General features: G+C 37.1%; 13 protein-coding genes across 16 annotated transcripts; 5 read left to right on the forward strand and 8 right to left on the reverse strand.

Annotated features, from left to right (window-relative positions):
- The first annotated feature begins 9280 nt into the window (after nt 1-9280).
- On the forward strand, nt 9281-13426 carry LOC128510928 (nischarin-like). The gene is made up of 4 exons (XM_053483466.1): nt 9281-9415; nt 12988-12996; nt 13109-13294; nt 13382-13426. The coding sequence occupies exons 1-4, from the start codon at nt 9281-9283 to the stop codon at nt 13424-13426; spliced, it is 375 nt and encodes a 124-aa protein (XP_053339441.1).
- A 24335-nt stretch (nt 13427-37761) lies between these two features.
- Nucleotides 37762-49567, forward strand: LOC128510929 (protein shisa-5-like). The gene is made up of 5 exons (XM_053483467.1): nt 37762-37822; nt 39033-39126; nt 41359-41501; nt 44191-44394; nt 49168-49567. The coding sequence occupies exons 1-5, from the start codon at nt 37762-37764 to the stop codon at nt 49338-49340; spliced, it is 675 nt and encodes a 224-aa protein (XP_053339442.1). The 3' UTR covers nt 49341-49567.
- Nucleotides 49568-74487: 24920 nt separating this feature from the next.
- On the reverse strand, nt 74488-75159 carry LOC128511544 (protein BTG1-like). The gene is made up of 2 exons (XM_053484456.1): nt 75027-75159; nt 74488-74799 (listed from the first exon to the last, which is right to left on the reverse strand). The coding sequence occupies exons 1-2, from the start codon at nt 75142-75144 to the stop codon at nt 74504-74506; spliced, it is 414 nt and encodes a 137-aa protein (XP_053340431.1). The 5' UTR covers nt 75145-75159; the 3' UTR covers nt 74488-74503.
- Nucleotides 75160-89308: 14149 nt separating this feature from the next.
- On the reverse strand, nt 89309-90007 carry LOC128511537 (protein BTG1-like). The gene is made up of 2 exons (XM_053484439.1): nt 89875-90007; nt 89309-89643 (listed from the first exon to the last, which is right to left on the reverse strand). Exons 1-2 carry the CDS (start codon nt 89990-89992, stop codon nt 89348-89350), a joined length of 414 nt encoding a protein of 137 aa, XP_053340414.1. The 5' UTR covers nt 89993-90007; the 3' UTR covers nt 89309-89347.
- A 10911-nt stretch (nt 90008-100918) lies between these two features.
- On the reverse strand, nt 100919-101644 carry LOC128511549 (protein BTG1-like). Its single transcript, XM_053484461.1, has 2 exons — nt 101527-101644; nt 100919-101267 (listed from the first exon to the last, which is right to left on the reverse strand). Exons 1-2 carry the CDS (start codon nt 101642-101644, stop codon nt 100972-100974), a joined length of 414 nt encoding a protein of 137 aa, XP_053340436.1. The 3' UTR covers nt 100919-100971.
- Nucleotides 101645-102236: 592 nt separating this feature from the next.
- Nucleotides 102237-105074, reverse strand: LOC128511591 (sterile alpha motif domain-containing protein 3-like). 2 transcript variants are annotated; one of them, XM_053484517.1, is made up of 8 exons: nt 104833-105074; nt 104600-104743; nt 104020-104107; nt 103772-103930; nt 103341-103547; nt 103068-103236; nt 102890-102969; nt 102237-102703 (listed from the first exon to the last, which is right to left on the reverse strand). In XM_053484517.1, exons 4-8 carry the CDS (start codon nt 103916-103918, stop codon nt 102500-102502), a joined length of 807 nt encoding a protein of 268 aa, XP_053340492.1. In that variant the 5' UTR covers nt 103919-103930; nt 104020-104107; nt 104600-104743; nt 104833-105074; the 3' UTR covers nt 102237-102499. The 2 variants fall into 2 exon arrangements, with proteins under 2 accessions (XP_053340492.1, XP_053340493.1); XM_053484518.1 differs by having other exon boundaries at nt 104600-104878.
- Nucleotides 105075-117504: 12430 nt separating this feature from the next.
- rab43 (RAB43, member RAS oncogene family) lies at nt 117505-123544 on the forward strand. Its single transcript, XM_053484435.1, has 3 exons — nt 117505-117853; nt 120731-120914; nt 121695-123544. Exons 1-3 carry the CDS (start codon nt 117665-117667, stop codon nt 121949-121951), a joined length of 630 nt encoding a protein of 209 aa, XP_053340410.1. The 5' UTR covers nt 117505-117664; the 3' UTR covers nt 121952-123544.
- Nucleotides 123545-128393: 4849 nt separating this feature from the next.
- zgc:77375 (uncharacterized protein LOC402927 homolog) lies at nt 128394-143999 on the reverse strand. Its single transcript, XM_053483479.1, has 8 exons — nt 143771-143999; nt 140740-140943; nt 139017-139129; nt 137025-137118; nt 136165-136198; nt 133706-133880; nt 132986-133174; nt 128394-129741 (listed from the first exon to the last, which is right to left on the reverse strand). The coding sequence occupies exons 1-8, from the start codon at nt 143867-143869 to the stop codon at nt 129348-129350; spliced, it is 1302 nt and encodes a 433-aa protein (XP_053339454.1). The 5' UTR covers nt 143870-143999; the 3' UTR covers nt 128394-129347.
- Nucleotides 144000-145719: 1720 nt separating this feature from the next.
- Nucleotides 145720-154962, reverse strand: isy1 (ISY1 splicing factor homolog). The gene is made up of 11 exons (XM_053483661.1): nt 154893-154962; nt 154632-154654; nt 154463-154514; nt 154091-154156; nt 153463-153505; nt 151879-151991; nt 151458-151575; nt 151250-151372; nt 147290-147408; nt 147040-147126; nt 145720-146763 (listed from the first exon to the last, which is right to left on the reverse strand). The coding sequence occupies exons 1-11, from the start codon at nt 154893-154895 to the stop codon at nt 146656-146658; spliced, it is 855 nt and encodes a 284-aa protein (XP_053339636.1). The 5' UTR covers nt 154896-154962; the 3' UTR covers nt 145720-146655.
- An 8633-nt stretch (nt 154963-163595) lies between these two features.
- Nucleotides 163596-167173, reverse strand: cnbpb (CCHC-type zinc finger, nucleic acid binding protein b). Of its 2 annotated transcripts, none has more exons than XM_053484562.1 (5): nt 167081-167173; nt 165884-166055; nt 165730-165795; nt 164850-165048; nt 163596-164688 (listed from the first exon to the last, which is right to left on the reverse strand). In XM_053484562.1, exons 2-5 carry the CDS (start codon nt 165984-165986, stop codon nt 164571-164573), a joined length of 486 nt encoding a protein of 161 aa, XP_053340537.1. In that variant the 5' UTR covers nt 165987-166055; nt 167081-167173; the 3' UTR covers nt 163596-164570. The 2 variants fall into 2 exon arrangements, with proteins under 2 accessions (XP_053340537.1, XP_053340536.1); XM_053484561.1 differs by lacking the exon at nt 167081-167173 and adding an exon at nt 166922-166942.
- Nucleotides 167174-175651: 8478 nt separating this feature from the next.
- raf1b (Raf-1 proto-oncogene, serine/threonine kinase b) lies at nt 175652-211548 on the forward strand. 2 transcript variants are annotated; one of them, XM_053483916.1, is made up of 17 exons: nt 175652-175716; nt 188599-188833; nt 191446-191561; nt 192363-192465; nt 192553-192710; nt 196066-196155; nt 197832-197985; nt 198892-198916; nt 199007-199110; nt 200082-200199; nt 202263-202347; nt 202614-202790; nt 203246-203292; nt 204981-205099; nt 205265-205396; nt 208152-208286; nt 209098-211548. In XM_053483916.1, exons 2-17 carry the CDS (start codon nt 188630-188632, stop codon nt 209236-209238), a joined length of 1908 nt encoding a protein of 635 aa, XP_053339891.1. In that variant the 5' UTR covers nt 175652-175716; nt 188599-188629; the 3' UTR covers nt 209239-211548. The 2 variants fall into 2 exon arrangements, with proteins under 2 accessions (XP_053339891.1, XP_053339890.1); XM_053483915.1 differs by lacking the exon at nt 175652-175716 and adding an exon at nt 182272-182314.
- Nucleotides 211549-213847: 2299 nt separating this feature from the next.
- On the reverse strand, nt 213848-221905 carry mkrn2 (makorin, ring finger protein, 2). The gene is made up of 8 exons (XM_053484595.1): nt 221800-221905; nt 221188-221316; nt 220916-221082; nt 219259-219578; nt 218120-218334; nt 216617-216727; nt 215558-215702; nt 213848-214130 (listed from the first exon to the last, which is right to left on the reverse strand). The coding sequence occupies exons 1-8, from the start codon at nt 221823-221825 to the stop codon at nt 213981-213983; spliced, it is 1263 nt and encodes a 420-aa protein (XP_053340570.1). The 5' UTR covers nt 221826-221905; the 3' UTR covers nt 213848-213980.
- A 432-nt stretch (nt 221906-222337) lies between these two features.
- Nucleotides 222338-225845, forward strand: mkrn2os.1 (MKRN2 opposite strand, tandem duplicate 1). The gene is made up of 4 exons (XM_053484596.1): nt 222338-222591; nt 222680-222726; nt 224051-224213; nt 225085-225845. Exons 1-4 carry the CDS (start codon nt 222347-222349, stop codon nt 225290-225292), a joined length of 663 nt encoding a protein of 220 aa, XP_053340571.1. The 5' UTR covers nt 222338-222346; the 3' UTR covers nt 225293-225845.
- The last annotated feature ends 2310 nt before the right edge of the window (nt 225846-228155 follow it).

Genomic DNA, 228155 nt, shown 5'->3' on the forward strand with positions numbered 1-228155 from the left:
ACTTGTTTAGATTTAATCTCAACATCCAAAACTGATGCTGAGTTTAAAAAACAGTCACAAAACCAAATGTAACACAGTTATTTTCAACAAAACAGTCCAGTTGGCATCACAACAAACACTTAAATCTTTTTTCTTAACATAAAACATGAATATAAAATCAATCAGGTTAGACACTACTGGCAACCAAATATCAGTCTCCATGTTGAGTTACACTGCTGAACCATGTGCTTCCGTGTAGCTAACTCAGTTTAACAAACACTTATAAAAACTAATAAATTTATAGAAAGCATATAAATCCTTACTATTTTCTACAACAATAAAGATAGGATTACCAACAATATGTCCCAGTCTTGTAATGTTTTATGGAGCATAAATACCTTAAATAAACACAAACAATGAGGGGAGAAAGATATAAATATGACTAGCAATGTCACTTTTTTTAGATTTAATTAAGGAAAGCAGCGCGGGCTCCCCTAATGGAGCTCCAAAGTAAAAGACATTACCAATGGATCAATGCATGATTAACCTGCCCAGGGGATAATGCACTACCTACAGTATTTGTATTATACAGTGAAACCTTGGATTACGAGTGTTCCACAAGACGAGCAAAGATTTATAATAAATTTTGACTTGAGAAACGCGCATGCATCGACCAGTTTGTCCATCTCATCATTACACAAGCATGAATTAACAGACTGTTACGCTGTCGCAAGCAACATAAAAATAAAGAGAAGAAGCTTTAATAATTTAGATGATAACAACAGTCTTTCCATTAATGTGTGTGTGTTTAAACGAGAGGAGAAAGTTTTAATGTGTAAGATGAGAAGGGGAAGACAGGAGGGGCTGAAAACAAGAGTCTCCACTTACTCTTGCCTCACACAAACGGAAACACTTATCTGCGGGATTTATTTTTTACTTTTATAAAAGGTAAAGTGCAGGTTAATTTGTTTTATTTTTACTTTATATTTTGTATTAATTATGTTATGTATTATGTATTTTGGGGCTGTAGAACGAATAATTTAAGTTTCCATTATTTCTTACGTAATGCGAGGTTCAACTGTACATTTTTTAAAAGTGATACTTGAATTTTAACAACCACATTTAAAACAATGATCAGTCGGGCCTCCGAGTGGCCCTATCATCCGGGGATCGCTGGTTCGATCCCCGGGTGATGCTGTTACCTCTCACAGCCGAAGGTCTAGAGAGAGCTGATTGGCCGAGCTCTCTCAGAGGGGAGGGATGAGAGGTACTTGGTGCTCCCACATTAACCACGGCTCTACAAGCCAACCAGGGGTGTCTGTGAGCTCACGCACGCAGAAGGAGCGGCTAGCGCTTTCCTCCGAGTGTGTTACTTCGCCCCTAACAGTGCGTGAGCAAGCAGTTCGAAAAGATGCGGTCGGCTGGCGTCACGCGGTTCGGAGGAAACACGTGATAGTCTTCGGCCCTCCCGGCTGAATGGTAGTAGTAGCCTTAATGTGGGAGCCCCGTAGTGACGTGGAGGAATTGGCCACGACTAAATTAGGGAAAAAATCCCCCAAAAAAATTTTGTACACATTTGTAAATAATAAAAAAATTACACACATTGAAAACAGAACACTGCAATCTCTGTGATCTAAGCAAAAAATTTTTATCTCTGTGATCTAAGCATCAAAATGTATAACTGCCACATTCTAATACACAAAAATAAAAGTCACAATAATACTGCACAACATGTTATGAAGATATTTTGGAAATTACATAACTTTACTGCTAAAACACTTTAAATGTAATAGTAATTTTTGATTATACTTTTGTGAATGAGAAAATGAGAGAAAAACTCTGTGTTAAATAAATAAATCAGAAATAAGCAATAGGAAAAACACTCAACAATATCATTAACAGACCCCTGAAGTTAAGCAAGTCTAAACTCATGAAGACTGCAAAAGTTTTTTTTTTTTTTTCTAATGAAAACGTAATACGATCCAATAGTACCATCAATTCCACATTCTTGATGTAATGCCTAGACACGGTCATGCTTATTATACACAGAGGACTTACAAAAGCTTGCTGATGCACTGCAATTATTTCTGACCAATGGTTCCTAAACTGCAGGAAATTTTGGATTCCACTTAAAATAGTGATTGTTCTTTTTTGGCTCTGGAATAAGAAAAGCAGAGATTTTATGCGAGGAAAACACACCATGACTGTTATTTCACACATGAGAGGTAAATGATTCGTGAAAACACAATGCTTCTACAGCCGCAGTACTCTTCCTGTAGCAGCTTTGCTGAAGGTCAGGAAAGAACTAAGAAACAGACTTGCATACTGTATATAACTTTATCACACATTGTCATATGGATCTCTCAATGCTGTGTACACATTATAAACACTGCATCTTACACAGTGACTATAGACCAGCAAACATTTGGACGTTTGATGACCGTTGAAATGACGTCCCTCCGACACGTCCCATCATGGTTAAAAAATAGTTCCAAAATGAAAGTTGAACGGACGTCTTTGACGTTAACTTGCCGTGAATTCGACGTCTTTTCTGGACGTCTAATGTGCCGCATAATGTGAGTGTACTTATGAACCTGCATATAAAAGTCCTTATTGTGAAATGCACATTAAAATATAAATGGTGTTAAATTAAAGAAATTGATCAGCAGTATGCTCTATTTAAAAACCCTGATCAGAAAAAAAAAACGCATAGAATTGCAAACTAATTTTGAACTTATCTCGACGCATGTAATTGAATGCCAATTATTAAAGAGTAGGAGCCAATTTTACATTCATGGTGACAAATCTGGGAAACTTTTAGCTAACCAGTTAAGAGGTTTTAGAGCACAGCAACACATTACAAAAATTTGGATGGAGGATGGTACCATCACTACCGACCATTCTAAAATTAATGATGCATTCAAGAATTTTTATTCTCGATTATATACTTCTGAGTTTCCAAAGGACTGTAATTCACTTGAGAATTTCTTGAATCAATTAGATATCCCAACACTGTCCCCTGATTCCAGATTAAGATTAGAAGAGCCCATATCACAAGAGGAGATCAGTTCAGCTATCTCATCATTGCAATCTGGCAAGTCCCCGGGTCCTGGTGGGTTCTCTGCAGAGTTTTTTAAATCATTCTCCTCATACCTTGCACCACAACTAACTTTGGTTTTTTCTGAATCTGTTAAGCAAGGTAAGCTGCCTGCGTCATTTAATGAGGCTCGCATCACCCTTATAGCAAAGAGAGATAAAGACCCAACAGAGTGCTCTTCATATAAACCAATCTCTCTTCTCAACATGGATGTTAAAATCCTTGCTAAAGTCTTGGCTCGTAGATTAGAGAATGTTCTACCCTCTATTATATCTGAGGACCAGACCGGTTTTGTCAAAAATCGCTTTTCTTACTTTAACATTCGACGTCTTATGGATGTCCTGTACACACCATCAGAGGGGATCCCTGGGTGTGTCCTTTCTTTGGATGCTGAAAAGGCTTTTGATCGTGTGAAATGGGAGTATTTATTTAGGGCTTTAGAAAAATTCAATTTTGGTTCAAGTTTTATCACTTGGGTTAAATTATTATATTCAAGCCCTACTGCCTCAGTTCTGACAAATGCTCAGCAGTCTCAACCATTCAGCCTTCAGCGGGGAACTCGTCAGGGGTGTCCTCTTAGCCCATTGCTCTTTAACCTTGCCATTGAGCCACTAGCAATTACATTCCGCAGTTGTAGGGATATATCTGGGATTTGGAGGCAGGGAGAAGAACATAAAGTTTCCCTTTATGCAGATGATCTTCTACTTTTTATATCAAATCCAATCTCCTCCCTTCCACCTGTGCTGTCATTGCTTAGTGAATTTAGCTATTTTTCGGGATATAAATTGAATTTGCGCAAAAGTTAACTTTTTCTGTTTAATAACACAGCAGTAACAACTGGTATGCACAATTTTCAATTCAACATAGTGAAAAATCAGTTTACCTATCTTGGTATTACAATTACAAGGAAACATAAAAACCTTTTTAAAGAAGATTTTTACTTTGGTTGTTGAACCAAACTAAAAAGGACTTGGAAAAATGGTCACCACTGTCCATGTCCCTGGTGGGCCGCATTAATGCCATTAAAATGAGTGTTCTTCCTAAATTTTTATATCTCTTTCAGTCTGTACCTGTTTTCATTCCCAAATCTTACTTTGGTGCTTTAGACTCAATTATATCCTCTTACCTTTGGAAAGGTAAACATCCACAATTGAATAAGTCCCTACTTCAAAGATCTAAAAGAGATGGTGGCATGGCTCTACCTAATTTTCGTTTTTACTACTGGGCAGCAAACATTCGATCTGTCATCTTTTGGGCACATTTTCATAACCAACCTAATCGGCCTGCCTGGGTGGAAATGGAGATAAAGTCTGCTAAAAATCTCTCTGTCTCTGCACTGCTTGGATCTGCACTCCCCATCCCCTCAATAAAATGAATCAGTAACTCAGTTGTTAGGCATACCTTGAGAGTATGGGCTCAGTTCAGAAAGCACTGCGTTCTTCTGGGCTTTTCTCTTTCCAGTCCTATCATCTCTAACTATCTCTTCCAACCTTCTTTACATGATTCAGTGTTTCAGGAATGGTACAATAAGGGTATCAAGCTTTGCAAAGATCTGTTTGTTGACCATAAGTTTGCATCGTTTGAGCAGCTTTCTGAAAGGTTTAACCTACCCAATTCAAACTTTTTCAGATATCTGCAAGTAAGACACTTCATTCGCTCTTTAATACCAAATTTCCCTAAAGCTCCTGCTGCACATATTATAGATAATCTCCTATGTTTGTCCCCGCTGCGTAATAGCCTAATATGCACTATTTATGGTGGATTGATGGGTTTGAGTCACACCCCTTTAAGTAAAATTAAAACTGCTTGGGAGAAAGATTTAAATCTCTCGCTGTCAGATGATACTTGGAATTCAATTCTTAAACTTGTCAACTCAACTTCCTTATGTGCCCGCCACTCTTTATTACAGTTTAAGGTTGTACACAGGGCTCATTTCTCCAAACTTAAACTTTCCCGTTTTTACCCAGACATTGATCCTCGCTGTGATAAATGTAAAAGTGGAGAAGCGTCTCTTATTCATATGTACTGGACATGCCCAAATTTGGAAAAATTCTGGAGGGATGTTTTTAAAACCTTGTCGTACATATTGAAATGCAACCTTGAACCAGACCCTCTGATCGCTCTCTTTGGTGTCACTGGAGAGGAAGACAAGCGTCTAACTCCAACTAAACAGCGTTTGTTATCTTTTGCGACACTCCTGGCCAGGCGTTCTCTTTTATTCAAATGGAAGGATGCCACGTCACCCACTCACGCCCAGTGGCTCAGAGATATTATGTCTTGTCTGTCCCTGAAGAAGACCCTGGAGTCAATCCGTTATTCAGACTTAAAATTCCAACAGGTGTGGGGGCCCTTCCTTCGCTTTTTTTATATACATTTATAGTTTGATTCCCTTTTTATTTAATCGTTTGTTTGTTTGTTTTCTTTTTCCTTTTTGTTGTATGCAAAACTAAAAAACTTCCAGCTCCAGGTTCTTTTTTCTTTTTTAGTTTCTCTCCTTTTTTGTTATGCCTGGCGTCTAGCCTTTCCTTATACTTGTAAAGCTGGCTTGGAGTTAGGGAGGGGTGGGGTGGGTGCGTGCTATAGGGATTTATAAGGAGGTTTTAAAATTCTGTATTGAAACATTACATGTCTACCTTGTAATATCCCTGTTTTAAAATCAATAAAAAATATTGTTGAAATCAGAATATAAATGGTTTAAGAAACATCCAAAATCAGTCCAGTCAGACCTCAACATCTATAAAACGTTTAATCGAAGTTTACATTACAAAACATTTTGTATTAAACAAATAAGAAAAAAAAAAAATATATATATATATATATAAATATACAAAAAATATATAATATAGTTAAACATTTGTGTGCATTTTATATAAACATACATACACATACAAATATAAAATTATATAACATTTTTTAAACAAATGCTAAATGTATAGTAGAACAGTAACAGTAAATAGTAACAATTATACATCAGTTAAACAAGAACAAGAACATGAACACTCAAATTATTTTTGTAAACTGTTAATGGCTCATTTCCTATATCCCCCACCCTCAGCTCTTCCTGGAGCATGTTTTAGATGTTCTGCCATTGCTGCAGAAAAGATAAGCTCCATCTTTTCACTGCATCTGAGGGAATTAAATATTATATAGCAAAATTGTAGGTAATTCACATGCACTTAATTTAAAAAATGTCTTTAATGATCCTACAAAGACATTAAAAATACATCTTGGAACAACATTATCAGTTTCATTAACGAAGCATTAGAAAAAAAGTAATTAACATGCATTACATTACATTTTACTGTTGAATAATCTTTTGTTAATAAAAGATGTTTTGCATTAAATGTGTGCTAGGTGAATGAAAAAATAGCATGTGCCCTTCAAAACCACTGTGGTTGAGAAAGTTCCATAAGTAGGTGGTTAACTGTGTGAAAGTGAACAGGACATTTCTGTGGCCTTTTAGACAATATTCCTTGAATAGATAAAAGGTACCAATAAAAAATTTAATACATAGTACAAAATTTCACGTTATAAGTGTCATGACTTCCATAGGGAGGAGACGAACGCAGGTGCAGGTTTTAGGAAGAACAGAGGTTTATTTTTAAAGAACAATGAACACAAAAGCACAAACTAAAACAGAACCAAACAAAATGAAAACTGAACGGCTCAGCAACCGTGTTCCCAGGCTGGGTCTGCAGGGGGCTGTGTAAAGCGCACTTGAGAATGCGTGTACTCCCTTCTTTCACGGGAGATAAACCACTAAGCGGAATGACTTTCCAAAAACATACGTATAACCTTAATGCAAGTCCTTTCTTTTCCACCGCCACCTCCTGCAGACGCCACTCAGTCCTGGGGGAGAGAGAGAACACACACAAAGGGGTGAGAAACAAACATAACGTGCACATCAGTGACCAGACGAGGCGGTATGGGTTCGGCTGGGTTAAATAGAGTGACACAGGAGGTAGACACAGGTGATATCTGTTTAGTGTTTGATTAAATCAATGGGGGAACAATACCGACACAGACACACTAGGGGGAGACAAAAGCCACGGCTCAGTAATCCGGTGAGCCCGATCTTACTCCCCAGGACTGAGGTGGCCCAGATGTGACAATAAGGCCAAAATTACCTTGAATTATATTGAATACGGTTGTAGCTCTAAATGGCTTCTTTTGAAGTTGGGCACCACACCTCATATTGAAATTTGCCAAGGCATTCGACATGATTCTGCGAAAGAAATTACTCAGAATTACTTCACCTTCAGGAAAATTTACAAATAAGGTCAATATTACAATTATTGTACTGTAGTTGTAATATTATCAGCGTGTCACTTGCATGCAATGTTAAATCATACACTAACAACTACTCATCTGTCAGGTAACAAGTTCCCTGAACTTTGTTCTTATCCATATCCACATTTTTTGAGACAACTAATTAGTCATTAATGGCTTACACTGAAATTATGTTTAGATTTTTTGGTTTTCCAACTGGCTGACTAAGTCAGTACAGACATTTAAAACCTTCTGAACTTGAAAATAGGCATGTATGTGAGGAGATATAGTGATCTGTGAAAGATTAAATCCTAAATAAATAAAAAAAAAATACCCAAAGCTGGGTTTTTTATTTTGGCCATAATATACATTTACATATATATTTTATTTCTGAATTATGCAGCAATACAAACAATGCAAGGTAAAATACATACCTGTTCATGACTTTATTAGCACAGTCCCTGACAGAAGATCCCCCAACTCTGGACAGTTGCTAAACCAAAATCTGTAATATGATATTTTTAAAAAGAGAACATTCCTTTTGTCACATTTAAAACTTACGCAGATCGACGACTTCTCCTCATCCTTGATGGACTCTTTAAAGGATTTCAGGTCACTCTCCGAATCCAGTCTCTTTATAGATGATGTATTTCCAGGGTCCACAATGGCAGCTACTTGCTGAAGTTCCTCTTTTATGTCAAATAACATTGCAAACACCTTCCTTTGGAATCCTGGGAAAAAATCAGTACATTAACATGTTCACAAACCTCTACACATAACTGCTTAAATTTCTGAATGTGACAATTTGTGTTAATGCAGGATATTAGGCTTGGCAGTTTAATTATTAACCATTGCGAGTCTTGTTTGCCTGCTGACTAACAGGGGAGAATAAGGTCCTAAAAACTTAAGTGCAACACTGAATTGACAGCCAGCAAAAACCCTGGTATCATTACTCATTCGATACTTCGTTAGCAACAAATACTTGTAGTTCTAACAAACAGACAGCAAACTAAATGCATACTGACTTACCTTTATTATGTATTTTATTTAACTTGCTAAGCTTTTAAACACACCACATATAATATATTATATATAATATTGTGGCGTTTTTACGCCGAGAAGAATGCTGGAGAGACGAGTGAGCTTATTTGCTACCCAATGCAATGGCTGGGAGTACTTTATTTAGCACACAACCGGTAATGGCATGAGCAGCACCTTCACTCAGGAGCCTACCTCTAATTCAGCGTCAGCCTGAACTAGAGCACATTTCACACGTCACACACCCCTCACAAAAACAGGGCCGAAGCCGCCAACCCAAACACCTTTCCCCATCATGGTGAACACACACCGACATCCCCGCAAGGCATGCTGGTCGTCAGCCGCCGCCCCGCCCACGCCACACTGCCCCCACCCGAGCTGTGACCGTCCCTGGTCACCATGACGAACTTTGTTTTGGAGGCGTGGAGGCGGTCGGCGCTGGCGGTGGGAACGCCGGTGTCCTTTGGCAGGTGAGGGATGAACGTGAACGTAGTCCTGAGGCGGTCCGGCCTCCACAGAGTTCAATGTTCCCCCGGCGTGCGGCTGGCAAGGCGCAAGACGGTCCCGGTGGAGCAAAACTCGTGCCCGCCCCGCCAACCGCACCCGGTAGATGACATCGGAGAGCCGGGCTATTACCGTACAGGGGCCCACCCAGTGAGACACACGCTCGGCCGAGAGCCCCCTCCTTCTCCTTCCGGAGGAACACACCCACACCTGCTCGCCAGAAGCAAAATCTCGCCCCTGGCCGTGAGTGTCCACGCCCATTCGCTCCATGGGTGCCCCCACCCGAAAGTCTTGCAGCGGTGCCCGCGAGCGCTGGGTGGGGCCCTTCTGCCTGGCGATGAGCGGTTCACAGTTCTGTGAGACTGGCGGAGCGACTGCGGGTGACGCAGGAACATGGCTGCACGCTGGCTCGGACGGCTGCCCACCACTGGAGAGCCTGGAGGACTGCACGGGGACAATGTTCGGCGACGAGGGCTCTACGTCGTCACGGCGCTCCACTCGCTCGCAGCACCGAGGGTTTCCCGCTCGGTCTGCTACCGGAAGTTCCGCCCCCCGGGTGAGTGCTGCTAACCTGTCCGGCTGTGGTTTGGGTCCAAGCAACCTGGCTACCCCGAAGTTACCACGAAGAGTGCCGCTGGACAAGTTCAGCAACGCACCCCATCTACCCAAAATGTCCAACCCCAGAATGCAGTCCTCCTCGACATTCCCCACAACGAACCCGTGGGAATAAGTCCGTCCACCCACCTGGACTCGCACTGTGCGACACTCCCTTACCTTCACGTAGCCCCCAGCAACGGTGCCGATGCTGAAGGCAGGATCAGGCCGTCCGCAAACACGCTTGCTTTGCCCCAGTAATCCAGAGCGCAGCAGCGAAACAGTGGAGCCGGTGTCCACGAGCGCCCGCAGTAAGACGCCATCCAGCACACAGTCGATGTAGAGCCCGGCGGGGCTCCCCAACCGTCCACCCGGCGCTAGTTTAGCGGCTGCTGGTGTACGCTGTCCCTCAAGCCCGAGAACGTTGAAGCGGTAGTCCGGCTGTCCATCAGGCCTGAGAACGCTGCAGTGGTAGTCCGGCGGTCCGTGGCCTTGGCGTCGTCGCGGAATCTCGGAAGCGATGTCGAGGCCTAGCCGCGACGGGTAGCCCTGTCCCCGGCTAGGTTCACCTACCAAGCGCCACTGAGCTGCGGGCGGTCGCTTGGCTCTTTCGCCGTAATGTGCCGCCATTATGGGCTCAGCGCGCTCGACCTCGCGCAGCGCCTCCTTACGATCACCCGCGCCGTCGCCTCGCCGTAACGTCGGAGAGCTGCTCGTTGCCTAGCCGCGACGGGTAGCCCTGTCCCCGGCTAGGTTCACGAACAGAGCGCCATCGAGCTGCAGGCGGTCGCTCGGCTCTTCCGCCGTGACGTACCGCCGATATGGGCTCAGCGCTCGGCCTCGCGCAGCGGCAGGTCGCTTTGCCGGCTAACGGCGCGCGGAGATGTCTCTTGCTCCGCCGCTTGCGCTGCGCCAGCCTCCGCCCCGAGATCCAGCGCCGGGATTTTCACTTCACCGCTCCGCGTTGGTTGCCGTGGTGTGCTCGCTTTAGCGCCGTCGGGAAAGCGCTTTTTCTTTGCGAGTAGTCGCTCCGCTACTCGGCGGCCCGCTTGGATTTTCAGTAGGTCTTCCATTGTGCGCTCGAACCCGTTACTCTCCATCCCACTTCTGACACCAATGTAGCGTTTTTACGCCGAGAAGAATGCTGGAGAGACGAGTGAGCTTATTTGCTACCCAATGCAATGGCTGGGAGTACTTTATTTAGCACACAACCGGTAATGGCATGAGCAGCACCTTCACTCAGGAGCCTACCTCTAATTCAGCGTCAGCCTGAACTAGAGCACATTTCACACGTCACACACCCCTCACACAAACAGGGCCGAAGCCGCCAACCCAAACACCTTTCCCCATCATGGTGAACACACACCGACATCCCCGCAAGGCATGCTGGTCGTCAGCCGCCGCCCCGCCCACGCCACAATATTGTTGGGGAAAGGTGTTCTGGTTAGTGGCTTAGGCCCTGTTGTGTGTGAGTGGGGTGTGTGACGTGTGGAATGTGCTCCAGTTCAAGCTAGTACTGGATTGGATGTAGGCTCCTGAGTGAAGGTGCTGCTCATGCCATACCTGCTGTGTGCTAAATAAAGTACTCCTAGCCATTGCATTGGGCAGCAAATAAGCTCACTCGTCTCTCCAACATTCTTTCCGGCGTAAAAACGCCACAATATCTTATTTGCAGTTGACATGGGATAAGCGGCTCCTTGAGGGTCTGGTGCCACCTATTACAAAACGTAAAAATTGTAAAACCAAATTTTGATGGGACAAGCTCATGGCTGGAACAGACCATAAACATAGATACGTACCCTCACTTCTGTGCTCTCTCCGGGATGCAGCTGTTAAGAAGCAAGACAACATTAGGACATGCTGTTATTAATGTTTCACCACACACAGAAATACAGCAACCCACGTATTATTATTTGAACTACTTTGTGGATGTAACAAACATTTAGACTTCTTAGGGTTCAATTCCACTCCAATCTCATCTGAAATTATATCGTCCAGCTTCTGATTGACTAAACACACCTGCCAGCAGACACCCCCCCCCCCCCCCCCCCCCCCATGAGTCTTGCTTGAATAGACGTGTAAAGGACGTCAGTGGCCGTCTTTTCACAACCTCTTAAAAACTACTCGGGGCACTTACTTTTTATTGTAGTATTAACCAAGGTGTAAGTACAATCGCATTTGCATGTTTCGCGCTCAATACCACAGTGTATTTAATAAAGGATCATGATGGACTGTAAATGCACGTGTAAAGGACGTCACATTGTGGACCTACGCTCACGCATGCACTTACTATTGAAATGCACTTAGCTAAAACTCACTGCATGCTATACATGCAACCCCAGACAACTGTAGACATGTACAAATGTATCTGAATGCATTTTTAGACAATGTTCTGTGTCACATACTGTATTTTTTTTTTTATTTATTTATAAAAATATTTATTTATTTTTACTGACTTATGCAGTCTTTCCACCAGCCCCATCACATGACTCCTACTACAGGGATGGGTGAGGGCAAACTTGTGCTTTTCCCAAGACATAGGAAGCAAACCAAGTGCATCCTTTTGCTGCTTATGCATCGGCACACTGCAACGTAACACTTTTGCTTGCTTAGATTTTTGAGGATTTCATACAAATTAAATACTGTATCTCCTGTTATGTTGAACCTTCAGCCACCTAACACACACTATTACTGCAAATCAATTCCTGGCATCTCATATCACCCAACTGAGGATGGACCCCCTGTTGAGTCTGGTTCCTCTCATAGTTGCTATTGCCATCTCACAGTTTTTTTTTTGCTGTGGTTGCCCTCGGCTTGCTCATCAGGTAAAAGCTGATCATTTTAATTTATACATATTTTCTCATACATTACATACCGATTTTCTCAATTATCTTTTAAAAAGGGAAGAGGGCAGGGCTTATGCAGTCATTTTTAAACAACAATGTGGACTGAAAGCAGATCATATTTCGGAAACAGCACAGTTTGTAACGTTTCACGGTTTTTGATGCATCAGACAAGCAATGCTTTCCATTTATTATTTGTAGAACTTGGAGCACTTGTATACTTATTGTGCTAAAAGAAAACACGTTGTTTTTGGCTAAGATGTCTAATGTTTAAAGAAAATCCTGAGGTATTCATTATTACATGCTATATAGTGTAATTCGGCCACAGTAGGAGTTTAAGTTCAGATGTTACTTGGAATGGATTTTTTTTTTTATAGCCAGGTAGTGCATCAGCCATAGATTAATCAACACAGAAGCATTCTAAAAAGCTTAAAAACACTGAATATACAGTTCACTATTTAAAAAAGAAAATAATCATTCAGCCAAGTTAGTTGCCTAGCATGCTAATACATTACAGTCCCTCGCCAACAACCCCATTTGCATCATTCTACTGGTGATGATGAGGAGGCTTATCTTTTTAAAATCTTTCCTTTGTCATTTTGGAAACTGACTCCTGCAGTTGAATTCTTTGATCTTGGACACTATTTTGTATAATTTGTGCAAAATATACAAGTAAGCTAATTAAGAATAATAGTAATGATGATATTAAACTATAATATTAAACATACATTTTATAGTGTTAGTCAAAACATTTCTCTGTTTATTTTTTCATGTCTATTTGCAGTATCTGTACAATCTAGTGCACTTGGACCTGTCCTATAACAAGCTCATGGTCCTCGAGGGTGTTCACACTAAACTAGGCAACATCAAGACCCTGAATTTGGCTGGGAATCAACTTGAAATCCTGTCTGGTCTCAGTAAACTTCACTCTCTTGTGAACCTGGACTTGAGCAGTAACAGATTAGCACAGGTATTAAGAATTTCATCGGTTTGCAAAAATGTTGATTTACCAAATAGTGTTTAATTTGATTTACCTGTTAATAATTATTTTCCGCAGTTGGATGAAATGAAGCACATTGGAATGCTGCCCTGTTATTCCTGACTTAAGAATAAAGGTTCTGGTGTAGGTTTGTGATTCATGGGTATGACTTACTCATGTGTAAGAAGTTTTCGGTAAAAAAAATTCTTAAAGTTTCTGGGCTTCTCAATGGACAGTACTGAAACTCTATCAAAAAAAGTTCAACAATCAACAGTGCTCATAGTGAAATGCTTATTGAAAAACCTAAGCCTAAACCACACTGTTGACACAAGAACTTTATTTTGAGGTGTTAAAGCATCCTCCCTACAGTTCCTGATCTTGCTCCATCAAACTTTAATTTGTTTGGTCCCCTAAAGCAGCCCTACGAGGACGAAGATTTACTTCTGGTGGAGACGTCAAGACAACGGTACATTTGTGGCTCACAGCTCAATCTAAAACATTTTTTAATGAGGGAATACAAAAGGCTGTTAACAGATGAAAAAATTGAGAAGCAAAGAGGATATGTTGAAAAAATATGCATTTGTCTTTTTTAAAAATGAATTTAAATGGGTTCCACAGCCAGAGTGTGGATACATTTTGACTCACCCTCATTATAATTAAAACAATGTTTTATGATTGTCATATGTTTCATTTCTAGTTTATATTGTCATTGGAAACTTTAACTAGAATAAACTAGTTATTAAAGGTTTGCTTACATGGCACAGTAACTACTGAGAAGGAGTTGGAAACTGTTAAAGTGCTGAAAGCCATTCAGAAAACCAAAGGAGTAAAAGACAGAACAGGTTGTTTGATGGCATAGTCTTTGTTGCTTCAGTCTTTTAAAAACTGTTCCTCTAAAAGTAAGCTTGGTGTCTGTTTCCTCATGTGGGTGATTAACTTGACCCTATAGTTCCTCTTTTTTCAATCTTTTTTTGACTACAGACTTTAAGTACTTAAATTGGTATTTTACGAAAATAGCTTCTGCAGTACATCATATAAATTCCGATGCATGTGGAAACAAATCATTCATATGATGTAATTCACTGTAGCTGCATATTTAGTGCAACAAACTAGTACATTTAACTCTAAAAGTTGTGTGCTTTTCTTCTGGGTCTGATTAGTGATGTCCCCAGACGGACTGATGCAGGGCTAAATCCCTCATCCTCCAGCTCTGTCACTGCTTCACAGTGTTAAAAGTTTGACGTGTAGACGAACAGGTTGTTATTTAGATAACCCAGATCTGCTGTTGTTTTTTTTTTTTATATATATTGGCTATATTCGTTGCTTCAACTGGATGAATTATTCTTTTTAAGGAGAGCCACAACAGGCCTGGTGTCTTGGTGTTTATTGCATGTCTGTTGGTAACCATGGTGATGGTGGTCAAAGTGCTACTAGGATAGGAGGTTTGCATCTAATTGCTGGAGCTTGACAGACTTTCTCAAATGTTATAACCGCAACTCAAGAATATAGAAATATGTCAGCAATAATTTTTTGTGTTTTGTTAAAAAAATATAAACATACTTACATTAATGCACATTAGCAGGAGGAAAAAAAATATATATATATATTATAAAACATATATATATATATATTTAGATCTTTTTACATTTCCAAAAGCAAAAAAAAAGGACTAATACATTTTGAATGCTTAGGTGTTTTGGGTGACCTCTTCTGGCCAGATGTGATATTGCTATGATACTGTATTTACAGCTGAAATTCAGGACTCCCAGGGCTGTGCAACATGGACACAAATATCATGTGATATATTATTGCAAATATTATTATTGCATCTTTTATTGCATATCATATTATGCGTTGCATAGGGCACTGGCGGCTCAGTGGTAGGTGTTTCGTCTGCCTTGCCGAAGGCCTGGGTTCGATTCCCAGCCAGTGCCCAAACCCCAGCCACTGGATGCAGTGCCGGTCCCAAGCCTGGATAAAATGGGAGGGTTGTGTCAGGAAGGGCATCAGGCTTAAAACCTGTGCCAAGTTGTAGTGCGGACTGGGTATTCCGCTGTGGCGACCCTTTGTTGGTAGCAGCTGAAAGACCAACAACCACATATTATTGCATATAAGACTATGAATATTATTATTCATTGTGATTGTAGCATGTAAAAAAATAGTTGAAAAAAGTTGAAAAGTTATAAACTGCATCAATTAATTTTTTCCTTTGGATTGCACACATGACATGTTTTATGAACACTCAAGAAATACGTTAAAGCTCTGAGAAACAGTTGTGGCTTGTTGAAAGGCCCCTTAGTACTGTATATTGTAGACAGTTGCAGTACCCATGTCAAAAAATTATATCACTGTGTTAAATATTATAAGAGTACGTTACTTATGACGATCACCCTTATGATGAAATATCTCTGAAAAATATGCCCTTTTTTAATTAAATAAAAAAGACACCATTCACAGATCAGCCATAAAAATACAGTGCACAACATAAAGCCTAGTATTTTGTATGGTCCCCTTGTGCCACCTGGGCACTCTGGGGGCATGACTCCATGTGATGTCTGGGATGCTGCTGTGTCTGGCACGAGAACGTTGGCAGGGGATCCTTTGGGTAAAGTGGATTGAAAGATAGGGGCGCCGTGGATCTGACATTTTTTTATGAAGAAGGGAAGGCCTTTGGTTCCTGTCACAGGTGCTCATGATGTCACTGGTTTACTGGTATATAATTGATAGTCAATGTATTGTGGTATTAATATTAATGTCGATCTGTGTATAGAACTGAAAGGATTTGTGCAGGTGTTTTAAAGGAACTGATATAACTCAGTATCTGATATGGTTTAAGATCTTCCCCTTTCCACTTCTTATTCCTGTTACACAACCTGTAGACCACAAAAGGGTTTGTGAAATATATTATGTCTGTGATCAAATTGTAATTTAAAAATCACCCAAACTCCTGACATCTTCTTCATTGCCATGGGAATCACTTAAGACATGTTTAAGAGAGCAGATTATTAAAAAAATTGAAATGAGAATGAGAAATGAACAGATCAAATATTGAGGCTAAAATTACTAGGGTAAAGCTCTCGCCAGCTTTACTAGAACAATGTCTATTAGTGAAAACTCAATAAATAACCCTAATCCTAGCTTGTCAGTCACAGTCACCGCTCAAACATGGCTTGCATCTCAAACTGTCGGTTTAAAAGAAAAAAGAATATGTACATTTGTACAAACATTAAAGGATAGCTCTCATGTTTAAATTATTCAATCACAGTAGGTGCTCAAAGTGGTCACCATTAGCATCCAGGCTTATGATTTCGGCAAACTACTGTATGAACAACATTAACAACATTGACTACAATGTTCTCGGGGAGTGCTTCGTTTCTCCCATAATACAGCCAGTGTAAAACTTTATTGGGCCCCTGTGTGTGTGTGTGTGTGTGTGTGTGTGTATCCATGATTAAAAACATTTTGTTCACGTCACCAATGAAATAACATTTATCAGTGTTTGGTTTATTCCAGATAAGGACTCAACTTACTACCTGTTCAGCTTTGGAGATCAATTTTGAGCAGAGGCATGAAAGTTCTGGGTCAGTTTTTGTTTTAGATTTAGCATGTGTTTGCCTTACATTGAGTAGATTTACATATAGAAAATGTCATAATTGCAAAAATAATAATTAAATATATAATAAAGCAAATAAATACCTGGCAATCTGCACTCATGTAATTTGATGATAAAGTTCTAAACAATATTTACCCTTTTTTCTAAATACATGGGTTCTGCTCTACGACCTGTCAAAAATTATTCGAATGAATTTTTTTGCTTGCAAAAATAACTACTATTAAGACGGTGGTGTTCCAGCAGCTTGGATTAAAAAAAGTGCAGATATGTTTATTATTGGACTAACAATTCTAACAAGGGATTTAAAATGTAAAAAACTGCTGTTTACCTGACTTCTTGAATTATGTGGAAATCAGATATAAATACTATTAATATAAACATGCTGACCGATAAAATCACATGAACACACAACCACTCCTAAAGCTTCATGGAAACATAAAAAGAGAGTATGTGTGTACATGAGTACTTCAATGCATGTTTATTTCCCAAGCTTTTGATATAAATCGTTGATCATATAAGGACTAGTTTTAAGGTGTAAACCAAGCAATTTAAATCTTTGTAGATATTTGTAGATAATTTAAATCTGCAGTATAAACAATCCTCACACACTCTTTTGATCCTCACACACTCTTTTGATGCCTCGCCCTTTCCTCTCTTGGACAGGTTTAGATTACATTAGATTGTTCAGTAACGTATAGCACTTTTTCGCATCAATCTATAAAACTTTGCCTTCAAAAGTAAGTGACCAACCTATAAAAGCATATAAGTCACACAACAGTGTCCACGTTTAGGTACACAGTATTAAAAAATAACTAAGGTAACAAATAAAGTGTCGTTATTTAAATGAGGATCAAGAGATTGTGACAGAGTTTTTATTCAGGAGGAGATGCCTCGGTATCCTAACCAAAAGAGTCAATAAAATCTTTAACCTCAGATGGCGTATTTTCACAGAACAAAAGCAGCTTGAAAAAAATGCTTCACCAAGGAAGTATGCGCTAATTTGCCCTATATGGTTTCTGGTTAGTAGCTGTTGTGTGATAGGGGATGGATAGCTAGTGGGTGGAAAAAAAATCTGAATCATGAGCTGTACTGTTTGGCAGCAATGACCAAAGAGAAGACATATAACTTAAATTATTTAATAATTTCCCATAATATCAAAAAAGCACCTGCGCTTAAGATCCAACACTTTTACCGCCATAAGTATACTCCATATTATCTCTTAATTGTGACAAGTGGCCAATCAAAAGCTTCTAAATGGTATTGCATTAATTTCTGAAATTTTCCAGACTGTTAAAGTCAGTGTGGCATATGTAAATGTTTGACCAACTGAATTTCTATAGTGAATACAGCTAAAATAAATTTGTGTTGAATAAATAGATCGTTTTGGAGGTCACGTGATGCAGGCGGTGAGGGAGGACGTGCAGAAGCTGAAATATCGCTACAGACGGTGTGAAAAGAAATTAAAGCCAGCAAAGAAGAAATTAGTAAACAGATCGACAAAGTGACTAACGACATACAAAATAAGTTGGCTTGCATTGAAACTTCTATGTCAACATTATCCGAGCAGATGGTCGAGGTTGAAACCAGAGTAAGCGCGACAGAAGATGACCTAAGAGACACTCGTTTAACAATCAATTGCTTGGAGAAAGATGTTTCTTATTTAAAAGTTCAAGACCTGAAGAACAGAAGCAGAAGATTTAACATCCGTATCATTAACCTACCTGAAAAATCAGAAGGAGGTGATATGGTTTTGTTTTAATTTTAACTTATTGTTTATTTTTCTTTCTTTTTTTTTAATTTTTTTTCTTCTCTCTCATTTTTTTATATATGTATTTTTTTTTTCTTTTCTTTTGCCTTCCCTTTTGTATTGGTGGATTTGAAGTCTTCTACATTGCCTTTGTGCAACAAAATGTACCTTTTACACTGCATAATGATAGACATTTAGCCCTTTAACGTTTCTGATGCTTACTATTGCAACAATCCCTATGGTTCTAAACTCGCTATTGCTTAGGTATGCTGCTGTATTCACTGGCAACAGGTCGATTAGCCTAGCATAGGTAAACATCTTTGTCACCACATTACAGCAAAACTACTAGATGCATGCTTTTTATTTTACTACCATAAGTCTCAATACACTTGTGTGGGTGTTAGTTAGAGTCCACTGAGTTAGAGATATAGTTCTTTCAATGTTATTTATAAACTAGATTGGTGATCAACTTTAGTAACCGGCCAACAAACCAGTTTCCTATTTGGGCACAATCTTACCTGTTGTCTCAACAAATACCAAAAGGTTGGACCAACAATACAATGTTTATTAATGTAACATTTATCTAGTATTGATATAAAGTAGAACCCTGGCTTACGAGCATAATTCCAGTGGGCTCATATTCCAAAACACTTGTAAACCAAACCAAATTTTCCCATAAGAAATAATGAAAACTCAAATTATTCGTTCCCCAGCCCAAAAAAAGAAGTACATCAAAATTATTAACACAAAATATAAAGTAAACTTAAAACGAATTAACCTGCCATTTACTTAAAAAAGTACAAATAAATCCCGACAATGTTTCCGTTTGTGCGAGGAGGCACTGTGTATGTGTGTGAAGCTAAAGTACAGAGCCCCTCCCCCTCTTCCTCCACTTTTTTTTATTCACGCGTGCACAAAACAGAAACACTTTTATCAGAAAAATAAACAAGAAATTTCTCTAATGACACTCGATTGAGCGGCACACCAACGGAATCACTGCTGTAAAGTAAAAATAAAACAAATTAACCTGCACTTTACCTTTGAAAAGAATTGTGACAGAGCAGTGTTTCTGTGTAGAGCAGAGAGAAAAAGTGTGTGTGTCTGGTGTGTCTGTGACTGCGAAAGTAGGAGAAGTCTGTGTGTGTGTGTGGCACAGTGCCCAATGACACGCACACACACACACACACACACACACACACACACACAAAGAGCAGCCTTGAGCAGAGAGAGAAATTGGCTTTTAACCTCTCTAATGAGACTTGCTTTTGCTTTATTCGTCATGTGTGCTGTACCCGCACGCATACAGACACAAAATAAAAAATGTTTTACACACACACACATGTGGTCACAGTGTTATAGTAAACAGTACATGCGTGCACGGATGTTGATTATACCAATAAGAGATGCGCACCCAGCAGGGGAGAGATTACCCACAATTTCGCAGCGCAAGAGGAAGAAAAAACGTTGGCTCAAGCGCATGCGTGATAAATGATACTCGGCACTCGTAAACCAAGACTTGTTCGTTTTCCAAGTCAAAATGTATTAAAAATCTTCTTTGGAACACTCGCAAACCGTGTTACTCGCAATCCGAGGTTTCACTGTACTCATGGGCGTTGCTATGTCATTTTTAGGGGGCATTTGTACTCAGCCCCCCTAAAAATACTCCATAAACTGCAGACTTCGGCTCCTTGAGCTCCTCCCCGTCTTTCAGCGTGGTCTTCAATTCGCCATCACAAAGGGAGGATTAAGGCAAGGTGGTGTGTGTTTTTTGATAAATTGTTATATCTGCATCAGTGCAGTCCTTTAAATACAGTTTACAAAATGTCATGAGGGATTAATCAGTTAAATCTTTGCTGTGTTCACCCTCATCACACCAGCTGTTTCCTCTAGTGAAAATGAAGCCCTTAATACATACTTTATGAACCTATCGTCTACTTTATACAACAATCATGCCGTTGCTGTTTTAATTAGAAAACCTAACTGTCTACATAAAACATTGCACAGTGCATATGGCATTAACTACCATAGAGTATCATGCACATAAATTATTAAAAGTAGTGACAGACAGCATTCAGTGCACTCGTTATAACTGCCTAGCAGTGTGATTTACAGAGATAGAAAAATCCTTTTTTTTTAAATAAATATTGTATTTTATTAAATGATGTCCCAAATCGTAAAAATACATTTATTAGTCTCAGAGTAGGATTTTCGTCACTTTGAATTAGAAAAAGTTTATTTTTTAATGAATAGAAACAAGAAAAGAATGATTTTAAAAAGGTGCTTTGTTTAATTACATTAAAACAATGTTTGTCTATTTTAATGATTTTGAATTAATAGCCTAGTAGCTATGAAATTTTAAGGCGTTGAATAGAGAACATACTGTCTTATTTATGTAGCTAAAACACTAAATTAAACTAGATAACATGATGATCAAAGTTTTAATATTTATATTTAACTGTAAATTGAAGGTTTTTCAAATCACATGAAAAGATATGGTAAGTTCTATTCTTACCTGCTGCTCATTTGGAGACCTACTCCCATGTGACTTGAAAAACCTTCTATCTACACACACAGTTTATTCCATTATTCAGTCTCATATGTTGTTTATATTGCTAATCAATATAAGTTTAAAGTTATAAGCTGTTTTCTGGGTAAATTTTATCTGATTGTACCCGTACATAGAAAAAGGTTTATACGGCAAACAGCGTGTGTGATCAAGAAGTCTCATTTAGTACTGAGTACTGATTCTAAACAAGCCAAATATGTGTTAAACATCTATGGGGGCTGAGCCTCCTGTCACATACTCAGCGCTTCGCGCTGATCTAAGACCGCACCTGTCATTTGACATTTCTGTTCCCACGCTATCATGCAGACAAAACATGCAAAAGTGTCTGCATACACAGTAAGCAAGTTTTTCTTCGACTAAAACATCACAATCTTTTTTGAGTGTTTGAGTTGGACTATCTGTCTCATCATCAGATAAAACAAGTCAATTAGCTGTGTCATTAGCTGTGCCCCAAAAATTTCTGGGAACAGAGGATAAGACTGTTTTTGAGTTTTTCAAGAAATACCCAGTATGTTTCCACTTCTGTGAGCTTTGAATGTTGAGTGCACCTTTGTTTGAATTGTGCAATTATTAAAGAGAGATTTTACAAATTTACAAGCTTTCAGATGACATGGATGGATGGATGGATGGATGGATGGATGGATGGATGGATAGATAGATAGATAGATAGATAGATAGATAGATAGATAGATAGATAGATAGATAGATAGATAGATAGGCTTTATTAATTCCATGAGGGAAATTATTGTGTCACAGCAGAAGCAGGTTACACAAACAGTAGTTGTGGGGGGTGGGGGGGGGGGGGGGGGGGCTTGACCCCAACCCTGGACCCTTGAAGGTGTGCACACAGTCAATGTAGATGCAAAAAAGGCATTTTCAGAAGGCACAAACACTCTTCTAATGAAAAAATAATAATCTTGTTCAGAACACAAAAGTGTATTTTAATCAGTTTCTCTGCCAGTGCAGCTTTTGTAAAAGCAATGTTAATATTATTTGTAAAACTATTTAAAATAACCTGTAAGTTCAAGGAAACATAATCTATTAGGAAAAAAAAACACCATTTACCCAGGGGTGGTGGGGTGTTGGTGTACTATAAATCACATGATTACATCTCACTAAAGGTAAATTGCTGGCTTAACTTAATTTTATTAGTTTATTCCCTCTGTGTCTTAAAGGTTTTCAAGAACACAATTTTACCTGTTATCTCAACAAATACAACTGTAAGAAGTTGGACCAACAATGCAACAATATTTCATTTAACATTTATCTAGTTGGATTTTTTATCCTATTGTGTTTTTGTTTAAATAAGTGGTGTACAATATGGTAGAGAATGCTACAAACAAACAAAAATAACACATGCATTTTGACATTATAGGTAACGTAGCAAAGATATCTGAATGTGTGGGTCTGAATGAAATTTTCATACAGTTGGAATGCAGATAATTTGGTATCACATCAATATATGTATGAAGTGATTATAATTTTTTAACTGCTATATAAACATACACTATGAGCAGAACCAAAATTGCCATAATAATTCATAAATTTTCAAAGACAACATTGAAATTCATGTTATCATGTTAATGAACTGCATGTGCTAATGAAACTGATGTTAGCGTTTGACATTGAATTAATTCGTTCAGGAAGTGTGTTTGTATATCAACACATGCGTCTACCAAAGCCAATTTCCCAATACGACAATAATGGAAAATCAGATGATTGGTTCCACAACCCAAAAATATTCAGATAAAAATAATTAATACAAAACAAAAGTAAAAATAAAACAAATTAACCTGCACTTCACCGTTGAAAAGAATCTGAGGCTAAAGTCAGACAAGAGAGTAGAGGAGGAGGATTAGGCCACTGTAGGGGACGATTTTCACACACACACAAACACTGAATTGCTGCTGTCGGGAAACGTTTTTAATAAAAGAAATAAACCTCTCTAATGACACTTGCTTTTGCCTCCTTTTGAGGATTTTGTGAAAATGTGACATTACATGGTCGTTAAACAGATTTATCTCCCGCACTGCTACAGCCTTTTTCTGTCAAATACGTTTTTTATTCAGTTATCCAATAACATTGCAAAAATCAAAATTTTCAGAGAATCACAGTCTTTTTTGGGGAACAAAATAACCCACAGCTGGGTTGCTAATAAGACCCTTTCACCATCTATTTTACGCAATTGTCTGGCTAATAATTTATGAGTCTTTTCTCCAAATTCGAAGTATTTCTGTTTAATGAAATAAAAAATGCTGTTAATTTTGGTAGAGAAACTATTTTATTATATTTGTAGCTGTAAAATTTTCTTAGAAGTGTCTGATGAGGGATTTAGTGCATTTTCAGTATCTAGTTGATGAATTTGTTACTCTGAATTAGTTAGTTTTGTTTTATATAATTTATTCCGATGCCCTTGATATGATAAAACACAACCTCTTATACTGTAAATCCTTTTAATGTTTCCCAGAGCAGTCCTGATGATGTCTCCTGCTTATTATTGCTTTCAAAAAACATTTCCAGTTGCGAGCTTATGAAATCAATAAATTTAGGGTCTTCGATTAAATGAGGGTCCATCCTCCATAAAGGGCGATTAAAAGATGTTTGATCAAGGTCTATGTCAAATGAAACTGGGGTACATCATGAATCAGTATATCATGAATTTTAGAGTTTAGGATATTAGATATAAGATTACTTTCCACTAGATACAAAATCAGTTCAGGTGTATACATTATGTACATGTGAGTGAAATGTATAATCTCTTTCCGCTGGGTACATAAGTCTACCAAATTAGAATTATTAATAAAATTTAAAAAATTCAGAAAATTTCTTGATTTAGATTGTGGAGAGATTTTAGGTGATGATCTATCTAGAGATGTGTTAAGAACACAGTTAAAGTCCCCACCTAAAACAAAAGTTGTTTGGGAAAATTTAGGATTGAAAGAAAAAAACTTTAAAAAAAATTCTGGTTGATCATAATTTGGACCGTATACATTTATTAACGTAATCGGGTAAACCATAAATCTCACCAGATAAAATAATATAACGACCCTCCTTATCTGTTTCAAAAGTGTTTGGTTTAAATGGAACTCCTTTTCAAAATAAAATAGCAACCCCCCTAGATTTAACTGAAAAATTGGATTGATAGATTTGATCTTCCAACTACCTTTAAGTTTACTCTTAGAGTCTTTTTTGAGATGAGTTTCCTGCAGAAAGATTATATCGGAGGAAAGAGATTTTAAATGTGATAATGTCTTACTTCTCTTAACTGGATGATTTAATCCTTTAACATTCCACGAGATAAATTTGAGACCCCTTCTGCTACCCTGAGTTGTTATTTTTTGCTTGATTGAGAAACAGGACAATAATTTTCACTGCTTGTTTACTACTTTGGAGTATTTTAAATAGGCCTCCATCCCACGTTCCCCAAAACTTAAACATTAATCTCGTCATCTAGCCGACTAACTAGAACCCGCAGCATGATATGGAATCACACAACAAATAAGTAAAAGATAATAACAAATAAATAAATAAAAATAAAAATTCTTTTAAATAAAACCTAACAGATACCTTCAAAAAGGGTCAAATGTTAAGTAAACGAATATTTTGTCTTCTGCTGCAGCTTTCAAATCTGTGCATTTTTCAGTAAGTTGCTCCACAGTCTGCTTTAGCTTTCCCAGGTCTTAACCATTGTGTCAGAAGAAGTAATTTCTTAGCGTGAACTTTTATCGTAAGTTAAACCTCCGCAATCGCTGCGCTGGCCTCATTTTTAAATGCAGACAGTTCTCCTATAATAGCGAAGGCTGAAACGTCTTCTTCTGGCATTCCTTCCGCATTAGAGCCAGAGGATATCACAGCCTGGTCCAGAGATTTGTGCGTTTTAGCTGGCCTATTTAGAAAACTGAACAGATTAAGTCCTGAAGTCAGATAGTAGTTTCTAAAAAGTGAAACTATAATTTATTCGGTAGTCACATTAACTAAAAAGATTGTCGCAAAGCAGCTTTACACAGTCAAAAGAATTATATACGTTTGTATGGAATGTGAATGTGTATGAATCAAAATGGTCAGATTTTAATTGACATTACTTACACAGAGTAAGGTATCTTTACTTCCCTAGTGCAGTCTGATAGCTGTAAGGGTTAACCCCTAGAGGGCGCCAAAGCGCCCAAAGACTGTTTGTTTGTTGTGTTTTGTTGTTATAGTTTGTGTGAAGGAGACTTCATTTCCCATAGGGCACCTGGGTCAGGTGATGGAAGCATGCACCTGATCCAGGTCAGTTATTAGTTGAGTTATAAATAGCCTGACTAAAGCTCAGTCAGGCGTGTAACATTTGTTATGGTTGTTTTGTGTTGGTTGTTTTCAGTAAGACGTTCTATTAAAGATTTCTAAGTGCTCTTGGAAAAGAGCTTTTGTTTTTGTTTGAATATATAAATAAAGGAGTTTATCTGGAAGGTCTCGTCACAGCCTCTGCATCTATGCCACAACACCGACACAGACAGCCAGGTCGTGACAATAGCATGAGTTTTGTAGAGAAGGTAGATTAAGGTAGCAGGATATATCTATTTTTCATATATTCTATTTTTTTTTTATTCAACTTTTATACCGCTTCTACTTTGTACATGGTCACATGGGACTGGAGCCTATTACAGGAGCCTTAGTGCACGGGGCACAGCACACCCTGAATAGGGTGAAAATACATTTCAAGGCAACCACCCACACACAAACACACACACACACCAAATGAGCAATTTGGGAACACCAGTTAACCTAATCTGCATTAGGAGAACTACATGCGCACAGACCCAAGGTGGGAATCAAATCCTTGACTTATTTATTTAGCTAAGGATTTTTGTGAATGGATTTGTCTTAGGGAAAAGGGGCAGATCTGTGGGACTCAGGGATGTAGAGCATTATGGTGAACTGGTATATTTGGATGCTGTCTTTCTCACTTTCAATAATAACTCAGGTTTGTTGATGGTGGAGTGACTGGTTGCTTTACTTCCCAGGAAGCCCTTGTGTCTGTGTTTCCTTCTCTCTCTTTTAGTTATGCTGTTATAGACAGTCCTGCTGGAGTCCCTGCTTGCATTCTGCAATATATATACATTCACCTTACACATGTGACTGTGAGCCTACCTAACAGTTCTTTTCTCTTCTTTCCTTCTCTCCTCTCCTCTCCCTATCTTTCTCTGTCAAGCTACACAATACACTCCTGAGCTGCCAGTAATCCAGACCTCCTCTGCCCTCCAGACCTGTCTGACTCATCCTGGTGCCCCGCTTCTGGTTGGAGATCTCAACGTATGGAGGACCCATGTGATCTGGTTGGGATGCATGTGATGACTGAGGATGATTCCACTTGACCATGAATATGGTCTTGAACTTTGCTGATGCGGTCAGCTGTTCTCTGGTGGATTGTGAATTTCAAACAGTTTCGTGCCTAGGCCTCCAATACGAAAGTGGAGTCCAGATAACCTAAACACATCTCATTATGTGAACTTCCAGCCTCCTAACACTCAGTATGACTGCAAATCAATCCCTGTTATCTGATATTACAAAAATGAGAATGGGTTCATCTCAAGCTATATTCCTATTGCCATGTCAGGGAGTTTTTCCTTGCAACCATTGTCATTGGCTTGCTCATCAGACACAATCTGAAAATTCTGAATTATTCATATTTTCTCACACATTTATACTAATTTCCCTAATTTTAAACTATGGATCCATTCTCCCCTACCGTATAGGAGAGAATGGATCCATAGGCGTTCTGTATGAAGCCACGCCTCCGCCAGAGACTCATCTGAACTCTGTGGACAATTTTAAACAAAAACTGTAAATCAGTGACTTGACCTGATCCAAATCTCGCTCTCCATTTGTTTTAATTTATTATTTTTTTTGAATATATACTGTATATAGTTCTAGACATATATTCAATTAAAAGTTTTATACATTTAATTAAGAATCCTTCAAATTTGTTCATAGTGTAATGTAAAAACTGCAACGTCTTTTGCAACTGCAAATTAATTTATATTTTATTGTTGGCCCAAATTTACAGGCGCTAGAATTTGTTGACCATGGTTTGTTTGGCCACCACACTACACACAGTCATGCAAACACTTATCTAAAGAAAGTTTAGGTAGAGAAATACACAGAATTTGCAAGTGACCAAGTTGAAAAACATTGAGATCCCAGATCTTAAGGTCATTCCTCTGAGATTGAGGAGGTAGTCACTATGTAAGATGGTCATCAAGCTTTTATAGTGAAACAGCTTTTATGTGATGTGCAAAGATACTGTGCTTACTTATGCAGTGTTTATAATGTGTACACAGCATTGAGAGATCCATATGACAATGTGAGATAAACAGTGGTGTCAAAAGTATTCACATTCATTACTTGAGTAGAAGTTTAGATACTAGGGTTTAAAAAGACTTCTTTAGAAGTTGTAGTATCAACTAAAGCTTTTTACTCAAGTAAAACTGTAAATGTACTGGTTTTGTAGTGGCCGTTTATCGTACCTTTAACTTTAAAAGCCACTTAAGTTTGCCAACGTTAGTTAATTTGTTTTACGTGTGTTCCAACCTTTGTGTGTGTGTGTTCTTATAGAAACAGATCCACAGCCTTGAGTTGTGAAGATTACACAAATGATTACACATGTCACGTTCCAAGCTCCACGAGCATGGTCAAAAACTTATATAGAGCCACGCTAGGCAAGCACTTCTTTCTAAAACAAAAACAAACAAAAAAAACTCTCCCTTGCGCATGCCCGATAATTCTAATACTATTAACTGCAATAACATAAATTTATGCTTTAAAAACCAAACAACATATTCAGTGGCTCGTACAGGTTTCAAAACTACTTAAAGTATAAAAGTAAAAGTAACGTGAGGGTGGAAAAAAGCATTAAGGATAAAAGCTTAGGCTGTGCCATGGGCCTATATACTGCACTAACACCTCACAAAAAAAAAAGAAAAATGTGGTGTTGTTTTTTTTGTTGTATTTTTTTTAACGCCCATAGTGATTTGGGATACTGTATATGGCAATTGAAAAAGAATGCATCGTAGTACAATGCAAATACATTAAAGAACCATACATGTGTACTACTGAGCATTAACATGTTTTATGGAGAAGAAGATATGATAACTAGCTGCCTATATGTATTTTAATGGTGCAAAAAGTCAAACTTCAGAGGCATGTTATCGGTAACCTTTATTAGAATGTAAATGTACATCCAAGCTTAGCTGCAGGATATATATATATATATATATATATATATATATATATATATATATATATATATATATATATATATTTATTTTTTATTTTTTATTAATCATTCCTGTTACCTTCCTGGTGCTGTTACCTTCCTCACGGGTGCTTGGTTGTGACATTTCGCTTGAATCTTGAGTCTCTATCACGGACATCTTCGTCTACTTATCACAACCATATCAACCGAAAATGCTATTTTATTGAAACGTCCTTGCTGGAGTGTGTGCCGTGACGTCATGTGCAGGTGTGATGGATCGTGTACCAACCAATGGGGTGTCGGAATGGAATGTTTATACTTCTCATCCAACCACAATCAGATTCGCTCCATCCGGATGGCGCGATCTATCCGGATGTTTTTTTTTTTTTTTTTTGAATGACAAGCTAAAATAAAATAGGAGTAACGAGGCTATTTTTAAAATGTAAGGAGTAGAAAGTACAGATAATTGCGTGAAAATTTAAGGAGTAGAAGTAAAAAGTCAGCTGAAAAATAATTACTTCAGTAAAGTATAGATACCCAAAATTTCTACTTAAGTGAGGTAACGGAGTATTTGTTATGCGGCGTCGTATATACTACTAACTGCTCAAACAACTACATATTGTAGCGTTTTTCCGCCGGAAAGAATGCTGGAGAGACGAGTGAGCTTATTTGCTGCCCAATGCAATGGCTGGGAGTACTTTTTTAGGCACACAGCATGTATGGCATGAGCAGCACATTCACACAGGAACCTACATCCAATTCAGCCTCAGCCTGAACCGGAGCACATTTCACATGTCACACAACCCCCCCAGCCCCCCCATACACACAAACAGGGCCGAAGCCACTAACCCAAACACCCTTCCCCATCATGGTAAACACACCGACATCCCCGCAAGGCATGCTGGTCGTCAGCCACCGCCCCGCCCACGCCACACTGCCCCCACCCGAGCTGTGACCGTCCCTGGTCACCACAACTTTGTTTCGGAGGCGTGGAGGCGGTCGGCGCTGGCATTGTGAAATGTGCTCCGGTTCAGGCTGAGGCTGAATTGGATGTAGGTTCCTGTGTGAATGTGCTGCTCATGCCATACATGCTGTGTGCCTAATAAAGTACTCCCAGCCATTGCATTGGGCAACAAATAAGCTCACTTATTGTGTGACGTTGCATGGTGTTCTGAATGGTGGAATTTTGTAGAGTGAAGGTATACTCTTAGGTGGTGACTTTAATATCACATTAAATAATGTGATTGACAGATGGCCTCCTGGTTCTTGTAGTAATACGAATGTAAAGCTTAAAATGTTAATGCAAAGATTTGATCTGATTGATGCATGGAGAGTTAAGTATCCTCACACTAGAGCATTTACCTGGTGTAATAACTCAAGGTCTAAGCAATCGAGAATAGATTTATGGTTAGTTTCCCGTACACTTAAAGACAATCTGGATACTGATATTTTATCTACCCCGTTAACTGATCACAAAGCAATTCGTATCCATATCGATTTACTGCCAATGTCTACTTCTAAAATTCATAACTCTTACTGGAAACTTAATAGCTCTGTAATTAAGTAAGAAACCATTACTTTTACGGTAAAGGAGCTAATTCACTCATTCTGGACTAATGCTAAAGCGGAAAGGATTTATGGGAAACATTAATATTAATATTTATTTATTTTGACTACTCAATTATTAGCCAGTCACATTAAGAATAGTACTTTGCAAGGGGTTAGTGTCATGGGAAGGGAGATCATCATCGGCCAACTGGCCGATGATACTACCCTTTTTCTTAAAAACTCAGATCAGATTCCCTTAGCTCTTAATACTATTAAATTGTTCTCCAATGCTTCTGGGCTTCTTCTTAATATGCACAAATGTGAATTATTGCCAGTTAAACAACTGTCTCTTTCCAGTGTATGTAATATCCAAGTCAAAGAGACAATAACCTACCTTGGAATAGTAATATCCAAAAATCCAAAACTTAGATGCAATTTAAACTTCTTGCCTATCTTAGAGAAAACTAAAAGAAAATTCAATCAGTGGCTTCAGAGAGACTTATCTCTAAAAGGAAGGATTCTCCTTTCAAAGGCAGAAGGCATTTCACCTCTAACATACGCAGCCATCTCTTTAGAACCCGATAAAGCAATATGTAAAAAGATTGATTAAAAATTATGTAACTTTGTATGGAAAAATAAGACTCATTACGTTAAGAAATCTGTTTTATCCAACAGCTACATTAATGGCGGTCTTTTATTGATTTTGCAACGTTTAAACAATACCTTTAAGATTACCTGGTTAAGGAATTACTTGAAAAAATAAAAAAATTTGTAGAGTGAAGGTCCCTTATCAGACATTTCCTGCGTAGGGAGTCAATGTATATGAACTTTCTCTCTGATTAGTAGCGTTTATTAAATAGACTGTTAATGGACAGTTTAGAAGACAACGAGTGATTTATTTATTACAAAAGTGGGTGATATGGAGGGTCGGAACAATGTTTGAATTTTCAATTCGGAGTCCCGTGGGATTCCTATGAGTTAGTTATTGTTCATATTCTTCGCGAAGGCGAGGGAACACATTTTACAAAATAGTAATTGCTTCTGTTGTAGGATTCGACATATTAGCTACAGATTCCGTGCTTTAAGTTTCTTTTTGCAAATTATCACCTGCGTTTTCTACCACTGAAATATTCAGACATTATGTGGACAGTTCTGAATACGCCATGTGATTGAGCAGTGATGATCATTATCAGGGAGAATGAAGCGAAAAGTCCGTCTACACTGAAATGACTTCCTTTTAAACTGAAATGCCTTTCGGTTACACTGAGAATCTCATAGGTAAATGTGCGTGAAGAGTTTGTATGTGTGTGTGCGCGGAAAGTATGTATTTGTGTGCGCGGAGAGTATGTATGTGTGTGTGCGCTCATTTCACATGTAGTTGTTTGAGCAGTTAGTAGTATATATGTGTATGCAAGTGTTTCATATGTGTGTGCATGAGTGAAGTTTGATTTAAGTCCTATACGGTGCCTCATAATTTGTACATCGTTACTTGACACCTCTGGTGATAGTTATTTATGCAAGTCTGTTTCTCAGTTCTTTCCTGACCTTTAGCAAAGCTGCTACAGGAAGAGTACTGTGGCTGTAGAAGCATTGTGTTTTCACAAATCATTTACCTCTCACATAAAATCTTTGCTTTCCTTATTCCAGAGCCCAAAAGAACAATCACTATTTTAAGTGGAATCCAAAATTTCCTGCAGTTTAGGAAACATCGGTCTGAAATAATTGCAGTGCATCAGCAAGCTTTTGTAAGTCCTCTGTGTTTATAAAAGCATGACCGTGTCTGGGCATTACATCAAGAATGTGGAATTGATGGTACTATTGGATTGTATTAAAAAGAAAGAAAAAAAGAAAACTTTATTTTTATATCTAAAATCCTTTACACTTGCAGTCTTTATGCGTTTAGAATTGCTTAACTTCAGGGGTCTCTTAATGATATTGTTGAGTGTTTTTACCATTGCTTATTCCTGATTTAAATTCAAATCAAATCAAATTCAAATTTTATTCGTCACATACACAGTCATACACAGTACGATACTGTATGTAGTGAAATGCTTGTACAACCGCCAGTGACCTTAAAAAGAAAGTAAAAGCTATATATAAGGAATGAATATTAATAAAAAGAAATATGAAAGAAAATAAATTTAACTAGTAAAATAAACTGTAGAAATATGGGAATAAAAAAAGTATATATAAAAATTTTAAAGTGGCAATGGCTGTGCAAATATGCATGAAAAGTGACTTAAGAAAGCGTCATGTGCAATGGTCAGATATATAAATATGTAGTGCATGAATGTGTCAATGATTGTCCAGGCAATGTTTAAAAAGATATTACTCCTGTGTAGTGGTGTGATTAAGAGATCTTATCGCCTGCGGGAAGAAGCTCCTCCTCAGTCTCTCTGTGTTGGCCTTCAGGGAGCGGAATCGCTTCCCAGACCGCAACAGAGAGTCCGTTGTTGGGGTGGCTGAGGTCCTTCACGATCTTCCTGGCCTTGGTCAAGCACCGCTTGCTGTAGATGTCGTGCAGGTCAGGGAGCTCAGTGCGGATGATGCGCTCAGCTGATCGCACCACCCTCTGTAGAGCTCGTCTGTCCTGCATGGTGCTGTTTCCAAACCAGGTCGTGATGTTTCCTGTCAGGATGCTCTCAAGAGTAAAAATTCCTCAGCACCTTAGAGGGCAGTCTGAAGTCTCTCAAGCGTCTGAGGTGGTAGAGACGCTGCAGGGCCTTTTTCACCACGGTGTTGATGTGACAGGACCATGACAGGTCCTGCGTGATGTGAACACCGAGGTATTGGAAGCTGTCCACTCTCTCCACTGGGCTCCTGTTGATGACGGGTGGTCTGATGGTTCCTCTCCTGCTTTGTACTGAAGTCCGCTATCAGCTCCTTTATCTTGCTGACGTTCAGGAGGAGATTGTTCCTGTGGCACCAGTTCTCCAAATTCCCGATCTCCTCTAGGTAGGCCGACTCATCATTGTTGGTGATCAGGCCCACCACGACGTGTCGTCAGCAAACTTGATGATTCATTTAACACATTTAATTTTGCACAAAAGGCATTAATGATGCTGAAAAGAAGATAGAGAAATTGATGTAGGTATTCTGAATGATTTTGGACAGAAGTTGTTGGTCATGGCTTATTCTACATCACTATATCATATACAATATGTAGCTATGGGCTCTTTCATTCTAGTTTTGTAATATTTACAAATGTTGCTCAGGACCATCCCACCAGAGCAGCAAGCAGAGGCTAAAGGACTGGCAGCAGCCCTCACCGAACTGAAAAACATTACCATCCAAGAAAGCCAGGAAGTGGTAAGATCTTTCTCTAAACTTTGATGGTGAGTTCAGTGTGCTGGTTTAGAAATGTTTTATGCTAATGGTCTGTATGTTTTAAGAGGGAAAGCAAAGCTCTTTTTTACTCCCATAAATCAATTCCACTTTGAATCATTCTACCCTTTTCCATTAATCATATGGGACTACATTATCAGACTGAGGTTTGTGTAATTAATCACTTCATTTGGTATTGCAAATAATAACCAAGTAGCGATGGAGAAAGCATCAGCTGCTACAAACTTACTTAAGTTATATTGCCAAGTATATGAAAGCATGCCAAGCAAAAAAAAAAAAACATGTACAGTCCTATGAAAAAGTTTACTTTTTTTTCTCCATGCCCAACTTAAAAAGGAAGGATTACTGTAGGTATGTTCAAATACTTTCACAACACTGTGCATTTGCCAATGGCCATGTCTTTGTGTGTGGGAGTATTTGATTTAACAAGTATAAATTATAAAATACTGTCTTATCTGTATTAGAAAGCCTCAACATTTGGTGACCTAATGGTTCCTAATAAAAGAATGAATAAAAAAAAAAGTCCTTACAGCCCTGTTCTTAAAAATCTCAATTTATTTTTCTCTGTTCCTGCAGAGTGCACCCCAGGAACAGACCACAGAACGCAAAAGCGAAATCGCAAAACTGTCATAGAAACTGGTATGTACAAATCCATTCCAATATAATCACTATGCCAAGGATCCTAAATCTAAGGCTGCAGAAGGGCCAATATTAACTTAATTGGGTAGTGATGTATGAATAATTGGTGGTTTATCTTTAATGCAACCTGTACGTTTAACCCAAAGCTCCTTTTTAGTCTGATCTAGTTGGGGATGTCGGTCAAGTATGCTTATTGCACATTATAGATTTTTCTCCCCTCTTCTTTTTTTCCTTTTTTCTGAGTATTGCTGGGTGTTTAGTAATATTTTTGGTATAAAGCAAATATTTAGAGAGGACTTTTATTTTTTTTAAAGATGCAAAATTTTATTAGATGTTTCCTTAAAGAATTACTACATGTTAGACAATTGTGTTTAGATTTTGGTTGATAAAGTCCCTAATTCTATCATGCACCAGCAAAATTGGGGATGAACATTTTGCAGCTGCATCAATGCGCTCCATGTAGGGCGATGTACTGTACAGTATTTACCTAAAGGATTATATTGATTCGTTGTTGCAGCTCTAATTCTTTTTGTTCAGCTTGAGTGTAGGGGTAAAAGGATTGACTGGACAGGTCCATATATGACTTATCTTTTATGCAGGTTTGAAGAATGGTATACACTAGATACATTTATTAGTTAAGATTTAGTTAAGTTGCGCACGTTTGAACTAGTGTGCCAATGTTGGAAGCTGCATTCACCCACATGTTTGCAGCCACACAACTCGTGAGCTCACTGAAAAGTTGGATTTTGGGGCTTTTTGAGGCATTTTATTTTTATTTATTTATTTATTTTTTTAAGCTTACAGGTGGTGCAGGATTTTAAAAAAAATTCAATCCTACAGGTGGTGCCCTCTAAACTTTCATCCCGTGTGGTTAGAGTGAATTATAGGAATGTAGAAATAATTGACAGACACGTGATTTTTTTTTTCCTGATATTCTCCCTAATTTTGTGTCCAATTCCTCCCCATCACTAGAGGGCTCCCACATTAAGGCTACTACTACCACTCAGTCGGGAGGGCTGAAGACTATCATGTGTTTCCTCCGAACCACGTGACGCCAGCATTTTTTCAAACTGCTTGCTCACGCACCGTTGGGGGTGGCGTAATACCCTAGGACAACAGCGCTATCCGCTCCTTCCGCTTGCGTGTCACAGACGCCCCTGATTGGCTGTAGAGCCATAATTTTATGTGGGAACACTAAGTACCTTTCATCCCTCCCCTTTGAGAGAGCTCGGCCAATCAGCTCTCTCTCTAGTGTTTAGTTAAATGTAGTCCATTGCTAATAACATATTAAGAAAAGCATTTAAACATTTTTTAAAATTGTAATTAAATGTGGAACAATCCAATATTGAATCTGCATATTTATAAAATCGTGATGCTTATGAAGGGTTGTCAGAAAGGGCATCCGGCGTAAAGCCTGTGCCAAACTAAGGATCAAGTGTCTGCTCTGCCGACTCCTTGCTGGGAGCAGCTGAAAGACAACAACGTCACCTACAGTAGGATTCATGATATCATAATCTGGAGATGACTGGTGATTTCAATGAATACTTTAATACACAGATGATTACCTGTAGTAGGAATGTTAATGAGGGAGAATGCTACCACTGTAGGTGCTATGTAATCTTATGTATTGGAACATATACTCTGTTTTTAATAAAATCTAAAGACTGAGGTTAAAAATGAATGAAATTCATGGCTTTCATGTCTACACTGCAAGACTGGTTGGTTTGACTTGCTTCTAGTTTCATAATACTATGCCAGTTTCTGCTTTCTGCAGTAGAAAGTAGGTCTGGTGCATTGCACACCTTGAATTTATATTCCTCTATAGTCCTTGTCGTGTCCACCAAATTGAGATATATGCACTGGCTACATCAAATCCTCACTAGGTTATAATTAGTGTGCTATCTGGTGCATCATCCTGGTAAATTCTCCTGCCTATAGTTGTTACTGGATGTCAGGATGGGGAAAAAAATTGTATGTTTTTAATTCAACAATATTGATATTTAATATCGTCTTCATGGATTTCTTCAATGGTGTTCATTTTTTTGCCGTTAGGTTTGTGTTTTTCATGCCTTTGAGATAATCGTGTTAGAGTTGCAAGGCTTTACTTGTCATAATTCTATTTTTTTAAAAGCATACAAGATTTAATGTACATGAATGTCTTTTCACTGTAAATCTAAAATAACCTACTTTACACTTAAAATACATGCACTGTGTTTGTAAATAGACAAACATGAAGTTGTTGGTGTAAGTTTAGCTGGTGTAATATTTAAACAAGCATATGAGTAAACCCAATGGATGAGTTCTTCTCACTGAGCTCATTTATCCTGTGCTGAATCATTTCTACCCTGCTGGGTGTGGCCACCAGGAATGATTAGAAAATAAATGTTCTGAAGATATTAGGGTAATATTAAAAATGTGTATAATTCACATTTTCCGGATTAATTTAATGATAAAAGATAATTGGTACAATATGTTCAGTGTAATTAATTTTTTTTTTTTATCATCTTAATTTCCTCATGGAAATGTGTCGCTAGAATCGAAACCTAACTACGCCTGGATCAGGGTTGCCAAGGTTGAAAAAAGTTTTTATTCTTTAAAATAAACAATATGGTTTTCAATAGCTGTGACAGATATGCCTGATAACATGCTGTATAATCAGACAAGCAGAAATAGAATGGAGTAAAAGTAAGGAGGTGATTAAATCCCATGCTGATTAGATTGTATCTATAACTGCTTATTTAGAAAGGTCCATTAAAAAAAGACATTAACTTCCTTGTTCCTCTTATGATCGGGTCAGAATTTGGTGTCTTGTGTCAGTTTTCTTGACAGACTTATGGTTTGTTATGCTTTATGGTTATGAAAACCACACAGTATTATGAACAGTATTGCTACGCCACGATTTAGACGTTTTTTAATGGCTACTTTGAGCATGATTCCGCTCCGAATCTCAAATTTGACAAACAGGTTGCCTTCCCCATACTGCCCGTGTTGTTAGCCTTTTGGCTGCTTCCATTAAGGGCTTGCCACTGCAGACCATCCGATCCACACACAACTTGGCACAGGTTTTACCAACTACCCTTTCTGGGTCTACCCTCCCATTCTGTCTTGGCTTCGGATTAGCACTGCATCCAGTGTCTGGGGTTTGGGAGTTGGGCGGTAATTAAACCCAGGCCTTCCACATGGCAGCCTAGAAACCTAAGCCAAAATCACTGAGCCACCCCCCGCCCCCCTTCCCTATTACTGGATATAACTTAAATTAAATACCTGTGGTAGAAATGTGTTTTAAGCTGTTTTGAGAAAAAAGGGAAGCTCTAACTCAACATTATTATATAACATTATTATAGTGTTTTTAATAAAGTGCTTAGTAGGTATAATTGGGTGACATGGTGGTGTAGTGGTGGGCATTGTGGTCATGGTTCAATTCATGTTCTCCCCATGCTTAGTGGGTTTCCTCTGGGTAGTCTGGTTTCTTTTCAGAGTCCCCAGAGGAAATCTTCCAAGTGTGTGCACTTGACATGCTTTGTAATGGATTGGCACACAGCATCGTTCCCCAAAGCTCCTGGGACAGGATAGCCGGTATAGAAGGTGAATGAATTTTATCATCGAACCACTTGCATGTCTGTGATGCTATTCCACAGAGGGGGAAACATATTGATCTGGCAACCCCGGTGTAGGTGTGTGCTGCACAGCTCCTAGAGCTCATGTTACAGTAGAAGACTAAGGAGCGTTTGAGAGCTCAGACAGAAGAGAGCAGGAGATATTCAGCATGGCCTCGTTCATCGCAGCTGTGTTGGCCTTTACTGCTAGTTTGATATTAACCACAATGGGTAAGTGGAACGTGTCAGTGAGTGATTGCGGATTTTATTTATTAAGCAAAGATTTTGTTTACTTATTTTGATTTTATTTAGCAAAAAATTATTTACACAAGCAGCTCATGAGCTTCACCGTGTAAAACGAACAGGTTAGAACTCAATAAAACCACAACACCCAGACTTCTGTCGCAGAAGTAAAAAAAGCACTCAAAAAAAAGTCAAACAAACAAACAAAAAATGTCCAAAACAATTTTTTTTGTTTGTTATAGTCTGTAAATATGATATAAGCTCATAATAACAGATTCATCCAACGTTGTAGTGATTAATTGTTTTATTTCAGTACTGGCCAGGGGTAGCTCAGTGGTTAAGGCATTGGACTACGGTTCAGAAGATCCCGGGTTCAAACCCCACAACCGCCAAGTTGCCACTGTTGAGCCCTTGAGCAAGGCCCTTAACCCTCAACTGCTTAGATGTATAATGAGATAAACATGTAAGTCGCTCTGGATAAGAGCGTCTGCCAAATGCCTAAATGTAAATGTATTTCTTCATTAGTAAGTTAAAATGTTTGTTGAGGCTTTTTTATGTTACATATTTAATCACAGAGATGTAATTACGTGTTTGAGGTGGTAAAAATGTGGCGTTCCTGTATAATCCTACAGATGGCATGCTCTGAACTATTCACACATTGTAAGCTTTTCAGGTTTATTCCTCATATAATTATTAGTTTTGTTTTACAAAATCTGAAACAAAATGCATATAAAATTGGGATGTTTATAAAATCGTGATGCATACAGAATCTCAATAAAAATTAAATCAGAACCTAGGTATCAAGATAATATTAAATATTGTATTGATCAATTCCTGTTTCCACGATATATATCACAGTATATATACTGTGTATATACATACTGTACTGTGTGTGAGAACGCTACCTGCTCCTGTATCTCGGCCTGCCTTGCTCATCTTTCCTAACTAAATATCTAAAAAAAAAATAATAATTTCACTATGATGCAAAGGTACATGTGACAAATATTTGATCTTAATCGTAAATGTTTCATGGACTAAAAAGAAAGAAGAAAGGAGATGTCTCTTGTGCTGGTTCCTTGATCACAATCCTTTTTCACCTGATCATTACACAGCTCCAGAAGTTTAACCCGTTTATTTTGTATGTATTATTTGTATTATTGCTTAAATATTTATTTCTTATTGCCTTTTGTTTTTTCAGCTGATAAATGCGATGGCTACAAGGATTTATTTGGGAATTATCAACCACCCAAGGAATGCGGGACTATGTACTGCTGTGGTAAATGTGAAAGTCGGTACTGCTGTCCATCTTCTTTCTTACAATTTGTTGACTTCTGCAAAAAGTAAGATCACGAATAAAAGCTTTTCCAGATAAACATTAATGACACCTTTATTGTAAATAATTTAATGCTTGTTTTAGCTTTATTAGGTGGTACAGAATTGAATCAGTCAGCTTTCTTTTCCCACCTTGCTGATGTACAGCCCCCAGACTACGCAAGTGTCTGTACACAGCTTCCTGTAGGCCTGTTATAAGTGGGCTTGCAAAATCAATCCATTGTTTGTGTTACTTTCATTTTCTTTACTCATGTAAATAACAAGCACAATTCACCACCAAAAAAGTCTACACTGTACTAGACAGATGTGCTAAATGTGAGCTGGATCTTTCCTTGTTATATTTACAGGAAACCATTTTTTATATACAATAACCGAACACTTTATAAGGCACACCTGTTTGTCTGTCATCTGTCATTCATCTTTCAGCAATGCAGTGTTTAAAACCCTGCAGATGAAGGCCCCTAGCTTCAATTAGGTTTCGCATCGATTTGAATGCAATGCTACCACCATCATGTATAATAGTGGCTACGGTGTTGTTTGGTTTTAATGCCTCATATGTTTAAAACATTTTCAGAAAGTTTTCTTTGTTTCTGTAAGCAGCTGAAAACTTTAGTTCAGTTGTTTGGTAATGACTCCAAGTGACATCCTTCTTCTCAGATTTGCACTGAGCTCTGTGGATTTCCTATCGTACTTTGTTCTGGTCAGTCCAATGAGTGCTGTCAAACATACCCTTTTAATGTTGGCACAGAGTACCAGCTGTAGTCAGGCATCATCACTAGCAGGAAACTGAGAGGCATTGGGCTTGGCAAATTAAAAGACATTTCTTCTTTTTTTGTTCCTTGTGTTAATTATCAGGAACAATCTCTTGTTCTGCTTTAGGATGTTTTACGCAACACTGCCTTGTGACCTTATAAAGAAATATAGGAAGAAAACATGAGTTTAGAACTGTTACAGTTAGTTCTATACCACCAGTCAAAAGTTTGGGATCATCTTCTGATTAAATTTTTGTATCAAGCACCATTATAAAACTGACTCTTATGAAGACGGTCCCAGGAAAGAAAGACCAAAACTTATCTCTGCTGCAGAGAAGTTGTTCATTTAGAGTTACCAGCCTCAAAAATCACAAATTATAGCAGATTAGAGCTGTTATGAAGACTTTACAGAGCATAAATAACATACACATCTCAATTTGGAACCCTATAGCATTGTACCCAGTAAAAGAAAACAAAAACTGAAAAGACCATGAAATGAAAGGTGTTTTTTTTCGACAACAAGCGATCCAGCGATCTCCGGATGATAGGGCGAGCGCTTTATCACTGCGTCACTCGGAGGCACCCGAAATGAAAGGTTTTTGTCATAATTTTTTCCATAAGCACAGACAAATAAATTAATTCTAAAATGTTGTGGTAGATGGTCAAAATGGAAATGATATAACAGGAGATGCATTCCAGTTATCATGAAGTCTGTGTTAAGGTTGGAAACCGTTTACTGATGGACTTGGGTACAAAACTGTTTATGGCAGTTCATCAGAGCGATTGCAGTCATAAGCCGTCATAATGAAGCTGCATCAAGACTACATGAGGTGAAACATCTGATTTCCACACATTTCTGTAGTACCACAAATTTCTCACTTCGATGCGATTTAATTTAGAATTGATCTTTGAATTGTCTTGCACATATCGGTGCCTTGTGAAAAAATTTCAGCCAATAAGAATCAAATAAATAAAATTTCAGCCTATACTTCTTGCATTCGAAAGTAAAATAATGGAAACTGTTAGACACGCAAATAGAGCCTGAAATTGCTAAGTCAATCCTCAATCTATATTCACTATGAATGTACAGTAATTTAAATTGGTCATTTAATAAATATAAATATATTTCCTTGGCATTTCTTAGCATAACATTTTTGTCCTCTGCAATAATTGCTTCTGCTAATGAATGCAGGCTGTGGTTCATGTTGCTCTGAACTGGATCAGTTGAAAAACAGGCCGAGTATTACCTCATGACATAATTTTTTAATGTGTTTGATTTTTTGATGGCAAATTATCTTTTTAATCATTGACCTATAGTATACCTTTTATAATTTCTGATTATTTGAACACGGTTTGTTGTTGAATCAGTTCATTGTAATGTCACAGAGGATAAGGATTAAATTATAACAGTTTTTAATGGATTTCATCATTCCTTTTCAGGTATTCAGAGTTCAGCACTACCCATTTAGCTGCACCTATTGCTTTCGGTGTTTTGATTCCTTTTTTCACCATTATCACCATAATTATAATTTGCTGTAATTACCCCTGCTGCTGCTTGTACAAAATGTGCAGAAAACCCACATGTAAGTAAAAAAAAACCTGTTTAATTATAATAGTATCTGTCTGCTTACGACTCACAAATTGTCTGTTTATTTGTTGTACACTTTTCTGACCACCAACATTAGCATCTTAATGGCGGCAATCTGACTGGCGGTCCTGACAAAAAATTTTTTAACATGGTGACTCAAGCATTTCAGATCAATGAATAACTGAGAAAAAAAGTCAACAGTATTTATAAGATTTCTTTTAAAGGGGTATATATTTAAAACAAGTAACATTAGTATGAATAAATGTGAATGGAAGTTTGCAGTCGCAGTCAAATGGCCATTCCTGTGAAAGTGGTTGTTTTTGACTATGTTTGTTTAACTATATCAGGATCTGTAGCATGATACATCTTTGGTTTGATCAAAGAGTCACGGCCCTTAAATTTCTTCTCTGCAGAGTTGTTGTGTTAGATAATACATATTTGTTGGTGGTTTCTGAGTATTACACAACGTCTTAGACATGAAGCACAGGAATGTGACTCTTACTACCAAAGCCGTTAGAATATAGTTCACACAATACCATACTTTTTGAGAAAAAAGTTAAATAAAAATAGGATGAATAACTGCTCCAGTTCCAGCTAAATTTACTGTTCAGACTAGGGCTGTATAATTTAATCAGTTATTTGATATGTTTTGATATCTGTTAACGTTTTAGTTGATGAGTCAGTTCTTTAGAATCAGAATGCGCCTTTTGACCTATTTAGAAAAACGTTAAATACCCTAAAATTGTGAAATACATAAAAACACAATTTCTATAGAAAATGCAAATCGTTTTGTTGGAGTATTGTTTCTTTTTCTACCTTAAATTTTATGCACAGTTCATGAAATACCTTCACCTACTGGACTGGAGTGTGATGCAGCATATTGGCAGAAAAAATAGTTTTTGCTTTGTATGCGACATGACATTTTAAAAATTCAACAAAACAAGTTGTGCAGCACTTCAGTGCATATGTAATACATTTAGTAACTTTTAATATATTAAATCCTTTAAGAAATATAGTTGCTAGAGACAAATCAGGCAATCATTTGTGCTATGGAATTGAAATGAAAATCACACTGTCCAAAAGTCTAGACAGTCCAGCTAAATTCACAGCTCTGGTTCAGAACAAATTGTGATCTGTCAGCATGAGTTTGAATATTTTTATAAATTATCTATGCTTCATTTATGACTCACAATTCACTTTGAATTAGACCGCGCTTGTAATGTAACTCGGCCACTGCCGTGCCTAGGCAACCATAGACACTTCTTCATTTTATAGGGTGCCATCAGTTTTGTTCTTACAGAAAGCGTATTCTTATTTATCTTAATTTATGAAATTGTTTTTGTTTAACGTGAATACTGAGTTTCACATATTTATCATTTAAGTCGCGTTTCTTGTGTAAATATGTACACATTTTTGCAGTACAGCACATGTACACATTTTTGCAGTACAGCTGCAAAAATAAAACACAACAAAACAATAATTGTGTTCAGTTTGTGCCGCTAATTGATCTAGTCCTACCAGTTTGTCTGGAATCCACAAACTGGTAGGACTATATTAATTAGTGGCACACTGATCATCTTCAGTAGATAATTGTAGCCTACTGGTGACTCAGAGGTTAAAGGGTGTGGATTACTGATTCAACTCCTGGCAAGGCTCTTAACCCTGTAAGGTCCCTGTAGCTTTTTCAGTTCTATATTCTGTTAGCTGCAGTGGAACAAAACATTTCAATTCCTTTAAAAACTACTAGTCTACATACTAAATTTCTTGCAGTTTTACTCATCACAGGCGGGATATTGCTTAATGCAATACTTGTGGTATCTGTTGGCCCTGTCGTCTTGTTCTTTTGGTTCAGATTTGGTTCAGTGGACTTGTTGGGAATGTGCCTAGGATAGAAGTATTCAAGGATCTGTGGGATTTCACAGTCACTCTGACTCTTGTTTTCCAAGAAAGCCTTACTGGAGTGATTACATACTTGCTATGCAGGAAGTGGTCACATAATAAAGGGTCATATTTTCCATAAGAGGCCGTTTGCTGAACATGACAGTGGGCGGACCTTTGATGACGTGTCTAACATGTGTTTGTGTGTAGTAGTTGTTTTATCTTTCTCTTATTAATTGTTGGCTTTATAAGATCTCAGTAAGATTTTTAAAAATATATTAAACCTATAATATAATGTCTAGACCACGTACTTGAGAAGTTATGCGGAAGTATCGTTTTGATATGTGAAACTCTTTCTAATTTCATTAAAATTATTTTCAGGATGTCAGGCTGCATGCTTTGAAGGGTGTTTCCTTTTTGTAAACATGTCAGTTTAATGTGAATGATCTCACTCAGTGTCTGACACCCAAGTTTCCGGAAAGTTGAATCAGTTTTGTTTGTTTCTGCTTAAGTGTAATGTGTTGCCTTTTTACTTTTGGATAACATGTATGGTGGCTTGGGCCACTGACAAAACATCTATATTTCAGTGTGATTAGTCTTTTTACAGTATTAGTATTAAATTAGCATTTATTTTACTTTCACTAGACCTTCATTTGCAGGTTTGTTAAACTGCAAAAAGCTACTTCTAAACTATTTTCAACACAACATTTCTTATGCTGAAAATAGATTCTTACGCTGTCAGAGAAGATAACTGGGAAATTGATGGTGAGAGGATTAATTTTAAACTTTTTGACCTCCCTTTACAGCCGTGGTTGCAACGACAACAACCACAGTAGTAACGCAGTTCCCTCAGCAGCAGCCTCCAAACCCTGCAGCTCAGAATCCGCCCCACCAGCCAATTTCTTCAATTTCACAGCCTGGTTACCCTGTCCAGCCCGGGTATGGAACCCCTGCCCCGTATCAGGGCCAGCCTTATGCACCGGGACCGCCTCCACCGTACCAGGAGAGTGGTAAAAACAGATTTCCTTCCAAATCCAAACTGAATTTATAGACAAACTGCATGGTGTTTTAGATACCCATTAAGAAGTTAACAATTTCTTGGTTTTTTTTTTCTTGGCAAATATTTTTATTGAAAAAAGAAAACAATACAGTACTTGCATTTACAGAAAGGGCTCATATTCCAAAACACTCGTAAACCAAATGTAATTTTCTCATAAGAAATAATGGAAACTTAAATTATTCATTCTACAGCCCAAAAAAATATATACATAAACATAATTAATTCAAAATATTAAGTAAAAATAAAACAAATTAACCTGCACGTTACCTTTCAAAAAACTTAAAAATAAATTCTGGCAGATAAGCGTTTCCCTTTTGCATGCAGGCACTGTGTATGTGTGTGTGTGTGAGGCTAGAGTAAGTGAAGACTCTTGCTTTCAGCCCCTCCTGTCTCCCTTTTCTCTTCTTACACATTAAAACTTTCTTCTCTCGTTTAAATACACTCACACATTAACGTAAAGACTGTTGTTCTGTTCTAAATTATTAAAGCTTCTTCCGCTTTTTTTTTTATGTTGCTTGCGACAGTGTAACAGCCCGTTAATTCATGCTCGTCTAATGATAAGATGGACAAACTCGTCGATGCCCGTTTTTTTATTTTCTGCATTGTCAGGTTAAATATCTTTAATGTACAGACACGCCAACTTTACAGTTTTATTATATGTGTAGAAGATTGATACAAAAAAAAAGTCTCAGGTAGAACACTCAGGTGTGTTCGTGTCCATGCTGTATATACAGAGTTTTATAATAGCCACCAGGTGTTTTGAGGAGAACTACCAATGCCTGTTGGTTTGTATACAACCTGTAATATATTTACTGCACTGTTAATACTCAAAATATGCTCATTTACCTGGACAGAAAGTGAGTGCGCTAAATAAGGCATGTTTTAGGATGGAAAACTGAGAAAAGATGACTCCTTACTCATGTGAGATGGAAGGGGTGCAGGTTTTCAGAGTGTCGATTAATTTTGGCTGCACAGCTGTCAATCATTTCAAGGTCAAACACTGGATTGGCCTATCTATTTTTATTTCTTATGTATAAGCTTTTTTTTTAAGGTCACTGGCGGTCGTATAAGCATTTCACTGCATATCGTACTGTGTATGACTGTGTATGTGACAAATATAATTTGAATTAGAATTTGATATTGTTACTCGGGAAAAAATAATAAAACAGTATTTTATGTATTTTTTAACTGTTAACCCATAGCAGTCTAATATGATTACAAGAAATATACAGATAGTACTCAAGCGGTATTCTGGTTTTACCGCCACACCTCACAGCGGCAGCATTTGGGTTTGTGCATTTACAGTACTGGCTTTTACCGCTGAATGGCGCTATATAACTATAGACTGACGCCTCGGGCATCAGTTAAGTCTCTTAAGGATTAATGAGCCGCAGCTCCTTTAGAGCTGCACATAGTAGCGGATAACAGCAAGTGAAACATTGTAGTTAAACAAATTCATAATCACACTACTAAAATTACAGTACAAATGTAAAATTCAAATTTATTTCAATCTTATTAGGATTGAATTTAAGCAACATTTAACATTAAGTAATGTTTAAAGTGAACGTTAAAACAGTGAGCCTTTAGATTGTATTATGTGTAATTAGAAAATCTACGCATATATGGTTTTTTGTCATCTTATTTTGAGGTCTTTCATTTTATTGTGAATTTATTAACTGAAATTAACAAAACTAAATTACCATAAAAATTCCAAAATTGTCAGGACGTGCTACTGCGTCAGTAGATGTCGATGTGTTTTTGCATTATTATAAGAATTAAATGCAGAAGAATGTTATGATAATCATAATGTTCTTTAATAAATAATAAAAACGTTTTAACAAATTACATTTTTACATCCCTGTACCCCCGTTGCGCTGTACCACTGCCGGCAAAATCTTATAAAATTTAAGCGAAACATTAAACAAATTTACAATCACAGTACTAAAATTACAGTACAAATTTAGAATTTTAATTAAATATGGGCATTTCTTAGTTCCATCAAATTTAAGCAAAGCAAATGTTAACCCAGTGAGCCTTTATATTTTATCATGTGTAACACTCGCCCGCCAGAAAACTCTGGGTGTGTATCAGAAAAAGTGGGTGAGCCACAGGTGTTGTCAGATTAATGGGCAAAAATTATATAATAAAACTATATAAGATACATAGCCTAAGTCTACTTTTATTTAAGTGCACGCACAATAATGACAAAGCGTTAAGATGTAAAATAATGAAAGCAAACAGGGATAGAGCGCTGTTCTGTATCGGTTTCTGTGAACTTGAGCGCGTCCGAAACTCTGTGTATACTCGCCTCACAGACGTAAAAAATATATACTTGCAGAAAGCGAATTGTCTGCTTTTATATAAACTAATGAAACAAAAAAATCCAGCTTATGCAATTCGTATGAAACGTGACTTATTGGCACATCTACTGCTGCGGAGAGGATGTGATGACACGATCACCTTCATCACAGCTGAAACCAGACATCAGCTTATCAATGAATTATTAAAATGACCAAAGTAAGTTTCCTTGCCGTTTTCCCTGACACATTTATAATCATTAGTCTACTTCTGCCAGTGTGGTGTTTCTTAACCCCACCCGCATTAAAACTGCGTATTCAGAGAAAGGCTCGCCCGTGAAAGGTTTGCGCGCGTGGTCCACTACACAGCAAAAAAGTTAGTATATTATGACTGAAATAAGGCGACTCACATCGGCGTGCGTTTCGCACAGCGCCGCAAAAACAGCATTTATTTAACAAGTATAAATTTGTGTTTGTTGTATTTCTGGGAAAGAGAAATCTCCTATAAATCGTATTGACGCGCGCGTTCATCTGACTTTAGATCAAAACTCGGCAAAGTGAAAGAGCGCACACGCGCACCGTGGGTTCACACAAAAATGTTTTTATAAGCCCTTGAGCTGTTGTTTGTGCTGTTTTCTTTAATAATAACAATAGACAGATAGAAACAAAGAGTCGTCTAAACGAAATTAATTCCAGCAGTTTTGCAAAATGTTCCTTTGTCAAAGACAAATTGGCCACAGCAGAGTGCACGGAGAATTATTTCCTCCCTAAGTCTTTTCTGAAAAGTCAAAGACTTACACTCCCCTTTGAAAAAGTTACACCCAACAAATTGTAACTTATTATTATAAAGTTAATAAGCATACTAGGACCTAGTCATGGGCTAATATGATATTCTAATATTTTAATAACCTTAAGCAAAAAATATCAGTTTCACCGTAATGAGATTACAGCTCTAAAATTTTATTTAATTTTTCCCCATTAATCTCTTTTATTTTTAGCATATTTGCTCTATAGCATACAGCATATTTGTACATAAATGCAGCCCATTTTATTTACCTCGCGATTTTGAATAGATCTACAGTACACAATTAAGGAATACTGGAGCAAGAATATAGATGTGATACCAGCTATATTTAATTACAGCACTGTGCTAAAATTTAGCATTTTGCAATTTTGCATAAAATTAGTGTTAGGGAGAAACCAGCTAATTAGCCATGTTATCTGCCCCGGTAGCAGGTCTGTATTTCGAAAGCGATAGTTACACTAATGTTAAAACCAGTCATTTCAAGACCTAAGCATGACGTTATGTTTAACAAAGTGTCACGCTGTCATGGGTGATGCTTTCGTAGATGTGAAAGCATATTTCGACGTGTTGCTTTCCCTGGCAGTCACTTGATGACCTTTCCCCTTCGAGCCATGGCCGTCTGTGTTCTGTCAGTACCTGAAAAATTCAGCCGACGGCTTGGGAATCACTTCCTTCAGCCCCCATCATAAACAGCTGACTGTTTGCTTGGCACCAACCATGGGAGTGTGGGTGTGGTCGTGTTCCATAAATGGAAACACTTATCTGTCGAGATTTATTTTTACTTTTTTAAGTTAACGTGCAGGTTAATTTGTTTCATTTTTACTTTATATTTTGTGTTAATAATTTTTATGTATTTATTTTTTGGTGCTGTGGAACAAATTATTTTAATTTCCATTATTTCTTATGGGAAAATGTGCTTTAATTTACGAGTGTTTTGGAATACGAGCCCGCTTCCGGAACGAATTATGCTCGTATTCCGAGGTTCCACTGTATATATTCTGTATAATATGCTTGTCAGTCTCTTTATAATAGGTATGTAATAAAATAGACTAAAAACTTGTAGTATGTTAACTCACCTTGCTGTCACTAGCTTACATCATATTGAATATAAATTCATATTTCCTTTCATGTTGGCAAAGTTAAGGCAAAAGCTGTGCAATCAGGCAAATCAGTCTGCAGTAACCAATACAGTGTGACTATTTTTACTACAAGACTTAATGTTAATAATAAGAACTATTTTATTTACCGACAGTAAGAAAATAATATGAGGAATTCAAACCAAAAAGGTTTTTTTTTTTTTTTTTTAAGTAGTGAGTTACATTTCTTCATGGTTGTATACCTTTTCTGATGCGGCATACATCCTGACTAACTTACATTAATAAAACTAATTGTTAATTTTTTCTTAATTTAAAACACCCACTCATCTGAAGACTGATCCATAACATTGATTACACAGTGATTTCAGTACACAATGTGGCTGTGAACAAATACAATAATTAATATCTGGCATGCCAGTCACAGCTTCACAATAATACGTTCATGTTGGTAAGGACAGCAGTGTTTAGCCTTTAACTGTTGTCATTTATAGTTTAATTATTATTATTTTCCTCTGTGTCTCCAGGAGGATATCCTTCACCATACAGCCAAGCCGCCTACGTTGCCATTCAGCCTCCGTACCCTCTCAACCTCCCTGTGCAGGCCGGCTACGCTCACCCTCCTCCCCAGCCTGACTCTAACAATGCTCAGCCTCCATACAACCCAGCCGACATAGAGCCGCCCAAAACCGAATACTAAACCACAAACGTCTGACACAACACCACCATGGCTGGATTACATCACACCTACACACTTCCACTTTGCTCACACCAGTCCTATATGGGCTATATTTACCATAGAAAGTCTCAAACACACGACTCGAGTACTCCTCAAGATGTGATCAAATAATTTTTCTCAACAGATAATTACAGCGTAAGGACTCTTTAAACCACAATATAAACTCCAGAGATAAGAAACCACATGTACTCCAGAGTTTTTCATGGAAAATGTGAGACATATATATATATATATATATATTTAATTAGTTTCCTTATAATTAGTCTTGTGTTTGTTTTGTCTGGCTAATTCGGTTCTTAGAGCTCACTTGTTAAAGATTAGTATAGCGAAATTGAGTTGTCTAGGATTATTGCGCTTTCGTGTGTTGGTTTAAAAGGCGATATGCATCGACAGTAGAAACACTGATCACAAGTTCTCCGATTGGTTGAAGAAATGGAAAAAGAGCGGCTCAACTTTTTTTGTAACACGTGTTATGCGCTGAAATGCCCCCCTGCCATGGATTGCCCCCCTACATAATTGCTATCAAATATTATATTAGAACATAAATTCATAAGTTAATGGTTTACAAATTACAAATTACATGAGACAATAAAATAAAATAAGCAATATGAAAATAAATATGTTGTATATGAAAAAATTGAAATATTATGTATCCTTTCATATTGTTTATCTTATGCAATGTACAGGTACTGTAACAACTTAATTTTGTGTGCTTAATTTTTTGCCTTGTTAAATCATTAAACTCATTACTTTTTTAATATGTGAGGCAACTCACATCATTACTAATGATGATGCAAAATGGCCAGAATCTGTGCATGATGCCAGAATTTTCCACAAGTCATCATTATGCCAGATATTTCAGCAGGGTATGTTTAATTTGCTCTATACAATGTTTTTTTCTATTTATTTATTTTTTTTATTTAAATATATTAGTATTGTATACTTGAATCATTACAGGACAGTACAATGGTTACTTGCAGGGGGACAGAGGATACCCTTGTCTGCCCTATTTAATGACACCCTACCCTGATCCTGGACCACAGACATGCTTTAACCTGGCTCACAGCCGAACTCGGGCCAAGGTGGAGATGACCATAGGGATCCTCAAGTCTAGGTTTCAGTGTCTGCGTGGGCTCTGGGCCAATCCAGAGAGGGCATGCAACATCACAGTGGCTTGTGTTGTGCTTCACAACATTGCCACTATAAGAGAAGAGAGCCCCCTTCCTTGTATTGAAGATGGCGCAGAGGAACCTCTACATATTTTTAATTACTTTTCTTAAATTTTTGCAATGGTCTGCTGCGCAGTTGATTTCTTTATTTCCTGAAAAACAGTAAAAGTAAAATGAAATAAAAGGTGTTTTTTTAAACGACATTGCTTTATATACACAACACTTTTAACATGCAACAGATTAATATATGCACAAGTTCTCACCTTAAGGCGACGCTTCAGTAATTCAATTTCTAGTGTTGCTTTTTTAATGGATAGCCTTTTCTCTTCCATTTAAGGTCCATCTTCATGTCACATTTTCTTATTTGTTTTTGAAGATGGACATTGTACAGCTCCTTTGCTGGCAACTAGGAAGGAAACTAGGATTTATTATTAAAAATAATTTAATAAATAACATTCTGTCAGACAATAAAATTAAAATATGGACAACTGCACACAAATTCTTACATTGATTAGATTGTGCATTGAGGTTAATCCGTGAGCAAATCCCCCAGGTATGTACTGTGAAAGAACAATGACAGTTTGCTATTCTCTAATGTAAAAAGGGGGCATGCATTATAATAGTATGCATCCTACCTTAGTGGATGTACCAGCATTGTCCACTTCTGTCACAGCAGATGTGGTCTCTACATCTTTATCCTTCAGTGAAAATATGCAAGTATACGTTTTCTGGCAATAAATAAATAAATGCAACTAAACGTACCTGACAACAAAACAACTGTGACAGACTGTTCTTTCTGGAGTGTCTAGTTAGTATCTATAAGAAAATACAACCCATATAATTCTCAAGATTATCAAAGAAAAAAACAATAATGCAGGAAAAAACATGACAAAGTAATACAACTAAGATCACAGTAGCCTACACATCATATGCAGTTAAATAAAGTAAGCCTGCATAAAAACATAAAGCATGTTCAAAAGCCTTTAAGTGACAGAGATAGTAATTTATTAAGTCGTACAATAAAAATAAATCATAGTGGTAAACTTGTTTATGTTAGTGTTAGTGTCACTGGTCGCCCTTTATTAAGGGACAGAGCCAGCTCCTCAGATGGGGTGGTGCTGGGCCCCTGCCAGTTACTGTAGATGGGCTTCAGCCGTCTTTCTATTAGCTACAGGACAGAAAGCATATACTAAATCATGTTTAATAAAAAGTTCAGTGATTGTGTAATCAAATATTACCTTTTTGCAGAATGTTTGTGTTTCATTTTCTCTTGGCTTCTGGCTCCAGAAGGATTACACCTTATTAAATAAGAAACCATAAATTCCTAGTCAGTATACATTGGTATTTTAACCTTAAGAAAAAAATGGCAGGAAAAGTAAATGCTTTCATTTAACAGCCAGAAGGATGTGGATAGGGTGTTTAATTATTTTGCATTATTATAAAAGGGGAGGCGATGTCAAATTTGCAATTTAATACACTCAGGCATTTACTCTGTCTGTTATTTTTTGCCAAGCCGGCTCTCTTTGCTTTTTTTTTTTTTTCATTATTATTGGCTTGAATTCCTCATATGCGTGCATTAAAACCTCTGTGAAGTATGCCGCTCTCTTTTTCCATTTTGACTCGTGAAATCTGTGATCCATTGAAAATGTCTTTATGAATGCACCATGCACGCGCACTAACTCTGGGTAACCAGTAGAGGGTTGATTAAACTTACTCTTATCAGGTGTTTTGGAACCGACATACTCGTGGTATGCGGGTTTGGGGTTAATCAACCCAGAGGTTAAGATTAACCAAATGGTAGGTTAACCAAGCTTTCTGGAATACCCCCCTGGGGTCCGTTCCTCATACGTCGTTTGACACATCCGAGATAAACTGACACATCTAAGATGAGATCATCGTGCTAATTACGATGCGGCTAAGTTGGTTCTTCGAGCTCACCTGTTGTTGATGATAAGTATAGCTGGATTGAGTTGTCTAGGATTATTGCGCGCTCGTGCGTTGGTTTAAAAGGCGATATGCATCGACGGTAGAAACACTGATCACAAGCCCTTCGATTGGTTGACGAAATGGAAAAAAATCGAGCTAAATTGTTTTTTGTAACACGTGTTATGCGCTGAAATGCCCCCCTGCCATGGATTGCCCCCCCCCCCATATGAAAATAAATATGTTGTATATGAAAAAATAGACATATTAATATATTTTTTAAATACAACATGTATACTTTTATATTGTTTATTTTAGGTGGCGTAGCTTCAAATGCTGCTCGTCCAGGTTCGGGAGAGCCACGCTGTAGTCCGGGAGGTTCTCCCTCTCTCTAATCTGGACGACGCGCTCCCTCTCCCGCCGCCGCCTGTGTCTGAACTTCAGTCAGGCGTCTAGCTTTTGTTGTTGTAGTTACTATGATTTATGTCGGTTTTTGTGAAACTTAATAAAAAGTCTATATTGAACCGCCAGCTTGCCTCCGCAATTATGCCCACACACAGATGCCGATTGAGGGATCATGACAAACGCAAATAAAGAGAAATGCTTGAATAGTTATTTGCTTTTTTTTATTTATGTAAATTACTCATTCCAACAGCAAAATATTTAAGTACAATTTGATGCACGAGAAAGGGCAAATGCACTTTATAACATTCTCATGCCAAAAAAAAAAGACTTAAGGTATCTTTAAATTTTTTTAACCAAAATAACAGTAAATAAAACTCTTGTACTTTTACACTGTTGCCAAGGTTATTTAAAAATCGGCTGCATCATATTGTTATCTCTCTTAATCAATCAATCGTGTGTGATCATTTGTTCCTGCAATGCAAAATATTTAGTAGAAAATATTAAGTGCAGGGGTCCGTTCTTCGTACCTCGCTTGACACATCCGAGATAAATTGACACATCTAAGATAAGATCATCGTGCTAATTACGATCCGGCTAATTCGGTTCTTCGAGCTCACCTGTTGTTGATGATTAGTATAGCTGGACTGAGTTGTCTAGGATTATTGTGCGCTCGTGCGTTGGTTTAAAAGGCGATATGCATCGACAGTAGAAACACTGATCACAAGCCCTCCGATTGGTTGAGAAATGGAAAAAGAGCGGCTCAACTTTTTTTTGTAACACGTGTTATGCGCTGAAATGCCCCCCTGCCATGGATTGCCCCCCCTACATAATCGCTATCAAATATTATATTAGAACATAAATTCATAGGTTAATGGTTTACAAATTACAAAATACATGAGACAATAAAAAAATAAGCAATATGAAAATAAATATGTTGTACATGAAAAAATAGAAATATTATGTATACTTTTATATTGTTTATTTTATAATAAAATTAGTTTCATCCAATTTATCATTATAAAATATTTATTTTTAATATATATATATATATATATATATATATATATATATATATATATATATATATTTGCATATTTTTATGACAAACCCCTGAAAAATAAATGTGCTATAAAATAAACATTATACAAGAATTTGTATTAATGGTCTTGACGGCTGTCTCGTGCCTAGGGTTTATTATAATAGTAATATCATATTTGATAACAATAAACCTATGAATTTATGTTCATATATAATATTTGATAGCGATTATGTGTGTGTGTGTCGGGGGGTTCCATTGCAAGGGGGCATATACTCGTGCTCTTTAACCAATCAGATGTGACCTCGCCATTTCAACCAATCATTACCCGCCAGGAGCGCAGGCTAAATCCTGTTTACATGAAATAAACTTGCTCCCGAGCAGGTTCAAGCTTACGGATATGTTGCTATGACAACAAATGCTAGAAGCGCATCGAAGAACGAAACAATCCAAGATCAGGACAAATCCACAACAATTAAATCCAGCTAACTGAGTTAGCGACGTACGAAGAACGGACCCCTGGTCAAAGAACAATAAAGTTTTTAACCATGTTTGACACAAGAATACAAACTGTCAACAGCAGAATGGGGAATGCAGAAACAGAAATATTTGACCATATAGTCAAAAAAGTTATCCAGGAGTTAGAATTTTAACAATGCCACAGCCCAAGAGTCACCTAAGTAAAACTGGGAAGAGAAAGGCTGGCATAACTCTTCCTCTTTTAACCACTGTTTCACTTAGTATGTGGAAGAGTGCAGATCATTTCTCAAAATGTGTAACGCTGCATGACTAGCAAGGTAAAAAGATACAGCTGTTGCCCTTATATGTCAAGGAGAAAGCACTTTTTTATCTTAGTTGACTGATGAGTGGGAAAAAATCTCCCTACACGTGAGTATACCCCCAACACGTGCACACATACAATATACCAGACTTTAGACATTTTATACATTCACGTACAAACTGAAAATATTCTATATAATTGTAAATATTGTTGCACAGCAAGTGACAGATGCCTAAAGAGCTCGGCTCTAAAGGATGCTGAAGCAGCAGATTCAATAACGCAGGTCCTGCAAAGACAAATCAACATCAGCCTCACAGCTGCTAAATTCCTTTAAAGCAAAATAAAAAAAATAATGATATTCATAATTACCTTTGTGATGAAGCCCATTTGCTGTAGCAGAGATCATGTGCCCTTTAATACCTTTTTCTTGGTTTGGTTTACCTCCAATTTCAAACAGGTTAAATATTGTTGAAACAGAAAAATACTGCTATATAATTAAAAAAGTCATCCAGTAAGAACAATCATTGAGGATTGTGGCTTATAGATATACTGAGGTAAAGTAATGGCTCACGTGTAGATATATGTTTGTTTTTCATATTAGCTTCATATTATTTCTTCTTCTTCTTTGTCTTTCAGGGGTCGCCACAGTGAATCATCTGCCTCCATCTAACCCTAACCTCTGCATCCTTTTCTCTTACACCAACTAACTTCATGTCCACTTTCATTACATCCATAAATCTCCTCTTTGGTCTTCCTCTCGACCTTCTGCCTGGCAGTTCCAATCTCAGTATCCCTCTACCGATATATTCACAATCTCTCCTCTGAACATGTCCAAACCACCTCAATCTGGCCTCTCTGACTTTATCTCCAAAACATCTAACATGGGTTGTCCCTCTGATGAACTCATTCTTAATCCTATTCATCCTTGTCACTTCCAAAAAGAAGTTCAACATCTTCAGCTTTGCTACCTCCAGCTTTGCCTCCTGTCTTTTCCTATCACACAACACACCTGACACTTTTCTCTAACCTGCCTGTACCCGCCTCTTCACCTCCTTTTCACACGCTCCGTTGCTCTGGACCGTTGACCCGGAGTACTTAAAGTCTTGCACCTTCCTTACCTCTGGTCCAAATTTTCCTCCACCTGTTCCCTGCTCTCGCTACAGAACACAATGTCATCTCAAACATCATAGTGCATGGAGACTCCTGTCTAACCTCATCTGTCATCCTGTCCATCACCAGAGCAAACAAAAAGGGGCTTAGAGTCGATCCTTGATGCAGACCCACCTCTACCTTGAACTCTTCTGTCATACCTATATCACATCTCACCTTCCAGAGTCTTCCAGCTCTCATACCACTCTTACATACTTCTCTGCCACTTCCTCATACAATACCACAGCTCCTCTTTCGGCACCTGTCATACGCTTTCTCTAAATCTACAAAGACACAATGCAACTCTATTACCTTTCCTGTACCTCTCTACCAGCATCCTCAAAGTAAATACTGCATCTGATGTACTCTTTGAAACCGTATTGCTGCTCACAAATTCCCATCTCTCCCCTTAACTGAGCTTCTGTTAACTACTCTTTCCCACAGCTTCATTGTATGGCTCCTTAGCTTTATGCCTCTGTAATTGCAACAGTTGTGCACATCTCTGTTGTTTCTAAAAATCTGTACCAATACACTTCTCCTCCTCCATTACTCTAGAATCCTCTCACTCTCCAAGATCTTGTTAAACAAACTAGTCAGAAACCCTACTGCCACCTCTTATATACCTCCGAAGGTATGACATCAGACCAAGAGCCTTTCCACTCTTTATCCTCTTCATCGGGTTATAATTTTGACATTGCTTAACAGAATCTTTGTATTGCAGGACACTGCAGAGGTGCATAACGTAACACACTTCATATTGCCCATTTACAGCTTACCCCTAAACAACCACATCCAAATGAATGTCATTCCCTACATAACTAAATACAGTAAATCAATTTAACACATTGTTCACTCTAGCAGATATTACTAGTGTATGTTTTACACTAGTTTAAATTATTATTGTTATTATTATAGTTATTAGAGAGTTTCTTTTTAGGACAAGCCTAACTTTAACCCTACTTACCCTACTAATGTTTGCTGAGTACTAATGGACAGTCTGTTGTGCAGACAACACTACTACTTAAGTATTTTAGTGATGTGCAAGGATAGATCTGATATACGTTTATGCTAAATAAAAAATTTAATTATACTTTATATTTGATTAGCACTACTGTAACTCTACTGCCTACGTTGATTGACACTACTCTTTCTCTAGACATTTAAACACTCCAGACCTGTTAAACAATATTTGTATGTGTCAAACACAGATGTTGCAGTTATAGGACACCAAACTTATAGTTATTCATGTGTAACTATGTATCTGAATGACTTTCAATCATCTCACATACAGTATACATCCTTGCTTAAATGTGATGGGAGAACATTATTTACCAAAATTCACGACATATTAATTTGATCACCAAACATACATAATTGGCATGCGTCAAGGACACAACACATATTGTAATAGCCTTTTAAATTTAATAATTTATCTGCATTGATTTCTTATCTTATAATACAATAAGTATGAAAGCTTAAAATTTATTACATATGTTAACCAGAAAAATATGTTTACCCTGTTTAAAAAGTGTTTTTAAAACCTTCTGTTTACTGTATTACCTTGCCACATGTCTCTACGTGAATTCGAACTAACATTAAAATGAGAGAAAAACCATAAAAATCCTCGTGGAAAGTGGAAACATAGGGCGTTTTAACATTTAACATTCCTAGTCAAAGACTGGCATTCTTCCTATCCGCAATTGTCATTTCAGGTATCCACAACCTACTAGTCAAAACTACATTATAGACAGGGGCGTTTCTAGGATTTTCAGTTAAGGGGGGCTCAGCCCCCATGATGTTTACCACATATTTGGCTTGTTCCTGTTTGGTGTTTTTGATCACACACACTTTACCTCATCTTTGACAATACTGCTGCTTTTTGTTGGAAACTAGCAGACATAAAATATGTGAAAAATAGTTTCTGATGCAATGACTTCAATCAATGTTGGGAACACAGTGTTAATGTGCCTGAGAGGCTGCGCTTTCAGAGAATTGAACTGTAGAACTGAACAGAGAACTGTAGATTGAAGGTTTTTCAAGTCACATGGGAGTAGGTCTCCAAATGAGCAGCAGATAAGAATAGAACATCTTTTTTAATGTGACTTGAAAAACCTCCCATCTACAGTTAAATATAAATATTAAAACTTTGATCATCATGTTATCTAGTTCTATTTTGTGTTTTAGCTACATAAATAAGACAGTAGGTTCTCTATTTAACCCCTTAAAATTTTATAGCTACTAGGCTATTTATTCAAATTGATTAATATAGAAAAACATTGTTTTAATGTAATTAAACAAAGCATCTTTTTAATATCATTCTTTTTTTTTTTCTATTTTAAATCAAAGTGACAAAAACCCTACTCTACGGCTAATACATATATTTTACGATTTGGGACATTATTTAATTCAATACAATATATGTTACAAAAAACAGGATTTTTCTGTCTCTGTAAATCACACTGCTATACAGTTAAACCGAGTGCAATGAATGCTGTCTGTCACCTTTTTTAATCATTCATGTGCAGATCTCTATGGTAGTTAATGCCATAAGCATTGTGCAGTGTTTTATATAGACAGTCAGGTTTTCCAATATAAACACAGACGGCATGATTGTCTTATAAAGTAAACTATGGGTTCATTGAGTACGTATTAAGGGCTTCATTTTCACTAGAGGTAACAGCTGGTGTGATGAGGTTGAACACAGTGAAGATTTAACTGATTAATCCCTCATGACATTTTGTAAACTGTATTTATGAGAAAGGACTGCACTGCATAACAATTTATCGAAAAACACACACCTTGCCTTAATCCTCCCTCTGTGATGGTGAATTGAAGATCGCGCTGAAAAACGGGGAGGAACCGAAGTCTGCCGCCGCCGCTTTCATATAAAATTTAAAGGGGACGATGGGCGATCAGCAATTTGTGTCAGGTTTATGGAGAATTTTTAGGGGGGCTGAGTACAAATGCTAGCGACACCTAATAATGCAGCCACTCCTGAGTATGCTTTCTTGCAGAATCATCCTATTTGGGCTAAAGACAAGGATGATTGCGGTTTTCTGACAGGTGTAGAACCAGTCAAACTAACAAGAACTCCACCTACTGTTACCAAACAATATCCAACCAGTAAAGAAGCTTTACAAGGAGTTAAACCTATTGTAGAAAAATTGCTGAAACAAGGTGTGCTAGTTAAAACCAACAGTCCCTGTAACTCACCCATATGGCCCAGCAAGAAAGCCAATGGGACATGGAGCCTCACCATAGACTACAGAGTAGCCAATAAACACATTGATAAAATCACCCCCCCTAGTAGCTGATTCGTCTACAATTTGTAATGGCTTACCATAAGATTGTAAAAATTTTTCAGTAATCGATCTGTCTAATGGATTCTTTTCTATCCCTTTGCACTCTGACAGCCAGGCATGGTTAGCTTTCTCAGTTGACTATGAGCAATACCAGTGGACTCGTCTGCCACAAGGTTTTCAAAATTCTCAGACCATATACCACTAGGCTGTCAGACGTGTTTTGTGACCCAGAGTGTCCAGTCAAACAGTCCACTATGATTCAATATATTGATAATATTTTGATTGCCTCAACAGATCATGATGTTCATCAAATTGAATTGGCAGCATTGTTAGACTATTTGCATGCAAAAGGACACAAATGCAGCCTTCACAAAGCTCAAGTTGCAAAAAAACAAGTCACTTTTCTGGGTCAAACAATTCGAACAAGCCGCTTCAGTCAAAGCAATACCGCCGCCTACTACCATTAAAACACTCAGATCATTTTTAGGAACAGCTGGTTACTGTAGACCTTGGATTGAGGACTATGCCGTGATGGCTCAACCGCTCTATGACTTTCATCTTAAGAAATTCATCTTAAAGCTTTCAATGCTTTAAAGACAGCATTAGGTCAAGCACCCGCATTAGGAATTGCACAATCTGATAGGCCTTTTGTGCTTTATGTTCATGAACACTTAGGCTTTATGACTGCATGTCTAATGCAAGATCATGGGGGCCCAATTCATTACTATTCTGGTAAACTTGACATAGTCGCTCAAGGTATGGGCCCATGTCTTAGAGCCGTGCAAGCAGTTCATCTAGCGCTTCAAGCTTCATCAGGAATGGTGTTAGGACAGACCGTAAATGTAAGATGCCCTCATGCAGTGTCTGCACTAATGAATCAAGCAAAAGTCACTTCTGTCACCTCTTCTCCTTGGGGAAATTGGTTAACGACCCTCACAGCCCCGAACATTGTTTTACAGCGTGTGTCAGTTACAAATCCATCTACATGTATGATGTCTGCAATGACTGAAGTTGTGTTAGAGGATGAAGGAGAAATGACTCACGACTGTGTTACACTTACATACACACCCACAAGTAAAGTAGCAGAAACTCCTATAGAGAATGCAGAATTGGAGTTGTTTGTTGATGGTTCAGCTCAAGTTATTGAAGGCTATAAACGAGCAGGGTATGCAGTAACTTCCATCACTGAAGTGGTAGCTTCAGGTCGTCTTCCAGATAATTTTTCAGCTCAAGCTGCAGAACTAGTAGCCTTAACTAGAGCATGCACGCTAGCTTCAGGGTCAGTTGCAAATATCTACATTGATTCCAGGTATGCTTTTGGAGTAATTCATGATTTTGGTGTCATTTGGCAAAGTAGACAGTTTCTAACTTTTGCTGGATCCCCCATTAAGCATGCTGGATTAGTAAAAAATCTAATGTTTGCTATGAAACTTCCAAAGAAATTAGCTGTGATCAAAGTGAAAGCACATCTCACTACTAACACAATGGAAGCTAAAGGTAATGCTCTTGCTGATGTAGCTGCTAAACAGGCTTGTTTCTATGCAACTGTACAAGTGTGTTCAGGTAGTACAGCACAGAAGACCATTCTGCCTCCTGAATCGATCATTGATCTGTACAAAGACGTCCCTCTATATGAACCATGGACATGGTTGGATAAAGGAGCCACAGTGGATTCATCTGGCTGCTGGACCAAAGGGGGAAAGTATGTCGCTCCTAAATCACTGCTGCCATATTTGGCACAACAAATCCACAATTTGGGTCACAGTGGTCCAGCGACGATGAATCACAGGTTTCTCAAATCAATGGTGGAATCCAAAATTCAGAATTGTAGCCATCGAAACAGTCAAGAGATGCGTTACATGTCAAAAAAATTATGATGTACCAGCAGTAACTACACCAGCAACACATACTTCAGCTCCACCAGGACCATTTCGTCACTTGCAAGTTGATTACATATCGTTACCTCCTCGTAAAGGAAAACTGACGTCTTGGTAGTAATAAACAAATTCTCAAGATGGATAGAAGCTTATCCAACAGGACGTGCTACAGCTGCACATACTGCTAAATGTCTTGTACTGATTTCATTCCCAGAGGGGGATTACCAGATTACATTGACTCAAATCAAGGAACACACTTTACAGGACAGGTAGTCAGGGAAGTGTCTAAAATGTTGAAGATTAAGTGGAATCTTCACTGCCCATACAGACCACAAGCATCAGGACAGGTTAAACGAGCAAACAGAACAATCAAAGCCAGGCTAAGCAAAATGCATCAGGAAGGAGTACCATGGGTTGAAGCGCTGCCGGCGGTACTATGTAGTATGAGAGCATCACCTAATAAATCAGTAGGACTGAGCCCTCATGAGATTATTACTGGCCGTCCAATGCAAATGCCAGTTGTGATTGATCTTAGAAATGCTGATGTACACTTTGCTTCAGATGCCCTGATTGCTTACTGTGAAAACCTCACGAAGGCAGTACAAAGTGCCAGAGAGAGAGTTGAGTCGTGTTGGCAGACTCTACCAGAAGATGGACACACAATCATCCCAGGTCAGTGGGTCATGATAAAATTATTTAAGAACAAGCCATTAGAGCCTAAGTGGCACGGACCACATCAAGTGATGTTAATTACAGCAGCTGCAGTGTTGTGTCAGGGAAGGAAAACTTGGACTCACGTGTCACATTGTAAAGTTGTTTCCCCACCTGCAGGGATAGGATAGGACACACGGACCAGTGAGGAGCCCAGGGAAGAACCGAATGCAACAGGCATCGGGGGCCAAACCCTGTGGTGAAGACTCCCTCATAGGGCTTCCCCAATTATTAGTCCATCCTTACCTCACTGTTCTTTAGGTGTCACAGGAATTAAGAAACAGGGAAAGAAGGAACAACAATAGCAGACACAGATTGAACAGAGGATACCACCCTAGAGTTTGAAGAATTTTACAACAGATACTGCTTTGTCGTCTTTTGTTTTCCTTCTTACTCTGTGCAAATACCACTTGATGGCTGTCCCGAGGAAGCCACAACTTCTGACAGACAACTAGACTCACTACCAAGCCAACTGTCACAGAAAATAAAAAAAAATACACAACGCAGAGTATCAAATACGAGAACTTCAGTCATCCATCAACATGATCAAGATTGCTGGACAAGACATTCTTGATCTTTCAACAAAATACACCAAATGACTGAAGATAAGTTTTTATGGTTTGGAGACATGTTGAAGAAACCCTGGCTGTGAATCAAGGAAATAGCAATTCTGCTGCCGTTTTTCCTTCAGGTGGTCTATGTAGGCGTCCACAGTATCAAGTGTTTCGTTCAACAAATAACCCACACCCATCAAGAAGAAATGGCCGCTCCAACCAGAAAAGACTATTATCCATAAGAACTTCACAGACACTAGCTAGATGTTTGTTTATATGTCATCATGTCATTTATCACTGCAATCAACAACAGAACAAGCGCTATGTGCCTGTAACGATCACCAGTTACAAGAATTAAATGTCTAAATTTGTATTTGGTGAGAGTTATTAGAACTCTCAAAGGGGGAACTGTAGGATTACAAATTTATAAAATGTTAAATCTAGCTACTGTACCAACGTAATAGTATATAAACTGAACAAGTTATGTACATTGGGTTTTACATTTTAAGGTAAAGATGGTGACATTCTAAGAAGATAAAGTCTTGTACCCCAGGTGTTAGAGACATTAACCTTTTGTCTTTATGTACTTCCTGACCACTGGGTAGGGTCCCAAAGTCTATGTGAATGCTAATCTCAAGGCCAGGCTGTGCCTTTGTCTCTATGAGAATGTAAAAGTTTGGGTGATACTGTCAGGCTGATTAGATTAGCACCTATACATTTGAAAGCCACTGTTATGCTGATGAGATCAGGGCTGAGGAACTTCCGTTACCAGGCTGACTCCGGTACTAGACTATCCTTTTTTTAGATTGTCTCCACCTCTTTGTATCCCTCCCTCTTGTAAAGTATAATCTCTCCAGAGCTAAGTTTTCAGTCAGACTTGGATGACTACAGCGACGCTCGGCAAGTTCTCAGTAAAGAGTAACTTCTGCTTGAATGATATCCCAACATCTCCTGGTCTCTGAAAAAGTTTCCAACAATGTATAGCTGTTACTTTGACTTTTAGCTAAGTGTGTTTTAATATATACTTTGTTGTGAATCAGTTGTGAGAGAAGGTCCACTTCGTGACATCCTTTACACTTTCATTTACAGCTCATCTGATAAATTCACATTTATAAAATAGGTAAGACCACAACTACTTATCCAAAGCCGGACCCAGAAGAGGTTTGTGCGACTGGATAAATAGGTGTGGACTTGCTTTATCACACCCTGACACGATAATTTATCAGGGTGGACTGAACCACAATCTCAATTTTTTACCTATCCACGCAAAGGTACTTTTGGGCCTGAATATCTAGCCTCTAGCATCTAACAAACCAATTATTGAGAAAATCTATCCTAATTTAAATTCCGCTAATCCTTGCGTGAGCTGCCCATCTGTGCCTGTCTCGACTGTACCCACAAACACATGCTCACCTGCAAGCTGCTCCATCGATGGAAGCGTGTTCTTCAGAAGAGGGAAAGACTCTCAAAAGGGTGTCGGGACGAACACCTGACAGCCCTCTTTCGGATGATCCCGAGGATACTGATGTTGAGGATGATAACTCGGACGATGAAGGTCCGGATGAAAGGTCTCGTCCCAACCCTCGACAAGAAAACACTGCGTTTGTTTTCTCCATGAGATCAAAGGGTGTAAAAATCCTTCCACCATCTGTAAGCACGCTGAAGGACATTATTAAGATCCTCCCTTCTTCCAACAAACCTTTTGGGTTTTGGGAGATGGGTATGATGAGGCTGAATTGATAACGACGTTAAATAGGGCGACGTACAGTAAAAAGAAGGAATATGACTTGTTTTGAGATAATTCTAATGAGGCTATGAAACTCTTAAAAGATAAGCTAACTACAGTGAAACCTCGGATTGTAAGTAACGCGGTTTGCAAGCATTCCGCAAGACGAGCAAAGATTTTTAATGAATTTAAGTCTTGGTTCAGAGTATCATGTATCACACATGTGCTTCTTGTTTTGATGCCTAGCAACACATGAGCACAAATGTGCCAACGTTTTTTCTCTGTCTTGCGCTGCGGAATTGTGGGTAATTACATGTACTGTTTACTATAACACTGTGACCATGCGTGTGTGTGTAAAACATATTTTATTTTGTGCCTGTATGGGTGTGTGTATAGCGCGTGTGTAAGGCAAAAGCAAATCTCATTAGAGAGGTTAAAGATCCATTTTCTCTCTCTGCTCAAGGCTCAGCCTGCTCTACGTGCGTCTTCGGATACCGTGCCACACACAGACACACAGACCCCTTCTACTTTCACCTTCACAGACACACAAACACACTCTTACTCTCTGCTCTACACAGAAACACTGCTCTGTCGTGATTTTTTTTAAGGTAAAATTACTTTGTTTTATTTTAACTTTACAGCAGTGATCTCTAATGACTGAAAGGTCACTGGGCTTGTGAATGTCGCATGAAGGTCCGAGAGGGGGATGTGGTAGACAAAATGTGTATAACCAATTGAATGATGGTCAGTGGCATGATGCTAATGAGTTGTTTTCTCCTTATCCTTCCCAGCAGCCGCCGCAGCGAGTGCAACAGCAACAACAACAGCAACATAGACTCAAGCCTGTCTCAGGGCTGTGGCCGCCTGTGTGGTGATGGTACAAGATGCTAGATTTAATTTTGTATTTTCCTCATCACGTTAAACAAGTGCTACAGAACCTTTAAACACAACACATGACGGCTCTGAGACGGTCTGGGTATGAAATTATCCTTTGTTCTACAAGTAACTCAGAGATAAAATCCACCTCTTCTTTTGACTGTCACGAACCCGCTGGTTTGAGCTGTTATAAGTGTGGGCACAAGAAGGGCAGGCATAGGCGCAGAGGGTTGATTTAATTAAAAAGAGTCTGTTAATAACAAAATAAAACAAAACAAGAAGAAACAAAACAGGCAAAGAAACTGGATCACTAAATTCAACCTCAACAAACAGGCTCTTTTACTGTAAATCTAATACACACAGAGACTCTTTTAGTTTTTTTACTCTCTTAGATGTAATACACCCATAAGCTGTCTTAGATACACACACTCGCGCTCCTATGAGCGAACCACACACACACTCGCACTCCTATGAGCGAACCACACACACACTCGCGCTCCTATGAGCAAACCACAGGCTCTTATAAACCTATAAATAAATAAATAAATAAAAATACACTTTAGTGTATTACAAATATATTAAATTCTGAAAATCACTTTTGCTCGTTCAAGATAATTTATGTTTATCTGAGTTATCCTCTTACTCTTCTATGCGCTCACTGTCATAAAGCGACACAAACTGCAGCAGCGTTATAACTCTGCAACTATTCCATCCAGCAGAGACTAGAATCGGCGCCACACCACCCAGTCTGTCAGGTATGTACGTTAGAACACACACAGCCATGTACTTGAAGTGTACTAAGTATACACACTAGTTCCACTTTAGCACACAAAAGTATACTTAATAAACTTAAAATTGCAACTTTACAGCTTAAATGCACTTAGTACAAAATTAGTTGTTCCAAAATAGCAAACTTTAAGTATACTAATCATTAGTCTGCTGCAAGCATACTTAAATATGTTTGGATTTAATATACTTAGCGTACTTTTTTTTCACTTTAGAAACCATGGGGGGTAAAAACTGGGTTGATTTATTACCTGCTGTTCTAGCTGAAATGAGAATGACGCCAAGAAAAAACGTGGACATGTCACCACATGAAATTATATTTGGCAGACCCTTTACCGTGCCATGGAGGAAAGGTAAACCCGCGATAGGAACAACTGATCTTATTGTACATATTGCTGGATATTCTGACACTCTAACTAAACATTGCTCATGCACTGAACAAATTGCTCATGTGACTCCAATACCCTCAACAAAACCCACACACTCTTTTAATATGGGAGATACTGTTCTGGTAAAATCTTTGACCCCCAGAAAACTGGGAGATTGTAAATTTGACAGACCACCCCAGTGAAAAAAAAATACACTTTAGTGTAGTACAAATATATTGAAATCCTCGATAGTACACTGCAAATATACTAACAAAAAATTGTACCATCAGTTAATATATAAAAAGTATACTAACATCATGCTTTTACCAAATTTTGGAATTAAAATTTTAATATACTTAAAAATAATTGTATTATAGTACACTTTTCAAAAATATATTATTGGAAAATATACTTTAAGTGAAAGGTTGGTCTACTTTCCAAAGTATACTTATTTAAACTTGTTTTTCAATGTATTTTTGGTATATTTTTAAAAAAATATGCTCGAAATAATCATTGTACAATTGTACAAAAAGTATACATTAGAAAAAAAATTTTAATATTCGGAAGTCTCAGTATATTATCAGTTAAATTTAAATGTACTTATATTTAGTGCACTACTCTCTCGTGCTTTTAGACTCGTTTCTGCACGCTAAATCTCTATCTCGCGCGCGATGTTAAACTCGTTTTTGTGCGCTAAAATTTTTTTTTTTCCGGTTCAAGATAATTTATGTTTGCACTCTCTCACTCTTCTGTGCGCTCACAGAATAAAGTGACACTGCAGCAGTGTGATATCTTTGTATCTATTCCAGCAACCCATAGACTAGTAATCGGCCCCCCACCAGCCAATTAGAGATTGTAGGCGGGCAGATTCGGAAAGTCCGCTCTCTGATTGGCTCCCCAGTCCTCCACTTCTAGTTTGAATTAACGGCTGGAAGCTGCATCATCGCGTACGTTAGTTCGTATCGTTATTATTTTATTTTCATCGGCATAAGGTAAATTTAACGTTTTTTGTTAGGTAATTTGTAATTAAGTACATACTTTAAACTATAGAATGTATTGTCTAATGTGTTGTTGCTAAATCTTATGTACTTTGCTTGTGGTATAATGGCTCCGTACCTCTCGGCCTGTTTTCAGTCTCCGTGTAACAGAATCAACTCACCAGGTTTAAACTAATACTGTACCTGTATACTCTAATACTAATGTCTGTCTGTGTCCACACAACAGGTTTAAACTAATACTGTACCTGTATACTCTAATACTGATGTCTGTCTGTGTCCACACACCAGGTTTAAACTAATACTGTACCTGTATACTCTAATACTGATGTCTGTCTGTGTCCACACACCAGGTTTAAACTAATACTATACCTGTATACTCTAATACTGATGTCTGTCTGTGTCCACACACCAGGTTTAAACTAATACTGTACCTGTATACTCTAATACTGATGTCTGTCTGTGTCCACACACCAGGTTTAAACTAATACTGTACCTGTATACTCTAATACTAATGTCTGTCTGTGTTCAGACTACAGTTTAAATTTTAATTTGTGTGTTTGTTAAATACAAATAAACTATAGGACAGTTTTTTGTAACCTTGTGCAAATTAAATCTGTTGAACTCATGAATAAAATCTCCCTCATAGTTACTGTACTAATGTAATGTGTTTAAAAAACATGTTATAGTGTAGAAAATACATTTAGCATTTGTAAATTATCCTAAGCACCTTTAGTGTACTGGTAATGCATTTGCAATACTGTAATATAGAAGGTTTTATGTACTGTATGATACAATAAAGTATATTTGTATTAACCGCAAAGTGTACTTTTTTAGTATTTGTAATTGACAAGAAGTATAACAGCTACTGCTGTAATAAAAATATATACTCATAGTATATTAATCATGTATTTGTAACACAGTAAAAATAGCTGTAATGTACTTATAATATATTAAATATATACTTAAATTGTATTAATTACTGTCAGGTATGTACGTTAGTACACACACAGGCATATACTTTAAGTGTACTAAGTATACTTAAAGTTGTTCCACTTTAGCACACAAAAGTATACTTGATACACTTAAAATTGTGTTTTACATTCTATAGTTTAAAGTATGTACTTAATTACAAATTACCCAACAAAAACCGTTAAATTTACCTTATGGCAATGAAAATAAAATAATACCAATACAAACTAACGCACGCGATGTTGCAGCTTCCAGTCGTTAATTTAAACTAGAAGTGGAGGACTCACTCTAAAAAATGATTCTGTGGCCTTGTAAATTTCACAGTTATAAAAAAGTTATATTACCTTAATAAAATCTCTAAAAGTCACATACATGATTGTTTGAGTTAGACAAATCAAAATAAATGCCTAAAAAAACAATTATTCATTTTGTCTTAAATTTACACTATAATTTAAGTTTACTTCACTAGTAAAAATCAGCATTTGACTAACTGAATTATATTTTTAACATGCACTTGATATTTTTTGATACATTTGAATCAAAATATCTGTTAATGGAGTAATTGTACTGATTAGTTTCAAGAACTACAATTATAAATTATTCCAACTCAATATTCTTTATTTTTAACAACAAAAACTTAAATAATTGAGTAAATTGCCCTGTGCAAGTGCTCATGGGAAGTCTGGTGTAACATCAGAGACAAGAAGGCTGTGAGGATGTGAGAATGGACATGAAGCACCTGGAACATTCCTTACAAATCCTGGTGAGTAAACAGCTAACACAAGTTACTGTAATAATGACTCTGTCTGCCTGCACACACAACTTTATAGGGTGTGAGTTACTGTTCTGAATCCTGCCACAGCCGAGCTCCAGAGCTAACGATAGCTAGCAACAGGCCAGTCCTGGGGTTCATAGTGATTTAGCTTGTTTGTTCCAACCACCAAACTGCTCAGCTAAATCGCGGTTAACACAGACACTTAAAATCTGGCGTAAAAGGAGAGATTTAACACCGAGCAGCAGCGCGTGCATGTCCGGGTTTCTCGGTGTAACCGGCCGCGGTTGTGCCGCAATATTTGAATTTCTCCCGCCAAATGCGGTGATTTTGTGCAGCCTACCGCCACTGTGGCGAGGATATAAAACTAGCCTGCTCAAATACAGTAATTCCCGCATGTGTACCGGTCCACCTCACACACTGAACCGCGAGTCTGCTCGGTCACTCCGACACTTTAAGGAAGAAACTCAGAACAAATCCGGTTTAAACAGCAGAAATGAGGTGCAGTGTCCGGGTTCTGGTACTGTTTTATCCGTTACTGTATATGAGTATTTTTAACATGATTAAACACTGAGCAAGCAGCAGCAGATGTTATAAAATAAATGTGCTAAGTACTGTACTAGTAACTAAAGCTATGAAATATAAAGATTTAGTGAAAATACAACATTTCTCTCAGAATTAGAATTGGGAGGAAGTAATATGAAATTAAAATATTGAAGTGAAACAATATGTATGTTCTGATATGTACGTAAAAGAACCTAAAACTGATTGATTTTGTGTGTGTTTGTGTGAAACATGTTATATATTTTCTATATCTCTTTCACAGCACCAACACCACTAATGAAGAGAAGTTGAATAGAGATAAAACAGGAGGTAAATGTCAACTTTTTTAAATGTTACAGAAGTATTAAATGTGTAACCATTGAATCAAAGATAGAAATAGACTATTAGTCCAAAAAGTATGTATTTGAACAGAAGTACTATTTTACCAGTCTGGTGGAATTTATATTAACAGTCACACTTGTACTTACTTGTATACTATTGTTCCTTTTTCAGGTGCCAGCATTATGGGATGGCGGTGTAAGCTCTGCACATTTGTCGTATCATCAAAAGGAATTTCGATCATTACCGAGTAAAGCATGGTACTGTTGGTCATGGATATTTAGTGTCCTGTGTTCATTTAGACTGTCATTGCTTCTTTAAGACCTGAGAAGGTCTGCACACACATTTGTATGGATCCCACAGTTTGCAGGAAACTGAAGTGTGAAGGTGTGCAATCTTTCAGATGTAAAATGTGACTCATTAGATTCTAATACAAAAGTCTACTTTCCATGTGTTAACTGTATAATACTTGTGGCAGGAGTATTGTTTCTGAAACTGTTTACTAATAACATAAATTCAGCTCTTTGTTTATGATCTTGTTACATGTCATTTGCAAAGTAAACCAGGTTGAGTTTAGACTTCATGTCTTGTCAAATTTGGCAAATAAATGTTTAATTAAAATGAAAATGTGTGTATTGTTTCTTTCATTTAGTTAAAATATTTAGTAAATGTAGCACATTTGTTTATTAAATAATAGTATAATTTTCAGTATCTTCTACCTTCCATTTCAATTATATCTACTCAATTATTTTACTCATTTTCACTTTTCATTAACTTCTAATTTTCATTACATTTACTCAATTTTGTACATCATTTTACTAAATATAGTTATTCAGGTCTACTTAATTTTTTTACTGACTTGTACTCAATTCATGAAGTATATTTTACATGATTTTTATATTTTTTTACATTTACTCAATATTTTTAAGTGTAAAAATGTTTCACCAAAAAAATTGAGTACAGCACAGTTTTATTTTTTAGAGTGCTGGGGAGCCAATTCTAGTATATGGTTGGCTGGTATAGATAAAGAGATATCACACTGCTGCAGTGTGTCACTTTATTCTGTGAGCGCACAGAAGAGTGAAAGAGTGCAAACATAAATTATCTTGAACAGAAAAAAAATATTTTCAGCGCACAAAAACGAGTTTAACATCGCGCGCGAGAGAGGGAGAGATTCAGCGTGCAGAAACGAGTCTAAAAGCACGAGAGAGTAGTGCACTAAATATAAGTACATTTAAATATAACTGATAATATACAGAGACTACCGAATATTCAAAATTGTTTTCTAATGTATATTTTCTGTACATTTGTACAATAATTATTTCAAGCATATTTTTTTTATAAATATACCAAAAATACATTGAAAAATAAGTTTAAATAAGTATACTTTGGAAATTAGACCAACCTTTCACTTAAAGTATATTTTCCAATAATATATTTTTAAAAAGTGTACTTTAATACAATTATTTTTAAGTATATTTAAAATTTAATTCCAAAATTTGGTAAAAGCATGATGTTAGTATACTTTTTATATATTAACTGATGATACAATTTTTTGTTAGTATATTTGCAATGTACTATCGAGGATTTCAATATTTTTGTAATACACCAAAGTGTTTTTTTTTTTTCACTGGGGTGTGGTATAATGGCTCCGTAGCTCTCAGCCTGTTTTTAGTCTCTGTGTAACAGCTAGAAACACACCAGGTTTAAACTAATACTGTACCTGTATACTCTAATACTAATGTCTGTCTGTGTTCACACAACTGTTTAAATTTGTAAACCAACCTGACATTTGTTAAACACAAATAAGTTTTAGTATTGCTTTTTTGTAACCTTGTGCAAATTAAGTTTGTTGAACTCATGAATAAAATCTGCCTCATAATAATTGATTTAATGTGTTTCAAAAACATGTTATAGTGTAGAAAATGCATTTAGCATTTGTAAATTATCTTAAACACCTTTAGTGTACTGGTAATACATTTGCAATACAGTAGTATAGAAGGTTGTGTGTACTGTATTATACAATAAAGTATATTTGTATTAACCACAAAGTGTACTTTTTTTAGCATTTGTACTGTAATTAATCAGAGGTATAACAGCTACTGCTGTAATAAGAATATACTTATAGTATATTACTCATGTATTTATAATACAGTAAAAATAGCTGTAATGTACTTATAATACATTAAATATATACTTATATTGTATTAATTACTGTCAGGTATGTACGTTAGTACACACACAGTCATATACTTTAAGTGTACTAAGTATACCTAAAGTTGTTCCACTTTAGCACACAAAAGTATACTTAATACGCTTAAAATTGTGCTTTTGTACAATTTCATTACAACTTAAATACACTTAGTACAAAATTAGTTGTTCCAAAATAGCAAACTTCAAGTATACTAGTCATTAGTCTGGCTGCAAGTACATTTAGGTATGCTTTGGCATGCTAGGATTTAGTATACTTAGCATCCTTTTTTTTTTTTTACTAGGGTAGCTACTGTCTGTCTGGATTACCAGTGTGTTGTTTTGCATTAAATTAACTTACACCACTAAATTAATTATTTAACATTTACTAAATGGGGTTTTCATACAAATAAGTTAACTGATATGACATTTGTAGATGAGCCTTACTGTAACTGTGAAGTTAAATACTTCAGCCTGAAGAACAAAAAATGTTTTTCAACCAGTTTTTTGTAGTGCAGCATTTTCTAATAGCAAGATTATTATTACAGTTAAATCTTGGATTGCGAGCATAATTCGTTCCCGGAAATGTGCTTGTATATTAAAATGCGTATATTAAAGCAAATTTCCCAGTATGACAATAATGGAAACTCAGATGATTTGTTCCACAACCCAAAAATATTCATACAAACATAATAAAAAAAAAAAATTAACCTGCATTTTACCGTTAAAAAGAATTCTGGCTAAAGTAATACGAGAAAGTAGAGGAAGGAGGGTTGGGGCTACTGTGTGGGACGACTTTCACACACACACACACACACACACACACACACACAAAGTCATCCTACACAGTAGCGCCCACACTCCACCTCTACTCTACCATCTTACTCTCGTTGCAAAAACACACATGTGTATACACACACACACACCTACTAAAAGAATTGCAGCTGTCGGAAAAAATCTTTTACAAGGAACCTGTCTATGACACTTGCTTTGCCTCCTTTTGAGGATTTTGTGGAAATGTGACATTGCATTGTCGTTGAACAGATTCATCTCCCGCACTGCTACAGCCTTTTAAACTTTTTTTTCTTTTATTTTTTTTTAATCTCACTTTGTGACATTCACTGTAAAAAGTACCAGTCACTGTGTAAACAGTTTATTAGGTGATAGCTGACCGCTGTTGGGACTGTGATTGATTTTCACAATGACAAGTTAACTGGGAATCTCATTAAAGCATTGTTTTTCTGCTGCAGACAGATTTAATTTTAACCTGACAGTTACATGACTTAAAATGTTAACTAAAAACGTATATTAATGTTAATTCATCAAAAGAACAGATTGGTGTTACAAAACAATAACATTAAACCTAACATCGGCCAAGATGGCCCCAGTACTGTTAGGTTGCCTGGGTATAATAATTAGTGGAAATACACCAGAATCTGCTATATACCACTAACTGTTTTAAATAACCTCCAGGCTAACAAATACCTTATATTGACACTACTTACCCAGAGTAAGGTATTTTCACTTCCCTAGTGCAGTTTGATTGTGTCTGTGTTTCCTCCTCTCTCTTTTAGTTATGCTGTTATAGTCAGTCCTGCTGGAGTCCCTGCTTGCACTCTGCACTAAATATACATTCACCTTACACATGTGACTGTGACCCTACCTAACAGTTCTCTTTTCTTCTCTTCCTTTCTCTCCTCTCCTCTCCCTATCTCACTCTGTCAAGCTACACATTACACTCCTGAGCTGTAGTAATCCAGACCTCCTCTGCCCTCCAGACCTGTCTGACTTCGCCCCGCTTCTTGTTTGAGATCTCAACGTATGGAGGACCCATGTGGTTCCACCTAACCATAAAGATGGTTTCGAACTTGGCTGATGCAGTCACAGGTTCTCTGATGGATTATGTATTTCGCAGTTTCAGACCTGGGCCTACAATACGAAAGTGGCCCTAAGATAACCTAAACACATCTCCTGTTATATTGAACTTCCAGCTTGCTAACACTCAGTATGACTGCAAATCAATCCCTGCTATCTGATATCACAAAAATGAGAATGGGTTCCCTGTTGAGTTTGGTTCCTCTCAAGGTATCTTCCTATTGCCATCTCAGGGAGTTTCTCCTTGCAACCATAGTTGTTGGCTTGCTCATCAGACACAATTCTGATTTATTCATATTTTCTCTTACATTTATACTAATTTCCCTAATTTTCTTTTGATTCTGTGAAGCTGCTTTGAGACAATGACCACTGTTAATAGTGCTCTAAACCAAACTAAAATGTCAATTTTTATGCTAATATCACTTAACTTACCAAGTACTGAAACACTACTATTCCTTTACTGTTAAGTACTGTATTTCTCTTCCTAAACCTTCTTTGGATAAGTGTTTGCATGACTGTGTGTAGTGTGGTGGCCAAACAAATCATGCTCAACAAATTCCATTGTAAAAATTTTGGCCAACAATAACATATTAATCAATTTTGCAGTTGAAAAAGACATTGCAGTTTTTACATTACACTATGAACAAAATTGCAGGATTCTTAATTAAATGTATAAAACTTTTAATTAAATATAGATCTATATCTATATACAGTATATATTTAAAAAAATTAATAAAGTAAAACAAATGGAGAGCAAGATTTGGATCAGCTCAAGTCACTGATTCACAGTTTGTTTAAAATTGTCCACAGAGTTCAGATGAGTCTCTAGCGGAGGCGTGGCTTCATACAGAACGCCTATGGATCCATTCTCCCCTATACGGTAGGCCACTTCGTAGGGGTCGACCCACATAGTAAGTTCTCTTGGCAGCAGGTGGCAGAGCCGCTCCTTGCTAAGGCCGATGGCGTAAGCAACCCTCCCTAAAAGCGGGTCCATCTTGTGGTTGATCCGGATACAGCGATATCCTGAACCTTTAAAGGGTGCGTCAGGGAACCAGTGGTGCTGGTAATGCGCTTAAATCATAGGAGAAAAAAAAGAAACATTCATTGTTAAAATATTATTATCATTCACTTCGAAAGAAAGTTTTTCTGGGCAGTACTAGTGTCCTGTGACATAAATCTGTAATTTATTTCCTTTTAATTTTAATGCCATGTTAATCAGCTTTCCTCTTCTTGCACTCTCTTATTATACCATAATGAAATACCGTGAAATATTGGTTTAATGTCATGTTTAATCTCACCTCCTAAAGCCTCTTGCAAAGAATGGCTGAAGCGTTGGAGTTGTTCTTCAGACAGAAGTCTTTTTCCTCTCAATAAGGTGGAAATAAAGTGCACAGCTGTGGACACCTCGACTTTCATCGTGAAATATTTTTATAAACTGCAAAATATCACAAAACATGATGAAATGTTATCGTGAATTCAAAGTTAGCTCATGTAGAAGTTAGATTTGAGTCTTTTTAGCACTTTCCCTCTATTTTAAATACAGAAATATATTACAACTAACCTCCTACAGACTCACGTTGTACTCAAATGTACTTGCTGTACATTAATGCTCCAACATTTTTTTTTCTATTTCAATAACAGGCAACCAATCAGAACGCGGTAAAAATTCTGCAGCCAATAGGAGGGCTCAGAGAGTGAATGGCTTCACGACGCTGAAATGGCGTCCTCTCTGATCTCTCCTATTGGCTGCGGATTTCACACCGCGCTCTGATTGGTTTCTTAGAAACAGAAACAGAATTAATCAGGTTTACGGGGCTTTTTTTTAAATAGCCATTTAGCGTTACAGGTGTTCTGGGAAATTCAGTTTCCCCAATCGCGATGCAAACCATGACGTCACGCACTACCTAACAACAAGGCCAAGTTTCACTTTCAATTTAATGTCTTTCACGATTTTGTTGAATTAAATTATTAATCTACCCAAATTAATGATTGTATTGAGTGGTTAGCTCTGTATCTAAGCTTAATTGTTGTTTTTTTATATATATAATTAATGCAAGCCCGTCTAACAGGCAACTGCCCATGAGCCAGCCTTTTGACAAATACACGTTATTAAAAGCAATTACTTCTCTATATAGTAAAACGCGAATACATAATCATATAGTTGTACTTGCGACCCACCATATTAAATAAAAAAAAGAATAGCTCTGTAAAATTAATACATGACAAATTGTCAAAAATGATAATAAATACAAAGCAACAGTATAAATAAAAGCTTTAAAGAGCTTTAAAGAAGCACCACATACTAATTTGCATAACACCGCCTGCAATATGCTGGGAGAACAGGAGTGCCGTAATGATCATAGTATTCGTTTACATACATTCCACTATATCTTTTCAAATTGCTCACGTTTGATAAAAAGTCAAGCATGCCCTAAAATGTCCCATTATAGATATGTCCTTACAATTTATTAATGTTTCATTGCTTATTAGACAGTGACGTGACAAAAATGTGCGGTGAAAAAGCAAGTTCTCAATATTTTAATCTAAAGTACACTGTAACAAAAGTCAGTAAAATATACAGCAAAACACTGTCCAATTCCAACGGTAATGGAGCGTAAAACCAAAAACTTCCTTTTACTGTATTAAATAGATTGAATAACCGTTAATTGTGAGACCGGATAAAACTTTGTTTTTTACTGTAATAAAATGTTGAAATTATAAATATTTTCCGTGAAAACAAATAAATATGCATACATTTTACAATTAAATATTGTAATGTTGAAAATGTCTGAAAAACTTAGATTTTACGGTATTCTTTGAGTAAAACTACATCTTTTGGGGTTGTGCACATTGGCATTCACAGTATAAAGCTGTAGATTTTTAAGCAAACAAAAACATTCATTTTTACAGAAGCAAGATGTTAAAAAATAGGGTCCACCGTAATAATACAACCAGTAAAAAAAGAAGCAAATATTAGCAGTGAAAGACAATAAAATTGATTTTTATATATATATATATATATATATATATATATATATATATATATATATATATATTTTTTTTTTTTTCAGATACTGATATACAGATTAAAAGTTAGGCCTGCAGTATATCATTGTTAACCTTCTGATAAAAAAAAAATCAACAGCAAAAGAAGATGTTTAAAATAAAGTTCATGGTTGTGAATAAAATTGATTTCAATAATCTTTTTTAATTATTATTTTAAAACAACTTTATGTTTTTCATGCAGGAGACTCAAGTTGGCTTTGCTAACGGACACAGTTTTGAACTCGTATATTAGCGCCATTTATTGCTGCTTGGACCACAGCATCTTCGGAATTTGTAGACATCCTGGCAGCTTACAATTAGTTCGAGGTGAGGTGAGTACATGCAACTTCAAGTTATCTTTCTTATAAAAATTCACTAGCCCAGCGTTTATCGATAATTTTAGCAGTTCGTTTTTTATTAGTAAGGTTGTGAATTTAGTTAGCATTTGTGAGTTGAGTTAGAATTATTGTCGCGAGGGAATTGTTCTGGATTAGTTTCTGTGTTTGGCGTGCTTAATTCGCTAGGGAGGAATTACCAAAGTACATGGAGTTATGTTAACCTGTAATTTCTGTGGTAAGGTAGTTCAGTCATCAAGGGGCTACGTGCTTCATTGTAAACTGCATCGGAATGAGCCACGTTGTTTCTTTCGGTGAATTGAAGCAGGCTGCAAGCTGACATACACCAGGTTTGGCGCGTTTAAGGCTCATATTTACCGAAGACACTCTGCCACCAGCCATGTCACTGGTGTGGCGGTGGTTTCTTCGTTTACATGTGCAATGGCGATGTGTGAACGTCAGTGTCAGAACTCTAAAGAGTTAATAGCTCATCTAAAGAGCCATATTGTGGAAGGACACGTGGTCACGTGTCCAGTAAGAGGATGCACAAATACCTTTAGAGTTAAATCATCTTTTACTGCTCACATGCAGGGCCGGAGTGGGACTCATTTTCAGCCCTGGAGTTTCATGCCTCAGACCGGCCCACTTTAGATCACAACCTATTATTATTAAAATCATGTAATTTTAAGCTTACATGTTAAGTCTACAATAGTGCAAATTGTTCTGTAAAGCCTTGTAATTCAGTGTATATTTCTAAAACATTTCCAATTCACGACTTTTGTTTGGGCATAGTAAGTGGTTATACTGGAACTAATGCTTGCTTGTTCACACATCCTGTTACAGCAGCTCACCTCTTTCTTCCATACTGACAGAAGCAACTCTCTCATCACGACTGGCTCCTGGCTCTGATTCTGACACCAAATCATATTATGACAATGGTCATGATTCTCAGCACAAATCTCTCCCTTTTACAAAGTTTTCTGATCAATTTAGGTCAGTTTCCTTAATGTAGTGCTGAATCATCTAGCATTTCAGGGCACATTTCATATATGGCAGGTCTACACCATACACCATATATATATTATATTAATTCTAATAATATTCAGTTATTCACTCAGTGCGTAGCCTATTCCTACCTTTCCACTCTGGATTTGCAGGCTCATGGCTGGTGCATGGTGCTGGATCTAGCTTCTGAGGAGCTAAAAGACAAAGTTTCCCTGTTATGTGGCGTCACATTATAGGCCACTATCGTTTAAATGGTATAACGTTTTGTTATATGCCACAACAACACACAATTCATTGACTTTATAATTATAATTATTTGTAAAACTAAGAAATAAAAGAATACTCTGGAATTAAATAATGTGTGTGTGTGTGGGGGGGGCGGGGGGGGGGCAGTGATGTGTCTGCTACACTAGATGGACCCACATAGAAAACTTTCACGGCATCAAAACACACGTAGAAACGGCTTTATCTGTCATTGAGAAACGGCTAATGTTACTTTCCTCCTGGATCTGTAAGCTAACTCACTTGCTAACGTTAGCTGTCAGTTAAACTCCTCTACAATAAATTCATTACTGGACGTATCAGCAGAAAACCTGACAACCCAGCGGCTGGAAATATTTTTTGTATTATTGTAACTTCAACCTAAACACACAGATGCCGCCGCTATCGTCTTCATATACCATATCCAACCTTTAAGTTGAACTGTGGTTTGGAGTTAAAGTTCAACATCTTTCCTTACCCGTTTAATCGTCCTCATGTGGTGCTGGAAACTGCGAGCTCGTTTTAGTAAAAAAAGGTGCCAATTTTGTCACATTTAGCTGCGTCTGTTTCCAGAGCTTTTCTCTTTTTAATTCTTGCCTTCTCCGCGCCACCTTTGCTCTTTCTACTTTCCATCTTTCAACAGCTGATCCGGCCAGGAGAACTCTGCTGCGCTGACCTGGCGCTGACCCAGTGCTCCGACGCGTTACGTCAGGGTGCGTCTGCCAATAATACAGGCATTTTTTTTTTCTTTTTTATAAACAAAAGAGCCACCATTGGAGGCGGCACAGGGACAGCGGTAGCAGCGTATGATCAACCTAATGCCATGACTGAGCAATGGGCTGGCCCACGAAAAAAATGTAATAAAAAAAAAAAAAGAAGAAGAAGAAAAGAATTAGACACCGGCCCTTGCGGCCCAAACATCAGACCGGCCTACCGGAAATTGTCCCGGTCCTCCCGATTAGCCACTCCGGGCCTGCTCACATGTTACGTAAACACAGAGAGTTTTCAGACAGCAGCATTGGTGATTTATATAGAGAGTCTGCATGTCAATCATCATCGGTTCCAACCACATCAGATGACTTTGTAACCTTGATTTCCGAGCCTGCTGCACAGTATATTACAGATGAAGATAACATGGAAATGCCCCCTGAATTCTGTGATCTTTTTCTGAGAAACGTTTCACTATTCTACTTAAAATTGCAGGGTCAGTTTCTACTGCCTGCTTCAACCATACAGAACATTGTGGAGGAAATGCAGAACATGCATGAGTTGGGACAGACATACAGTTTGGGTAAACTTGCATCACTGTTAAAAGATGACACATCATTATCAGAGGAGGACGTCAACAAAGTCTGCGAGTCTGTCAAAAGCTATGATCTTTTTTCTGCATGTCATACCGGGCCATTGAGGACAGTGCACTCCAGAGCTCAGACCTTTAAAAAATCCTTCAACTATGTGGAACCAAAGAAAATATTTTTAGGGAGAGATGAAAACAGAAAAGATAGTTTTGCCTATTATGTGCCTTTAAGAGAGACTTTGAGATGTCTGCTAGAGTCTGATCTGTGGCAGAAATCAGAAGAGCCCTCTACTGAGCCTCCTGCTGATGTTCTGTGTGACATAAGTGATAGTAAGCTGTTTAAATCAAATGATTTTTTTGGTCAAAACCCATCATGCCTCAAGCTAGTACTCTATCAGGATGCCTTTTAAGTCCTTAACCCTTTAGGCTCTGCAAGGACAAAACACAAGGTATTAGCTGTATATGCATCAGTGGCAAACTTGCCACTTCATGTACGCTCAGACACAGATCACATGTCTCTTGTCTTACTGTGCAGGGAGAAAGATTTTAAAGAGTTTGGTCATGCTAATGTGTTCTCTGAATTACTAGCAGACTTGAAAGAATTGGAGGGCAGTGGGATTGTTGCATCAGATGAAACTAGAGTCAAAGGAACTTTGTTTTGCATTGCTGGTGATAATCTGGGTTCTCACTGTATTGGTTGCTTCACTGAAAACTTTAGTTCTTCAAAGTTCTTCTGCAGGTACTGCCTGATAACGAAATCTGAATTTCAGGGTGCTGACCCAAATCTGTGTGGACCAGAACGTACCAAAGAGAACTACAACTCTGCTGTTGATCGCCTCCAGATTGACAATACACCAGACGTCGAAGGAGTGAAGTTCAGGTCAGTGTTCAATTCACTGAAATACTTCAACATTTGTATGCCAGGTATGCCACCATGTCTAGGTCATGATATCTTTGAGGGAGTTTTGGCTTATGATGTGGCACTGTATCTGAAATACTTTATAAAGAAAAAAGCATGGTTCACTTACTCCACTCTGAACCGACGCATCAAACAGTTTAGTTACCATGCCTCTGATGCTTCTACAAAGCCATCTGAGGTTAGTCCTCAAGCAGCTAAACTCTCAGGACAGGCTATACAGAACTGGAACTTCCTCCGATTGCTGCCTCTCATAGTTAGTGACATAGTGACAGACCCCACAGATGATGTGTGGAACTTAACTCTGCAGCTGAAAGATATTGTAGACATGGTAAAATTTCAGTGGCTCAGGTTCTTATTCAAGTATATTTAGTCAAGAAAAGCTCTGTTCCCAGAATGCAACCTGAGACCAAAACACCATTTTCTACGCCATTACCCAGCACTGATTCTGAAATTTGGCCCACTGATAAGATTATGGACAATGCGCTTTGAAAGTAAGCACAGTTATTTCAAGAGGTGTGCCAGAAATCAGAAAAATTTCAAAAACCTCTGCTATACACTCTCTGAAAGACATCAGATGTTTCAAGCCGATCTTGCAGCAGGGTCATTGTGTCAATCTGTCTTGAAAGTCAAAGATGGTTCTCCATTTTACTCAGTGCTGTACAGTAAAGCCATTCAAGAAGCAGTTCAAATGTTTGACTTCACTGAAACCAATACGAAGGTCACAGTAGAAATTATGTACAAGGGAACACAGTACAAGAAAGGACACTTCCTTGTCACAGGGGGCTCTGACTCTGTTGAGTTTGGTGAAGTAGTTCTCATTTTGATTAAGAATGACAGTGTTTATTTTCAGATTCAGGCACGAGTTGAAAATGTGAAGAGGTCTACTTTACCAGTGTTAAAGAAGCGCAAACAGGGAGGATCAGATGACACCGATGAAGTCACACCTGAAAAGCGAGCATCTGTTCAAGACACATATGGCTGCATAAAGTGGGACATGAAGTTTTTGCCAGTCAGTGAGACACTGGAAACCCAGCAGGAGAAGAAGGAACGTATGAAGATTCTCAGTGAACAGACAAGCTTCAGTCATGAAGAAGTAAAAACTAATGAAATGTACCTACTACTCTCAGCGCAAAGCAATAAACAGCGGAGCAAACATGCAAACCCTTAAAGAAGAGTGGCCTTTTTTGTTTCAGGCGATTGGAATGACAGTCCGTTTTGAAGAACTTACTGGTGTACCGCTGAAAGAGACTTTCCTCACCAGTCTGGAAAAGAAGGGAAAATGGTTTCTGGACTTTCTGAAAACCACTTGTGCAGACAAGAGCAAGCGTGTCTTGGAGGCTGTCATAAAGCCTTGAATGCAAAGGGGACAGCTGACAGGCTGCTCAGAAGACGTGAAAGATATGATGCTCCTCCTCCTCTCTTATTTCGATGAAAAAGAGGAGACCCTCTTCCACTATGTTGATGAAACATGTCTGGCAAAAGAAGTCCAAGTGGAAAGCCCGCCTGTGACACCATGTATCATTGTTTGTGGTGAGTTGAAAATCAGTACAAGTGCACCGAACCAAAGCTAATGCAAGGATACGCTATATTAAATGTCTGCACTTTTATTATTTTAAGACACATTTGAATGGTAAAGGGGGTTTTACAATTAATTCTTTTACACTTGTATTTCATTCCAAGGATCCTCCTGCTGTTTGAGACTGTTCATGCTCAGCATTGACCACAAAGTTGTAAATGACCAAATAACTGACTTCATCTCTGCAATCTGTCTGATGCTTGGTAGCTACTACTGCCTGAACATCCACTATCCCCTGGAACTTTAATTCTTTTACTTTTCCCTTGCCTTTCCTTTTCTTTCTTTTTTTTCCATTGTAAAGTGTTTTATTATGGATTATTGTGTTAATCAAGGTGTTTTTTCAACATTAACTAAGAGAAGGGAACAAAAGTTGAAAAAACTAAGAAGAAGACACTGCATGTGAACCCAAGAGTACTCACCCTCATCGCCGATCTCTCTGATCACGAGTGGCGAGAGACCGTTTAAAGACATTTTGAACAGATCGGTACAGTCAGCTTAACTGTACCTTGACTGGGAACTACTGTGTTTTTTATGTTTTCAGTTATCCCAGCTGATATTAAATGCTGTACTCTTACCTGATTTCTGTTATCACAGGCATGCTTTTCAGAGGTTTTGACCATATATCTTTAAACAATCCCTCTAACTAGGGATTGTTACTGAGAACTGTACTTTTGATGTTTCAGAGATGTTCTTTATTCTATACAACAGAGTTTAAACTATTTGAATTTTGTATCGCCCTAATTAGCAAACAAGTTAAGTGTTGCACTGAACTGTTAACATTAAAATTTAAACAGCACTGTCTGTTACAAACATTACTTGACTTTAACTGTTATTATAGCATTTTGTAGCTGTACGTTTCTGCAAAAGTGATGTCACAAGCTTATGTGCTTGTTCAAATTCATGTTTTCCTGAAAATGGTTAATATATATTTGTTAGATTACTTTAAGTGTAGAGCTTAAGCAGTTTTGGCTTTCTTTTTTCATAATGCCAGGAGAAGCTTTAGATGCTTGTTTTGCCTTTATTTGTTTAAAGCAATATATTTGACTAGCAGCAAGTGTGTGGAGGTCAAAATATGTTCAAGACAATAAAAATGTCAGTGAAGGACATCTAAAATTTTGTTGCAGTGGTTTTCTGATGCATGTGTTTTAAGGTTTAAGGGTGGTGGCACAGCTAAGACCCAAGAGTCTCTTTCAAGGTTAGTAAAGTAAATAGATTCAAGAAGATATTTTACACATTTCTTTGTTTTCTGTCTCTAAATCTTATTTTGTCTTTATTATGATTAAAAAGGTTTGTTTTGTTCCTGCCCTTTTCAGACACTGAATTTGAGCAGAAACCATAAGGATACTCAAAGGACCTGTGACTCTCAGGAAAGGGTGAGATTTCAGGTCATAATCTTTTTTTCTTTTTTTTTTTCCATTAAATTCATTTTCTTTTTTCCCTTTACAATATTGCTGTTTTGTTTTTGTAAACAGCATCAAATGAGAGTGACAGATGAAACAGTTTCAAGACAATGGCAGGAAAAGCATGCTGAAGATTGAAACAAACCTTGGCTGGAAATATTTGGTATGTGTTTTACCGTAAATCAAATTGTTGAAAAACATTCAGCTACACTGTAACACAGGGAAACTAAATTTGCACTTATTTTGTTTCTTTAATTTCTTGTCTCATTATTTTTGTCAGTTATTATTGTTTATGGTGTATGCCCTTTTTGTTTTCTTTCTGAATGCAGAAGGTATCTAGCCAGTCCACAATGAAAGCTTCATTGCCCCCAATGAGTATTCTGGGAGAAATGATGGCACCTGTATTCTTTGGTTTCCCTAAACATCACACCCTGCCTGTTTATACGAGGCACTTCAATTAAGTCTGCACCCAAAGATTCAATAAGATGTAAGCAGTGGTATTATTCAAGTTTTGCTAAAGAAAAATGGACAGGACACACTATTCTTAATCAGCCGAGCTCAGGTTCATGTCCAGGTGAGCAGTTTCATACGCTATAAAATGTAGACTGAATGATAGGTCTCATCACCATGCATTCAGCCATTAACTTTAAGTTCTATGATAAATCAATAGGAAACTTAAATACGTTTTCCAACAAATTATGATTGTGATTAGGGCTGCGTTGTCTATTTATCACTCTTACATAAGTAGATTTAAAGGATAACTATTGCCAAAACGCAACCTGGGCTGTTTTTTTTTACTGTATTGATTTTGTTGCGCTCAAATTTATGCCCCTAGTATTCCCATTCACCGGCTATTGACCACAAAACAAAATCACGGTCAATCCCAAAAAGGGCTCGTTTGTCGTAATTATGCTTTTAGATATATGTTTATCTCGTTTACAGTAAAAAAAAAAAAAAACAGCCCAGGTTGCATTTTGACAATAGCTATTCTTTAAGAACTGTATATTTTACACTTAAGAAATCATTTATCATTAGATCTGTTTTTGGCAGCACGTTTTGTTCATTTCTGTGCATTTTGCTCAAGCACTGATCAAACTTTGTCCATTTTTTGCTGCAGAGGGGATCCTGCCAGTCCAAAGTGAACTCCTGATGGACATTGAAGTACTCCTGCAGAGCTTCTATCTTCGACACCATGCGCATTAGAAACTCCACTAAGTCCTTTCCTTCACCAAGGCAGGACCCAGTGACTCATTACTGTTGATAGGTCAGGGGCAGGTAATTTTTGTTTCATGTTTATTGATTCCTCCATGGACTACGAGCCATATACTGTATATGGACACATGCTGTATTGTCAAGATTTATGCTGTTTGGTAGGAATAGAGCAAATGATATGTTTAGTCTGTTTTTCAAATGGTATGTCAAATTTTCTCATTGTTTATCAGTAATATTCACTACCTTGGTTATATATGAGCATCTTTAAATTTTTCTATATTTAGCGGTTGCAAATGTAAAATGTACGGTAAACTATTTATGTTCCTCATATTGTACTGTATTTTTAGCGGTAAAATACCGGCAGCTGGGGTTGCCAGGAATTTACCGTAAAATGTATCTGGTCAAAATAAAATGCTGTAATTTGTTATACGATTTCACTGTGTTTTTTACTGTCAAAGGTGTTAATAAGGTTTAACATATTTCTGTTATTTTTACAGTTATTTACAATAATAGGGTCTATCCTATTACTGTTAAATTAACAACAAATTACTGTAAATATTATTATATTATAACTTTTTTTTTTACTGCAAATATCCGTAAAAAGCTATGGAAAGTTGCATTTTTTACATTAAATTGCTGTATAATTGACAAATATATTTGTTTTTTTCTACCATGATTTTGGTAAAATAATACGTTGTCTACCATAAAATTTAGGGTTACAAAACCAGTATACCGTATTGTCTTTTACAGATTCCACATTTTTTTCACGGTATATTCCTGGCAATTCCTGGGTTTTTTTTTTTTTTTTTTACAGTGTATATGGTAATATGGATTTAACTGGTTTATGTATTGCCTTTCACAAGGTTGTCTGTCCCGTTGCTAACTTTACACGGTGCAATCTTATTAATATTTATAATCTATCCGACGCACTTTAAGTCTATTTTAATTTGTGTTACGGCAACCAAACGGTATCTTATTGGAGCCGAAAAAAAGAGAGGAAAAAGGCAGAGAAAGAAAAGCAAGTCCAAACTGAAGGTATGTTTTGCTGTACATAATGCATTATATTGTAGCGTTTTTCACCGCCACGAAGGGATTAGGAGAGACGAGTGAGCTTCCTTGCTGCCCAATGCAAATGGCTGGGAGTATTTTATTCAGCATAGCACATAAACGGCACATTCACAAGTCACACAATCACAAGACACACTTCTAACTCACACACACACACCCTGGCCGAAGCCACTAATCCAACCACCTTTCCTCGACAGGGTGAACACCTAACAACCCTTCCCGCAAAGCATGATGGTTACTAGTCCCAAAACCCCGCCCACGCCACAATATTATTAGCACTCGTTTTAATAAATGCAGTGATGCCCATGATCACAGACAGACTTGTGTCACATACAGTACAGTACGGTCTGTATGAGTAGGGTTGCTAAGGTTGTAGAGAAGCATATAGTCTAAACGTGTAGTTAATGTCCGTGCAAGGTAGCAGTATGACCACCATGCAAATGAAAAAAAAAGAAATATATTTATATTTTACAGAAATATTAATCAGACACAGAGCCCATGGCTTAACAGAGCATAATCTGTTTTTCATTATTGTTGCAGTCACAATTTTATTGTGCTACAGTTTGCTTATACATATGGTTTTAAAAAAACACATTTGCTTATGTCTGTGATTCATTTTAGCATTTAAGTCAAGCAAAAAAACGACTTTAAAAGAATATTATCAATCAATCACCATTTATTGCAGTTTATTTGCCCCTTTAAGAATGAAGATGTATATTTAACAGTACATAACTTGTTAACAGTCTGCTTTAGGACAAGATACTTTGCTTGGGTTTACTTAAATAGCGTTAATGCTCTTCAGGAAATATAGAAACACCGACAGTTATTCAGCACAAGAAAAAACTTCCTTACTGACCATTATATAAATAATAGCATGACGGAGAACATTAAACATAGGAGAAAATGTATTTACAGATTTCATAGTGGGGAAAAAGACTCATAGTGTGTTAAATCTTAGGTTCCCTATTTATGTGTTTAGTTATTGGTTTGAATTGCATTAATTATGTAAATATGCTTGTTACTGAATAAGTGTTGTTCTGGATGAAATATATGTAATATGAAATAAGTTTTCTTTTAAATTCATTGCATTTGATAGTATTTGATCGCTGACTTCATGCAGTGCTTTAATGTGTAAACCCGGAGGTCCCCGAGCACTGAGAGGTGCTGCTCTGGCAGTTTAGGGGCGAGAAAAAAATCTCTCACTTTTCTCTCCCTTCGTTTTTAAAACCAAATAAAAATAAACAATTAACCAATTTATTGTTCACAGCTCGCATATTTCAGCTTCAGGTATTAAAGTTTAGTGAATTAAACTGGGCCAAGAGATGTGAATGCATATTTTGCAGTAATAAACCATCATCAAATATCTTCTCGTAGTATTGATTGCATTGGCAATGAGCAGTTTTCGCAGTGACCAACATTATCAAGGCATCAACCCATCGCGCGCGCACATACACGCTCTCTCTCTCTCTTTCACACACACACCAGAGGTGTCAAGTAACGAAGAACAAATACTTCGTTACCTTACTTAAGTAGAAATTTTGGGTATCTATACTTTACTGGAGTAATTATTTTTCAGACCGCGGTGAAGTTATTTTGATATTCAGACATTCGACAGACATTCGGAAGCGGTATTTTAGGGACCGTCGACAAATTTTTGTCCAAGTGAAAAGTGAAAGTGCTTGTACTTAACTGGCTACGTGCCCCAGTTATTCTAATTTATTATTAAAAATACAAATGCCATGCGTCGTTGCATTTTGCCTTTGTTTATTATTAATTGTTGAATTGATAGATTAATTGAATATTGTGAATTAATTTGCAAATATTATATATTTTTTTTATTAAATCACTATTTCTTCAATAGCTTTTTGGTCGTATAACCATGTAACCCCAAACTAGTATAAATAATCTCATTAAAGTTCCACACAAGGTACACCTGATTTTATCTCAAGATATGTCTTCATGCATTTTTATTTAAAAAAAAAATTATATAAAAAAAAAACGCTATTTCTTCAATAGCTTCTAGGTCATGTGACCTAGTGAGGCCACACTTGTACCAAAATAGTCACATTGCAACCCCACGCAAGGTACACCTGACTTTATTCAAAGATATGTCTTAATTCATTTTTTTTTATTTTTTTATTTTTTAAATGCTCTTTCTTCAATAGCTTCTAGGTCATGTGACCTGGTGACCCCAAACTGGTACCAAAATAATCATACTGCAGCCCAACACTAGGTATACCTGATTTTATTCCAAGATATGTCTTCATGTATTTAAAAAAAAAATATATAAAAAAACACGCTATTTCTTCAATAGTTTCTAGGTCATGTGACCTGGTGAGGCCACACTTGTACCAAAATAATCACATTGCAGCCCCACACAAAGTACACCTGACTTTATCCCATGATATCTCTTCATTAATTTTTTTTAAATAAAAAAAACACAATTTCTTCAATAGCTTCTAGGTCATGTGACTTGGTGATCCCAAACTGGTACCAAAATAATCAGATCTGAGACCTCCAAAAGGTATCCCAAGATATGTCTTCATTTATTTTTATTTATTTTTTTATTTTAAAAATAGCTTCTAGGTCATGTGACCTGGTGACCCCAAACTGGTACCAAAATAATTTAATCTGAGACCCCCCCCCCCCCCCCCCAAAGGTACAGCTGATTTTATCCCAAGATATGTCTTTATTCATTTTTATAATTTTTTTTATAAAAAAGAAACGCTATTTCTTCAATACCTTCTAGGTCATGTTACCTGATAACCCCAGACTCGTACCAAAATAATCACATTGTAGCCCCACACAAGGTACACCTGAATTTATCCAAAGATATGTCTTACTTGATTTTTATAAAAGAAAAAAGCTATTTCTTCAATAGCTTCTAGGTCATGTGACCTGGTAGCCCCAAACTGGTACCAAAATAATTTAATCTGAGACCCCCCAAAGGTAAGCCTGATTTTATCCCAAGATATGTCATCATTCATTTTTATTTAATTTGTATTAAAAATAAATGCTATTTCTTCCATAGCTTCTAGGCTATTTAAGCTTTATAGACCACTGTTAATAGTGCTCTATAAAAACATTTCTATACAAGTATTAATGTATCTGAAAACCAATCTAAAATGTCAATTTTTATGCTAATATCACTTACCTTACCAAGTACTGAAACACCACTATTCCTTTACTGTTAAGTACTTCTGTGTATTTCTCTTCCTAAACCTTCTTTGGATAAGTGTTTGCATGACTGTGTGTAGTGTGGTGGCCAAACAAATCATGGTCAACAAATTACATTGTAAAAATTTGGGCCAACAATAACATATTAATCAATTTTGCAGTTGAAAAAGACATTGCAGTTTTTACATTACACTATGAACAAAATTGCAGGATTCTTAATTAAATGTATAAAACTTTTAATTAAATATAGATCTATATCTATATACAGTATATATTAAAAAAATAAATAAAGTAAAACAAATGGAGAGCAAGAATTGGATCAAGTCACTGATTCACAGTTTGTTTAAAATTGTCCACAGAGTTCAGATGAGTCTCTAGCGGAGGCGTGGCTTCATACAGAAGGCCTATGGATCCATTCTCCCCTATACGGTAGGCCACTTCGTAGGGGTCGACCCACATAGTAAGTTCTCTTGGCAGCAGGTGGCAGAGCCGCTCCTTGCTAAGGCCGATGGCGTAAGCAACCCTCCCTAAAAGCGGGTCCATCTTGTGGTTGATCCGGATACAGCGATATCCTGAACCTTTAAAGGGTGCGTCAGGGAACCAGTGGTGCTGGTAATGCGCTAAAATCATAGGAGAAAAAAAAGAAACATTCATTGTTAAAATATTATTATCATTCACTTCGAATGAAAGGCAGTTTTTCTGGCCAGTACTAGTGTCTTGTGACATAAATCTGACATTTATTTCCTTTTAATTTTAATGCCATGTTAATCAGCTTTCCTCTTCTTCCACTCTCTTATTATACCATAATGAAATACCGTGAAATATTGGTTTAATGTCATGTTTAATCTCACCTCCTAAAGCCTCTTGCAAAGAATGGCTGAAGCGTTGGAGTTGTTCTTCAGACAGAAGTCTTTTTCCTCTCAATAAGGTGGAAATAAAGTGCACAGCTGTGGACACCTCGACTTTCATCGTGAAATATTTTTATAAACTGCAAAATATCACAAAACATGATGAAATGTTATTGTGAATTCAAAGTTAGCTCATGTAGAAGTTAGATTTGAGTCTTTTTAGCACTTTCCCTCTATTTAAAATACAGAAATATATTACAACTAACCTCCTACAGACTCACGTTGTACTCAAATGTACTCGCTGTACATTAATGCTCCAACAAAAAAAAAAATTCTATTTCAATAACAGGCAACCAATCAGAACGCGGTGTAAATTCTGCAGCCAATAGGAGGGCTCAGAGAGGACGCTGTCAGCGTAAGGTAAAGCGCGTTCACAACGCTGAAATGGCGTCCTCTCTGATCTCTCCTATTGGCTGGGGATTTCACACCGCGCTCTGATTGGTTTCTTAGAAACAGAAACAGAATTAATCAGGTTTACGGGGCTTTTTTTTAAATAGCCATTTAGCGTTACAGGTGTTCTGGGAAATTCAGTTTCCCCAATCGCTATTCAAACCATGACGTCACGCACTACCTAACAACAAGGCTTATTCCAAGTTTCACTTTCAATTTAATGTCTTTCACGATCTTGTTAAATTAAATTATTAATCTACCCAAATTAATGATTGTATTGAGTGGCTAGCTCTGTATCTAAGCTTAATTGTTTTTTTTTATATATATAATTAATGCAAGCCCGTCTAACAGGCAACTGCCCATGAGCCAGCCTTTTGACAAATACACGTTATTAAAAGCAATTACTTCTCTATATAGTAAAACGCGAATACATAATTATATAGTTGTACTTGCGACCCACCATATTAAATAAAAAAAGAATAGCTCTGTAAAATTAATACATGACAAATTGTCAAAAATGATAATAAATACAAAGCAACAGTATAAATAAAAGCTTTAAAGAGCTTTAAAGAAGCACCACATACTAATTTGCATAACACCGCCTGCAATATGCTGGGAGAACAGGAGTGCCGTAATGATCATAGTATTCGTTTACATATATTCCACTATATCTTTTCAAATTGCTCACGTTTAATAAAAAGTCAAGCATGCCCTAAAATGTCCCATTATAGATATGTCCTTAAAATTTATTAATGTTTCATTACACAGTGACGTGACAAAAATGTGCTGTGAAAAAGCAAGTTCTTGATATTTTAATCTAAAGTGTATGGTAATATGGATTTAACTGGTTTATGTATTGCCTTTCACAAGGTTGTCTGTCCCGTTGCTAACTTTACACGGTGCAATCTTATTAATATTTATAATCTATCCGACGCACTTTAAGTCTATTTTAATTTGTGTTAGGCAACCAAACCGTATCTTTCTGGAGCCGAAAAAAAAGAGGAAAAAAGCAGAGAAAGAAAAGCAAGCTCAAACTGAAGGTATGTTTTGCTGTACATAATGCATTATATTATTAGCACTCGTTTTAATAAATGCAGTGATGCCCATGATCACAGACAGACTTGTGTCACATACAGTACAGTACGGTCTGTATGAGTAGGGTTGCTAAGGTTGTAGAGAAGCATATAGTCTAAACGTGTAGTTAATGTCCGTGCAAGGTAGCAGTATGACCACCATGCAAATGAAAAAAAAAAGAGAGAAATATATTTATATTTTACAGAAATATAAATCAGACACAGAGCCCATGGCTTAACAGAGCATAATCTGTTTTTCATTATTGTTGCAGTCACAATTTTATTGTGCTACAGTTTGCTTATACATATGGTTTAAAAAACACATTTGCTTATGTCTGTGATTCATTTTAGCATTTAAGTCAAGCAAAAAACTGACTTTAAAAGAATATTATCAATCACCATTTATTGCAGTTTATTTGCCCCTTTAAGAATAAAGATGTATATTCAACAGTACATAACTTGTTAACAGTCTGCTTTAGGATAAGATACTTTGCTTGAATTTACTTAAATAGCGTTAATGCTCTTCAGGAAATATAGAAACAATGACAGTTATTCAGCAAAAGAAAAAACTTCCTTACTGACCATTATATAAATAATAGCATGACAGAGAACATTAAACATAAGAGAAAATGTATTTACAGATTTCATAGTGGGGGAAAAAGACAATCAAATAGGTGCCGGTATCCAAATCATAGTGTGTTAAATCTTAGGTTCCCTATTTATGTGTTTAGTTATTGGTTTGAATTGCAGTGCTTAATGTGTAAACCAGGAGGGCCCGAGCACTGAGAGGTGCTGCTCGCAGTTTAGGGGCGAGAAAAAAAATCTCACTTTTTTTCTCCCTTCGTTTTTAAAACCAAATAAAAATAAACAATGACCCAATTTATTTTTCACAGCTCGCATATTTCAGCTTCAGGTATTAAAGTTAAGTGAATTGAACTGGGCCAAGAGATGTGAATGCATATTTTGCAGTGATCTTCTCGTAGTATTGATTGCATTGGCAATGAGCAGTTTTGGCAGTCTACCATCTGTGGGATTATGACTGAACGCCTCCAAGTTAGAATCCAGCCTAAACGTGATGATACAGCAGCGTTGCAGATCTTTGGTTGGTCTGACGTAGCCCGGGAGCCCTAGTGAGGGCTCCCTGCAAGGAAAGCCGTTCGTGAACGGGCTGGGGTTTGGCCAGACAAGCGCCGCACCCTCTCTGATTGCGAATCTCAAGTTTGTGTTGAACCTGGTGCTAAATGACTCGTAAACGACCTGATTTTCATATTTATTTATTTAATATTTATAATATATTTTTTTAATATCAACATGATTAAACATTTTATAGACGTTCTGGTCTGACTGGACCGATTTTTGACCCCCCCTCCCAACCCAAATATTTTTTTTTAACATAAAATGTTTTGGAAATGATTTGTGCTCTGTTGATTTGATCAAAATTCTCACATGGTGTTGATTGTATAATGCTATTGAGGTCCTCCAATGTCCGGATGATTTCTAAAATCAATTTCCGTACACAAAGCTATTTTGAATGGAATGATTTCCTAAAAAAAAGTTATGTAATAAATCTGGAGGGAAGCTAGTCACTGGATGAGAAAAAGACAAATGCTTTCTGATTACTTAGTCTGCTTTGACATCACTTACAATATTCAAAAGCTTAATCTGAAGTGAGCTCCTTCAGATGTAATTCATGTAACCCGGGGGTTTTTAGTTGGAAGCACCCCTGTCTCACATCTACTGTCTGGATGTCTTTTGAGGCAAGGCAAACTCTACAAAATGTATCTACGGAGATACTCTTGAAAGCCAGCGAGACCATTCGCTGCATGATTATCTGCACAAACAATGCATGATTGTAGTGGACCACATGTTAAATTGCATTTTTAGAAACATGCAAAATTGTTTTTCTTCCACTAAAACATCATAATCTTCAAGGGTAGATAAAACAAATCCATTTCCATCATTAGCTGTGTCCCAAACATGTCTTTTCAAGGAATAACCAGCATGTGTTTAACTTTATGAGCTTTGAATGTTGAATGCATATTTGTTTGAAATGTGCAGTTTTTAAAGGGACGAAATTACAATTTCATATGCTTTCGGGTGCCATCCTTGGTATTTAAAAATGCCTTATCTGTACATATGTCTGTGAAATCACATTGGTCACATCTAAAGGTTTTTTCTCTACAATGAAATCTGCTGGTCTGTGCTTTTAACGCGCCTTGAGTCTTGAAGGTGTGCACACAATGTATATGCAAAGTAATTTACATAATTGATGGTGCTTCAGCTGGTAATGTTTCAGTGTATATATATATATATATATATATATATATGCATACACAGTATACATTTCCTGAAAAAGTTCCTGGAAAATTGTGAATATTAGACTTATAAACAGTTTCAAGGAGGTCACTGCCCACTCTCACGATCCCCAACAGACTTCCTGCGTCAATATGCTTATCTGGATACTTGAGGATGGCACTCCCTAGGAATAGGATCTCATAGGCTTACATTAATAGTTCAATTAGACAATTATTTTAGATAATGTCACGATTGGGTGGTAGTGGCTGTTGTTGCAGTGGGCACAAAAGGCAAGCACAGAGGGGTGTTTTAAACAAAGTCTTTTAATAACATAAAACATGAATAAAGATACAAAACCAACAAAGAGACAAACAACAAACTCAACCTATAACAAAGCACATGGGGCAAGACACCAGTGCTACAGTATGGCGAGACACACTTGACATAGGTTCTATGGTGAAACAGAGGCTCTGTGGTGAAACACAGGCTCTATAGCTTTACACACATGGCATAAGCTCTATGGCGAAGAGCGGGACAAGAGGCCATGAGCAAACCACGAAGCTAAGGCCTCACAAACTAAGCATGGAGCTGAAATGAGACAAGACCCAGGACACGGAGAGACCAGGCTAGAGACATGGCAATCAGCTAAGCATGATAACTAGCTAACCATAGCAATTAGCTAGCCATGGCAATTAACTAAACATGCACTTAGCTCAAAATGCATTTAGCCAAACATACAATTAGCCAAATTACACAGGGAGATCTTAACAGGGGTCACAACCAACAATACTTACATAAACTTTAATACTTAACATTTCACGATATCGAATCAGCTTTACACACACAGAAACACAACGAACCTAAAACATATACAAAACTAGAGCCTTCTAATAAATTCATAACAGAACTCAATTTCAAACACAAGTTAAATTCAACTTAAACAAAACACCCACATAGTGACAGTATATACAAACAATGCTCGACCCAGTTTCCCAGACTAAACAACTATTTATAAAAGCTGTAACGAGCTACCTCTGTTCAGGTGAGCACCCGCATCACCTGACCAAGGTGCCTTCTGGGAAACTAAGCAAACCAAAACTACACAAACAAAACAGTGACCTCTAGTGGTGATCCCTTACAGATAACACATCTCTAACACAGGAACAGAATTGTAAAAATAACTCATAACATTTCCAATATCATAGACTGATTACATTTAAACAAAATTAACTATGTAACTAATACACTAGTATCTTCCATCCTGCTGCTACTGTTTGCCAAATAATGCTGGTATAGGAAGAAAGTGCTGAAATGTCTGCTGTTTCAAGTAACGTCAAGTCAAGTCAAGTAGACTTCAATTGTCATTTCAACCATATACAGTTCAGTAAACGATAAAACGAAACAACGTTTCTCCAGGACCAAGGTGCTACATATGACATAAAGTTACAACATAAAATAACAAAACTGACTAGCTAATTAACTAAGAAGAGACAAACTAGATTAACATTATAAATTACCAAAAACTATCCTATCTAGAGCCCTATACAGAAAAAGACAAAGACAACAAAGTGCACATGCAGATGTGCAGACAAAAGTGACAACATAACAACATAATATGTTTCAGTGCTCTGTGGTACTAATTTGAGGTAGTGCAATGAGAAAAAGTAAACATTTACCTGTAGATAGCAGCAGAAAAGAGTTTTTGGGGCAAATAACAAATATTGCGCAAAAGAGCAATTTCTGGTTGGTATGTACAATTGTTGGATGGTTGTTAATCAGTGTTGTAATGGCGATCTACTCGTTTCGGTTCTCCTCCATTTCTATAGGGGATCGGCACAAAGGATTTGACGCGTAAAACCACAAACATGTCTTGTAAAAGTTTACTTTTCATTTGTCAGGATACAACACAATCAAACTTAAGAACTATTTACACTTCTTCAAGCTTTAAATTAAATATGGTTTCAAAGAACGGTCAAAAGACTGTCTAACACCAAGCCCCTTCCTTCTTCTTCAACGGACTCTACGTATACGTATTACGTATGGGACTAAAATCAACCTATGAAAAGTATGCAATACAAATATTACAGAATATGTCAAATATATCAAATAATAATAACAGCCATTCTAAATACAAATAATATTATAGAAAAATATTAGAAATCACTTGGTTCTTTAGGGCTCTAACAAGTGTGTTTGTGCATGTGTGTTTGTCAGTTCAGTCCCAATGTTATTAAGGTGAATAGTTTTGAGTGTGTGTGTGTGTGTGTGTGTGTGTGTGTGTGTGTTTACTAGTCCAGTCCTTTTGTGTTGAGGAGACGGAAGGTGTGTGGGAAATGCTCTTGATAGTTCCTCTATAGAAGGTGGTGAGAATTGGTGGTGGAAGCTGGGCCCTCCTCAGTCTTCTCAGGAAGAAAAGACGTTGCTGGGCTTTTTTTGTGCAGAGAGCTGGTGTTGAGGGAACAGGTAAGGTTTCCTCCAGATGGATGCCCAGGAATTTTGTGATCCTGACGCTCTCCACAGAAGAGCCGTCAATGCTGAGCGGGGAGTGATTGCTCCGTGTCCTCCTGAAGTCAACAACCATCTCCTTTGTCTTATCGACGGTCAGAGACAGGTTGTGGTTTATACAGGTTTTTGCAACTTTAAAGGCAAAGTAAACAAGCAATTTTTAGGATATCACTTACCACACATCGAGGTGACACTACACCTCAATTGTTCCTCAAAAGTACTTCTGTGACTTTCGTTATATGTAAATTTTTCACATGGCCATGTATGGTGAGGTGGCCAAGGAAATGGCCTGGGGTGTTCCAAATTCAAGACAAAAGTGAAATCTGGGGTTTTCTCGAACGTTCGTTAGCTGAGTGCTCGCGTGGCCTTGTGTGCTGGGGGGAATGGCAAGAGACAAGAGTGGGAAAAAAGATAGATATGGTTATGAATGTTTACCTTGCTAACTCCTGTAAATCAGCAGCTCACGGGGAAAACTCCATTACGTTATATTTCAGTCACAGAAATAAATACGAACAATCTTCTAATAAAAAATACACTTGTCCAGAACACAAAAATGTATTTTAATCGATTTCTCTACCAGTGCACCTTTTCTAAATCAATGTTAATATTATTTGTAAAACATTAGCATCTTTTTGAGGAAAACAAGGGTGACATTGTGACTTTGTTAGCTACCACATAGCTGTAAAGTTAACTCCAGACTGTGCAAACAGTTTCTTAAGTTATCTAAAGTCAGTGGTGGAGCTGCCAGTCATTTTCAAAAGTGGGCAATTAAAAAAATGGGAGACTTATTAAAATGTCAAAACTGCAGTTATTTAAAAAGTAATATTAGTGTTAATTCATCACAGACTGGAATACAGTGCGGTAAGATTAACATGAAGCCTAACATAAGCTAAGCTTATCTCAGTTACATCAGTATTATGATGAGAGGAAACACACCAGCCTCACCTATATAATATTAACTGTTTAAAATAACCTGGAAGTTCAAGGAAACATATTCTATTAGAAAAAAATCACCACTTCCCCAGGATAAAGTCACAAAAAGGTAACATTTCACCTCCGTAGTTCAGTTTGATAACGTCAGTCCGCCGGGGTGGTGGTGTATTATAAATCACATGATTGCATCTCAATGAAGGTAAATTGCTGGCTTAACATAAATCTAGTAGTTTATTCACTGTCTTCAAGGTTTCAAGAATGCAATTTTACCTGTTATCTCAACAAATACCACTGTAAAAAGTTGTACAAACAATGCACTATTAATTAATTCAACATTTATCTAGTTGAATTTTTTTTAAAGTATAATTACAGTGTAATGCAAGTTAAGGATTTTTTATACCAATGAGTTTTGTTAAAAGAAGTGCTGTACAATATTGTAGAGAATGCTACAGACAAACAGAAATAGCATGTGCATTTGAATGTGTTGGTGTGAATGAAATTTTCATAGAGTTGGAATGCAGATAATTTGGTATCACATCAATATATGTGATACCAAATTATTACATATATTGATGTATGTAGTATGAAGTGATTGAATTATCATTCTTTAACTGTTATATGAACATAAACTATGAGCAGAACCAGAATTGCCATAATAATTCATAAACTTTTAAAGACAACATTGAAATTCATGTTATCATGTTAATGAACTGCATGTGCTAATGAATGTTAGCATTTGACATTAAACCTGATGTTAGCATAGCCACTTTCTGTCTGGATTACCATTGTGTTGTTTTGCATTAAATGAACCGGATGTTTACTGAATGGGGTTTTCATACAAAGAAATCAACTGATATAACATTTGAAGGTAAGCCTTAGTTAAACTGTGAAGTTAAATACCTCAGCCCGAAGAACAAAAAATGTTTTTTAACCAGTTTTCTCATAGTGCAACTTTGCAAGATATTATTACAGTTAAATCTTGGATTGCAAGCATAATTTGTTCATAATTTGTTATTACCATTGAATCAAGAGCATCTTGAGCAGCTGCACCACTGTCTGATTCGGGAATTGTGCCATATCGGACTGCTACATATCGGATACCCTACAGCGGATAGTGAGGACAGCTGAGAAGATCATCAGGGTCTCTCTCCCCTCTATTGAAAACATATACCCACACGCTGCATTTGCAAAGCCACCAGCATTGACTGATAAACACACATACTCACACAAATCACTACTGTATGTAAATAACTTCAGGACTGAACTGCTAAACACACACATGCACAAACACTCTGATAATCTACAACCATCTCCCAATTTGTTCATAACGACCTACCTGATCTTCTCTTTTTGCACTATACATTTATATTCTTGCTGTTTTTTTTGCACAAAATATTTTCAAATCATTGCTGCTGCTCAGGAATGTCTAATGTTTACTGTTTCTCCTTCCACTACCTCAACTCATACCTCATTACTACAAAAGTACTGAAACGCGGTACATTGTTGTTTGTCACTTCGTAGCTCTTTGTTTGCACATTTGCACGTGCACTTTGTTGTCTGTTGTCTATTGTTGGCCCTTTTTTTGTATAAAAGTAGTTTTAGGTTATCTTAAAAATAAAAAATGTAAATCTTTATTATCTGAGCTAGTCAGCTAATTAGGTCTCTTAGTTAGCTAGCTGGTCCCGGAAAAGTTGTGTTGTTAATTTATGTTGTTGCATGTATGTAGCAAGTTCAAGTTTAAGTAGGCTTTATTGTCACTTCAACCATATACAGTTAGCACACAGTGAAACGAAACAACGTTCCTCCAGGACCAAGGTGCTACATGCAACATAAATTTACAACATAAGTTAACAAAAAAACTAAACTAGCTAACTAAGTGGCCTAGTTAGCTGGCTAGTGGAGACAAGACAGGTTGACCTGACAACATAAACTAAACAACATGAATTAACAAAAACTAACTAGCTAAGGAAGACTATATACAGGGTTTTTTTTATTATTATTTTTTTTTTACAGACAACATAAAGTGCATGTGCAAATGTGCAAACAAAAGCAACAAAGTGACAGTGCGACAAACACAACATAACATAACATAATACTCTGTGGTCCTTATTATATATAGCACCTTGGTCCTAGAGGAAAACTGTTTTGTTTCACAGTGTATATGGTTGAAATCACAATAAAAGGCCGACTTGACTTGACTTGACTTGAAAAGAATCCTGGCTAAAGTAAGATGAAAAAGTAGAGGAGGAGGGTTGGGGCTACTGTGTGGGACGACTTTTACAGACACACACAAAGTCATCCTACACAGTAGCGCCCACGCTCCACCTCTCCTCTTTCGTGTTACTCTCGGTGCACAAACACTCACATACACACTAACAGAATTGCTTCTGTCGGAAAACGTCTTTAACAAGGAACCTCTTTAATGACACTTGCTTTTGCCTGCTTTTGAGGATTCTGTGGAAATGTGACATTACATTGTCGTTAAACAGATTCATCTCCCGCACTGCTAAAGCCTTTTTAACTTTTTTTTCTTCATGGAGGGTGTGTTGCAGTACAGTTAAAACTCACATAGTGACATTTACCATAAAAAGTACCAGGCACTGCGTAAACAGTTTATTAGGTTATAGCTGACCGCTGGTGGGACTGTGATTGATTTTCACAATGACGAGTTAACTGGGAATCTCATTAAAGCATTGTTTTGTGCTACAGACAGATTTTTTACCTGACAGTTACATGACTTAAAATGTTCACTAAAAACGTAAGTTAATGCTAATTCATTAAAAGCACAGGATAGGGTTACAGAACACTAACATTAAACCTAAAATCCATTTCAGGGCAACCAGGAGAGAAAGGAAGAGACACACAAACACAGACACCAAATGGGCAATTTGGGAACACCAGTTAACCTAATCTGCATTAGGAGATCTCCATGCACACAGACCGAAGGTGGGAATCAAACCCTTGACTTATTTATTTAGCTAAGCATTTTCGTAAATGGATTTGTCTTAGGTAACGGTGCAGATTTGGGGGACTTATGAATGTAGAGCATTATGGTGAATTGGTATATTTGGATGCTGTCTTCCTCACTTTCATTAATTACTCAGCCCTTGTGTCAGTGTTTCCTTCTCTCTCTTTTAGTTATGCTGTAATAGTCAGTCCTGCTGGAGTCCCTGCTTGTACTCTGCAATATATATACATTCACCTTACACATGTGACTGTGACCCTACCTAACAGTTCTCTTCTCCTATCTTCCCTTCTCTCGTCTCCTCTCCTCTCCCTATCTCTCTCTGTCAAGCTACACATGGCACTCCTGAGCTGCCAGTAAACCAGACCTCCTCTGTCCTCCAGACATGTCTGACATGTCTATATATATATATATATATATATATATATATATATATATATATATATATATATATATATAATTCTATCTTAATATTAATGTATCTGAAACCAAACAAAAATGCCAATTTTTATGCTAATATCACTTAACTTACCAAGTACTGAAACACCACTATTCCTTTACTGTTAGATACTTCTGTATATTTCTCTTCCTAAACCTTCTTTGGATAAGTGTTTGCAGGACTGTGTGTAGTGTGGTGGCCAAACAAATCATGCTCAACAAATTCCATTGTAAAAATTTGGCCCAACAATAAAATCTTTGTTAATTTTGCAGTTGAAAAAGACATTGCAGTTTTTACATTACACTATGAACAAAATTGCAGGATTCTTAATTAAATGTATAAAACTTTTAATTAAATATAGATCTATATCTATATACAGTATATATTAAAAAAATAAATAAAGTAAAACAAATGGAGAGCAAGATTTGGATCAGGTCAAGTCACTGATTCACAGTTTGTTTAAAATTGTCCACAGAGTTCAGATGAGTCTCTAGCGGAGGCGTGGCTTCATACAGAACGCCTATGGATCCATTCTCCCCTATACGGTAGGCCACTTCGTAGGGGTCGACCCACATAGTAAGTTCTCTTGGCAGCAGGTGGCAGAGCCGCTCCTTGCTAAGGCCGATGACGTGAGCAACCCTCCCTAAAAGTGGGTCCATCTTGTGGTTGATCCGGATACAGCGATATCCTGAACCTTTAAAGGGTGCGTCAGGGAACCAGTGGTGCTGGTAATGCGCTGAAATCATAGGAGAATAAATAACTCAGTCCAACTTGAATATGGTTTCAAGAATACATTCGTTGTTAAAATATTATTATCATTCACTTCGAATGAAAGGCAGTTTTTCTGGGCAGTACTAGTGTCCTGTGACATAAATCTGTCATTTATTTCCTTTAAATTTTTATGCTAGGTTAATCAGCTCTTCTCTTTTCCATTCTCCTATTATACCATAATGAAATACCGTGAAATATTGGTTTAATGTCATGTTTAATCTCACCTCCTAAAGCCTCTTGCAAAGATTGGCTGAAGCGTTGGAGTTGTTCTTCAGACAGAAGTTTTTTTCCTCTCAATAGGGTAGAAATAAAGTTCACAGCTGTGGACACCTCGACTTTCATCGTAAAATATTTTCATAAACTGCTAAATATCACAAAAGCACTTTTCCTCTATTTAAAATACAAAAATAGAAAAATACAACTCACCTCCTTCAGACTCACGTTGTACTTAAATGTACTCGCTGTACATTAATGCTAATACTAAATTTCTTTTTATTTCAATAACAGGCAACCAATCAGAACACAGTGTAATTGCTGCAGCCAATACACTCTCAGAAAAAAAGGTACGAAACTGTACCTTTTAAGGTACAAGTGGCCGTCGCTGGGGTGGTACCCTAAAGGGTACAATTTTGTACCTCTAGTCAGAGGCACAAAATTGTACCTTCTAGCTTTGTACCATTTAAGGGGCAATTTTGTACCCCAAGGAACAACTGTACACACACTTGCAATGAAGGCAAAAATTGTACCGTATTAAAAGCATCCTCAGGATACTGTCCTTTACTGTCCATTTTGATTCTTTTGGTGTCTGCGTGTATGCGTAAATAAATCGATAAATACCATGGCTAAGAAATACACAATTTTATTAAGAAATGTTCTTTTAAAAACTATTTAATTCATTACACCTCACAACAGCAGTTGTGTCAAGAAAAAAATCTCTTCAATGAAAAACTCAAAACTCATCAGACCATTTGACAAACAAGTATAAAAGCAGTCATTAACAAAATATATATATAATAAAAAATAAATAAAAAAGTTAAAAAAACAAAAAGGTAATAGGTGTACAGGAAATTGTCCACTGGGCAATCATTACAAATTCAACTGGACAAATACAAATAACTATTGTTTAACATTAATGTACACCTTATTAAACAGGCTATATCAATTACTGCACATTTTGAAGTTTACAGCAGTTTGTCTTCAGCAAAAATATCTAGTGCTAATAAATAACTTGCCATCAACATTGTAGGTATCTAACGCCTGGTAATCAACCTCTTCACCTGGCGAAAGGACAGTCCATTCATTCTCACATTTGATGACTGCAGTGACTCTTCTTGTAATCACAGTTTTCCAGTCAGTGGTCTCCTGTACTTGAACAGTTGGATATGGTGAAGATGGTTCACTCTAAATGACAAAGCACAAAACAAATTCTGTATCAGTCAAATGTTCTCAGCAGTTGACTAAACTGATGGACTGAAAATTGACATGCATAAAGACTAAGATAATTATTATTCACCCATTTGTATATGGCCACAATAAATACAGTTTAAGAATTGCACAGAAATACAAAACAGAGTACTATATACGAACCTCTCCAAGCACAATGAAATGTTCAAGTTTCTCTCTGAACAAGGCTGGCAACATGAGAAGTGCTGCCTTAAAATCAATTCCTGGAACATAAGGTGTGATAAACAAATATGTAAAAATCTATCCAAAGGCAAGAATTTGATAGGCTTAAAGTGCTAAATAAGGTTTAGGAGTCAATTACCAAAATGGTCTTCAATGAAAGATTCTTCTCGAGCTTCTTTGTGCGGCTTTGCTAAAGGGGATTTCCCTTGAGCAAGCCGTAGCACACTGGATGTAATGTGTCCAAAGTTTTCTTGAAAGTGGCGGTTCAGATGAACACATTTATGCAGGAAACCAGTTTCTTGATAAAGCTGCAGTCAATTGAAAAAGACAAGCATAAATAAATCAGAGGATCTTATACACTTTTTTTAGCATTCTACATGTGTAATTTCAGAATTGTAATTTGCACACTAACCCCTGATGGACTCTTCAAGAATGGATATTTGTTGACGGCATCTTCAACAGTCATACCACTAGCAATCTCCTGTCGCCTCCAGGCAAATGTCCTCCTCATTCGCTCTTCAACAATGCGAGTATCTGGCTGTGTCCTTCTATACTGGTCCTGCAGGACTTTCACATGTCCCTCTACTGATGTAGCATCCTCTCCAAAAGCAGTAGCATCCTTGTGCATAGACAAAAACAAATCAGGTAGAATTTAATTTCACTGCAGGAAGTTTCTGTGCATCTAGAAGTTTCGGTTTTGGCCAATAATTTTTATTTTGGTGCATCTCTAGTTATTTCTAATTTCTAGGCAAGTGAATAATGAAAATGTTGCATTTAATGTACTTAATGTAAGAGCAACACACCGGTAAAAAGTGTAAAAATATTATAAACATATGCCCTCACCAAAGGCCATGTAATTTGTTTACTTGAACTGCTTTCTTCAGGTTGCAGAGACTTTTTTGAATGACCAAACTTCTGTTTAAGTTTTTTTACTTCTTCAATGTCAGCCAAAGGTGCCCGCTCAAATTTAAACTTGCGTTTCAGAGACATGTGCCAAGTGTGCTATTAAAAAAAAAAACAATGAATAATAATAATAATCTGCATGAACCAAGAACCAAGAGTAAAACATTAAAGGTAAACCAGCTACTTACATATCCATTGCCCTCTTTGTCTTTCAAAAAGGGATACCTCAGAGTCAGGGCTTTAGCCACTTGAACATACTCTTCATTAGTTGGATACCTACAAAATTATTTTAAACACATCAGTGTAGCATTAAATGTTGTATAAAACTCTAATTGTTGTATAAAACATGTCTAACTCTAAATGTTGTATAAAACATACTCTCATGTTTGTAACAAATAAATATTAGCGTGGCCGCTGTCATTTTACTTAATTAATCGCTTGCTTTGCCGTCTCACCACAAATTGCTATGTATAACGAGAGCGTTGGTCAACTCTAGGTGCGCCTTATTACAAAATGGGCGGGAAAAATTGCCTCAGCATGTAAAATGTTAACCACTAATTGCCGTACAAGTGTTAATATTGCAAATATATTACGTGGTGGTCAAAGTTATTACTATTTAAGCAACAAGGTATGAGAGGCAGTTAAAGAGATAACCTAAAGGGAAAGTATATAAAGTTAAAGGGCGTTAACGTTACACCGGGAAAATCCTCAAGAAAACGGTCCAGACTTAAAAAAAAAATATATATATAACAGCACAACGTTACTCACCTTCAAATTTTTTCCTCTCCTCTTTAGTGACTTCGATACCAAATTGTATTAACTCCTTCATTAAGTGAGCGGTAGACATCCGTGTCAGCTCCATCCTGTAGGCCAACGTACACCAGCCAGTCTGACGCAAGCACTTTTAACGGACTTAGAGCAGGGGAAACGACAAGTTAAACAAAATCAACCGAACATGGCGACACACGGGTAAAAATAAGCTTATATTATTCGGCATTTACCGAAATATTAACTCCAAAACAGACTTCGCGTTTCTGTCCGAACACCCACAACTAAATGACTCCAGCCAAGCGAGGGAAAGTTTCTTAAAGGGGCAACAACATTTACGTCTACCTAAGCAAGTTTTGAATCTAATTACTTGAGTGTAATTAAACGTAGCCATTCCGCATTGTCCTTATTGCAAATTTCATTCAGCATCTTAAAAAATAACGCAAAGTTCAAAATTTAAAAGTTGAAAAATTAATAAAAAATACATATAATAAAAAAGATTTTCTGACTATAATATTACAACAAAAAACATCAGTAGTGGTTCAAAATATTTTATTTAATAATTCCATTGGCATTATGTTTGTTAATTATATCTTTAAATTAGTGTCTTGATATCTCTTAATGTGTGTCTTGATGTTATCATGAGTTGACACACATTAAATTAATAAACAAAAAATAAAAACACATAGTTAGACCTACTTTAATTAGGGCTAAACTTAAAATTAATATAAAAAAAGGAAATAAATCCAAGGTACAAAAATGTACCTTTCACATCTGAATCTGAAAAGTTGTACCACTCGTTTTGGGAACATAATTGTACCCTAAGGACCTATTGTGGACCCTTAAAGGTACCATTATATTTTTTGTTCTCCTAAGAACAAAATTGTACCCCTGCGGTACCTTTTTTTCTGACAGTGTAGGAGGGCTTAGAGAGTACGCTGTTTGCGTAATTCAAAGCGCGTTCCCGACGCTGAAATGGCGTCCTCTCTGATCTCTCCTATTGGCTGCGGTTTTCACACTGCGCTCTGATAGGTTTCTTATAATTTATTTAAAAACAGCGTCCTTTCTGGTCTCTCCTATTGGCCGCAAAATTCATACCGCACATTTTTAAATCGGACCCACATGGGGTGACTTAAAAATTTTTTCCTTGTGCTGAATAAATGTCATTATTATTTTATTTTATTTTATTTTTTCCGAGGAGCATGAATGCTATTTAAGAAAACTAATCAGTAGCCTTTCCTGATACGGGGCTTTTTAAATAGCCATTTAGCGTTACAGGTGTTCTGGGAAATTCAGTTTCCCCAATGTTTCCCCGATCGCGCTCACTGTGCGCGGCGATTCAAATCATGACGTCACCCACTACCTAATAACAAGGATTTTCCCAGTTTCACTCTCATTTATATGTCTTTTTACGATCTTGTTGAATTAAACTAATAATCTACACAAATAAACAGGTGCCTTTTGGCTATCTCTGTATCCGACCATTATTTCTTTTTTATCACTAGTAATCAGTGCCGGCCCATCCAAGAGGCAGTACAGACGATTGCCTTATAACAACCGTCCCCCGCACGTTATTAAAAGCATTTACTTCTCACCACAGTAGGTTGTGAATACATAAACCTATAGTTGTACTTGCAACGCATGGACCCATTCAACACGATACAAATCACAACTACGGTCAGATTTTTTTTACCCACCATATTACCTAAAAAAGAATAGCTCTGTAAAATTAATACATAAATTGCTGAAAAAAATACAAGGCAATAGTGTAAAAAAAAAAAAAGAATAAAAGATTTGAAACATACACAGAAACACCGCCTGCAATATGCTGGGAGAACAGGAGTGCCGTAATGATCATAGTATTCGTACACATACATTCCACTAAATTGCTCAAGTTTAATAAAAAGTAAAACAGGTCCTAAAAATGTCCGATTTTAGATATGCCCTTACTATTAATTAATGTTTATTATTAAGTGGCATGACGGAAAATGTGCTGTCATAAAGAAAGTTCTCGTTTTTTTATCTACAGTATATGGTAATATGGATTTAACTGGTTTATGTATTGCCTTTCACAAGGTCGTCTGTCTCGTTGCTCGTCACATTTGGGTAGGTGTGCTAAGGTTGTAAAGTAAAGAAGCGTACACAGTAGGCTAAATGTGTAGTTAATGTCTGTGTAAGGTAACTGTATCTACAGTTGCTGAGTGCTCTCGGTCATTGGGTGTTGCTACGTTACCTGGATGCTAGCTGGCAGCGGCAGGAAGTTTTTCTAGTCCACCATGTAAACAACAAAAAAAAAAGAGGTCTACAGAAATATAAATCAGATTCGGAGAGCCCATGGCCTAACAGAGCATACTATGTTTTTCATCATTGTTGCAGTCACAATGTTATTGTGGTACAGTTTGCTCATACAGATGGTTTTGAAAAACAAATGTTTATGTCTGAGATTCCTTTTAGCATTTAATTCAAGCAAACAGAATTTTTATACACATTCTTAATTGCAGACGCTGAAATAACATACACAATGTGGTCGATTAGTACAAATATTTTTGGTGTCCCTTATAATATCCCTTATTTTCCTTACACCATGTTTTGTATGTTGAATATTTTTTTTAACACCAGGTTGCCCAATTTTCATGATCTTGCCTAGGGCATCTCAACCACACAGGCCGGCACTGCTAATAATGAACGGTCTGCTACAGTATGCGAATGCAGACAACTGTATATTGGTACAACGCAAATATTGTTTTTTCTAATTAAAAATAAATTATACTCTTTAATTGATTAGCACATGTAACTTAATTGTAGACTGTCTACGTAGATTGACAATACTCTTTCTCTATAAATATTTAAACACTCTAGTTAACAATATGTGTAGGTATCGAATACACAGAGATGTAGCAGTTATAGGACACCAAACTTATAATTATTCATGTATAACTATGTATCTGAATGACTTTCAGTCATCTCACATACACCCTTCTCATCGGAGAACATAATTTTCAGAAATCTATGACATAATTCCCAAAGACCAACAGACATACATAATTGACATAGGTCAATGACATAAAACATGTTATAATGGCCTTTTTATAATTAATAATAATGATCTTATCCTGTAATTTTTTACAAAGTATGAACGCTTGAAATTTATTACATATGTTAACTAGGACCCAGAAAAATATGTTTCCCGTTTTTAAATTCCAAAGTGTTTTTAAAACCTTCTGTTTAATGTATTATCTTTGCTACAGGTACGGGTGTCTCTGAGTGAATTAAAACTAATATTAAAATGATGAGAAAAGAATGATGGAAAAAGAATGTTTGCACGCACAACGGGACTGAAAACATATGGCGTTTAACAGTTAATGGCTAGTTGGATATGTACTGTATTACTGATATCCGTTATTTAGTTCTTCCTAGTCAAAGACTGGCATTCGTCCTATATGCAAGTGTCATTTCAGGTATGTGAATGAGAACCTCATTATTCCTAGGACGAATGACATTACCTTTTCCATTCATGTTTTTAATCACATATACCTTTAATTCAGTTGTAGATATCCACAATGTGAAATGTTAATAAAATTATGACTATCCATAAATCCAGTTTGAGATATCTACAATTTAATTTTGACTAGTCATAATTCTAATTCAAGCAGACTACACCTCACCTCATTTAAATAAATCTATAATGTCTTTTTTACACCTGTTAAATTATATTATAACTAGTCAAAACTACATTATAGATATCTTGAACTGGAATTCAAGTATTTAAAAGGGTGAAATAAAGCTGGACCAGTCTGCCATCATATTTGAGCAAGGATGTATTACTAAAGAAAGAATATTGTCAATCAGTGCAGACAGCCTACAATTGAGTTACACTTTGTAATCAATCATTCAGTAGTATAATTAAAATAAATCAAAATCATTTCTTTTCGTACACATCACTAATACATTTAAAGTCGTTTACACAGCAAACCATCCACTATCAGAGATTTGCTGTAAAAAGGCTCAATTATATTCAAAAATATGGTTAGAGACAGACAGTGGCTAATGCTAACATCAAGTTAAATGGTTAACAGTAGCACTGGCAGTTTACTACATTATCCAATTAACAACACTGGCAACGAACGTCTGTGATTTGGGGCTAACGTTAACAAAAATTGTCTTTGAAAGTCCATACATTATTATGGCACACTTTGGTTCTGACCTAAGTTTATAGTTCATGCTCATAGATTAGCTAAGGAATGATAATTCAATCACTTTATACATATCTATTTCAATTGTATAAAAATACAAGCCTGTAAATGTGAAAATAAAAATGTCAAATAAAACAATTACAGTGACATCCTTTTGATAAAAAAAAGGTCATGTTTCATTGTGTGGAGGCACGGTGGCTTAGCGGTAAGCACTGTCGCCTTGCACCTCCAGGGTCTGGGTTCAATTCTCACCTTGGGGTCTATGTGCATGAAGTTTGCAAGGTTTATATCCAGTGTTGAGTGTAACGCGTTACAAGGTCCCACCTTGGGTTACAAGGTTACGCGTTAGAATACTTGGATAAATTTTTTTATGTAACGAGTAATCTAACGCGTTAGGTACGCCATTTAAATTTTCAGTTATTTAGTTACTTTTTAATCCATTATTCCGACAATTTATGCAATCCATGAGCCAGACAGCAGTCATTTCCAATCCGTTTGTGTGTGTGTGTGTGTGTGAGTGTGTGAAAGTCATCCTACAAGCCCGCCCCCGATAACCCGCCCCACTCACATTATTCCCGCTGTTATACAATTTAATTCAATTCAATTTTATTTGTATAGCGCTTTAACAATTTACATTGTCACAAAGCAGTTTTACACAATCAAAAGAATTGAGTTTGTATGAAATGTGAATGTGTATGAATCAAAACAATATGATTGTCCCTGATGAGCAAGCCAAGGATGACGGCGAGAGTGGCAAGGAAAAACTCCCTGAGATGGTAATAGGAAGAAACCTTGAGAGGAACCGGACTCAACAGGGAACCCATCCTCATCTGGGTAAAAACAGATAGCAGGGATTGATGTGCATAATATTATACGAGACTGGAAGTTCAGTATAAGAGGAGATATGTAAGATTAAAGTCCAGTTTGTTCATGGAGGCTTAGGTAGACTGTAAGAAATTCCGGTCCTAAACTATTGAGCGACTAAAGTCACAGGTCCTCAGAGAACAACTGTCTGCATCAGTTGAGGACAGGACCATCTTAATGGAAAAGTGGAGTCATCCCCAGTCACCACACGCATCCCAGGCAGACCACACGGGGCCTCCATGTGATGAGATTGCCAACCAGAAGCAGGACTCCAGGATGAGTTAGACAGGTCCAGAGGGCAGAGGAGGTCATGAGAGACATGTATAACTCGACAGAGATAGGTAGAGGAAAAAGGAGAGAGGGAGAGAGAAAGGAGAGAGCAGAAGAGGAGGAGAGAGCAAAAGAGATGGAGAGATGGCAGTTAGGTATGGTCACAGTCGAACAATGTATAAGGTGAATGTATATTTAGTTATACCCCTATCTCACCTATGCGGTTTGACTATGCGAGGACCGATGCGGAAAAAGATGAAAACACGATCACAGCGCCAAAAATTACAATGAATCATGTTGAACCGTAATAACAGCCACCGCACAAAACCGCTTAGGTGAGATAGGGGTATTAGTAGTTAACAGATTATAGGGCAAACCTCGCTAAGTAATGACGGTAGAATTATTATAAAGGTCTTGACTAAAACAACATGCATAAGGGAATCACAAAGGAGTTTTCGTTTTCTGCAATGGAAAAGTACTTGAACTAGTTACTTTTATCAGAACGTATGGCTGTAATGTAACTGATTACTTTTTAATGACAGTCATTTTGTAATGTAATTAGTTACTTTAAAAAGTAACGTCCCCCAACACTGTTTATATCACAGGACACTTATTTTTATATTACAGTATACTTTTCCCCCCTTTCCTAATTAATTACTCTTTTCCCTTCTTCTTGGAAAACAACCGTAAGCAACTATAACCAAGGCAAAGCGATTTCTGTCTGGCATTAATAAAGTTCTTTGAATCTTGAATCTTAACTCTAGTACTGCTCAAAAAAACTGCCTTTCATCTAATGATGAAATGATAATGATATTTTAACAACAAATATATTCTTGGAACCATATACAAGTTGGATAGAGTTTTTTTCTTCTATGATTTTAGCGCATTACCAGCACCACTGGTTCCCTAACGCACCCTTCAGAGGTTTAGGATATTGCTGTATCTGGATCAATCACAAGAAGGTTCTGCTTTAAGAAAAGGTTGCAAATTTTAGACATTTAGGTTCAGTGCTCGAGTTTAACACCTATACAATGTTGTGTATGTTTTATACATTTGAATAAATTTGCTGTTGTGAGAATAATCAGATGGAAATCTGCATTAACATATGAATTGAAGGTCAAATCTTTTTTGTGCTGTAATGACATTTTATGTTACATCTTATATATTACTGAAGGTTATTACATAGAAAAATGTAGGTATGTAACAATTTATTATTACGTGATGGTTAATTAGCATACCTCCACAGAGCAGGAGTATAGGTATCACAATGCACAATTCTCAGATTCTCAGTTCCAGAGCAGGAATTTAAATGAATTTACTATACAAATGTTCTGTATATGACAGGTTTGCTCATTGTGGTAAAAGTAGAATACTTTCATACACCACATTAAGCTACATACAACATATAGGTGTACAAAACTACATCCTTTTCTTATTACACTGATTTGGTTACATTAAAACACAGGACTGGTGCCCCAGGAATGACTGTGTGTGTGCATGGTGTCCTGCGATAGACTGATATTCCATCCATGTGTTATTCCTTTTGCAAGTGCCTGAGACACTCTGGATCCTCTGACACTCTGACCAAAATAAAGCAGTTACTTAAAATAAATGAATAAAATTTAAACACAGACTCCATTATATACCCAACAAAGGCTTTATCATATTTTTTTATTTCAATTACAATTCTTTGCTTCCTTTAAATTAACATAACTAACTGTGATCTTAATAAGCTTGGCTAAACACATACAGTATACCACAGTGTCATTGACCACAGTGTGTTAAATCTCAGGTTCAGTATTCATGTGGTTAGCTATAAGTTTGAAGTCATTCAGAGTGTCTCTCATATATTATTTATATGAGTATTTATGTTACTGAAGAGCAGTATTATTTTGAATGAAATACAGTTGTGCTCAAAGTTTTAGATCCTATACCGACACATTTTTTAAACAGATAGTGCCGGAAATAACAGAACCCCTGTTGGAAATAATTAATTCTTCACTCAGCATTGGGTATGTTCCAAAATCTTTTAAATTAGCAGTTTTATCACCTCTAGGTTGGACTATTCTAATGCCTTACTGTTTGGTTGTTTAACTAGGTGCATAAACAAGCTTCAGTTAGTTCAGAATGCAGCAGCGAGAGTCCTCACTAGAACCAGAAGATATGAGCACATCACCCCTATCTTCACTTTATTTCCTCCCTGTAAAATTCCGCATTGATTGTAAAATACTACTTTTGACATATAAAGCATTAAATTTTTTTGTGCCGCAGTATCTGATTGATCTGCTAGTGTCTTACGATCCGGCCACGCCTACTTCGATCAAAGGATGCAGGCTGCTTGGCAGTACCTCGTATTATAAAAACTACAGCAGGGGGCAGAGCTTTTTCTTATAAGTTATGGAATAGCTTTCCAAATAGTGTTCGGGACTTTGACACAGTCTTAGTTTTTAAGTCTAGGCTAAAAACCTATTTATTTAGCCAAGAATTTTTGTAAATAGATTTGCCTCAGGTGAAGGAGGTAATCTGGGGGATTCATGGACGTAGAACTGGTGAACTGGTATGTTTAGATGCGGTTGCTTTATATCTCAGCGAGCCCTCATGTCTGTGTTTTCTTCTGGCTCTCCCTTTTAGTTATGCTGTTATAGTTAGTCCTGCAGGAGTTTCTGCTTGCACTCAAATAAATATACACTTACCTTATACATTATGTGACTGTGACCATACCTAACTGTTATCCCTCCTCTTCTGCTCTCCCCTCTCTCTCTTTCTCTCTCTCTGTTAAACTACTGTACACATGTCGTTCCTGAGCTCCAGTGATCCAGATGCCCTCTGGTGCCACGCTTCTGGTTGGTTCTCTTTGGGATGCATCTGGTGTCTGGGGATGGTTTCACTCTACCATGAAGACGGTTCTGGCCTTGACTGATGTTGACAGCTGTTTCTCTGAGGACTTGACTTGGCTGCAGTTGCTCGATAGTTCAGGACTGAAATTTTCTACAAGTACCTTTCTACAGTACCTGATCTTCCAATGACTACCTGGACTCCATATTAACATCAATTAACATGAACTCTTATGCTGAACTGCCTGCCACCTAACACACAGTATGAATGCAGATCAATTCCTGCTTTCTGCTTCACCCAAATGAGGATGGGTTCCCTGTTGACTCTGATTCCTCTCAAGGGTTCTTCCTATTACCATCTCAGAGAGTTTTTCCCTGCCACTGTCGCCCTTGGCTTGCTCACCAGGGACTATTTGACCGTTTTGATTCATACACATTCACATTCCATACAAACTTATAATTCTTTTGATAGTGTAAATCTGCTTTGTGACAATGACAATTGTTAATAACGTTATACAAATAAAATTAAATCGAATTGAATTGAATTAAAAAAGTTTGCATCACCTAAAAGAAATTGTTAAACATTGCCATTCATTTGGAAAAGGTGACTAATAATTCAAAATAATTAATGACATGTGAAGTCATTAATTCTCACATAGTTGTTTGACTTCTTTTTAAAACCTAATGATAACCAAAATCACCCAAATAACCCTGATCAAAAGTTAACATATCCTTAAATGTTTGGCCACATTATGAACCCACAAATTGACACGCATAGGTTTAAATGGCTATTAAAGGGAAGTTTCCACACTCGTCACTCGTTTTATTTGTAATTATATTGTCTTTGCATAAATAGTCAGTGAGTTTCTCAGCTGATGAGGTGATGCACTGACTTGGCCGCAACTTCACCATGGGGAGGACAAAAGAACTGCCAATGGACCTGAGTAATAAGGTAGTTAAACTTTATAAACCAGGAAAAGGACATAAAAAGATTTCTCAACACTTGAAAATGCCAGTCAGTACTGTTTAAACTCTGATAAGGAGGTGGAAAATAGTAAGTTCTGTTGACACTAAGCCATGGTCAGTTAGACCAAGAAAGATTTCACACACTACTGAATGAGTTCTGCATTAGTTAAACAGAAAAATAAACCTATTTTCTCCCTAATTTAGTCTTTTCCAAATCCCACCCGTCACTAGGAGGCTCCCCGGGGCTCTACTACCAGTCAGGGAGAGCTAAAGACTTTTACGTGTTTCCTCAGAGACACGTGATGCCAGCTGGCAGCATATTTCCGAATTGCTCGCTCACACACTGTTGGGGGCAGCATAACACAGTCAGAGGACAGCGCTATCCGCTCCTTTTGCTTACGTGATCTCACAGACACCCATGATTGGCTATAGAGCCGTGAAAAACGTGAGAGTGCTAAGTGCCTCCCACCCCGTTGGGAGAGCTCGGCCAATCAGCTCTCTCTAGGCCTCGGCTGCGAGAAGATACAGCATTACACGGGAATCGAACTAGAATAGACTTTTTTTGTGCATGTCACATTGGAAAAGAATATGAAAATAAGTTTACCCATTCTAGTTTTTCAAAATGGCTATAATATTTTAATAGGAGACTGCACTGTAAAAACTCCAACTAGAGGAATGTTAAATGGGGTAATAGTTAGTTGGCAGATTACTTCTGTGACTGGAATATAACATAAGGCAGTACACGAGAGGCACAAGCTGGGGTTAGACTTACATAAGTAAGGTAGCTACGTTTTTATATCCCTATACTATATATCTTTTTTGCTGATGTTGCCTTGACTTTTGGCTGATTTGCTAATAATAATCAAACTATGGGCCATTCAGCTTTTTAATCCAGCCCGTCAAATATTTACAAAATTACAAAATTGCCCTAAGGACTGAATTCCTTATTGCAATTTTCCTGCATTAAAACTAACTGGATTTGGAAAAACATCAGCATGCATTTATTTTTAGGGTAACAGGTAATTGTTACTGTGACTTCTGTAGAATATAGCGTAAAGCAGTGCATGAGAAGCAGAACTTGAGGTTAGAATTACAGGAGGTAGCGAGCTAAATGCTCATACAGTAACTACTCCACCCCAGCAAACGCAAGAGCTTAGCTAACGAAAGCAGAAAAACACAGAAGTGCCTCAGATTCACATGTTGAGAAACAAACTCATTTGTTTATAAGTGTTTAAGTGATAGTTTTTAAAATGGTTATTATATTGTAATATGAAAAGTAATTAAGAGACTGATAAGCATCTGGTGTCATCCAGGTATTTTTTTTTACTTAAATAGAACCTGTATGCTCCTGTTTTATCTAGATCACTGTTCTGGAGAAATAAAGTTTTTTAAATTGTGTCTGTTAAATTGTTGGGGTATTGTTGGGGTTGGGGTATTGTTAGGATATTTATATTTTTATTGAAAAACAATTACTTGGACCAACTCATCAGTGGGCTACAAAATTTAAATTTAGATTTTTCACATACATGGTCATATACAGGACGATATGCAGTGAAATGCTTATATGCTTATATTTCCCAAACCAGCTCATGATGTTTCCTGTCAGGAGGCTCTCTATTGTGCAGGAGTAAAAGTTCCTAAGCACCCTGGAGGGCAGTCTGAAGTCTCCCAAGCATCTTAGGTAGTAGAGACGCTGAATAGGTGAAAAGATGGGTCAATCCTAAAGAAATATAATTAATTGAGGCCACAACCAATACTACTTAAGCTGACTTAAATATCTGAATTAGAGGCAAGATTAGTCAATTTAAGATTTTGAAGTGGGTAAACAGCAATGTGAAATATTTTACAATACTGTGTCAACGTTTCTGCTGTAATAGTCAGCCACTCAAATAATATTTGCTCAAAGTTAGCATAAGGTGGTGTGAATTAATGCGTACTAATTCATTAATATATGAATTGTTTGAGTGCCTTTATTGTACTGTAATGAGATTTCATATTACATCTTATATATTACTGAAGATTATCACATAAATTGACTATACAAATGTGCTGTGCATGACAGATTTGCTTATCTTCTCAATTTACACTCTCCTTCCTCTGACACGCCTCTTTAGATTTAAGCATGTCTGGAGTCATCCAATCACAAATGGTATCTGAAACTTGCAAACTTTCTCCTTGCACACACACACACACACACACACACACTTTCTCATTGTTCTGTATCTGTGACTGTTGATTTATTTAGGGAAAACAGAATGTAGTTCTACAGCACAGCATGTAGAAAAGGGCTAGCAGGGACAGTGTTAGATTAGATTAGATTAGATTAGATTAGATTAGATTAGATCAGATTAGATAGCACTGTCGCCTTGCACCTCTCTGGGTTTGATTCTCGCTAGGGAAGTTTGAATGTTCTCCCTGCGCTTTGTGGATTTCCTCTGGGTACTCCGGTCCCCTCCCACCCCCACCTCCACACCAAGACAAAATTGCCTGTAGTGTGTGAATATATGTGTGAAGTGTGAAGGTTGGCCGAAGGGCCTACCATGGTCGTAAAATGGGATTAAATACAATGTTAAACGTTATTTGCTTCCATAGTTCCTAGTTGTACTACAAAGGTTCAAAGATGGATGGAGGGATGGATGGATGGTTAATGGAGAATAGATTAGATTAGATTAGATTAGATTAGATTAGATTAGATTAGAGTCCTCATTGCTAAAAATTAAAACATATTCCAATTAACTTCAGCAGGCAATGCTCTGGCTAGTGCAAGTTCTCTTGCACCACATATTGTACTGGCTATTACGGAGCACTTCTCGTGAAATTTGGGAAAATATATACATGGCCACAAACTACTGAGGCTTGGATACTATTTAGTGGCCATGACATAATAACAAGTGGGAACAAAATAATATAACACGTGGCCATGATATACTATGTTGTCGACTTACTAAGGCGTGGGAACAGGATACTATTCTGTGGCCACAAATTAATAACATGTGGGAACATAATAGTATAACGTGTGGCCATGACATATTATGTTGTGACCACAACTTAACTGGGTAGTGTTATCCTGTGTGCCAGTGACTAAATAAAAGTAATCATTCATTTAGACTATTACTTAATAACATAGTTATACTAATAACATAGTATCTCATTCTCACGCCTTAATAAGTTGTGGCAACGGAATTTTTATTTTTTTTCACAAAAGTCACCTGCGGGGCTCCTTAGGATATGGTTTTGCTCAAATTAAATACTAAACACACTGTGACACCACTGTTGTCTCTTTCAGGAAATTGTGTCAATCAGTTGTTTGGTTTAACATTTAAAAAAAACCTTTTTTTATTACTTAAAATATTTTCTGTCAATTTATATTTAACACGTTGAACATGGATTATTGTACTTTGCTGCAACGATGGCACCCTGGTGACGCATCAGATTTGTTACAAACGTCACATGGTAACCTTTGACCGTCAACTCCAACTCCGTCTGGAAATTCCATGTCGAAATTGGGATATTCTGTTGGGAAAAGGACAGCACCTTTCTAAAGGAACTTGTCTTACTTTCCCGTAAATAAAATAATTTCTGTTTGTAAATTAGTTATAACATCTGTGACTACAGCAGACATTTTTTTAATCTAGCAGATTAAACTGCAGTGTTTTCTATTTAGGCAAGAATAATGAGACTGTGGCACGAACTTTCCCCCGTGACGTGTAAACAAAAGTCGTGTACGCTCTCAGCCAATCAGAACACAGGGGTGGGGCGTATTTAAAAAACAAACTCGTTCACGTCCGCTGTGTTTTCCGGGTTGGCGAGTTTCTGCAGGTGTCACTTTATCCACGTCACTTTGTTCTTTTGCGCACACAGGGACGATATAAATCTCCTTTTGCACGTCCCTGTGAAACTGATCGCACATTAACGCTATCACACCGCTGCCTGCTGCTATGTCGTTACTGGAAACAGACGACAATTATGATTTCGTCTTCAAAATAGTTTTGGTCGGGGACGTCGGTGTGGGGAAAACCTGCGTTGTCCAACGGTTTAAGACGGGCAATTTTATCGAAAGGCAAGGCAATACAATCGGAGTGGATTTTACAATGAAGACGATGGAAATGCAGGGAAAGAGAGTCAAGGTGGGTGTCGAACAAATGAATCGGTTCTTTTTTGTTCGTTTGTTCGAACAAAACGAATCTTTGGTTATTTGCAATCTGTAAGTTGGTTCATTTTAGTTTATAACCAGTATTTATGATTTTTAGTTCTTCGTGCATTCACTGTCATAACAGTGTGATTAAACCTTTGTTGGGTAATACCACTATAGGTACAATACTATAATATTAATCTAGTGATAATATTGATATACCAATAACATGTGCATCAACAAGAACAAGTACAGCACAGAACAACTGTATGGTAAAATGATAACATTTAATTTCTGGTGTTTTACCATTCTTCATTCCTCTTATCTAAAGATTCAAACGAGTCACAGTTTGTTCACTGAACCGATTCCTTAAATCCTCAAGTAACGTTAAATGAAAATTAGCGGCGCTGTGGCTTTGTGGGGTTTCTTCTGCACAGTCCGGTCTCCTACAACAAAGCAAAGACAATAAGGCTAATTGGCGTTCCCAGTGAGTGTGTGTATGTGTGTGTGTGTGTGCCCTGTGATGGATTGGCACCACGTCCAGGGAGTAACATCGCATCGTCCAATAGGCTTCCGCGACCCTGTATATAGGATAAAGCGGTATAGATGATGAGTGAATATGTGACACACACACACACACACACACCTTCTAATTTCATGGTGATTTTTTTTCTTTTGCTTAAGGCATCCAAAATATGCAATAATCTCCTTTAAACAGTTGATATTGAGATGATTTTGCTTCTTATGCTCTGTAAAGTCTTCATAACGACTTTAATCTGATGTGCTGTTTAATTCATTTTTGGAGGCTGGTAACTCTAAATAAATTTATCCTTTGCAGCAGAGTTAAGTTTTGGTCTTGCTTTCCTGGGATGGCCTTCATGAGAGCCAGTTTCATCATGGTTGCATCATTAAGCACATGCCCTTGACAATACTGTTCTTGATAGAACTATTTCAGAACAACTGACCTTTGTGTCTTTAAATATCAACTGACTGTTGTTGTTACTTAATTACGTAGAAAACAAATATGTTAACAAAATGAAATAAAAATAGTGATACTAAAAGAACACTGGGATGGATCAGCATCAGGTTTTAAGCCACTGTGTAATTTCAGAGGATTACAGTCTGTCAGAATGACAAAGGAATGTAACAGGTCTCTCGAGTTGACTCTTGCCTTGTGACTGTGTGGCATGAGATTTTATTTTTCTCAGCTTTCAGTGATGTCATCAGTCTTAGGTTAATTACAAAGAGCAATTCAGTTGCTAAATTACAAAGAAGACCTGGGGCACATTCTGCTTTATCTGTTTTTTCAGTGGCATCATGTGAGTTTGCTAGTTGTGTGTGTGAGATAGAGAGCATGTGCAAGAGAGAGAGAGAGAGAAACAGTAATGGATGACTCAGCAGAACATCAGCACATTTTTGTTTGAAACCCGGTTCTAGAGAAGGGTAAATGTTTTCTTTTTAAACTGTTTCTCTTAAGTGAATTCACTAGGCTTGAAATCAGCCCCTGGCCCATGAATATTTATTTCATGACAGGTGCCAAACTGCAAATCTGGGACAATCTCATAATTCTGTAGACTATTAAGAACATTGTAAAATTCTATCATTGTCTCCTTAAAGCAACTATGGTCATTATACTTAAAGGGGGAAAAAAATGAACAACTTGTATGTACATTTTCATAATTAACATGTAAGCCTCACTGATATCTTGGATATACAGTGGGGAAAATAAGTATTTGATCCCCTGCAGATTTTCTAAGTTTGCCCGCTTACAAAGAAATTAAGGGTTTATCATTTTTGTCATAGGTTTATGGTACAGGATAGAGACCAAATATCAATCAAAAATCCATAAAGGCAATGATACAAATGTTATACATTGATTTGCATTTCAATGAGGATATAGGTATTTGATCCTCAAGTGAAACATGACTTACGTGCTGGAGAAACACTTGTTTGCAAGCACAGAGGTGAGACTTTTCTTGTAGTTGGTTATCAGGTTTGCACACATCTCAGGACGCATTTTGATCCACTATTCTTTACAGGTTTTATTTTACTTTTTAAGATTTCTTGCCTGCTGCTTGTCAACTCAAAGTTTCGACTCTCTCCATAAATTTTCTATAGGATTATGATGTAATTCTTCTTGAGCCACTCCTGTGTTGCCTTGGCAGTATGTTTTGGGTCATTGTCATGCTTGAAGACCCATCCATGATGCATCTTCAGGAGGTTCTTGTCCAAAGTGTTACAATACATGGCCTGTCCATTAACCCCTCAATGCAGCAAAGGCAGTCTGTACCTTTAGTATGAAACCAGCCCTAAAGCATGATGTTTCCACCTCCGTGCTTGACTGTAGGAATGGTGTTCTTTGGGTCATAGTCAGCATTTTTTTCCTCCAAAAAGTCATTTGCATTCACCAACATATTTGTCTCCTTGTAGTTACATTAACAGATTGGTAAATCACCTACAATGCTTTTCTGTTACCTGCTGATAGCTTTGCAGTGAGAATCAGCACTTGTTTTATTTCTGCTTAAAGAGAAACATTCATTGGGGCTTTCAGGTAAAACTGATAATTGGCTTCTATGCTATGTACATATTTTTTCTCCAATTAAACAGCTTTAGGTTTGATCCTGATCTATGAACACCTAACCCTATTAGGTGTTAATTTGGGTTTCTTTCAGGTTTCTTTGGTTTTCCCTCTTTAGCCAGAAACATGCCAGTAGGTGATATGATTGTTTAATTGCCTCTAGGTTGTAAGTGCCTGATTATTGCCTTGCTATGGCCTGGCACACCATGCAGAGTGAATTCTCCTACCCTTCCAGTGTTCAGAGGTTCCTGAAGATGAATGATTGAAAATTAATGATTAATTCTTTTTGAACAGTTACAGATTTGGGACACAGCAGGACAGGAGAGGTTTCGGACCATCACACAGAGTTACTATCGCAGCACAAATGGTGCCATTATTACGTACGACATCACCAAGAAAGCATCCTTCATGGCTGTTCCAAGGTGGATGGAGGACATCAAGAAATATGGCGGCACAAACATTGCCACCCTTTTAATAGGTCAGTGAAGTGTGTGTGTGTGTATGTGTATGTGTGTGTGTGTGTGTGTAAGTGTGTGTGTGTGTGTGTAAGTGTGTGTGTGTGTGTGTGTGTAAGTGTGTGTGTGTGTGTGTAAGTGTGTGTGTGTGTGTAAGTGTGTAAGTGTGTGTGTGTGTGTGTGTAAGTGTGTGTGTGTGTGTGTGTGTGTAAGTGTGTGTGTGTGTGTGTGTGTAAGTGTGTGTGTGTGTGTGTGTGTGTGTAAGTGTGTGTGTGTGTGTGTAAGTGTGTGTGTGTGTGTGTGTGTGTGTGTAAGTGTGTGTGTGTGTGTGTGTAAGTGTGTGTGTATATGTGTGCCCAGTGATGGATTGGCACCCCATCCAGGATCTACCTTGCCTCATGCCCCAAGTCTCATGGAATAGGCTCCAGGCCCCTGCCACCCTGTATACAGGATGAAGCGGTATAGATGATGAGTGATTGATTCAGTATTACAGCATGCCACCTTTATAGAGGAATGACAACCTTTTACCACCTCAAATGCTAACCAGTAAATAAAATAAGTCTAGTCGTTATAGTTATGATAGGTGGTGATGATGGTGGCTTGTTCATATTGTTATATAATTCAGGTACAAGTTTATGAATTACTTTAAACTTAAGTGACTACTAAAGAACTGAACATGATTTGAAGCAGTTATTTTTTGTTGCGGGTGAATACAATTCCTTTTTTTTCGGGGGGCAATGTTAAGTTTCCTTTCCTTACTGCTAATGTTTTGCCTTAACAGAAACTTATTTCTGTTTGTTTAGGTAATAAATCAGACTTAACTGAAGAGCGTGATGTTTCTTTTGAGGAAGCTCAAGCAATGGCTCACCAGCTGGACTTCATTAGTGCAATCGAGACCTCAGCCAAAGACTCCAGCAACGTGGACGAAGCATTTAATCAAATGGCAGCCGAGCTGATGCTGAGACATGGCGGGCCCGTGTTCAGAGACAGCGTAACCGACAGTTTCAAGCTCAACAGCAAGGATGTGAACGGTGAAGCCTGGAGCTGTGGCAGCTGCTGATACTGTTTCTTTTTTTTTACATTGTTATTTCTATTCTTAGCCATGTCGGCCTGTAATTCATCACAAATCTTCTTTGTGTGAATTGTGGCTTAATCGTCAGAGTTGACAGAATTATCGATCGGTTATTGATTACCTAATATACACCTTTGGTTTCAGGAAGTGGTAGTTGGCCATATCAGAAGGTAAAGGCTGTAGTGAAAAATGCACAGAAATGATTAAAGAAGCTGCTGCTTGGATCTTATCGGAACTTTGGCGATCCTATTACGATTATAATAAGTGATTGATCAGGTTTAAGTCATGTTTGATTTGACCTGCCTAAAATTCTTGAATGAACTTCATATAAGTTGTAGTTACAGTAAGTCCCCTACAAAGAAACATTCTAGTTACAAACCTTCGAATATACGAACATGCGTTTGTACTTATTTAATTGCGGAGGTTAACTCACATGTCCGGCGTACATTGTCAAGTACTGTACATGCAGCATGCACCCCAGGATGTCTGGGAATCAAACGTCAATAGCAGCTGGTACTGCTAAGAAGCGCCAAGCAATAACGATGGAGATAAAAAGTGAAAATAATTAAGAGAATGGAGTGAGGTGAAAAGATGGCAGACATTAGTCATTCTTTTAACATAAAACGTTCAACTGTAGGCACGGTTTTACAGAATAAGGACAAGATCATGGAACATGTTTGTTTTATACTGTGTACAGCCAATGTGTTAGTATCCTAGTACTTACACAATGTTTGTTGGACTTGCGAACAAATTGGACTTACGAACGAGCTCTCAGAGCCAAACTCATTTGTATGTTGGGGACTTACTGTATATTTGTTTAAAAATTTTATCAGCCTGTTGTTCTTGGAAGTAGAATAACATGAAAACAGTCTCAAACGCCACTGGAGATATCCAGCAGACATATTTAACACCTGATTGTTAGTCCTAAACATGTTGCTGAGGTACTTTTATTTAAATATTTATTATTACAGTACCAGTCAAAAGTTTGGACATAGGTTTGGATTATTTGTTTTTATTGGTATACATTCTAGAACAATACTAGATTTTATTTCCAAAACCAAAAAAACTGTTCTGTCTAGGTCAGCTGTTCTGGAACAGTTCTTATAAGAACAGTTTTACATTTTCAAAACCTATCAAGCACCATGATGAAACTCTCATAAAGACCATCCCATGAAAGCAAGACCAAAACTTACCTCTGCTGTAGAGGAGAAGTTCATTTGGAGTTGCCAGCCTCAGAAATCACCAATTAACAGCAGCTTAGTATCATCTTTAATATCAACAGTTTGAAGGAGATTATTGCACATTTTGGATGTCTTCAGCATTGTCGAAAGGAATAAAAATCAGGAATGACCATGGAATTAGAAGGTGTGTCTAAACCTTCAACTGGTAGTGTACATCCCAGTGAGCACCATCTAACCAAGAAGTGTACACAATGTGCACTCCTTACTTCTCCTCTTGTACAATAACGGCATTGCTTAGTACTGTATATTCACTTCTTTAGTTGAACATTTCATATCCTACACTCACCTCAAAATACCGTCCAGTTCAACACATGCACTTTCAGCTTTATAAATTAGCCGATTCATAAAATCTGACTTGAAATAGCATAGTATGTCTGTTAGATATTAAAAGATGAAGTCAAATAAGAACTAGCCTATATTTTTATATATTTTCTTTAGCCGTTTCTACAGTCAGTAAGTCAGGTTTGATAGATAGCAGTATATTTAGAGATTTCAAGTATTTTTAAATAAATTTTTTATAGGAATCTATCATATAAAGGTGTCATGTAGATACTAGAAGAAAATCCACCAACCTGCCCATCATAACACTCACTCTCACTCATCTTCTATACCGCTTTATCTTGTATTCAGGGTCGTGGGGACCTGGAGCCTCTCCCAGGAGGCTTAGGGTACGAGGCAGGGTACCCCCTGGACAGGGTGCCAATCCATCGCAGCCCATTATAACAGTGATTTTGATATTTGAGATTACTAAACAAATGAATGTGGTTTTAGGATAGCGCGGTTTACATAATTCTAAACTGATAACTGTAGGTTCCCCTTTTAACTGCACAAGAATTCTGGGGGTGTGGGTTGCAGGATGGGGCCTCCGTTAAACGGACTAACTTTTCCAGCACATCATATGGGTCTCAATCGAGTTGGGATGTGGGTGTGAAGGCTGGGTCAGTGTGCCCTGGTCTCTTTGTCTGCTGGACCCTGTGTGTGGTGGGCTGAGGTGCAGTGGGTGCAATGGGTGTTCTGGTGCCCTTCTGTTGTGGCCAGCATTTATGTTCTTATGGTGGTTTGTGCTGCTTTGGCTTTTTCTTTATAATGGGACCTGACAGGACTGGACTTTGGTCCCCATGGGCATGGGTGAGCCTTGGATGCCCATGATCTTGTCACCAGTTTGCTGGTACGTCGTTGGTGCTCTATATTGTTCATGTTATAGCTGATCGGAGTAAGTGGAACATTGTACAAGCTGAATTTTGGGCAAAATGTTCACTCATAAAGCCCATAAAATGTGCTTGTTTGTCTATTTTGGACTGCCTGGTATACGAAAGAAGTTCTGATCAGACATTAAGATTTTGGGTTTGCATTCAACACCTACCTAAAACACTTGGATCTCTTTTGATGAATTCTCTAATCCAGTCTTTTGTGGTACTTTAGTTTACAGTTCTTAAATTAATTTTATTTGTATAGCACTTTTGACCGTAGACAAAGAAGCTTTATAGAAACCTGGGCTTAGATTGAGACTCCTAACAAGTGAGGCAGAAGTAACATGTCGAGGAAAACTTCTGTGTCGACTCACTTGTCTTACAACACCTCGCCTTTGAAAAGTCTTGACCACTTAAGCTTTAGAGAGTCAACTCTTATTTTCTGAGAAATTCATATCAGCTGCACTTTACTTAGAACTCTGATGTTGGTGTTGTATAAAACTGCGGTATCTTTACTACATATACGTACATGCTTTATTGGTCTTACCATATAAGTTATTCTGTTTATACAGCCTTTTTTTTACATTCCTTAAAACCTAGATGTCTGCCAGAACAACCTGGTTTTCTATCTTTGTGCTCACTGGGATATTTACACAAAGACAATCAAGTATGAGGTGTCTTTATAGTATTAAACTGGAAACATGTTGAGCTTATAGGGTTTAAAAACCCTGGCTTTATTCTTAGCATTAATTAATTAATATTAATTGTATATCTTTTTATCATAAATTGTTTATTAAAAAAATATAAGCAAAAGCTAGAATAAAACAAGGATGGAATTGATGCTTTTCTCATGAATAGAACGCTCTTTAGCGTACAGTAATGTTTAGGAGATGTTAAAAATATAACGCTAAAGTATTGCTAGTGAGTATACTAAATTACAGAGTGAATTTTTTTCCCTGCATACATTTTTCCATAAAAAAAATTCCATAGTTTTTTTTTTTTACCCAGGTCCATAGACTGGGTAAGACGTAAGGGGCCAAATAATTGATTAAGAAAATTTTATCAATTAAAGGTTTTCATTAATGTTATGCAGTAACCTAACAGAAGGTTAAACGCATCTCAAGCTGCATATTTATACTATGTATGTCCAACTGTTTTTCATGAACTAAGGTTTAAAAGTCATTTAAATACATGTTTAATAATTCTAATATACTTTGGATAATATATATATATATATATATATATATATAAATAACTAGTTTTACTGTTTTGAGAAGATTGATCATATTTTGGATTTTTGTGCCAAATCGTTTATACTCCATTTTGGATTTAGTGCCAGTAATTTGAATGGTAAAACTATTTTCCTGATTTAGTGCAAGTGCCTTTAATACAATTTGGAAATTGTTAAAATTAGGTAGTGTTTTTCTAGGTATTTAAGCTGTAACTATGCATTTTTATCACAATGTTTGATCAAACAATTAAATTTTTTTTCCACAAGTGACATATTTCTTTGTATGCACAATAATTTAATGTTCTAAAATATAGGTTAATATTAAATTTCCAATGCATTATTTTATGAATAAAACTGTTGAAGCATAAATGCTTGGTTATTTGATTCTTTGGGGGTAAATGCAGTGATGGGAAAATAAGACATTTCATTTGTAATTAAAATGTTGCATTAACAATTTAGGACATTTTATACACAGTCCTTCCATTTCTACCAGCTCAAAAACAACTCATGCACCCCATGGACATCACCAAATGCTGTTTTTTAGCTCTGAGCTGCTTTGCCAGGCTTCTACTGCAGCTGTCTTCAGTTGCTCCTTGTTTGCAAGTCTGCCTTGAGTTTTGTCTTCAATAAGTAAAAAGCATGCTCAGTTTGAGAGTTGCAGCATGAAGAGCTATATAAAAAAACAATAAGCAATAACACATCAATCACCTCTATTCCTAAACCTCACACATGCAAAAAAGAGACTCAGAGCTACATGCTTAAAATTTGTAAACAAATCAGAACAATATTCTCTGGTCAGATGTTGCAAATATAATATGAAGCTGGGAGCATTATAATATAGTGTTGCTTCTTTGCCAAATGCTTGCCATCTTCCTATAGTGCATCCTGGTGCCATCACACACACACACACACACACACACACAGAGCTGTCCACATTATTTACAAAAAAAATGTGATTGATTATGCCAGACACATTCTAATACTGTCCATGGTCTACTTCTGATGCTCACAAGCATGGGCACCCTGATATCTACACATACTCAGCTGTGTATGCAGAAAGCTGTGATCCACTGTGTGTCCTGACCCCTTTCTATCATAGCCAGCATTAACATTTATCAGCAGTATGAGCTTCTGTAGGATCAGGACAGAAGGGCCAGACTTCACTCCCCGTGCACATCAGAGAACGCTTAGCGCATGTGTCTCTCTCGGTGGTTCACTGAATGTCCTTCCTTTTGGTAGGTACAAACCACTGCATACCAGGAACACCCTCCAGTCTTGGAGATCCTCTGACCCATTCATCTAATCATCACAATCTGACCCTAGTCAAGTCAAGTCAAGTAGGCTTTTATTGTCATTTCAACCATATACAGTTTAGTACACAGTGAAATGAAACAACGTTCCTCCAGGACCAAGGTGCTACATACAACATAAATTAACAAAACTAACTAAGGTTTCACTAAGAAACCTAATTAGCTGAGACAAGACAGATTGACATTTTCAAATTAACAGAAAACTATCAAAGGTCTAAAAAAAAAGTAAGAGACAACACAGTGCACATGCAAATGTGCAAACGAGTGACAGTGACAACACAACAACGTAATACGTGTCAAGACGACTTGACTTGGAGGGGAATTTATGTGCCATGTGATTATATCAGGTACCCAGTTATCACTATGTTAAAATACACTGTGGATGAAAGGATTTTGCCAAACTGGTTAATTATTGAATTCAGGTGTTCAGTCAGGTCCCTTATCCCCAATGAAGTTCAATCTCAATGCTTTAGCATATCAAGATCTTGGACAATTCTACGCTTCCAATTGTGTGGCAACAGTTTGGAAAAGGTGCACAAAGCAAGGACCTCAACCCAATAAAGCACCTCTGGGCCTGTGAGCCAGGCCTCCTCATCCATCATCAGTGCCTGACCTCATAAATGCTCTACAGAATGAATGGGCATGAATTCCCACAGAAACCAACTAAAATCTTGTAGACAGTCTTCCTAGAAGAGTGGCAGCTGTTAAAGCTGCATAAGGGAGACCAAATTCACACTGAAGTGTATATATTTACATTGCAGGTTTGGCCAAATACTTTTGTCCCTATAATGTATATTGGCAAAATTTATAAGTGTAACACAAGGATGCAACATTCCAATAAACTGTATGCCTTTATGCTTTCAGGGAACTATTTTTATTTCATGTTGTTACCATTTATCACTATTTCATTTTTCATAATACCTTAAAACAGTTTTGAAAGTTTTGAAGAAATTCATCACTCATTCATCTCTGCTTCAGTGGTTTTGCCTTCTTTTAGTGAGCCTTTAACATTCAGCTATAAGGTCACCTTCCTTGCCTGTATCTTTAGGATTAACATTGTTTATAATAAACAAAATGAGATTAATGAACAGTTTACGTGCCATTACAATGTGCAAGAGGACAAAACTACATATTATACCACACAACTTGCAGCTGTGTAAGGCACTGTAAAAGAAAGTGAGACCATAGTAATTCAGTGGTGTGCTCAGTCCATCCACAAAACACATACAACAAATCTGCAATCGCACCTATCCAAACATTAGTGCAGAAATGTTACAATAAGTTAATAAACGAAATACAAATAAAGTAAAAACTTAACAGTATGGCAGTATAAATTTTAGCTTATAAGATTTAAAAATAAAGACTTGTGGACAGTTGTGAATTTAAATTAAAGACAAACAGTTATTGACCGAAGGCTGATTTAATAAAAAACAATTATAAAAAAAATAAAATAATAATTATAATAATAATATTTACAGTGTTACCTTAGCATATGAGCACCTCGACTGTCGTCTGAGGAACTAAAATTTTGGCACACAAGCAACCGAGCTAGTCGCTCGAACTCCTGGGTTGCAAGTAGGTCTGGAAGCTGTTCAAAACTTGTTTGCATCAGTGGAAAGCCAAGTGCAGCAAGTTTCCATATTTTTTGCGAGATTTTTTTGCATTTAATTTTTTTGATTTAGTGAAGACATAGCACCATGGGTCTCAAGATTGTTATGAAGCAAGAAAAAACGGAGCCACCTGCAGTTTCGTTTTTTAAAGCAGTCGGTGACAAGAGGTAATATAAGTTAAGGTTAAGTATTATAAGTTAAGGTTGAAATTGGTAGTATTGGTAATTTTTTGTGTGTGGCAGGAACGGATTACCTGCATTTACATGCATTTGGAAAATGCGTTTCACAATAATAAATTGCGCCTTAAAACCTTACTCTTTCCAACTGATTAAATTTGTATGCTGAGGTACCACTGTATGATTATTATTATTGGGATTAAAATATTTGTTAAAGATGAAAATAATAAAACAGAAAATACAATACAATAAAATAAAGGCAATACCTTTAAAATAAATTCTAAAACCTGACCTAAGCATTATAACTGAAATGACCAAGTTGGTCTCTGCTTGTTTTTTTGTTAAGCTACTGCGAATTGTGGGGGGAAAAAGGTTTGCAGTAACATACAGTACTTCAAAAAAAAAAAAAAAAAAAAAAAGACCAATTCATGTATTTTTGTCTGGTCCTAGTGTGACGTTATTGTCTTGTAAGCCTTTATCGTTCCTATATGTGTCTAATTTACCCCAGTATCTGGTTGTGCTTTACAGACATATCGCCTGTCTATGAGATATTTACTGAAATAAAGTTACCTGAAATGACAAATGAGAAGAAGCGCAAGCTTCTTGTATTCAGTGTTTTTATGTGACTAAACCCCTGTCGGAAATTTTTCCATTTCGAAAATAAGTTCGACAGCAGCGTGGACATCCTGGACAACATGGCCCGGCTCGATTAGCGCAGGCTCAAAGCGGAAGTCGCGGTGTCCGTGGAACGCAGTCTCTTTGATGCACTGGTTGGCGTCTTTGAGCAGCTCCGTGTGGGGGTTATACACACCTGTACACACCAGGATGGACTTGCAGGATGTGGCAGAAGGAGACGCTAACTCGCTCTCCCAGTCGTTGTCCATGTCCTCATCTTGAGGGACCAACGATCCTGTGCCGGTCAGAGCTTGTTGCATGGCTTTGCCACACTTCCTGGCCAACCGTTCCTCGAGGTAGCGGTTGTAAAGATTAGCACCGTAGATGTCCGTCATGAGGTTGTCCCTAATGTGGGCAGAGGACATAAAGTCAAGTCAAGTAGGCTTTTATTGTCATTTCAAACGTATACAGTTTAGCACATGATGAAACGAAACAACGTTCCTCCAGGGTCAAGGTGCTACATACATAAGTTAACAAAACTGACTGGCTAACTACTAAGATAAAGTATAATAAATAAAGTAACAATGTTCTGTTTGGGTTATGTGAACTAGGAGTCAATCGATTATCAATGCCAATATTTAGCATTTTTAGCAATTACAGTGGAACCTTGGATTGCGAGTAACACGGTTTGTGAGTGTTCCGCAAGACGAGCAAAGATTTTTAATAAATTTTTGCTTGAAAAACGAGCAAAATAAACGACTTTTTCTGGTTTTGCCGCCAAACGTCATGTGATCACAACTGAGCCGACGCTTTTTCTCTTTCTTGAGCTCCGGAATTGTAAGTTATCATCTCCCCTGCTGGGTCTTATTGTTCGTCTCTTACTGGTATAATCTAGTATAATGACCTTGGAGGCCAATGGGGACCACTGCATTTATTGCCATTTTGTACGACCATGGTAAAACCTCTGGTTAACATTCACTCATACACTACAGGCAATTTGGGAATGCCAATTAGCCCAATCTGCAAGTCTTTGGATTGTGGGAGAAGGAAACGCACTAAGCGTGGGGAGAACATGCAAACTCCATGCACAAGAAAAGATAAGATACCGTATTCATCAGCCTCAGCCTGTGTGTCTCCATTTTGAAGTCAATGTGAAAACATGAATCAACACAACAAAAAAATTGCGTTTCATAACAAAATCGATTTTTGTCCTCTCATGTACAGACTGTGTATTTATTATTCAGTAACAATGTGTTAATAGAGCAAATTTACACATAATATTTTATGAAGAATTGAAATTTTCGGTATGTGTGTTTGCATGTGTATTCCAAACAAGCAATAATATAAATACATTTACATTTTTTCGTAAATTACTACATAATCTTTCTTTACTAAATGTGTATTTTTTATCTTATTTTACTGTTCTTTACAAGACAACAACCGTTATTTCATTATAGTCATGCAGAGCAATTTGAACACTGCAGGGTCTGCAACTCCGGGACTAAGTTTAAAGTGTGATTTCTGGCTGGGGAAAAGCTAAATCTACATAACAAAAGCTGTGAGCTGCTCTGAACAGGGAAGGCCGAGCTTTTGTGGGAAGCAGAAGGAGAGGCTGCTAGATTGGTTTGAACTCAAAATTTTCCAGTCATTTTTATTTTAAACACATATTTAAAGGCACTTCCAAAAAAAAACGTTTTTGGGTAGGAGTCTGTGTTAATCTAAATTTCTAAATTTTTTCACTAGGATTTAAATTTTTGCTGTTTGTTTAATTTTCAGACATGATTCATGTATTTAATTTTAAAATCCAGTACCTTTGACACTAATATAAACTTTTATGTTTGGATTAGTTCGCTCATTTATTATTTTAATGAGTTTACCAGAGTAACGGTAAAGAAATTCTTTTTTTTTTTTTCCACAGCAAACTCTAAGTTCAGTTCCTTGGTAACACGAGAAGTGGCATTCTTCAATGGTGAGTAAACAAGGAAAGACTATTAAGGGATTGTCTGATTGTGGCGGTTATTACATAAATATTTACAAGATCTAACTTGTTTTACAAACAGTCCAAAACCGGGTCCGGGTGTTGCTGTAGAGTTCCACATCATTATATCATTTGAATAATTATCGGCATTTACTGTCGCTTTATTCCCTGCGTACAGCCTGAAAAAATCTAAATGGCAAGGCCAGTTCTGTTTGTTTCTGCTTTATAAGACATTTTAGTGACTGAAGACAACTCATTCTTAGTTCTTCATGTAGCTCTCCTTTCAACAGACTTCTGTACCACTCATTATGTACCCTGATCTGCATTGACCTCCATTATCTCATTCTTGCACCACTCACTTTTTGCACTGTTGTCACTTTTTTGCAATGTCAGTTTTTGCACTAGTCTATCCACTGATTATACCATCCTCATTCGCCTTTACTTTGCACATATTTACCTCATTCTTTTTATTTGTTTGAATTTTTTTTATATTACAAATTATACTTAGTTTTTCCTTAAATCATTCACTTAAAGCATGGTTTGATGATCTTGCTGGCCAACTACAGGTCTATTGTATTACTGTACAGTGGAACCTTGCATTACGAGCATAATTTGTTCCGGAAGAGGGCTCGTATTCCAAAACACTTGTAAACCAAATCGAAGAATTCCCATAAGAAATAATGGAAACTCAAATTATTCATTCCACAGCCCAAACATAAAAAAAATTAACATAAAATATTAAGTAAAAATAAAACAAATTAATTTGCACTTTACCTTAAAGTAAAAAAAAGTAACAATAAATCCTGACAAATAAGTGTTTCCGTTTGTGCGTGCAGGCGCTGTGTATGTGTGTGAATCTAAAGTAAGCTCCCCTGTCCCCCTTCTCGTCTTACAGTTACCCTTCCTCCCCTCTTTTCACACACACACACACACACACACACACACACACACACACACACACACACAGCAAAAATGCTGTTTTATCGGGAAAAATAAACAAGAAATCTCTCTAATGACGCTTGACACACTAACGTAATCACCGCTGTAAAGTAAAAATAAAACAAATTAACCTGCAGTTTACCTTTGAAAAGAATCGCTACAGAGCAGTGTTTCTGTGTAGAGCAGAGAGAAAGTGTGTGTGTGTGAGTTGAAAGTAGGAGGGTTCTGTAAATGGATATTTAACCTCTCAATTTTTTATATTTTTTTGCTTTACACGCTGTTGTACATACACGCATACTGACACAAAATAAAATATGTTTTATGCGCACATACATGTTCACAGTGTTATAGAAAACCGTACATGCGTGCAGGAATGATAAGACCCAGCAGGGGAGACAACAATTAACAGTTACCCACAATTCCGCAGCACCAGAGAGAGAAAAACCATTGGTTCAGTTGTGATCACGTGACGCTCGGCATCAAAACAAGAAGCGCATGCGTGATACATGATACTCGGTACTTGTGAACCAAGACTTGTTCGTTTTCCAAGTCAAAATTTATTAAAAATCTTTGCACGTCTGGCGGAAGACTCGCAAACTGCGTTACTCGCAATCCGAGGTTTCACTGTACTTGATACTGTACATTTGTAATTTCCTTTGGGATTAATGAAGTGTCTGTCTGTCAGTTTATCTATCTAAGTTTTGTGTAAAAAGATAAATATAAGATGATTACCCCACAGCGTAGAGTGATGTGATTGGAAATCTCCAGCCTCTCTCTTCAGCCTGTGTTCTGATCAGATACTCAGCATAATGATAAGTCAGCTCGCTGGGTTTTCCCATGAGCGCCTCGTACTTTAAGTCTTGGCCTGTGATCTTCTTGTAGATGTTCTCCAGGCATACCATGAATGTGCCGTGACCAATTCTAACAACATGACATTTAAAAGACATTTAAATTTTTAATGAGCAGCAGGGAGAACCTTAGACAGGAATTGTGCTTCATGAAAAACACTTCTGCTAAAGGACTAAAACACTAAAGCTAAAAATGGTGCCTTAGGTCAGCATGAACGCTATTAAAGTATCATTTGATCCCAGAACATTCAATAACACCTGTTTATGTTAAAGAACAACAGGATCACAAAGAACATGGAGTTATTGAAACAAGCCTAGGACAGGTGTGTAAAAGTATTAGACATGATCCTGGTGTGAAAGCCACACTACAACCTTTTACTTCTAATTAATTACCAGGAAGCCTTAAAGGCCTTCGTCAACATGGTAATTAAAACATGATATTAAACCTACAAGCTAATCGGGACAAAGCAAAGGTACAGATTTGGCACAATCTACTGCTATCCATAAGATAATTTTACATTATTATCATTCAACGAGCTATTTTTACATATGTTTTATTGTTTGTGTTACTTTGTTTACCCAAATTGCTAAATGTAAGGATTACCTTGGAGCCTGGGCTTCTGCCATCCACATAAGGTCCATGTTACATGCTAAGAGAGGCAGGTGGGAGGAGTGGGATGTTTCATACAGGTTACTTAGATTGCCACCAGTCAGTAAGACATCGATAATTAGCTGTAGGTTGGTCTCCCACCTAACTGGCTCTCCAAAGAGGATCACAGCTGCAAATAAGCGGAAAAGAAGCATTAGTATTAGGCAGAAATTTCATTCATGAATAATATCTAATATCTCAATATCTTAAGCATAATTTTTTTTTGCTTGTTTTCCAAAGGCCTACAGCAAGTTACATGCCTGCAATGCTAGAGCACTGTAGTATTCTGGATTTTAATTTTATGTAGCTTGATTACCCAGTAACCTTAACACACGTTTTATCATGTCTCAGCTGAATAAATGAAGGTACTTTTTTATAAATTAAACTCAAGGAAAATCACAGGTTTATACTAATGGCTTTATTGTAATACAGTGGAACCTCGGATTACGAGCATAATTCGTTCCGGAACTGTATTCCAAAAGACTCGCAAATCAAAGCACATTTTCCCATAAGAAATAATAAAAATTGAAATTATTCGTTCCACAGCCCAAAAAAATAAATACATAAAAATAATTAACACAAAATATAATGTAAAAATAAAACAAATTATCCTGCACATTACCTTAAAAAGAAAAAATAAATCCCGACAGATGTTTCCACAGTGTTTCCATTTACACGCCAGGTGCTGTGTGCGTTTTTCTCTCTTCTGCGCTGCTGAGTGTGTGTTATGTGTGTGCGCGAGCGTAATTTGACACCGTGCCGGTTGTGTGTAAGTAAAGCACCCCCTCTCTGTTTCACACACACACACAAACACATTAAAGGCGAAAGAGAGAGAGAGAAAGAGAGAGAGAGAGAGTGAGTAAACCGGCACAGTGTCAAATTACTCGCGCGCACACACATAACACACACACTTAAACAATGACACACACTAATGAGAGTGTGTGTGCGAACCTGCGCTGTGTCAAATTACACGCACGCACACACAACACATACTCTGCAGCGCAAGAGAAAGAAAAACACACACTCATAACACACATTCAAACACTGACACACAGTAAAGGTGAGAGAGAAAGAGAGTGTGTGTGTTTGTGTATGAACCGGCGCGGTGTTAAATTAGGCGCGCACACATAGGCTAACACACACACTCTGCAGCGCAAGAGAAAGAAAAACACACATACACACGGATGTTGATTATACCAGTAAGAGACGAGCACTAAGACCCAGCAAGGGAGATGATTACCCGCAGCGCCAGAGAGAGAAAAAACGTTGGCTCAGTTGTGATGACACGACGCTCGGGGTCAAAACAAGAAGCGCATGTGTTGTACATGATACTCGGTGCTCGTAAACCACGACAACGCTCGTTTTTTCAAGTCAAAATTTATTAAAAATCTTTGCTCGTCTTGCGGAACACTCGTGAACCGCGTTACTCATAATCCGAGGTTTTTTCCTTTTATTCTTTTTTTTTTAAAATTAATTTAATTATTAAACTCAAAGGTTTCATGTGCAAAACTAACTTGTTTTATCGACATTTTGACACATTAAATGTAACTGTAAGGTGCCGTTTTTTTAAATAATTAAAAATATTTATGGTCAAATTGCTGTTGTGTATAAGAAATAAGATCCTCTGAGGGGAATGCTGTAATAGCAAAGTAAATAACATTGGAATTATGGGTGTTCATACCCATAACCCTTGTTAACTCTTGTCATCTTACATAAATTATGTTACTGTATTCTGCATTGTTTTATTGGCGTCTTCATTTTTACCGCTTTTTTTTTTGTCAAAAAAAATCCAGTGTAACAGATCCACACGATGTCGCTAGAGGGTCTAAACCAAAATGGCACCCGGTTGAAAAAATTTAAGTGTTGGCGCAGTGTCTCCATACAGCTTATGAAACAGTGAAACTTGCGGGTGACTTGGGGCACAAAATTCTTTTTTTTTTTTCCATCCTACTCCCCCTAGTGAATTCTTCCTCTTCCATCATCTGAAGAGGCCAGGCGTTTGACGACGACGAGGTGATTACTGAGGTGAAACTTTTCCTCAAAAGCCAAAAAGAAGGCTTCTTCAGAGACAGAGACAGTCTTCACCAATTCATCCATCATTTGTAGCAGTGTGTCGCCTTAGGTGGGGGATATGTAGAAAAGGACTAAGCTCACGACTGTTTGTTTTTATTAGATTATTATAATATATTATATTAGATATTATAACAAATTCATGACCACCCCTCGAATGTTACAAAAAATGGAGAGTGTATAAACCCACAACAAATATTATTTATTGCTTAAACAAGCCTATGAATATCTGTTATAATATAATAATATAAGTTATTACATTTAATCCAGAAAAAAGAGAGCGATAGATAGAGAGAGAGAGAGAGAGAGCAGAGAAATCAATTTAAAAAACAAGTGGATTTTACCTTCAACTTTAGGGAGATTCAGAATAGGAGAGGACTGCAATTACAAAAAAGAAAATCAACTTAATGGATAACCTGGTCCAAAACTGAATAGAGAGATCCTGAGCTACATAATAAAAAAATGAATGCACTGGCTCATCATCATACATTCTGTGCTATGTCTTCCTGAAGGGTTTATATGAAACTCCAAACACAGTGAAACACAAAACTATGCTCCAGTTAGCATATGCTAGCCAGTTTCAGGTTAGAACTAATGTCTGCAGAAAGGAAGATCTACTGTACATACATATATACTTATGATAATAATATATGCGTAACAATAAACCAGATTACTCTTCTTGTCCATACATTACAGACAAAAACCATCACCTAATGAATGAGAAACTGGCTGGTAAGTAACAATCTCATCTAATACCAATCTATGTCAACCCAATCTAATCATATAATTCAATATATTCTAAACTTTTAGTATATTAACTTCAAAAGACCATTATTACTAATTTGTTGGTGCAGCTGTTGTTTAGAATTACAGCTTTAAGACTTCTATGGCAAAAAGTATTTTGCAGTTCAATTTTGTGGCCCATTACCCTGCATCTTATCAAGCCAATTGTAGTGTACAGGAATGTATAAGGTCTTTACTATGACACTGTAGTATTTTCTTTGAGTGTTGAGTGAACTTTAGGAAGCTCCTTGACCTTCACTATGACTGGCATCATTTATAATGACTCCAGGTGCAATTTGTCCAAGAGTTATTTTGTTGTTGCTGTTGTTATTTGCAATTATCTTATAATTAAGGTTTAATATTATTACAAGCAATTGTTTTGCAAGACTACACAATATGACAAATGACACAAATAACTGACCGGCACTTTTGGTCGTCGGTTATGGTCCACCATGTCCAGAAGGGGGAACGATTCTCTTACCATATCAATACTGACCACTTGGGTAAAGCCCAAGCTGAGAGAACAGGTTAAAGAAAAAGTTGGAATGTGGGACTGTCACAAATAAGTTCTTAAAATATTTAGATTTAGGGGTTTGTGGTGCTGGTTTGTAGTACTGTGATAAATAGTAATGAATAAAATAATCACTTACTCATTCATCATATATGACTATACCGCTTTATCCTGTATTCAGGGTCGTGGGGGCCTGGAGTATATCCCAGGAGGCTTAGGACACAAGGCGGGGTACACCCTGGACAGGTTGCTAATCTATCGCAGGACACACACATACGCTCACACACTACAGCCAATTTGAGAACGCCAATTAGCCTAACCTGCATGTCTTTGAACTGTGGGAGGAAACCGGAGTAACCGGAGAAAACCCATTAAGAACGGGGAGAAAATGCAAACTTCATGCACACAGAGATTGGAATCTAGCCTGGCTGGGAATTAAACCCGGACCCTGGAGGTGTAAGGCGACAGTCCTAACTAAATATAATACAGTAGGTTTAAATATTAAGAAAACACTTAAAAATTATATGCTCAAATTTCCTGCTTTACTGCCTTAAATCAGTATGTATATTTACTCTTATCCACTACATTTCCATTGCCAAGGACAAGGTACTGATGCTTTATTTATTTATTTTTAATTCAGCACATCTTGTTGTAACCATAATGTTCACTTTTCATGTAACATACTGCACATATAACAGTCCACTCCACTGCTCTTCATACTATTAAAATCTGTATGCTTATATAACCAGCTCCCCAGAGGATTCATCCTGCCCATGACATTTTAGTTTAACATGCCCAATGAAATATCTCAAACAACTCCCCCTGCTCCAGATTTTATATCAGTTGCTTCTTTTCGCCTTCATAATGTTGACAATCTTCTTGAATATAAATTCTACAAGTTTGTTAATTTTAGGCCTGAGTGTGCCAATTTAAAAAATTTTCTATGGGAGTTCTGGTTGCTTTACCGGGCCAGGATAAACAGTGTTTCATCAGGGTTGTAGAACAACTAAAAGATTAGGCCCTGAGCATGGGCAGCATCGGGCCTAATCGTCCTGGAATATGGGAGTGTCAGGGTTGTGTACTGTGTAAGACTCAATTTCTGACTATTAATGGAGTATCCATTAATATTCTATTAATGACTATCCCATTTAACAGATTTATTACTCAGGTGTGGAGTAATAAATGAACAATAAGACACCAACACTGAACAATAAGACACTGGTGTATGTAACTCACAGAGAGCTTAATTCATATATAAGCACCTTTCCTGCACAGCTTGCACAAAACTAATCTAATCTATGCTCGTGTTATTTCCTAATGTTTATCAATCATGAACTCGGCCTGGGCTGTTAGATGGGCTGTCATATGTAGCAAAGGTGAGTGTTGCTGATAATCTGTACTGTAAAAGTGGATGTCAGGGATAAGTGGAATCCCTCACCACTTCAGAGCAGCAATGACTTAGTAATTCCATTCAAAAGTGTGTTGCAGTACATAACTCAAGTATAATTCAAGGTAAATGGTATCGACAAAGATGCCACAAACGACAAAAAAGATCAGATCTTCTGCTTACTGTATTAATAATTCCATATAAAGATTGGATGGACATAACTTGAGTTGCCTCTGGCTCCACTCCGATCCTGACCAGAATATAGCGGTTACTTAGAATGAATGAATAAATGATTTCCAGTTTCTGTAGATTATCTTTCAAAGACAGAGACTTGGAAGTGTGTTTCATTTTCATGATCAACCCATGCATCACCCTGCACTTAACCAGAGTGCAGTAACATGATAGATTTACTGCCTTTTTTTATCATGAGGTAATTTGAAAATATACATTATATAGATAGTTATAAACACTGTAATAACTGTGCACAATTTATATGGAACAAAATGAAAGGATACTTTTTGGCAATGTCCAGCACTGGGCCTTGTCCTGATACCAGCACACACTTGTCATGATATTTTCTGAACATTTTAAGAGGACTGTGAGACAACATGACTTGGTCTTGTGATATCTGTAAGAGAAAGACAATTTTTTAGCACTAGTACTCAACAATAATGTTACAAAAATAAAATATCTATTCACTTTGATTATACAATTAATTTAACTAAAACTAAAGACAAAATCCGTACAAAAATAGTTAAAAAAAATACCAAAGCAAGGTGTAAGTGATCATGATATGTATAATATAAAAATGCTAGAAGGAAAATGTCAGGATGGGGCTAAATCGTACAAGGGACGTGCTCTGTGAGCTGTTATAAAGGAAAAAGTAAGGATACTATTCATTACAAAATGCTTACTGTAACACTTTAAATATGTTTTCTGTAAACATTTTTAATATGTTAGTTAACATTTGTATAGATCTGTATATATTTATGTTTTTTATAAAAGAGGTGCTAAAGTCAAACAGGGACTTTTGATTGTGTACTATGACAGAATACAGCTATGAGAGTGGAAAGTCCCTTGATTTCTCTATATAATCGCCTGCTACATTAATGCAATTACTCAGCGGTTCACTAGTGCTCGGATACCATCGAGGTAGAACGTTTTCTCAGAACACCAGAGCCATGACCAAACTGCCTGCTTCATTTCTGAAACGTCAGCCCCCCAGAAACTCCTTTAATACCTGTAAAATATGTGGAAATAGCTTGAAGCGAGGTCAGGACTATAAGGGGGATATGGCAATAACTCCCAACTGAGTTTCTATAATGTACAAGTGGTGTTCGTGAATGATTGTGTCTAGAGTTTTAGATTCGTTTCTTCCACACGTTGGCAACAAGTTATCCACCAGTTTTCAAGAATCAGGCATCCCAATCGCCACCTCGTCCGAGAACATCAATTAACAATCGTATGGTCTTTTTTTTTTTTTATTTGCACCTTTCAATTGTTTTACTGAAGCCAAGAGTCTCATTACTAAAATGTGCTTGTCAATTAGATTTACGCATTCCCAAGAGATTTTATCCAGGTTTAACTTGAATGCCCCCCATAAAATTAACCAAATAGGTTTTCTCAGAAATTCTGAAATAAAAAAGAAAGAATTCAGCCGAGCATCACTATTTAGTAGCCTGCTATAATTATGCTGCTGTAATGTTCAGAGAAAAGAAAATGTCCACTATCTGTGGCTTAGCATACATTCGTTTTGTTACTCATGATAATGAAATAAACTAATATTTTAAAATGTCATGTTGACATAAAATGTAATTCTTCATTTTTGTCGTCGCAAACAATCATGGGTCAGTTCTGTTGCCATTCCTTAATAAGGGACAGTAAGGCCCCAAGTGGTCATTTAGAAAAGCGTCTGTTACCTAACAGTAGCCTGAAGCCAGACACAAAACTGGCTGGTGGAGCCAAAAAGTGGAGACACAGGCCAGTACTCTTGTCCTGTTGACACTAGTCAATCATGGACATTTGTGTACATGCACATGAAAAGCAGACAGTTTTTTCCTCTGAGTGTGTCACCCTTCCCTTTACCCTCCCTGTTCAGCAGCTTTCTGATGAAAAGGGAGAGGTAGCTGATGGGTGTGAATTGGCAGGTGACCAAATCGAGAAATTCTATCAACGCTGTGCTAAAATGACATTGTGTTATCTGTGTCTTGTTATGTAGTGTGTTTCAGTAGTACTCACAGGAACCCCCAGTATGTGAGACAGCTGATCGGCTTTCTTTTGCCGCAGACAGTTCCCGGCATTCGTGACAAAAACCACAGGAACAATGAACTGGCCATTAGAGTCCACCAGCTTGTGAAAAGCATTTTTGGCTGCCGGGATGGGCGTCCTTCCCCGTACCAAAACCCCATCGATGTCAAACAGCAAGCCGAAGCCTGGATCGTACTGTTTAAACAGAGGAAGAATATTAGACTGTAGAGGTCCCAAAGGACACTTTTATTCAGGCAAACAAATGTTAACTCGGACAAAAGACACTTATAGCTGTACTCCTGGGGTAACTATAAAAGTTACACCTAAAAAACTTTTCTTTTTTAATTGATTTAATTTAATACTGATTTCTCTTTCTACTACCTTTACTGTTAAATTATTAAACAATCTATTTCTAATGCCAATTTCCCTTCATCATTGCACATTTACTTTCATATATTATATTATATATTAATCACCATGTCTAGTAAATGTTTTTTGGTGTTCTTTAACACTAATAACAATAATAATAACAATATTAATAATAATAATTTAAAAATTAGGTATTTAAAAAATATATTTATTTTTCTTTCTCTCCTTTCTGTTTGTCTGTGTAACAAATACCCAAGTTGCATTCTTCTTTTATGCAGTTTACAACTAAATCTGGAAAAAAAATTCTTCTCATGTATATCATGAACTTTCGTCAATGTATCAGTTGTTATGATTCATTTATCACAGTTGTCCTGTCTATTCATATCTTAATATCAGTAAAATAATATTTTAGCTCTGATAATATAGCTGTTAGAACCTTAGATTACGTGCATAATATGCTTGTATATCAAAACACTCGTATAATAAAGTGAATTCCCCCATAAGAAAAATTGAAAACTCAGATGACTTGTTCCACAGCCCAAAAATATTCATATAAAAATAATTAATACAAAATAGGAATAATAGAAATAAAACAAATTAACCTGCACTTTACCTATTGAAAACTGGTGTTAGACAAGGGAAGAAGCAGGAGCATTTAATTATATTGGTTTATTATGTAATTACTAAACTGAAATTATTTGGTTCTGGATTTTATTATGTGGTCATGATTAGTCAATATAGTCCACAAGTATATGTTATAATTTGTTATATTTATCCATACACTGCTCTTTTGTGTAGTTTACATGCTTAATAACAAATATCAACCACATTTTCTTTTCAATATTATTGTTACAAATGATGACATACATATGGCTGTGTCCTCATACATTTGGTCATATAGTGTACCTTGTAGGTAGGTTGTGACAGAAGGTCATTTATGGTAAAATCTGGAAAATAATCATATATAAACTTACATTTGATATTTTTTTCTGTTTTTTTTTTTTTTTTAATGACTAAGAATTTAGGCTGGTTGTAGTTTTAGGTATGTTTTAAGGTAGTCGGAACATCCAAAATTGTACCTCTGAAAGTAGTGGAATGGCAAAGGCTAATTTTATTTATTTTTGTATTAAATAAAAACATCTAGGTCTTAGAACAAAAGATGAATACGAGACAATAGATCACAACTTCGGGTTCCACTTGTAAAAGACTGATTTTGTTAAACCAACATTTGGTTTATACATTTTAATAGAGCTGTCAATGGGACAAAAGCAAGCCATTTATAAAACTAAGAAAATATTAAAATCTATCAGAACCATTGAAGAAGCATTGGGCAAAGCCAATACAATCATTTGCAATGTTCTGACAAAACAACAGTCAGCAAATAAAAAGTTCCCAACAACCTCCAATGTCTGTCTGCTGATTTACAGAGAAATGTATTTTATCTAATTTGGGGAAACTTCATTGTGCAGCAACACAACAAAGGACTGCATCATAAGGAAAGTCAGTGAGAGGACTTGGACTGGCCAAGTCAACAGACATTTTGTTACTTCACCTACTGAAGAAAAGACTAAAAACTAAAAGATGTGGTACAAGCCTGAAAAAAGCATTAAAAAAAGAACAATGTAACAGTATGTTTATGTCAGTGGATTGTCGGATTTGTGCAGTTATTATAAGCAAAGAATGAAATTGTTTGGTGGCAAAAAGGCAAAGGATATACAACCAAGAATTAAGTGTTACCAGCTACGATACATTTTCTTGCCACCTTCTAACACATTCAGGTGTTCAATTAATTGGTTAATCTGAAACTCAGATGGCTTTAGTATACAGCAAAACAAAAAAACTGGCCTTACCAACTAAATATGTTACGACTGTATGTACACCGGTCAAGAACGTGAACCCTTGGACACAAACGGTCTAAACTACAGGATGCACAACCACTCCTGTGATGTTTTGCATAACTAGACAGCAGAAGCTTAGGCACAGCCAGAGTGTCAGTGTCGGATAAGCTGATGCTCAGAGCTCTGATTTCCCCACCTGTCAAACAAGGAACTGTAATGAGACTGAAAATGGGAAAGGGATCAGGACAACCCTTGTTATTTAGTATATACATGTTAAATAAAGACTGTATATGACCAATCCACTGTTGATGAAAATATTTTATCTCATGACAAAAGAAAAACTGTAGATTGGTGTAAATTAACTGAAAACGCTTGGTTTATGACTTGATTCTCTCATAGTCCTAAAATATACCCAATTATCTCGTCTGAAAACTATTAGGAGTGAGGTTTTACAAACAAATCGACAAACAAAAAGAATCTTTCTCTATGTTTGTCTCAATGAAATGGTTAGGCATTTTGATTTGTCATTATGAGGAATCATTTCCCCTCATGTCAGTGATGATTATGACGATGATGATGATGATCATCATCATCATCATCAACAACTGCCCCCCCACCCCCCACCCCAAAAGATTACAAGTTTATACTACAGACGATCTAGCACTCCAGCTGTGATATTAAAACTCCGAACCCATGCACAGCTCAGGCAGCTCTGAAAAACATCGCATTATGTCACCATACCCTAGCGTTAAGTGCTAATGCTAAGTTTTCAGCCGTGTTAGCCCACAGCACACAGGCGTTCAGGAATGCGTTACCTTTCTATTGGGCGATGCGGACAAGCACATCGTCCTCCGTGACTGTTGCCGGGCAACCAACCTGCTCGCAGACCTCAAAAGTGATCCGAACACCTTCATTTCGCCTCCGTTTCGCCTTATCGCCGACAACCAAGACGACCTCAGCTGTTCGTGCCCGGTCGTTTCGGTGTCTCCATGTAGCCTTTGTAGAGGAGAGAACGTGACGCCAGAGCAGGAGGAGGAGATACCCCTAAATTCATTCACCACGCTAATAAGTTACCGACTGTCACCCATAGTGGCCGCTGTAGCTGGGTCAGCTTTGCATAGCGCGCGTGTGGGTTTAAAAAAAAAAAAAAAAAAGTGCGCATGCGCATTTCAGTACAGCGAGCAGAGCAGGAAGTTGTTAGGACGGAAGGAAGTTGTTACGACATATCTTAAAACGCCAACAAAAGAAACGTTTCTCAAATGCAACTTGTTTTTAAAACCTAACGTTTTAATTCGTACTTGTTTACATATAGAATGCCCAAAACCCGAATTTTAGTTTGTTGAGAACCAAAATAGCATAAGACTACTAATGAGGTTAAACAAATTCTGACCCAAACTAACGTTAAACTAAAATTTCAAATGGACCCTGAAATATGAAGAAGTGAAGAAAATTAAACTTAGTTTGCTTAATGCCATCTGATTGGTGCAAAAAAGATTGTAAAAAACATAAAATTAGGTATTACACATTAATAACGGTAAATGTAACTTTCCCAATTTAACCTTTCCAAAGATCACAGTTCATTCATGATTTAACAAGGGGGCCAATTACTTTTTAACATAGGGCCTGGCAGATTTGGACAGCTTTTCCCCTTAATAAATTAAATTAGGCTGATGGTCATAAGAACTGAGCCACTTCAAATCCAAGCTAGTTGCTATCTCGAAATATGCCCTGAGGCATATAGACTGCTAAACTCGTGGTCGTGCTCTGTGGGTCCTCTCCCATAAAACACAAACACAAGCTGCTAACTATGGATAGTATTTAATTACAATATATCTCTATATTTTTGTGTAATATATAACCCTTTGGTGCAATACATATATAACCCTATAAGTCCAATGTACAAAGTATGCAATATAGTTTCTGAAAATGTGCAATACACTATGTATAGTTTACGTCTTAATTCTTGCATAATATATCTCTGACTGCTCTTATTTATATTTATGTATATACAAGGTGACACAAAAAACGGGAACTTTTTACAATCCAATAAAACTAGAAGTGATAAAAGAAATAAATTTTATTAATAGTAATTGAAACCTAAAACTTGCCATTTACGAAACATTGATGGAATCTATAATTTTTTTTTAAATTACATCCTTTAGATGGCGTCCTCCTGTATGAATACATTCTTGAAATTTGCTGTTGAGATTCCTCATTGACCGCTGCAACATCTCAGCTGGGATACTGTGAATTTTATCCCAACTTTTCTGTTTTAACTAATCCAGGGTTCTTGGTTGAGTTGTGTACACTTTACTCTTGAGGTAGCCCCACAAAAAAAATCACAAACTGATAAATCTGGCGATTTAGGGGGCCAGGGAATGTTATCTAATGTAATGTTTAGTAACCGAGATCACACGGTTACTAAACAATTCTCGCAGCTTCCATTAATTGCCGCGCAGTGTGTGATGTCGCTCCATTACGCATTTCAAAAATTCCTGTTATTCTGTGTCACCTTGTGCATATATACATCCTCATATTTATATTACTCTGTTATCTATGTGGCTTAAACGGAACCTAGGTCCTAATTTCATACCATAACATGGAAGTGAGCTGGTATAACAATAAAGAATCCTTGAATCCTTGATAACTAAAGTAGGACGCACTTGCATGCATCAACATGTACACACCACAAAGTATTCCTTCTACCTTAACTAACAAAACACCTCTCTGAAGAAAATACAACAACAAAAAAAATATCAACACATTTTTATAGAAAATTTTTACTGGTCCAAAACTGTGAGCATTGTATACAAAACATATTTACAAAGTACTGTTTGCTGTTGTTTATATTCAACACCATATATCCCCAAAAGTCAATATAGAGCAAATTCATCTGGACACCTGAAAGTCACAACCCATACATGGGTTTCACCAAACTGTTGCCAAAAAAATTGGAAACACCTGATCATCCATACAGGGTATCTCTGTATAGTGTAGCATTACAATTTTCTTTCACTGAAACTAAGAGGCTCAAACCTTGAACAATGCCCTTGTGAACAAAGAGCATATATTTTATATAGACTTGCTTTGCCAAGGTTTGAGTGGAAGATCATCAGTGGCCTGCACAGAGCCCCTAAGACCTCAACCCCACTGAAAGCCGATGGGATGAATTGGAACGCTGGCTACACCACAGACCTTCCAGTCTGACCTCACTAATGCTCTTCTGGCTAAATGATCATAAATCCCCCAGCCATACTCTGAAATTTTGTGGAAAACCATCTAACAGAAACAAAAATAATAATAACAGGAAAAGAAGACTAAATCAAGAATATGATCTTCAAATAGTAAATAAAGGTATGACCATCAGGTGTCCAAAGACCTTTTGCCATACTGTGTATTACAACAATTGGAAAAGTTGGTAAAATATGGTAATTATCATGTCATTAAAAACACTCCTCTTATAAAAAGAAATGTCACACGTCTTGGCATATACGAGTCACTGCAATTGCTGGTTTTGTGTAGATAGTCACTTGCACATCAAAATGAATTCTTGGATTCTACTTATTAGTGACATAGGTTGAAATTTTTGAATGGCAATATATACATTTACACTTAAATCACCTCAACTCCCACAAAATAAACCCTTGGACGCAGAAACTTTCATGTTGGAACTCCTGAGCCTGTACTCTTACGGGTAACATTAGAAACCTAGCAGCGCTTTCGCTTCTTCACTTTGTGCCATTAAGCTCTCACTGGCGTACTTCTGGAGCAGCTCCATCTTCTTTCTTCTGACCAAGGCTTCTTCAATCTATGGTAAATCAATTTAATCACAAATGGTTAGTTTTTTTTTTATTAAGCTCAAATTAGAAGAAGTGACACATAAAAAGTTAACTACATGATCACATTTTCTTACATTTAGATATTTATTTTTTAATTACAGATTAGAGTATGCAAACAACCTGAACTTTGTGACAAGCTATGCAGATTCAATGCATGATTCATTGTGATGCAGTATGCCAAAACCAAATGAAATTACTTATTAGTGACATTTTACAAATAATCCTCTAGGTCAAAGGTTTCTCACCTCTTTTTGTGATGGCACAGGTACATGAGCAATAAATGTCTGTGCACCATCCTCTCCCTCCACCTGTTCCCTCATCTCATCATCAGACTGCAAATATAAAAAGAATTCTAGTCAGAACATAGAACACTCATAAGCAATCAACACATCACCTAATAACCTATTTATTAATGAGTAATTTGAAGTACTTGATTGGATAAATGATGTCAGTAATAAGTAGTAATCAGAAGTAGTATTCTGCTTGTATCATTACCTCATCATCTTTGACAGCATATATATACTCTTCTTCTTCTTCCACCTCTTTCACCGCTTCACCCCCAGCTAAACGAGCTTCTTTTTCTGCTTTCCACTTCTCAGTGGCCTCTGCTATTGCTATAAAGAAAAATAATGACAATACATCTTTGTAACACACTGTTCTTATTGAGTATTCACCACACTTGAACATTTTTTTGACATTTACACTAAGAAAACTTGGGACTGATATAGATTTAAAAGTTAGGATTATATACCATGACTACACAAAATACTCCATAATACTAAAGTCAAAAAAATGTGGGACATTAAAATGACAACTAAGAAACCAAAAGTAACTTTTAAGATGCTGGAAAGATCAATCACTTAGATGGGAGATTGTCTTCCCTCACTCCACACACCTGAGCTTTATAGAACAGCGGAAAGAGAACAAAATCCTTAAGAGATTGCCAAAGCGCATTTCGGATACTCAGCAAACATGAAAATAGTTTCTCTTGTCTGACAAGACCAAACTTGAGCAACGTTAATGTAAACCTATCACATATCTTCCCATTTAGAACATTAAACCTATAGGGAAGCATAGTAGTGGTAGCATCATGCTGTGGTGATGCCCTTAATTCTGAGCAGTACAGAGTGCGAGTAATGCGGTTTGCAAGTGTTCTGCAAACTGAGCAAAGATTTTTAAGAAACTCTGACTTAATTTGACGCTGAGCGTCACATGATCACAACAGGGCCAATGATTTTTCTCTCTTTTGTGCTGCAGAATTGTGGGTAATCGTCTCCCCTGCTTGGTCTTAGTGCGCGTCTCTCACTTGTATAATCAATATCCGTGCGCACATGTACTGTTTACTATAACACTGTGACCACGTGTGCACGTGTAAAACATTTTATTTTGTTTATTTGTTATTATAACACATGTGCACACTTGTAAAGTTAAAGAAAGTCTCATTAGAGAGGTTAAAAATCCCCTTTCTTTCTCTCCCTGGGTCAGCATGCCATTATGTTTGTGCATACACGTAATTCTTCATATATTTTCTATATTGTGTATTTTGTTGTACAGTTATTTTATTTTTACTTTAATTTTATATTTTTTATTATATTTTATTCTTCCTAGTTAAATTTACCTGTTATTTTAGTTTTCATATTTTTTTCTTATTTATAGTCTTTTATTTTAAGGTCACGAGCAGTTGTCTAAGCATTTCACTGCATATCGTACTGTGTATGACTGTGTATGTGACAAATAAAATTTAAATTTGAATTGACACCATGTCTGTTAACACACACACACCTCCTCCTCTCGCCTTCACACACAAACACACACCCGCTCTGCTCTACACAGAAACACTGCTCTGACACGATTCTTTTCAAAGTTAAAGTGCAGGATCATTTGTTTTTTATTTTTACTTTTACAGCATTGATTCCGTTAGCATGCGTTATTAGCGATGTTTCTTGTCAATTTTTCAAAACAGTCTTTCTGTTAGTTTCTGTAACAGTCTATTCTGTTGCGTGTGTGTGTGCGCGAGTGTGCGTGTGTATGAGAGAAACTCAAATAAGAGAGGAGGAAGTGTAACTGTGTAAGACGAGAAGAAGGGAGGGTCCGATTCCTCCTCTCCTCTTACTTTAGCTTCACACACATACAAACACACATACACACACAGCCTGCGTGCATAAACGGAAACACTTACCCGTCTGGATTTATTTTTACTTTTCTTTAAAAGGTAAAGTGCAGGTTAATTTGTTTTATTCTTACTTTATATTTTTTATAGATTATTTATATGTATTTATTTTTTAAATTGTGGAATGGATAATTTGAATTTCCATTATTTCTTTTGGGGCAATTTTGATAGCTTTGATTTACGAGTGTTTTAAAATACGAGCCTACTTCCGGAACAAATTTTGCTCGTATTCCAAGGTTCCACTGTACCTGCTTATATGGTGCAAGATTTATTAATTCACTCATCAAACACTTATCACAACAAGTGATTGGTCACAACTACGACCAGTCAGTGCTCTAAGGGAAATTTACTTTGCTGAGAACTCAAACTACTTGTAAGCACAACAAGCACACCCACTCACACATTACAGGTAATCTGGAAACAGCGAGTATGACCTAAGATTGTGGAAAAAAATCTCCAAGCCTATGAAAAACATGGAAACTTCACAGACAAAGACCGAAGGAAGAAAACCCAACCCTGGAAGTGCAAAGCAGCAGTGCAAAGCCACTGCACCTAAGGACAAGATGGAAGGCACAAAATACAGTTTCAGTCTTCAAGAGACTTGAGAAGTCTTGTAAGGAATGAGCTGCATTTCATAATACTCTGCTTTAAATATTCTGCCTAATACATCTTAAATAAAATCCGTTTGCCATTTGGATGTTACGTGTCAATCAATGTCCTGAATGAAAATACTTAGGCTTGTCTATGAAGGTCACATGGTATTGCAGCATGTAGCAATAGACTTTTGTCATACCAAACCTAAATCGCTGCATGTCTGCCATTCAGATAATTATCCCAAATAGCAAACACATGGCAGGGAAAATGACCAGAAAGTCACAAGTTTCTTAATGGACACACAAAGACACCCTTTATATCGACATCATTACAAGGACTGACTGGTGTCTTTCCGTGGGAAGACAGTTTTCTTTTCTGGGGAAAATGTGCATGTGGACAATAAAGAAGTGAAATCCCATTTAGCAGTACAAGTATGAGAACTTCATGGTGGGAAGGTTTTTTCAGAGACACCAGACAGTCAAACTGGGTTTGTTGTTCATTTACCAAAATTGTGATGAAGCTTAAATGAACAAATCCTGTAGCAGTAATCCAAGATGATGCACAGAATCAAGTATTGTAATCAAATACCTTTTTGAAATGTTTACAGTAAATATAATATTTAACTATTATAGAGACAATCATTCACATTTTCATGCATATCATGAAACAGAGTGGGTCACTGTGAATTTACATATATAGGTCTAACTTGAGAGTCTACCAATTTAAAATGATCTACTTTAAATGCATTAAAATAGACCTTTTGTTTAATTACTTTTTGACAGACACAGTGAATTTTAAAATCAAATAATTTAACAATATAAAGTCCAATTATAATTCTGGTTGTACTTAAAGTAATGCAAAAGTCAAAAATAAGTTTATTAACTGACATAGGTAGTTCAAATTGAAAGTAAGTAACATAAGTAGAGAAACTTTTTCTCTAGTCAAAAGCTCTAGTCAACATAGCCTCCATCATAAGTAATGCATTTGCTCCAGCGATGAAACCAACGCTCGAATCCTGTTTGAAAATCCCTTTTGTCACAGTTGATGGTCTCCCACTGCATGGTTTGTCTTCAGTGCTGGTTTCCTATTCTTTAAATTTCTTCAATCATCATCAGTGCATGTTGTTCTTGTCAATAGTGTCACCTCTGTAAACAGGCTGCAGTGCCATGGGAGACCATTGATCAACAAGGGATTTTCAAAGAGAATTTGGGAGTCAAATGCATGGTTTTTGCTGGAGAGTATGTTGTGCTGTACCTTTGTATAGATTCAAGATTCAAAAGCAAAGTTACTCTACCAACACATTCAATTTGACCAACCTATGTGAATTAATTTAAAAAGATTATGTCCATTTTTGCCATACTTCAAGTACAGTCCACATATTTCATCTTTTAGATAAAATGACTATAAACTGATGCATATCAGTTCGAGATTTTTGACAAAATTAGATTTCTATTTTTAGCAGTGTCTAAACGCTCTACTGCTGAAACCTATGTGTGGATCTGTGTGTTTTTTTCAAACATCCAAGCTAACAGCTTTTTCTCAGTTACTAAGTGCACAGAGAACATCAGAAAACCCGAGTCCACAGCAAATTCTTCACTTCCAGAACAAACATTGCAGATTACATCACAGTACCAAATAGTTCCTGATAGCAGACTACATTTGAAAAAGGGCACTTGTATAACTTCTCATACCTTGTTTCTCATATTCTTGTTCCAAGGGCACTAACACACCATCGTCCTCATCCCGGTAGCCGTAATACTCAGCATCAATGTCTTTCATCAGCTCACCCCTCGTTTTTCTGGGTGGTGGCACAGCTATAAATGACATTATCAGGTAAAATTCACAAAAGCGAACAGATATGTTTAGGATATTCCTTATTGTTATAAAAATTTAACTCACGTTCTTTTTCAAACAGCTCTCTGACTCCAGGTAGGTCCTTTGCAGCGCCAAAATATTTGTAACCTCTGTTTCCTGGCACTTCCTTGCCCTCGTGATCCAGCATCTTTGGTCCGATTCTCTAGTGCACATACAGACAAAATTTATCAGTGAGAACCAACTCGAAGAAATTTCTACATATACACGGTTATAGCTTTAATGTACAGGAAGCATTTTAAAGTAATAACTAATTATTCTTAGTAAGTCATTCTAAGGAGCTATAGAGCAGTTTCACAAATGGTAGGCACTGCCACAAGGGGTCATTTAGAATAAATAAAGGTTTTCCAAAAAATTTTATTTTGCAATTAAGTAAAAAAAAAATTGTCAGAATTTCACTATTCTAGAAAGTCTATTTGCTTATACAGGGTGGATTTCAAAAATTTACCGCATAGTCAGGGCCTCCCAGTTCCTTGATCCGAACCTCCCAGTGGCCCTTCTCACGGAGAAGCTTGTTGATTTCATCATTCAAGTCACGAATCTTGAATTCCCCTAAACCAGCTGATTCATAAAAACATCGTCATTACATAATTTCACATTACAAGTGAGACATGCTTAGGCTCTGAATATACAATACACTTAACATTTATACTTAATTACCTAATTTCCTAGACTATAAGTCACACTTTTTTTTGTCACCTTGCTGGCCGTCTGCTTTATAATGTGAAATGACATATGAGTGAATTCACTGTCATTTTGTCACTAGATGGCACTCTTGGCACTCATGCCTTAATTGAAAATAACAGTCACACTAAAGAAGTAAAAGTTTAAAGTCAACTAGCCTGCTGTAGGGGGTAGCACAAAATTACCAATATTTAATACAAAATTCAATACAAAAATACCAGTAATTTGGTATATTACCAATATATTACCAATTCAAATTCTTAATCAAAAAGCAATTCGCTTAAGAAATCAATAAAAAGAAATAAATGAAAGTTACTAATGTTCTGGTGTGACATATAGTCTAGAAAATATGGTTGATGACTGGAAGTGCCATTTATAGCTGACTTTATTTATATAATTTATTAAACCGTCTCTTAACTTTTCGCAGTTTGAGTGTTATGAAACTATCATTTGGACTCATCAGTCCTTTACAAATCATATAAAGAGCCCAACTTAATACTGCATTTTAACAAAAAACTTTTGAAACGGTAATTATAAAATTACAAATTATGTGCGAGTGCAGACCAGCTTGTATGATGGTGGCAACACCTTTACAAGAGCAGCCAAGAGAAAAAAAAACAAAGACTTTTTTTTTTGGTCCTTTTCTGTTTTTTTCTTCTTCTCTTTTTCTTTGTAATTCTTATCATTTCTGTGCCTCTTTGCTCTTTTTGTGATGCTCAGCATAATTTACAAATAAACGTTTAGTCAATACAAGCATTTGTGGTCTTTTTAGTGTATCAGTATGATTTAATAGAAACCCTATGAACTATGCCTCCTTTTCTGTCACATGGTAAGGACCTCTGCATAGTATTGCCCTTGGCAGTGAGTTGACTGTATACTCCATTTACAGGTAATGGCAGCACACAAGCATCAGGATATGCACGCGGGCAGAGCCACAAAGCCCTCTCGTTAAATCCAAAATAAGACATTTGAGCTCTCACGCTCATCTTCTATACTGCTTTATCCTGTATTCAGGGTTGCGGGGGACCTAGAGCCTATCCCAGGAGGCGGGATACAACCTGGACAGGGTGCCAATCCATCGCAGTGGCACACACACATACACTTCGGGCAATTAGGGAACACCAATTAGCCTAATCTGCATATCTTTGGAATGTGGGAGGAAACCAGAGTACATGGAGGAAACCCACCAAGCATACGGAGAACATGCAAACTCCATGCACACAGAGACACAGAGGAAATCGAACCCGACCCTGAAGGTGCAAGGCGACAGTGCAAACCACTACACCACCATGCTGCCCAACATTTAGGCTTCTGTATTTAAAAAAAAAAAAAAAAAGGAAATAAATACCATTCTGTATTTGTGCCACCTTCTTTGAAATTTCACTGATGATCTAGAAAAAGAGAAAAGAAAAAGAAACAATTAGTGTGCACAAAATGATAAAAAAGCCTAATTAGTGAAATGTACTGATAACTCTACTTATTTTCACATCATCTTGTGATCACATCACAAGACTACATGCCAAACAACAAAGATGAAATTACATACTGAGGAAGTGAAAATATGTTTTATGAACTTTGAATTTTTGCATACATTCTGCACAAACTTGCAACACAAAGATTGATGCTTAAACAGGCATGTTTTCAAATAAAATCACGCAAAATATGAAAATATTTATTTGGTCAGGTGTTCATTAGGAACATCTGAATAACCTATTGCTAAACATCATTAACAAAAAATTGTCAATGGTTGCTGCCTTTTGCATGCACATATATTTTGTTTGGATTGCATGATTTAGAATAGTTAGAAACTTTTAGCAAATGTATGAGTTGACCATGCAAGTATAATCTGGATATTCTGAATCTGCAATCTTAATAAATAAATATGTTTTGGAAAAATTCATTATGCATAAACATGGCCACTGCTTATAGACATATAACAGTTGTAATTTAAAACATAAATAACAAACGTCTCGTACCTGCCGCCTCCACTTTTCTGCTTTCGGCAACTCATTGCATTCTGAGGCAAGATACGGTCGTCTCTCCTGCAAGAATGACACAAAGAAGGCAAACAAAGATTTAAAGGAGCCAATAGGAGTATACGGTTATAAGAGTTAACCGAAGTAACTTTATGATTTAAATGATCGCAAAAGCAGCTTTACAAAATTGTCACTAATAGGCAAGTCAGAGGTGAAAGGAAATAAGAAAGAAATGTCAAGAGGAATTAATAAAACTCAAAAGGTAAAACATTTTCTTCTGGATGACATCTGATAATACTAAGGTTACAAATCACCACAGAATAAGGATTACATGTTTATACATCACAGCACAAAGATAACTAATGATCTTACCTTCACTTTCCCTTCTTCTAGTTGGGCTTGTCGAAACCTGGCCAAGGCCGTCCTACAGAGAAGAAACAACGGTTAAACTAGTAATAAACAGGTTCTTTTGTAATATATCTACACTGAAATGGCACTCAGAATATGATATATTTTATGTAGTTCTTAAGTCAATACTTACATGGCCTTTTCTGCGTTTCGAGCCTGTTTTAAAAAACACATTGTTATGATTAACACTCCTGCAGTAGTAAGCTTATAGCATCGCATCATGTTAAGCTAACTAGCTAATTCACCAAGCAAGAGAAATAAGTTTAAAAATGTAAAAATTCTAAAGAATTACGAGCACAGAATCTTAAAACCACTCATTATCCGAGAAAATACAGCCACTATTTAATTATTCAACTTTCACCCATTTATTAGTTGTATATAAAAGAATGCTTACCATGGCTGGTTTTCAAGGCAGACACCTTACGAGCGTGACGGCACACAATTATGACGCACGACCCACCACTTCCACTGGCGCAGGAATATGACGCACGACCAAAACAAGACAAGGCTTCTTGAATTTACTCGTTTATTTTTGGTTTTTCGTTAAAATTTGTACGTTTAAAGAGACACGTTGCTGTGGGAAATTCCTATTATACAGAGTTTTAACAAATATATAGTTTTTCTTGTCTTTCGGCTGTTATAATTTCTTTTGCTTTCACGTTTTTTAAATATTCCATCGCCATCTTGTGGCACAAGGCTGACATTACATTATACGGCTACACTTTTTCCAATTTTTAAACATTAGGCCATGCTAATCTTCTCTGTATCTCTCCACTTATAGTGTATGCCCTACTGCATTCAAGACATTACATTTGATAGACAATACATTTTAAATTATTAGCTCAGTGGTTCAGGTGTTGGACCGCTAACCTGGAGATCCCCAGTTCAAGCCCCAACACCGCAAGGTTGCCAATGTTTCACCCTTGAGCAAGGTCCTTCGCCTCTAAGTGCTCAGATACATTCAGGCATAGAGCTGGCAACAAATAATTGCCACAGAAACAACAGATATATATCCGTCGCCCGAAGTGCCAGACGGGATGTAGACAAACCCAGCACCAAAAAGGTTGGCACCGTGGTTTAATGGTTGGTAGTGATCCCTGAAACTTCTGGGTCGAAGGTTTGATTCCCGCCTTGGCTCTGTACGTGTCGAGTTTGCTTGTTTTCCTTGTGCTTGGTGGGTTTCCTCCGGGTCCTCCGGTTTCTTGCAGATTAGGTTAATTGCTGTTCCCAAATTGCCCATAGTGTGTGTGTGTGTGTGGGGGTGCATTGTGATGGCTTGACATCACAGGATGTACCCCACCCTGGGCCTAGGGCCAAAATTTCTCCACAGCAATGTAAAAGCCTCATTACCATTATTGCAAGTCCTTGCAGTTGGTACTGCTATTGCTTACCAAGGGTGACACAACAAGTCACACACGCACAATTAGGTTTAAGGGGCAATTACTTTTTCACATAGGGCCAGGTAGGTTTGGACAGCTTTTTTTACTTAATAAATGAAATCATTATTTAAACACTGCATTTCATATGTCACATTTTTTTGGGTTATCTTTGTGTAATATAAAAAAATGTTATTAACTTAAGTGTGACAAATATGGAATAAAATATGCAATAAAAAAGGTGGACGTTTGAACAAGGTCCTTCACCCCCCAAGTGCTCAGATACAATTGGGAGTTTCTGTGGCAGTTACTTACAGGGTTATATATAGACGGATATATCTCCAGAGTAGGGAGTATCCGTTGCATCTGTCGTATGGCACATGGATAGACCCTATCCCCTATCTCCTATGTATGAGAGTATACTATGGTAAACTATAGTTCCATCCATAATATAGCATAGAATTACAGTGGTACTTTAAACATTACCAAAGTAGGCAACATATGACTTTATAGAATACCATCGGAGTATACTATGGCACTCCATTGGGTACCACTGTAATAGTCTGATGAGTAACCACACAGTGGCTACAAATCAGCAGGTATCTAATATGGTATGTTTGTACATACTGTACCATATTAAAAATGTTAGTAGGTACCACTGGTATAGCAAAGGGCCATAGTAGATAGCTGCTGAATGTTTTATGTAATTTTAATGTACTATGGTATTTATTTCACGTTACATGCACACAAGGATACTATTCTATATAAATATTACCATTATATTGCATAAACATGTATGACATATTTTTGATGGTACATGTTCCATAGTATCATACTATAGTACATGTACCATGGCAGAACCATGTAAAATAAGTATTATTGTAGTGTTAAAAAAAAAAAAAAAATATATATATATATATATATATATATATATATATATTGATGGAAACAAATTTTTAACAATATTTTAATAGAATTGTTTGTTGTATCTTTGGATTAAAATGGGGCAAAAATAAACCCTAAAATAATTCAAACCCCATAATGTATTTATTTACAGATTAGTATTCAAATGCATTTGTCATTCATAATTCCTGCCATGCCGGGATTGATAATTCTATAAGAGCTTAAGAGTATTCGTGCAACGTAATTGAACCAGAATAAATAATTCATGTATGCGATGCAGGGACTGAACAAAGGGCTTTCTAAAAAAGAAAAAGTGTTGACAAGGGAAAGGTCCTCTTGCAGGTGTTGAGAATGGGCCTTCACGCTCCGGGAGGGCAGACAAGACATTGACCCCCTAAAGGCTACTAATGTTCAAGCTTTTAATTTTAATGAAGGACTGCACCATCAGTTTCTGTACAGGCGAAAAGCAATGGTTTCTGGCAGAGTTTCAGTTTATCTTTGTGTAAAAGCATCAATGTATGTCACGTGACGTGTAGGCATGTTAAAGACAAAGAAAAATACTTTCAGGTATTATTTAAAAATAAAATGCAACCGCAGAACAAAACCAAGTACTTGTACATTCAGTATAACAAGCAAAAGTGTAAGGAAATAAAAATAAATACAAACTTTCCTGTTCATAAAGGAAAATAATATATGATCTAATCTAATTATAGAATTATGTTGCCACCATTGTCTATCTTTTCCTTTTCACGCTCTACATGATGGATTTGAAAATAATTGCAATTTCTGACATATTAAAACCAGCTAATCAGGAGGCAAACAGCCATGCCCTGGTAAAAGTCACTGAGATCAGTGAGATTTTCCATTTTAGTTTGCAACTGAAGCTTTTGACCTGTATAGTATTAGAAATATTTTCTGCACTGCCCTGCTGCCACCTGATTAGTTGATTGGATAACTGCAAGAACAGCATATACTGTATACAGTTCCTAATAACATGTACTGTACTACAAATGTACTGTATATATTAAGGATTTATATTTTTGTGTTTTTAAAGCAGTGTACACACTTTGGAGCTGCCATTGCATTGGTGAGCATTTGGAGCGAGCTGCCCATTGGCACTGACTGTCCTGCCAGCTGCAGCCATTTTCTTCTGCGCTTCCAGTTCAAAGTGAAGTCGGTGGAGCTCCTCTGTAACTACGGCCATTTCTGAATTCCTTGTTTGTAGAGTTTCGCTTGTCTTCTCGAGGTTGACCGTCAGATCGTGAAGCTTTTTGTCTTTAAGATGACATTCATGTTCCAGGTTAAGCACTTTCTGATGCAGCCTGGCAGCTAGAAGCCTGGTAGATTGCAACTAACAGATGGAAAGATCACATTAAAATATATTTTAAAAGTATAAGTGAAATATATGTTTTTCTCAGTTTCTTGTTTACAGTCTAACATTTTAAAGATTGATAAAAATGGGTAAATATGGAAGCTATCCAAAACAGCTATATAACCACCTATATGACGACCATCTATATTGTAAAATATCTGCCAGAAATCAGAAATATTGTATATTATAAAAAGAAATATATATAGCAAGATTCATCATAATGCCATATCACTATATATGTTTTAAACACAATGTAAAAAAAATATATCTTAGAATGTAAAAATATCTTAAAAACAGGAAAGTCTATCTAATGTTTTTAGATAACTTTTATTAATAAAAATCTTTAAATTTCTTCCTAATTTTTTTTTATTCTATCTATTTTTAGAAATAATAGTATAAAACAAGAAAAACTAATTAATGGGAGGTAAGAGAAAGGGCTATTATATCCTATTATTATAACAGTTTTTGCTGTTTACTGCTCTTATGTATATCATACTTTGGGAAACTTTAAAAGCTATTTTAGAGAACTGGTTTCCATGCTGTAAATGCACAGTGCTGTTCACTTATATTAATTTCATAGCTTGATAATTTCATCTCATGCAGAATTTCATTCTCAGTGACACCGACATGGTAGGGTATGTCTCAATGTCTAAAACAGTTGCAGTAGTGATGCCACTGTAGTGCCTTTATGCACCCAAATATATTTGCATACATAAAATCTCTTATTATTTGTTATTATGGATGTGTCATTTTTTATTTTTAACTTTAAATTTTTTAAAGTTAAATCTTAAGTTTAAGTCTTAAGTGCTTGACAAATGTACATTCATATAATAATTTAATAATAAATGAAAGATGCATTCTACAGAGATGGCTTCTTTATTATTGTTTGGTCTTTTTTTACACTTTTTCTAAAGGTAAGTTGTGGCTAAAACATTACTTTGCATGCTTAAATATGCTTGATGTTAGATTTTTGACTATGTATAATAATATTATACCTGAGCAGACATCTCAATCGATGATGATTTGAGCTCTTCAAGCTGCTCGACTCTGGCTTCACATGCTGTAAGAACCTCGATTAGGGTCTGGTTAGCCACACTACCTTCCTTTTTACAGACATAACTGTCAACCCATTCCAGGTTGGGATTAATATCTCCAGACCCATTGCTGATTGTATTAACCTTCACACGAGTTTGGGGGAGATTTGATTCCTCTTGAAGGTCTTGTAGTGGTGTGATGGTGGACTGATTGTCCAGTTGGACCTCTAAAACATTAGAATTAGTATCCTCGTATCCTGCCAACTCGTTCTGTATATCATACATGGCAGAAGAACCCCACTCCAGATGTCCAGGAATCAATGCAATATATGAGGTATCTCCTTGAGGGCATGATCCAACTGGGACATCATCTGTGGAGCTGCCCGCATCCACCGAATCAAAATGGGTGTTAGAATCTTGTCCTAAAGGAGTCCTTTCTAACGCATCAGTACATTCTTCTGATGGCAACGCTACATATCTTATAGCCGTGGAGAGGCATGTCTCTTTGCATGCGTCTTTAATTCGGACTTCTCCATCACCAGGACTTCGACTTTCACTTATCTCTTCCATTTCTACTAGTTCTCTGATTGACTCCAGAGGTGAAGAATGGTGTAGATGTGCCAAAATTCCTGGGTTGTCCAAAGGCTGGCCTGAAAGCACTTCAGACAGCTGATTGTCCTTGGTTTTGCTGTTAGTTTGAGCATCCTTGATCGGACATGGACTTCCTGAACTAATACTGAACATATCCTCCAAGTCCTGACGGAATTCTAAGGTGTTGTTTTGACATGGTTTCTGATCTTGCAGACTTTCTTCATCTAGAAAGTAACAGTTTTGTTCTAGGGATCTAGATGTCATTGTCATAGCATCTTCCAGTCGTCACATAACACAAGCCTGCAGTAAGGTCAATAAAAACCTGAAGACATTATACACTATTTTAAACTCAATACCATCTGGTAATACCTACCAGATGCATTTATTAAATTTTTTATGTATTATTTGACAATTAAATGCAAAAGACAACATGGACATTGACTTACCTTTAAATGGAGCAATGAGTATCATGAACCTAATGGCTCTTCAGCACCACTCATCTCATTCAACGTTTGGCCAAGCAAGTGACCTTGGCGTTGAAAAAATGAACACCAGGCCATCAGACTCAGGTTACACTGAGCTATGTGTCAATCCTCACCTATGACTGTTTCAAATTCACGCCATCGGTATACCATTTTAGCTGTTATACCAAAAAAATCTATAACAGACATAGAACAAGATGTATATTTTGGCTTTTATTGAGTTTGATAATATACCACTTACTTACATGATTAATTAAACCCTTTTGTAGTGCTTCTTTACTTAAGCTTGTAAATTTCAGTTAGATTTTTTTTATTTGAGACTTACATAAACATTAACATTGCATACATTGTATATGGTATGTTTCATACTACATATTAAATTATTCACTGATGAAATGAATAGCTTGAAAATAGCACTTCCTCAAATATCCCAAGCACCAACTGTTACATGGGAAGACTCCCCTATGCTTATATGCAAAATATTTTGTTAATGCATAATCATATTGCATCTTTTAAATGACTTAATCAATATTCACTTACCCTGTGTGAGATGTCCTTTCCCCACCACAGTTTAGTGCAAAAACAATTATGATGAGATAATACGAGATAGCTGGGGAAACACATATTAGACCACTTTTTTTTCATGTGCATAATCATAGTGTGAATAAGTAGTGTTGCTGTGAACATCCCAGGATCATTTTCTTCAGTAAATATCCCTATTACTATTTTCATTAAGAAAAATATAGAATATTTTATCCAGCATAAAAAATGTCACTGAACATGAGAATGTGTGTTTAGATGTTATCTAACCCATGATCATTTCACTTGCATGGTTGGTGCTGTTCATATATAATATATAAATGTCCAAATAAAAGTGACACATATAAGTGCCTCTGGTCTGTGCGCGGGTAATTTGCATATTCTCCCTGTGCTAGGTGGGATTTTTTTTGGTGTTCCCAAGTTCCCCGTTGTGTGGTGTACCCTGCTTTGTGCCTATTGTCTCCTGGGACAGACTCCAGGCTTCTGCAAATTTATACAGGATAAGTATTGTAGAAGTTGAAGGATAAAGAAGTACTGATATTTTCTATTTATTTCATATATTAAGACATTTGGTCAATTCCAATGTTATGGATGTGACATTTGACCTCATTATGAGTCAGTCACTGCCTAAACCAGTTTTAAAAAGCTGCTGAAAAAGACTTAAGAAAATTACTACTTGTATTTTGGATTTGATGCCTGCATGTTATTTTACACCTTTATATATATTAACTGTTTTATAAAACAACAGAAGAAAAAGAAAAGCAGTTCCCTTTAATTCAACATCAAACTTTAAATATCCTTAAAATATCACTTTTTGTGCACGCACACCTCATTTTTAATGGAGAAAACACATTCTGCCAATGCAGTGACATGTACATTTGACATTTGCTTTTTTCAAATCAATTCTCATAGCATTGCACAAAGCCCAGAAGCAGCTAGAGGCTTTTTATAGGTTGCCTATTTATATGAGCAAGTCATCATGAAGGCCTGCCACTGAAATTGATCCCAACTTTCAAAGGACCCTCAGGTTCAAATTTAGCACACAATCAAGTTTGCTCATGAAGGGAAGACGGGCCAAGCAGTCAAGAGCCAATCAGGAGGCACTTAGTAGAGCTTCATTTGCTACCCTGGGGAGTAGCGGAACACATAAAAATAACTGATCTATCAGTCAATGAAATGTAATTATCCAGGATGTGATGAATAGTCAGTTAGGTTTATGTGGATAATGTGGTGTTCAATGCCCTCTTTTACAGTATTACTAATAACTAAAGTGAGGCTGGATGAGTGCAGTCATTAGCTGTTTTAAGACAAGTGAATTGACTTTAGTGACAAGCCCAACTATTTTTTCCAGGCAAGTATTATTTTTTTAAATCCCCAAATTCCATACTTACCTCCCTCTTGTAGACTTTTTCATAAATAAGTACCCTGCATATACCTAGTTCAGTTTATACATTTCTTATGGTCACAAACCTGCATAAATTCCTGTTTGTCTTGGTTTTTAATGAGGCATAACATTTAAACAACCTGCATAATATTGTGTACAACCCCTGCATGATGCCAAAACAGCTCTGAAGTCTTTTGAGGCACAGACTCCACAAAACTTCTGAAGGTGTGCTGTGGTATCTGGCATCAAGATGTTAGCAGCATATTCTTTAAGTCCTCCAAGTTGCAAGGTGTGGCCTCCTTGGATTGCACTGGTTTGGAATTTGGAGGTCGAGTCAACACCTTTAACACTTGTCATGTTCCTCAAACCATTCCTGAACTATTTTTGCAGTGTGGTAGGGTGTGTAATCCGACTGAAAGCAGCTACAGCCAATAGATGATTCCTTTGCTATGATGGTGTGTACATAGTCAGATGCAACGTTTAGGTGGGTGGCAGAGGCAGTCTGATGCCAGAGCATCACACTGCCTCTGCCAGCTTGCTTTCTTCCCATAGTACATTCTGGTGCCTGGTATTTTCCCAGGTCAGTCATTAGGATTTAAAAGAAAACATAATTCATCAGACCATCTTCTTTAATTGCTCGATGATCTAGTTCTGATGCTCATGTGCTAATTTTAAATGCTTTGAGCAGTAGGCAGGGGGCAGTATGAGAATTCTTGACTGGTCTGTAGCTACACAGATCCATATGCGGCAACATCCTTTCTGTTATAATGGGCATGATTTTTTTTTTCAGCAATTCGTGCTACAGATAGCACTTCTGTGGAGTTTAACCAAACAAACTAGCTATCATCAGTGTGTTTTGAGCACCCATGACTATGGTGCCTGCTCTGCATGTCTGTCTACAGACCACTTTTGGTAGCTATTATCTCCTGCATATTGGGAACACACTTCAAGACTTGTCTTTTTTGAGAATCTCTGAGTTTTCTAGCTCTCACAATTAGGACCATTTCAAATTGCTGTATCAACTTAATATCAACTTTGAGACCTAACTGGTTATTTGGTATCGTATATATTCCTCCAGTAATTATTGCTGATCTGTGTAAACTTGATGTCACTAGCATACTATCCATCATACATAGTTTAAGACACAAAAAAGTGTTCTGAAACCCATAATTAACCAATACTACATTTTGTGAGGTGACAGTTTTACAAAAAAAAAGTGTCTAAGCTTTAATCTTAATTAAGACAAATAAGATATTATTAATTTTCTACAATCTGACGACCCCACAAAACTACCCAAACCACCCATCTTCTTGGTAGCCCACTGTTGTGTGTCACCTTGACCATCAAGTATTAAAGTAAATTGGAAAGTCCACTCAGGGAAAAAAACAAAAAAAAAAAAAACACTTCAGTCTCACTCCCCTTCCTCCTCCAGCTTTATTGATAGTTAAAATTTCATTTCTATGTTCTAGGACTTCAGTTGCTTTTACCTTCCGACTTAAAAACTGAGTACAAGCGAATGATAAGTTTTTTTGTTTTTTTTTTACTTTTACAGTAGTCTAAGTGATATTGTACAAAAATAACATTTGATTTCTGTGAAAACATTCACCTTTCTCCACACTCCAAATCATATTGTTTCCCCTCCCACTACTATTTCACTGAAGTTTTTTTTCCCCATCTTGGGTAAAATGACCTGCAACTGTGGGATTCCACACTTAACATTTTGATTTCGTAGCTGCTCCCCTCAACCAAACTTGCACCTTACAAAGATATTGTTCTCCTCAATTACCTCATGTTCTTTCATGATTTGAATGTGCTGTAAACTTGCTTGTCAATGATGCATTTAATAACCTTTTTCTCCACTTAGCTGCGTGCTGCTGGTTGGGCCTGGGCAGATCTGACTGCATAAGTCCTGTACTGCTTTCCCAGGTTTATCACTCTTAGCACAACTCACTACCACTGTTTAAAAAATAAAGACAAACGGAAAAAAAAAGGCAAATCATACCCGGAAGTTCACATTTCCATGATTTTTTTTCCCTACTGATCTCTCGCTAAGGCCTTGTTCGATGAGGCCCAGAGAGGCTGACTCGACAACATTTCTTAGCTGCGTACTCCCACTCAACTCACTCACATCCCTGTTCACCAGTGGCATGGAAAGGGGGTTCTTTAACAAAGCATTATACATAACACCTCTACCAAACTAAACATAAACTTTTTTGTATCAAATGCAGAAAGTGGAAAACAATTTTCCACCCCTTTCCTTCTTTTAACGCGTCAAGAGCTCACTGGCCTGGGACTAGCCTCTATCTGCCAACCTTTGGCCAGTGAAGAGGATTCAGAGAAAATAATACAACCATCAATCAGAAAAAGAAGGGGCGACCAGGAAACCAGGACTAAGCAGTGGCCTCGATGGTGCATTCCTTTGCCAGGTGCCCGGATTTGCCACAGTTGTAGCAGTTGACTTCGCTCGCCTTGCTGCACTGGACAGCGACGTGGCCAATTTCACCACACCTACACACAAAAAGATATGAGCGGGGCAAGATGCCAAGAAGAAGAAAAAGAAAGAAAAAAAAACACTTAACGTTAAGACAAGCAAAATGACAATGTCCAATGTAGGATATTAAAAAGTTTTTTTCTCAGAACAATTAAGCACAATTAACTTTAACACCTACCTGTAGCACTTGACCTTCTCACAGCCTTTCTGTATGTGCCCAAACCCGCCACAGGAGTAGCACTTCTGTTCGTTGGCGTGGTCGCAGTCTCGAGCCACATGTCCAGCTTTGCCACAGTTGTAGCAGACCTGCTCTCTCTCCTTCTTGGGCTCCTTGCAGTCCCTGGAGATGTGGCCACTCCTTCCGCAGTTGTAGCAGGCTGCAGAAGATTTGGTGCAAGGTAGAGGGGGAAAAAAAGGGATCAATAAAATGTGGAAACTGCTAGAAAGCTTAAGGCTGCAATGAGACCAAATTTTTCAACCACCGCTTGCATTATGTGGCAGTGCATTTAAGCAAGTATAATGGTTTATCATATAAACCACCTGGCCGAAATTAACCAATAAATAAATAAAAACAAACAAAGGCAAACTAAGATTGTGTAATTAATCACGGCCACTGGTATGAGGTCATTAAGCTAAGACATATTTATTGGCTAATAATAATTTTCTTAATTAATTAACATGCATTAATGCTTTAATATATTTTAACTGGCTGCATTCACTTTGCTCTATTTATGCAAAGTCTGATTTAATAATATATTATAATTTGGAGGGAAAAAAAATTCTGCCATGGTCACTTAAAAGTAAAGCATGATAAAACAATTCTATTCTTGGAGCAGTATAATCACTTTAACCACTGTGATGTCATTAGTCATTGCAGTGTCATTTTTCATTCTGAACACTAATTAGTGTTAAATAATCCAAACTTGGTCCAGATTTAGGGAAACTGAACTGTAAAAAGCTAAATTAAAATGCTAAGATTTTCCTCTTTAACTGTGTAAGCTCCACTGTCCCAGTGTAAATGCAGAATCATGTTATATGCAGCACAGACATACACATACCATCTTCAGTTCTTTCACAGTCTCTTGCAACATGGCCTGGCTCCCCACAGCGATAACAAAACAGATCTGCATGAGAGACAGGACAAGGTGGTGTTTGAATGGTTTCTAAAAATCAACACAAGACTTCACAGCTGCAACCCCGGCAAGCTCTCACCTTTCCCCCTTCCACGACCTTTACCACGGCCGCGGCCAGCGTTCGGGCAGTTCTTGATCCAGTGGCCGGTCCGGCCGCAGCCAAAGCACTCATTGCTGCTCATCTTCGTCTCAAACTAAAGCTGGTGAAGAAAAAGACAAATGCTGTTCTAAAAATAAGGACGTCCTACAAGCTGGAAAATAAACACAACAGACAGACAGGCCTGATTAGTAGTGCTTTCAGTTAATTCATTTTGACAAACTAAAGACATTGCTGAATCGACAGAGCCAGTGTAATTGACTAATAACTGAAATATAAAAACGTTTTATTTTAAACATATAAATTAGTTACTTCAGTACTGCTAAAAAACTATAAAGTCACTTCTCAACCTGCCAAAGCTAACATGCAAATGTCTCTGAGCTCCTGACTCGCTAGAGGGAGAAAGTTTTCTGTTTCAGAGCAGCCATAAAACACACACTGATCAACTTACAGCAGCAACACACTTCTCTACTCTAAGAAATGACATGTCTACATATAGACTCTACATTTGGTAAGTGTGTGTCTGTGTGGAAGTCACTGACCAGCATGCCTAGCTCAACTCGGGGGCTAGCACATATACATACACACACACACACACACACACTATGGTGCTAGAGCCCCAACATGCCAGTTTGTTTAGGTCACCACTTAGATACATGTTCATAAAACAAATTAAAAAACATCACACACTGATACAAAAATTAACTTTGATGGTTGAGTTGTTTGGGGGTTAATTTCGTCCTTTGACGACTCAATGGAGCTGCGCCACACACACACTCATACACTCTCTCTCTCGCACACACACACACACACACACACAGGGAGTCCCACGACGACGTTCTAAAGCTAGTCCTTACCTCCCCCCCCGGACATTTAGCTCAGTGTCACACTTAAAACAATCACACGTTTCCCCACACGGAAATCCTCACACTAACGCCTGACTACACGCGCAGCGAGTTTTCCCGCGCGCGCATGGCGCAGTAGGCCAATCGAAAAAAAACAACATGGCAACTCGTTTACCTTCAACACCACAACAGATTCGCGTCGGAGTTTTATCCAATTTGGGCTGTTTCTAAAAATAAAACCAGTCCTCCCAAACACCGAGACGGTTTCGCACTCAACATTAATAGTAATATATCTTGTTTTCCTGCAGACATATTTTGGAAAACACGCACTCACCTCGGTTAAGCGCTCCGTTGCTTGGTTTCTGTTTTTCAGGTCTCCTCCCTCTCCCTCTCTCTCTCTCTGCGCTGCTGCGCCACGCGCCGTTTGCGCACGGCACGCAAAAACCCCAGGGTAGCCAGATTGGTAAAAATATCATCATTCAGGTTGCCAGATATTATTAAGTACAAAAAAATTAAACCACTTGACCCCTGACCGGATTAAAGATGAAACATCTTTACTAAATGTGCTACCAATCTGTTCTGTGCATGTGTCGAAACTAAGACATTGCACGATAACATTTTCACGACATTTTAACCATTTTTAGCCATTTTTTTGTTTTGCTGTTTTTTAAATAAAGATATACTGTATGTAGGCCTCAGGCAGCATGGTGGCTTAGTGGTTAACGCTGTTGTTTTTCCACCTCCAGGGTCCGGGTCCGGTTCCTGTATCGGGGTCTGTGTGCACAGCGCTTGCATGTTGGCTGGTTTTCTCCTGGTACTCCGGTTTCCTCCCACAGTCCAAAACGCAGATTAAGCTAACTGGCTTTCCCAAATTGGTTGTAATGTTTGAACGAGCATGTGTATATGCCCTGCGATGTAAAGCAAACTTGTCCAGGCCTTGTGCCCTAAGTCTCCTGGGATAGGCTCCAGTCCCCCGTGACGATGTGAGTGAGTGAGTATAGGGATCATGCTCGTGCAGTATAGAGTGACATATCCTCTTTTTCAGCACAACCTAGGCGATATAATAAACTGAATTGTATTTAATTTTAACCAACTATACCAGGGGTCAGCGAACTTAAACACTCAAAGAGCCATTTGGAGCCGTGAATCACAAAACCTTTTTGACATCTAAAATGACGATAACACTGCATATATAATTTTTTACCTTTATGCAACTGTGTGTTGCATTTATGAAAATCAATGAACTGCTACAGAGAAAGCAAAATTTTATTTTTGCCTGCAACAAAAACATTTTGAAAAAAAAGGACCCCGGGTTGAAGCTTTTTTTCAAATAAAATACTAAATGTTTATTTCCTCCTTGAATTCATAAAAAACAAAAAAGCGAACTTAAATTATACACCTGCAGCAAACCAAAGAATGCCATCTGCTTATGTGTGCCTTTATCCTTTTATCGTGTGCACTGGAGCGTGCAGTCAGCGGTCAACTTGAATAAAAGCTTAATAAAAAAAAAAACATGTTTTATTTTAATGTTGGAAGATTACTCTAATCTTATAAATTACAATTACATTTAAAAACTAATGAAATAAATTAAATACAATTAAATTAAATAATTAAAGGAAAAGCATAGGGATAAAAGAGCCATATGCGGCTTCAGAGTCGCAGGGTGCTGACCCCTGAACTAAATAAACAAAACTGAGGAAAAAAATTATGAGCCACACAGGCAAAAAAATAGCACAGATACACATAATCACACATTTTTCTGGTTGTTTTCAGTGTTGTTTTTGGGTTTTTATGACCCATTTTGGGAGTTCCCATATTTCTATACTGGATCAATTTACTTTTTATAAAAGTAAAGATAACTATCGTTCTACCTGACATATCCGAATACCTAAATGCACAGTTTAATGTCTGAAGCCTTCTCATTAATATATATATATATATATATATATATATATATATATTTTTTTTTTTTTTTTTTTTTACCCCACATTGACCCATGCTGTGTTGCTGACATAGATCTGTGCCACTTGGGTTTCAATGGTTTAACCATGAATATTTGCATGCACACACTAGTTTTGATGCACAACACAGCTGATGGCTGATAATGCCATGCTTGTGTAATCGTGTACAAATCTTATTTGCATTGCAACTTTTTGACTTAAAAGTATTGGTAAAATATTTGCATATACAAATAACTTTTAGGGCACACTTCTGAAGTTAGCTGTTAATTACATGCTGGGAAACGTTATAGTTTTTTTGTATTTTTATCACATAATGTTGTAGGTTTGCGCTACAGTAGCATAGGTTCAGGACAATATATATTTAAACAAGTACACAATTTTAGAAATATTTTTGTTTCTATACACCACCACAATTGGTTTGAAAATACACAATCAAGATGTGATTGAAGTGTAAACTTTTAGATTTAATTTTCAATTCAAAATTAAATGTTAATGAAAACGTTGCATTAACTGTAGGAATTACAGTCATTTTTTTACAAAGCTGTTTCATTTTTACAAGCTTAAATATATTGGTGTTTGTGAGGTAAGAGGTCTGGAGCTTATACAGAGGTATTGATACAAGTGAAAGAGGTCAGCCTTTAATTTTATAGATAGATAGATCGATAGATAGATACCAAAATGATTGTAAGAGAAGAAAATGGAGGGAGAAAGGGTTCATGATCCAAAGCAAACCATAGCATAATCAAATTTGGTGGCCAAAGGAATTGGGTCACTGGTGTTTATCAATGATGTGACTGTAAATAAAAGTACCAGAATGAATTCTGAAGCGCGTAGAGTTCTACAGTCTATACAGATTCAGTCAAATGCTGCAAAATTCAGGAAACAAGGGCTGAGTAAGTCATATGACCTGAATCCAACTGCACATGATTTTAACTTACAAATCTAAACAAAGGAAGATAAACCTAAATTAGACCTACAAACAAGCAGCAACTGAAACCAGCTGCAGTAAAGGCTTGGCAAAGCATATTGCTGTTGCCTGCTGTTTACCTTTGCTGCTTTTGACTGTGCTGCAACGTACTGTTTAAATCACATCATCAAATTTGCTGATCACGCTAAAGTTGTAGACCTCATTAGCAACAATGAGGAATCAGCATACAAAGTGGAGGTGAGCCAGCACAGAATGATGCTCACTTAGGCTAGGCAAACACCAGTGTGGCTCAATACCACTGCATACTTTGTTTGAGAAAACTGAATTCGATAATAATAGATAATTAAAGTTACATTTTTTTCACTATTATCCTACCAACATTTTACAGTTTACAGCCAATGTTCTGTGTATATATGGTCCTGGATATTTATGAATGTTCCGTTCCATATACTTATTGTCCTGGACTCATCTTACTGCTATATAATTGCATTTCATACCACTGTATGTAATCTCTGAAACGGAGGATGAGGATATAAGGTCAGTGCCAATCTGAAAATGAGGATGGCAGCTTTATACAGTATATGTCTGGAATGTCTCTTCGAGCCATTTGTACACAATTGCAGATGCCAAGATTCAAGTTTAAATTATTATACTAAAATACAAGTTATTGGAAGGAGTTGCCACTTTGTCAAGGTAGGGAAGAAGACACAAACAACTCAACTTAAAGGAACCTGGATTGGATGACCAAAAACAACCCAGGAGCTACTGAGGCACAGGCCTGCTATAAACTGGAAGCTGGTGGAACACCGATGTGACTGTCTATAGTCAAATGATTTTTACATCACCATGAACTGAAAGGCTGCCATCCAAGAAAGAAGCACCAAAATGATGGGTCTGTCTGTGCCATCCTGTCCAAGGTGCCCTTCTTCACATCACTTCTTCACCTTCACATCACCCCATGCTCAGTACTCCACCAAAATTGGTACTATTGTACTTATTAATTAATAAGTGTAAGTGTGCCCTCTGGTGATGATTCCAAGTACAGGCAGGATTCTGGATATGGATCCACACTAAATGATATAGTCTGTATAAATAATATAATGATTAGGTTGTTTAAGGGTTAAGATAGTTGTTTTTGGTTATGTTATATAGTAAAATAAGTGCCCCTATATGAATCAGGTACTTTTTCCTCATGCCAGAGTGCAAACAGATTATATCACAGTTAACTAGGATTGTTAAGAGGCCACAAGCATATCTTTTATCAAGACCAATGCTTCTTCCTTTGAAAAAGAATAATTTATAAAAAAAAAGAATAATAACAGATCACCACGAAAAAAAAAAACACAAATTGTAGAGCTTATTGTAGAGCTTATTTTAGATTGTAATTGTTCTTTCCCCCAGCTCAAGTGTCAGTTCAAAACAGAACGGCACATCATCCATTAATTGCACCAAATATATCATAGACAACAGGGACAAAAGTAAAATAGACTCATTTAGCTGAGTGACCTTAAAATAATTAACAGAAGTGGCGCAGTGGTAAAGTGCTCGCCGTATTAGCAGAAGATCACTTGTTTGATTCCCAGGTGTTGCTGTAGCCTCTCGCCGGGGGCCTACAAAGAGCTGATTGGCCGAGCTCTCTTTTAGCATGGTGGGATAAAAGGCATAGCAATCCTGGGTGTCTATAAGCTCATGGATAGCGCTATCATCTGTGTTATGCTGCCCCCAGGGTTGCAGAGCGAGCAGCGTCACGTGGTTCTAAGGAAACCATTCGGCCCTCCGCCCTGTTGTTGGCCATGGTGTGTGGGAGCCAACCTGGTGACAGGTGGAATTGGATACGACTAAATTAGGGAGAAAAAGATGGAAAAAAGAGAAGATAATAAAATTTGTTAAACGCCAATCATATCATATAGTATGATGTGGTTGATTACATTCTGCTTGAATATCGGTCAAGGTTTTCCAGTAAAATATTCTTTGTGAACTTGTCCTTTCTAAGGATCTCTGCACTCTGTATGACCTCCCTTTACGGGGATTTCAATAACACCAAGAATATCAATACATATTTTTTGTGCTTTTAGTTATAAGTATCGTACTGAGTAGTTATGCACTTCTTTATGTACACCGGTACAACTGCTTGTTAAAGCAAATATCTAATCAGTCAATCACATGGCAGTACATAAAGTAGATCTCTGATAACCTACTCTCACTTTTTCCATTGTCACCTAATGAGCCTCTTCATGCAGGGGAGGATCCTTGAGCCTGGAAGATACAAATATGTAGAATATTACCAACTCCTTACAGACTAAAATCTGCTTGGATGAGTAGTGAAATGTTTGACCTAACATAAAAAAAAGTCTAGCTGACATGACTCCCACCCCAAACCCCAGCCTCTGTGTGCAGTGCCGGTCCCAAGCTGTGAGGGAAGGGCACCTGATGTAAAACCTGTGCCAAGTTGTGTGTGGATAAAAGTGGTCTTTTGTGGTGGCCCTTTGATAAGAGCAGCCAAAAAACAGACCAAAAAAGAAAATTACATTATCCAAAAACTAGAGTTCTGGTTTTATTAAGTATGCAGAATTAAGCATGTTTAATATATTCATCATGAAATGAATGTACAGTTTTAATATACAAATATTTCTAGGAATGTAAAAAAAAAAAAATAGTGAAGAGTAATTGTGATATCTATTTGTATTTTAAATCACCTCTAGAGTCTCACTTTTAAGGCACTGTGGAAGAAAAACATCTTACTCTAGCTATTACTGACCAACAGAGATGAATGCACATTAATTCATCTCCATTAATCATTTGCACTCATTGTCACACCTTGCTGAAAGGGTAAGTTTTAGTCATGATTAAATCATGGTTTATTTTTCTGAGTAAAGAGATTAGGTTTAGATTGGATAAAATTTAATTTAGCCATTTAATTATAATAAACTTTGCAGCATATTGCCTGCAGATATTATATTTCTATATGTATTTTACATGAATTTTGGATCAACATTAAATTTAATAATCCCAATTGTTATTTTTTTAGCCTGGTAAATCAGAACTGACCCAAGATAGATTTAGTAATGGTAATTAAATGTTAAAGTTTCAGATTTAGTTGCTGGAAAATCCAGTTTGTTCAGACCAGGAAACAGCTGCAAAAAACAGACGCTGATCTGGTCAGACTGGTAGATCATCTTCATCAACTAATAAGGGCTGATTAAAAAAAAAAAAGGTTTCTGAAAATCTAATGATAATGCTACATCCTTTTATTTTTCATTTTAAACAATCCCTAAAATGACACACAATCTCTAAAATATGAATACTTTAAACCAGTGTTGGGTTTTAAATCTGAGGTAAGAACCACTTGATGGACCACTTGTCTAAGGCAATTGTCAGCTGGCTCTGACATGTTTGCTGACAGGGTGAAAAACATACGTACACATGCACATAATAGAGGGTTGCATGTTCTCTTGTTTATCCATAGAAAAAGAGACTTTTAGGTCCTGTGTCAGATGCTCTCATCACATACATCTACTAATACATCAGAGATCATGAGGGTATGGTAAGTCAGCCTTTAGCAATGTTGCCTTGCACCTCCAGGTTGCTCCCTGTGTTCTCCCTACCTACTTTGTCGGTTTCCTCCGGGTACTGTGGTTTCTCCTACAGTCCAATTGGAAGAGGCTGATTTCTGCCAGTGTTTCCAGATCATCCGTAGTGTTCGAGTGTGTGAGTAGTTGTGTGTGTGTGTGTGTGTGTGTGTGCGTGTGTGCCTGCTCTGGGATTGGCTTTAGGCCCGATTTAACCGCACACTAGATAAGCATTATGGAAAAGAATGAATGGATGAATGAATAAATGAATGAATGAAAGAGAAGACAAGCAATAAGGTAAATGGACAATAAGCAAATGATGACCAGTTTGACCAGGTCAGCCTATAGTTGGGCAGCTTGTTGTTATAGTAATATGACACAATTCAAGTATAACAATTTCTAAAGCTTAGGTGCAGTATGCAACAAGTTGAATTAAGATGTAGCTACATTTTAAGTAGACTTGGTGCATACTGCACCTAAGCTTTAGAAATACAGCCAAGTTGGAGGGAAGACACTTAATCTGGCAACACTGCAGTGTGTGGCTTTAAAGAAATGTCTATTGCATCTGGATGTGAACAAAACTAGCATCTAGTGTAGCGATTATGTCTGTTTCTCCATCCATGCTAGTGTATTCAGCATGCCTTTACATTACCAACAGTCACATTCTGCCAGAGCTAGTGTACCAGATAGTGAGGTAGCATAGTCCTATCTATTTTTAACTCATATTATTCAAGTTTAAGTTCAAGTAGGCTTTATTGTCACTTCAACCATATACCTGTACAGTTAGTACACAGTGAAACGAAACAACGTTCCCCCAGGACCAAGGTGCTACATGCAAAATAAATTTACAACATAAATTAACAGAAGAGCTAAACCTAGCTAACTAAGAGGCCGAGTTAGCTGGCTAGCGGAGACAAGACAGATTGACCTGACAACATAAATTTGAACAACATAAATTAACAACATAAATTAACAAAAACAAAAACTGCGAGAATACAGTATTTATAATAATAAATAAATAAGCCAAACAAATCTATCTATTTATCTAGCTAGCTAGCTAGCTACATGTTTATTTAATTATATGCCCAAATATCTATAGAATCTTCTTCTTTGTCTTTCTGTTGTTCGCTCTAAATAAACTAAATTAAAGGTCTTGGTGGAAACACTTCACACGTTGGCACGGCAGTGTTCACTTCTGCTCTAAGACCTACCTCAGTTTCTTTGTGGTTTTTCCCACTAACTAAATTATTCATACAAAATAATGGTGCAGCTACTATCCCAAGCATAATAGTCTATAAATAAATTATGAAGGTGTTATAGTTTTGTCTTTCTGAACATATTTTTGAGATAAACAAGGAAAATATGCCCTTATTGATAACCAGTAGAAGAGGGATTTTATTCATGCTGTTATGCACATTTCAGATCAAATTATACTCCTTTAGAGTGGAGAGAGAGAGAGAGAGCGAGAGAGCGCGCGCGAGAGAGAGATCTATTCTAGTGGGGACAAAGAGCAGAAATATCAGACAGTTTTGATCTTAAGGGGGCATTTATTTAAAAGGCATTTAAATTTTAAAAGGCATATTTCTTTAGTTAACTGATATAAAGGTTGGATTAAGCTTTAGGTGTAGGTACGGCATTAGGCAGCTGCATTAATAATGGTCAATGAAAAAGTCCTCACAAGGATAGTAGGATGAAAATGTGTGTGAGTGACTAAGTGAGAGAGAGAGAGAGAGAGAGAAAGAGAGAGAGAGAGGAATCATCTTACTGATGTGATGTTTGTGCATCTCCCTCCCAGAACACTAAATCAATACATTTGGAGCTGTAGTTGTCTCTTCATCTTTGTTAAGGTGGTTTTGTGCATCGTGGCTTTCTCCTAACAGTCTGCTGAATGTACTAAAACAAATTAACTATCTTTCATGCAAATTTATGAAAAGAACTGTATCCCAAATAATGTAATGTTCCAAAACAATTACATCCATCTGGATAATAAAATCATGACTAATACATATACAAAACATGTCCAAATTCATTAGTATCCACCGCTAATATCTATTTTGCAAGGCCTCTGAAGCCTCTGCTTCACAAAACCTAAAGTATCCACTTTGTTTTCCTCAAAGATGAGTGTTTGCTCGTCTGCTTTTCAGATGATGCCAACTCGAGGGAATACCTTAAATCTCGCTGGTGTGGATTTGGTTGCTCCTCCTCAGTCTCCGTGGCCTGGCCATGTGAGCTGAGTGCATTAGTGATGTCCTGGGATTTGAAGGGAGAGAGCTTGCACTGCCTGGAGAAGGCAATTTGCGGAACTCTGTGTGAAGACTTTGCAGATCCAAGTAGCCATGTTTCATTTATTTCTACAAGAATGATGTTGGGAAATGTTCACCCAGGCTCTAGCTTATTTAGTCAGTAGTTTTCGAATGGATTTAATAAAGAAGATAAGGTCTGTACTTGTTCTTTTTTGTGATTAAAGTGGAAGTCTGTCATGGACTGATGCCTTTGGCTTATTCTGTTTCTGGTAAGTGGCATTTACTTTATATTAAGCAGGCACATGTTAAGCAAGAAATTATATTGTTCTCCATGTCTTTCATTGTGAACGTAAGTAATCCTTCTATCTAAACCTATGAAATCCTTCTGAGCCATGAAGTGCTCAGTGAAGCATAGCCAATGGGTATGCTATTAAAAATAGAACTTTTATTATTTGATGTTGATTTGATAATTACCTCAATAACAGGTAAAATAAATATTGTCAAACTTAAAAACATAAAAAAATATTATAAAACACATGTTCTGTGAATTATTGTAAATAATGAACCTTATATTTGAATAGCTAATTAATAAATATACCTATAATTAAAGGTCTCCCTATTTGCTAAAAGTCTGAGAGGCCTTTTGTAGAAATACCAATCATAAAGAGACACATAATATGATGGGTAACGAGAAAGTCAACATGGTTATTCTTACAAATAAATTTAACAGTTGGTCTAAAAAGATGATACAGTATGTAGATAAATTAACGTGATCTCGAAGATGAATGTATTTCTTATACTATATGTTATATGCATTGCATGACGTTCATTTGTTTTATCCAGTTCATTTCCTCAGTTTAATTTCAGTCAGCTTTATTACATTTTTTAACTCAATTTAATTCAATTTAAAATAATATTAACATGTTAGAGACAGGCGCTGGTACTTTTAACGTCCCTAAACATCTAATTAGTAGTTTGAATCTGTTAATACATTAAGTATGTGGAATAAGGTCTACAGTAGGCATGTGGGATTAGTTACTTTAAGACATTTTTGAAAGCATTTAAATTATAATACAAGTAAATTTCCATAAATCCCACACACTTAAGTCCATAATCCACACTAATCCCACACACTTAAAATACATACTATTTGATAAACCAAGTCTAAGTTTCAAGGCCCTTCATTCACTATATGTTATAGTATGTAACATATACTGTATATATTGAATATGTTTATTCCCTATGAATGCATATTCTGTATATATATTGCATATTTTGTATATACTGTAGTATATTAGTATATGTACAGTATACGTATATATGCATTTATAGGGAATGCGACATGTGACTTTGCAGGGTTAGACAATGTACAGCTGTTATCATGTAGGGTGTAATCACTTTTGTTGCCAGCTATTTTGACAGTAATAGCTGTATGTATGGGTTATTTTCAAAGGACTGTACTGTTATACAAGCTGCACATTGACTACTCCAAAATATATCCAAGTTTCATTTTTATAGTATTGTCCTTTGAGAAGATATACTAAAATGCCTGCTAAAATTAAAAGGGTGTACTCACTTTTGTGACATACTACTGTATGCATTTATAGGGAATAAACATATTGATAGATGAATAGGTACATTTTACAAGTACAGTACTGTAAATATAGAAATATAATTTCCCAAAAGACTATTTTATAGTAGAACATTTCATGACTTACAATATAATCTTAGAAACATTTTATGATAATATTATCTTACCTATACAGTATTATCTTAGGAATGCTTAAACTGTGAAACCATGATGGTATGACAGGGGAAAAGAAAGAAAGAAAGAAAGAAAGAAAGAAAGAAAAACATTGGCAGGGATTAAAATTTATCTTCAAAGAAAACATTCTCTATACACTTTTATGCAGCCTACTGTACATATATCTCATAAAAAAAAAATTCAGAGAGCTAGAGAAAAATGCAAATTTTTAGCTTGAGATGAATTTTGCATCATTCGAAGTAAAAGCCTCTACTAAATAAAAAAACAAAACTGTAAGTGACAGGAAAACACAATATTCTGGAAAAAGTATGTGAGGCAAATTAAATTACAGAAACTTAAATATTTATGAATACTGTATGACTAACCAAATGCAATAGAGAAATCTTTATGGCTCACAAAATGTACATACACAATTACAATCGTTCCTTCCCATCTTATGAGTCATAAGCCCATTAATGCTTGTCTAGCAGTTCTCCCATTAAGATAAATGCGGTTGCAAATGGAAACTGGGAGCCATTCAGTTATTATAGTTGTAACTTTACGATTTATATTATTTGATTAATATTTATAATGCACTTTTACAAAATATATATTTGTTTTGCCAGTAATGCTTTCTGAACTGAAATACTTAGGTCAAAAACTCCTGTATGTATGATCTTATTACACACTATCATTTCAAGTTGCCTCAGAAAATGTAATAAAAAATGTTTTTTTTTTTTCATCAACCAAGTTGCAAAATAAATAGAGAAATACAGTTAAGACATTACTGTGATTAGAAATAATGATTTTTCCTTGGAAGAACAGATTATTGTTCCAGTTTTTTTTTTTTTTTACCTTTGTAGACATGTGGTATTTTGGTTGCCAGTTTGATGCTTCCTGAAACACTTCCTACAAATTGGATTGGCTTAATGGCCACATTTGTTTGTACAATGTGCCCAAGCTGCTCTCACAACACCTTAATAGATGAGATCTGGTGACTGTGCAGACTACTCATTAACAGACAAAATTCCAGATAAATTCTTCTTTCCTAAATAGGTTTTACATAATTTGATACAGTGTTTTGGATCGTTGTCTTATTGAAATAGCATGAAATTCGCTCCAATCGAGTGCTCTCCACAGGGCATGGCATGGTAATAAATTTCCTTGTTAACAATTCATCATGTCTCTTTTTAGCAGCAACAAAGCACGCTATATCATTATCTTTCCTCCACAATGCTTAAAATGTTCATTTTTGTGATCCAAACACCTCGAACTCCATGTGATGCATTTTTTCAATCATTCTGTCACCAGTGTCGGTGCCCATTTTACCCATTTTCATTTACAGGCCAGTCACAGATTTAGCCTTTTCTTTGCAACTCAGCTTAAAAAGCCCACTCACTTTACTGTTAAAAATGGGTATTTTGTGGGTCCTATTTAAACCAGTGTGATGTTTGATTCTTGAACCAAAGCCTATAATTTCTTTAACCTCCTGCAGAGTTGTTTGCTGGCGTCTCCCACTTTTTTTTTTTTTTATCCTGGTGATTGCAGGAATAGTAAAAACCATTTCTTGGCAATTGGTCACATGAAATTGGCTAAATTTTCCAAAGCAATAGATGTCTGACAAGTATTTGAGAAAGCTCTTTATTTCAGACTATTTTGAGACCATAAACAAACCTACAAATGCTGACGTTCCAGATACTCCAGTAGCCCAAAGAACCCTAGCAGGGCTGTGCAGAGACATTTTGAGGGGCAGGTGCTCAAAGAAAAAAAAAAAAAAAAGGCCATGTCCCTCTCTCTGGCCCCTGTCCACTTTTCCTTGTCTGACCTAACGCTCAGTTTCAATAATGCAAAATTTTGTAAGTTAATATATTCTTTAATTACCTATAATTAACATCTCTTACACCTAATAAATAATAAACTCACTGCACTGCAAGTTATGTTAAAAAGTAATAGACAGCAAACCTAAAAAAATAATCAATTTTTAATAATCAATAAAAATTATTGCTACTGTCTATGACTTAATATATTTACCATGTAAACAACTGGTACATGTGTTAACTTTGTTTTGTAAAATGCACCAAACAAGGGGCAAATACTCACTCACTCAATCACTCATTGTCTATACCACTTTATCCTGTATTCAGGGTCACAAAGGCTTGAAGCCTATCCCAGGGGACTTGGGGCACAAAGCAGGGTACACCCTGGACAGAGTGCCAATCCATAGCAGGGCACACACATACACACACTCACACAATCATTCACACACTGCTGGGAATTTGTGGAATGATAATTAGCCTAATCTGCATGTCTTTGGACTGTGGGAGGAAACCAAAGTACCTGGAGGAAACTCACCAAGCACGGGGAGAACATGTGGCAGGGATCAAACCTGTCCAGGACTTGAACCTGAAATACCAGGGGTAGCTCAGTGGTTAAGGCAGTGGACTATGGTTCGGAAGATCCCAGGTTCAAACCCTACAACCACCAAGTTGCCGCTGTTGGGCCCTTGAGCAAGGCCCTTAACCCTTAACTGCTTTGATGTGTAATGAGATTTAAAGTAAATAAATTGTAAGTCGCTCTGGATGAGAGCATCTGCCAAATGCCTAAATGTAAATGTAAATACACAGACACAAACACACAGATAAGCAAACCACTCATCAGCAGTAGAAATAGGAGGGCCAGAGTCAAGATTTGCACAGAAATATGCACATGAACCATAAAAGCCCTGAAACTAAGATTAACTTCTACCAAAGTAAAGGAAAGGGCGAAGTTTGGAGAAAGAATATACATGTATCTGCTCAAGATGTAAAACATACAAGCTTATAAGTCAGGCACGCTGGAGGTAGTGCTGTGACTGTGCTTTCATTGCTGCGTTTGGAACGGGCTCTTAAATTTTTATTGATGATGTAACTTGTGATGGTATCAGCAGAATGAACTGAGAAATCTACAGAAACATTATGTCTGCCAATTTATAGAGAAATCTATCCCATCTAATTAGGAGGTACTTCATTATACAGCAGGGCAATGACCCAAAATACACTGGCAATAGGACAAAATACTTCATTAGGCTTTTAAGGACTGATTGGCACAAAGTATACAGTATAAGATAAGATAAGATAATATATACAGAGTCATCCAAAGAAAATATACACATTGGCATTCATTTGGATGTTAATTTGGCATGTAGCGCCTATCAAATTCTTGTATTCCCTGATGACACTGTAAAATTATTCAGGAATTGTTTGAAGATCATGGTAAAAAGTTCAAGGTGTTGACTTGGCCTTAAACTAATTTCCCCAGATTTTAGTCAGATAGAGCATGAGATTCAGATTGAGATGTGCTGGACTAACAAATCCAATCCAGAAATGCACCATGTTGCAACTTTCAGGACTTAAAGTATCTGCTGCTAACACCTTGGTGCCACATACCACAGCACACCATCAGAGGTCTTGTGGAGTCCATGTATCCCGTCTTGGCCTTCATTCATTAATTTATTCGATTATCCTCCATAGTGCTTATCCTGTGCAGGGTGGTTGGGGCTTGGTGGCTATCACAGGAGACTTAGGGCACGGCATGAACAGGGTGCAAATCTGCCAATATACAATTTATGAACACAAATTAATCGAATCTGCATGTTTTTGGACTGTGGGAGAAAACCTGGAGGAAACCCATCAAGCACGAGGAGATCAACGTACTGTACACAGACCCAAAACGGGAATCGAACCCTTGACTCTGGTGGCGTGAGACCACAGTTCTTACCACTACACCACTATGCTGTCTCATCTTGGCCTTCATGTGAATAATTACTTTTTAGGTTCTTGTTTTATTTTATAAACACATTACTTTCAAGTCCCTTATTGTATTTTTTTATAGTAATCTACAGATCTGCTGTCAGTCCATGCAAAATCATTATATCACTGCTTGGTCAGAAATTTTTTAAACACTCTTTCAACACACTCTCTTTACTCTTTAAAAGTCGATTAAAATTTCGGTATATATATATATATATATATAATTTTATTTTTAATCGACTTTTAAACTTCACGTACACATATACGTGGATGGAGATAGATATATATATATATATATATATATATATATATATATATATATGCATGCTTGTGGCATCTGTGGCATTTTGCTGTGAGACAAAACTGCACATTCCAGGGTGGCCTTTTATTGTGGGCAGTATAAGGTACACCTGTGCACTACTCATGATGTCAGATCAGCATCTTGATGTGGCACACCTGTGAGGTGGGATGGATTACCTCAGCAAAGCAGAAGTGCTCACTATCACACATTTAGACTGATTTGTGAACAATGTTTGAGAGAAATAGTAATATTGTGTATCTGGAATGAATTTTAGATCTTTAAGTCCATCTCATGAAAAATCAGAGCAGAAACAAAGGTGTTGCGTTTATATTTTTGTTGAGTGTATATTGTTGAGACAATACAAATAGAATACAAAACACATTAAACACATTTAACAATAACAAAAAAAAAATAATTACAACAAATCAAACACAAAGGAAAAAAAACTATAAAATTGACAGTCCAAAAAAAGGGTAAAAGACACGAGAGAATCGATATGATGTATAAACCGTGAAAAAGATGTAGCAAGAAACACTTTACTTCAATTAAAAATAATTTCATAATAATAAAAAGTCTATTTTTAAGGTCACTGGCGGTCGTATAAGTATTTCACTACATTTCGTACTGTGTATGACTGTGTATGTGACAAATAAAATTTTAATTTGATTATTCTTCTTATTAAGTTGAATTAGTTTAGGAGAATTAAAAAGTGAGGTCATTACTAAAAGGAAAAGAGGGACATACAATTGTTCCTTGATTCTCTGTTTTTAAATTTCGGTATTATTTCACCAAAACACTATAAATGACGATGTATCAGGAAAGCCCTACCTCTCAGACGTCACTACGCTTCGAAAAGACGCTGTCATGGAGCAGCAAAAAAACCCGCCCCCTGTACCAGGGATTGGTCCCTGGCCTCCAACCACGTGCAAAGCTCAGAGCAGACAGCCAATCCCTGCGCAGGAGGGCGGAGGCGAAGTTTAGTTGAATACGGGTGGAAAGAAATAACGTAGGGACAGTTCTCCGAGTTTTTCCTGGTGAGTAAGCTAGTTCTCTTCTTTCTTCTGACACGGTGATTTCACTAACAAGCAGACTTAACGTGGCTTTATTTGTATTTCATTGCGGTAATTGAGACATTTCGGATAACTGTTAACGAATATATTAAAGCATGTAAAAGCTGCAGTGGATTAGAGATTATGGATGGAACGCAGTTGTTTTTAATTTGCCTAGTGTTGAGCGGGTTTGATAAATTTGGCATAGATAGAAATCCTGCACTTTTTGGTTTTTGTTAAAGCGGAACTGACGTTTGGAAGCGCAATTGAAAACACCAGGCGTCGTTAAAGTGTTCCTGGTGCGTTTCCTAGTGATGTTCGGTTGGTGTCATTTTACTGATTCGGTTCTTACTGAGACCACCGCTTTAAAGTGAATCGAGCAGCTGATTCGATTCATTTGATTCACTGGCGCATTTACTGCATGGAATCAGAGTAACTGTAAAGGTAAACTATAAAAAAAAATTCTGTATGCTTGAGTAATTATTAGTATGCTATTCTTAATGAATACTATTGTGTATTCGCACAAAAAAACAAGAACACAAACAAACAAACAAACATTAGGATTAGGGTATATTCCAGTATATGAAGAGAGTAACAAAGGAAGGTGCATTACACCTCCTGAGCTGCCAGTGATCCAGACTCCTTCTGCCCCCCGGACCTGCCTCACTCATCCTGGAGTCTTGCTTCTGGTTGCAGATCTTGTTGGATGGATGCATGTGGTGGTGACTGGCGACGGTTCCACTTGACCATGAGGATGGTGTTGGACTTAGCTGATGCAAACTGATGTCCTTTGATTATTCTTTGTCATCTCAGTAGTTCAAGAATATTCACACACACAAACAATTGTACCTGAGCGTCCAATAACAAAAGCGGATTCCATATTTACTTGAACACTCACTCACCTCACTCATCATATACAGTGTACCACTTTATCTCTATACAGGTCGTGCAGGGGTTAGAGCCTATCCAGGAGACTTGGGGCATGAGGCAGTGTACACCCTGCAAGGCACACACGTACACACACTCACATGCTTAATTACACACTATGTGTTTGGGAACACCAGGAAACCCACCAAGCATGGGGAGAACATGCAAACTCCATGCACACACACCGAAGCGGCAATCAAGCACGGACTCTTGAGGTTCAAAGCAACAATGCTAAACAGTATGTCACCGTGCATTCCCAAATTGGTATTAATGTGAATAAATATTTTTCAGTTTCTTGTTTTATTTTATAAAACATTAATTTTTTTATTTATAGCAAATTAGCAGTCTGATTTGCTGTCAGTTCATGCAATCTCATTATAATATGACTGCTCAGTATGTATGTCCTGCTATCTAATATCACCCAAATGAGGATGGGTTCCCTCTCGAGTCTGGTTCCTCTCAATGTCTTTTACTATTGCCTTCTCCGGGAGTTTTTCCTTACCACCATTTTCTTGCTCATCAAGGACAGTCTGTTAATTATGATTTATACATTTTTCCTTACACTTTTCAAAATCATTTCCACTTTTTTTTTTATTCTGTAAAGCTGCTTTGTGACAATGACTATTGTTAAAAGCACTATATAAATTGAATTATATTAGGTCTTACACTTAGAAGGAGGAATCATGTGGTCTCTGTCCTTTTAAGTGTAGAAAAAGTGCAATTTGAGATTTAACTCATCTCAACTATATACTATGAAAGACCTTCTAGTGTTTGTTGTCATAGATATGAGTCTTTTTTTTTTCTGCGTCTGAGGCATTTAGCTATATTTGGAGAAACCTCTCCAAGCTGGAATATTAGCGTCACCATAATTTAGACACTAATAAAACTTGCTTGTGTTTTAATATGCAATAATGCATTATGATTTCCTTCTCTTTACTAAGATATTACTGCACTTAGAGTGGCAGAGTGGTGCTTACAGCTTTAGGGTTCAGAGCTCAGGTTACTGTCTGTCTGCAGAGTTAACTCTGTGTGGTCTGTGTAAAATTCCTCAAAAACTGAGAAACCTACACAATGTCCTGCATCAGATTGGTGTCCCTCATCTAGGGTGCGTTCCTTGGATAGACTCTTAATTTACTATGTTGTGACCAGCATCATAAGGTTACTAGTAATGAAACGATGAATGGATAAACTGTATTTAGGTGAGGAAATTGTCACTACGTCACTAACTGTGATATACCTAAAAATAATATTAGGAGATCGGGTTCATGACATGTCAGGCAAACATCATTGCATTATAAGAGTCAGTCATTTATTATTGCGGTTTTATTCCATGCAACATTTATTTTAAGTGTCAGGAGCAGGACATTCTACTGTTAGAAACTAATGTTCTTTAATAGACTCATTTGCCTTAGACTGGTCTGCACGTTAATTTAGTTTGCTGTAGCCATTCCTGCAGCCGTACACGGTTGTGCAAGGTCCCGGAGTTTCATACTGTCACTTTGTTTTTTTTCTATGGCTTAGAATCTACTAAGACTTAGGCTATCCTAACCTCCATTACATACTGTTTGACCGCACCTGTGACAGCCATCACGCTACAAGTCAGACATGGCATCAGTTTAGGGAAAACAAAAAACCCTAACTTGACCAAAACATTGATTTGTTTGCGCTTTTGATTCGGTTCACTCAATTGAATCAAAAAAGAACGATTTGTTTGTGATGCATTTCTAAGAAGAACTGTAAGACTTGAAAAAAATGTAGTTGCGCTTTTTCCTGTTGCAAAATTTCTAAATGTCTGTGGTGTTGCCAGTCATGCAACTGTTTTGTGTAAAATGGTTTTAAAAACAACAAACTTTGAAAAAGGCTGTTTTTTGCCTTTTTTTTGTGGAGCCTCTGAGATTTGTGCATTTACATAAAAAAAGACACATTTTGTCGGATTGCATTTTGTCAAAGTTATGCAATAAATATAATGCAGACATATAAAAGTTAGATTATGTGCATGACTTGCTGAAAGTTCCTGCTTAAAAAGTAAACTGATAAAAAAAAAACAGTATCGGGACATTATATTAGTGTATGCATTGTTGGCAAAGTACAGTCATGGTGAGTGTGAAGTGGCTTCCAAAGACCAGTGTTAAAACCTCCATCTTGCAGGTGGTTCGATAATATGTAGGTGAAAAGCAGGTAAGGGTGCAATCTAAACCACAATACTCATCAGCATTGCGACAAATGACAAATGTTAGTATTTTGTGGTTTCCAAATAATTTTCATTGATCACTTAATTTCCCTCACTGTATAGCATATAAGATAACAAAAGACCATTTAAGATTGTTCAAAATAAGTGTATGCTATTTCCAGGAAAAAGGAAATTTGTACGTAATACCTTGGCATCATGGAGACCTATAACCAGATCCATGGTGTAAACTGACTCTTCATGGTTTCTCTACGTAGATATTCTATTTGCAACCAGAGCTGATAGAAAGGAAAAACTTTTCCTAATCATATTTTTCTTTCCATGTTAAACCGGGACTTTTGATTGTGTAGAATATCAGAACACAGTTATGAGAGTGAAAACTCCCTTTATTTCTCTATATTCTCTATATTCTTAGATACCAAAAAAATTAGAAAAAGTATTTTTTCTCAGTACGCTGCCAAGTTCAGACTGCCTGCTTCATGTCTGAAAGGCCCCCAAGGAACTCCTATAATGGCTCAAACTTGTTCCTGAATTTGTATAAACATAGAATCTGGCTTTCCTGGTGAAGGTTTAGGGCCCCATCTATGCTTTTTGTATTTTAGTCAATGTATAAATATTAATATAATTAAGATCAAATTATTGGTGACATAAACCTTATAGCACAGTGAAAGGATTTTTTTTCGCATATCCCAATTAGGAAGCTGGGGTCAGAGAATAGGGTCCGCCAGATTACAGCGCTCCTGGAGCAAATCAGGTTAAGGGCCCTCCTCAAGGGCTTAACAGCAGTAACTTGGTGGTGTTTGGGCTCGAACTGCATCAGTCACAAAGAGTCTTAAACAAAATATTATGGTTTTAATTACAGTTTCAGGTCTTGAATTGTAAAAAAAAAAAAAAAAAGCCAAGCAGCAAGCCTTGAGTAACTTCAATCTGTATAAGGTTTTGATGGGCCAAAAAATGCGATCATTTTAACCACTGACCCATTTGTGTGACAATTTTGGCTGGTGTTGGAGAAACGAGCTGCCAGAAAGCTCAATAATGTGATTTCTTTTTGAAGTGCACAGACCAGCTGGACAAGTTTGTAATGTAGAAGAGATACACCTGTGTAGCTTTGCAAGCTTGATAGAGACAAGCAGTATCAGAAATCAGCTGTTCGTTTGAAGTGAAATATTTATGATGTCTAACGTTACGGATAAAAGGTCTTCACATGAACGGAATGAATGAGTTTTGTTTTAGTTGTAGTAAGAGTCAGCTTGTAAGGCTGGTGCCATGTGTGAGCTTAGGCTCTGTGTTTGCACTTCTCTTGTGGCTTCTCTGGCACTGCAGTGTCGATTGAAGCAAACTTTTATTTGTCCCATATCCTGTATAGAGGACAGGTATCAGACAAATATTGGCTTGAGATTGGATCAGATGTATTTCTGCTGACATCCAAATTTATTTTGATCATGCAAACACACATTTGACGAATATGAATACGTCATTGTACCATCGACAAAAACAACAGCAGCAGCAGCAACGAGGAAACAAAAGGTTGCTTATGTACTAGGTTTTATTTATAACTTTTCTGTGGTACAGATATAGAGCAAGGGCTATTCTTAAAAAAAATAATAATAATCATTATGCTTAAGCCACACCCACTTAAGGACAGAAATACTCACTGGCCACTTCATTAGGTACAACTTGTTGGGTTTGACCCACTTTTGCCCTCAAAATTGTTCATGGCATAGATTTAGAAAAGTTCTGGAAACGTTGCTTTTGAGATTTTGGTCGATATTGACCTCACAGCACCACGCAGTTACAGATTTGTCGGCTACACATCAGTGATGCAACTCCTGTTCCACCACCTCCCAAAAGTGCTTTATTAGATTGAGATCTAGTGACCGTGTCGACCATTTGAGTACAGTTGAAGTTGTTGTCATGGTGTGTTATCCTCTGGTCATAAAGTGATGGACATGGTCACCAACAGTACTCACATTGACTGTCATTTAAACAATGCTCAGTTGGTGCTAAGGTGGTGCCCAAAATAGTATGGTAGCCTCGAACGGAAAGCGCTGATCGCTGATAAGACCACATGGCCAACAGAAGCTTTAATATAACACTGCACACTTTAACTACACAGAATGACTGGGGCATCATAATGAGGAAACAGGAAGTAGCATTTTATAAGGGTGGGATGGTCAGGTGGGGGATGAGTTGGAGGTGTGCGACATCCTGCTTGATGAAGCAAAACCATGAATGTGAGAAATGATGAGAGAGTTTTCATGCCTCCTAAGCAGTGATTTGAAAATAGTTGAGAAGTTAGCTTATCGGATGCAGCCTTGCTGCAGCCTTGTGATAACAATCTGCCTACCAACATTTCGAGGCCAGGCACTTGATGATTAAGTACTCACATACCTTAGCAGCTGGCACATTTTCAAATTGATCACAAGGTAACAAGACTGTGTGCACATAGTTAAAATATCAATGCTGTACAAAGATAATAAACCCCAAAATTGTTTCCGTTAATAGCTTTTGATATGTTCGATTGGTACAGGTTGCTTTATAAGCAATGCTGCAATATTGTTGTGTAAATAGTATTTTAGCAATGTGTTGTGTACCACATTCTACTTATCAGGCAGATGATCATCTGTTAGTATTTCATTTGCAAGTAAAGTCATTGTGTAACCATTTTTCTCATCAGATTAACTTTTATTTTCTCAGTTTTTATTCTTTTTTTAACCCAGTTGCATGATCTGGAGTCTACAGGTTACAGACAAACTTCTGCTGTTCTCTCATTTGCATTATTCTGAATATTCATTGTTCTGTAAATTTTATATGGTCCTGTTAATTGTATATTTTCACGCTTGTCTTTTACTGTTGTGTATTCGCACGTTATGAACCTTGCCTTATTTTTTACATCATTGTCCTGGTGAAATTACATTTTGTTTTCAATAAACACAAGTTATACTGTAAGGAGGAATGAAAATTAAAACCCACTTCACATGGATTTTTTTTGGGTGGTGAGGTAAATTGCCTGTGTTCTGCTCAAGGTCTTTAAATTTTATTATAAGTTATGGATTAATTCTCCTTCAGTTTATTTCTTAATTTAGACAAATTATAGGTTGGTGCTGGAATTTGTGTATATTACTGACTCTTAGTCTTGCTTGTCGTTTCTCAGGGGTAGACTGTTGAGATCATTGCCATCCAGCATGATGGAGCACGTCCAAGAGACCTGGAAGACCTTGAGTAATGGGTTTGGTCACAGAGACTCCGTGTTTGAAGATTCCTGCATGTCTCCAACTATGACCAAAAGCTTTCCTTATCGCAGACGATCATCGGATGATGAAAAAATTACAAACCCCTCCAAAGCTAACACGATTCGAGTTTATCTGCCAAATCAGCAGCGCACTGTGGTTAGTTGGAATATAACCTACCTGGCACTAAAATCAAAAAAACATTAGCATTTTACAATAGTTTTTAATGGTTGTTGACATAAAAAAAAAAAAATTAAATTAAAAAAAAAAAAAAAAAAAAAATATATATATATATATATATATATATATATATATATATATATATATATATATACAGTGGTGTGAAAAACTATTTGCCCCTTCCTGATTTCTTATTATTTTGCATGTTTGTCACACAAAATGTTTCTGATCATAAAATACATTTAACTATTAGTCAAAGATAACACAAGTAAACACAAAATGCATTTTTTAAATGATGGTTTTTATTATTTAGGGAGGAAAAAAATCCAAACCTACATGGCCCTGTGTGAAAAAGTGATTGCCCCCCTTGTTAAAAAAATAACTTAACTGTGGTTTATCACACCTGAGTTCAATTTCTGTAGTCACCCCCAGGCCTGATTACTGCCACACCTGTTTCAATCAAGAAATCACTTAAATAGGAGCTACCTGACACAGAGAAGTAGACCAAAAGCACCTCAAAAGCTAGACATCATGCCAAGATCCAAAGAAATTCAGGAACAAATGAGAACAAAAGTAATTGAGATCTATCAGTCTGGTAAAGGTTATAAAGCCATTTCTAAAGCTTTGGGACTCCTGCGAACCACAGTGAGAGCCATTATCCACAAATGGCAAAAACATGGAACAGTGGTGAACCTTCCCAGGAGTGGCCGGCCGACCAAAATTACCCCAAGAGCGCAGAGACAACTCATCCGAGAGGCCACAAAAGACCTCAGGACAACATCTAAACAACTGCAGGCCTCACTTGCCCAAATTAAGGTCAGTGTTCACGACTCCACCATAAGAAAAAGACTGCCCAAAAATTTCCAAGGCGCAAACCACTTTTAAGCAAAACAAACATTAAGGCTCGTCTCAATTTTGCTAAAAAACATCTCAATGATTGCCAAGACTTTTGGGAAAATACCTTGTGGACAGACGAGACAAAAGTTGAACTTTTTGGAAGGTGCGTGTCCCGTTACATCTGGCGTAAAAGTAACACAGCATTTCAGAAAAAGAACATCATACCAACAGTAAAATATGGTGGTGGTAGTGTGATGGTCTGGGGTTGTTTTGCTGCTTCAGGACCTGGAAGGCTTGCTGTGATAGATGAAACCATGAATTCTACTGTCTACCAAAAAATCCTGAAGAAGAGTGTCCGGCCATCTGTTCGTCAACTCAAGCTGAAGCGATCTTGGGTGCTGCAGCAGGACAATGACCCAAAACACACCAGCAAATCCACCTCTGAATGGCTGAAGAAAAACGAAATGAAGACTTTGGAGTGGCCTAGTCAAAGTCCTGACCTGAATCCTATTGAGATGTTGTGGCATGACCTTAAAAAGGCGGTTCATGCTAGAAAACCCTCAAATAAAGCTGAATTACAACAATTCTGCAAAGATGAGTGGGCCAAAATTCCTCCAGAGCGCTGTAAAAGACTCGTTGCAAGTTATCGCAAACGCTTGATTGCAGTTATTGCTGCTAAGGGTGGCCCAACCAGTTATTAGGTTCAGGGGGCAATTACTTTTTCACACAGGGCCATGTAGGTTTGGATTTTTTTTCTCTCTAAATAATTAAAACCATCATTTAAAAACTGCATTTTGTGTTTACTTGTGTTATCTTTGACTAATAGTTAAATGTGTTTGATGATCAGAAACATTTTGTATGACAAACATGCAAAAGAATAAGAAATCAGGAAGGGGGCAAATAGTTTTTCACACCACTGTATATATATATAATTGTATGTATGTATTTATATATCAAGTTTCTCTCTCTGTCCAGCCGTCATGACAGCCTAATGTTGAGTAGGTCTCTCTCTTTTGCCACATCAAAACAGTTGACACCTTTCTATTGGAACCAGCATTAATCTTTTTTGAGCCTTTTAGACCAGTAGCTCTTCAGTCCATAACCCTGTTGCCATTTTACCAACGGTTTTTCTTCCTTGGATTACTTTTGGTATGTCCTGACCACCGCATCCTGGGAACGTATTACAAGAGCTGCAGTTTTGGAGTTGCTCTGACTTTTTTTTTTACAATGGCAGTTAGAAGTGGGTCAGGCAGCAAGTGGAGTTTTTTTTTCTGACATTGATGTGTTGGAAGCAAAAAAATGAACCTTTTCAAATAAAAAAAATCAAATCCTTACGGGGCAAGCGTAAGGATTTGAGTGACTTTGATAAGGGCTGATTGTGATTGCTAAAGACCAACTTCATATCTGCAGATTTTGTGGGATGTTCCCGGTCTGCATTGGTCAGGACCTACCGAAAGTAATCCAAGGAAGGAAAACCGGTGAACTGCCGACAGTCGTGGGTGGTCATGGCTCAGTGATGCACATGGGGAGTAAAGGGTTGGCCTGTGTAGACCAATCCAATAGAAGAGCTACTAGTGGAGCTTAAATTGAAATGCTGGTTGTGTTAGAAAGGTATCAGAACACGCAGTTCTTCACTGTTACTTTGGCAAAAGGTGAGATCTACTCAATATTATGCAGGTGGTCATAATATTATGGCTGATTGGTGTGTAAATACACACACATATAATGGCTTGGTTTGCTTTGGATTTCTTCAGGTGAATGTACGACCAGGCATGACCCTGCACAGCTGTCTTATTAAGGCCCTTAAAGTTCGAGGCCTTCAGCCCGAGTGTTGTGCTGTGTTCAGGCTTCATCCAGAACATCCTAGAAGGTAAAGACATTTTAACACCCAATTTGGAACCATATTACTATTTCATCATATAATATTCATAATAGATACTGTAGAAATATCAAAGAAATCCTGTACTGTAGCAGAAATGCTTTTACTTTTACTATTAAGCATGGCTGCAATTTCTGTTGCAAATTCAAAAAGGGTTAATTCTGTTAGTTTTTTTTCCCCTAATTGCAGTTTTTTTGGGAAGTTGTTGGTTCAGCACTGTTGGACGGTTCTTAACCGAATTCCATTAATTTCAGTAATTACTTAGTTGCCTTCTTGGTGTGATGCAGACCAATAATTTGACTCTACTCTTTTTTTTCTATGACACACACTAATGTCCTACATAGGGTGCAAAGTTGCAATACCCCACTTGTGTCATTACTGTTAATACACGTATACAGTGTATGTGCAGTGGAAAAAGATGCACAGCCCACATTATGAAAAAATCTATCAGTAATGTAGCGGTGAAAACCTATAACAAAAGGCAACACCTATGCATATAATAACAAAAGGTCGGTGAAGTTCCCTATAATTCCTTGTCACCTGGAGAAGTTTATAGGGCAAAATAAGGAGAGTGGGCACCAAACTTGCCCTGACTGACTTTATTCTTTTGATAGTAAGAAGAGGATCATGTCATTTTTTTCATGAATTATTCCTTTTAGTGTAGGATTTTTATAAAATAAATGTGGAAATAGCAGTTGCATGCCAATAATAGTGGTAATCCAGGATGGCCTTATTTGGGTCATTTTTCTGTTTGCTCAGTAAATCAAACACAATTTTGCTCCTGATTTTCAGCAAAAAATCTCGTATGGACTGGAACACTGATTCCTCCTCACTCATCGGGGAAGAGCTGGTGGTCGAAGTCTTGGATCATGTACCGCTAACAACGCACAATTTCGTAAGTTGTCTTAAACTACACTTCTTAAGGAATGACCCTGCTGAGGTAGCATTGACTAACCATATTTTTTTTCTCCAATATTAACAGGTACGAAAGACCTTCTTGAAGCTGGCCTTCTGTGACATTTGCCAGAAGTTTCTTTTACATGGCTTCCGATGTCAGACATGCGGATACAAGTTCCATGAGCACTGCAGCACCAAAGTCCCCACCATGTGCGTTGACTGGAGCAACATTCGACAACTGCTGTAAGTTTAAGGACAGGATTTGCTTTACATCGGTAGATGGCGTGTAGAATCTTTTTTATTTTGCTGGCTAAATTGTTGGAAGTGAATTTATTTATTTATTTATTTATTTATTATTATATTTTTTTATTCTTCTTTTTTAAACTTCAGTGATTGTTTTGGCCACTTTAAGCAGTAATGAAATAATGGAAGATTAAGGGAAAAAAGCAGGGAAACTCTTGTACTTGTATATTCCATTGTTGTTTGTGATAAATATTTTTATTTAAGAATATTAAATTATTTATACCTATTAAAGGATATAATGTTATCACACAAATATTATGTACATCCTATGCTTCACCTATAGTAGCGTGTCATAATGTTGCCAAGTTGAACATTTGTGCCATGGACAATTTGTAAAATGAGGGTTGAGGATTTGATTCCTGCATCATGTACATGGAGTTTGCATATTCGTCCCGTACTTGGTGGGTTTCCTCTGGGTACTCCCACAGTCCAAAGACATGCATGCATATTAGGCTAATTAACGTTCCCAAATTGCCCGTAGTGTGTGTGTGTGGATTGGTACCCCATCAAGGGTGTACCCCACTTCTTGCCCTAAGTCTCCTGGGGTAGGCTCCAGGCCCCTGGGACCCTGTAGAGGATAAGTGGAATGAACAATGAGCAAACAAATGTGTAAATACAGTACTTAAAAAAAACAACAACAACTGTAACTCAAAAATGATTTGTCCCAAAGCCAACTGACCAGCATTATGTGATGTAATTTTTCTCTATGGAATACATTATAAACACACTGAAATATTGTATTTATAATAGCTTATTGTCATTGAATATATGAACTATGTCACGAGCACAGCACATATTATTTATATGGGTTCACTTTCTCCAACACATTTCTAAAATCATTTTGTAAATAGATGAAAAGTGGAGTTACAGGGCTCATCCTGCAAGGAGGGAAGTGTATTTGGAATAGGAGGGAGAAGCACAGCACAAGTGTGATCAAAATGTATGTCACAGGACAAAATGACTTCATTTGAAGCTGATTACTTGGCATTGGGACAAATCATTTTTGAGTTGCAAGATTTCTGTTTGGAATTTTTTTTACTTACATGAAATGTACCTTACATTACAGAATGACACACACATGAATGTTTATTTTTTTTTATTGGATTCATCTGTTGGTCTGACCTCCTGTTCAGTTCTCAGACTAGAACTAGAACAAAAACACACACAGATGCTATGCAGTATTTACCAGTTACTCAGATAATAACAAAGTATACTTCTTTTTTTTTTTTTATCAGTTACTGTGACTACATGAGGTTTTGAGTAAAAACATGGTAGTCAGAGTACTACAGTTTCAAGCACACTGTTTGTCTGACTGGCGCCAACATGTATAAATTTTAGATCTCTATCAAGTTCATTAGTGTTTCAGTGACACAATGTGTGGCAGTTGGTTACAAGGTTTTGCCTTGTTTGAACTGTCAGACAAACATTATATATTTTTATTTATGCAAAACGCATATGTTTACATTCCAAATAACTTCCATAAATGCATGGCTTCTGAGTCACAAAATGACATATCACAAGCCCGCCGTGCCAGAATTTAAAATTTCCTTCCATTAATACACAATGTATGTGACTCTTTTAAAGAAACCCATATAAGCCAGGCTTCACCAGGTTTCTATTGGTGCTGTTTCTAAGGCTTTCTAAGGAGATTTGGAGGTTGCCATGTCCATTGAAAAACGTTTATGTTAAAGTAACATAAATAGTGCGATATTTCAGTAAGCTATTGAAGTAAGAGAGAGAAATAACATAGATAACTATTTAATTTTTAATGGAATTTTAGTCGAGGCCATGCTTCCCATGTAGTTTAAGAGCAGTTGTCTCTGTTTTAGCATGTGTTACACCTCAGTTTTTTTTTACGTTTGCGACAATAACAAAAACATCATGTTAATAGGACTTCTTAGAAACCTGCACGTCTGATTTCAATTTATTGCTGTCTACATACAATGGAGGAGATAAATATTTTATTACGCACATCAGCATAAAAAACAAAACGCTGTTTGAATTACAGCTCTGCCATACTCAAAAGAATTATACTGGTCTATTATATTGGTATGCTTTTATGTGCATATTCCATATTTTATGATGTGAAAATGTTTTAGAAGAGATATTTGAAAGGAAAGGAAATACACCCATTGAACTTGGTCGTTTTTTTGTTGACTTTTGCACACTATGTTGCCAACTCATTCGATAATCAAAATATTCAATAATCAAAATAGTGCAAGACCTGTAGCAATGGACTCTTGTTTGGTGCTTACACGGATAAACTCTCACCTGTAATTTCTGTATTTTTCTAATGTAGGAAGCAAGTGCTTTGTTCATTGTTTGCCTGCTTCTTATACATTGATGGCCAAAAGAATTAAATAAAAAATGAATGATATTCTTATATTTTTGTTAAATAATGACAATCACGATAATAAAAATAGTTATTACTTGATACAATGAAATGGCTATGCAACAATTAGTATTTTGTATGAAGTCCTTTATTCTCCAAAACCTGCTGGATCTGTCTTAGGCACAGTCTCAAAAAGAAGTCTGCAGTACTTTAGGGTCACTGGCTCAATCCATGTCTGCTTGATTGCTATCTGAAGATCATGTCCTGAAGACGGTTTCTTGACCTCTACTCCATACACCATTGTCCAACAGTTTCTTATGGGTTTAGGTCTGGAGACGTCCCGGGCCATGGCTAGAGACACTGAATACCTTTATCTCATAGTTACTATTTTTTTTCAATTAATTAGCACAACTCTTCAGATAAAAACTAATTAGACAAATCACCTGTTTTGTGCACAGGGAGAACTATAATACATGGCATATATTGTCTTAATACGTTTGGCCATCACTGTACAGATAACTTCTGGCCTTCAGTAGAAGTTGCACAGTAATGCGGTTCTGCTAGTGAGATAAATAGCAGTAAAGTCAATAAGTTTATATCAGTGGTAGTTGTTTAGTCATTAAAGATGGCTTTATTGGGTTCAAGTGTTAAATATTAACCAAAAAGTTCAAATGGCAGCCCACAACAATCTGATGGAAACCATTAAGCTAGTTCTCATTTACTTGCATTACATGATAGAACATCTTAATGATGGATTTCCTAATGAAAATAATAATAGAAATAATATTATCAATCATTTCCCACATGGGCTCAATAAAGTCTACCTGTCTATTTATTTGCCTGTCTGTTTGTGGTTGGATACATTTTTGTCCTCCAACAGACATGGGTGTAATTATTATGATATAAAAAAATTATAATGTGCATAAATGGCATACATTAATGCTCTTTTTTTTTTTCTCTTAGTTTGTTTCCCACACCCGGAGAAAGCGGGACATCGCTACCACCTCTTTCATCTCGAAGGATGCGAGACTCTTTTTACCGACTTCCCACCAGGTCAGTACTCTGAGGCTGATTAAAGGAGGGAAATAATTAAAGTCTACATTAAACATTTGTTGTAAACTTTCAAGATGTCTTAACTGACATTTAGCCTGCAAAAGACAAGTGTTTTCTTTTAAATTTCAGCCAGTGTTACAGTCGCACAGTCTAACGCCCATTTAGACAAAAGAGAGCAAGTTTGGACAAAAGCTCACTGAAGCTAAATTTCCCTGGAATAAAATGTCATGTGGCTTTAGATATGGAAATATGAGCCACAACAAGCAGTGTTCCTATGAAACGAATACTAATTCCAAACACTAACAAATGACTAACATGGCAAAATGTCCCTTTTGGAATCAGCGGGTACTTCTGGATAAAAATCCATCCAACAGAGCCTTCTCTTAACAATGAGTTTGGAATCAACAGGTCAGTTTGTTGAGGTTAGTGTGGAGCTGGTTGAAAAAGGACCAACATTTATACTAGAGATGTTCAAGTCAAACCAGGACTTTTCTTAAATAAAGGCATAAAACAATTGACAGTTACAGAAAAAAGACAGCATAGTGGCTTAGTGGTTAGCGCTGTCTCCTTGCACCTCCTGGGTCTGTGTACTCGGCTAGGTTCGATTCCCGCCACTGTGTGCAAGGAGTTTGAATGTTCTCCCCGTGCGTGGGGAATAAAGTAAAATGTAGATAATTTGTTCAAGCCACCCAAAAATATTACCAATATTTTCTATTTTTATAACCATAATCATATCTTTGCATCTAAAAACAATCAAAATCTTTAGAAAAGACATGTGAATGAAGTAAAATATGAAATAAATAAACATTAACCCTTACTTAACCTTAATTATGATACCTCTTGATATCGCCTGATTTAAAAATGAAACTGAAAGTGACTGCCTGGTGCCTTCACTAAATCTTGTACAAAATGCCAAAAAAAAAAAAAAAAACACACAAGAAAATATGTAAACTTGCTTCCCTTGGCTTTTAACTGACGTAAACAAGTCAACGGGCCGTTGACGTGTGCGCAACTTAGCCGGGGTTTGGTTCGACTCTGTTTGGGCACTCGTATGCCAGAAATGCTTCGTGTGCCACAGCAATTTTCTGGCGACATTTCAGTTCTTAAGGCGAAATGTTTTAGGCGAGGTGTTAGTAAGTAATAGAAGATGCACAAAAAGCATCTTAAGACGCTTACACTCTGCTAATGGTAAAGCTGGTTTGTAAGTAGCAGAAATAATGCGGGATTTACGTTCTTATTACAAACAAATTCCAGTTTTCCCCTTTTGCCGAAGTTTATTTAGTCAGCTGAGATATATTGAGTATCTGCCATGCACTGTATGTGTGTGCTCAACTGCCCGGGCCATCCATTACTATAGACAGTAAGCTATTGCATTAGATTTATTACTAAGGCATTAGCAATAATCAGAGTGATCTAATCAGACTTTAGATCAGGAATTTACCTTCACAAAGCCTTGGTCATTGCTAGGATTTTCCACCACAGTGCTTTAAAGCTCATGATTATATTAAAGCTGTCTCAGCACTATGAAACACAGATAGCTGTGTAGTCTTATAGTATTTGTGTCAACAATAAGCATGGAGTATATTTACAGTGCTGTTGCTGTATTTTTTTTCTGTAGCTGTTGTATTTGAATAAAGACCTAAAATGCAGTTTTTTTCCTTATTTCCTTTTTTTAGTGCTTATCATAGACACTCCACACCTCACGCATTTAACTACATTGCACCCTTGCCACCTTCCAGCGGTTCGCTTTCACAGAAACAGCGCTCCACGTCCACACCCAACGTTCACATGGTCAGCTGCAGCCTGCCTGTGGGCGGGGCTTTGTCTGAGGTGAGGAGTCCACACCCAAGTGACATCACAAAAGTTGGCTTTTTTTTTTCTCTTCATTTTGCTCTTATACTTGCATGAGGGCTTTATTTATATCAATCTTGGGTGGGAACATCAAGTTGTTGAAACGTATTTTAATATACTATATATATATATATATATATATATATATATATATATATATATATATATATATATATATATATATATATATATATATATATATAAATGAACATAATTTAACTAACTACACTTGGGTAGATTGAAAACAAGTCTGCTCTATTCCTTATGTGTCAGTTTTGGCATTAAAATATATCAATCTTTTCTGAGACAGGGCTTGTTTAGACTGCTGACAAATCTGATGTTTTAAAAGTCAAGGGCAAAGGCAATGACCAACACTTTTTGTTTCTGCCTTGTTTCCCCCCAAATGCAGGCAAAAGTGGAAAAAGACCACCTGCAACCTCCTGAAGTGTAAAAAAAAAAAGAACATTTTAACTGTAGAATTTTACTGCAAGTACTCTTCAAATGCTTTGCGAGTCACACAAGTGACGTAATGGACAGTTAGAAATTTGAGCAGCAGAGCTTCCAGACTGAGACAAATCTAATTTGAATCTAATTTCAAACCAAAATTGTATTTGTGGGTTTTATTTATTTATTTATTTTGAACTTACACATTTTTTTGCATGCAGGGTAACCACTAAACTACACTATGCTAGTTGGGTATTAACAGACTAGATTTGAGTATTTCAGGGACAGGAAAAAATTTATACAATAACTGAGTGCATTCTTTAATAAAAAGACAGAATTGCTTGTGACAGAGACTTAGATTTTCCATGTTGCATTTTTTAGAATTTAAAATCAACTTAACTTCTTAACTAAACACCATTGTGTATTTCTTTATGCCTACAGGATGCCCTAAAAAGTCAGGACTCGGGTGAGATTATTATAAAAACATTTCATTTAAATTTAGAAAGCAGTTGGTACATCAGATTTGTCTAATTTTCTTTGTATTCTTGCCGCACAGGAAGACCTCCTAATCTCAGTCCCACAGGGTGGTCTCAGGCCAAACCTCCAGGCCCTGTTCATAGAGAAAAGGCTTTATCTAATAGTCAGGACAAAAACAGAATAGTAAGTTCGACTGTCTATTTTTGTATAACTTGCAGTTATAAAAGAAATTATTTAATCCTCCATAGTTGATCAATGATTTAATCAAGCGTGAACATGTGCAATATATCATAATGTTGAACAGACAGGGTTATCATGGACAAAATTTATTGACACTTATCAGCCATAACATTACAATGCAAAGTTTGACTAGTTTGTCCGGCGCGTCCTGTTTCGGGTAGGGAGCTTGGAGCCCAGATTGGTGACTTTGGGCTCTTTGCCTACTGGCCCCTGTCTGTGATGGGCTGTGGTACACTAAGCGTTCTGGTGTCCTTTTATTGTGTCCAACATTGGCCTTTTTTAGCTGTTGCATTGGCTTTTCTGTGGGATTGGACTAGAAGGGCTGGCCTTTGGTCCCACAGATGTGGGTGAGGGGGAGGAACACCGCTACATGATGTCTACTGCGTGCTTGAACGAATGCCATTTTTTCTCGAAGCTGAATTACACTGTGAACTCTTGTCTTGTTGATGATTTTCTGAAATTACGATTATTTACCATCGGGACAGCTTTACAGCAGAGCTATTTTATATCATCATGCTCCAGGACTGATTTATTGAAACCAGTGAGGCTGACTCCTGATTTGAATGTTCATAAGTCGGGGGCTTACTGCATATAATTGATAACCAGTGTTTTGTGCAGTTATTGTTATGGCTGATCAGTGCATGTTCATTGTCTGAAGTGCAAGCTTTGCTTAATCCTGTGATACCAAGCTCTGCTTGTGAACATTTACGAAATTAAATAAAATGGTTTTACAGTCTTAATATTTTAACATTAAAAAAAAAAAAGATAAAAGTGTACACTTTTTAACAGAAGTGAAAATGTCTTAAACTTAGTCTTGTTATCATCCTAAATAAATAGAATTTAATATATTTGACTAAATTCATGTGTAAAATATTAAGCATTTTTTAGCATAACCTATAATACTTCCCCCTCAGCGGTCCAGGGACAAGCGAGACTCTTGCTACTACTGGGAGATCGACGCTAGCGAGGTGGTTCTGCACTCATGCATTGGATCAGGATCGTTTGGGACAGTATACAAAGGGAAATGGCATGGTAAGCATTGCAAATCTTTAACATGGTGATCTGGATTTAGTGATACTTCTTCAGTTTTTACACATTTCATCTGCATTTTTAAGCGAAATGAATGTGACTAAAAGCAAAGCAATGTGCCTTGTTGCTTTCAAACTAAGCATACAGTAGAAGAGAAGAAAGCCTCTTGTGAGTTGGGCGAGTCTGTTTCACGGTTTCAATGGCAATTGCACCATGTTTTGTAAAGAATTAAGGGACATACTCTTTGGTTGCATAAAGAATACATAGTGTATACATTGGCTGCATGCCAGCTAGAAAACCTATAGACTACAGGGGCCTCTCGTTGTTACTGTGATTAGTGCATGTTTGAGATATGATATCTCCCCTCTCTTTGTCCACCCAGGGGCACCGTACACCTGCTCGATACCTGGGTCAGTGGTTTATATGATAGAATTGAGTATTTTAAGATTAGTGTAAGTAAATGGTCTTGCATAAAAGTAAAGTAAGTGCACAGACTCACGATTATGTGCTAATGGAGCCAGATAAGAGCAAATGGTGAGAATTTAGTCTGTGTTTCTGTATGTTTAGTCTGTGCATTATGTGTGTTTGTTCAAAGTGGGACCTGGTCGTTCATATAGCCTTATTTTTTGACTGCCTTGCTGACATCCCACCTTTTTTTGCCTGCTGCTGGTGTCCATTTTTTATGACATTTCTAGGGTTGGGTTACAGGACCAGCCATAATATGACACTTCCATTACGGATACGTTTCGGCCTTTTCTTAAGGATCCTGATTGTGGTTGACAAATGTCCCTGTGTTATCTATAATTTCTAGGAAATTATTTCAGGTAAATAATATTAATATTAACCCATATTAAACATGTCTTTGGGGAAGTGAAAAAAATCATTATCTGTTTGTTCTTTTCTGTATTTATAAATTACAAATAAACCTGAGGAAGTATAATAGGAAGTGCATCACATGCGTCTGCTATGACAATCATATTATAATTTTAAAAAATGGCCATTGTGTAATATTAAGACTAGCTGTGGTATGTTTAGAAACTTTTTTTTTTTTTTTTTTTTTTTTTTTTTTTTTGGTAGTGAAGGACACCTCCTTGGCAGAATGTGATTTTAGTTGGAACACAGTTGCAGAGATCCCTGATTTATCGCCCCATTTACCAAAGTTGCAAAGAAGGCGGTGGTAGTGGCTTGCCCAACCCACCCCAAAAAAAGCTCTGTGAGCTTTAACACTGTTCACACAAAAACACTGTTCACACAAAAACACTGTTCACACAAAAAGGGTTCTCACAACATTAAAGAGCGGTATTATATGATATTGCTCATTAACAGGTGAAAACTTGTCTTTCCATTTCCCCCACTTGTACAGTGCAACGCTAAAACAGTACAAATGTTTCTTCTTTGTTTTCATCTAATAAAATCTTTGCTTTAGTAAAAATATTTAAAATGTTACAGCAACCTAATTGCTATGAGGGTTCTATTTACATGTTAAAAAAAATATTTAAAGCAATTTGTATGAAGACTTGGTTGAATTCTTTTGAAACTATAATTTGCCCTACTTTTTGTTGCCTAGCTGTTCCCATGAAATTAGACCTAAGCCTAGGCAACCTACATAGACCACTGGAATCGTTACATTTAAATTTAAACATAAACACAAACCCAGACAGCCTAGAGATTGCCAAAGCTCCTGAAATATGTTGTTTTTATCTGGGGTGTGTGCGTGTGAGAGTAAACAACCGGCATTTGTGATTGTTGTACAATGAGTTCTGAACTTAAGTGCATTAGACCACAAGTAGGCTTAAAATCCTGAAGCAAAAACAAACATTGAGAAATGGCTTTTCAACTTGTTGCATACTTTTATACGACTGCTAAGATATATATATATAATTTTTTTTTAACCCCTTGCCCATTTTGGTTTACCCACAAACACTCTTGTTTACCCACGCCCATCCGGTGTACAATTTTTGGTCACGCTGCCGGTTTATATGTGAAAAACTATTTAGCATGCTTTTTCACATTTTGCTGCATGTTAACTGTATGCACAAGCGACTTATTCTGTGCACCTCGTTCAGGTGATGTTGCTGTGAAGATTTTAAAGGTCAAAGATCCAACGCCGGAGCAGTTTCAGGCCTTTCGCAATGAGGTGGCGGTTCTCAGGTGAGAGAGATGGGAGAAATAATGCATATTAAAAAAGGGATTTAGGCAATCCAGAAATTGTATATAAGAAACGGAAATGTGAGCTTATCCTGTATTCTGAAACAAAATGATCTTACCATAGCTATTTATGTCTAATATGCAAATTTAGCCATTTGATCAGTTTAAGCACCTGCCTGTTGCATGTACTTCTTTGCTCAGAGCATAGCTCTGGAATAAAACATGCAGTTCACACCTGACCTTATCCGTCTCTCATCAAACTACTGCAGAAAGACCCGGCATGTCAATATCTTACTGTTCATGGGTTACATGACCAAAGATAACCTGGCCATCGTGACACAGTGGTGTGAAGGAAGCAGCCTCTATAAACATCTGCACGTCCAGGAGACCAAACTGCAGTTGTTCCAGCTGATCGACATCGCCAGGCAGACCGCTCAAGGCATGGAGTGAGTTAACACGCAAGGTTTTGAGCTGCAACAGTCGACAGCTCTACACTCTAAGTGGTAGCAAACACTGATACGTTACTATGCATGGCAATACAGTAATAAAGCACGAGCAATAATACGAAGTTAGACGGTTAGGCTTGAATATTCATTGCAGTATGTGGAGCAGAGAGTTGGTGAGGTGAGTGCCGTGTTTAATGAGGCAGAGAGTCATTTTCGAACAGTCTGCAGCATTTGTTTTCCATAGCAGATTAAGTTTGGACTTTTTCCACCAAGTCAAGTGAATTCGTCTGTTTTTAGAAAAGGGTTAAGAGTTCACTAAGTGTAGGGGTGTTTTATATGTAAACATAGAGGCATTTTTTATGCTTGAGAGAGAAAAGGGAAACAAATAAATGTTGTTTTTTCTTGTGTCTCATGGTTGACGTCAGTTTTTTTTTTCTTTTTTATATTCCATCTAGTTATTTGCATGCAAAGAATATAATCCACCGGGATATGAAGTCAAACAGTATCCTTTAAATATAAACTCTTGCTAAACACAGAACGTCAAAATCAACAGAGGAAACACTTGGTGTGAAGCCTGTTTTTGTCATGCCAAACATTTTATGTACCTTATAATAAGGAGTAATAAAGTTATATCATTAAAGGGATACAAAAATGTACAGTACTGTTAAATTCTTCTTTGTTTTTCGGCTGTTCCCTTTCAGGGGTCGCCACAGTGAATCATCTGCTCCCATCTAACCCTATCCTCTACATCCTCTTCTCTCCCCCTAACTAACTTCATGTCCTCTCTCATTACATCCATAAATCTTCTCTTTGGTCTTCCTTTGAACCTCCTGCCTGGCAGTTCCAACCTCAGCATCCTTCCACCGATATATTCACAATCTCTCTTCTGAACATGTCCAAACCACCTAAATCTGACCTCTCTGACTTTATCTCCAAAACATTATCATTCTTGATCCTATTTATCCTTGTCACTCCCAAAGAGAACCTCAACCTCTTCATCTCTGCTACCTCCATCTCTGCCTCCTGTCTTTTCTTCAGTGCCACTGTCTCTAAGCCGTAGAGCATCTCTGGTCTCACCACTGTCTTGAACACCTTTTCTTTTATTCTTGCTGATTTTGTGTCTTTTGTCACATAACACACCTGACACTTTTCTCCATCCATTTCAACCTGCTTGTACCCGCATCTTCACCTCCTTTCCACACGCTCTGTTGCTCTAAACCGTTGACCCCAAGTACTGAAAATCCTGCACCTTCTTTACCTCTGCTTTCTGTAGGCTTACCGTTCCACTTGGGTCCCTCTCATTCACACACATGTATTCTGACTAATTATGCAGGTTAAATTAAAGAAATAGAAACAAATGTTTTACTGTGCCAGGCTGCAAAGTGCCTAAAGATTTGTGGTTGCTGGAGATGGTTGTTTATGTAACCATCTGCAGCAACCTCATTTCCCCTCTCCTCTGTTCCAACCACTCAGCATCGCCAGTATATTAATCACTCGCCCAAACAACTGTTATCACCTGTTTCTCATTGGTTCAGGCCTTAAGTTAGATGCTTTTTAATGCTTGAACGATTCTTACGTCACTGTGCAGCTTAACGAACAAAAAACTAAAGCTGAGAATTGGGGCCAAAAATTTGCCAAACATGAGAGCCAAAAAAAGTTCTTTAGGAAGCCTGGATAACTCTTGTATTTTTAACGTAGCATGAGAAATAAAGTCTGAATCTTTGAAAGCAAAATATTTTTAAAAAATGGGGAATGGTTTAAGATTTTTGCACAATATTGTACAATTAAATACATGTATTTACTTGATCAGACGACTCAGGTTTGTTTTTTGCACTGTTGGCATTACTGCAAAGTAGCTTACCAGTAGCTTAACTTGTAGCTTAGCATACTTTGTGTGACATTGTTACACAGGTGTAATCTGATTTTTAGACAAATAATTTTGTAGAATAGCAAGAGAGTCAGAATTTGATTCGCTAACCCATTAGGGCAGTTGGTCAACAGCAGACATCAGGTGGTAGCGGTGGTGTTTTTACAGTTGTCAGAGTTTATAGCTTAGAATGTGAAGTATACTAGTTGGTCCCATGTCAGAAGTCAAACTATAATAGGCAGGGGCATCTATTTGCCACAGGCGGTTATTTCAGAGTTCTCTTGATTCTGTGAGGTATCTCGTCCCTTAAATCACATTTCTAGACATCTTCCTCCATGAAGGCTTAACAGTGAAGATTGGAGACTTTGGTTTGGCCACGGTTAAGACGAGGTGGACCGGCTCGCATCAGGTTGAGCAGCCTTCAGGATCCATTCTTTGGATGGTAGGTTAAAAAAATAAAAATATTGATTTCATAAAAACAAAAAAAAAAAGATTTGATTTGATCTGAATATAGTATGTATCCAACAGAAAAGAGAAGTGAAGCATGCCTTTAAGAACAAATGAATGGGAAACGTTAATTTAAGCAAACGGCATTTCTGTGCTTTAGGCCCCCGAGGTAATCAGGATGCAGGATAGTAATCCGTACAGTTTCCAGTCAGACGTCTACTCCTTCGGTATCGTGCTGTACGAGTTGATGACCGGAGAGCTCCCGTATTGTATGGTCGCGAACAGAGACCAGGTAATTACATAAATCACAGGCAAGTTCAAGGACAAATTGGAGGCTCTGATATGCTGTATATAACATTTTACTGTCATGGTCAGGGAACATGAATCTTTTTAGAGGGTGAATCAAGGCTAATTTAATATATTTTCCCTGACTGATCACTTTTAACCTACAGTGAAGCATTTCTTTCCTGTTGAAAGTAGTTTCTTCCTCGAAGCTCCTTTTGCAGCTTACTGAACTCTGGTTTCCTCCAACATCAAAACACCTACTGAAAGAATATTTTCTAATATAATGTTCATCTCTCCAGTACAATTTCATGGCTGTGGAGCATTGATTCTGTTTCTGTAGTTTGTGGTGCCTAAACACATCACAAACATTTTGGTTATTTCCTAAGTATTGGAATGGCAGAATAGCATGTAATTAAAAAAAAACCTCAAAGACCTGTTATTTTGCTTTTAAATAGTCCAGCTACACTCTGCCCATGATTTTAAATCAGTAGCACCTATTTGAGGTCTTTAGCTGTCATAAAGACACCTGTGCACCTCACAATCAGCTAAAGTCTAAAAAGCAACATGGGCTAAACCAAAGAGCTGTCAAAAGAAACAAGAGACAAAATTGTAGACCTTCACAAAGCTGGAAAAGGCTACGGGGCAATTGCCAAGCAGCTTGGTGAAAAAAGAACAACTGTTGGAGCAATTGCCAGAAAATGGAAGAGGCTAATGATAAGTGTCCCTCGGACAGGGGCCCCACGGAAGATATCTCCTCGTGGGGTATCAATGATGCTAAGAATGGTGAAGAATCAGCCCAGAACTACACCAGAGGAGCTGGTTAATGCCATGAAGAGAGCTGGGACCATTGTTTCCAAGGCTACTATCAGTAATACACTAAGACGTCATGGTTTAAAATCTTGCATTGCACGGAAGGTTCCCCTGCTTAAGTCAGCCCATGTCCAGGCATGTGTAAAGTTTGCCAGGGATGATCCAGAGGAGTCATGGGAGAAAGTCCTGTGGTCACATGAGACCAAAGTAGAACTTTTTGGTCTTAACTCCATTCGCCGTGTTTGGAGGAAGAAGAATAATGAGTATCATCCCAATAATACCATACCTACAGTGAGGCATGGGTCTGGAAGCATTATGCTCTGGGGGTGTTTTTCTGCACAGGGGGCAGGATGACTGCACTGTATTAAGGAGATAATGAACAGGGCCATGTATTGTGACATATTGGGCAAAAACCTCCTTCCCTCAGTCAGAGCATTAAAGATGGGTCGTGGCTGGGTCTTCCAACATGACAAAGACCCAAAGCACACAGCCAGGAAAACCAAGGAGTGGATTCGTAAGAAGCATATCAAGGTTCTGGAGTGGCCTAGCCTCTTGGAGGGAGCTGAAACTCCGTGTTGCTCAGCGACAGCCCCGAAACCTGACAGATCTAGAGAAGATCTGCATGGAGGAGTGGGCCAAAATCCTTCCTGCAGTGTGCGCAAACCTGGTGAAGAACTACAGGAAACTGTTTGACCTCTGTAATTGTTAACAAAGGCTTCGGTACCAAATATTTACATTTTTTGACTCAAGTGATAAAATATTAATTTGACACAGTATACACAAATCAATTGTTAAAAAAATCATACAATGTGATTGCTTTTGCTGTACATTTAAGACATTTTAAAAAATAAGAGAGATGATCAGTTCCTGATATTTACATTATGATGTTTTAAACAATCTGAGCTTTTCTTTAGTAAAAAAGTATAGGTAGATGTATTCTTTAAGTAAACACTTAATACTTGCTTGCAAAAACTGCATCAAGCTTGTAACCTGCTGACATTATCAAGTTGTTGCACTCTTTTTTTTTTTTTTTTTTTTTTTTTTTGTGAAAGACGCTTGTTTTTTCCGCTCGTTTTTTAAAATATATTTATTCATTTATTTTTTAGTTTTTATCTGTCTCTTCAGTCTCCTGTTTACTAGGCGCATGACTGGGGCCAGTCAAAAGACCTTCCACGTCCCCCACCCAGTGAAGTCCTTTGTTGTGTTGGCAGTGTGTCATAGTCTTTGCTTTATGCTTTTTAACTCTTCAAAAAAATTAGACAAACCCTAGCCTGCAGCAGTATAATTATCTGTACCAGTGCAGCACAATCACAATGTAAGTCACAGTTGTATTCAGCCCTGTAGTTCATCACTGATTGTTTTGCCATTGAATTAGAATTGCTGGAATTGGTTTAAGAACAGTCTAATGCATAAAACCTGAAAGAAGTGCTGAACTGTTAACTTTTAGTTAAAAAATTAACAGTGCAATAATAATCAATGGGATTACAAATAAACAGCTATGTTGCCATAAGAAAATAACTTATAAGTCAGGCTAATAAAATCTTCAGTTTGCTAGGGAGCATAAAGATTGGACTTTGAAGCAATAGAAAAAGGTCACATGGTTTAAAGACTCCAGATTATTCCAGGGTGTAAAAAGGGACACACATTAAGTGATGCACCCATTATAGTATGTATAATGGCCACTGTACAAGCCTCTGGAAGCAGTCTTTTAATTTGGCATATTCCAGTTCAACTCGAATTATAAACGAGTGGTTCTTGAAACATGGGGAATGATTTATGAATTGGACATTGGACAAGAGGGTGCCCTGTAATCAAAGCTAAGGGTGGTTGCACAAAATATTGATGCGTGGTAAAAAAAATTTCGCCAGAATACTGATTATATGTTGAAGCTTTTTCCGCATTATACATGTGTAATGCATGCTGGAATAATCATTATTATCTCTTTTTTATAGATCATCTTCATGGTGGGAAGAGGTTACTTGTCTCCAGACTTAAGCAAGCTTTATAAGAGCTGCCCTAAAGCTATGAAGAGACTTGTCGCTGACTGCATTAAAAAGTCCAAAGACGACAGGCCGCTCTTCCCTCAAGTAATCACTGTTATTATGTTGTTTTTAGTTTAGTCATGAAATACAATAATCAGCACATTTTACTTAGAAGCCCTTTTACCACAGTCCTTTAAAATGTCAAGTCTAGTTTGTCAGCAGTGCCAACTGTAATTTAAATGATAGGTTTATGTTAATGCACTCATTCTAATACTTTATTGTACCTATAGCAACAATTCATTCATTGGGGACTATAAAATGAATACTGTACATAATGTAATAAAAAATGGTAATATAACAATATGCAATTTTGTCTTATTAAATAATTAAGAAAATATATATTAATTATAAATTTAGTTAGAAATTATGACATATTACCACCCTGATGTTAATTTTCCAATAATAGCATGCCCTATCATGTTTTATTCATTAACTATTGTTTGTTCTGTTCCAAATTAAACACATTGTCATTAAGCCAGACAATCTTTTTACATATTATGAAATTTAATTGCAATTACTTGCAAATGATCTTATGTAGATCTTACATGTAACAGTAATTAAACGGTAGTAGTAATAATAATAAAAAAACATCTAGAAACGTTTTAACCACACTCTTCTAGGTGTAGATCAAAGTAAACACACTTCCTTTATTAGGTAAATAGACAAAAAAAAAAAAATCTGTCTAAGCCACAACATCTGACAATGAACTGATTAGGAATGTTTTAGGTGCTCTGACACCACCACCTTCACTGTGGGATAAATAAAGCATAATGTTTCTGAATTAAAACTGAATAATAAAGGCAGAATAACCTGAATTTATAGATTACATATTGATATTTGTTCCTTTGCTCTTTAGATTCTGGCCTCTCTAGAACTGCTGCAACACTCGCTGCCCAAAATCAACCGTAGCGCATCGGAGCCGTCGCTTCACAGAGCTGCTCACACGGACGACATCAGCATTTGCACTCTGACCTCCACCAGGCTGCCTGTCTTCTAATATTCTAATATGGCTGCTTCCCCAACCCAAGAAATTCCCTCTACTAGACGTACAGGAATAGAAAGTGCAAAGCAGGTGCTCTTACTGTTTAGCTGAAGATAAGAAAAGTCTATAAAGAAAGTTGGCCTTTTGTAGCTTTCTTGTTATTTTTTTTTTTTGTTGTTGATGTTTTTTTAGTAGTAATTCAGTCATGTTCGACTGTGTTTCTTTCACTGTAGCCAAAGATCAGTTGATTACAGACATCTGCAGAGAGCACTTTTTATTATTACTTTTAATTTATTTCACCTTGTTTGGTTTGATGAGGAATGCAGAATTAATTACACTATTAATAACCTCTAATTGGGATTTAGCTATGAAACCTGGCACTTGGTCCATCAAAAATATTGGATCAAACAGTTATTTCTGGCATATTGACTTTAAAAAGCTGTTATCAGTCACAATACACATTTAGGTCAGTGTTTTTACATTTGTGTCTGGAATGATTGACAGTTGTGTAGGTATTTTGAGGTCTGATATTAGCTCTGCCTTTTCCCCGTTCTCACATTAGCAAGCTTTTGGCTGACCCCCTTATCTTGAATTAGTTTTTTCATTGAAAGATCCACCACTTACACGTTCAGTCCAGGATGTTTTGGGTTTGTTCATGAGAAATAAACTCAAAAGTACAGTACTGGTCAAATGTTTTGAGACGCCCTTATTTCATCACATTATGCTTTCAAAGGGCCAGAGTTTCATGTAGTCCAGAGAAATAGTTCTCCAGGCTGCCTGAAGGATTTTTTGGTCCTCATTTTTAGTCGAGTTCCTGTAACTGACCAGGCTCAGAGAAATGTTTTATGTTTGTTAAGCCACACAGCGGCATATCAATTATAAAACAAAAAAAAAAACACATTTAACTTAAGGCACGAACCAGTAAGAAACAGATGATTAGCATAAATATACTATTGACGCTGAATGCTGAGTGGTTGGAACAGACGAGAGGGGAAATGTTGCATAAAGAGGCACTTTGTAGCCTGTTGCAGTAAAATATTTGTTTCCATTAATGTATTTGGATTCAATATAAAAAATTGAGGGGTGGCTTAAGACTTTTGCACGGTATCTGACTCTTTGTAGAAATAATATTAATGGTTATGATACAGTAGTTAAAAAATTGCCAGCCAGTGCAGATGTGTCAAACAGTGTAGCTTAAACTACATTATCATGCTAAAAACGGTAGTGTGCATATATACCTCTATATACACGGTTTAACAGTAAATAACAAGCTCGGAGGATAAAAAGGCCGCAGCCCTTCTGTAGACACTGGGAAAATTAACATGCGCACTTTGGTTACTAACTGCTGCACGTCTCATCTTTTTCTTTTCAAAAAAGATTGTGTACATGTAAAAATGCAGGACTGCACTTTACTCTACTTACTGCTTAGCTCAAAACTCAACACTGATCCAATACTGAGAACTGGGGGTAAAATTCAAGACGCGTCCTGTATCCTTACATGTATGACCAGTGTTCCGTAATCCAACATACTACACCTACATGGCATGAAACACATCAACCAGTTACCAGTCTAGTGTTTCGGGCCAATATTGGACCAGATTCAGATTCGGTATGGGATCAGTGTAAAGGGATTAGTGTAAAAGTCAATCAGTTATCCATCCTTCCTGGTTCTAGATTCTCATCTCCATTTAATTGTTTTTTTTTTTAAGAGCATTTAAAAAAAACGGTAGGAGGCATTGTGGTTAGCACTGTGGTCGAGGGTTTAAATCCCGTCTCGGATCTCTGTTCTGTTCAGTTTGCCAGCCGTGAGCCTGTACAGGATGAGCAGTTTAGAGAATGAGTGGTTGTCTGCATGAGCTCAGCTCTTGATACAACTTGTACCCAAGCACTTACTGATATTTAACTGATAATATAACAGTGAAATCCAGCTCACAAAATTTCCAAACAAGCTACAGTATGAGTATCTCCCCCTAATCATGCTCATTTGTACCCATGCTGCTTTTAACATTCAACTTAAATAGTATATTTCCCAAGTGCCAAACCTACCAGTGGCGTTCATCATATGAAGGCATAGACTGATTGTTAAAGAAGCCAAGTTAGATGTATAATTTAAATGCATTGTTTATATCTCTCCCGTTTTAATTTAGTTGTTCTAGAGCTGTATATGATTACAGAATAAAAAAATGACAGCATATGAATGATTAATTTTGACATTTTAAGTCATTTTTCTTTTTATTTTGTCTGTTTTCCTTTAGCAAGGTCCAACTTGTGCACTTGAAAGACTGTTATTGCTTTGTATTTTAATAAAAGTAAATTAAATTCACAGTTCTGTGTGAATTACTATATAACCTGGGCAAAGATGGGGTTGTGTCTTGTATTACTTAACTGTCTGCTATTTTTAAAAGGGACTTTGTTCTGTATTTTTAATGGATGCCGTTTTAACTACTTTACTATATCTGCGGATGTGTGTTTGCGGAAACTCCTTCCTGCTGATGTGACTTGAAAGGTTCTTCCTATTTAACTTGGCATTAAACTTGCCCCAATCATGATATTGTATTTACAAAGCTTTGTGTGTAGCATACACTTAACAACCACTTCATTAGGTATCTACTTTTGGCTTCAGAACTGCATTAATCCTTCATGGCATAAATTCAACAAAGTGCTGAAAACATTTGTTAAGAGATCCTGGTCCATATTGACGTGATGGCATAACAGAGTTGCTGGAGATTTGTCTGCAGCACATCCATTTCCCGAAAGTTCTCTATTGAATCGAGATCTGGTGCCTGTAGAGGCCATTTCAGTTCAGTGACCTCATTAGCTTTGTGTGGTGACTCGATGATATCCTGTGGTCATAAAGTGATTGAGATCGTCAGCAACAAGGCTGTGGCATTTAAATAATGCTCAATTGGTACTAAGGGGCCCAAAGAATATCCTGAACCATTGATACAAGGCAGGATAGATCCATACTTTCATGTTTACTACAAATTCTGATCCTACCATCTGAATGTCACAGCAGAAAGTGAGACGTTTTTCCAATCTTTTATGGCCTGATTTTGGTGAACCCATTCAAATTGTGGCCTCAGAATTCTGTTCTGTGTGCGCAGAAGTGTGTGAATGTGCATCGTCATGAAAGGTCACAACACCCTTGGACAGCAGTCTTCTGTGGTTAATCTGAAGTTTAGGCTTCAGCTTCTAAATAAGCATCTCACTGTAACGAGCACTGTTGAACCTTTTTCTTCCTGATAATGCTCAAATACTGGCCCTTGAGAGAGAATTTTTTTACAGAAAACTGTTAGCATCAATTTTCCAGCTGATGGTTGACTTATGAACTTTTTTTCATGGTTGGCAACTAAGGATGTTTCATACTCTGCCACTTTACTCTCAGACTCGTAGTGATGAATCCACATCGTCTCACCAGTGATAATTCTCTTTAAAAAAGTTTCACCTCTCAGAGTATCGGTCCAAATTTTGTTTGCAGATATCCAAATGCTTATGTTTACATTCTTCTGAGAGTTGTTTCGGTACACATCTCACCGAAAGTGAGTTTGTGTATTACACAAACTCACTGCACGCTGCTCTGCTTTCATGCAAATCACAAGTGAGGTGTCCATTTTTTGCTCGCACTGCAGTTACAAATGAACGGATGTAACACGTTCACACCTGAGCAGTGACTGGGGAGACAGTAGCCTTGAACGGAAAGCACTTATTAGCGCTCTTATATTAAACAAGTCACTGGGAACATGTATAGCATTTCCCAAGACACCTAATGCCCAGTTTCTTTACATGGCCGATCTTATACAACTACATGTTATACATCTATATTACATAAGTATTATACAAGCTATACAAAACTGGTTGCCTTGACAATAATAAACAGCAAATCACAACACATTTCTAAATTCTCAAAAAAAGAAAAACTGTATAATACGTATGCTGTCACAACATTTAAAAACCAAGCATACAGGAAATTGAGGTATTTTTTTTTTTATTTCATTTTACGACCTCAAACAACTAAGAGAACATTGTCTCACCTTTAAATAAATAACTCAAATCACATGGATAAATGGAGAAAACTACTGTTACGGCTTTCGTGAAACACTAATTTGTAATAGAGGGACGTTTCTTCCTGACTATACCTGCGATCCATGTGAGCACATGAAGGGATAAACTTAACCCTTTCTCGTCCTGTGACAGGACGTAATCCAGTCTAAACTGTCCTGAAAACTGCCAATATGTTTCTTAAAAATAGCAGAGCTGTGTCTGTTTAAATGGATCTAAGTGCAACAATTACAGTATATATAGATATATATATAGTTTTTTTTAAATAATACACAATACTTGTTAAACTCACATACTGCTTGAGTGTCTTCGTGGTGTGCCAGCAGGTTTAGAAGTCCTTTTTTTCTTTTCTTTTTTTCAAATAATTAGCTATTTTCTTTGGACATATTAAAAATTGTTTCAATCCTGCAAAATTCTAACACATGAGGAAAATATAGCAGCTTACAGAAACAATACATGTGCCTTTAAATATGTTCATGATAAACATAGTGTAATAGTTCACAAAAATGTACCACAGGTAAAAAGTTTTTTCTTTTTTTTCTTAAGAAAACCATGTCAAGCCATAAACAGGGAAAAGTTTACCAGTGAGTACATTTTTATTGCCCAGCCTACATACACAGTTACCGAAGTTATGAAACCATGGCTTGCCATGATCAGCCTACAGGTCTGCAAATGTGTGTGTAAGATAAAGAGACAGATCAGTGTGATGCTGCAGTTCCGCTTTCTTCCCCAGCACCGGAGAGCTGCATGAAGAGTTCGCCCAGGTCGTTGACGTCGTCTTCGTACTGGGGAACCCCGCGGTGCTCTCGTTCCTCGATGAAGTCCCACAGTCGGACAGAGTTCAAGAACTTAACAGAAACAGCAAACAAGAAAATAAAAACTCAATTATTTATCTCTTAAACATGCATCAAAATATAACAAGAACAGAACACTTACAAATGAGAGTTTAAATTTACCTCCTTTGTGGAGACATTCAGCTTGCTACTATTCATCTAGATGAGCAATGTTTATTTTTTCCCTGATCCTCGCTTTATTAAAAGCAGACATAATAACTGCATAAGCAATTAGAGCAATTATTATAATGGTTCTGTTTGCACACCAAAAGACACATTAGCAACTCAGGTTAGTGATGTAGCGAGCTGGATCCTTTCAGGCGCAATCAGGAAAAGGATTGAAATTTATGGATTTAAAAATTGGTTCTCATCACCACAGTGTCAAAGTGTGGAATGTATTTATACATCCACGCAGTGAGCATGGGGCAGCAAGGTTCTTGTCTTGTTCCCCTGTTTTTAACCGTTAAGTGCAGTAAAAAGTCACTGCTTCAAAAGGGCCAAATTATTTACCTGCATCAAACATGAAATATATACTATTAAACCTTGTAAGGACTTTGCTGAACTTTTAACTTTGTGGAAGAAATGTGGTCAGAAAAAAAAATTAAATAATGAACTGAGCTCACTTAAAAGCTTAGTTAAAATGCATGGTAAAATATCTGACAATAGAAATCACATATATAGTGAAATTAAAACCCAATTTGCTAAGAAGTCACAAGATTGGGACTAAACATTTATGTGGGAATAAGAAAAAACAAGAACTGATGTCCTGATCAATCAGAACTGAGCTCCAAGCAGCTTTAACTTGTATAAAAAAAACATCATTTTTTGGGTGGGAGTCATGCACAGCACTAGGAGGTGCTTATTACTTTCAGAATTCGATTCATGTGTGAAAAGCGCAAATAATCGCTCCTGGCCGAGTCATTCACACTGAACTTTAGAATTTCAGAATTATGTACTTGTTTTAATGTCGCGCGTGCATAAATATGATTCTTATCTTTATTCTTTTTAACTACTGCTAAAAGAATTTTATACAAAATGCTGCACCCTAGAGGTCCCTTGCATTACTGCTACTAAAAAGGCATACTGTGTACTCATCAGTACTGTCCTTATATATGAACCTCGTTTTGAATTATTAGTGATTGTACTGTTTCGCACCGCCTGCACGCGTTTGCAAACATGCACTTTATGTAATCCTGTGTTAATATCCATTGTAATTATATGTAGACTTGTGTAGTTTTTGTCTTGTTCTATCTAGCACGTTGCTCCTGGCGGAATGTTGTTTAATTTCACTGTACACTCTACAAGCTGTTTATGGTCGGAACAACAATAAAAGCCATTTCTGCTGTTTGAGTAATCCCCTGTTTGTCAGTTGTTTTATTAATGCTACTGTTAATAATCAACAATATACAGCAGTTAATATACTGTTTAATGTAAAGTGTTACCCGAACGTTTCCTTCTGAGCTGAGCTGCTTCCGGGGTTTGTCCGGTTCAGCCCGCGTTCCATCAGGGTAGGCATGCATGTAGAAACATTTCCCTCCGAACGGACATGTTCCTCTTCCCTGGTCAAAATACTTGCAGGGTTTTTTACTGCAAAACATATTAAGCATTTTCCAGCGGGAGAAATTATTAGTTAAAGGAACGTGTTATGATGTATGAAGCATGACAGGAGAGAACATTAAATGATGGTATAACCCAGACTCTGCTAACCATAGCTTCTTCAGCAAAGGATGGTTTCAATTATTTAGTGCATCTGCAAGATCAAAAGCAGTTTATATACTCTGCACTGTAGGGTAGCAGACTTCTAAAGACTAGCCTGTTAACCTTTCACATATCGGCATAAGCTTTGGAATAATCTTACCCTGCATTGTGACTAGTCTGGGCAAATGTGATAAAATAAATAAATAATAATAAAAGAAAATACTGATGATGTGATACATGCAGCTACTTTACTAGGTAATAATATGTATTCTTACATATTTGAGAATTCTTTTGAATAATAATTACACAGTGATCTTAAAAACAGATAAACAGAATCTGTAAAATATTTTATGCTTAATTACTTTTGTCTAAATTACGCCCAAGTATGGGACATTTTTCACAGATCTTTTTAATTCAATATTACTGATTTGCTGGTAGTTTGTTAACAATTTCATACAATGCCACATCTACTGTGTTTCTTAAAATATACAATAGGCACAATTATCTCCAGGTATTAAGTCATGTTTGTAATATTCCTTATTACTTATTGTGGTTTCAGTTCGAAAAAGAAGAAATTTTAAATGAACGACCTTTCCTTCCCGTTTTCATAACATAAAAGTAGGAAACGTGGTAATTATTGTTGTACCTCATGTAAAAAAATAAAAGTAAGTAAAAATTGCTCACACTATGGCATTATTATTGCATCGCAGATTTATTACCTTATTGTACTGCACTGTGAAGTGCAGTGAAAAGTCACAGGTGTAGTCATGTAACAGGTAAGGATCATTCGTTCAGCTTCTCACCTGACTCCACATTTGAACTCCTCAATGAGACGATTCTTTTCCTCCTGATCTTCCACCCAGTACATGCTGGGAATAACAAACTCGGACACCACCCGGCATTCTGGACAAGACCTGCGCATCACACAAAGCTTGGGTTTTACACTATATAAAAAACGACAAAATTATGCTTTGAAATATGAGGGGTGTTTAAGTCAAACCTGGACTTTTTATTGTGCAAAATAACAGAATACAGTAATGAGAGTAAAATCCTGGATACAACCAATAAAGAATGTTCTCTCACACCAGATGTTTTTCTACACCAGAGCCATGATTGGACTGCCTGCTTCATGTCTCAAAACATGGAAATGTCTTGGAGCAAGATCAGGACTCTAGGGTGGATGCAGCAATTACTCCCAGCTGGGTTTCTGTGATGTGCAAGTGGTGTGTGTGCAAGTTATCCATCGGTTTTCAAGGATTAGTCGTTCCACTGGCTAAACGTTCAGAGGAACGACTGTAGTGTGCTCAGAACCACATTGGTCAAGATTGTCAATTGCGGCAATACATACAGCCTACTGAACTTTTGCACCGTTCAAATATTTTACTGCAACTAAGAATCTCATTACTGTGGTGTGCTTGAAGTCCTCTGTAAATGTCAATCAGTCTTAAGCCCTTATTCACACGACATTTCACTACAACTTCCAGTTTCTCTTAAACACCCCTTGTAGTTTACCATGCTTACTTATTACTTATTGTGCATCATTAGCATTTACAGCCACAACAACAACGATAACAATAATAATTACAAAAAAAAATAACATCAACTCAAAACATTTCCTCCAAATAAATGATCCTTAAAATCCTAAAAATAGGTCAATTAGTGTTAATTAATTCTAGGGATGTGTATTTCCACATGTAAATCCCACAATTTTACTGGTACATTTTATATATTTTACATAAATGGTTATAGTACTAACAAAATCAAGAATGCATTTTTAAAAATTATTATTATAGGCATTCCTCTTGAAAGCTTTTTTGCCCACTTGCCTCACTGCTCTACGTTTACTTAGACCTTTGTGTGAACACAGTTGACAACATAGTGTGCTTATTTTTTTTACAACCATGCATACTGCTACTGCTTTCTATTAAACACTAGGCCCTCTCTATTAAACAGACTTTAAATATTTCTATATAAACTGGTACAAGTTGTGTGTGGACATGGGGGTAACTATGTACGTATAAGCAAGCTGTAACAAATTTGGTGTATTCCCATGAATTAAAATGAATTTAAAAAAATTATAAAAATGATGCTGATGGCACTCAGATCTTGTGTCTTCAGATTATAGGAATTGTAATACTGTTCCACAATATTATTCAATTACAATGTATATTCCTAAAATACAAGTTTACATTATTGTTTACGCTGTTTAAAAAAGTTTTATTAATCTCAAAATAACTCCATGCTAAAAATCAGATCATCGGTTTCCTGCCTTGCTCTGATGATGTTCCACACATGGGGTTACTTACTTAATGATCTTGTTGTCGAACTGCTTGGCGCAGCGCCACTGGCGGATGCAGCCGAGGCAGTAGGTGTGGCAGCAGCTGGACAGGATCCCGAAGCGCCGCTCGGACGGAGACGCCTTCTCGTACACTACCTCCATGCAGATACTGCACACTTTCTCCTGACTGTGCTGCACCGCGAATGCCTGCTCCATGTCCTTCTCAAACGCAGTCATACACACCTGCAGAGGAGGAGGAGTATCATCGCTCAAAGGATCTTACTTATTCAACAACTACGCACTCTCCTCTCCTACCTTGATACTTGAAATCGAAGTGAACAAGTTATACAGGATAAATTACAGCTGGGTGCATTTAGTTCTGATTAGTGTGAAAAATGAGCAATGTCCAAACACAAGCAGAACCATGTGAACCAAGTCCCAGAAGTGTGCAAGATTCAAATGGTCACTGTTCCCTCACACTGTGATCCTCATCCATGTGGCTTTGCCTCATTTGAAAGCTAAAATTTACAAGTTTCTCAAACAGTCAGACACATAGAAGGATTTACTGTCACAGAGTAACAGAGACTAGAATGAAGCATTTTATTTCCTCCTGCTTTATACACCTCTGAACAGAGCAGTGCCTATTGCTTCTGTTCAGCCGGTTGACTTCAGAAAGTCTAACAGGTCACCGCCACAAGCTTTATACAGCTCTACCAACAAACTAACCTGAAACTAAAATCATCCAAAAGCTATAAGAAATTAATTATTAACATTTTTTTGTAAAGGTGAATGTATGGTCCATGTGCTTTGCTCTGTGGGTCAACAAGGAGAATCCACAAATGACCTTTGATTACCAAAACAGCGTACTGAAGATAAAAGCCTAATGCTAAAGAGGTTGGTGGTGTGTATCATACGTCCCTTTAACTGGCATGAACGCGTGTGATTAAATCCTGAGATTCTGCAAAAAGAAGCAATGACTTCCACCAGTTCGGTCAGGACGAATGGGCAAATATTGCCAGTAAATTTTGTAAGAAGCTGTTGGAACGCATTTGCTTAAAGCTCAGACAAATTAGAAGGAAAATTAAATACAAAGTGTATGTAAACTACCGATCCACAGAAAATGTGATACATTAAAGAACGTGTAAATAAATTCACGGCATCCCTCACCTTCTCATGTGCTGCTCTCTGCACTGGGTCATGCGGGTGCAAAACTTGCAACCTGCAAATTTCACACATGTCGCCATGGAGATACGGGCATGTGTCGCCATAGTGACACTGACCAGCGGCTGCGTAAGGGCAAAGCAGGGCCTGATGGGAAATATCTGGGAACGCTGGTACGCTGGCTGCGGCTGAACTCTCCAGCCCTGAGCGGATGGCATCCAGGTAGCTATGAGGTTTGACCTGAGAGACGTCTCTGTAATCCCAGCAATCCAAAAGCTCTGCACTTTCTCCGCTGTACGGCTGCCCTCGACTGTCACCTCCCAAAGCTATGAAAAGAAAGGGGGAAGGATTTTAAGATTATTCAGAATAAACTATCAAAACAGAACGTCAGTGACAAAACTTAATAATATATACTGTAGACATGCTGGTTTGAAAAAATGATCAAAATAACAGCACATTATCTCAAATGCTATCCGGCTACTACTGCCACTTCAATAGGTACACCTTATCATGTTTTGGTAAATGTCTAATTAGCCATGTAGAAATGGTCAAGATGACCTTCTGAAGTTCTGAAAAAGACCTGACGGAGTATTAGAATAGGGAAGAAAGGTGATTTAAGTGAATTTGAACGTGGCATTGTTATTGGTACCGTACAGACTTTTCTGAGAATTTCCAAAGCTGCTGATCTACTGGGATTTTCCTACACAACCATCTCTAGGGTTTACAGAGAATGGTCTGAAAAAGAGAGGTGGTCCAGTAAGAGGTGGTTTTCTGGGCAAAAATGGCTTGTTGATGCCAAAGGTCAGAGGAGAATGGCAACACTGGATCGAGCTGATAGAAATGCAACATACATCAAATCAAATAACATCTTGTTACAACTGACTATCCGTTCAGAGATGTTCATCATAACCCTTCAAACCTTAAATCAAGGGCTCCAGCAGCAGCAGACCACACCGGGAGCCACTCCTGTCATCTATGAACACAAAACTGAGTCTACAATTTACATGGGCTCACCAAAATCTTTCAATAAAAGATTGGATGTATAAGAAGTCCTGATTTCTGCAATGTAATGATGTGGGGGGTAAATTTTCTTGGCACACTTTAAAATCCTTACGAAACATTTAGCATTATGTAAATGGTACAGCCTACCTAAGTATTGCTGCTGACCAGGTCCGTCCATATATGATAACAGTATAATACGCCATGTCACGAAGCTAAAATGATTTCAAACTAGTTTCTTGAAGATGACAAGGAATTTACTGTACTTAAATGGTCTGCACAGTCACCAGATCTCAATCCAATTGAGTGTCTCTGGGACATGGTGGAAAAGAAGAGTCGCATTACGGATGTACAGCCAACATATCTGCAGCAATTGCGTGATGTTATCATGTCAGAAAGAACCAAAATCTCGAGGAAATGTTTCCAGCACCTTATCGAACTCATGCAATGAAAAATGCAGGCAGCTCTGAACCCAAAAGCATGTCCAACTCAGGACTAAAAAGATGTACCAAATGAAGTGGCAGGCGAGTGTACAAATCGATCCAAAAAAAAAAAAAAAAAATCAGACCGACTTCAGTTAGAGATACCATAAAAATTAACAGTGGAGGAGAAAAAAAAACAAGCCTAATTAACTGGTAGGAAGGTAAGAGGTAACTGGGTTTACCTCTGTCTCTCAGCACGAGTGGTTTCTTAGTGATTCTCGTAGTGCTTGGTGGAGGTGGAGGTCCAGGTCCAGTGGAGGGCAGAACAGATGCTCCTGCATTACCGGCTCTGTTTGTGTGATCCACAGGGGGTCCACCTCCACGGCCACCCGGCTTGATGTGGTCATATCTGAAACAAAAAACAACACTTGCTTAGAGAAAATAACCACACAAATCACGCCTATGAATTCTCAATCTGTAGCAACTACAAATGTGCCATTCTTGAACATCTTACCTGCATCGTTCTCCATAAGCACATACACCTTTCTGATAAAATTTACATATTGTTGAAGGCTTGCTGGTTGCCAGATCATGTGAAAACATGCACCTGCTCCCCTCTCGACAAACGCCATGAAGGAAATATCTACAAAGAGTCAGTAGGAAACGTGATCCAGTTGTAATGCAATGAAAGACATAATTTACATGTAAGAAGTTTCGCAAGTAGGTAATCATAGAGCATAACTTATCCCAAACTGCCCCCTATGGGATACACGGGGCACTACAGTGGCCGAACAAACCACCCTAAGTAGTGCACACATATAGGGAACACGGAGCAATTTGACATTCATTTGAACCGCTCTAACGAACAAATACATCATAAACCGTGATTGATTTATTTTACATTGTGTTACGCTGCTAATGACAGATATTCCGTGTGTTTTTTGCTAACTATTTAAAAAACAATCAAAACTAACATAGAAAACGCCGCTAGTCCGCAAGCTAACAGTAACACTGCACCATTTTTGTTTAACGTCAAAGTCAAACGAGACTATCCCCGTCGTATCCGACTCATATTTCGTTTACGTTGTTCTACGGTTAAAGCTCTAGAATATCTACAGCGTTTTACCTGCACGTGACTTGCTTTGTTGACATGTTTTATTTCATATATACGCAGTTTATATTTTGCTTCCTGTTCTCATACGGTTATTTGTGCGACCTCAAATTACTGCCGACGACAACAGCGAATTCGATTCCTGGTTCCGCACTGTTAAACGCATAGCTTAAGGGCTTGTTATTATTATTATTTTAATTATTATTTAATTATGATTTTTTTCAAGCGTGTCATTTAAAACTCCGATTAGTGCCACTACATGTACAGCCCCAAATTAACACTTGGGTTCTTAGCACCCTCGAGTTCACATGTAAAATATGACGTCATCGAAGAGCAGCCCTGGGAAAGGACGGCAGGGTTTTTACGAGTGTTTATGGTGTACTTACGGTTTATGTATGGAAAAGCGAAATTCAATTTATTTGACATATATCGACAATAATGGTAATATGTTTGAAATAAATATGAACAATTGATTTGAAATAATTGTTCGTTTCATGTAGTACCTATACGTGGCCAGTAGGAGGAGTCGGGGCACGCGGCGGGATCACCTGTGCGCTTTAAAATGGAGAGAACAGTGATCAAGTTTAGGCACTGTGGGAAGAATATTTATATTTTTTCAAAACAAGATGTCACGTTAAATCAAGAAACTACATGTCGGTCTGAGGGAGATGTGTGCCCTGTTTGCCGTAATCCTCTCGTCTTTGGGCTTTTAGACGCCCCGGTGGCGCTTCCTTCACCTTTCACAAATGGTCATGAAACTCAGTGCGCGTTTCTTTTGGGAGCAAACGAAGGCCCATGGTGTTTAGGGTAGGTAGAAAAAAACATGCATTTATTCATGAAATATGGGCGAAATTACACACTCTTTACAGACACTTGTATTTTTCTTCCGGTTAAGAGAATGGCGCGAGACGGAGTTACACGTTGGACTCTCCGACTCAAAAGGTAAAGCGCGCGTGCTTCTCTGCCTCAAGTGTTGCCAATTATTTTAAGGTAAATCTGCCGGTACATTCTCAAACCTCCGCTAGAGGTCGCCAGATGATCTCATATACCTAGTAATTTGCAGATTCATGGCATCGTCAATATCATTTGCCTATCAAAACGTGTTATGTGTAATAAAAAGTTTTGAAGACCTAAACACACGTAACAGGACAGAGAAGAGTTGTAGCAAATGAGAAAATAATACTTGGCGTAGTCGTGTTAGCACTGTGGCCTTGCACACGGGGTCGAGGGCTCGATTCCCACCTTGTGTGTGTGTGTGGAGTTTGCATGTTCTCCCTCTGCTTGGTGGGTTTCTTCGAGGTACTTGAGTTTCCTCCCACAGTCCAAAGACATGCAGATTAGGTTAATTAGTGTTTGTGTGTCCGGCAGTGGATTGGTACCTTGTCCACCTTGTGCCTGAAGTTCCCGGGGATGAGCTCCAGGCTTCCTGCGACAGTGTATAGGATAAGCAGCATAGGAGATGAAATAATTGAATAATAATAATTTAAAAAAGAGTACAAAATAAAGAACCAATGATAGGAGAAGTCTTGAAATAAACACAAGGAAATTCCTACTGACTAAATTGTTTGCTTTATTACTTGTAAATTCAGGCAAGAAAAGAGTTTAACAATTAGGAATAAAGAAGAATGTAGGTGGAAAAATATAATTCTTTTAAATTATATTATTGTTATGGGAAATTATGGTGATCGGTGATTGTTTTTTGAGGAAACAATTGATTAGTAATGGCTGGTTGAAAAAAAGTGACCAACTGATTGTTGAGAAATAATAATGATTAGTGCTTAATTGTTTTGAGATAGTGATCTTGACTGGTTCCTTTCAATGTTTTTTACTATTGTCATCTCAGGTAGTTTTTCCTTGCCATCACTTCCCTTGGCTTGCTAATCCGGGAGAATCGAATAATTATAATTTATATATTTCCTCACACTTTTCAAACTCAATTCCATAATTTTTTGATTCTGTTAAGCTGCTTTGCACAATGACTGACTGTTGTTAAAAGCACTATAACTGTATTTTATTGAATTGGATTGAATAAAGGATTTATTACAAGGAACATCACTCATTCAGTTGTAGGCCTTACACACTGGTGCTGAGTCGAGCTTGGGCACAACCTGATGTCTCAAATTTTAGACCTACTCAGATTTCACTAGGTTTGACTGGGTCTTTAAAAGGCTGCTAAATCCAGTGACAACAAGTTGGCAACATTAAAACAGCTTTTATTGCTATTTATTGTAGTTATGCAGTATATCACTATAGATTTTTCCTTTAGGTTTGGTGTATAACTACACTCTATCAGGAGTGAAGAGGGATGAACAGGGATGGGAGCAGTGTGTGTCCATCCAACTGGTTCCACCATATCGACAAGACTTAAAACAGTTATGGGATAAGGAATTGGAAATCTTTTCATCACTCTCAGCATGGACTTCAGAACGGTTAGTTTATCCACGTTTCACTTAAAAATGTCTGTGAATTAAATATATTACGAGCATACACTTTTTATACTGTTTGCCAAATACAGTATATGGCAATTTGTAATGATTAATGTAATTTCCCAAGGTGTAGTTTGATCAATAAACCATACATAAGGCAATTAAAGTTTGTTGTATAGTGCTTTTAATAGACAATGGAATTCATCACAAAGCAGATTTATAGAAATCCAGATGTATATTCAGATCTTAATTTTTTTTTGTACTTGTGTATTTTTTGTATGTATTTTAACATATATTTTCTGACCCCTGATAATCTTTAGTGAAATAAATAAATAATAATATAACGTGTAGAGGAAAAAAAAAAATCAACTATTAGTTTTTTGAACATGAAGTGGATTATTTTCTAATTTTCATGCTTTTTGATTACCCCCCTTTTTTATACACAGAAAGGGACTAATACTGTATGTTTTATTTCATGTGTATGTTTTACCATTTACACTTACTTGTAAAGTTTATCCATGAAACAAGTTAGCTCCTGCTTTTACCAATTTTATAAGAGCCATAAACAGCTATTATTTTAATTATCAAATTTCCCCTTTTTTTCTTTTCTGTAAAAAAATGAGGAACACTTACATGTCTCAGTATCTGATTGTTTTCCTGTAAGTAGCTGCCATACAATTAAGTTATGGTATCAAAATGATAAAATATTAGAATGACTGAAATAATCATTCTTTTGCTGCATTTTTATTAACACATTTAAATAAATTAATAGTCAATTTTTATATTTAGAATATTAGCAAGAATTGTGTACACTTCATAACATACAGTCAAACAGAACCATTTGTTGGTTTGTGTTTTTTTTTTAATTTTGAAGATTCCATGAGCAGAGGGAGTTTGGCTCGTGTTGCTATGGTTTCGCCCTGACGTTTATAAACCATGTGAGATCTCTGGACAGTAAAGCTCCTCTGAGCAGAAACGAGTTCACCAGTGCCCACGTTTTGTCCCCAGTGAAGCATGCCTCCATGTACATCAGGGTGTATGAAGAAATCTTGCAACATGGCTTTTACATTGTTGATAAATAAGTGCAGTTAATTAGCGTTTTCACGTGAAACCCATAAACCGAGTGTACGTTTACAATTTTAAAATGTACTATGTAATAAATTACAGTTTTGTGTTTAATTTTTTATGCTTCCTAGTAACAAACAAATAATAATGAACTTATTACAATTTGCTTTTTGCTACATGCTACAAGTCAAACGTTTGGACACAGCTTCTTATTCCTGATTTTTATTTCTCTATACATTGCGAAACAATGTTGAAGACATCCAATAATATGTAATAATCTCATTTAAACAATTGATATTAAGATGTGTCTGCTACATGTGCTCTGTAAAACTGTCATGACGTCTCTAACTTGAGGTGTTAAATATTAATTTGTGATTTCTTTGGCTTGTAACGATAAGTTAACTTCTTCTTGCAGCATAGGTAAGTTTTGGTTTTGCTTTCCTGGTATGGTCTTCATGAAGTCTGTTTTATCATGGTGCTTGATGGGTTTTGCAAATACACTTGACAATACTGTTCTTGTAAGATGTTTTCCAGAACAATTAAAATTCTTCTCTTTAAATAACAACTGATTTGTTGCTTTTACTTAATTACAAAATAAATTACATTAATAAAAAGTGTTTATTAAAACTTTTGATTGGTACTGTATTTATGTCATATATACATATACAGTATATGTGCTTTTCGTTATCCTATGTGTGGTAGTATTTGCATAATAAAAATATATTTTTTACAATAGATAAATTAACTAAGGGAGGGGCAGTGGTGGCTCAGAGGGCTAATGTACTGAGTTACTGATTGGAAGGTAAGCGGAGTCCCAGCTCCACCAGGTTGCAATTGTTGGGCCCTTGAGTAAGGCCCTTAACTCTGGGATATGTGAAGAAAGAATTTCACTGTGCAGTAATGTATATGTGACAAATAAATGCCTATCTTAACTTAATTAACTTTAGTAAATGTATATTTGAACACATTCTGAAGGACTTTATTGTAATTATGGTTTCATGCCTAATAAATAGTTTCCTGGAATCACATGGTGTGTGTAAGACGTTCTTTGGTATCATGCAGACACCTTTCACAATGTGATGTACTGTGTGTGTACTGCGCATTAGGAAATGACTTCTATTGTATGTGCTTTGTAAGATGAAACTAGCTTGTAAAAGGATGCCAGGTCCTCCATGTTCACAACAATATCGACCTACAATTACTGTGAATTGACCAGATAAAAACACCGGTACTTCTCAGAAAACGTGATTTAGGTTTTACCAGTTTCAGGCCAAGACAATCTATGTTTAAATAAATAAATAAATAGTAAGCAGAAACAGTTACCGTAATACAGTATAAACCTGCATTTTTCATTTTAATTAAATGTAAACAATAAGGGCAGTCTCTAACCACTGATTCAAAGGAGAACATGATTTTAATTGGGTTTTGAGAATGTGATTCTTCCGGAAGGTTCTGAGTCTTCCTGAAGGTTTATAGACAGATTTGTTGGCAGTTGTAATAATATTGTTACAAAAATATGTTTTGGCATCCTTGAATCAATGTTTTGATACCTACACCTCACACTCAGGCTGCATGATCTCTCTCTCTCTCTCTCTATATATATATATATAATTGTAATATATTCAAATTATGTGAATCAGATGCTTCGTTATTATTTCTTTATGATTGCCTTTGTTTCTGTCAGTTATCAGTTATGAGGATGATCATACAGTATGACACTATAATCTATTTAACTAACTGGTTAGATAAATGTTAGAGAGGTTTTTGTTAACAATTAAATGCTTAAAATGGTTTACATGATTAGGAGGTTAGGAGCCTTGAGAATAAATGCTTAGAAATAAGGGGCCAGCTCAGTGGTTAAGGCATTGGACTACGGTTCAGAAGATCCCAGGTTCAAACCCCACAACCACCAAGTTATTACTGTTGGGCCCTTGAGCAAGGCCCTTAATCTTTAACTGCTCATATGTGTAATGAGATAAAAAATGTAAGTCGCTCTGGATAAGAGCGTCTGCCAAATGCCTAAATGAAATTACACACACATATACACATGGTTTCAATTTTAAAGAAATCTGCCAACCATAAATAAATGAATATTAAAAAAGTCACATCCTGATAAATTGCTTGTTTCCTGCTTTTATGTGCAAACGTGTTTGACATTTATCTTTTGTCTATCTGTCACTTTTATTTATTTATTTATTTATTTATTTATTTATTAAACCACTCAGTAGGTTAGAAGTGCCTGGTTGAGTGAATTTTTTAAATATCTAAATATGCAATATCTGACCAACATTTATGAAAATACGGAAGGTTTTTTTCATTTAAATTTAAGTATAATGTAGACTATATTTTATATTGAAAAATTACACTAACAAACTTTCTTTCCTAAACAATAAGCATAACTTTTCAAAACTGTCTATGAAAAATGTCTTTACATCTAAATAAACATTTAATTGTAACATCATCTAATGACTACATCTGTGATTATTTAAATATGTAATTTTATGCAGATTAGATTAGATGAAACCATTAGATGAAGACATCAAAATATTATAACCAAAAACTGTCTCTCTTCTACATGTTCTTTTTTGTCCTTCAATCCATCCATCATTTTCCTTCTTTCTTTCATCAATCCCTTCCTTCCATCTATCCATTCATCCTTCCTTCTCTTTTCCACCCATCCATCTTTTTCTTCGTTTCTTGTTCCCTTTTGCTTTTTATCCATCCACTCCTTTTTTCCTTATTTAACTGGTTTCTTCCTCCCTTTTTTCTGTCCCCTTTTACTTCCATCCATATAATCTTCCTGCTATTCCTCAGGCCTCAGGTCTGTTATTTCATCCATTTATCCTCCATTCCATCCTTTTTCTCTTTCATCCTTCCTTC

Source organism: Clarias gariepinus, chromosome 23 (genome assembly GCF_024256425.1).
Source record: "Clarias gariepinus isolate MV-2021 ecotype Netherlands chromosome 23, CGAR_prim_01v2, whole genome shotgun sequence".
Classification (NCBI taxonomy): domain Eukaryota; kingdom Metazoa; phylum Chordata; class Actinopteri; order Siluriformes; family Clariidae; genus Clarias; species Clarias gariepinus.

What these genes read in the sequence shown, in the direction of transcription:
- LOC128510928 (XM_053483466.1), top strand. Translation starts at nt 9,281, where the DNA reads ATGGCTGCACGCTGGCTCGGACGGCTGCCCACCACTGGAGAGCCTGGA. An exon ending in GCAGTAACAGATTAGCACAG is followed by an intron (nt 13,295 to 13,381) that starts GTATTAAGAATT and finishes TATTTTCCGCAG; the next exon opens with TTGGATGAAATGAAGCACAT.
- LOC128510929 (XM_053483467.1), top strand. Translation starts at nt 37,762, where the DNA reads ATGGCCTCGTTCATCGCAGCTGTGTTGGCCTTTACTGCTAGTTTGATA. An exon ending in TGTGGTAAATGTGAAAGTCG is followed by an intron (nt 39,127 to 41,358) that starts GTACTGCTGTCC and finishes ATTCCTTTTCAG; the next exon opens with GTATTCAGAGTTCAGCACTA. An exon ending in TCCACCGTACCAGGAGAGTG is followed by an intron (nt 44,395 to 49,167) that starts GTAAAAACAGAT and finishes CTGTGTCTCCAG; the next exon opens with GAGGATATCCTTCACCATAC.
- LOC128511544 (XM_053484456.1), bottom strand. Translation starts at nt 75,144, where the DNA reads ATGAAAGTCGAGGTGTCCACAGCTGTGCACTTTATTTCCACCTTATTG. An exon ending in TTTGCAAGAGGCTTTAGGAG is followed by an intron (nt 74,800 to 75,026) that starts GTGAGATTAAAC and finishes CTATGATTTAAG; the next exon opens with CGCATTACCAGCACCACTGG.
- LOC128511537 (XM_053484439.1), bottom strand. Translation starts at nt 89,992, where the DNA reads ATGAAAGTCGAGGTGTCCACAGCTGTGCACTTTATTTCCACCTTATTG. An exon ending in TTTGCAAGAGGCTTTAGGAG is followed by an intron (nt 89,644 to 89,874) that starts GTGAGATTAAAC and finishes CTATGATTTTAG; the next exon opens with CGCATTACCAGCACCACTGG.
- LOC128511549 (XM_053484461.1), bottom strand. Translation starts at nt 101,644, where the DNA reads ATGAAAGTCGAGGTGTCCACAGCTGTGAACTTTATTTCTACCCTATTG. An exon ending in TTTGCAAGAGGCTTTAGGAG is followed by an intron (nt 101,268 to 101,526) that starts GTGAGATTAAAC and finishes CTATGATTTCAG; the next exon opens with CGCATTACCAGCACCACTGG.
- LOC128511591 (XM_053484517.1), bottom strand. Translation starts at nt 103,918, where the DNA reads ATGTCTCTGAAACGCAAGTTTAAATTTGAGCGGGCACCTTTGGCTGAC. An exon ending in AACAAATTACATGGCCTTTG is followed by an intron (nt 103,548 to 103,771) that starts GTGAGGGCATAT and finishes TCTATGCACAAG; the next exon opens with GATGCTACTGCTTTTGGAGA. An exon ending in ATTTCATTGTGCTTGGAGAG is followed by an intron (nt 102,704 to 102,889) that starts GTTCGTATATAG and finishes TTTGTCATTTAG; the next exon opens with AGTGAACCATCTTCACCATA.
- rab43 (XM_053484435.1), top strand. Translation starts at nt 117,665, where the DNA reads ATGTCGTTACTGGAAACAGACGACAATTATGATTTCGTCTTCAAAATA. An exon ending in TGCAGGGAAAGAGAGTCAAG is followed by an intron (nt 117,854 to 120,730) that starts GTGGGTGTCGAA and finishes CTTTTTGAACAG; the next exon opens with TTACAGATTTGGGACACAGC. An exon ending in CATTGCCACCCTTTTAATAG is followed by an intron (nt 120,915 to 121,694) that starts GTCAGTGAAGTG and finishes CTGTTTGTTTAG; the next exon opens with GTAATAAATCAGACTTAACT.
- zgc:77375 (XM_053483479.1), bottom strand. Translation starts at nt 143,869, where the DNA reads ATGAAGGTGTTCGGATCACTTTTGAGGTCTGCGAGCAGGTTGGTTGCC. An exon ending in GTGCTGGACATTGCCAAAAA is followed by an intron (nt 137,119 to 139,016) that starts GTATCCTTTCAT and finishes CTGTTCTCTCAG; the next exon opens with CTTGGGCTTTACCCAAGTGG. An exon ending in GAATCTCCCTAAAGTTGAAG is followed by an intron (nt 133,881 to 136,164) that starts GTAAAATCCACT and finishes GCTTATTTGCAG; the next exon opens with CTGTGATCCTCTTTGGAGAG.
- isy1 (XM_053483661.1), bottom strand. An exon ending in ATGCTGTCAAAGATGATGAG is followed by an intron (nt 147,127 to 147,289) that starts GTAATGATACAA and finishes TTATATTTGCAG; the next exon opens with TCTGATGATGAGATGAGGGA. An exon ending in CTGTGCCATCACAAAAAGAG is followed by an intron (nt 146,764 to 147,039) that starts GTGAGAAACCTT and finishes GATTTACCATAG; the next exon opens with ATTGAAGAAGCCTTGGTCAG.
- cnbpb (XM_053484562.1), bottom strand. Translation starts at nt 165,986, where the DNA reads ATGAGCAGCAATGAGTGCTTTGGCTGCGGCCGGACCGGCCACTGGATC. An exon ending in AGGTCGTGGAAGGGGGAAAG is followed by an intron (nt 165,796 to 165,883) that starts GTGAGAGCTTGC and finishes TCTCTCATGCAG; the next exon opens with ATCTGTTTTGTTATCGCTGT. An exon ending in CTGTGAAAGAACTGAAGATG is followed by an intron (nt 165,049 to 165,729) that starts GTATGTGTATGT and finishes AATCTTCTGCAG; the next exon opens with CCTGCTACAACTGCGGAAGG.
- raf1b (XM_053483916.1), top strand. Translation starts at nt 188,630, where the DNA reads ATGATGGAGCACGTCCAAGAGACCTGGAAGACCTTGAGTAATGGGTTT. An exon ending in AGCAACATTCGACAACTGCT is followed by an intron (nt 192,711 to 196,065) that starts GTAAGTTTAAGG and finishes TTTTTCTCTTAG; the next exon opens with TTTGTTTCCCACACCCGGAG. An exon ending in ATACAAAGGGAAATGGCATG is followed by an intron (nt 200,200 to 202,262) that starts GTAAGCATTGCA and finishes CACCTCGTTCAG; the next exon opens with GTGATGTTGCTGTGAAGATT.
- mkrn2 (XM_053484595.1), bottom strand. Translation starts at nt 221,825, where the DNA reads ATGTCAACAAAGCAAGTCACGTGCAG. An exon ending in GCTTATGGAGAACGATGCAG is followed by an intron (nt 221,083 to 221,187) that starts GTAAGATGTTCA and finishes TTTTTGTTTCAG; the next exon opens with ATATGACCACATCAAGCCGG. An exon ending in AGAGAGCAGCACATGAGAAG is followed by an intron (nt 218,335 to 219,258) that starts GTGAGGGATGCC and finishes CCTCCTCTGCAG; the next exon opens with GTGTGTATGACTGCGTTTGA.
- mkrn2os.1 (XM_053484596.1), top strand. Translation starts at nt 222,347, where the DNA reads ATGGAGAGAACAGTGATCAAGTTTAGGCACTGTGGGAAGAATATTTAT. An exon ending in TGGACTCTCCGACTCAAAAG is followed by an intron (nt 222,727 to 224,050) that starts GTAAAGCGCGCG and finishes TTTTTCCTTTAG; the next exon opens with GTTTGGTGTATAACTACACT. An exon ending in TCAGCATGGACTTCAGAACG is followed by an intron (nt 224,214 to 225,084) that starts GTTAGTTTATCC and finishes TTAATTTTGAAG; the next exon opens with ATTCCATGAGCAGAGGGAGT.